The sequence below is a fragment of the Rutilus rutilus genome (genome assembly GCF_951802725.1).
Source record: "Rutilus rutilus genome assembly, chromosome: 4".
In the NCBI taxonomy this organism is placed as follows: domain Eukaryota; kingdom Metazoa; phylum Chordata; class Actinopteri; order Cypriniformes; family Leuciscidae; genus Rutilus; species Rutilus rutilus.
This window is the reverse complement of record NC_140212.1, coordinates 5,831,849-6,105,342: the sequence shown is the minus strand read 5'-3', so window position 1 is coordinate 6,105,342 and position 273,494 is coordinate 5,831,849. Positions and strand designations below refer to the sequence as shown.

Below are 273,494 nucleotides of genomic sequence, written 5' to 3'. Positions count from 1 at the left end.
GATTTATGGTATTGATATAAAAAAATCTTTCAGTTTTTTTAAGAAGAGTGTGCTTGCAGTAGTTTTCATCAAAATAATGTTAAAGTGTTAATTTCAATAGAATTATTGAATGAAATCTAAGCATTTTGAATTAGAAAAATTATATTTTTTCATGATTTATCATGTAAAAGAAATTTAATATGTTCTATATGTTTGCATTTTCTTATATTCATAAGCTTAGAAACATGATGACTTGACAAAAAGTAATGTGTGACTAAATGTATGACCGAAACAGAGGTTCTCCATTCAAGTGTATAATATGATAGGCAAATCTAAACAATATGGCTGAGACATATCTTCATTTAGCCTCGAGAAATAACCTTGGGGGGGAGCCAGTATATAAAGAAGAAAGGATGCCTTCCTCTCTTTGCCACTTTGTATGACTGTTTGATTGCTGACCTTTCCTTGCAAGGGAATAAATAATATTTAAAGACAATTGTAACATGTTTGTCTCTTATTCAGTAATAGAAAATTGTTTGCCACCACAATCACAACATTTTTTTATGTTGTCAAATCAACTTTATGAAATAATGTATGTGGTTTAGATAACATACTATTTTGAGCTTCTGTTGATTAAACCAATCTCCTTCATTGTATTAACTCACATTTTTTAATTTAAATGAACTAAACATTTTTAACACAACCAGGTTACTTGAACTACTGCAATACTTGGGAACATAATTTGCTTGCTCTCTTTCCAAAATAACAAGACCTTCCTGTATAACAACAATCTCATTACCGCTTGACATATATCAACAGTTCATGGCATCGGTTACATAAGATAAAGTGTTTAGTGTGTGTGTGTGTGTGTGTGTGTGTGTGTGTGTGTGTGTGTGTGTGTGTGTGTGTGTGTGTGATGTGCGAAAATGAGGATATAGCGTCTCTCATGTGACACTGATGCAATGTTAACATCATTAGAAGGCTTACATATCTGCTCAATAATGAATTATTTGACATCACTATAGGGTCGGGAACAGGCTAGTGACACACAAACACACACACACGTACTGTAAGTACAGGAAATGTATATCTGTTCCAATCACTGAGCACACCCTCACTCTAACGATGCGTTTATAGGCACTTAAATGTATTTTTAGACTTCTGAGGGTCGTTTTAGATGATTTATTATAGACTTACATCACGTAGAAGACTCATATTTATAACTCTTGGGTATTATATGAAATGCTCGGTTCTATAAAAACAGGACATAAAAGGTGTCCTGTGGGTGCTCTATGAACCCATGATGAATTAATAATTGTGCTGTCTATACCACCTAGTAAAGCTCCATTTAAGGGCTAGTAAAGCTTCTGTCGATGTTTAGTGGGGTTCTGGGTGTGTTTAGTGTAGGTGACATCAGTGAGTGTGTTTATATCTGCTTTCATTGAACCTTCAGTACAGCACAAGCCTCAGGACAGAACATATTGCCACGACTGAGGAGATGTACATGTTCAGCATGCAAAATGGCCGCCTCAAAATACTGTATATTCTCGTTGTCAGAAGTGGAACACGTGTATAATAATTAATTTGATGAAATACACTACACAAGTGAAAGTGTTATTTGATATTTTATCTAATGCAATTAAATTCATACATTTTAAAGTCAGCATGAAACAGAAGATAGTCTTTGCTTCCCTATATCTGAGTGAATCAGCTTCTTGAACAAGAAAAACTGTAGGCGGGACTTGATTTTGTACACCGGGAAGTCATTGGATGGTTGTAGTTTGCTATTGCTGTGATGTCACGTGAGTGACAGGTTGTCCCGCCCTCACACCAGTAAACACGTCAATACTCATTTATATTATAATATTTCATAAGAATTTAGATTTCATTGCGACTTAAAGTGAAGCTTGAGTATGTCTCGAGGTTCCCATTCCAGGTCCATTTCAGAAAACTCCAAACCTGTGGTCCGTATGGAGGAGGACCTTCAAAGGGAGCAGATTGGATCAGTTATCTGTTAATCATGAAGTTTCCTGCTAAAGCAAACTGGTCTCAACTTAAACTGTGTTTGGACATGGGAAAAACATCTGAAGCATCCAGTCAGTAATTACACCGCTCTCATTAGTAAGACTCATACATGGAGTGGGGGAAAGCGCATAAACATTTCCTCCAGTAATGGCTTTACCACAATTTGTTCTCTCCTGAACGTTCTGTTCCTCTCAGACAGAGGCTCTAAAAAAGATGACGCCGATTATGTGATGTTCTTTTTGCTGCTTTTACTTGGTCTCCAAAGCGAGGTTCTCCCACGCACTGGCAAACCTGACAATCATACATTACTGCTTTGTGTGAGTGCTATCAAATGTCTGGCATCTGCAAATCGGCATTCTGTGAACAAAAATGAGAAGAACTGACCTCGTTTTGAAAGAATAGTTGACAAAACACTGTCATTAACTCAACTTCATGTCACTCCAAACTTTCTTCTGCTGAATTTCAAGGGAGACATTCTGTCCATTCTGCTTTTCTTTACAATGAAAGCATACAGACATAAAAAAAGGGCAATCAAACACCATAAATGTAGTCCATTCAACATGAGCACTTTATGAAGTCATATGCTTTTGAAATTATTATTCACTGGTGCATATTCACATTTGGTGCATAAACCAGGTTTGATGCCAATGACACCAAACGACATTAAAAAAGCATTTTTTTCAAATTTTCTGTAAAAATATAACAGTCCTTAGTATACTGTCACTTTGGAACAATAATAATAATAACAATTCGTTACATTTATATAGCGCTTTTTCTGAGACCTCAAAGCGCTTTACATAGATGGGGGAATCTCCTCAACCACCACCAATGTGCAGCATCCACTTGGATGATGCGACGGCAGCCATATTGCGCCAGAACGCCCACCACACACCAGCTTACTGGTGGAGAGGAGACAGTGATGAAGCCAATCAGTATATGGGGATGATTAGGAGGCCATGATGGACAGAGGCCAAGGGGCAAATCTGGCCAGGATGCCGGGGTTACACCCCTACTCTTTTTCGAAGGACATCCTGGGATTTTTAATGACCACAGAGAGTCAGGACCTCGGTTTAACGTCTCATCCGAAGGACGGTGCTCTTTTGGCAGTATAGTGTCCCCGTCACTATACTGGGGCATTAGGACCCACACAGACCACAGGGTGAGCACCCCCTACTGGCCTCACTAACACCTCCTCCAGCAGCAACCTGGTTTTCTCAGGAGGTCTCCCATCCAGGTACTAACCAGGCTCAGCCCTGCTTAGCTTCAGTGGGCAACCAGTCTTGGGCTACAGGGTGATATGCATAACAATGTAACGCATTAACGCTGAATAAGAGTATTCATTTCTTTCCTGACCCCAAACTTTTGAATGAAAGTGTGTATATATTGTATATACACTACATCAGGGGTGGGCAAACTACGGCCCGCGGGCCACATACGGCCCGTTAGGTTGTTTAATCCGGCCCGTCGAGTATTTAAAAAAATTTCTAAAGATCGCATTCATTTAGCTTTTTTCTTGCAATACTTTGCGTTATATATATATATATTGCGTTGCATATATTTGACAATCGGAATATCAGATATTTCATGCCATAGCTAACAAATGTAAAAAAGGAAAAATGACATAAAAGCAGATCAGCGCTGTTGTGGCTGCGGTGTGTCACGTAACAAGCTAGACGCGTCACCATGGAAACCAAACAGACCGCGACTTAAGCGCATAGACTTGGTGCACGTTAATGTTTTTTTCTTTTTTTGAAAACTCACAGAGAAAAAAATGTTTGGTAACCGCTTGCACACATGTTTAGTTTTTCCTTTGATTTGTCTGCTATTTAGTTTTGCTTCTCTGGATTTGTGGATGTATCCTCCTTAATCGCCCGGCTTTCGACTAACGTTACGCTCCCCTGTCTGCCATGTAGTAGCAAACATCTGACTAATTAAAAATTAACCTCAAAACATAACATGCTAAATGGGGGATATCTAGCATAAAAAAAATGTATTGTCAGAATGTCGTCTCTCAGTTGTTGAATTTCGCGCAGACGTTGCCACAACGTAAATGTGTTTGCTCAGCCCGATCTCATGAAAGTGCGAATACGACGAATTGTATTTGTAGTTCTTATGAAACGAAGTTTTCGCGTGCATATGATACGCACTTAAAGGGATAGTTCGGCCAAAAATGAAAATTCTGTCATCATTTACTCACCCTCAAGTTGTTTCAAACCTGTATGAATTTCTTTTTTCTGCTGAACACAAAAGAATATATTTTGTAAAATGTCGGTAACCAAACAGTTGATGGACCCCATTGACTTCCATAGTATTTTTTTTTTTCCTACAATGGAAGTCAGTGGGGCATCAACTGTTTGGTTACCGACATTTTACAAAATATATTCTTTTGTGTTCAGCAGAAAAAAGAAATTCATACAGGTTTGAAACAACTTGAGGGTGAGTAAATGATGACAGAATTTTCATTTTTGGCCGAACTATCCCTTTAATGGCGTGTAATAGGCACGCACTCAGCACCCCTAATCCTAACCAAGGGGTTTACAGTGCGCAGCATATGCATGCAAAAAAATATTTTTTGGCGTATAAATGGCACGAGAAATAAAATTCGTGGTATAGATACGCACTTTCATGAGATCGTGTTTCATAATCTGCTACTGGGCCGGCCCTCTGTCAAATTTTAAAACCCAGTGTGGCCCTTGAGCCAAAAAGTTTGCCCACCCCTGCACTACATGGACAAAAGTAATGTGGCACACATCTTCATTATTGAATTCAAGTGTTTCAGGTGTATAAAAATCAATCACTTCGCCATGCAGTCTGCGTTAACAAACATTTGTGGAAAAAAAATGTCTCGTTCTGAAGAGCTCAGCGAATTCGAGCGTGGTATGCCACCTTACAATAAGTCGGTTTGTGAAATTTCATCCCCGCTAGATGTTCCACGGTCAACTGTTATCGATATTAATGGAAAGTGGAAGTGTTTTGGAGCAGCTGCAACTCAGCCACGAAGTGGAAGTCACAGAACGGGGTCACCGAGTGCTGAGGCGTATGGTGCGTAAAAAAACACTCTTCTGATTCCACAGCTGAAGAGTTTCAAACTGGCATTAAAAGCAGCACAAAAACTGTGCGGCGGGAGCTTCATTGAATGGGTTTCCATTGGTGTGGAAGAACTCAACTGGCCCACACAGAGCTCTGACCTCAACCCCATCGAACACCTCTGGGATGAAGTGGAACGGAGATTGTGAGACAGGCCTTCTTCCAACATCAGCGCCTGACCTCACAAAACACTCAAAAATGTTGTGGAAAGCCTTCCTATAAGAGTGGAAGCTGTTATAGCTGCAAAGTGCGGACTAACTCCATATTAATGTCTATGTATTTAGAATGCAATGTCATTAAAGTCCCACTCAAATACTTTTGTCCATAAAGTGTATATTGAATTAAACTAATAACTTCAGACACTGCAATAGCTACAGGGGACATGGCCTCTTCTCAGACAGATGACTGGAAGGGCTATTCAGGTCAATTAAACACTGTATTTGATACTTCCTGTAGTTATTAAATCCACAGTAGGAGTCTAAGGGCCAGATTTACCAGTGCAAACCCTCTTTTGGCTTTAAAAAAAACTACTGTCTGGATTTACTAAAGACACGCAGTGAAAAATTAGCGCTGTAAAGGCGTGGACGGTTATTTTTGCGGCTGATCTTATTGCATGTGCATTTGTAGAAGTTTTCCTTTCAGATGCAAAATTTATGGGAGGAGAGTATTAAATGAATCATACTAAGGTTTGCGCTTGTCAATTTATGGTGTTTGCGTTAGATTCGTAGATTGCATTGCTCATTATGGAAATGATCCGGCTGCGTCTGTGTTCTTTAATTTGCTCTTCGTCAGTAGATCACGCACAGAACTTTCCACTTCCATCTGCACTTTTTTGGGAATTGTGCTCTCACGACTCACACTAATTTGCCCTGTTTAGTAAATCTGGCCCTAAACCAGAAGTCCTGCATTGAGATGTCACTCACGTCCTTCTGTCTATGTATCTTCTGTCTTGACCTCTGTGACTCTTGAAAGTTGTTCTACCAGAAAGACTCGGGAGATAAATTGATATAACAAGCGTATATTTATTAACAGCCCAGCAAGCATAAATGTATAAAGTTCTTTGGCGTAGGCCCCGTCCTTAGCGCGCAATGCGAGGGTAGCGGAAGCTGCATATCCTGCCTGAAGACGAAGGCGGGGGCGCAGCCGACCCCCTGGAGGTAAAGGAAGGGACCATCCTGGTGGTGGTTGGGGAGGATGAAGGGGAAGGTACCATCTTGGTGGTGGTTGGGGAGGATGGAGGTAATTGGCAGCGTCAGCATCTGCGAACTCAGACAAATGTAAGTACCAATCTTTTATACTGCGAGTGTTGGTTAGAAGCACATGATTGGTTAGAAGTGAGGTAATATGTGACGCGCTGATTGAGTCTTCCTGGCAGAACTTACGCTAAAGCTTTCATTGTTTGGCTTTTCTCTATAAATTCTGTTAGATCTGCCCCACGGTACAGATTTATAAAGGTCAGATTAATATCATCTGCCCTGACTGGCAGTCCGTCCATATCTTTCTTTCACCCACACAACCTTTTCAAGCTGTGTAACCTCAATATCCCCTTTCCTAGTGGGACTAGAAAACCTGTGGTCCTCAATTTCAGCTGCCATGACAATGGGGGCTAAGAAATCCCATAGCTCAGCTGCAGGAAGGGCCACTTCGTATCGCTGTTCATGTTGCTGTTTAAAGAGATTGTCGGTTGTCAAAAGTTGGCGGCTGTCACTATAAAGACAGCTTGAAGTCGGCATGAAACGGAGGTTACAATAGTCTTTTCTTCCCTATTGTGACGCGTATCCGAGTGAAACCGCTTCTCGAACAAGAAAAACTGCAGGATGGGACTTGAGTTTGTCCATGGGGAATTGATTGGATGGTTGTGGTTTGCTATTGCTGTGATGTCATGTGAGTGACAGGTTGACCCGCCCTCACGCCAGTAAACACATCATCAGAAAAGAGAAGAGATGTTGCTGCCAGAGGGAAGGGAAGTTATTTTTATTAAAGATTATGAGGGCACATGAATTGAAAAAAAAAAATATTGATTGCACGGATAAATCATATATAATAAATGCTGCAATAAACAAGAATAAAAACAAAGAATAAAAAAACAAGACTTGTCAATTTTGATGTCATGTGACAAATGAATTACATAAGACTTGTTGCATGATGCAAAAGAAAGCGCAAACTCGATAATATAATGAAGTTCACAGGGCATTGAAAGTGCCTTTTTTTATTTACCAGCAGAGGGTGCCAGGACATTTTCAGCAAGAAGAAACACCTTGCACTCGAACCGGAAACAAGTAAATAAACTATAGCAATTGCATTAAGTGAATGTAGAAAAATGAAGGTCCCCCTATAGATGAGTCTGGTGATTATTCGTCATAAAGATGAAATTTCGAGCATCAACTCAGTGCTTGTATGCTGACAACACAAGTATAACTGTTGATAAAGTAAAAGGGATAAAATGCAATAAAAAAATCACTATTACAAAAAGACAATTAGAGTAAAGAAAGAAAGAATAGCATAAAAAGGATCAATATTGATTGTAAAGTGCTCCACACAAAGTCATTCACCTAGAAAAATGGTGTCTTGTGTCTTTCAGATTATTCTGTAGAAAGGCAAAACATCTTATAAAGGTGAGAAAATAAACCTTATGTCTGGATTTAAGATTTTTGCATAATCTTTCACTGAAAGAGCAGCTCAGCAGGAAATTAAAGAGGAAAAGAGGGATAAAGTTAGGGGGCCAGGATTAGCCTAGTGCTAAAATAACAGACTCAAATCTCTCCTCAACAGGACAGTTCAATTTACAACAGAAAATTGGTGCGCTTTGACATTAAATAAGAGATGAGTTGTGGCCCCATTTTAAAAGTGCCTTTTTGAAGTTACGTTTTTGACTGGAGAAAAATCAAAGAAATCAGAAGTACGTTTGAAACATCACTTATGTCAGTGGCACAGAAAAAGCTAATTCTAGAGCTGGTTACACGTCAATATCATTCATGTTATTTCAGTTACCTCCCTATATCGGACACTATTCATTTGGGAATAAATTAAAAAAGGTTCAATATAAGATCAATCGACAGCATTTGTAGAATAATATTGATCACCACAAAAGTCATTTTGAAGAAAAAAGAAGAAATCACCATAAGATCGATGTATAGGATAGGAGCTCATTATTATGGCCCGATGGACTTGCCAGAGATGGAGAATTTTACTTGGCAGAAACCCATTCTCCGTTGCCTGGAATATGTGTATCCTTCATCATCACTGGTTCTGCACAGCTCCCAGTCTCCTTCGTCATCACTGGTTCTGCACAGCTCCCAGTCTCCTTCGTCACTGCTGGTTCTGCACAGCTCCCAGTCTCCTTCGTCACCGCTGGTTCTGCACAACTCCCAGTCTCCTTCGTCACCACTGGTTCTGCACAGCTCCCAGTCTCCTTCGTCACCACTGGTTCTGCACAACTCCCAGTCTCCTTCGTCACCGCTGGTTCTGCACAGCTCCCAGTCTCCTTCGTCACCACTGGTTCTTCACAGCTCCCAGTCTCCTTCGTCACAGCTGATTCTGTACAACTCCCAGTCTCCTTTGTCACCGCTGGTTCTGCACAGCTCCCAGTCTCCTTCGTCACAGCTGGTTCTGCACAGCTCCCAGTCTCCTTCGTCACCACTGGTTCTGCACAACTCCCAGTCTCCTTCGTCACCGCTGGTTCTGCACAGCTCCCAGTCTCCTTCGTCACCACTGGTTCTTCACAGCTCCCAGTCTCCTTCGTCACAGCTGATTCTGTACAACTCCCAGTCTCCTTTGTCACCGCTGGTTCTGCACAGCTCCCAGTCTCCTTCGTCACAGCTGGTTCTGCACAGCTCCCAGTCTCCTTCGTCACAGCTGGTTCTGCACAGCTCCCAGTCTCCTTCGTCACAACTGGTTCTGCACAGCTCCCAATCTCCTTCGTCACAGCTGGTTCTGCACAGCTCCCAGTCTCCTTCGTCACCACTGGTTCTGCACAGCTCCCAGTCTCCTTCATCACCACTGGTTCTGCACAGCTCCCAGTCTCCTTCGTCACCACTGGTTCTGCACAGCTCCCAGTCTCCTTCGTCACCACTGGTTCTGCACAGCTCCCAGTCTTCTTCATCACCGCTGGTTCTGCACAGCTCCCAGTCTCCTCCGTCTCCTTCGTCACCACTGGTTCTGCACAGCTCCCAGTCTCCTTCGTCACCACTGGTTCTGCACAGCTCCCAGTCTCCTTCGTCACCGCTGGTTCTTCACAGCCCCAAGTCTCCGTCACCACTGGTTCTGCACAGCTCCCAGTCTCCTTCGTCACAGCTGGTTCTGTACAACTCCCAGTCTCCTTCGTCACAGCTGGTTCTTCACAGCTCCCAGTCTCCTTTGTCACCGCTGGTTCTGCACAGCTCCCAGTCTCCTTCGTCACCGCTGGTTCTGCACAGCTCCCAGTCTCCTTCGTCACCACTGGTTCTGCACAGCTCCCAGTCTCCTTCGTCACCACTGGTTCTGCACAGCTCCCAGTCTCCTTCATCACCGCTGGTTCTGCACAGCTCCCAGTCTCCTCCGTCTCCTTCGTCACCACTGGTTCTGCACAGCTCCCAGTCTCCTCCGTCTCCTTCGTCACCGCTGGTTCTGCACAGCTCCAGTCTCCTCCGTCTCCTTCGTCACCGCTGGTTCTGCACAGCTCCCAGTCTTCTTCATCACCGCTGGTTCTGCACAGCTCCCAGTCTCCTCCGTCTCCTTCGTCACCACTGGTTCTGCACAGCTCCCAGTCTCCTCCGTCTCCTTCGTCACCGCTGGTTCTGCACAGCTCCAGTCTCCTCCGTCTCCTTCGTCACCGCTGGTTCTGCACAGCTCCCAGTCTCCTTAATCACCGCTGGTTCTGCACAGCTCCCAGTCTCCTTCGTCACCACTGGTTCTGCACAGCTCCCAGTCTCCTTCGTCACAACTGGTTCTGCACAGCTCCCAGTCTCCTTCGTCCCCACTGGCTCTTCACAGCTCCCAGCTCCCAGTCTCCTTCGTCACCGCTGGTTCTGCACAGCTCCCAGTCTCCTTCATCACCGCTGGTTCTGCACAGCTCCCAGTCTCCTCCGTCTCCTTCGTCACCACTGGTTCTGCACAGCTCCCAGTCTCCTCCGTCTCCTTCGTCACCGCTGGTTCTGCACAGCTCCAGTCTCCTCCGTCTCCTTCGTCACCGCTGGTTCTGCACAGCTCCCAGTCTTCTTCATCACCGCTGGTTCTGCACAGCTCCCAGTCTCCTCCGTCTCCTTCGTCACCACTGGTTCTGCACAGCTCCCAGTCTCCTCCGTCTCCTTCGTCACCGCTGATTCTGCACAGCTCCAGTCTCCTCCGTCTCCTTCGTCACCGCTGGTTCTGCACAGCTCCCAGTCTCCTTAATCACCGCTGGTTCTGCACAGCTCCCAGTCTCCTTCGTCACCACTGGTTCTGCACAGCTCCCAGTCTCCTTCGTCACAACTGGTTCTGCACAGCTCCCAGTCTCCTTCGTCCCCACTGGCTCTTCACAGCTCCCAGCTCCCAGTCTCCTTCGTCACCGCTGGTTCTGCACAGCTCCCAGTCTCCTTCATCAGCCCCAAGTCTTTAGATGATTTATGACAGCTGTTCGGTCCACTCATTTGCATTTCAGCATCTGGAGAGTTTTCTCTTGAGCAAGATTTGTGTCTTCAAGGTCTGGAGTGTTTCAGACTGTCTGTGACCTGCTGGGGTCAAAAAGCACAAGGGTTAAAGCTCATTCACATGCTGGCCTCTGTTTCTGACATGGTCAATGCCCTCCTGGTTGTGTATCATTGAACCCAGTCGCCACAGAGTCATTTGTTCAACATCACACCAACAACTATGTGGCCTTCAGAGCAACACATTATTCATATTTAGCACCACCTCAACATTCCTTCACAACATAAATCACAAACTTAATTGAAGATACAAATCTTTCTCTCTAAATCTAGGAGACCAAAAGAAAAACACAATAAAAACAAAACAAAACAAAAACATGGAAATTGTTGAATGTGATGGAACTGATAAATGTAAAGCAAAGGAAAATCAAGTGTAAGTTAAAGTTATGCTTCTATGCAACAAAATACCAACCTTTCCATGGGGGGTGCACCGATGAGCCTAACATACTGCTTACTGAGGCATCTCACTATGTTTGGAACCAAGCGTTAAATGTCTTTTTGATAATTAATGGGAGATAATTGAAATGATAATTGTGGGAGATAATTGTTAGGAAGAACATAGTGTGATAAGCTATGTTTTAAAAATGCATACAAAATCTTTACCTTATCATTTGCTTTCTGGTCGTGCATGAACTTCACACAAACAAAACAGTGGATGGGCTTTGATTCTCAAGAAAATTAATTATGCGCTGTCAGGCAAGCACCGGGTATCAGTATCTCACTGCTTTTCTCTTTGTTTCACACACACGCACAAATGACATGTCATCTTAACGTTGACAGAATAATTTCTGGCCTGGTGTTACTTGGATGCTTATGAAAGCTCTCATTTAGCTCACACTGTGTGCAGGACCGATCTGAGAATGGACATGAGAATGGACATATTTTTCCATCAAAAGATATACAACAATTGCTATTTAAACACGCACATAACGAGACAGCATGCTATTTCAGACCTGGAGACTATCTGTGATTAATGTCAGATTCATTAAAACATGAAGAGCTTCATGTTCAACCGGCTGATCGATTTCCTGTTTGTGTCAATATTAGGGATCAAGTGTCACACAGTCTCTATGACACACACACACACTCACACACATAAATGACTGTGGAAAACAACAGGTAAAGAATCAGTCACATGTCAAACCACATGACAGAATAGATAGAGTGCTGTCTGCAACTGTCTGTCTGTGAAATGAAATGCCTGAGGATCGAGACGACAGAAAGTGAAGGGGAAAGATGAGTTGAGACAGGAAGGGAACGTAAAAGGGTGAAAGCTAGATGAGATAAGAAGCAGTGAAGTGAAGTGACGAGACGAAGAGACAAGAAATAAAGTAAAGAAGAAAGAGTTGAGAAAAGACAAAAACACACATGAGACAAGGCAAGAATAAAAGAGTAAATGAGATGAGATGATAAGATGAGATGAGATGTAAAGCAAAGAGAAATACATTAGATGAGGTGAAATATAAAATAAATAATGAAAAGAAGAGATGAAACTTAAAGTAAAGTATATAAAATAAGTTTGTTTGAACAAAACGAAAAAAAAAAAAAAAGAAAAAAAAAAGAGAAAAAATTGATCACGAGAAAACGATGTGACAAGAAGTATATAAAAGAAGTATTTAAAAGAAGTCCATATGAATAAAATAAAAAAATATTAAAAAATTTAATTAAAAATAAAATAAAATAAAACAAAATAACTAAATGGCACACATATTAGATAAATGTCCTCATTGATGTCATATCTCTCTGCCGTTCTACAAACATTCCTGGCTGAACGGCTCCTAAACAGCAGCCCACATTCACAAGTGCTCTTCATTATCACGATATGGAATGTAAATAAACACAATGTGCTTATTGATGGACATATGAGCCCACGGGGACTCAAGGAGAATAAACTGGGAATTTACTACTGGCTGCAAAAGAATTTATATAGGCCTACTGTCTGGAAATGATTACTTTGCTTTTGAAACCAACCTGACAGATCTGTCCTTAATAAAACTCTTAATACGAAGCATTTTGAGTCAGACATGTATATATTCAGGTATAATGGAGGGAGCTGCTATTAGCAATGTTTTTACGCATATTTCAAACAGCGGGATGAGTGTTTTTTCCTTTCATATTAAAGAGAAAAGGGTGTTTTCTCAAAGGTACAAAGTTAAGCATCTTGGTTAACTTCTACAGAAATATTTTATTAGTGCGTAGGTTCATTTGTCATAATGATCAAAGTGCTCTAGACCCCAGACATCTGTCATTGTCACTTTAATTGCGATAACAACAGAGATGGCATTTGCGATGAGAAGCAGCATCAGTAACAACATGATTCTTCCTGACATAAAGACTTCATTAATCAAAAAACATCCCATCTAGGTAGTAGTCTAATATTTTAGGAATGCAAAAACAATAAAACTTCCTTCTCATCTCTTGCTTGTCATCTTTCTCCCTACATCCATATTCCTAAAAAGGCACCGTCGACGTGAGTGAGGTCTGTTTTGAGTCACAGACCACCCTGTGATGATCCCAGAGCTTTTCCGTGAGCTGCAGTCATAACATAAAGAACATAAAGCAGAAACGATTAAAACAAGTTTACCTTTAGGGTTTCTGTGAAGGGTGAGGAACATCTGATTACATCAAGGACCACACTCCTAAAAATGACGATCAGTTAGAACCAGACTTTGTGCCTTGATGCAACAGGAGAATCATTAATAGAAGAAAATACATCTAATTAATTGATTTACCTTCAAAATTGCACAATATAGTAATGGAATGCTCCATGCAAAACATAACATAACAAATTATAACATATAACATATAACACATAACATAACATAACATAACATAACATAACAACACATAACATAACAACATAACATATAACATAACATAAAACATAAAATAACAACAAAATATAACATAACATAACATAACATAACATATAAAATGACATACCGTATCAACATAACATAACATAACAAAATATAACATAACATAACATAAACTAACATAACGTAACGTAACATAACATTACATTACATAACATAACATATAAAATGACATAACGTATCAACATAACATATAACATAACATAACATAAACTAACATAACGTAACGTAACATAACTTTACATTACATAACATATAAAATGCCATAACGTATCAACATAACATATAACATAACATATAACATAACATAGCATAACATAACATATCATAACATAACATAACACAACATAACATAACATAACATAACATAACATAACATAACATAACATAGCATAGCATAACATAACATAACATAACATATAACATAACATAACATAACATATCATATCATAACATAACATATAACATAACATAACATAACATAACAAAATATAACATAACATAACATAACATAAAACATAAAATAACATAACAAAATATACATAACATAACATATAACATAACATAACATAACAAAATATAACATAACATAACATAAACTAACATAAAACATAACATAACAACATACAAAATGACAACGTATCAACATAACATATAACATAACATAACAAAATATAACAACATAACATATAACATAAATTATAACACAACATATATAACATAACATAACATAACATATAACATAACATAACATGTCATAACATATAACATATAACATATAACATATAACATATATAACATAACATAACATATAACATAACATAACATAACAAAATATAACATAACATAACATATAACATATAACATAAAATACATAACAAAATATAACATAACATAAAATGACAACGTATCAACATAACATATAACATAACATAACATAACATAGCATAACATAACATAACATATCATAACATATAACATATAACATATATAACATAACATAACATAACATATAAAATGACAACGTATCAACATAATGTATAACATAACATAACATATAAAATGACATAACGTATCAACATAACAACATAACAAAACATAACATAACATAACATAACATAAGATAACATAACATATAACAACATAACATAACATAACATAACATAACATATAACATATAACATAACATAACATATAAAATAACATAACATAACATAACATAGTCTAACATAACATAACGTAACAACATATAACATAACATGACATAACAAAATATAACATAACATATAACGTAACGTAACGTAACATAAAACAAAACAATGACAGAAAAGCTTTTGAAGCTCATTTTGCAACAGTTGTGTTTTGTGGAACTAAGATCAATATGTGTGACCAGCTCCATGTTGATGTGGAGATGTGCTTGAGAGTCTGATCACAGCACTGCTGTTCCTGTCGTGTCAGATTCTGTAGGAAGCAATAATGAGTGAGCAGCTTCAGGCTAAAGGACACTGAGGGAGCTTCTCCAGCAGAGCCAGGTCTCACAAGAAAAACAAGCAAACGGGTCTAACCAAACAAACTATCCTCTACAATCAGCCTACATAAGGACCCCAATATTTCTGTTTTTATGTGTAGACTATTGGCATTATTCTTATTATTTTAAACAGACTTTGGGCTTATTTTTTACTTAGAAATATGGGATATATAATAATAATATTTATATAGAGTATATATACATATACAGTATATATACTCAAAACAAAAACAAATATAATATAATATTAATAATAATAATGTAATTATTATTAATAATAAATAAATACATATTTTTATTATAACAAAGTTGAAAATATTCAAACTAATCTGTAAATTATATGCACATATATTTAGATAATGATAAGCAGACATGACAACACTGACCTTCACACACACAAAAAATGTCAACTGACCGACTGACACATAAAAAGCTTTAAAAAAAGCTTACAAATATTAAAAACAGTCATAAGCTTTGAAAAATAAGGTCAATATCACTAACTCGTACCCACAATGCACTTCAAGGTGGTTTAGAGAGAGCAATAAAGAGAAAACAAGAAAGAAGGTGGTAATCCGGGCTAAGAGCTGGTCTCTGAACGTAAAACCTGTGCAATAAAATAGGGATCAGATTAGAGAGCAGAATCAGTGGTAAAGCTCTGAAGAAAGCTGGCCACTCGAAACCCCAGCAATCCTTTTAAACGACCATTAACAGAATATTACAGAGTCTTTCGGACAATATCTAGCTCCAATATTATTCTCACTGGACGCATTAGAGCATCATGGATTTATACAGATCATAAACTGACAAACAGACCCAGAGGAGAGTTTTTGTAAATGTAAATAATCCTAAACTGTGTCATGGGATCAATTATTTTCATATAAACCAGAGGCAGCATATTATAAACAAACTTCAACATATCTCCTGTTTCGCAGTGCTGCTGAATCTCATTGTTTATGGAAATACACATATTAATGAACACCAATTATTGCCATCTACGGTGGTCTCTCTATATGTATGTCTGTGTGTGTGTGTGTGTGTGTGTGTGTGTGTGTGTGTGTGTGTGTGTGTGTGTGTGTGTGTGTGTGTGTGTGTGTGTGTAAAAGCAAGAGGAAAGCTTTTTACAGTAAAATTATGCATTTATTACTGAACTTGAAATTTCATGAAAACGACATTATATTTTGGTCATCTACCATGTTAAACATTAATGTATTAAATAAATAAAAAATACATTTAAATCATATGAGAATATCACTGTGAAGACTTTAGGAGGCGAAGCCTAAAAAAACACTATGCTATTATTGTCTTTCATACTTTATTTAGGTCTTATCTTGCACTTTATCTTACAATTACCAATTTTATATGCTGTGGTAGATATGGGCTTTCATGTTGTCATAAACTCAGGAGGAAAAGGAAAAGGGGCTGTGTTTGTTTCATTATTCAATTGTCAAATTCAATATCCTGCATGTCATCACATGGACTAGAACACCAGACTCATATGAAGACCTCTCACACAGCTTATTTACACTACACATTCTTACTTACTATCCTTACTATCAAAATAAAAAATCGTCCCATGCATGTGTCCAAAACTGTCTGAGTGTATTTGGCTCAGGTATCCATTCTGCAGTCCAAATGTCAGTCAAATCTGAAATCGCCTGCATAGAAGGGAGTCCCCAAGAGGAATAAACACACTAAATAATGTCTTAATGAAAATCTAACATAGTTTAGGGGATATAAAATATCATTAGCTCAGTATAAAAAGTCCCCAATATGACAGAAACACAAATGTGTTTATGAACTGAATACAGAGACAAATATGATGGATTAACACGTAACTTTGGGTAATGTGCTGAGGCAGTGGCTTTAGAATATAATTTCTTTTGCATGTCATTGATAATAAATAGCCTGCTGTCTATTAGTCTGATTACATTGATCTGTATTTATGGCTTGTGGCTTAGTTTTTTCTATTATCTATTGTTATAATATTTAATATACATGTATATTTTATATATATTTTAATTTATTAAATATGTTTCACCATTCAAACATTTGGGGTCCATAAGAGATTTTTTTAAAGAAGTCTCTTGATCACCAAGGCTCCACTGATGTGATCAAAAAAGACAGTAAAAATAGTAATATTGTGAAATATTATTACAATTTAAAATAACTTTTCTATATTACTATGTTAAAATGTAGTTTATTCCTGTGATCAAAGCTGAATTTTCAGCATCATTACTCATGTCACATGATCCTTCAGAAATCATTCTAATATTCTGATTCACTGCTCAAGAAATATTTCCTATTGTTATCAATGTTGACTTTTTTTTTTTCAGGATTCTTTGAGGAGTAGAAGTTAAAAAGAACAGCATTTATTTGAAAAGGACATTTTTTGTATTGTAAATGTCTTTACTGTAACTTTGGATCAATGTAATTCATCCTTGCTGAATAAAAGTATTATTTTTTTATTTATTTTTTATCATAGCGACCCCAGACGTATAATTGGTAGTATAAATACTGTTCAAGAGGAAATTTGGCTATTCTTGGTCATTGTTTTTAATACAAATATTAAGGGATGTTAAACCTTTTCATGTAAAGTATGCAGGATGTCCATATATGTAGCTTTAGTATGAACCTGTTTGAAGTACTCTGTACTTGTGTTATCACAAATTATGACATAAAGCCCATATTCAAGCCACATCTATAACGTTCATAAGCATGCATGTGTTTTTTCTTCCCAGCAAGTATGAGAAAAAATCACGCATTCTTGAAATCATTCCCAATCATAAATCTCATTGACTTTTTTGCTTCATGATTGCTTTATATGCTACACACACACATTCCACCACTCAAATTACAAACTTACACGCACACACTTAGGTAGGCTATGTGTGCATGTGCATTGATTTATTGCATTAGAGTCACATTTCATAAAAGTTATAGCTGCAAGTCCATGCTCCTGTTGTTTTTTAATTAAGATAATTCTCAGTAAAATATACACCGTCCAATTCCAGAAACAATTATGTAAAGGATCTTATCAGGACTGACACAATTAAACAACAAATAATGAATAAGACGCCTTCAATTTAAATTATAACTCAAAAATCGAATTTGCACCACTCATTCCACTCATATGCACATATGAACACCCGTGGGTCCATAGATTTTTGAGTCTTTCAGAGGCACTTAAATATCAATGGACTGATAAGCTGTGGGCAAATACAGTATGAGTGGCAAATTTCATACTGATTTGAATCACCATTTTATTCTATTGTGAACACCAACAACATGCAAAGAGATAAGGACGTTACAGCCTCTGCTGTAACTCCCTACTGAGTAGATGATGAATGTGAGACATTGCGCTCCCCAGGCATCTGACTCATTCTTCAAAGCCTAAATTAAACCCAAATGGTATACACACATCGAAACATTTATCATTCTCCCATCTGTCCATCTGTCGTTTTCATTTCATCTCTCTCCTTTTGCTTCTGTCCCACATTTATACGTCAACTTCCCTCACAGCGTTTCCCACATCAACAGCTCGGTGATGCATTAACCCCTGAGCTTGGAATGCCAGAATGTGGGAGAGTACAGCAGGATCACTGACCCCTATCTTTGCACATGAGGATTGGCCTTGATGGCCAGGCATTCACTGTGACTGTGATTGGACATAGCCCTGGAACAATATTATGGCCATGGACAATTATGCTATTTTAAAGGTTGAAATTTTGATTCGGAGTTCTCCTACAATAGGTTTAAATGCATCAAAGGTCAAAAAAGCACTTTAATTTTCTCATAATATACATTGCAGCATCACCTCAATTGTCTTGGTGTCTGAAACGGTTCGATCAAGGATTCGGTCTCTCTAAACCCCTCCTATCAGTGAGCCTACTCTGCTCTGATTGGTCAGAAGGCCCAGTCTGTTGTGATTGGTCTACTCTGCTCTGATTGGTCAGATGGCCCAGTCTGTTGTGATTGGTCTACTCTGCTCTGATTGGTCAGACGGCCCAGTCGGTTGTGAACGGTCTACTCTGCTCTGATTGGTCAGACGGCCCAGTCTGTCGGAAACGAAACCTCCATTAGCATATCTGAATTTCAGGCTTCCTTAGCGCTTGATAAACAGGGATGTGACCAGTAAAGATGGCTTCGGTTTTACCGTATCAATTCAAGTCCTCGTCTTTTGGAAGTGGAGCAAAGTGGATTTGCTTTCGCAGCAGAAAACAGCGTCTTCTTGACATGTCGAAAACATGAACCAAACTCTTCCAGTCTCAGCAACAACTGCAGTGTTTGACGTTCGCCGGCAGCCAATGGCATTATGCAATTTTGTTGCAAATCTACGTAGGTTCGAGCAGCAAGCAAGGCCCAACTAATAGCAAGTTATAGCCGCAACTTTAGTTTAAAAGAATACAAACTCATTTTTATCGCCCATAACTTCCGATAAACGGTGTAGACCGCATATGTTTGCTTCGCGCAGCCATCAAATGGAGAATACTTTGAAAGGCTACGCATTCAATTGCACGTATATGTAGAATCGGTTCTTTCTTTCAGGAGACAATAACTCCATTTATCGTGCACTTTGATCTTTGAAACTTTGCAGACCTTCTGCATTCACAAACAGTTATATTACACACTTCATGAAAGGTAATATCTGAAAAAGCATATAGGGGCACTTTAACAAATCAGATTTTACAGTTAAGTTGGGGCTTGATCAACATTCGCACCCCTGTAATTTTAGGGGTTGTTAATGGAAAAAGGTTAGGATCAAAGCCCTCAAATTGGCTTTTAAAATTGGGTACAGCATCCATGTTTTGGGGTAAACACGGTTGTGCTCTAGGGCATGTTAGAGCAGACTGCTTTTATTTATAATTATTATTTCCTTCTTGTCTGGTGCATTAACTTAATTAAGCTGTTTGTGTATCCTAATTATTTATTTAACCAGGACAAAATAATTAAGAATCTCTTTTACATGAGTGTCCTGGCCAAAAATAACAGGGAGTTCATAATATACTGGTGCGAATATATTCACTCCCAACCTTAGGGTTAGAAAAGCACTAAAGAATTAAGATGCATAGCTGTCTTTGAACAACAATTAAATGTGTCTGACTATGATTCAAAAGACAGCACTTTAGTGTAAGCATGGGGGGTTCAAGTAGCCTAAAGTTTGATTTAGAGGTGATATGCATTTGTTTTTAGTCTTTTAGGCTGTCTGGAGCTGAATATCAATCATCTAAGAATGAGAAGTAATTTCTTCACTGAAAGCAAAAACAACGCAAGACAACGCAATCACAGCCACTCAGAACACATCTTTCCTTATTCATCTATATGGAGTGGAGATTTGGACCAATTACGTAGCTGCACATTTGCATACGACTGAATTCTTCTGAATTCTCCATAACTCATGTCACCTCAAACTGCCAATGTATTGAAAATTATAAACTCACTGAATGGTGTTATCAATGTTAAAGCCGGGATAGTTCAGCAAACAAATGACATTTCGACATAATTTACTCACCCTCCTGTCGTCAAACCTTTATGACTTTCTCTCTTCTATGGAACACAAAAATAAATTATTTTAAAGAATGTTTTAGCTGTTTTTATCCAAATAACCAACGTCAAACGTCAAATTGTTTGTACAAATGCTTTGGTATGTAAGATAATTGCGTAAAGAAACCTCAAGCATTCGGGCACATATATGAATGATAGATTGCATTGCATGTTATGCTGTCTCAAAGATGCAACTGTTGGGTTGGTTTTATTTCAAGTATATGCATGTGTGTCGTGTGCCTGTTCGTGTGATCTTCTCACCTGTTGCCTTTTGACTCACTGGCCAGCTAAAACTGGCGATGGAGGAAAGGAAGGACATAAGAGCTCCCAACTCCCTAATCACATGACTCATCCCAGACTGTCATGCAAACGCATAGTTAGGTTTTTGAAATTCGAAATATGCTTTAACATGATTCATTCATGGCAGGCATTATTAATGCTGATTAAAAGATTACTGGAGTTCATAGTTGATCAATAGAAAAAAAAAAAAGAATAAAAAGAACCAGAATTTGGCATCAGTCTGTTCTCCCAAGTCGATACATAGATTTTGCTGTTGCCATGACAACACCGTCGCCAGATTGTTCAAATAAACAAATCACTTCAACTGATGTGTCTCTGTTTGGCCCTTTCATGCTAACCCTGAATTATATGTATTTTCACCACCAAAAATAGTAGGTTGCAGGTTTTAGAGCAATACTGAAGAGCTTTAGCCCAGATTCTCCTTTGTTAAAAGTGATTTCTGATGTTGTTCTTATCATGTTTCAAGCTTTGATGGATTTTAAAAGAATTGACAAAGCGGTTTTGAACAGAAGCCAGTATCAGAGCGAATTAGTGGAATGAAAGAGAACAAAACACAGTAAATGTGTTGAGTTTCAGCTTTCATAAAAGGACGGGTTAAATCAATGGCCTATGGACTGTGATTAATCTCAAAGACTGCGAACAAAAGTTTTTGGTTTCGGCGAACCTACAAAGATTCTCAAATGGTGTGAATGAACACATCAGACGACAGACGACCCAAACCCTCTGTAGTTTGCACTCTTATTCAGATATAGGTCACATCTCATGATGAGTTTAGATCAGGGCTTCTTTAGCAAAAGTGAAAGAAATTGGCTGATTTGAAAAAGCAAAATTGAGAAAAGCTTCTGACGCAAGAATCTTGCGAGAAGACCTTGTATGAGTTAAACTGATGATGTCAATGCTGGGATTTAGTTGCAGTAATTGAAGAAGTTAACTGGACATTAATGAAATATGACTACCATACTATCAAATATATCAACACTTTGGATCCTGCATTTGGTTAATAAAAAGTGATACTTTTGAAGAAGTGAAAAATGTCAACAGTGTTGTGATGCATTGAGAGAGATGGACTGAGCATCTCAGAAATAATCCAGGCTATCAGGCTTTTAGAGGAATGCAGATCTGCCAGAATATGATCACAGTAATGAAGAAGCACCGTAGCCTCATGTTAAATTCATTTAAACATTTGCACGACCCTTTTCCCCCTAAAAAGCTCAAAGAAATACCCGGTTCTAGAATATTTTCCAGGTCAAAACTTGCAAGTTGCAACCCAAAGAACTGGTCCTTTTTGCCCTAAAACACTAAAGATGTGAGTCATTTCAAATCTGAAGCCTCAATTAAACATGCATATATTAAAACTCAAAGAGTCACGAAGCATCTACTGAACATCATCTTTTGTTTTATCATGTAAGAGCAAAAGTCATACAGGGAGAATAAATGACGACTAACTCTCTCGAAAAATTAATCTATTTATTACTGTGTTTCTTGGGGCCTGAAAGTTTAGTTGTGCATTTTTTTGTACTATCCATCAAAACCCTCATCTGAAGTTAAGCAAAGTTGGTAACAAGCTCTTCGCTTTTTATACATGATCTCAAGAGAAAGAAAGTCTAAGAGTTTCCGTAGCGCATCCCACGGGGTGCAAGAGTCCAGAACTTTGATTAAAAGAGTTCAGCAAAAAAGTCCTCATTTACTCATCATCCACTCAGCCTCATTTCACTTCAAACCAATGCTGTTCTTTTGTTCTGTAGTGTTATAGCTCTCGCTACAAAATTACACTTCACATTAACCAGAGCCAATAAAGAAGCAAAATGGACAATAAAACGCACAAAAAAAGGACTACGATTATACAGCAGTGGCCAAAAGTGATGTCCCTTTATTCAAATATCACTACAGACTTGTTACAAATGTTGTGTAGTTGTGCTTGCAGTCCATTGTTTTATTTGTGGTAACGCAATGAAACATGCCAAATTGTGTGAACATCATTTTTGTCCAGGCTGTCATACAAAGAAATAATAAACACATGCAAAAAACAAGAACCAATGAAACATTATTAACCGGATTCAAAAGGTCAGTATTTCAGAATTTCTTTGTCTGGTGTCTTTCATTCACAACAACAAGAGTGTGAGATGTCTGTGTCTAATTAGAGTAACCACTGGCTGTGAATGAATAGGAAGGGCAAGCCAAAGATCATTGCAACAATGTCATGGCAACAAGAGAGAGAAGGCAAATGCAGGTAAAATGGTAAGTTTATTGAGAATAAACAGAGTTGGTCAGATCCACACAATGCAACACACTGGGGAGGGAGAGTGACACAGGGACATCGATGAGCAACCGGGCTGGTGGTGGAAGCTGAAGTCCGAATCCAGAGAAGTGACGAAGAACACCGACGACGAAGACACGATGAACAGTCCAACGGGTAACAAGGATCACAGGAGACAGCCAAAACGGGACAGGAACAAACACCGGGAACACCTCAACGCTCTGACAACAGAGAACACCAGTCACAGAGAATACATGAGTAGATGAGTGGTGATCAGAGGACACACCCACGCTAATGATACACACAACACAAAGATCACACAAGACAAGGAAAAGCCAGTGAATTCATGAACCGTGACATTAAAGGGATAGTTCACCCAAAAATGAAAATATTGTCATCATTTACTCACCCTCAACTGTATGAGTTTCTTTCTTCTGTTGAACACAAAAGAAGACTTCCATAGTATTTTTTAAATGTTTTTATCGTTCATCGGCTGGGAAAAATCGCTCTGAAAGTGATTGCAACGATATTGTTTCTCTGTGCCGTTACTGTTATAGTTGAGGTGTGAACTCTGTTATTCTTTTATGTTTGGAACGATTTTATAACTATATCTTTATTGTTATAGTCATCATCCTTGGTGTGAACAGGCCTTTAAGCAGGGAAGGTTTTCCTCCCATTTTTATCACTATGGATGCCAACACACAGATATAGAATACATTCATTATCCAACACTCAGTTGGATTAGCATCAATGGCGGATGAATAAATGAATCATGAAACCATATTATTTATTTGGCAGGGCAAACCAGCAGCTCCACTGGGATCTACAGGGTTTAAACAAACAGGTCAATGCTGAAAGCTAGAAATACTGATTTTCTGTTAGTTCTGCTAACTAACAGACATGCAATCACATTTCTCTGGCATGTGAATGTCATGTGTCTATATCAATCAACATATGGAGGTCATGTTGGATTGAGAGGGTTATGGTGTTTAGAGTTCAAGAAAGAAGCTTGAGAAAGAACAAAACATACGTTTCATGTCTTTAAACAGCAATATAATGGTTAAATGCACAAAAGAGATCGAGGTCTATCAAGTACCTCTCGAAGAGAGAACAAGCCTGTTTAAAATTACAGACATTGTAAAGGAAGCAAAACAAACTCGCAATACTGCAAAGGCAATCAATATTCCTCTGTAGATCTTTAACCACAATCCTCATGTGTTTCCAATGGCATCGTATAAGGCAAAACAAGCTTAAGCTCGGTGGTGAAAGAACATGATCATCTAGATGGACCTGTCCTACAAAATACAGCTATGGTCACTGTAAAAAAAAAAGTTGCTGCCTTAAAGGAGAACTCCGGTCAATTTTAACATTGAACTCATTTTTTTGTACATTTGGAGTGCTGTCAGTACAGAGAACAACGACAAAAATCGGTGTTGCCTACACTGTGTTATCCTTTTTTTTTAATTTGCACCCTGTTGACTTCAATGGGGCAAGTTTTAAACCTGCTTTTAGCCTCTTAACATCCTTGATGTGTCATTACAAGTGCCCAGCCATGTGAGTGATTCCTTCAGAGTGATCACGGGTGAATCTGACTGCAGTAGATGTGAAAGATATTAATAAAAACGATATTATTTCAGCCAGCGCACATACCTGTATTTACATCCTGTTTTCGGTCGAAGTCCATAGTAATCGATTGTCGAGTTCACGCGCATAGGTTTAGTACCTATGATCACGCGCGTGAACTCGACAATCGATTACTATGGACTTCGACCGAAAACAGGATGTAAATACTATATGTGCGCTGGCTGAATAAACATCATTTTTTATATATTTCTTTCACATCTACTGCAGTCAGATTCACCCGCGTTCACTCAGAAGGAATCACTCACATGACCTGTGCACTTGTAATGACACATCAAGGATGTTAAGAGGCTAAAAGCAGGTTTAAAACTTGCCCCATTGAAGTCAACAGGGTGCAAATTTTAAAAAGAGGATAACACGGTGTAGGCAACACCGATTTTTGTCGTTGTTCTCTGTACTGACAGCACTCCAAATTTACAAAAAAATGAGCTCAATGTTAAAATTGACCGGAGTTCTCCTTTAAATTAAGTACAATCAACTTTGAAAGTAATTTCAACTAAAATTACATTAAACTGACTTAAAAAACGAGTTGAATCTTGATGAGTTAAAGCAATGTGAAAACATATATTGTCATAACTTATTGATCTTATTATTTTTTTACACCAGAGCATTTGAAGATTTAGTAGACAGTCTTATTTAAAGCAACGTATACAAAGTGTTAGCAAGCATGCAGTGTTTGTTATGCACTGAAAATGTTTTGGAAAGACGTATTTGTCAGGCAAACGGTCAACGCGAAAGTATACAGCATAGAACGGACTATACGTACATCCTTCATATTTCTGTGAGATCTAATATGTATTATATTTATTAAAAACATTTCATGTTTATTAGAAGAATTATATATGTTTTTTATTCTACCATAGTAAAATAGCTTTCCTTGCATATTGAATTATATTATATATTTCACTTGTATAGTCAAGTCAAGTCAAGTCGTCACCTTTATTTATATAGTTCTATATACAATACAGATTGTTTCAAAGCAGCTTTACAGTGATAACAGGAAGATAATGTTTCTGCTGTACAGCAGATCTAGAAGAAAATGGCGTCATAGTCCAGCTTAAGTTCAGTGATGGTTAATTTTTGTTGTAAAAAAGTTATTAGTTCATTTATATATATACAGTAGCTGCTCTGGAGAAAACAGTAATGTCATCGTCCAGGCCTGCGTTTCCCAAAAGCATCGTAAGCTTAAGTAGATCTTAAAACACCCTCTACGATCAACTTTGCTCAAGATGCGTTTGAGAAACACAGCCCAGCTCAGTTCAGCTGCAGTCAGTTCAGTTGTAAAGATCATTCATTATTAAATTAGTTTATTAGTCTATAATGCAGTTCTGCAAAAATTATGTCATCGTCCAGCTATTGGTGGGTGTGTGATACAAAAAAAACCCCCACATCTAAATCAAGCACTACTCCCCTGACGACAACGTAATTTGGTTTCTGAATATGCTCTTAATAGAGTCACTCACAATGAGGAGGACAATCCATTTAAAACCATGTCACACACAACACACATTTTCAAACCTTTTAAAAAAACGGTGAGACTGACTGTGTGACTGAGTAAAACTGCACCTACTCCATTTCCCAACAAATAAGATTAAGATCGAACAGTTTCAGTTCTTTCTAATTGACTGAATCAATCGATAATCCACCAAGTGACTCCTGATGTAAAAGTGTGCCTGTGGAGGACACAGCTATTGTAGGATTTGAATTCGAAACGGCAGGCACATTATGAAGATCTTTAAGCATTATAGATCATTTATTAACCACTATATTCCAGAGTTTCCACACACAAAGAAATGAACTGCACTGCAAACCCAGAACCTCCAACAGACCTTATCAGAGCCCTAAAAACTGTCCTCAAACCACATCTGCGTTTATGAAATATGATCATACAGCATACTCTATTATATGGTGCACTTGTGATGAGATGAAGTGCACTACTTCTTTATTAAAGACACTTTACATGAATAGGGAACAAAGAGCTGCTTTGTGGAGTCGACCTCAGGAGTTCAAACTAAATTTTACTTTCTTCGTTTTTTCTTTTTTCTTTTTATATTTAATTTTTGCAACCCCGTTACCAAAATATGAGAATATTAAAACACTGGTAGAAAATTTACACAAAATTACAAAATCAGTGAACATTAAATAATTAAAATGAGCATATAAAATAAAATACATTTAATTTCATTTAAATTAAATTAAATTAAATTAAATTAAATTAAATTAAATTAAATTAAATTAAATTAAATTAAATTAAATTAAATTAAATTAAATTAAATTAAATTAAATTAAATTAAATTATAAAGGCAAAATGGGTAACACGGGTGCATGAATTTAAATAAATAATTGAACTTATTAAAAAAAATATGTAATTTTTTCCAAAATTTCAATTGTTGGCTATAGTCAAGAAAGGATGAACTATAATTTCATCTAACATATACAAAACAAACACGTACTGCTTTAAAATAGGTCACTAAAGTGTACAATATTGCGAGAACACATTACACGAAAAAAGAAGAAGTCAGAAAAAAGCCTTCTATACATCTCCATCACACAAACCCCCACCGAGAGACCTTTTTGATTGGGAATAGGTCCAGCCCAAACTCTACAATTTCAAACATGAAGGGCAATTTCAGAAGAAAATAGAGAGGGAGAGAGAACGGGTGGGGGAAAGAGAGAGAAAAGAGGAAATTGGCGAAGAGATTGTACTTGTGCATTTTACAATGAGCTAAATTGCCCCTTATTTCATTCCATTAAAATTGACTGTCACAAAGCATTCTGTCATAAAAAAGGTAATAAATACCATTCGGCATGCTGGGGTTCTCTGATAAGATTCATTCATTTATCTGAACAGGCAGTATAAACAGTAAACAGACTTAATATGAAACACACACACACACACACACACTCCACATGCTTCGGCTCAACGAGATGAAGAGAGGAAGGGAGAGGTTGTGAAATGTGAAGTGAGTGTGAAGGCTTGGCTTTTATTATGTATTGGCTTTCATTAATGAAAGATGGACAATCAAACACAAAATACTAAAGATTATAGCATGAAGAACTCCAGTACATATACATGCCATAAAGTCTTAACTCAAAAATCAAAACAGTCAAGGATGAAATATTAAACAGGTATTAAATAGTTCAATGAATAGTCACATCTGCCTTGTGCACGATATTCTTCTTAAAAACTCTTGATCTGTCACTTATAAAAGACAGCAGCATTAACATTCCTCAAAAAGTTTCTGTTCTACAGAAGAAAGAAAGTCATAGCGGTTTGAAACGACATGAGGAAGAGTATGATGACAGAATTTCCATTTTAGGGTGAAATATCCCTTTACGTCGTAAATCCTTTAGGAAAATAGCAGCTTCTGAGACATGCTAATTGAAACTCACAAAGCAAAATGTCTTTCTGTCACTCAGCCAAGCACTGCTGATAAGAAAACCTCAAAAACAACAAACTGTGAAAAACCAGAGAACAACTGTGTGTGTTCTGGTTATATGAAAACTGGCATGTCTTTATTGGCCTTTTCCTCTTAGATCCCTGGAGAATTACACTCACATGTTCTGAATCACAGTCAACCCATTATTTACAGGTTCAACAAATCTTGTCGGTCTCTCGAAATTGTAAAAGTGTGGCTTACTATGTAAGTTTGATTTCGCCATGCACGGAATAAAAAATAAAAAAGGTATTTTGCGCCTTTTTATCTCACAATACTTTATAAAGTCAGAATTGTGAGTTATAAACTCGGAATTGCGAGATTAAAAAAAAAAGTCAGAAGTGTGAGTTATAAACTCTGAGTTCTGACTTTTTTCTCGCAATTCTGACTTTATTTCCTTTTGCCCTCAGAATTGTGACATGTATAACTGCAAGTTATAAAGTTCAAATTGTGAGATACATTTTAATTTTTTTTTTTAATTGTTGTATATTTTACTTTTTATTCCATGGTGGAAACAAAGCTCCATACTTCACAAAAAGAAAAAAGGGTAGAATGGAAGGAAAAATAACCGAAACAGATTAGATGATAAAAGATGATAAAGGTGGTAGACAAAATTTGACAATATGATGTGAGAATTTGAAAAGAATTTGATGTGAACTGAAAAGAACAGATAACCATGTTACTTGAGTAAATCATATTAAGGTATATCCCCACAAGACCTGTTTTTTGTTAGCATAGAATTAAATTAAATGTGGCCATGAACATTTTTATTTCAGAGTCTTGTTTGCATCATAAAGTGCATCAGAATTCTCTCAGCCAACATTACAGTCACGAAACTGCTTATTTGCTCTGCTAATCGCTCAGAGCGAACAGTTCTCCTGTGACCGCATGGTTCATGTACATTTGCTTGCCTCAAGTTAGCGTTTTGTAATGTTTGTGGATAACAGGAGAAACCACTTTTGATGGACCGTGCAAAGCTTTGGTAATAAAAATGTGTTAATAAAACCGACATAGACTAAAAAAAATTTTAGAATTTTTTTTTCAAAAAAAATACATTCTTCATTCATATCATTGCTTCTATACTGAAACTTTAATGATGAAAACAACATAATTTTCTCTCTCAAGGCCTAAGGCTTCTATGGTTAGGAAATAGAGGTCAGTTTAAGGTCTCGGACCATCACTTCATCCATCAAAAGCTGGAGGTCTCGCAAGGCATGAATGACACAAAACAGACGGACTTGACAGAGAAAAACTATACATACAGCAGTAGCTAACATAACTCACTGGGAATTAGCAGGTCATGATACTGAACGTTTTGGAACGGGTTGAGAAGTGACCGGACAGGATGATCATGATGAATCAAGTGAAGAATAACCAGCTTCATCAAAGTTTGTTGTGCATGGACTTTATTTTTAGTGAAACAGTTTCCCATTTCATGATCTGTCAATCCTAAATGAGCTTATTTAGAAAGTGGTGCACATTAATAGTGCAATTAATAATACTAGTTTACACCACAAAAGCATTTCCATTCAATGAAACCCTATAGAGACCATAGAAGTTTGTTTTCTGTCACATTTCACATTTTTTTCAAGTTATACAATAGCTTTGTTTGAGGAAAAGTCCAAAATTCAAATTGTTATCTAGCTTAATCTCATTTGTGTCTGTAAACGTTGTGCTTTACGGATAGGTTACGAAGCCAATGAGATTTTCTATTTCCATTAATAGCAACTTAAATTTCTTTACGTTTTTTGTAGAGTTCAGAAGAATTGGAATATAGTCTTATAAACTACCTTATGGTTCCTTTATGGTGCTTTTTATCTCATTTTAGGAGTTTGACAGACCCAGTCCCCATTCACTTCCATTGGAAAAAAGGAGGGTGAACATTCTTCAAAATATCTCTTATTGGGTTTCACATAAGAACAAGATAAAAATGAGATTCCTTTTTAATGAGATAGATATGTCGACCTTCAAACACACTGAGCTTTAATGAAATTTAAAATCTCTCTTTACATCTGCATGTTTCAGAGCAATAATGAGCTATGGGGAAAATAGCAAAGAAATCCTTCAAAAGTTTCTCTTTTGCCCCAGAATCACCTCTGTTTCACTTTCTCGGTTTCTCACTTTCTTTAAATTAATAATATAGTTCATGCAAGGCAGTTTCAATCACACAAACACAGTAACGGAACGCACACTTTACACATACCGTTTAGTTTATACTTTGAATGTTTGCTTTTCCTGAAAAAGCTTACATACACACATGCTCACACTCAAACACTTGCATCCCATATACAAGGTATGAGGGAAAAAGCCCATTTTTGATGAATGATTGCTATTCTGTGATCATTTATCCTTGTAGGCTCATGTACCCAAACAAATGCATCACAACTGTCACTGTTAAAATACAAAACTATGGCATTAACCACAAGTTTAAACCAACCTCAGGAAAAAGCGAAATCTCTAGCCTGCAGCTTTATGCATATAAATTGGCCATTAAAAACATTACGAGACTGTGAAAGGGGACATCAATTAAAGTTCTTGTTTATTTACTCTTTCGTACAGATCTCTTTCCGCACCTTCACAAATGCATCTTTCTCTCTCTGACATGGTTTCATTACAATAAACAGCAAATGGGCTTCACAGCTGCTGTTTTGTGGGAAGACACAAGCCAAGCCACGGTAACAAGGTTAAAGGATATGTGGGCTGGGAGATACAGACAGAGATGAGGGATGTGTGATCTTTAGATCTGTTCTTGCCTGAAGATTGCCCTCATGTTCTCTACTAAGGAGACACATTTCTTTTAATCTGTCGGCGCACATTGTAGTGCTGCCTACATTCTCCCTATCCAACACTTCATCTGCGAATAATTATTCTCTGAACGACTATAAACTTACATCTGAATATCCTAGTGTTATATCACATTGTTAAAATGACTACTGCAATTGGTGTACAAAGCCTTGCCTTAGATATAATGACCCACGCAGTCCAATCCCACAGGTGACATTACCACCAACATTACAAAAAAATAGCCTCAGCCTCTGAAAGCACACACAGACTGTCCACATTCTGCCCACAAAATGGCAAGAACTTGCTGAAATCCCCTGCTCCAATCTGATTGGCTGGCTTTGCGTAACTTAAAAACTAATTACCGGCGTTTGCCAGTTTTAGGTTAGTGGAGTTAAATATTTAAATTGCATTAAATATACCAATTTAATTAGATATTCATGACATTTACATTTAATCATTTAGCAGAAGCTTTTATCCAAAGCGACAAATCAACAAAAATAAAATCAACAAAAGGCAACAAGATGCAAGTGCTTTAATAAGTCCCAGTTAGTCTAGCACAGAACATGAAGCAAGTTTTTTTTTTTAATAGAGAAAAATAGAATAGAATTAGAATAGAATAGTAAGGCTGTCCTGGAAGGAGTTATGATTGACAAACCTAGCTGAATGGAGAAGTTGTGATGAAGTGTTGGGTTGCCTGAGAACACAAGCAGTTCTGTCTTTTCCAGTTTGAGTTGAAGTTGGGGGGTCTTAATCCAGGCAGAAATGTCTGTCAAGCAGGCTGAGATTGCGAGCAGCTACTGTCGAATCATCTGGCTTGAATGAGAAGTAGAGTTGTGTGCCATCAGCATAGCAGTGATAGGAATGATTTCTGAATGACAGATCGTATAGTGATGACATGTGGATGGAGAAGAGAAGTGGTCCAAGCGCTGAGCCCTGAGGCACCCCAGTAACTAGATGTTATGACTTAGACACCTCAGCCCCCCCCAAGACACCCTGAAGGACCCACCTGAGATGTAAGACTTCAACCACTGGAGAGCAGTTCCTGAGATGCACTTTGTTATGCGGGTTGACATGAGCATCTGGTGGTTAACTGTGTCAAAAGCAGCAGACAGATCCAGCAAGATGAGTACTGATAAATAAAAAAAACATTCTTGAGCAAATTTGTATATCCCCCATTGCTTCAATTTATGTGAAATAATCAGTACTTATTACTTTTGGGAGGACAGTAATTCTGATAACATGCATGTATTATATAGTGGCCTCAAAAACATGTCTTCAACGCGTTCTGTGTGAACCGGCCATTATTCTGTATATTCACTTTGATCTCTATAGCCTGTATTCCTCTGAACAATCTTTGAACTTTCTATTACAGCACTTCTTATGTTACTTGATGGCCTGCTCTGTTGTATTCCTCATTTGTAGGTTGCTTTGGATAAAAGCATCACCTATATTGAAGAAATGTAAATGTGCCTCCTTTAAGGGCCTATAGGACACAGTGGTGATTGCAGTCAATGGATGCGTCATGCAGAGTTATTGAATTCATCTGTCCATAATGAAGGCTCGTAAGGGGAAGGGACTAAAGAGCATCAGCATGCGAGACAGACAAACACTTACTCCCACACAACTCCAATCGCTGTCCTATCTGGAAACACCCTAAATCGTCCTCTGAACGTCACAATTTGTACTGCCACCAAGTGCTCAAGGCACTTACCCCAGGCCATAAAACTGCAGAAACCTTTTTAGTTAATCTGCCTCTGCACAAGTGTTCAAAGTAAAAAACACTCTGCATAGCAATTTAGCATAGCTTTAGACTGTCCTATTTTTCCACCAAACCTCCACGGCATCTGCAGAATAAGAGGACAAGAAATATTTCAGAATGTTTTCATACCCACTTAGCAATGATTTAAAAAAAATCCAGTGAAATGGCTTGACAAATGTTTTATTTCCTATTGAAACAGTACGTTGTGGACAGTAAGTATCGAATAGGCTTTTAAAAACATAATTTGCTACTTGCTAGTCAGTTGCAGGTTTTATAAGTGGGACGGACATTTCATTCCAGAGAGAATTTCATTGGACAAAAATGTGTGCAGGATGAGTCATCAATATTTTTGTTTCATTTTACCAACACCAACAATGCATCTATGCTGTAAAAAAAATTAAGAAAGATTACTGAGTACATTTACAAGAAAATGCTATTTCTGTCTTTCTTCTTCAAAATGTCACATTTATTTCAATCTGTTACTTGCCGTTTTTCTAAATTGCATGTGACATGTATTAGGACTTTCTAAATTAGTAAATCCTACACCAAGTTTTACAAATGTAGATTCAACATCAGAGCCTCGCTTAACTCTTATTTGTGCTTCAAGCAAGCATCCTTCATAATCGTAACTGCATAAATAGCTGTAATGAGGCACCTGCTCCTCATTAACTGCACTCAGACTTTAGTTGGAGATGTTCTGACATAATCACTGTCATCATAATAAGACTTATGCTGCATCTGAAATCGAATACTTCCCTACTATATAATATGCGAAAAACAGGAAGACAAAAAGTCCAAAAATATGGCAAAAATTTCATTCATACTACCCACATTCATACTATATAGAACGGACTTGTTTATGGTCGCAAAGTAAATTCATGTTCAAATGTAGTAGCCTACCTACTCAGACAATATGTGATTTTGAACTCTTTATTTTCCATAAGTGTTTAAGCATAACAAGTGAGATTTAAGTATTGAGTACAAACCTTTGTCCGCATCTCTGGTTCTAAGTGACCACATCTGGCTCATGAAAACCGGTGGTTGCTTCATCGTTGTTGAAAACATTGCAGCTGAAATAACATGGATTAGTACAAGTTGTGAAATTTGATTTTTTTAAATGTGCAATTAGCTATGTATTGTAAGCATTTTACACCAAAATCAGAGTGTATTTTACAGTTTGAATACTTACCCCACCTTGCTCTCTATTTACTCCTTTTCTCTTGCTCACACACACAAATGCACATTCTCTATTAGACACACACATTGATGCTCAGGCTAGATATAATGCTCAGTTGTGACCCCAAAGGTCAGCGACAAATAAACAAGGTGAATTGATCATTTATCTGACATTGAATTAAAAATCTATATTAAGATAAGTTCAAACTCATTATTTGACTGTACTCCATATACATATATATAGCCTCTAAGTGCCATCTGAAATTTTCTTCTGATAACTCGTACATTTAAGTTCAGTAATTTCACTTAAATGACAATTAATAGGTCATTTTCATTGCCATTTAAGTGAAATTAATGAATTTAAATATACGAGCTTGATAAAAATTATCATTCTAGAAGAAAATTTCAGATGGCACTTAGAGGCTTTTGCATCTGAACTCTTCATATATATATATATATATATATATATATATATATATATATATATATATATATTACATTGATGATAATGGATGCCTGTTGCTGCATTAACATGTAATGCAGTGAGATCATGTGACAACAAAATAAGCGTAATTTATTGTATTACTCAATCACAGCAGTGTACAGTACAAACTGTGCAGTATCAGTATCCATATGTTCCTTTCAAGGATTGTTTGGTGGTTACACTACAATTTGGACACAAAAAGGATCAAAATTAAATACAGGACTGAGCTGTGTATTGTCTCACTTTTTTTCTGGCCAGTTACTGATAAACACAAGATGCAAGTAATGCCAATAACTATATTGGATCCAAATGTCTCTTGCTTTCTCATACACATGCATGCAAGTCCCTGTAAGATTGCCAGCTGACATTAGTTCAAGATCAGTGTGTGCCACAAGCTCAATGCATTTTTCATTACCTATATGAAATTTGTATTTCGAACATGACTTGTTCAAATTAGAGAATTTATTGTTTCCCTTTGTCATTACGACAATCGGGGTTCCCACAGAGAAAACACAAGTGAAAAACAAGACTATATTTACAAAATGGCATACCACCTGTTGATTTATATAAAGCTAATAATAATTACTACAGAAGATTGTACAGCTAAATGAAAACTTAGAATAAAAAGGCTTTGTAAAGACTTTGACATATATGATTATTATGTCAACGTACAATGAAACGTAACGCGCTCGATTGGTTCCAATTAGGGCGCGCGGCGCGCGTACTTACATCTGCTGGTGCTAAGGTTGCTTTCATGTTGTTTGGGCGGGCAGTTGAGGATAGAGAGGCGGCTCTTGAGCTTGCCAACCTCTTCAATGGGGGCTGGATTTAAGGAATGCGACACTTATCAGACAATCCTCATGACATTTGTGAGTCAGATCACCACAACTGAGGCACAGTTATGTGGACTACCAGAATATGATCCGTGTCTCTGAAACTTAAATGCATCGGTCCGTCTAAGTGTGCTCACTTGGGGACTCTGTGGGGATCCCGATCGGTTGCCTCTTACGCACAAGCGTCCGTGCGTAATGAGACCCATGGGGTAGCGCGCGCGCTTCTCCATATACCCGTACGCGCTTTTACGCATGGGAATCACAGTTCGTTTCCAATCCCAACCATGAACAACACGTCGCGCCAAATCGCGGCGAGCAACGACACCGATCCGTACGGCAGGAACGAAGACGTGGCCAAAATGGAGATCACGGTTTTGAGCGTCACCTTCCTCGTGGCGGTCATCGGAAATCTGTGCGTGCTGCTGGCCATGCACAACACCAAGAAGAAGAGCTCGCGCATGCACCTGTTCATCAAGCACCTGAGTCTCGCGGACCTGGTGGTGGCTTTCTTCCAGGTTCTTCCACAGCTCTGCTGGGAGATCACCTTCAGGTTTTACGGACCAGACTTTCTTTGCCGGATTGTCAAGCATCTCCAGGTCCTGGGGATGTTCGCGTCCACTTATATGATGGTGATGATGACCCTGGACCGCTACATCGCGATCTGCCACCCTCTGAAGACCCTCCAGCAGCCCACTCAGCGCGCCTACATCATGATCGGGTCCACTTGGCTCTGCAGCCTGTTGCTCAGCACCCCTCAATACTTCATCTTCTCCCTGAGCGAGATCCAGAACGGCTCGGATGTGTATGACTGCTGGGGACACTTCATCGAGCCGTGGGGCATCCGAGCCTACATCACCTGGATCACCGTGGGCATCTTCCTCATCCCTGTAATCATCCTCATGATCTGCTACGGGTTCATATGCCACAGTATCTGGAAGAACTTCAAGTGCAAGACCAGGAGAGGCTCCCCACACAGCACTAAGAACGGGATGATTGGAAAGGCGTCTGTCAATAGCGTCACCATCATCTCAAGAGCCAAACTAAGAACGGTGAAGATGACATTCGTGATTGTTTTGGCGTACATTGTGTGCTGGGCTCCGTTCTTCATCGTGCAAATGTGGTCAGTCTGGGATGAAAACTTCCCCTGGGATGGTAAGATGCCATAGGGTCACACATTTTAAATGTAAAATATATATTTAAACACAATATTAAGTGTAGTTACAAATTATTTAGGTTCGTCTTTTTGCGCCCCAGCGCCATGTTTTAAAGATGTTTAAAACGTTGTGTAATTCTATAAAAGCCTTACAAATAGTGACAAACTTTAAGTTTTTTCGACGTATGCTACCGTCCAAAACGCACGGGGATCGAGCAGCTCTTGATATGGTTACGTGACGTCCTCGCGAAAAAACATATTTATTTTACGCACTCTGTGTAACTCGGACAACGGTTGTAGTCACAATTTTTTTTAAACCTAAATATGTTTATGTATATGTAAAACAACAACAACAACAGCAAAAACAGTATGATTTTAAGACCCACTTATCTTTTTCTTTGATTTCATTTTGAGGGTGATTGCTTTCTGATCATGATTCCTTTTCCTTTCAAGTGTAATTCTGTTTTCAAAGTCTAATTCTGGCATAAGACGAACCAAGTGTAACTACAAGCATCTCCAAAAATAATTGCATACATGTTCATTTTCCATACTAATGGGAATCCTAATGGTATTTCTATAAAAAATGAGACCAAACAATAAGAATGATCTAAGCTCATACTGCATTTTGCTTCAGTGTATTTGTCAGAATTTCAGTTCATCCAGGAAGATCTTATCTGTCTCTCAGAGGGTTCTTTTTGGAATTCCATTAGCATTCCTTTGAGATTAAAGGATACAGGGGCTTGTATTACTGTTTTTTTTTTTTTTTTTTTTCATTATTATCTGTGTTTATACTGTAACATTACATAATGCTCCTTATATAAATCTAATATTGTTTTATTGGAAGTGCATCTTCCAATATGGATACATACTTGAACCACTGAAGGAAAAAAAAATATTGATTACCTAATATTTTGTTCATAAGTCTGAGAGGGCATATTGATAGCTACCTTTTATTCATGAGAAATGCATAATCAAATTGCACAAAACTACAGTGCAAGATTTCATTATTATCAGATTTCAGTTCAATGTTAGTGCTTCAACTAGAGAGAAAGTAAAAAGAAAACACATTAGAAATGACAAAATACATTCCGAAACAGTTCAACCTGCAATCACAATTCCTAAACTTGTACATGTATCAACTTTTGCAAGGTCTAAACCTGCAACCTTCCAGTTCTCAGACCAAATCTTTAACCACAAGGCTAACGCCATCTTATTTCTTCTCAGATTCTGAAAATGCTGCAGTGACCCTCTCTGCCCTGCTGGCGAGTCTCAACAGCTGCTGTAACCCGTGGATCTACATGCTCTTCAGCGGTCACCTCCTCTACGACTTCTTAGGCTGTTTCTCCTGCTGGAACAAACCCCAAAACACGTTCCATAAAGAGGACTCGGACAGCAGCATCAGGAGGAACACCCTCCTGTCCAAGCTGACCGCCGCCCGGACCAAAGATGGGTTCGACTCTTGGAGAGACCCGTGCAACTCCCGAAAGTCCAGTCAGTCTGTGGGGTTAGACTATTCCCGCAAATCCAGTCAGTGTTTGCAGCTTGACTTCTCGCGCAAATCAAGTCAGAGTGTGCCTATGGAGCCCGATGGGATGGAGATGACCAAAGACATGAAAATTAATGTATAAATAAAAGAGTATATCTAGTAAAAACCATTTTAATGAGGATTTATTTACAAAAGATACAAATGGAGTCAGCTCATTTTCTGCTTCCTTACTTAAAAACATTAAATATTCATGGTGGAAGAGAGAATAATTTCATAATACTATGAATGAGAATCTACTGAGGAATGTTGTGTTCATTCTTATAAATGAATCATTTATTTTACTGCACATTATTTCGTGTTGTACTTTCCTTTATGGCTAAAGTCTGTGACTTATTGGTGAGAACCTCAGCTTCCTTTCTCAGGCTGATGTGTGTCTTATTTGTTTACATCGATAACGCAAAGCTCTTTTTGATTGGGTGGGAGCAAAAGAGTGTATCGTAAGTGTGTGTACGTTTTATGTGTCAGTTTTATGACTGACAAATAACTATAATTTGATATTAGCACTGGTGTATAACTTGAGCTGTATCTTGTATTGGTCGCGCCAGTCTTTAACTGAGCAAAGTGTGAGCTTGTCTGGTGTTTGGCGAACTGTTTATGTAAATATAAAGAATTTTGTTGTGTCAAAAAACATGTAAAGAGAATAAATCTCATGTAAATATATAAAAATCTCAACAAACGCAAATAAAACATGCCAATTACAAACTGTCTATGAGTGTGTTCAAAGTTTCAATGCCTGAAGCTGCTTGTTTGGTTAACACATTCAGACAGGCTGAAAAAGTGCTTGATTGACAGGTCTCCTCCACATTCAGATGTACTTTATTAGTAATAATGACACTAAGATCAAAGAACGATGAAATATAAACTTAATTACGTTTTTCTTACTGTCCCGGAGAGCTGCGGGAATAATTATCCACAGCGGAAACCAGTGTCTGCAATCTTGGCTGCGTAATGCAGAACACTCTCTTATTACACAGTCTCTTTCGCCCTTAATTACACCACATAACTGAATAACGTCTAATGTATCAAATTTTATTGCATTACATAACAAAATAATCAAACCAATTGGCATCTGAAACCAAATGTTGCCTAGAGTGCATTAGCGCCCATCCACTTTTTCAGCGGCGCTGGTTCAGGAAGTGTTTTTCTCCCCATTCATTTCTCAAATAGGGGTTTTAAAAAAAGTATTTGTTTAAAAGTGTTAAGCCGTGAACCAAGTCAATCAAAAACGAGGTAAATCATAAAATTACAAACTTTGATTTGAAGCAATAAATCTGACAAAAAAAAAAAAAAAAAAAAAAAAAAAAAGGTGGCCTACAAGACTGTGAACTTAACGGCTTTAGTGAGGGAAAGAACTACAATCCCATGAATCATTGCGAACTGCATAATCGAGTAAAAAGGGATGGAGAAATATAAACTCTTTTAAAAATGTTGATTACATATATTAAGTTATAAGTTATAAGTAAGTTTATTGCAATAAAATATGCACTTTTGGCAGCTCTTTTGGCTCGTTTTGCTTGTTTTGACTCTGATTGGTGGAATTTTATGTAGCCTATAATCATGGATAATGTAGTTTTTATGACGAATTCCGCTGTTAAACATGATTATTTTAACAATAAGCTGAAATAATGTGGGCTAAGAGCTTCAACAAAAACAAATACCATCGATTAACAACCTTTCAGCTCACAGTAGGTCTGTCTTTAAAAGTTTATAGATTATCGTTAAAAATCTATTTCCTTATGGAGAAAAGGTTAAAAAAAAGACACACGCGCGCGCGCACACACACACACACACACACACACACTTAAAAATAAAGGTTCTTTATAGGCATTGATGGTTGCATGGAGAACCTTTAACATCCATAAAAACTTTCCATTGAGGTTTTTTATGGTTAAGTTCTTTAGACTATTAAAATGTTCTTCACACTATGAAAAACGACTTTTCACTGGTTCTTGGTTCTTCTTTGGCATCGCTGTAAAAACTCCTTTGTGGAACCTTGGCTGCTTTATTTGGAAGCTTAACCAGGATACTAGCAGAGTGAACTTCCATTGTTGTTTCACTAACGTACAGTTTTACAATATAACAAAAGTCTTTTTATGAAATGTTTTGCTTAATAAATTGCATGTGATGTTCATCAATGTGCTTATGCTATCTTTATTTAAAATAAATACCACTTGGATTGATATTATCTAATGCACTGTCATTTTAAGTGTGTTTTAGGTATTTTGGGGCCACTGATGTGTGAGTGTGAGAAAATCTGGCATTACGCACCACTATGCATGTGAAAGGTTGATCCTTTACATCTGCTTCAATCTCAGTGCGGTTTACATTTAAACTCCCATCATATCCCACAGCTTTCTCTTATCTGCGTAAAATGAAAACCCAAGTGGCTCCAATCTCCCAATCTGAGTCTTATCAACAGGTATGTTCCGGCTGAGCCGGGATTCGAACAATCTCGTCACATAATGCGGGATTCATCTTTGGATCTGAACACTACTGGAAAGCAATCAGCGTTTTATTATAGGATTGTAACCCAATTGATAGGTAATGTTAGGCTCATCTTTTAAACTAAATGTTGCTGACGGGTAAAGCCTGCCTTGTCAATGAGTCAAACAGGAAAGGTTCGTTGTTTTTTAGGCAGCAAATCTAATAACGGCAAGGGCCATGTGGACTTTGAAAGACATTAAAAATATAAAAAGAGCCAGGAGGGAGGTTCCATCAAAACAGGTGGTGCACAGACACACACACACACACACACACAAATAAATCACACATTATCACATTGTAAAAAAGTACAAAACCTAAAAAGTTTCCTTACTATACATGGTGAATAACTGTATTAAATCTAACAGGGCATATAATGTACTTTTACAAAAAACCACAGTTAAATTTACAGTTTTGGGAAGAGAAAAAGAACGTCACCTTTTAATTTACAGGGGAAAAAAGTATATTGAAATAAATTGATAATTTGGTTAAATTCCATGTGTGACACATCACATTTAACGATTTCTCATTTAAATAATTGTTTCTTCTTAGTTATTTGTTGTCAGTTAGCTATGTACATTAATGGTTTGTGTTACATCTTATGTTGCTAAATTAATATTTGATAATGTTTTGCATTTGTCTGCATGATCCTGTGCACATTTTCGTATTAAACTCAGTTGTGATTCATAATGTTGCTTTCCCATTACCACCATTGTTTTTATGGTGTTTGTCAGTACATTATTAAAGTACAAAGGAGATTTCAGTACTATAAGTTGGTATATTAGTAAAAGAAATATATATATATTTTACTGTAAATATAAGTTAATTCCGTAAGTTAATTCTGTAAAACCATTGTTCTTCTTGTAACGTTCTAACAACCTTGAGGTTTTAACAGTAAATTTCACAGTGCACTTATAGTCTCATCAAGTAGGCTAAAAAATGTATGTACAGAATTTAGAGGTTCACTCGCTTTTTCCAAATTAGATCCAGAAGGTTCTAAAGTAGATCCAAGGCTTATCTTAGACTCTTAAACCACACGACCCACAATCTGAAAGTTAAATGTTCACTTTTGGCACGAATGGTTCCATGAAGAACCTCGGAAAAGTTCTTTGAGGAACCAAAAATCATTCATTTATGGCATTGCAGTGAAAACCCTGAATGTTCCCATCACCTTTAATTATAGAGTGAAGGAAGCCTTTTCATGATTTTCATTAATGTGTCACCTTCTCTTCAAACACACACACTCACACTAGGTTTCTGATGTTACCAGGTCTGTCAGCGGTGGCAGTTTGTGGGTGTAATTGGGTTCGCAGCGACTCGCTTGTCCTCACATGCTCCTGAAAGACAAAGACATGTTATATTAGTTCAGGTGAAGTATGATGTAACTTTCTCTCTTCACACTGATTCTAGTTGTCTATTCAGATACACATTTGACTGGAGCTTTGGTTTAAAGGAATATTCAGGTTTAAGCATCTCTGACATGCTATAAATGAACACAGCAAATGTTTGACTTAAACATAAATGTGTTCAGCACTTCATTTTCAATGTTGAACCATGCATTGTCCCATAGACACAAACACAACACGAGTGTTTCAAGGACATCAAAGAACTTTTAACACAATCAGTTTGTTGTTCGAGCTTGGCTCAAACCTAAACAATATGTTAAATTATTTTGAAAGGTTGCCAGGAAGGAAAGTGCATTGTTTGAGACAGGAAGTTAAGCTTACAGTTAATGGGGGAAGAATCCAAAATAGAACAACTTACATTATGCAGAGTGACGACTTCCTGCCGAGTTCAATGTCTACTCTATACTGTATCCGTAATTCTCATACGTCCCTTGCCATGCCTTCCTCTCCAGCTGTCTGCATCTTCTTCACCTCACATCTCCATATCTCTCCCACTCAGCATGCTTCCCCTCATTATTGTTCATGAAATGCAATTTAGCCACAACACAAAAATACACTCTTAAAAATAAAGGTTCCAAAAGGGGATGTTTTTTTTTTTCAGCAATGCCATAGAAGGACCATTTTGGGTTCCTTTCAGTGAACGGATCTTAAAAGAACAATTTTTGAAGAATTATCTAAAGAACCCTCACTTAAAAAAAAATCTATTTATTAAACCAATCTCCATTGTATTAACTCAAATTTTTTATTTCAACAAACTCAAAATTAAGGCAACCAGGTAACTTAATTTTAAGTTAAACCAACAATATTTTTTTTACAGAAGCCTATAAAGAATCTTTTTTGCAATGGATGTAAAAGGTTCTTCGTGGAACCATTGATCACAATACATTTTTAAAAGTGTATTGCGACATTGCAAGAGGTCAGTCTTGAGCAACAGACATTTTTAGACCCAATACGGTCATCCAATCGTTCAATTTTTGCTCTGTCATGAAAATGATTGAGTTAGCCTATAAACTGGAATGTGAATACTGAGAAGAGAAACAGTGAAACTTTCCCAGTGCTCGGAACACCCAATGTTTAAACTATTTAACAATTCCTCTCTTCCGGCATCCCTCGCTCCATTCCTTTCTCTCTCCGGCAACCCCTCGCAAGTGACATACTTTCTCCTACTTTTAAAATAAGAATAGCCATCTCCTTGTTTATTTTTCCACAGACTCCCAGCACTCTCTGGAATATTGTGTAACCATCCATTCCTTTTCTGCTGAGTTGTCGACACTATACGAAAAAGCATGCGATTTCAGTATTTGGTAACACTTTAGAATACTGTATCTTACTTACTGCATAACTAATAAGGAATTATTGAGGAACTAATATATAATTATTTATTAACACTTAAGTCACTACTGTTAACTACTAAGGAAGATGTGTTAACTAATTAGTATGTAATAGAATTGTATGACTGTGTTAAGTTTCAGTTAGTTAATCAATAACTAATGAATTATGTCATAACTCTTGAAGAACTATTATTAATTATCTATTAATTAATGTGCTAGATAAATAACTAAGAAGTAACTACTAATGAACAGTCATACACAGTGGTTACTACAATAAACCGTTTTATTTTAGCAGTGGAGTGGTGGATGAAGTACACAAATCAAGTACTTGAGTAAAAGTACAGATAACCCAATAAAATAACTCCAGTAAAATGATAAACTATTGGCCTATTCATTTTCAAAATTACCTTAGTAAAAGTACAAAGGTAATTACTTGAAAAGTAAAAAGCACTGATCAATGTTTTTTATTTTATTTTCTAGCCAGTTTTAGTCATTCTTCAGCACTAATAAGAAAGATAAGTGCAGACATTTACTAGGCTATATATTGATCTGCAAATAAGCAAACTTTTTATTTAATTAGCAAAATGTATCATAATGTATGATAACTTATCTATTTTACAAAGGTTTAGATAATACCGTTAATAATGTGTTTTTTACAGTAAGTTTGATTTGAGTCAGAAGTATGTGGTAATTCTGTATTAATTACTAATGAGTTCCCTATATTCTCACTTTAGAATACTGTTCCAGGTTCCAAGTAATTCCTGAAGAATTATCTAATAATTATTTGTTAATTACCAATTAATTTCCTTATATGTTCACTTTAGACTACTGTTTCAGGTTATAAGTAGCCTTATTCCTGGATAATTATTTGATAATTATTTATTAATTACTAATGAGTTCCCTATATTCTCACTTTAGAATACTGTTCCAGGTTCTAAGTAATTCCTGCAGAATTATTTGATAATTATTTGTTAATTACCAATTAATTTCCTTATATGTTCACTTTAGAATACTGTTTCAGGTTATAAGTAGCCTTATTGCTGGATAATTATTTGATAATTATTTATTAATTACTAATGAGTTCCCTATATTCTCACTTTAGAATACTGTTCCAGGTTATAAGTAATTCCTGCAGAATTATTTGATAATTATTTATGAATTACTAATAAGTTCCCTATATTTTCAGTTTCCCTCAGTCATTGCCTCAAACATGAATTTACTCAATGGCATTCTATGCTGAGGAAAACAGACACACACAGTACTGTATATAAAATATAAAAACTAATCTGAGGTTAGTTTTGTATGACTGTTCATTAGTAGTTACTTCTTAGTTATTTTTCTTGAACCTTAATTAGTAGATAATTAGTAGTAGTTCTTCAAGAGTTATGACAGAATTCATTATTTATTGATTAACTAACTGTTACTTAACACAATCATAAAAATATATTACATACTGATTAGTTAACACATCTTCCTTAGTAGTTAACAGTAGTGAAGAAGTAGTTAATGAATAATTACCTATTAGTTCTTCAATAATTACTTATTAGTTATGCAGTAAGTAAGATACAGTATTCTAAAGTGTTACCCAGTATTTCAATATTAGGCTATTCAAGAACAGTTTACATGCTTGTCACTTAGGCTACTTCATCTGTTCCTTCATTGTCATTCATATACTCTGAGATATAGCTCTCCTATTCGTTCAAAACAACAGGACCAGCTGTTACATCTCTCTTCATCTTTCTAAAATCAGTGCAGGAGAAGTAAACTGTCATCACTTCAGAGAAGAGCTGTTTAATTACCGCACTAATCCCCATTGTTCTTTTTCAATTTCATTTTTCACATCGACACAGCATGAGGCAGAATTTCAAATACGACATCCAAACCATGTGTCACTAAATTGTCTCGATGTTTTCTTAACTCTGAAGGTAGTCTATAAAATGTCATAGTAGCCTATATTTCTCATAACAATAAGTAGGCCTAATCAGGGATGTAGTGGAGGCTAAACGCACGTAAACGCCGTTTACGCACCTCCCAAAATTTGTAAATAGCGTTTGCCCACCTCCAAAGTGCGTTTATCCACCTCTACATTGCGTTTATCCACCTCTAAATTTCACATTATTTGAGCGGACTTTGCTTTCCCAGTGCGTGATTGCCGATCGGCACGATTCGAGCATTTGGGCCGTTAACTACAGAGCAGAACGCGCAGCGCGCAAACACGGAGCAGAGAGCGCAGCGCGCGACACACACACACACGGAACAAAGAGAACGGCGCACATACATAGCAGAAAACACACGCTCGTGAAGTTACTAAACAAGCTGCGCGAGAATGAAACTTGATCGCAGCCGCAACAGGAAATCATTAAAACGATGCAAAAAAAAAGCAATTTTTTTTAATAATATTTTTATATTTATAAGTTTAATATATTTTTATTCATTACAGGCAGCTGGTTTAATGTAGGGAGCATGTCAAAACCCAACTGTACAAGAGATTCAGAGGGAATCAAGCCTGCACCAGGTTAAAGACTTTCCCTCTACAGGGAAACACTGATCCACATTTTTCTGATAGACCAAACAACTAATCAATTAATCGAGGAAATATTCAACAGATTAATCAACTATGAAAATAATCCCAAATCCCTAGTCATTATGCACAAGTGCATTGCATTGGAAGCCCTGGATATAAGCCTCCCTCTCGATCTCTCTTAAATATTTTTGTTTTCTCTGTTTTGTCATTTAGTAAACTTTATAGATTTCAACCATATTATTCCTTTTTGAGTCTCTTTAACAAGAACTTAGATTAATGTATGCATTGAATAGTGATTGTGTGACCTATGATGAGGGAACAACCAGTGATACCCTTGGTAGTACCATCAAATAATAGCCTATAGCGATGTCATCAGGATACACATATACCGGTAGGCAGTGGCCCACCTTACCGGGTGACCACGTCGTGGTCCACCAAAATGTATAGTTTACCCACCTCTTTTTTTACCACTACACCACTGGGCCTAATGGATTGAGTAGCCTATCACATCATGGAACAGCTAGTTGTCTTGTTGCACCCCCATGCAAATGCCATTTAAATGTAATAAACACTATTTAAAGGGTCTCAAATGTGCTTTTGCATGTGCACAATCACACCTGCATGTCCCAGAGAAAATCGTTCGGGTTGGAGAACCTTAACATGAACTGCCTTAACCTTGCACATAAACACTCAACGTCGTCACAGTCAAATTTTCCTCGGGCAAAAAAAGGGTATTTTGGTTTTATTAAAGATAAAATTGTTTTTCTGAACGAATAGCTTTCTCTAAACCTATGATCCATAACGTCTAGCGTTTATGGCATGTCTGTAAAATCATTCCTCATTTGCTATGCCTCTGAAAACCACAAAATCCCCATATAGCCTATAGAGTAGACTTTACTGACCTCTAGGTTTCACCTAAGATATTACAGCTTAAACACAGTTCATGAAGTTCAGATAAAACTTGTTGGATGAAAAAAGTAAAGATTAAGGACAGTGATAGCTACCATATTAGCATTGTTCAAACTTTAAAATCAATACCCTAACTTACCTGTTGCACATTCACAATAATTATTAGATTCAAACAATTATATTTTGTCATTTTTATTTATGTTTTATTGTCTACCGGGACTCATTTGTTACAATAAAAAGAATATTCATGTTATAATGCATCATAAATAGGCTATATTGTATTTAAACGTTTAAAATGTAATAATTTATTTTATTATTTTGTTCTGTCTCCATGACTGCGCTATACTATAAACAAACAACATCTAGGATAGACATGGAGAGATATTTTATGCTATCATAGTAGATTACATAGCAGAAGGGCGTTTTATTCATTTATTTTACAGTTTACAATACTCATTCAAATAATATTTTTCTCATGATATGCAGCTATCATTTTTTTCTGTATTTTACTGTAATTTTACTGTCCCCGGGGCTTATTTTTTATTTGTAAAAAAAACTGGAGGAGCCTAAGAACCACAAACGGCTCTGATTGGTCGAGAATGCGCCGCCTTTTGATCACGTGACCTACGTCAAGCCAATCACAGACAAGTTTTCACGCATGGGGGAAATGCTACGAACTGTTTGCATGTAGTCAGTTTTTACTGCAATGCAATTGTGCATGTGCAAAATTAAAATTAGATGAAAAAAATACCGATAACCCATTATGATTAACAAGGGTCCTCTATGGAAAAGAGTGCGGTCTTACGCTGGACCGGTTCCGAGAGCGAGGCATGGGCACCGGGCCGTGGCCATACGAGAGCTGGTGGTTGTGTTTGGAGGTGGAAACGAGGGAATAGCGACCAATCTGCATGTTTATAACTCTGGTAGGGCACTAGATAAACACCAACTGCATTAATGCTACATAGTACAGTCAATGCACTGTTAAAAACAACGAAATACATGCATATTGCCATATACATATTTAGACGTGACTTATAATTCCCAGCAATGAATGCACTGGATTACTGTAACAAAATTTTGGTTAATATACATTAAAATAGTTAGAAGTGCCTCTAAACTTTGATTATGTTTACATATTCAGGTTTAATGCTGATTGGTTAATGTACATTAAAATAGTTGGAAATGCCGTGAAACCTTTTTACACATATTGAAACTTATTAATGCAAGTTATAAACCTTATATTTTAGTGACCAAGCAGTGGTTCCTACCAGCAGTGAGAGGTGATATCCCACCTGGTTGTGCCGCTCATGGCTTCGCTTGTGAAGGCACACGGATCCTGGTGTTTGGAGGAATGGTTGAATTCGGCCAGTATACCAATAGTCTCTATGAACTGCAGGTGAGCACTTGTGCCATCATAATGTATTCACACCTAAATTAAAGGTGCAGTAAGTGATTTCTGAGAAACGCTGTTGATATTTGAAATCACCAAAACAAACACGCCCCTAGCCAAAAGGATCACACCCCTATCTTGATAGCCCCACCCACAAATTCACAAACAGGCGATACAACACAGGCACCTCCCCTGTAATGAGTGTATACGCCCCTGACTGCTGATTGGCTACAAGTGTGTTTCGGTCCTCGGCCTTATCCACTTTCAACAGCGTTTATCAGAAATCGTTTACTTCACCTTTAAAGCATTAATAGTTTATGATAGGAGGGCCCTGATATCAATTCTCTTCTCTCAGGCCAGTCGATGGCTGTGGAAGAAACTGAAGCCCCGCCCACCGAGGAACGCATCACCTCCATGCCCACGAATTGGCCACAGCTTCACTCTTCATGCTAATAAGTGCTACCTTTTGGGTGGAATGGCCAATGACAGCGAAGACCCAAATGGAAATATACCACGGTGTGCATATTTATATGCGAATATTCATGCCAAACGCATACATACTTACAATGGATGATGTATATGTGTGTCTCTATGCAGGTATTTAGATGACTTCTACGAGCTGGAGCTGCAGGCCCAATCCGGGGTTAAAGGCTGGAGCATTCCTGAAACAAAAGGCGGAGGCCCGTCAGCCAGGGAATCCCATAGTTCTGTGATGTACTGTGGAAAGGGTGGCAGTGCCCCAAAGCTCTACATATTTGGGGGCATGTGTGGGCACAGACTGAATGACTTGTGGCAGTTAGACATTGGTAAGGCCTTATTCATATTCACAAAATAATGCATATGTCATGTATTTCTTTATGTAATAGTTCATTAGGTTCAAGCTAATGTCTTAATTATTTCAGAGACTATGACTTGGTCATTGCCTCCAACCAGAGGGGAACCACCACTACCCAGGAGTCTGCACACCTCCAATGTGATTGGAAACAAGTAATGTGACAGACGGTTCTTTGCGCTTAGATTTGCTTTAAAGACCCAAAACCAGAAAGATAATTAGCATTTTCATGTCATGTCACAATGGTTTGAGATGTGACTCAGTATAATTTATATTGTAAGGCAAAATGCAAGGCTCTTCTACTAATGTTAACAAAACCACTATTCTAAAAACCCATTAGCCTCCTGGGTTAGCCTAGATATTGGCGTCATGACTGAACAGCTCTGTTGTCCCTTTCCTCTCTTAAATTCAAGATGTTCAGAGATGATGATGTTCAGTCAGAACGGCTATGCTAAAGTCTAGTTTTTGGCAACCATTATCTTACCTCCCACTGTCTTTATTTTTCCTCAAGTTCTTTATCTTCTTGATTCTTCATTACAGGTTATATGTGTTTGGAGGATGGGTTCCCGTCGGAGAGGCAGAAGAGACTCTCGCTGCTGATGGAGTCAAGTGGATCTGCACCAACTCCCTTTCCATACTAAACCTTGGTATGATCAAGGATATTACAATGATCCTGCACTTAGATAATCTCAGAAATTGCTTCAATAATAAGTACTTGTTTACTGTAGACACACTGACATGGCATAACCTGACACTGGAAGAACACCAGCAGGGATTGGCTTCAGGCGTACAGTCGGTGGAACAGGAAGAGGGCAGTGCACACTGGCCCAAAGCACGAGCTGGGCACTGCGCAGTAACCGTCGGCACTCGTTTATATGTCTGGAGCGGGCGAGATGGATACAAAAAGTACAATAACTACCAGGTCTGCTGCAAAGATCTGTGGTACCTAGAAACAGGTGAGCCATCATTGTCGTTGCAAAGCACACTTTTGGACGTTTCAATGAACATTTGTGTCATTTGTGTGCGTAGAGAGGCCTTCCACTCCTGGTGCGGTGTTTCTTGTGAAGTCCACAATCAGTATTCTGCATGTCGCCTGGCGGCCCCTGCCTGCAGCTGAGTGTTACTTGCTTCAAGTGCAGCCGGTCACATCTCCTCATTCTGCTTCAGTTGAACCGCAGTCCACAACAACTCCTCCACCAGACCCAGGAGACAGAAAGGAGCCTGTACAAAAAGGTAAGACAACTTAAACACTCACAGGGTTCGTACAAGGTGCATGAAGTAAAAGACTTTTTGAAACTTTAAGTCTTGGAAAACCCTTAAAAAACAGACATATTTATGAAAAGGTACTTGAAAAGTGCTTGAATTACTGAAAGACAATAGGCTATATTACAAAATAGTGTTTAATTTGATTGATTAAAGAATCTTTTCACATTGATATAGAGCTATTTCACATGGCTATGAGCGTGATATTGCTCATGTAAATATTCAAGTATATGACGCAGCTTTTATTCTTCAGGTCAACCATATATTCATGGGAGAAAAAATCAGTTTGAATAAGGAATGCGATATATTTGTCATAGTCTCCTTTTAATTGTTAAAGTTACCACAGCCATTGCATGCACTTTATTTCTACCATTTTGCTTTATTCAGTTTTTTTTTTTTATCTGTTTAAATTGTCAAAATTATGTTTATGAAAAAATATATTACACTTACAAAAAATATGCTGCCAAAAATATTTTTTTAAACTTATATTTATATATTATGAATAATGTAAATATTATTTAAATGTGAAATTATACATAATGACATATAAATAAAAATGACACCCATTGCAATTAAGTAACTTTAACTAGTAATGAAAACTACAAAGTATATTTTAAAATGAAATATATCTGAACAATGCTATGGGGTTCTTCATATGCAACATCTTCCTTAATGTGATGAAGTAATACGTATATGTAGGTAAATATGTAATTGACCACGGCTCTAAGGTGCTGGAAAAATGCACCTTAAAAAAATGCTTGAGTTTGACTTTGGAAAAGGTGTGAACCCTGTGTATATTAAATATATATATATTTTTTTCATCTGTCTAGACTTCCAGCCAAGTGCAGCTGTCAAAGTTAAAGGAGAGAGAGAATCTTCATCACAGGTCAGATATCTGCATTTTAGTGGAATCTATATATATATAATCTATATGTATATCTATATATAAATCTCAGAGGCCCCTTTCTCATTTCAGGAAAGCCTTTTGAGGCCAGAAGGAACGAGTGAGGATGGATCAGACATTCGACCAACAGGGGACAAAGGTAGAAAAGCGAAAACTGCTTCTGGTATAATATGCATGTTTCTTTCCCACTCTTGCATTTTTACTTTGGGCCTTTCTGTGGTTTAGTACATATAGTTAAGTATAAATACCTGATGATTAATATTTAATGTGCATGATCAAAGATCAAAAAGGTGTTTCCGTGACATTTCCCTCACTTACTGTTTATATTCTCATTCACAGAACGAGAAATCTCTTCAATACCATCCCAACAGGTAAGAGTGTTACGTTGTGTCTCTACCTGTTGAGCATATAGTGTGTATAAAGCTACTAAAAACACACTTACACATTTCCCCTCTGTGCCCTGACAGTCTGAGATTACAAAGGAGTCTGAGTGGTTTGATGTGGGTGTGTTTAAAACACTGTATTGTGAGGTTACCCACTACTTCCTGCCCTCTGAGAATGGTGACATGGCCTCAGTCCTGTCTTCCCGAAACTCATCTGACAGTGAGGTTCGTCTGCAGTACACACACACCTAAGTGTAACGGTTTCCAGTTTTGTGTCAGTGTGTTTTACGTCACTGGTGTTTTACGTCTGACAGTGGAAGTTGCCGGGTCCTCATAGTTTCGCGGGTCACGAGAAGCAGGAACTGGCCTCAGGAGTCACATACAAGTTCAGGGTGGCCGGACTGAACAGCCGTGGCCTGGGCGACTTCAGTCCCGTCAGCGAGTTTAAAACCTGCCAGCCTGGATTTCCCGGGGCTCCGTCTGCTGTGAAAATCACCAAGGTACAATCATTCTTCTCAGTGATGACAAAAACATTTTGTGTTCGAAGCTGTTTAGATGCTAATGTCATCATTTCAGGACACTGACTCTGTGCACATCACCTGGGAGCCTCCCACCTCTCTGTCCGGGAAGATATTGGAGTATTCAATGTACCTGGCTGTGAGGAAGAGTCGAGGGAACAGTGCGGAGCGACCCGGGGAGCTGGCCTTCATCCGAATCTACCGCGGTATCAAGACTTCCTGCACAGTCAGTGAAGTCCAGCTGAGCAACGCACACATCGACTGCTCGGCGCGGCCTGCCGTCGTCTTCCGAATCGCTGCCAAGAACGAGCAGGGCTACGGTCCCGCCACTCAGATCCGCTGGCTGCAAGGTGTGCAAAGAGCTTCTGAAGCTTTGACTCATGAGTGTGTCCTCATCACATTGTTGAAGAATTTCCTATAGAATCACCAAATAGCATTTGGGTTTTAAATTTAAAACTAATTCAGTTTCGATTTTGTGGGGTTTTAAAGTGCCCCTATTATGCTGTTTTAAAGGTTCCTAGTTTTGTTTTGGAGGTCTTCAACAATAGGTTTACATGCATCCAAGGTAAAAAAAACAAAAAAACACGTAATTTTCTCGTAGTATACACTGCACATCTCCTCATTTCTCAAATCGTCTGAAACCGGTTTGTTCAAAGATTCAGTCTCTCTAAATCCCTCTTTTCCGTGAGCCTACTCTGCTCTGGTTGGTCAAATGGCTCAGTCTGTTGTGATTGGTCTACCCTGCTCTGATTGGTCAGATGGCCCAGTCTGGTGTGATTGGTCTACCCTGCTCTAATTGGTTAGATCAGTGGTTCCCAATTCCAGTCCTCGTGACCCACTGCTCTGCACATTTTGTAGGTCTCTCTTATCTGACACACTCAGTTCAGTTCATGGAGTCTCTCCTAATGAGCTGATGATCTGGTTCAGGTGTGTTAAATAAGGGAGACATACAAAATGTGCAGAGCAGTGGGTCACGAGGACTAGAATTGGGAACCACTGGGTTAGATGACCCAGTCTGTTGTGATTGGTCTATCAGATTCACTTACATTGTGTGTCAGAAACGAAACGCCTATTACTATATCTGAATTTCAGCTCCGGAGCTTCCTAGGCAAACTCTAACGATGCCGTAGTTTTTTTCCGTATCAATTCCAGCTTGAGTCCTCATCCTTTGAAGTCCATGCAAAGTGGAATCGCAGCACTGAAAACCGCTTCTTCTCGACATGTCGACAACACAAACTTATAGCCAACTTACCTTTAATATGGCATTGTTGTCTCTTATGCTCGGCACGGGTGCATTTATTTGATCAAAATACAGTACAAACAGTAATATTGTGCAATATTACAATATAATTTTTTTTTATTGTATTGGCAAAGCTGAATTTTCAGCATCATGTGTCACATGATCCATCAGAAATCATTCTAATATGCAATTAATGTTGAAAACTGTTGTGCTGATGCAATTTTTTTTTAGGATTCTTCGATGAATAGGTTCGAAAGAACAGTTATTTATTTGATATAGTAAACTTTTATAACATTATAAATGTCTTTACTGTAACATTTGATGGATTTAATGTGTCCTTGTCTAATGCAACAGTACAGTACCGTCCTAACAGCTGCTTGTCGTCCTGCAGACACGAGTAAACTGAAATCCTCAGTGACGCAGGCAGACTCCAGCGCTCCGGCGGCAGAGCCTGACACCACCTGCAGATGAACTCTCACCCCCCCGCTGGATCGCACTGACAGCCAAAGCTCTAATACTTCAGGACTGCATTTTACTCTCTATCATTACTCAAGGCCATTTTAATATAGCCCATTCAGTGACCGAAAGATTGACTTTTAATGTCATGGCATTGTTTACACTGTAAGAGTTTTAGTTAAATAATACTCATTATCAGTTTTAACTCGTGTACATTTTACTTTAATACTTTTTATACTGAGTTCATAAATATAGTTTTATTAAACGGTTGTAGCCACTGGCAACACTTTTTTTTCTCTCTCTCTCTTGAAATACCTAATCTGGTTTTTGTGAGCAAGATTTGATCAACCCTTAGTGGAAAATGAGCTACATCCCCATATATTAAGATGCGTTTTGTACCTTCTTTAAAATAGGCCCGTGTATTTCTAAGAACTGCGTAATTGCTAGCAGTTTGAACATAATGAACATAATTCCCTTTTTATAAAAGCCATCCAATTCTTACTCTAAACTGAATTTTATTGAATAACTGGAGGTAATGTTTCCCCTTGCCTTGTCATTATACATAAAAACAGTGCAATTTAAAGGTACACAATGTAACTTCTAACCCTCTTTTGGTTGTGCTTCGGCTCTGCGTGACTGCGAATATGGTTATCCTACTGTTCATAACCAGTTTATGTTTATTTAACCAGAAATGACCCTTCACAATAGATAATGCTCAATGAACTCTTGTTAGAAAGCTAAATTTGACAATTTATCTGTTCAACAAAATTCCCTACTCACCCGAGTAATACAAACACCGTCTCCACGTCGCTTTTGCATTTCAAATCCCTCAGTTCTCGCCATACCCGAAATGCTCTAGTTTTCTGCTTTCTCGCTCATTGTGACAACTAACCTATACTACTCACACATCACACACGCGTCAAAGTAGCCGGAGCAGCTTTTCTCCATTTACGCATCTGATGAGACACGCGTGCGAGTGACGCAATTCCCCCACGAAAACCATCCAGACGGGTCTAAAATATAAACACTTATAATAGGCTTAACATGGTGAATCATGTTTTAAAAGAAGACTGCAAAAAAAGAGGATGCATTGACTTTGTATAAAATTTGAACCAAAAAGTTATAGTGTACATTTAAATAAAATAATTCAGGCAATGATCAAGTTTTGTTAACATCACAAAAACACAGTTAATCCTACATTTTGCCCCAAAAAAAATCAGCAATTTGGGTATAGAAATATTCAGTGCATTAATGAATTAGACATAGTAATACGTCTACTTTATTTACCAAGTGCGATTAGTATAATCAGTCTTCTAGGGGCTTTTTAATATCCCATTTATACAATTGCTTATGCAGTTGTACGTCGGAGATTATATCTGTATTAATGTTCCATTAGCATTTCACTAATCTAGAAAACTACAAAGAGTATCGATGCCACAGATAGCGCTATTTCTTCATTTACAGACATGTACATATTCACTTGCTATTTGTGCATTCTCAGGAACACCTAGTGCCCTTTCTCGATGGCAAAATAAACATCTGAGAAAGTTTTTGACCATTTTTAAACACATTTTACATTCATTTTGAACTGACTGTTTTTTGTTTGTTTTATATTTGTTCCACAACATTTCAGTCAAATATAGCTCATATTTTTGCCACGTTCTCATAATAGTCTTTTTGTATAGGCTAAAGTTTACTAAAAAAAAAGGGCATTGCAATAAAAATCATACATTCAAATTAATTTTGATCTTGACCATTTTTTATTTTCTATAAATGTTTTTTTTTATTTATTTTTTTTAATATATATATATAAAAAAAATAATGACTTTTTTTAAAGACATGCTGAACAACATTCAAACAAAGACAGATCACATTTTTATTCAAAGAATCAGCATAACAATGTCAGTTAATGAGGTTATTTAAGATCAAATGACATCAAATTAGAATTCCCTTACTTGTGGGAATGTAAATGGTCAATATGGCCTTGTCTTCCCACTGCCCCATCCCAAACTTTAAAACTTATTAAATACCAAATAGGAACAAAAAAAAAAAAACTCACAATTTGGTGTGGCCTGTACCAAGCAGACCAATGAAAACACACTGGCCTAAATATAATACTGAATTAATTACAAGACATCACTTAAGATCAAATCAGCCTCCTGGCAACAGGCACTTTTGTTCCTGCTCCGGTAACCAGGCATCTCTTGGTCTTCCAGCACTGACCTGAAAACTTTGCAAGGCAAGAGATAAGTCTGTCTGGACACTGGACAGGCCACTAGATATAGTCGGCCTGTTCTTCAGTCATGAGAATTGTATTTGCTGAACGCCAGGGATCTAAAGGAGTAGAAAAAGAGAGACGGTTTAAATAATGAGCGTAACTAAAACCTCCAGTCTGTCTAATCTTCAGTCATACATCTGTGGGCTAATATGGGCTGGTTTACATACTAACCTGCTGGTATGAGGTGGTGTACACCATCACGTTCTGTTGCTGGCCATCTGCAGTGATCAGTCCGGCAGGCAACTGACCGGCTGCAAGTTAAAAGTGAGACACTTCATATTAATTCATCACGGAAACCCTTTGAAACACCAAGAGCTATAAATAAAGGGTATGGTATGTTTCGATGACACGAACACTTGCTAAAGAGTTTGGATGTCTCGTATGTCAGCACTGAAGGGAAACACAGCTATATGCATGAAATAAGCCTTAATGAAAAGGTTTGAACTTACTGAAGGTGTCATCTGTTAGTTCTTCACCAAGGCCTTCGCTGACTGTAACCGGAGTGATGCCTTTCTCACCCTTCATTGCCTTGGAAACATGAGCACGTTACTTGTAACTTGCAACCACAATTTGTGCTCTAAAAAATGACATTTATGACATTCTGCAATATTCAATCTCTTTGTTTTGCTCAAAGAAATGTTCTCTACAATTGTTTATATGGATGGACTTGGACATTCATATTTTTAGGCCATGATCTGTTGAGACAATAGACCATGATCTAGTTAAACTGGTGTGTGCATATATATGCGAGTGAGTGAAGAATACCTCTCTGAACTTCTGCAGGTAGAGTTTAAGCGGCTCCACGTACATGTCAAAACCCAGAGTGGACATGGCAAACAGGATGTCCTCTCCATTAATGGTCTTGCGTTTCTCTTGATGGCATCTCTCGCTGGCCTCAGATGTGATGAAGCTGATGAACTCACTTACACACTCCTGCACACACTCTTTTGCATCCTTGGCTATCTGAGATTAAAAAGAGTTGATAAAAGGCCTTTACTTGTATTTAAGTTTAGGACACTCAAAAAGACAACAGCTTCTAGACGTTTCTCTTGGATATACGTCACAATAGGGAAGAAAAGATTATCGCAACTCTCGTTTCATGCCGACTTTTTTTCACGAGTTAAAACTCCCTGATATTTTATAGCTTTTCCAATAACACGGGAACAGCGTAAGATGCACAATACACAAAATACAGAATGAACAACTACCTTTCCAGTCTGTGGGATGGCATTCTTCATGATACGGGCGACATTAGCGATGGGAAGGTAAATGTCTTGCTCTCGGAAGTTGTCTTTGCTACCGTTGCCATCCTCATGGTCGTTAAAACTTTCATCCCCATCATCTGCACACATACAATGTACAATAAACATGCTGCTTCTTATCTCATACTAAACGTTTTCTTAATTACATTTAACACAGGTGAATGATGTCCATGTCCTCACCATCCTGGGTCTGTAAGACATATGTCCCTCCGGTCATATACTCTCCAGTTATTCCTAACTGAGTAGTGTCTGTGGTACTGCTGTCTCCGTCCATCTGAAAAAACAAATACGACAATGAGGGTTGTTAAAACATTTATTACAATTACAGCTTCATAATGTGGAAAAATACACTCATGGCCCAGGAAAAAAAACATCTAAATAACTCCCCAGAGTATGATGAAAAAATATTATAATAATGAATAGCACACATACTAGGGTTAAAGCAATATAGCATATTATATATTTACAAATACATATAATAATATACATTTACGAAATATACTATTATAGAATAAATACGTAATACATGTGTGCAACGTGGCTGTGGATATGTTATTAATATAATAAATAAATGGTTATATAATTATTTGTATGCATCTCTAGCAACCCTTTGTTTTGATAGTCAGCTAGCAGGTTAGCATCACACCAGCTCAAGCTAACTAATTACACGCATTTAACAGGAAGAAATAGCTCATTTGTTAACCATTTGTATACTTTAACCAGAAACTAACAGTCTTCTTTTATAAATAAACTTGCTGTTTATTAAATGTGGTTGAATGTGGCATCGGGGCCTCGCGTGCATTTAGCCTCCATCTCTCCACTCAAATAATCCCTTACCCATCCTCAAACATTCATTCTTTCAACACTTCCTGAATTTAACTGCTCCTTCGGCCCGGTAAAGCCTGTAAACGCCTGCCGGTAACATCCCTTTCTACCCGTTAAACGCGAGAATTATCGCTGAAGCGGATCATTTGACCAGAGCCACAAATACAAACCTGACTCGCGCTCGCGCTGCAACTTGATTGGACGGAAATGGGTCTGCGCGAGACAGTTTGTGCCCGCGCTTGTGCACGCGTGTATGTCGGTCACCAGAGGGCGCGCTGAGGAGATTGTGAATTAAAGCTACAGAATCCAGTGCATTTGGCTGCATTTAACTACATATCTTGTGCAAATGCTTTCTAATGACCTTAACCTTAAAAACGTTATTTTTTCTTCATTTGGTTTAATGATATGATAAGATTAATGCTCACTGTAGGCCTGTATACATGATGTGGATAATTATAATTTAATTTTATGTAGGCCTAAATAGTAGTAAATCACATACATAGGCTACTTCCCATAACGTCCTCTAATTTCCCATTCATTCCCCTTTTGCAGGTCTCAGGTAAAGATGCTAGAGCTCAATTTGACAAAGACACCAAATGAGGTGAATTTCAAATGCAGTCTTATCATCACCAACTATGAAAACGATCCTTTTTTCTGCATTTAATTGCTCCTTTTTTTTTTTTTTTTTTACTTCTTTCTTCATGACTGAATTATGCACCTATGGTTTAAAAACCCCATGCACAGTGAAGTAAATGAAAAAGTAGACTAAATAAACGCTAAACGTTTTTGTGGCAAAATCCACAAATAACTGTCCACAAATAACTGCATTTACCAGGGGTTTCCATTCATTTTATGTAGTCATTTTTAGCTGTACAGTAAAAACTCCCCTCAGAGGACACCAACACATGACCTTGTAGTTCTGGCCTAATTCCCTCGTGGGAATGGACACCTCAGAAACTGCCTCTAATAAGCAGGTCCAGAATGCAAAATCTAAACGTTTCTGCTTCACTCAGCACTGAATGCTGTGGACCTTGAATGCATAATGATATTAGCGACTGCTTGCTGAGGAGGAAATGTTGTGGCAGTTTATATCCATATAAATTAAGACTTAATTTTCAATTTGGGTTTTGCTACAAAATCTTCTGCACCCAACCAAGAAACTTAGGAAGATTATGTAGAACATCTATGCATGCAACAATGTCATTAATAAATAATTAACATTGCATTAGGCTTTCAGTTCTTATCACTGATTAGTTTCCTCTCTAAGTCTCAAAAGTCATTTCTGTGATTGTGATTGTCTTTGTGTTGTGTCCACGCTTCAGCACAGGGGGGCATCGACTCAACACTGTTTGCCTGAGGCTTTATAATCTAACTGTATAGCAGAATTCAATTAGCTGCGGGGTTTCTGTATTTGGGTTTCCGTTTTATTTAATGCAGTGTGTTGATTTATGGCTTTTCGTCTGGTGATATGTATTGGGCTACTTGTTTCTTCTTCTTCTGGTCTTTCCAGCTTCTGCATTATTTATGCACATACGGAAACATTTCCCACCAACCTGACCACAGTCTCAATGTAGATTGGGATTTTTTAGACCAGTAGTTCCCTGCACTGATGAACTCTTGTTTATTTTTCATTTCTTGTCATTTTATTACAATTTTATTTTATTTATGTAGGCTTTATATGTAGTTATATCTAAAATAAAATAAAATGTATACATTTTAGAAGGCTATTAATAATAATAATAGTAGCAATACAATATACAACGAATTAATAGTTACTAATAATAATATTAATAAGAATAATTATTATAATAAAACCTTTACAGAAGCTACCATAATATAATGGTATTTAGCCTACTGTACAAATGTCAAACCACTGAATACAAACCTTAAGTTTAATTGCAATTCTGTCTAAATTTATAAAGCAACACAGTGCACTTGTGTGACCTCTTTATTTAACTGCTGATGAATAGGCTACAAACAAGTTTCAACTTTGAAAACAAAAAAAAAAAAAGCGAGAGGAAATGTGAGAGATGACAGGTTAACTGGAAACAAAGATGAAAGCGTGGGCGCGCTCATTCAGAGGGGGCGGGGCTTCTCCACTGTAGTCTAGTGTGCGGAGGAAGCTAGCGCACTTCAGGGAGATCACGGAGATCTTTGAGACACGGACGCAGGCAGCGAGAGCATCAGCATCAAACACAGACCCGCTTTACGGGGCTCGGCAGCCTCCCTCCCTCCGTCCCTCCGGCTCTCCGTGCCCAGCCATGAAACAGACGTTACTGGACCTCATGAGGATGAGTAGGATCTGCCGGATGGTGCTGGCCACTTGTTTAGGATCTTTTATTCTGGTCATCTTCTATTTCCAAAGTATGTTCCAACCAGGTAGGACTTCGTGATGGTTTCACTCTAAAGGTTTTAAGATGCTCCTTTCCCCCTTTTGTAGCCCCTGACTTGGTGATTTAGTGTGGAAGAATGTCATTCATAATCAATGAGCTGTTTGAAAGAGCGCATCGATCATCAGCAGCGAGAGTCAGTGATGTAGCCTATACTGACTCACATCAAAGCTCCAGCTCTCTGTAGCCTATCAATAATGCCGTCCGCCTTTATGCATTTTAATCTTTTATTTATATGAAGCGCAGTGGGTAGAGCCCGGGATCGTTGTCTATGGTGGGCTGTGTTGTGTGGAGGGATGGTCATTGTCTCCGGTGGCCGGTACAGTAGAGTCAGTGTACTGAATCAAAGAGCTGACACACTGTACAAACATCCATACATCAATACTGACGTGCAGCTGACATACATTCACCCCTCTGTTTCTGTTCAGAACTGTTGTTTATATGGCTGTGACTTGTGAAATTGAATAGAAAGTAGTGTCTATCTATCTATCTATCTATCTATCTATCTATCTATCTATCTATCTATCTATCTGTCTGTGTCGTCAAATATGGACAAACCCAATCAGGTTTAAAAATGTAATTTTTACATTTAAACCAATGGTTTGTCCCTATTTGACACAAACATGGGTTGAAACAACCCAGTATCTATCTATCTATCTATCTATCTATCTATCTATCTATCTATCTATCTATCTATCTATCTATCTATCTGTATTTAGAAATGTAATTTTAAAATTTAAACCAACGGTTTGGTTTGTCCATGTTTGACCGAAACATCCATCCATCCATCCATCCATCCATCCATCCATCCATCCATCCATCCATCCATCCATCCATCCATCCATCCATCCATCCACTATCCACATCTACTGAAACACATACACACATCTGGAAGTTCTACTGATAGATGACGTTGGATGTATAATTGCATGCGTCTGCTATAGACTCTTTTATTGTCCTGCCCATCGGTTTGGTTCATCTTGTCCAAAGCATGTACCATGTCACCTGCTTTTTGGGGGAATTCCCATGCGCTGCGGATGGAAGATCCAGATAAGGACAATGGGACCTGTGTATGTAGTAGTGCAGTAGTCAGTAACCGCTGTGGTCACCGGCACGGTGGAATGTCTCTGGAAACGGTGAGTCATCAGCGTCACCGGCATGTGAAGGTTCTCAGCAGTCCGCTGGAATGCCCATGTCATCATCATCTTACACAAACGGGATGCTGAAACGAGACGGAGGAACTGATGAGTTCATGCACACTCATCCAGATGTTGTCTCTAGACCGGCACATGATGTTTCAGAGAAGATCAAAAGTGCACGACGTGACATGTAACACTCAGCCCCTTGTGTTTTAAAGCGTCACTGAGGTTTAACAGCATCCCATGGTCTGCTGGGATGTACAGGCATTTTTTCCATGGTGGTACAAGCAGCTGTCTCTAAAAGCATCTGTGCGTCCCACATGCTTATGAACAATGTCTAATACAACAGTCTCCCTTATGCTCCGCATTGGCTTGACAGGTGTTTCAGTTTTCTCTTCCGTGTGTGTGTGTGTGTGTGTGTGTGTGTGTCTATGGCCGCATGCCCTTGCTCTTTTGTCCTTTCCTCCCCCCGTGTGACCTGATTTTGCACTCTAGCCTACAAACACACCCCGAGAACACACTGGCACACACACAGATACACTCACATTAGAAAGAGCCTCAAGTGGACCTGAGCAGTTGAGTGACAGGGCTGACGTCATGCTCCAGTGTGCTTGTGATGAACAGAGAATGAGGACATCCATAAGAAAATTGTGATCTTTTTAAAGGAATATTCAATACAAGTTAAGCTCAATCAACAACGTTTGCGGCGTAATGTTGATTTCCACAAAAATGAATCCCAACTTTTCTTAAAAAAGACAAAACTAAATGGAAATAAAAACACTGCCCCCGAAACACTGTTGTCGTGAAAATAAACGTTTTATAAGAACAATAAAAGTGCTTTAGTAATATTATAAGCTTCAGATGAAGATGAGAGATGACTTAAAATTCCTTTTTGTGGTTGTCAACATTTGAACTTGGATTATGTCTTTAACATATTTCTGTGCTCAGATTTGTCAATATTCAAAAACAAAATCCAGATATTTTAATATTTCTTTCTCATCATCACATTCCTCCGTGTTAAAGTTGACTGTTAATGCTATCCACGTTCATTTGATAGCTCAATTGTCTCTATTTTTAATTTCTCCTGAGGAATTTTTGAAGAGACATCTGAGAAAAAGTTAGTGAAATGAAGAATAACTGAGAACTCTTGATAAGAGCAACCTCTCGAGTGTGACAGTTTTCCTCTTGGCAGGACTGGAGAGATTGAAAAGAGAGGGAATTATAGACGTGGAAAGGAACCAAAATGAGTTGTCTTAGAAGAAAAGAGATAAGGAATGTCTGCAGGGAGTTCAACATTCCTTAAGGGTTGGTTACTCAGGACTGGGACGAGGACTCAGACCAGCAGACCAAAGAATCCCGGCTCTTCCTGAGAGGTCAGATAAGGCCGTTTCTGTGTTTGTGTGACTGACTTTCCCTGACGTACAGCAGTCTTTCTTCTTCATCTCCCGAGTCTGTTGAGGAGGCCTGGCATTTGATGTCTATGAATGATAAAGGTCACGTCAACATTGAAACAAATGACATATCAAATCTCAAATCACACTGACTGTTTGCCGTTGCGTAAGCGTTTGCCTGCCAGTTCCAGCTCGTTGTTGTTGTTTTTTTCTGTGTCCATTTTTTTGGAGAGTGCATGTGCAGGATATCCTGTTTGTGTGATCTTGGTGGGTCCGTCCGTTGTTTTCCAAGCCATCAGCTTACACACACCCACATGCTTAAGCTGGTCCCAGAGAGATTTGGACACTGGTACAGCTGCAGAATGACAGATTTCAGAATAAATTTTTATAATATTCTGTAAAAATATGATGTATATACAGTATATGTATTATATACTGTTACATATATATATATATATATAAAATTCTGTAATAATATAACTAATACATTAAATACAATTTATTTAATTCATAATATAATAATTAAATAAACATTAATATTTTAAATTAAGAATATTTTATATAATATTCTTTCTTTCTTTAATATATTCTTAAAATATATTCTATAATATTCTCATTTTATTTAATTACAATAATATATTATTTATTTGTAATAATATCCAATATAATATTTTTTGTAATAATATAGCTGTAATAATAAATACATTTAAATAATATTATTTTAAGAATAGGCTAATATTATAATAATTGTAATAATTAAATAATTAAAATGAATTCAGAATATTTTTTTATTATATATTTTTCTGTAATTGTATTTAAAATATAAAAAAATATATATATAAATTAATATAATATTATTATAATTAATTAAAATAATATTACAGGAGAGGCTTGTTATAGTACAGCTGGAGTATCAACATTCGAGAATCAGTGTTATTCAGACACAAACAAATGATCCAAATAAGCTTCAAGCTAAATTGTTTTGCCTTTGTGACGTAAATGTAGAAGTGAGATACGGTTTGATTAATGGGCCTGATTCTCTTCACATTCTCCTCACTGCACTTGTTATTATTGCGCTGAGCCTCGTGTTCGAGCCAGAGATTGTGTCATTGGAGCCCACCAAAGCAATTTGGTTGATATCCATCTGCTGAAACGGATTGAATTTGTGGCTCACACTTCCTGGATTCATGTTTTTGGGCGGCATGCGAACATCTGCTGCTATCAAACCTGGCCCACACATGCCCTGATAAGCTTGTATCTTTGGAGAATGCCAACTGTATAGGAATACCCTGCATATCTGAGAGGCTTCCTTCTTCTTTGATTTCTGTTGATGTCGAAAGCCACGCCTGCAGGCAAACCGCCTCATGCTTTCTGCACATCTGTCCGCCTCTCCGATGGTTAATTGTTAAAGCCATATGTGTGAGATAAAAGGTGTGGTTTATGAGTCAGCCCATTAGGCTCAGCTTGCACCGTCTGCGGAGTGTTGTCGTGGGAGGAGCCGCGTCTTAATGATGGAAAACGGCATAAGTGTGTTTTACCAAATCCAACATCTGGATGCCAGCCACCCGCATCTGGAGGAAGCTGGAAGAATGAGCAGATCTCTGTGTATGGCTGATTATATCCTAAATCCCATAATAACTTTGCTTTTTTAGGAGCCGGTGCTTTAAATATTTTGGTAAAGTGAGTTTGTGTTGCGTGATTATGTGTTGCTCCTTTTTCGAATTTGATAATTACAGAGTTGTGGGGTCATGGTGTGTGCAGATCCCAGAAGAAGTGCTCCGAGGTTGCTCTTTTATAGCTGAGGAGAGATAAAGTTCTCGGATTCGCTATATATAAGTTGACTCGGTCTTGATTGTTTTCCTAAAAGTCCGTAGGAGAAATAAACAGACACACACAGACGAGACAGTTGTTGACGTACAGTAAAAGTACAGAGGTATAAAATGACTGCGTGTGCTGATATTTTTAACTTTGATGAAAAAAAGTTTGGGATCTTTTGTGCAGCGGGACTTCTAGGAGAAAGAAATGAGATTTGTTTTTGTTCCAATGGGCATAATGAAAAGTGTGTATGTGTTTGTGTGTGTGAGTGTCTCATTAGGGCCTTTGTCAGCCTGCTAGCTAGCAGCAGTCATTATGCACTATATAGTGTCAGCGCGTGCTGAATTGAGTGTGTTGTTGGCGAGAGTAGGCTATTGATAAGCATTGATCTTGCCGTATGACTTGAGCTCTAGACTGTTAATGGGAGAAGAGGGTCCTAACCACATTTGGCTATTGTTTATGCCTTGTTACCATGACGACGGGAAGATTTTTCATCTGTGACAGAATGAACAATGAAACCAATGAAGGGTTAAGAATGTCTAAGAAACACACACACACGCAAAAGACACAATTAGCTGAACACACCATGATTGGAACGTCTCATTGATGCTCCACACATATCAAATATCACAAAATGCTTCTTAGATCTTGGTTTGCTTTTGTGTTCTTTGGGTGAATCTCACAAAACTTGTTAAATACATGTCTGGGTCATATTTAACCATAACATAAAAAATAAAATAAAAAGGAAATTATATTTTGCCAAAAGGAAAATAGTTTTAGGATACATTTTGCATTGCATTTTCTTGACAATGAATCACCACCAATTCTCAATATAATGCAAAAAATCTCTTATTATCATATTATTATTATAATTTATTGCAGAATATTATAAATAATCTAAATGAAAGTATATAATATAATTAGTGCTGTTAAATCAATTAATCGTGATTAATCGCATCTAACATAAAAGTTTGTAAATACTTAACTGTATATGTATGTATGTATATATATACATACATACACACGCACATATATGTTTACAAACTTTTATGTTAGATGTAATTAATCACGATTAATCGCTTTGACAGCACTAATATAATATAATATAATATAATATAATAAAATATATTTATTATATTATATTTATATATACAATATTACCATTGAAATGTATATTTATATTAAAGTATTTATTGTACAGAATTTGATTTAATAATGGGATGATGGGGGGAATTCTAAACAAGAAAATAATGTCACATTGCAAAATATATATATACTGTATATATTTATTCCTTTTAATTATTGGTTCTGAAATACGACCTATACTTTTCTTTGTGAAATTCAGCGCTGCAGGTACAGTTTTTTACAATCAGACTATTTAAGCAAGTCTGGGGATTTGTTCAGAATTAATTACGTTCTTTAAAAGAGCTAAAGTGAATTATGGTTTTTAATAAGGACGACGGTTTGACTGTGCATGCCTATGCTTTCAGGAGGGGTGTGTATTTATACAGACTTCTCCTGATTATTGTGTAAAAATGGCCGTTAATAAGAGTTATCTATCACTATCCGCTATAGTTCTAAACAAGCATACTTGTCTTAAACACTCACATTTATATATGTGCATAAGAGGTTGATTTGTTCTAGCAATACTTGATTGCTCATCCTGTCCATTGATTAAAACATATTTATCAGTGCTGCAGGCCAAAGGAAAGAGAGAGGACCAAAGAGAACATTAGACAGAGACAAAGAAAAGAGCGAACTCGAGTGAGAAAATATGCGACGGCGGAGAAATACCACATTTCACGGGGTGTAAGCGATCACCATGGAAACAGCGGCATGTATGATGTGTGTTTTAGGGGGATGGGGTGTGAGAGTGTAAACAGGTGTTCACACGTGTGTGTGTGTGTGTGTGTGTGTGTGTGTGTTAGCGGTATGGACGCTTTTCTTTTGTATGTTTGTAAGCATGTGGACATGAAGGCTCACTCCCCTGAATAATAAGATGATGGGTGGATACAGTGGGAATCCATAGCTATTAATAAAAAGTTTATTTATCCAGTTTAATCCCTCTTCTGCACTGAAATAAAATGAAGCAGTGAGCAATTGCATGGGGCCTAAAAATACACATTACAGTTGATATGAGTGCAGAACGGATGTGAAGAAGAGAAAGCAAAACAGAAATCAAGAGAGCGTGTAGCGCATGCATGCACAGTGTTGGGACAGAATCATTAAAAATTGGGTGTATAAGCATACACATATACCCGGCTTAACAAGATTATTGGTTACTATTTAAGTAAATGTATATTTTACCACCATTTAAAATTACTCTTTTTTTTGCCCACTTAGACTACTCATTTCTGTACCACAAGTTTTACTAAAACAATATTGAAGGTTTCCCTGAACACTCCCCTCATCTGCCATTGGTTGGACAAACTGATAGTCCCTCCCCCTAACTAACGACCCATTGATTGAGCCATTTTAACATCCAAAAATATGTCTAATTTGAAAACATCATCACGTTAAACAGCAAATTTCTAAGAAGTTCTTGGAGTAACAAGGAGGCACCACCATTGCTTTTATACGCCAGTTCAAGTAACAAATAAGTAATATTGAGTAAGTTTTAGATTTTAGACGAAATATTGGCCGTTACTTCGTCTTTTTTTGCTCCTCTTAACAAAAATATTTGAGAACATGGTAGAAGCATTTCATTCTGAATGAATCCGTGTTTTTGAACAAAACAGTTAAGTGAATGGTTCAGTGACTCATTCATAAAGACAGAGGCTGCGTCTGAAATCGCATACTTCCCAACTATATAGTAGGCGAAAAACAGTATGTGACAAAAGAAGCGTGTCCGAATTCACAGTACTCATAAAAGGAAAAAGTACCCGGATGACGTACTTCTTCCAGCGAAATTCTAAAGTGTGCATACGATGAACAGTGAAACTGATGCTGGTAGGTCACATGATAATGACAACATAGCGAATGTAGTACGTTCAGATTAGATTTACACACTCATACTATACAGAACATACTTTTTTAGCGGTCGTGAAGCAATTACTTATTCAAAATAAGTACATACTCAAGAGAGTATGCCATTTTGTTCGCAGCCAGTCACTTGTTTCGTTCCTGAATGAATCATTGTTGAACAAATTGGTTGAGTGACTGATTCAGTGACACACCCATAAGTATGCTTATAGTAACTTGTTTCATTCCTGAATGAATCGTTGTTGAACAAATTGGTTGAGTGACTGATTCAGTGACTCACTCATAAGTATAGGAACTTGTTTCATTTCTGAATGAATCATTGTTGAACAAATTGGTTGAGTGACTGATTCAGTGACTCACTCATAAGTATAGTAACTTGTTTCATTTCTGAATGAATCGTTGTTGAACAAATTGGTTGAGTGACTGATTCAGTGACTCATTCATAAGTATAGGAACTTGTTTCATTTCTGAATGAATCATTGTTGAACAAATTGGTTGAGTGACTGATTCAGTGACTCACTCATAAGTATAGGAACTTGTTTCATTTCTGAATGAATCATTGTTGAACAAATTGGTTGAGTGACTGATTCAGTGACTCACTCATAAGTATAGTAACTTGTTTCATTTCTGAATGAATCGTTGTTGAACAAATTGGTTGAGTGACTGATTCAGTGACTCATTCATAAGTATAGGAACTTGTTTCATTTCTGAATGAATCATTGTTGAACAAATTGGTTGAGTGACTGATTCAGTGACTCACTCATAAGTATAGTAACTTGTTTCATTTCTGAATGAATCGTTGTTGAACAAATTGGTTGAGTGACTGATTCAGTGACTCACTCATAAGTATAGGAACTTGTTTCATTTCTGAATGAATCATTGTTGAACAAATTGGTTGAGTGACTGATTCAGTGACTCACTCATAAGTATAGTAACTTGTTTCATTTCTGAATGAATCGTTGTTGAACAAATTGGTTGAGTGACTGATTCAGTGACTCATTCATAAGTATGCTTATAGTAACTTGTTTCATTCCTGAATGAATCGTTGTTGAACAAATTGGTTGAGTGACTGATTCAGTGACTCACTCATAAGTAAAGTAACTTGTTTCATTTCTGAATGAATCGTTGTTGAACAAATTGGTCGAGTGACTGATTCAGTGACTCACTCATAAGTATAGTAACATAGTTTCATTCCTGAATGAATCAGCGTGTTTGAATTAACCGAATTGACAGTAAGTATAATGATAACTAAAGTTTAAAGACCAAAACTATAACGCAAACAACACAGAGGAACAATATTGTTGGAATCACTTTCAGAACAATTTTTTGCAGCTGATGATAAAAACATTGACAGCCAATCAGAATCGACGTGACTTTAAAGTGCTTGAGCATTTTAGAGAGGTAGACATAACTGCAGTGCATACTTATAATAAACAGAATGTGTGTGTTTGTGACAATGTTGACGGTCCTGGTATAATTTGCATCGAGTGTGACTCTTCTTGGTTTGACTAATGTCACCCCCACCCCCCGAGGCTATTTTAAGATCTCACTGTTGCATAGTCCTCTTCTAGTCTGTAATTTTGTGGTATGTGTATGTGTGTGTGTGTGTATTTCAGTTACTTTAAAACCATACCATTTTGCTTTGAGAAAAGGGAAGAGGAACTTTAGCAGTAACATGAATGCTATTTAGTGAACAGATCGTATTGCACGTGGAAGTGTGTGTGTGTGTGTTTGAGTGAATAATAGTGCTGTATAGAGCGTCTCACTCACAGCATAAGTGCAAAGCCTGGACAAAGTCTGATTATTAAGAAGTATCAATGCTGTTGCTGTTCGCTTTTCTAATTCACATTTTTAGTACATTTTCTTGGTTTCAAAAGTACGCCCTTGGTCGAGACATGAAGACATCCCATAAGTGTACTTCCTTTTCATGTTCCCATGGCAACAGTTCCAGCGGCCCTTAGTGGGCTTTTTGGTAAGATGTAGCGGGTGATTTACGGGCCTGGTTTTCTGAGCATGCTCCAAATAGTAACGCAAGACAAAGAGCCAAAACAGTGCGAAACACTGCTCTCTCAGACAGCATCGCACGGCAGTTCACTGCTCCATACTCAATGCTCATTCACATACATAAAGCTGATTGTTCTCTGGTTTTGTCTCATAAAAGCAGACATTGTTTAAAATCATCTACAGGTTTATTTCATGGAGTGTTAAATATGAGCACTATTCTGTTTTGTGCATCCTTTATTTGTTGTCATCTGCTTTATAGGGCTTTCACAATTATGACTTTTCCGCTGAGGATGAATTCTGAGGATTAATACAAATCATTGTGATTAATTATTTATTGTCTTTTTGTTCATGCCATTTAAATGTATGATAAGAAATGTATAAATTCTCATAATCAAATATTTGCAAACAAATATTGCGCTGGGTAGCCTATTACATTTTTTTATTTGTTTTTAAATAAACTGAAATTAAAATATTAATAAATATCACAATGATTCATGCCATTTACATCTATCATATGAAATGTATAAATTATCATAATCAAACATTTGCAAACAAATATTACACTGGGTACAATTACATTATTATTTCTTTTTTTAAATAAACTTACATTAAAATATTAATAAATATTACAATATTTATACTTTCCATTCACTCTGTTGATTTTTGGAACCTAGCCAACCCAAATATGATAGTAAATTATTATTATTATTAATACAATTTCGAATATTATTTTTTAAATGAAATGTTCATTAATATTTTCTGTCATGATTTTAGTAAAAATAACTATTATTATGATTTTTATTATTAGTATTATTATATTTGGAATATTATTGTTTAAATTATATTGTTATTTTTTATTAATGTTGTTTTAAATTTGTGTTAATAATATTTGGATTATTATTTTTTAAGTGATATTTTCATTAATATTGTTTAATAATAATAATAATAATAATGATGTTTCAATTATATTGTCATTTTATTAATATTAACAAACTTTTGTGACGTAGCATTTCATTAGTCTTACACAGTGCCTGTAACGGCCAAATATATTTGGGATGCTTGTGAAATAAAGTCAGCCTAGAGCATTTTGGGTTCACAATGCATGTTAAAAGTGAAAAGAGTCAAAAGGAGCCTCTGTAGATTTCAGGCTATACGTGTTTGGAATGTAAAGTGCAGAACAAATCGCAGTTATTTCAAAAGATCACATATAGCCATATATAATTGATAACACTGTAAAGAACAACAATTGTAACATTTGTCAAGGTGAGCAGAGCACCAGAGGGAGAGGAGATTCAGACTGGAAAATGCTTGAACCGCACTTGTAATTTGGAGGTCGTCTGATTTAATGAAGCTAATTAAAGGTGTAAGTGGGTGATCTAATCAAAGCGCACTCTAAACAGAAGGACTGTGGATGTGAGAGGCCCATCAGTCTGACCCCCAATCCCCCCCCCCGTGCTGAGCAGTAATGGTACGCTCCAGTGTAATGGACTCGACCGCGTGGTCTCTGGGGTGGGATCGGTCGGTGAGCACATTATTTGGGTTGCTCTATCGTTTCCTCTTTTCCTCATGCCACTCTCAGTCTAAAACATTCATGAGGTTCCTCGGGTCAAATCGGTACCAGTCTCGTGCAGATAGACCGTGACTAACAGCATAAGGCCGCCCACTTAGACAGGAAGACAACATCTGACACACATGAAAAGCTTGCAGCCAACTGCAATCTGTTGTTTTTAGGTGCCGTTTAGGGGCGGCTTTACAGTGAAACGAGTTGTGTGCATAAAAAATGTGTGATAAAAGAATAAAAAAGATTGCAATACATGCTTGCGAGGATTGTAAACGTGTGCATGCTGTAGCCTCTCATTACAGTGTGGTGAAGAAGACTGTGTATTATGGCCATACATTGAGTCATGTTTTGACACTGCAGAAGGAAGAGAGCTGGGTTTTAAACAGCTCAGAGGTGATGATTGAAGTCACGCTGTGGCTGAAGTGTTGTAGTGTCATTTGTCTTCTGAGCATCTGGCAGACGGCTGTTTGCTTCTCCATATCTAACCATACATTAGACCTCCACTGGTTCCTGCTGATTATAGATCTTCTGCTGCTCTGAATGGTGCAGTCTCAGTTAACAGGGGGTTTAGCTTCAGATTTGGACACTGTGGGTCTGAATTTAATCAGTTTCTATTTGTTGTTTTTCTGTCCTGCAGCCTCTGTTTGCTTATCTTCTATTCTCCTTCTTCTCCTCCTCCTTCGTCTTTAAGGGTGTGTCATACGGAATTAGAGGTTTGTGGTGGAAGCGTGTTTGAGAGAGGAGAAACTCTGACCTAGCAGCTATAAATAGAGCCTGGCTTGCTTCACAAAGAGAGTTAGAATATATACTGCACTATACAGTAAGTGTTCCAGCCTGAATTCAGTTTTTAATTATCTTTTGGACATGCTAATCACTTACAATGATCCAGTTCTGTCCAACGATGAATAGGAATGATGAAGCATGTTGGAAATAGCTTAAAAATGAAAAATGTACAGTTGTTACCTTAATGTCAGCATGATCTTTGCTGTTTACAACCCATTTTGCTTCCATAATGAGACATATTTTTGAGTGAAACAAGAAAAAATGTGGGATGGGACGTGATTTTATCCATCAGGAAGTGACTGGATAATGAAAAATGGCCAATTTGGCAAATGGTTAATCTAATTGCCTACACAATCAACTGTAAGTGACATCAGCGTTAAAAGAGAGTTGTTTCAGAGGATTAATTTGATTATTTTATGTAATTATAGAATTGTATTATTATTATTATTATTTTTTTTTTTTATTTTTTTTGAGTTTAAAGAGCTATATCTACTTGACCTGACCCTTTTGGGTGTTAGGTTGTTTCAGTCATATTAAACATAATTTTTGACTTGAATAAAATAAGTTGATTTAGATGTTAACACATTAAACAATACCCAACAAAGTTTTTTTTTTTTTTTTTGTGTTATGAAAATCAGCAGCCACACTGAAATTCAATCCATCATGTGTGAAGGAGACAAAATGTAGATCTCTTTAATGACAGAACATCCTTAAATGGAGACTAAATGCTTTTTAATGCCTACGGGGACCATGCTCTTCTAACACACCACAACATTATACAGCTCAGTTAGATGCTTTTATTTTAATTGCTGAGTCTAGTTTTGAGAGATGTATTTACATTTTGAAGCTATTTTCTGAACATCCATTTAAAGTGATTTATTCCATTTCTGCCTCATTCTTAATCTGTAAAAGCCACTGAGATGGGCGGTATACATGTTAGGCAAGCAAATTTGGTGAGAGATGGATATGTTTGGAGAGAGGCATATTGATTAAAGGGTCACATTCATGCACTCCGCTCTCTAAAACTTATGGTGCGTAAACACTTCAGAGAGTTTATCAGATACCTCATTTTTGCTTCAAAGAGCTTAAGTATCCATCATTTTATTTCCCAGAGTCCCTGGTATAAACAAACGTCTGCCATCTGCCAGGTTTGCAGCTTGATGTCACCCGGAGTGTTGTCAGATGTGGTTAGCTGTTGTGTTCCCCAACAATATTGTCCACAATGACCTGAAATCAAAAGTAGTTACAGAGAGGAGAAGTTACATCAGAATAAGAAAGAGAGAATGCGATACCAAAGTTCATGTCTCAAGTCTCAAAAATAACTTTTTTTCCCCCCCGAAACCACATGACTTTGTTTTTCTGTGGAAAACTGAGCAAACTAAGCTAATGAATCAGAATTTTTGAATGAAACAGTGAAGTGAATGATTCAGTAATTGAATATTAAAGGGTTAGTTCACCCAAAAATGAAAATTCTGTCAGTAATTACTCACCTCGAGTCTTTTCACGTAGTATAACTGCGCAGCGCATCTGTGTTGTACGCCACACGTATAGGCTCACTATTGGCCGACGCTGGTCATGTGTGTGATGCGTGTGACGTGCAACACAGATGCGCTGCGCAGTTATACTACGTGAAAAGACTCGAGGCCCAGAGAGAAGGAAATGAAAAGTGGAATAAAGTCGTTATTTTTGTTTTGTTTTTGCGCACAAAAAGTATTCTCGTCGCTTTATAAACTTAAGATTGAGCCACTGGAGTCACTTGGACTATATTAACGATGTCTTTAATGCATTTTCTGGGCCAGCAAGTTATGGGGCCCTATCTTGCACCCAGCGCAATTGACTTTGTACACCGACGCATGTATCATTCCTATTTTGCACGTCGGTTAACTAAGAAATACACTTGCGCTTCCCGGGGCGGTTCAGCGCAAAGAGGAGGCGTGTTCCGGCACAAACGTTCCCTCATGCTATTTTACAGGTTTAGAAAACAATTGCGCCACTGACCGAAAAATAACAGTTTAAAGTCAGTGGCGCGTTGCGCATGTTATTCAAATGCTATTTTAAGGGCGCATGCTTGGCCTTAATCAATGTAGCGTATGCACAACGTGCATACACTTTGATTCTCTCATCTACACACAGACGCAGCAGTTATTTTTGCAAATCATACATTATTACGATAGATAGATAGATAGATAGACATTTTATTATAAAAGCATACATCTAGCTTACACATTTACCCAAATTATCATACGCCTGTTTAACCGAAGTTAATTTGGGTGTGTTTCTCCATCCCCAACGTCCCTGACGAGAACGTCGGTCTCCTCGGCCTTGAACCGCTCCTGTCGTGCGCCTGGCAAATCCGCCGTTATAATAGGAATCCGCTTTAGAACAAGCGCGCCTGCTCTTAAAGGGAATGTGAGATGTCGCTCTGATTGGTTTATTTCACGTTACGCCCAAACCACACCTATGAATAATGAAGCTACTTCAGACCAACCCCTTTTAGATTTGCGCCGGGCGCAAGAGTCATTTATCCCGCCGGGAAAATAGCAACAGCGCCAAGACCCGCCCACAAAGTTACTTGCGCTTTGCCACTTGCGTTTCAGATCGTTAAAATAGGGCCCATAGTGTCTTAGAAGCCTATGGAGGAGTGATCCAGCTCTCAGATTTAATAAAAAAAATCTTAATTTGTGTTCCGAAGATGAACGAAGGTCTTACGGGGTTGGAACAACATGAGGGTGAGTAATTACTGACAGAATTTTCATTTTTGGGTGAACTAACCCTTTAAAGTTGCTGCGTCTCCAAGCAATGTTTCTGAGAGTTTTGGAATGAAACGGTTAAGTGATCGATTCAATATTTGGATATAAGATTTGCCACATTTCCAAGCAAAACACAGCAAATGTCGGTAGTATTTAGTTTCTGAATGAATCTACGTTTGTGAAGGAATCCGTTAAGTTGCTAATGATTCAATGATTCACTCATAAAGACTTGAATCTTTTCTGAATGATTCAGTGTTTTTGAATGAATATGTTGAGCAAATGATTCAGTGATTCACTTGTAGAGAGTCTACAATGAAACACTTCTCCTCTGCCATAGTTTTCACATCTTGAGGCACCATATTTACATGTGATTCTATTATCATATTTAGATGTGTGTTTGGGTGAACTACTGTATAACCTGCCCTAACGCTTCAAAGCTTTGTGTGAGAAGCACAAGTCTTTGATCACTATACAGATAAAATGAAGCTTCTGAGCTCTTGCAGTTGAAATGACAATGGCTGTAGACAAGTGTCTGTTTCCTATTCGCCAAACCAGGATGTCTTTGTTCCTATGGGAATGCTTTGGCTGTAGTTGGGAAATGACAATGACTACAGGCCGCATTTCAACTATCTTTTTCTTTTTTCTTTTTTTTCCCCCCTCTCTCTTCTCTTTAGCTGACACAAGCACTTCCTTACGTCTTCGAGACTAGCTAATTACCCACATGGGCACACAGAGCGGTGCTTAGCGTTGGCCTGGAAACGCTCTTGACAACCCACCGATGATTTTAAGCTTTATTGCATCATCAATGATGTCAGAAAGTATAATCATTCTTAACCTCAGGATCTATACGAGACTCCCGTGGACATTACACAGCAAAGTCAAGAGGGAAAGATTTCAAATGTGGGAAGTCATATCGTAGTCTTTCTTGAAAGGTGAGAGGTTCGGCTGATTGGATCGATAATAATTGCATATGCAGACCACAAAAGGTCACCTATGTTGTCTTATTGTTATTTTATGAGGTCAGCGTGTGTTTGGAAACCTCTCGTCATCATCTGTGTGTGTGTGTGGTCTGTGACTGTGAGGGAATGCACTGTATTGTTTGACTGTCTCTTGTGTTTTGTTTTGATGGATGGAGCCTTTGAGTGGCAGATGGCTCTCCAGCCTGCAGACGTGTTATCACACACCAGGGGGTCCACACACACAAACACAACAACACAACTCAGTGCATTAGACCACCAACATGTCCACTTCTTTAACTGAGGGGAGGGTTTTCCCCTTTTCATTTACTATATATGGCGCTTTCCACAAGCAGGGTACAAAATAAAGCTTAAGAAGTCTTAAAAATCAAGTGTGTAATTTTTGTGCCACTGGCATCACCAATGACTGTTTACTTATTTTTTTTATAGGGAACAAATTACACACTACAGCTTTAACATTCAAAAAATGTTGTTTGTTCACCTCATAAATATTTTATGAGCTGTGTTAGTTTCTCTTTCAATGCTGTTGTACCTTTCAAAATGTACCTTTTTCTGTGGGATTTCATTATTTTCAAGAAATAAACCTAAATATAAACATGAAATAAATAAAACATCAAAATGGGTATGCTAAACTCACTGGGGCTATGTAATTTGGGATAAAATAAAATATCAAAATGAAATGAAATAAAAATATTCAACAAATAAAATAAAATAATAAAATATTAATATTCAAATACATTTAATATTTATTTATATAATAAAAAAATTTTGTGTAATGTATTAAACATTTAAATGTATTAAAAATATGTAAAAGTGTATTTAATAATAGTTTATTTTGTATTTACTAAGTAAATTTACTATGCATTAAATTTGACACACACACACACACAAATAAAATCTCTAAACAACTTGGGATTTGATATCTTTAAAAATATTGAAACGCTAATTTGCACATGCCATATTTAAAGGGATAGTACACCCAAAAATTGAAATTCTCTCATTACTTTCCCGACTTTCGTTCATCTTCGGAACACAAATGAAGATATAAAATAATAAAATCTGAGCCAGTTCTTCACTCTCCATTGACAGCTAAGCAACTACCACTTTGACACTTTAAAAAGAGATCATAAAACTAATCCATATGAACCAAAAGGTTTAGCCCAAGAGACACAAGACATGATTGCTTTATGATGAACAGATTGAATTTAGGCTTTTATTCACATATAAACATCAGCGAACATAAACAGAAGCTCAACCGAACCTGCTTGACACGCGAGAAAAAACCTTATTGGTTCTTACAGAAGCTCAAACATGCTGCGTAACACGAGAATGAAGTTTTAAAATCACTTTATGAACTGTTTGATAGTTGCGCAGCTGTTTATGGAGGAACATATCTCGCTCAGATTTAATAAAAATATCTTCATTTGTGTTTCGAAGGTGAACGAAACGACATGAGGGTGAGTAAATGATGACAGAAATGACATTTTTGTGTGAACTATACCTTTAATGACAGTGCATGCATAGTATAATAAGGAATCAGTGTGTTTGTAGCTGATGCTGATTCAGCTCAGATGGTCAAGCTCTGGATCTGGGCAGCCAAACTCAGTCATTAGCCATCAATTTGTCTGATTATGATCTGCTTCTTACTACCATTGCCATCTTGTTTGTCTGTGAGAGAGTATCTGATTGAGTATCTTCTTCCATCAGAGTTTGCAGGTCACCTTTAAATCTGATAGCATCTTGACAGTGAGTTAGGGCCGAATTACTGCATGTGTTCGTGTTTTTGAATAATCTTTGAATCTATGTTTTGTGTGTTTTGCATAACTCTGTTGTTTTTGGCCTAGAGTTGCAGGACAGATGACACCTGCAATGCAGATCAAATCAGCAGAGGAAAATATTAGCAGGAAATATATGAATACGAAAGTGCTTTCGGTGACATCCGTATCCCGTTGTTTGTGAGTTTGAAGGACGTGAAGCCATTTTTCTCTGCCTGTCTTCAAGGTGACACGTTTGTCAGCTGGTTTCAGATGTAATGTGATCTGAGGGACAATATGGACGGATGGAGACGCAGAGGGAAGAACGAGACGAATGAATAATGACAGCCTGGGTCGGCCAAAGAGAAAGCGTGTGTACATTCATTTTGCACGAGGACAGTGATACAAAGATGATGAGGGACAGAACAGGAAATGAAAGGATGCAGATTCGTCTCAAGGAAGAGTTTGGATAATGAATTCAGTTCTGTGTGTGTGTGTGTGTGTGTCCACATTCAGTATGCAATTAGAGTGCTGTGTCGGCATCACGACGCCAGGATGCTGACGCGCTCATAAAAAGCCCCACAAACAACTCAGATACACACACAGCAGAGGTCCGGTGAAGTATGATGCAGTTAGTAGTCATATTCACGACTCTGGGTCGGCTTCTGCCAAAATTGTGGGGAACAAATATCCCCTCAAGGAGAGTAAAAGTTGTAATCACTTACAATGGAAGACAAGCAAACAGTCCCCATGAGGAAAACGCCTAAATAAACAGACTAAATAATGCCTTAATGGAGGTTTTCTGTGAAGGTTAGGGGATAAAAACATCATTAGCTCAGTATAAAACCAATAGAAGTCAATGGAAAGTCCCCAATATATGACAGAAAATAACAAACATGGGCTATTAGACTCCAATCTCCCAGCTTTTTAGCTCTGATTCAACGTTCTTGACCTACAATCCAGGTTGCAGACGCAGAGATGACCACTTTTACAGCACTCACCCACACATCAACTCACACACCCCTCTGATGAAATATAGTAGGAGACCTTGACAAACACATCTTAACTTGTCTGACTAAGTGTATAGCCAGACATATGGGTGAAGAGACTCTTTATTTTGTGGTTTCTGACTTAATCAGTCATCTGAGGTGAAGGAAACACTTTGAATTTATATACAGACACCGTAAAGGGGTAGTTCACCCAAAATGAGCATTCACCCTCATGTTTTTCCAGACCTGTATGACTTTCTTTCTTCTGTGGAACACAAAAGTGTCTTTTTTTTTTTTTTTTTTTGTCCAATGAAAGTCAATTATTGTTTTGGACTTTCATCATATGTTTCAAAATATGTTCTTTTGTGTTTCGCAGAAGGAAAGAGACACATTTGGAACGACATTAGGGTAAGTAAATGAGAATTTACATTTTTGGGTGAACTGTCCCTTTAAGAACAACTCTAACACAACACATACACTACGTTTGTCTGGTAATTGTTAGCACTTTTCACATCTGTAAAAGTGGATTAGGCTGAACCTCTCTGACAAAAGACCTTAATGCAACACACACACACACACACACACACACACACACACACACACACACACTCGAGCTCGTTCATTAAGTCATATGTGAATGGGAAAGATCATCCTGTGGTTGTCTGGGTGCAGTGAGTCAGAATATTTCATTTTGAGTTCCCACACACACTCCTGACTACTTCAGTAATGTGGTTTAAGTTGTTTGATCAGATTAAGAAAATATAAAATAGAACATTTCATTGCTGAACTTTCTGCAATGCTAATATATTCTTCATTTTCTGCTGTCTTTTAAAGACTCTCGTTGCCATCGTAGTAATTGTTATTGGAAAAATAACAAAATTATAATTAGAGAATTAAATGCCTGAGCAAAAGAGAAATGAGAAAATGGCAGCAAAGTTAATCGGAGAAAGTGGACAATCTGCCCAGATGTCCGTGTCTGGCGGGAAGCAAACACACACTTCCTCTCAGTCCATGTACACACACACACACACACACACACACACACACACACACACACACACACACAATCAGTCCTTATCAGTCGCTGATTAATGAAGTCACCCATACACATTGTAAATATTGAACTCTTAGTGGAAAGCTAATTCAAACCATAATGAGATTGAAGCCTTGTCTCTTTCCACAAGGAAAAAATTATGAATAAACTGGACTCTTACAAAAAAGCAATGTACCATGAGGGTATCAGATGGTAATAACATGTTACTTTGATATATATATACATAGTATTTAGATGATACTCCAAGGTACTTTAAAAAATACCATGAAAAAAACCATGGCATTTTCATGGGACAAGTCAAAAAAAAAAAAAAAAGGCATTTCCATTGGACATCTCCAAGAAACATGCCATTTCCATAGTAGACCTAAAAAAAAAAACCATGGCGTTTCCATGAGACAAGTCCAAAAACACATGGTATTTCCATGGGACATGTCCAAAAACACATGGTATTTCAATGGGATATGCCCCACCCACTAAAACATGCCATTTCTATTGGACAAGTAAAAACAAAGCAAAAAAAACCATGGCATTTCAATGGGACATGCCCTCCCAAAAAAACATGGCTTCTCACTTACCACAATAATGCACTTTTGCGCTTTTATTAATTATTCAGCATATCCATGTTAATTAAATTTCACTTTCATTTGATTGAGAGACTCTTTTACTAATGGGAAATGGTTCAAAGTGAAATAAAAATCTGGCTGTGTTTTTGTGTGTTGGCGGGGATCTGATGGCCTGCATTTGTCCAAATGGAGCCCTGTCATCTTTATTGACTAAAAACATCTTTTTTTATTACTGACTGTGATTTTATGAGTGAGTGCATTTTAGTTGAAGTCTGACTTATGGCTTTGTGTGCTCAGAGCGGTGATAAGGGAACCGATTTGTTTTAGAGTATGTTACGGGTAGATAGAAACAGATTAATCCTCCGGTATACCATAATCCTCGGCTGATGGATGGCTGCAGATATGAGACCATGTGATCATGGCTCGGAGGAAACCATCCTGCTGGGAATGAGCAGTGCAAGGTCATGTGTACAGCTGGGCTAGTTAATAATCCAAAGTTTTTATATGCAGCTATTTCTCTGTTTCAGGATCTACATATTAGTGCTGTTCATTGGCTGTAAACTGTGTTTAGGAGGCTAAAGCATTCCTTGCTTTGCTCATTTAGTTTTCTGATTTCCCTTAGGACTAAACAAGATCTCTGTGCCTCAGGTTCTTTAGTTTCCCGGCTCTCCGGAATAAAACATTGCCATTAGATCCTCATCCATCAGCGGTGAGACATTTCATCAATGCACAGCCTCAGATCTTCACAGTTTAATATTCATAAAGCTGGCCACTACATGGTTTGTCTCAAACAATGGCTAACTGTATGATGAAGCGGGTGAGCTGAAGGTCACGCAGCGGAGCGGAGAGCGGGGGGGCAGGTGCTGTGCCACCGTCAGTGGTGTTGTCAGCATATGGCAAATTACAGCAGGTGTGTGTCCAATGGACCACCAATTTAATAACAGCAAGATCCACATGGACGCAGGTGGGATAATTTTAGGCGATGTTCAGGCAGAGCGAACCCATATTCAACCCCAAACACACACACACACACACTTTGTTTGCAGATTATTGTTTCTGGTTGTAATGAGTTAGCAGGCAAGATAAGTTAAGCATTTGAGGTCAGTAAGTATTTAAAAAAAAAAAAAATTATACTTTTATTTTTTGAGCAACGATGCATTAAATTGATCAGAGGTAACAGTGAAGATTTATGTTACAATTTATTCATTAAACAATCCTGAAAAAAAAAGAAAGAAAGTGTATCAGGGATTCCACAAAGCTATTAATCTGTTTTCAACACTGATAGTAATAAGAAATGTTTCTTGAGCAGCAAATCAGCATAATGATTTCTGAAGGATCATGTGACACTGAAGACTGGAGTAATGATGCTGAAAATTCAGCTTTGCATCACAGGAATAAATTGAAAGAAAAAATTGTACTTTCCTTTGTTAAAGTGTTTGGCCTGTCCCTAAAACAACCCTTTTGATGTGAAGTATCATATATGACGGAATGAAAATGTAAAAAAAGTCTTTGTTTTTGGCTTCATAACCTGGAATCTGCACACTTTTTTCACGCTAAAAAGAGAAAACCAGCTAAAATATTGAATAAACACAGACATAGAGCAGGATGTGAAGAACCTGAATGACGGGTCTTTGAATTCTGCGGGCTAGCATTCCATGTGGGTGTATTTATAACTATAAATGCACGATTATAAAGAAGGATTAGTTCCTCAGATGAGTGAGTGATAAACTGGCGTGCAGATGCGAGGCATCTGAACATTTCTAAAAGACCAATTAAATCACATCTCTCGCTATCTCTCGTGCGCTAATGACGACCCCTCAGGTTGTCGACCCTGCTGGTCCAAACCGTCTGTTTCTAGTCCAATAGCCTCTCTATTCCTCATTAACACATCGTCCTCTGTCACTCTGCTTTTCCCTTTCATCCTTTCATTCCCAGCGGTCTCGGTTTCATTCGGATCCCTTACCTCGAGCTGGACCGAACAAGTCAGACATCAGACGCTCTGAGAACGCCGTGCACTTACAGCCATTAACACACTTTTAAACAAAGTTCTCTTTGTGCGAAAACACATTTAACTCTTAACATAACACAAATACACGTTACAAGTCAAGATAACGTTACACGAGCGCGAATAAACGAACGAATGCGGCACTGCTACAGCAGCGTGGCACAGAGACTGCTTTCATAGGGCACCATTTCAGCAGAGCTGGTCATTAGCTTTCATCTAGTGTTATTTCAGCAGTGCCGGTCACTCTCTGCGGACTCGCTGCTGAGAGACAAACTGTAGAAAACTATTACTGTCAGTTCCAACATGGCAGAGCGTCTACAGGCATCAGCATGCTTAAATTATTCATTGCAACACACACTCTAGAGAAGTGTGTTGGAATTGAATGTATTGTTTATATGGAGATTTGTTGGATGGGTTTGCATTATTAAAGACATGCCCTTTAACTGAGGGCATCCATTCAGACAAATGTGTGTGTGTGTGTGTGTGTGTGTATTCAAGTGGGCAGATGAACACTACACTATCGATTCAACAAAAACCTGCCCTGTCAGGATTGGTTTCTTTAGCTTCCAGGCTCGTCTAACAGTCCATCTCTCTCTTTCTTTGTTTTCTTCGCAGTTATGAGGCGAAACCCGTTCGCGACGGAGGGCTGCTGTCGGAAAGGCTCCAGAAACGCCCTACAGGAGCTGTACAACCCCACACAGGTATCAGTTTGTCATTATATATATATGTAGAAGTGACGGTGTTTAAATAAGGATATGGTGACAATGAGTTCATTGTATTTCAAGTCCATCCAGTCAACATGCAAATGAAATTTTGCAGGAATTGATTGGATCTTGGAATAACATGCACCAATGAATGGTTCAAAATAATGTCAGGCTCACGTATTAGGGAGTAAATCAGGTCAGTTTTGATTTCACGGGTCTATAAGTTTTGGTCGTCTCTGCATCGAGGTCAGCGGGAAAGAATAACCTCTGGACCGTCACTGGAATGCCTGAGCACGTTACTATGGAAACATTCACATTTCATTTCCAATGTAAAACAAGCACGTCTAGAGCTTAGCCGAGCAGATTGGCTCGACCACAAAGCGGACATTATGCGAGGATTGATTTCATCCGGTTTAATTTCACCCCTCTCCCTTTGTCTTTGTTTCTCACGCTCACCTTCCTGCACGTTTTCAGCCACCTCCACCTTTTCATGATTGATCGCACACCCCATTTGTTCTTCGTCGCCCGACCGATCGTCCTGTTCCAGAAAGCAAGGAAAGAGAGTGTAGCTGTTATAGTTTGTTTTCATCTCGTGTTCAAAAACTCTTTCACCTTGAGCAAACAGTCTCAGCGCTGTCAGAACGTTTTGCACGTAAAAGAAGCTGAGAACTCCAAATGTCACAGCGCAAGTAGGTGGTCTCGTCTGGCACTACAAACACACATTTGTCTTTTTATCAACTTCAAATGCATTTATACTGAGCCAATGATATTTTCTATTCCTTAAGGGAATATTCTAAGTTCAGTACAAGTTAAGCTCAATAAACAACATTTGTGGCATAATGCTGATTAGCCTACCACAAAAAAACATTTCGACTTGTCTCTCCTTTGGGTTACAATGACACACTAACAATAGAGTGCATTAGAGCCCTTTTTATTCATTTTTCCTATAGGTATTTTAAAATAGTCTTCGTTAAAGAGTTATAAGCCATAAACCAAATCAACGTGAATCAAAAAAGTATTTGAAAATCAGACAAAAGTGTACTTAACGGCTTTAGTGAGGGAAAGAACTACAATCCCATCAAGCATTGCAAACTACATAATCGAAACTACACTACTTATTTACAAATGTTGATTATATGTATAAAAACAATACAAGTTTATTGCAAAATATGCATATATATATCATCCGCAGTGCTTCATGGGAGTGGGCAGGGTTAAAAATGGGCGTGTTTTTTTTCTCGGCTCTGATTGGTGGAATTTTCTGTACAGCATCATGGGTAATGTAGTTTTTCAACACGATTTCTGCTATTTTAAAAATAAGCTGAAATAATGCGGGCTGACGTCTTCAGCAGAAGCAAATGCCATGCATGAACAACCTCGTAACTCACAGTATCCTTCAAAATCAATTTCCTTATGGAGATTTTACCTGACTGTCGCACTCAATAGAAGAGAATTGGGCCAATTTGAAAATGTTAAAATACTCACTGTAAACTCAATAGTATAGCCACTATACGTAAACAATTTACTGAAAACAATTACTTATTTACCTTTTATGTGAAAACTTATATTCAGTTTTACAACTTTGTTGCAAGACGACGGAACGCCATAAACCCTAAAACCCCAAAACGACTGTAAAAGTTATTTTACGGCTCAAATAATACACAACTTTTAACAGAATAATTAATCAAAGTGCTGCTTTTATAAAAAATATACGCTTCTTATATGTGCCTTTAAGTCCTCCAAAAATGTACCCCATTCCCTTCCAATGTAAATGCATCACTTTGATTGAGCTTGTACTGAACCTGGAATACTCTGACATTAACAATATGCGTGTTAGCATGATTTTAGTGTGGGAAAACACTTACTAAGCTTTTATATGTAAACATATCCAGATTTACAACTTTGTTGCCATGATGACAGAACACCATAAACCCCCAAAACAACAGTAAAAACGAAGATTTATATAGGTTTACTGCTCAAATAATACACACGTTTTAACTGAAAAATAAATCTAAGTACTTTTTCTGCTTTTATGTAATCCATTCACTTCCATTAAAAGTGCTTCACTGAAACCTCGATCTTATATGCTACAAATGTTATTAACTGTTAACCTGGATTTGTCACCATTCTGTTCAGTTTAGTTTTGGTTTCAGTTTGTTTTCATTTGTTCTGATTCACGTCACTCATCATCCTTGGTGACCGTCATTATTAGTTCATCCGTGTCAGCTGTGTGAGTTTGTGTGTAAATAGGTCTCCTTACCCTGCACTCTTTGTCTGGTATCGTTAACATAGGTGTGTGTTTGTGTTCTTTGTATGGATCGCTACCTGTTGGATTATTATAAGTAAAGTTACTCGTTTGAATCTTCATCTTCTGTGTCTGCGTCTTCCTATCTGCACTCACCCGTTACAGACATATTCTCATTTAGAGATTATTTACTATGTTTATAGCCGTTTTCCTCTTTGTGACCATTGGCTGCTCCTCACATGTTGCTAATTTCAGGTTTTACAATACTTGTAGGAACATTTAGTCCCCACAACATAGACAAAAAAATCCCCACCCCCACCAACTCACTGGCTTTGATGTAAATTCAAGCCTTTTAAAATGAACTAAATCCCTGGTGGATTCTGAATGCATGTACAGTATATTTTCCATATGCAGCAGCACGAATGTAAAGTTCCATTCATTTTTCCACAAATATGACTCTTTCTTTTTGACCACTCGCAAAGCATTTACCATACGATACGCATGAAGGCAACAGTGTTTCATTGAGTTTGGAGACACTTTTACTGGGTAATCTCGTGAATTTCAATACTCTCCTCACACACACACACACTTAGGCCTACATGTAAGTTAGCTTTACTGTGAAAGCAGCCACATTCATTCAGACTATAGAAACACTATAGCCAGGAGATTCATGTTACTGCAGGCACTCAGATAAAGCTGTACACTTAATAGACAACAATGCTTTACATACATTACTTATACAGTATGTGCTGTTATGATGTTTTAATGTTCAACAAGCATGCATAGGCCTACACCATGCAGTAAAATGCAGCTTTTATTATTCCACCAGCTACTAAAATTATTACACAGAATATAATAGCAGATTATTCTCTCTCTCTCTCTCTCTCTCTTATTCTTTTACAGGCTGTTCTCTCTGAGCAAAGCTCTTTAGTCTAGCTGTAATGTGCCTCTGTTCGGCTTTTACTGGTTCTGCTGGGTAATGAGACTTTCGCTCATCCGCTGAACGCTTCCGCTCTCTTTCTGTGCGAATGAGCAGGACAGTCTGAGAATCCTGTGCTCGGTAAATGTTACCATCTCAGCCCTAATGAGGAGACCACAAGAGATGTGCAGCTTAGCTTTAAAGCTGCGTTCACACTACCAGCGACACAATACTTTCAATAGAGAGCTGGCTATTTCTGGGAACAAGAATGACTGTGACCGTTGGTGTCAGGATAGAATAGGATGTCAGCGACGTGGCAAAGTTGAGATATGTTTAACTCTATGCCAATGAAGAGCAATTTTCGAGATCGACAACCAATAGGAGGGAAGTCAGTGGAGCGCACGTAACCTGTCACTATCCAGTAGTGGAATGTCGAGACAAGATGGAGGAGAAGTTAATTTTAGTGGTCAGCAACTTTCCTATAATTTATGATATGTCTCTGTGTTGATAAAGTGGTGATACTCTCTCCGCTGACTCAGAGCCTGAATGGTTTCATAAAGCCAGATACACTGGTATTCATTTTTAATATTAAAGGGATAATTCACCAAAAAAATTAAAATTCATTGATTACTCATCCTCACGTCGTTCCAAACCTGTAAGACCTTCGTTCATCTTCAGAACACAAATGAAGATCTTTTTGATTAAATCTGAGCGATTTCTGTCCATCCATTGATAGTTACGCAACTACCACTTTGACGCTTCAAAAAGTTCATAAATAGATAGAAAAATTAATGAATTGAGTGATTTAGTCAAAATTTTCTGAAGAGACTCTGTGTCTTTATTATGATTAACAGATGAACAGAATTTAGACTTAATGACACAAGGGTAATTAATGACAAAAAGTATATATAATATTTAATATATTTAATTTTATATAACTATTAGACAAAACTTCTTTTTTTTATACTTAAAAAAAAAAAATTAAAAAAAAATTAAAGCTAAATAGGAAAAAATAATGCAATTACAAAAAGAAAAGAAAATGCATTGCAAGCTTATGTCCTACTTTTTTAATATCTAAAATGCTGTCTAGGAAGGCGGCTCAGCAGATTTTGCAACGAAGCTGTAGTTTCGTTCATGTTAAACGTTGTCATGTTTCAAGATCATGTTACGGAAATGACTTATCCAGTTATCAAAGGCATCGCTGACGTATCAGTTTGAGAGAGATCGTGGGAATGAATCTGTGGAGGTTGGCTCACACTCTTCTGCCGTTCATCATGCTTGATTCCATCACGGTATGTGTGTGTGATCGTGATGGCTAGAGCACCTGAGGGGTTCACACACCCCGACCGTCACAAACGATTACACAAACACGAGAAGATGCGAGATCAGACAAGCACAGAGACGTACCAAATCAAAGAGCATCTGACTCACAAACCATCAAACTGACACATGTATTTCACACTCTCTCATCTCTCCTTTGCAACCCAGAATGCCCCGTCTGATCAGTTTCACCAGGCTTTAAAAATCCTCACTGCTTTCTTTTACTGTTAGAGTCATTTGCGGCGTTCAGATGTTTACAGACATGTGGCTTTGCTCTGGGACGGGAATTCAGCGAGCGCGAGCACAGAGGGGACACTTATGGCTTTAGATTCAGGTTTAGGATCATCAATAAATTAACTCGCTGTGCTATTTTTGTATGCTAAGGTTTTAGTCATGTTTATCATTGAGATACTATTGTAAATTTGGTTACACTTTACAGATAAGGTTTCATTAGTTGACTAACATGGATTAAGAATGAACAATACTTGTTAATTTCAACATTTACTAATACATTATCAAAATAACATTAGTAATGCACTGTGAACTGAAACAAACTAACAATGAACATACTGTATGTCATTTTATTAAGTAACATTAACAAAGATTCAGACTTAGTTAACTAAGAACCCTGACTTTAGATGAATATGATTGAGTTAAAGGGATAGTTCACCCAAAATGTGTTTTTGATGAAATCCGAGAGGTTTCTAAACCATCCATAGGCAGCAACGTCATAACTTTCAAGGCCCAGAAAGATAGTAAAGAACAGCTTAGAAATCATAACAAGTTATGTTTTTTGAACAAGTTTTGTGTGATGGGTATAGGTTTAGGGGACAGAATATAAAGTTTACAGTATAAAAATACTTTTGTCTATGGAAAAGCATAAAACATAGAAACCCAACGCGCGTGTGTGTGTGTGTTTAAGAGACTCTTTGATAATCTGGTGAAAGTTCAGACAGCCTTTCATTATAGTTAAACTCTTGACAGGAGATGTATAATCAAAGCATCAGATGTCTGGTGTTTCCCTCAACAGGCAGCACAGCACACAGCGCTGACATTAGTTTGTGAACTCGCTGAACTGAACTCCTCCGTGCCACTTGTCTCTGTAGCTCAGTGTAAGATGCTATTCAGGTGTGAGTGGTGGAAAATCACTGGCTTGACATTGACTTCTCAGGATCTCTTACTCTCGAATGTTTTTTTTTTTTTGGCTCTCCCTCCCTCCCTCGCTTCTCCTCGTCCTCTCTTTGAGTCTCTTTCTTTCGCTGGCGTGGTGGGAAACGCGTGGTTTTATTTGTATATCTTAAGGCAGGTTTTTCAGGTGAGTCAGGATAAAAGAGGGTGTGTGTCTGTATACACACTTAGTGCTGGGGAATCACTAATGAAAAGCAGAAAAGCTGCTAACTGAAATTCATTTTAGTCAGTTTATTCATATGGTTGATTCTAATAAACTGGCTCTGATACTCCCATATTTCTGTAGTGATATAAAATACTTAGTAAAATATAGTGTTTATGCCTTTTTTGATTCAGGTATATAATGTAATGCAATTCATTCATTATTTTCATTCATATACATAGAATAAATTCATAAATTACAAATTATAGCAGAATAGATGTAATATTATCAAATGTATATTATAAAACGCATAAATGTATAAGGATAAAACATTATATATGTATATATAAATATAGGATGTAAACCAGAATATATATAATATTATACATAATATTCTGAAATGTACAGTATATTATCAAATATGCATAAATGTACGATGTGCGTGTGTGTCTGTATGTCAGAATATACTTTTTTTTTACTTTACAAATGATGTCATAACCCTGGTGAGGTCACATAGTGATGTCATAGATTTCTAAGAACTAATCCATTTAACTCATCAAAATAAGTTAAGTAATTGTAAGTTATACCATAATTAAACTTCAGTTTAATATAATGTAAGTTGAAATGACTTATACAGCCAAGTTGATTGTACTTCACAATTTAAGGCAGCAACTTTTTTTTTTTTTTTACAGTTTACAGTTTACATTCACATCACTAGATGTATCCCACAATCCCCTATCACACACTGCCAAAGCACACGGTATAGCATTTCCCTTGCCCTTTTACCCAACCTCTCAATGTTGGACCCTGTAAGGTCATGTGTGTGTGTGTGTGTGTATGTGTGTACCTGGGCAGTAGAAAGGGCACATTGGCAGTGTCGGGCAGAACCAGTGGAAACTTCCTGTTTTAGCGAGGAGGGCATTCGACACTGCACCCATTCACCCCCTCTCTCAACCTCTCCGGCTGCTCCATTCACCCTCCCTCGCGTCGAGGCTCTATTTGATAGATAGTCAGAAGAGGTCAAAGGAAGTCACATGATTAATTGCACCAGAAAATGACATTGTCATTTTTAAATAATCTATTCAGTATATCAAGAAAATGCTTGATCGTTAATCTTTGGCCTTTCCCTTAATAAGTCTGTAGGAGTTTTTCGCATACTTTATTTGTTAAGCTCGCACTACATGAAAGGTAATATCCCAAAAAGCATAATAGGGGCACTATTATGCTTTTTGAGATATTACCTATCATGTAGTGTGTAATATGGCTGTTTGTATATGTAAAAGCTCTGCACATTTTTAAAGACGTATTGTCTCCTAAAAGAAAGAAGCGATTCTGAACTGCCTGAGATGAGGCGTCACTAATTCCTGTTTTACTTCCTGCTCGAACCTACGTAGGTTTGTAACAAATGTGCATAATGCCAACCTATGGTCTTCCATTGGCTGCCCGCAAACAACATCTGCTTTGACCCGCCTCTCAACTACAATGTACCACAAACTTAATAAAAATGTACCACTTAGAAACATCATGCTTAAGTTGTACTTTTGACGGTGGTTCAGGTTGATCAGATGCTTCTTCCAATGTTTCATAATTGGACTCGGACTCAAATTGATATAGTAAAACCAACGTCATTTTTACAGTGTGTCAAGTGCTGAAGGAAGCTTCTGGAGCTGAAATAACGATATAATGATGGGCGTTTCGTTTCTGACACACACTATAAGTGATAGACCAATCACAACAGACTGGGCCGTTTGACCAATCAGAGCAGAGTAGATCAATCACAACTGACTGGACCATCTGACCAATCAGAGCAGAGTAGACCAATCACAACAGACTGAACCGTTTGACCAATCAGCAGAGTAGACCAATCACAACAGACTGAACCGTTTGACCAATCAGAGAAGAGTAGACCAATCACAACAGAATGAGCCATCTGACCAATCAAAGCAGAGTAGGCTTTCGGAAAGGAGGGGTTTAGAGACCTAATCCTTAATTGAACCATTTCAGACATTGTGAGAAAAAAGCGGATGCTGCAATGTGGAAAACTTAATTGTTTTTGGACTTTGGATGCATGTAAACCTATTGTAGGAGACCCTCTGAAACAAAATTAGGAACCTTTAAAACAGCATAATAGGGACACTTTAAACCCCACCCAATAGGAATAGTCACGAATGCCTTCACGAATATGTAAATGATGTAAAATTTTACAGTGAAAGGATTGATTGTATTGTGGAATTATGCAATAATGGAGTCATGCTATGATGCAACACTGGAGTGACATCGTCTTACAGTGGCTTGACCTTTTTAGTAGGTTGTTAAACTGAAGTGTCAGAGCGTATTTTTTTATGAGAAAGAACGCGATCATCCCTGCTGTGCGGGCTGTTAGCGAAATCATGGAAAAGTTGGTTCAGCTTTTACAGTTCGGAAAAGTTGATTAGGTCTCATAAAGTCTCTTGTGTACGAGGGTTTGCGGGCAGAAGAGCGTTCGCCTCGTTCTCCTCCTCTCATTGACACGGGATCAATTTTCCTGCAGCAGCCCTAAATCAAACCCTCCGCTTTAAGAGATAGACAAGAGATCCGTCAAGACGAGCGGCGCGTGAGTCAGGGAGCGCTGGGAGTGTGAGGGGGAGAGACTCACAAGGACACCTTTATCAGCACTGCGTGTGTGTGTGAATATGCGATGTCTAAAAAGTGCACAGAGAGGTATTAACTGTCTCGCAGCCCAGGACTCTGAAAGCTGGCATGCAGTTTGGTGTTTACTGAGCAAATACAGACACGCACACACACTCATACTAGCGCAGTGCTCAGCTGGACTCGCTGGCCGCTCACAGCCACAGCGCAGCAGCCATGAGTCATCATCATCGGCACAGCAACAGCGGCTGCGGGGCTGTGCTGGAATGGCAGAATTCTGCTAGATATGATTGAGACAGATCAGATTCTATTAAAGGGATAGTTCACCAAAAAATGAAAATTAGCCCATGATTTACTCACCCTCAAGTCACCCATATGACATTCTTCTTTCAGACGAATACAATCGGAGTTATATTAAAAAAAATGTCCTGGCTCTTCCAAGCTTTATAATGGCAGTGAATGGTTGTTTTGAAGTCCATAAAAGTGCATATATCCATCACAAAAGTGCTCCACACGGCTCCGGCCCACAGATATCACACGTACGTCTGCAAGATGTCTGTTAAAGATCACTTCATCTGGAAAGCATCTGCTGTTTACTAACATCTGATAGACGTCGTTAAGATGTCAGTTTAACATACATTCTAAATCATTACATCTTAAAGACACGTCTATTTGACATCTGACAGGAAACGTCCTATAGACGCATTGCAGATGAGCAAACACTCTAAAAAATACATCTTCCGGATGTACACACACAGACATCAAATAGACATCTCCGTGATGTACGTGTGCTATCGGGGGGAGGGGGGGTTAATAAAGGCCTTCTGAAGCGAAGCGATGCATTTGTGTAAGAAAAATATTCATATTTGACATGTTACAAAGTAAAATTCTAGCTTCCGTCCAAACGGACATACGCAGTCTTACGCCTAAAGTGCAACTTATGCAACTTGTGATGTCAGAAGTAGTGTAGTGCGTCATGGCGTAGCGTAAATATCAGCAGTACATCGCATTACTCGCATACGTTGCGCTCTACACTTAAGTGGAATCCGTACGTTCGTTTGGCCAGAAGCTAGTTATTTTACTTTATAAAGTTTTAAATATGAATATTTTTCTTACACAAACACATCGCTACGCTTCAGAAGGCCTTTATTAACTCCCCGGAGCCGTGTGGAGCACTTTATGATGCATAGATGCACTTTCATGATGGATAGATGCACTTTTATGATGGATAGATGCTCTTTTGTGATGGATAGATGCACTTTCATGATGGATAGATGCACTTTTATGATGGATAGATGCTCTTTTGTGATGGATAGATGCACTTTCATGATGGATAGATGCACTTTTGTGATGGATAGATGCTCTTTTGTGATGGATAGATGCACTTTATGATGGATAGATGCACTTTTGTGATGGATAGATGTACTTTTATGATGGATAGATGCACTTCATGATGGATAGATGCACTTTTATGATGGATAGATGCACTTCATGATGGATAGATGCACTTTTATGATGGATAGATGCACTTTTATGATGGATAGATGCACTTTTATGATGGATAGATGCACTTTCATGATGGATAGATGCACTTTTGTGATGGATAGATGCACTTCATGATGGATAGATGCACTTTATGATGGATAGATGCACTTTTGTGATGGATAGATGCACTTTTATGATGGATAGATGCACTTCATGATGGATAGATGCACTTTTATGATGGATAGATGCACTTTTATGATGGATAGATGCACTTTTATGATGGATAGATGCACTTCATGATGGATAGATGCACTTTTATGATGGATAGATGCACTTTTATGATGGATAGATGCACTTCATGATGGATAGATGCACTTTTATGATGGATAGATGCACTTTTATGATGGATAGATGCACTTTTATGATGGATAGATGCACTTTTGTGATGGATAGATGCACTTTTATGATGGATAGATGCACTTTCATGATGGATAGATGCACTTATGATGGATAGATGCACTTTTGTGATGATAGATGCACTTTTATGATGGATAGATGCACTTCATGATGGATAGATGCACTTCATGATGGATAGATGCACTTTTATGATGGATAGATGCACTTCATGATGGATAGATGCACTTTTGTGATGGATAGATGCACTTTTATGATGGATAGATGTACTTTTATGATGAATAGATGCACTTCATGATGGATAGATGCACTTTTGTGATGGATAGATGCACTTCATGATGGATAGATGTACTTTTATGATGGATAGATGCACTTTTATGATGGATAGATGCACTTCATTATGGATAGATGCACTTTTATGGACGTCAAAACAGAAACAACCATTCACTGCCATTATAAAGCTTGGAAGAGCCAGGACATTTTTTAATATAACTCTTGATTGTATTCGAAGAAGAATGTCATATACACCTAGGATGGCTTGACGGTGAGTAAATCATGGGCTAATAAAAATTTTTTGGGGTGAACTATACCTTTAAGGCTTGTAAAAACAAATGAATGTTCTTCTAGGTTTGGAACAACATACTTTTGGTAACACTTTATTTTTTATAGTTGTTACATAATATGTTAGTAACAGTAAATTATGCATAATTACATGCAACTAACCCCAAATCAAACCCTATTCCTAACCCACACCCCTTAGTAAGTACATGTTGTTAATATTAATATTATATTATAATCACACTATAACAAGGACACCTTAAAATAAAGCGTAACAAATGTCTTTAAAATATGATATAACATTTTACAATAATATAATATAATATAACTGTTAATGTATATCTTATGTGTACAGAAGTGCAGAATTTTACTCAGTCTGTCGTTTTATTGTGGACTTCTCCAGCAAGGAAATCAAATTTATTCTCTAGTTAAACTTGGGCCCTCTGAGTGTGCTAATCTCTCTCTCTGAGCTCATATAAATGGATGATAAACCTCAGTGCGGGGACAGATGGAGGGAAGGCTTTGACTTTCTTTAATAATTCATCTCACGCTTATAAGAGCTAGCCTCCATAAAAGCCTCTGAGGTCGCCGCAGTCACAGGGTCAAACCACAACCTGTTTATGACTGTGAGAGACTGAGAATGAATCTCCTGAAAAGCATAAGCTGCAAACTTTGAATGAGACATTAGTGAGGCACAGGTTGATTTTTATGCAATCTTTCAACAGGACTAAAAATAAACAAATAAATAAATAAAATAAAATGTTGGTTTTTCAACTGATTTCTTAACTATAAGTACTACAAATATAACTATAAAAATATATAAATAATAATATATCAAAAAAAATAAAAAAAAATAAACAGAAATAGTAGACACACTAGTAATAAAATAAAAGCAACTCAAAGACTTTCGATGTTAAATTATGAAAATCCATCATATGTTTGTTTATCATCAACTATAATGATCTAAAAATAAAACATTCTGAACATTAAAACTGAATTCAACATTTATGATGTGAAAATTATTTGCATAATTTGTAAACAAACAACCACTTAAAATATTATTATATTCTAAAAAATTAAATATACAAAAAAAGTTGTAATGGGCAAATTAATTCATTTTAAATGTAATATTTAATAATGCATATTTTGTTTACATAACGTTAACTACGAAATTGGCCTTAGCAAGAATTTTTTTATTTTTTATTAAATGTAATTTCCATTTTTGACACTCTGACGGAAATCATAATGACTTATAACAAAAATGTCAGAATTCTCCTTTAAATCGATTTATTTCCAAGGCTGAACAGTATTTGAGGACAAATTAGGTAAATGAGAGTGTGAAAAGTATTTTGAAGAGAGTTTACTTTCTAAAAATCCACAGGGCCCATATATTGCCGCTCTCTCTGGTGGGCACACAGACGCTCTGAATATATGATTATTAATGCTTTGCTCCTGGTGCTGTTTATGTTTGCTTCTTACGGTGTTTCGCAGGCTCTCTATTTCAGGAAAGATAAATGAGAGCTCATCAGTGTATAGCGCGCACACGAACACAAACACGCTCGCACACATCGGCTCTCAGCGCTCTGTTGTTGCGCATCGACTTGACAAAATGTTACAATTACCGCAGGCTACTGCCAGCTGTGTTTTACTGTGGGATTTGAATCTCATTAAAGGTGAGCGTGGTAATTTTTTCCTCATTAAAGTTTAACAAATAAATTAGGGGTACTTTTGGAAAAATATGTTTTTAAACCCATTATTCAACATATTCGCCTATTAAATTATTTAATTGATCTTTTGTTAATGCATCTTACTACTGAATGCAAATATGTTATTTCCCACAAACCTCTGCCAGAGTTTAGGCAGGTGTGTGTGTGTGTGTGTGTGTGTGTGTGTGTGTCATTCCGGGATTATTGTAATGTGAATGCATTCCAGCTATCTAATTGCAGAGGAGAACAGCAATAGCTGTGTTGGTGTGCTGGGAATAAATGAGCTCAGGGCGTCTACAGACTGACAGAAGCACCATGTGAACGTGTGTTTGTGTCTGTGAGAGAGAGATACTGAGAGAGACGGAGAGAAACAAAGAGAGACAGGGCGAGAGAGAGCCCATACATCTTAGCATCCTTGTCTGCTCTGTGATAACGAGGTGAAAGTGTGTGTGAAAGATTGATGATGGATCTGTGTGAGCACAGGAGAAAGAAAGACAACGATAGATAACAAAACCTGTGAAAGGTATCCTCAGGTATTGTAGCTCCTTTGGGCTAAAACTGGTTCTGTTTACAAATGGTCAATCGATATGTTTTTTTTTGGTGAGTGTCTATTTATTATAGCTCATCTATATCTATCTATCTATCTATCTATCTATCTATCTATCTATCTATCTATCTATCTATCTATCTATCTATCTATCTATCTATCTATCTATCTATCTATCTATCTATCTATCTATCTGTCTGTCTGTCTGTCTATCTCTCTCTGTCTGTCTATCTATCTATCTATCTATCTATCTATCTCTATCTATCTATCTATCTATCTATCTATCTCTATCTATCTATATCTATCTCTATCTATCTATCTATCTATCTATCTATCTATCTATCTATCTATCTATCTCTATCTATCTATCTATCTCTATCTAAATAAATAAATATATATATATATATATATATATACTTGAATTAAAAAATTATATTTATAAAAATATATTTTATATTTTAGTTCAAATGTATATATATATATATTTTTTTTTTTTTGCATAATACAAAAATACAAAAATATTTTAAATGAATTATGATAAAATGAATCAATATGAAATAAATAATTCAACCTTTATAACCTTGAATTTATATGCACAATATTGCTGCTATAAAATTAAAATGTTATATAATAATTACCTATATAATTTAAAATAATTAATTAAAAAATAAGAATGTTTTATAATATAATTAAATAATTGTATTAATATATATATATATTAATATAGGCTAATATAATTATTATAATTTTATTATGTAAGAAATGTTTTATGTAAACGTAAAATTTACATAAAAAATGTAAGCAACATTTTTTTATACATAATTACAAAATTTATTTGAAAATTTTACGGAATAAAAAAAAAAAAGATTAAAAAAATTTAGATAGCAATTTCTTCTTCATTCTGTAATCCTATTTTTTTATTATAATAACAATATTTTTTTTATTATAATAAAAAAGCCAATTGGACAAGGGTTTGAAATCTAGGATTTGAAGTTGACAGCTCTGGTGATATATTGGTCGACCACTACTTTTTGGCATCATGAAAGTCATCATGTTTGATATTTACTCCCATCACTGTCACTATGATTACAGTCATTATTAATAGCTATCGTAACAATAGAAAAGGGGCTTGAGTTATTTATCCATACAGACAGTATTGGAGATGCTCCTGTAGGCTGTTGGGGTAAATGTAATTGTCAATCCCAAACACTGACTCAGTGAATGTAGCTTTGGTCAATGATATGTGTAGCTGTTGTTAGACCTCTCAACACACAGCTCACGATCACAAACAGACTGTGCTTTGAACCGGCCCTGTGGACGTACGGATGTGTAGATGCCATAGTCGATTGTGTTCCAGAGCAGAGAAAGAGGAGAAGAAAGCAGAAAACAGGCTTGTAGAAAATGGACCGCAAAATAGCTGCAGAGGTTTTTCAGGGAACTAAACCAGGAGTCACCGAACCTTAATTTGCCTCACATTTACCGCTCTCCATTTCCTTTTTTTCCCACTTATGACCCCATTTCTCCTATCTATACCCCTGCATAATGGAGTTCAGGGCCGATGGCATCATGGCAGGAAAACCAGCTCAAGCTTTTATGTCAAGGTTTTCTATTACCGAAGTCCTGACGTGTCTGCAGGAACTGGAGTGGACACTATATCATTAGCTATATATGTATGAAGAGACTAGGATTCCCAGAAAAGCTCTCAGCGTTTCGAAACGGCTCCGCCACACACTCGCCTGATGCGCCTCTGTGTGGAGTTTTAGCAATTAAATTGAGCTACTGAGTGTGTAAAGAGAGAATTCATTTCATTATTCATTGTAATTAATTCTTTCATTAGACACAAGACATGCCTGCCGCCCATAAACTGGGAAACACGCATTTCTAACACCCAAATAAAATGCATAACTTCTATAAAAATGTAATGAAATAGTTCACGCAAATATCTAGGGCTGCCCCTGTCCAGAGATTGTCCTTGGTAGTCATTCACTGAAGCCATTAGTCGACTAGTAGCACACATTTATGATAATAATAGCTATTTTAAACGTCATGCAGTAAACACGGGACTAATTTAGCTTCCACACAAAAGAGATGTAAAGTGGCTAACCTTAGGCTACAAATGTTAATGCATGTTTGAGGTCGATGAATGAATTGCCTGTAGAGTTTGCTTGTCACCTTTTTTTGGATTCGGTGAATTGTTCACGCTGCTCTTTTCCATACAACGAAAGTTGGCTGAGACGGGTGCTGGCAAGCTTCAGAAATGACCAAAAGCACCATGAAAGTACAATAAATCTAATCAATAATGTTTCTTACAAAGATGCAGTGGAGTGAAAAAAAAAAATTTGCGGAAGAAAGAAAGTCATACAGGTTTGGAATTACATGAGAGAATCTTCATTTTTGAGTGAACTAAGAGTAAAAGTGTGCACAACCTGAACTCATGCAAAGACATGGTTTTGGTTTCCATTTGATTTGATATGCTGATAAGGCCATGCATGGTGCTTTATTCTAGGAATCTTTGAAACAGTCTTAAATACTGTACATAAAACTCTGGGGAAATTCCACTGAAACAGAGCGCTCAAACGAATGAGAGTGGGTGTGTATAAACGAGAGCGAAAAAGGCTGAGAGAGAGAGAGAGAGAGAGAGAGAGAGAGAGAGAGATAGAGAGAGAGAGAGAGAGAGTATGTGTATGTGGGTGGCTGTAGGTTTGATTCTGAATAATGATTTTGGATAAATGAACAGTGCTGTTCCCTTTTTAAATGTTAAATTGCATGCAGAAACTTGATGAAACCTTGTGAAACTAGAGCTAGAGATATCTAATTTAACTACTAGAGAACATCTCAAACAGGAATAGTCCATTTACAATTAATTACTCACCCTCATCATTAGAAACATGCTTCTTTTTCCTAAAAGTAAGTTTAGCAGATGATGCTCCTTTCCATACAATGTTAGACAGACAGACAGCCAGATGATGGATGGATGGATGGATGGCTGGATGGATGGATGGATGGATGGATGGAGTTAGAGAGTGAGAGAGAGAGAAACTGAATTTTAATAGCACAACATTTCATTCCTTTCCACATCTGAATTACTAGAAACCCTTCTAAATAGATGCTAAATACTGCATTTGTAGTCTTAAATTCACCACTGACCTGTAAGGCTGACCTTTAACTTTTGAACCCTATTGAGCAGATTGAGGGAAGGGTCAACACAGCTCAGCAAGATTCCACTTTCACTGCCTCGGGCCTTCAGCAGAACCTTTCACACGTCTTGGGTTTGTTTGATGTGGTGAGATGGTGTTTGTTCACTGCTTTTGTTATAGGGTGGAAGAAGTTCAGGAGTTTAGGAGCACTCTTCAATAGGATACGCAATCCCAAAATAGCACAGCTCGCGGGATGCAACTTACGTCAGATTGCAATAGAATATGAAGTTAGCAAGTTGCTAAGCTAATAACACAAAGTATAAAAATACAAATATTAAAAAACAGTCTATCTTAATTTAAATAAACTCTTTTGGAAAGCATATTTAATACTTGTCTCACCTTTGTCCACCATCATGGATGCTTTTTTTCTCCAAACTGAGTTTCGCAATACATTGTTGTATCTGCATAAAACTTAGTGCTATGTTAATTTAAAATTAAGATTATTTTTACTGTTTAGCATTTAGAGGTAAAAATTCACAAGATCAATTACAATTATTTTATTTTATTGACAGCCATAGTTTTAAAAAGTAAGAAATCAAAATAACACAAAGTAAATAATCTCAAAAACGACATTTTTATATTTTTCTCACGCCTTCCTACAAAGTTACTCTAATTAAACATCTAATATTTGAAATGACAGGATGCTGTGTTAAAACTAATCTGTGCAGGGTGGAAGATCTCCAGGAGCAGAATTAAGTGCCCCTGCTGTAGAGAATTTAAGCTAAGATTTTAATGATATTGTCTGGTGCCAAACTTTCCCAGTCTGCTGATTTATGGTCTTCACAGGGCTTTAAATGGCACGTGGGAAATGAGTCTTTACATTTATATTCCCATTAATGCAAACGCTTTATCCAAAGCGTCTTACATTGCATTGAAGGTCTACATTTTACCAGTTCATGCCTTCCCTAGGGAATCGAACCAATGACCCTGGTGTTGCTAGTGCTATGCTGTAGAGCCCTGCGCGGGACTGTTTTCTTCATCCCACTCTCGCACGCGCCCGCCGAATTTCTGACCATTACCGCCCGCTCCCGCAACGTATGTGTTACACTCCCGTCCGCTCCCGCAATATGTATGTCCACTCCCGCCCGCACCCGCAAAACTCTATAATAGAGATGCATTGATTTTGTGTCTTCTCCCGTCCCGCAGGAAAAAACACGTATTTGTATTGCTATTATTAAAGAGATTCATGGGGTTGTTTGTTTCGTTTCCCTGGCCTGCATGTATTCTGACGCACTGGTCAGGAAGATGAATAGTAGCCTGGCTGGGCTATCGGGGACATCTAAAACGCTTAGGCTACCTCCCGATCCCGCAGTGTTTTTTTTTAGCCGCCCATTCCCGCCCGCAGCAAAGTTCAAACCGCCGGCTCCCACGAGATTTGTGTTGGGTCCCGTGGGACCCGCCGGGACTCAATCCCAATGCAGCCCTCTACTATGCTGTACTGTTTGAGCTACTGTTTCACCCTGTTCTTCTTCTCTTTCTCAGGCCGAGTTCTCAGCGGCGGCGGTGTTGCATCAGGCCCGGCGGGATCAGGTGGCGGACACGTGCCGTGCCCATAGCGCGTCCAGCCGCAAGCGCCACGTCCTGACCCCCAGCGACCTCAAGCACCTAGTGGTGGACGAGGAGCACGAGCTCATCTACTGCTACGTGCCGAAAGTGGCCTGCACCAACTGGAAGCGGGTCATGATGGTGCTGAGTAGTCGAGGCAAGTACAGCGACCCAATGGAGATTCCGTCCAACGAGGCCCACATCCCCTCCAACCTCAAGACCCTCAACCAGTATAGCATCCCCGATATCAACCACCGGCTCAAGAACTACCTCAAGTTCCTCTTCGTGCGCGAGCCCTTCGAGCGGTTGGTGTCGGCCTACCGCAACAAGTTCACGCTCCGCTACAACACCTCGTTCCACAAACGCTACGGGACAAAGATCGTGCGCCGGTACCGCAAGAACGCCACGGCCGAGGCGCTGCAGAGCGGTGCCGACGTCAAGTTCCAGGAGTTCGCCGATTACCTGGTGGACCCGGGCACTCAGAGAGAGGCTCCGCTCAACGAACACTGGCAGACAGTCTACTCGCTCTGCCACCCCTGCCACATCCACTATGACCTGGTGGGCAAGTACGAGACTCTGGAGGAGGACGCCAACTACGTGCTCAAGCTGGCAGGGGTGGGCGACTCATTGCACTTCCCGTCGTACGCCAAATCCACCCGTACCACCGACCAAATGGCGGCCATGTTTTTCAACAACATCAGCTCCCAGCAGCAAAGCCAACTCTACCAACTCTACAAACTGGACTTTCTTATGTTCAACTACTCCATTCCCAGCTACCTAAAACTGCAGTAAACACAGATTCGCAGTTGCGCACACGTTCCGAGCTCGTTCAACGAGGTTGATCAATGGGTGAAAGGCCATGGCTGAAAGACACAGGCGGGGGAATCAACCAAGCACCTAATTGTAAAATTGTATTTAAATCCGCTGGGATGGTTGCATTATTTCGAAACAACCAAGGAGCTGATGGTCAACTGCAAATGCGTAAAGTGGACCACTCAAAAGTGGTCTTTTGAAACTGAAGTCCTGATGTATTCGCCTATTGAATTGTACATTATCAGTGTAAAGGCTCCTGTTCCCAATCATCAAAAGCAATATGACATATTCTGAGCTGTACCAGCTCAACTGGTTTATCTATTAATATACTCTGCCAGCCATCGCCATTATCGAAGCTTCACAGAATGGATCGGCTAGACTAATAATAAGACTTGAGATACAATCAGACTTCAGTTCCCCACTTCTAATTTCGTGTTCCCTTTGGAAGTTCCCTCTCTTTTCTCCCACACTCAGACGGCCTTTGTGCGCGTGTATTTATACGGTGCATATTTGAAGATGCACGCTAAAATAAGAATGACAAAAAAAGAGGCATTGAATGATGCCTTTTTGAAGGGGCGTGTACATTTGTGAGTGACCACAGGGGCTCCGCCCACTGGGTCAGTCAGGGAGCATCTGTAGCAGTCGGGAGGTCAGAGGTCACTGCGAGTTGGCCTCAAGCACACTGTTCCCACAACCCCTCCTCCCTTGGTTGGTCTTCGGTAAATGTAAGGATTTTGGGTGTTTTGTTTTATTTTGTATTTGTTTATGATGGAAAAGGTTGCTGCGAGCAGCACGCTATAATATTATTTGAATTACTGTGTGAAATAGAGATGAGAAAGAATTTTGTTTCCAGGAAAGGAAATCATCTTAGCGCTAGAGGTTTAATTGTTATAATTTGTTCATATTTCTTCTTGCCTCATACGCAGAACACAGTTGCTGGGATACCCTGCTGGTTGTTTTGTGACGGGTGTACGGAAACGGGCAGGACTTTGTTTTCTGAGCTGTTCTCATGGGAAGTTTCACACAGTTTTGTGCGTTTGAGAGAGAGAATGCAGGCAAATCTGTTCCATCCATTATATGATTTAAACGTCTTTCTCAATTTGAGAAGGTTAAAGGAACACCCTTTAATTTAGCAAGCTGTCTTTTATGACCATGATTTGCTTTGATGCTGCACAAAAAAATGATAAAAATTGCTTATTTATGTGCGCGATGGCCACAAGTGGATGTGTCCCAGTGCTTTATGTCTTTCTACCAAATCTTTTCTCTGGCTGGCAAAGGTAACGGATAAAAGGCTTCTTTCAGCTTTCTCTCTCCCCACATCTCTCTACTTTTTAGGAAAAGTCCTGGGTTTATTTGGCCTGAATAAGTGAGCAGGATTTTTTAGTCCTGTAGAGCAGGGTCTTTAATGAAGACCACACACACACACACACACATTTGTGGCAGCCTCTTAGTGATGCAGTGTGTAAAACGTGGCAGAAAAAAAAAAGCAAAGGAAAAGAAAAAGAAAAAAATCTGACAAACCCAAGCTACGTTATCAACTTCTCTTTTCCCCACTCAATTCACTCTATTTCTGCTGCTGTTCCTTTCTCACGCTAAATCTTATCCCTAAGTAGGGATGGGACGGTATGAAAATTTCATATCACGATTATAGTGACCAAAATTATCGTGATTATCAACATTATCACGGTGTTGTTAAATCGAGATGAAAGTGTTCAAAAATAACTGATGCTCACACTGAAGACATTTCAACAAGTTTTATATTTGAAAATCAACAAACAACAAATAAAACAAGCAGATCTAGGCAGTTTTTTAAGCAAGATTATATTCTGTGGCATTTCCTTCCTTAAAACGACCGTCGTCAATAACAACGCATTATGACACAGCGCACATGTATCGCAACGGACGCGCTCTCTCTCGTTTCATTCAAATACAACTTGCCGTCTTGCGTCTCCGTTTTCGATTGTATTGAAAATGAAATCAGAGTTGATTTTATTGTTTACTGATTTTGATCATATTTTTGTGATCATGTAAGATTTAACCATCCTTCCGCCATTCCTTCTTGAATAAAAAAACACTAACATTGCGCGCTGCGCCTGCGTCATCCTGTTGCTGGCTGGACGGGATTTACAGTGAGTTATTAAAATCGCGATAATCAAACACGGTTTTTCAATTCAATTTTAAACGATAATACTAACCGTCAGTACATTTTATCGTGGTTTATAGTGAAACCGGTAATCGTCCCATCCCTATCCCTAAGCTTCCTCTTCATGCAGAAAACAGTAAAACCGTTCATGGATTTGTCAAAGTCATAATTACAAAACTCATTTCTTGTCATCTAGTAATTATGCTACCTGATTGGCTGGTTAGGACAACAACTCAGATTGACATGCAAGAGATTCGAGTAGATAAATTTAGCGTATTATCCTTCACAAAAGACTAGTAGTTCTAGTATCCTTCTAGTAGTTCTTAGAATGCCTGTTCAAATCTCATCTAACCTGTTCGCCAGAGCAGGAAATGAATCCTCAAGTCTGAACTTCTTTTTTGAATCATCAGCTCAGAAAACAAAGTGTGCCTGAATGGTTTCACAGTTTTTTTTTTTCCAAAACTGTTTATTTCATTTGTTCTGTAACAACAAACACGGTACAGCCTCATTAGCGCCCACACGACAGCCACGCTAATACATGCATTAGCGCCCACATTAGCAGGCACAGTGCCTTTCAAACTGTCACTCTATCACATGTAGTACAGCACACTCTCATTGCATGCAACTTGCATTTTTGGAAATAAAAAAACAAACATGATTTGCTTGATTTATGATTCATGCATCCAGCTGAGGACATTCCCAGACTGAGGTTTTATCATATTTAGCTAACTTAGCTAATTTTCACACTTACAGAACAGCTAGGCTTACCATGCACACATGCTCACGTGGCTTTCCTGTTTCTCTATGTGCCTGTTTAATAATCAATGTATACATTGGTTCAATGTTTCCGTATTTGTTTTCAGTGAGCATCACTTTCTTCTCAAACATTTTCTTAAATTCATCCACAGTCTAATTTATTTATTTATTCCTCCTCGGTATTCAGGATGGACTCTGGTGGGTCACGGGTCGGACCCTCGCACTGTAAATGGGAAAAATACAAACCAAGTGAACTGTCAGATCAATGCGCTCCCTGGAGAACGCGCTCACACTGTCTCTCTATCTCTTTTTCTCTCCTGTTTTCTCAATAAAGCTGAAACTGAACCCCTTAGTGGCCAATTTGTCACTGTCTCTGTCTCCACATAATCATTAAACTCAAGTGAAAATGTTGTCACTTGTTAAAGGGATCTTTTTAACACAGCTGTTCCTCCTCATTTGGTATGGATTCCGGCGTTTTATGCTAAGACGATCTATTGGAAAACATCAAATCTTTCTTTGAACCCTGCACCACACGTCCCTTCTGACAGTTTCTTATAGGGGATTTGTTCAATTTTAAAGTTCCTTAAATCCCCAACACTTAATGAGACTTATACAAAATAAGCAGAGGCTGAATGTAAACCCTCACCTTTGGATAAACAACTTGTAAGTTTGTCTGTGAGCTTATAGTGCAGTTTAAAGCCATTTATGGCTTCTGTAGCTCAACTGGTTGAATTTGTTGCCAGTAATGCCAAGGTTCAGCTTTGTGCCTGAAAGAGAAAACATGGGAACAAATAAGAATGCACCAATGTATCGGCCAATAAAAGCAATTATTTTCACTATCTAGCCGATTGTTTAAAAACAGGGCCGATTATATCCTATCAATCAAAAGGGGGTGGAAAAATATGTCGGACTGCAACTCATACTGTGTATGAAGAAAATTGCTGTCCCAATTCAGACACCGCATCATTAAAAGGCCGATTGCGTCACCGCGGCGCGACAAAGGATGTCCTATTTCGACGGCTCCTTCAAATGCGGCCTACAAATGTGTCCTTCTTTCCCCGCGCCATGAAAGAGAAAAGGACACCGGCCTATTATTTTGGTATGAACATTGCAGATAAACCCTTCGCTAAACGGCATTTAAAAACAAACTGAGCTGTGGTTGGTTGCTGTTGTTGTTGATCAACAATAGGACATTGAGTTCGATACTTTTTAGGCACTGACTGAATTGCCTCGGTACCATCGAGTATCAAAAAATGTCTTGTCGTTCAGTACCAAATTAAGATACCTAGAGGGTACGAGCCTATAAGTGAGCCAATAAGCATGCAGCATGATTGGCTGTGGCGAGGCTTCAAGGAAAAACACTAGTTTACGCTGGTTTACGCCCCGGAGACGTGGCTCACACGTGAGGCTGTAGTGTTGTCCCAACCCCCATAAGTGGAAAAGATCAAAAGTGTGGCTACTTTTCACCAGGCGCGATATCAACAGCGCGCGGTGCAATATTTGCGACAAGATAATCGCTGCCAAGGCCGGCAACACGACAAATCTGAAGTAGCACTTGAAAGTGCACGGAAAAAACTTAAGAGCAGAAAGTTGCTCCGTCTTTGACTGCAAGAAGAACTGGAAACCGAAACTCAGCGTATAGGCTACTTGCCTCACAGACATGAGAAATAGGAATATAGCTTGAAATGTCTACTTAATAAACAACAATTCGTATCGAAAACAAATACGCTCCGATAATGTAATCCAAAGTAGTCAAGGTATCGGTTGAACATTTTTGAACGATACCCAGCACTAATCAACAATATGCTCCTTTATAAGTGGGGGGAATAAGTTTCAAACTCAATACAAACTAGACTTTAATTGTCAAACGTGTGGTTTTGCAAGACTAAATACTCCCCAACATCATCACTACTTTATCAAAGAAGCTTTTAGCCTCTTAGCAAGGCCATGTTTTTGAATCTTTAACAATATTGCTGACCTTGTGGTGCTGGCAGGGCCTCTCAGATCTTGTGGTGAGTCCAGATGGGTCTGGTTATATGAGCGCCCTGCTATATCCCAGCGAGATTTAAAAGTGGGACCTTTGAAGATTTGATGCGAGAGGAAACGCAAAAGCGTGCCAAGCTTTTGTGTCACATAGGTGCAACAGATCTGCATTTTGGACTGCCAGAGAAATGTGTGTCACTCCACTGTGAAGAAAGATTCATGCACGGTTTTGCGCTTCAGTAGCGGGTTGTCACTTTGGTGTCAAGAGCGAGATTGCAGCCAAAACCTAACTTCTCATCGAAAATCCTGAGCTTTGGGTTTTTTTTGTTGCTGAATCTGCAATTTTCATGAAAATTTGCCACCACACCTGCTATGGTCTCCTCCCAGAAGCCTCCGCTCCACCCTCCACCGTAACCTCTCGGTTATGCTCAGAATACACCATTCGTTTGCCATTGGGGGGGGAGAAGTTAATCCTTTGACTTAACCCGGGTCCTTCAGCCACATCAAACTTGGCACCGCAAAATGTTCTCAGCGAACACGTGCAAGGTCAAGTTGGCAGCAGTTCTCTGTCATTATCCAACATATGAAGGGCTGAAATGATGATGTTGCTTGGAAGTTAGATGTTGTTCCCTTAGGGACCGCTACACTGTTTACTGCTAATATGCAGGCGTAGCTGAAAACCACTATCATTTGGTATAATCTCTCAGCTCTAAAAGCCAACCAAAAGACTTGCAAGATATTTTCAATGAAGTGTTCCTTAATTCCCAAGGATGAAATTGGTTGTGGTTCAATCACAGCTTAGAAGATTTTCCGTCCATCCATTTCCCTAAGAAGTGTTTCTCAGTGCTGTATACTTGATTAATCCATAGTAATCCATTTGCACAACAGTTGAACTCCTTCAACCCTTTGCCTTGACTTCAGTCGAGGAGGAATTTCACACCTGAATGGCAGAAACCGCTCTCCGTTGGCACCTAAGCATGACAGAGAATGACAACTTTCTCTCTCATGGCTGAATTTAGCAAGTACTGACAATTAAGATAAAGAGGGTGAAGTGAACAAAATCGAAACGAGTATTTTATGTTAAAGTCACGACAGTTCACCCAAAAATTTTATTCTGTCATCATTTACTCGCCCTCATTTCGATCCAAACTATCCAAACTCGAAATATCATCTTTTGCGTTCCACTTATGAAAGAAAAGGTTTGGAACGACATGAGGGTGAGCAAACGACTTTTCATTTTTGGGTGGACTATCCATTCAAAATATTCCTGAACTGGAATACATTTCAAAATGATTTCAGGTCAAAATGGTTCTGGATGGAGAAATAAAAGCGACCACAGCACGTTGTACAGTCCAGCGGCCCTCAGAACTGATTGAAGTGGATTTGTTGGATGATGTCTATACTATCATTTTGGCTTGTATTTAACTTTCATCTCTCACGCCCGTGCCAGGAGACGACTCCAAATCCAATCTTTAAATGCACTCGATGATTAGGATGGCAAAGGTTGTTGGAAGAGTGGGCGTTGTGTCGACTTAAAGGGTTAGTTCACCCAAAAATGAAAAATGAAAATAAATTTTCCCTTTAAGACTGACTTAATTTCCATCGTTCAGTGCTGCTTATAGTGTCAGAAAAAGGCAAGGTTATGTTGTTACATAAAAGGGAAAAGTCTTAGATCGTTAAAGCGATAGTCCTAAAGAGTTTTCCACTGTTTAACAATAGATTTAACATCACAACCCTACTGGAAAAAAAATCTGGTCAGGTAATGCTTGAAGGGAAAATATCATCTCAGATATAATGAAACTTAATGGGGATCTGGGCTGTCCTCACACAAAGGTACAAAAGGGTAGCTGTTTTTTCCTAATCCAAGGTGGTCTACCAGCTTGACCAAGAAGGTCTACCAGGCCAAAACTGGGTCACCCATTTGGTAGTCAAGCTAGATCAGACCAGCTTGGACTAACTAGAGACCATGTAAAACCAGCTACCACCTTTTTCCCAACAGGAAACAACATAAACCCACAAAATCAAAGCCAATTTTGAAAGTCATCGCTTGATAAATTGGCTTGATGACCTGTTTGTTGTTAGTGGTGAACATTAGGGATTATAGTACAGAGGCTGTGGGCTGCACTGGAGGTTTGGGTCCGTTTTATATAGAGTGCTAATATGCAACAGCAGGGTCCCTGTGGCTCGATTTGGGGGCCGCTTATGAGCAGGCTCCAATTTCAGGGCCTCCAATCCACCACCCCACTCATATAACCCCATTAAACCCTGAAGACAGGAGAGTTCAACAGCCATCATTAACATGGCCCGTCTAGACTCCCGAACACGCACACAGGGGTCTTTTGTTTTAGACTGTCGACAGTAATATGCAAAAACTCTGAGTGATAAGTGACGTCTGGAAAGAGTTCATACTCTTGTCGCATTTAATAGCCTATAATGAGCTGTATAAAAGGTAATACAGTAAATATCAATCCACAGAAGCCATGCTAATGCGTGAATGAAATTATGCACAGGCCACCGAATTGCATTTGCTGTGAATATCACATTACAAAAAGCTTGGCTACTGCATTTAAAAAGCTCAGTGTGACAAAACTGCTGACATGTTGAGTAAAGCGCAAATTTTAGGGGCACTTTGATGTATTTTCTGGCAGAGATTTTTGTAATCAAATAAAAACCCTTTATGGTTTGTGCTTTATTGTTCTTAATCTCGCACAGCAAGCGAATACCTATTGTTTGAATGTACGTAAAGCTTTCTCATAAAAGCGCACAAGGTTTCTAAACCGATAAGGGGGGTTTCGCTGCATCCCTGCAGTTCGAAAGACATCAAATGCAGGTAATTACAGTCGACAGAATTAAATTAGGGCCCTCGGGGGACCTAAGGAGGACAAAAATAAACATCACACTGACAGATATTGGACGTAAACTTTTATTAAACCTTTATTAAACATTTTGAGTATCAAAAAAGCATGGCAGAAAGATACACTAAGGATGCTCCATTGGTGCCGGTAGAAACTCTCTTTTTCCCAATAGAAAAAAAATCGATGTTCATGGCACCTTCGTAACAATGTACAAAAAAAGTTCACATAGACACACAGAAATATAGACTTGTATAAGAATGTTTCTGTTGCACATTCACCCATTAGAGCTTTCAGTTGCATACATGAGCTTTAAACAGATTATTGTTGGAGACCAAAAAAGAAAGTCAAGATTTTCTTGAACGGGCAGCTGAAAGGCTATTCCCTTTTCTCAACGAATATATATATATATATATATATATATATATATATATATATATATATTAGTTCATTATTCTACGCTATTAAGCAATACTTTAACTTTCAAACTGCATTACAGAGGTTTATTCGAATTGACCTGTCACTGGTTGAGTAAAACTGTGCGGCTATACTTGTAATAAGGTTCGATTTGATTGGACATACAGGAGGAAGTCGTGGCAACAAGGTCGTGTCTCAAAGTCACTCAAAAGAGACAACAAAAAACATGAGTAAAGTAGTAAATAAAGAAGGACAAAGACAAAAAGGGCAAATAAATAAAGTACAATCACCAGGAGGACGATCTTATATATTTTGTTTTAGGGTTTGTATTTGGTCCTTCCACTGCTATAGTGCTGATAAGGGAAACTGACAGGGCAGGAGAGAGCATTTAAGATGCTTTTCGTAACCGTCCCACTTCAGATGCACAAGAAATCACCGTTTCTGAGATGAGGGAGGCATCACTGCATGTGCTGAATCTCTCAATGCATCTTATAAATCATCTGGCACTTTAAGAAGAGTAACAAAATAGTTTTAACCCGACAGAGAAATGCGAAGTTGCCACATGCCATTCGATCCGACAAGCAGCCATTCAAGGCAATAAGTGTGGACGGCAAGTATGATATAGTTTATTCTGTGGATCAAAGGTCAAAGAATGCCCTTAGTCACCCACATCACTGTCTTGGTCTCCGATGATAAACAGGAAGTGGAAGCTGAGAGCCAGGAAGGCCGTTCCCAACAAGTCGCCCAGCGCTGTCAGGTACGGGATGGAGAAACTGTCCGGATCTTTCCCGCTCTTCCAAATGGAGTGCACCATCCAGTCCGCAATGCAAAGCAACAAGAACACCTGGGAGGGAAAGAGAACGCACACAAGGCTGTGTTGAATATCTGCAAGTACAAGTACAAAACCACAGTCCCTTCCACGGTACCTTTGGATGAACTTTCCCACACACACGCACACAACAGGAAGCGCTAAATCAGAAAGAGAGGAAGGGAATGGTTCCAGAAGTAACGTAATGTTTTTGTGTTTATGGAGCTTCTTTGAAAGTCTCTCGTCTCGGAAATGAAACAAGATCCCATTCTTTTGAAAAGCGGCGTTCACATTTAAGACAAATGCCCGAAACGGCTTCAGATCACACATCATAGGGCTTTTCATCTAGCGCAGCTCATTAAACACCAGCAAACGAGGCCTGTGTTTGCCTTTGCTGAGCATCGCACACTATTAAAATGCTCTTTTGGATCAGTGCGGCCCTTTGAATGCCAGTTTGTTTGCTTAATGGAGAGGTAACATTTGAAATCTTCATCTTGCATTCAATTGGAAGCTAAAAAGATGGACCGCAGCAGTTCCTGAAGGCTCGCCGTGTTCCTGTGCATGCGAGAGTGAAAGACTTTCATTTAAACAAAATAAAAATGAGGCCTGCCCATTAATCAGGCTGACGGGTCGGTGTGAAACTCTATTTGCAGGTCTGACGCTCTGGTTAACCGGCTGGGCGGCGTTCATTTATATCAGTTATATTAAGGTCAGCGCGAGACGGTTAAAAAACTATTCGCTCTCTGCCGCAGATTTTAAACTTCAATTTGGGTAGCAGGAAATAAATGGCCATTTTAAAGGCTATTAATTGCGCCTGCCAGGCAAGATGAGTTTTGTGACATTATTTCGATAATTAACCTTGTGTGTTTTCGTGTGTGAGAATATCAGAACAACGACCTTTTCACAGGAGATTTCGACTCTCCTTATAAGGATTTTATCAATTAACGATTAAACTGTTAGGCAGGGGGCCTTCCTAGAGGCTGAGGAAAGTGATGGTTTGCTAGTGTACACAAGCTGTTGAGACCCGACAAGATTAGCCTTGTAGTTCCACCCTGCGCAAACACACAGACACACTTTTCCATCACTCAAAAGGACAGAGAAAGCAGTCAGAGATGTTGCATGGCATTCACACATGTTTCTCTCTTACACACACACACTTTTACTTAGCTATCTAAATTAAAATGTTCCAAATAAAACAACTGAAGTACAGTATATAAAGCTAATTATAATGACTACGGACTAACCCAAACCCTAAACCCTACTTTAAGGACATGCCCAAAAGAAGGTTGTGTCAGATTTAGCTAACTCACAAACCCACTGAAAAGCAAAGGTTAGCATAACGTCCTTTTCTTAGGCTCACAGTGGAGAAAAGGGTAAAAGTAAATGTAGCATGAACCAATACTATTTTGTTAGTAATATAACACATTACAGCTGTTGCTGGTTTTGAAAGCATGTCATTTTGTCATTAAACAACCAGACAGTGTCAACAAGACAGACGCTTGAAAACAATAACTACAGTACCAAAAATATATTTTGTGTATCGTTTGATTGGTACTTTATTTTAATACTAGTTACCCTCTTAGTCATCAAATTCTCATTCCCCTTGTAATGATGATGATGAAAAAAAGATTATTGACATGATATATATATATGTAAATGTTGCAAATATATGTTTGTACTGTGGATTATTTTCTCATCTAATTTTTTTTAGGTCTTCGTTGCTTCATTGTAAAAAAAAAAAACGTCCCTGGAGAGGCTGAACACCTTCTGCACATCGTCACCAAAAATACTTACCAGCTATGTACTACATTTAACCTTGGAATTTCTTCCTCTAAAGCAGACTGTTTTTTCTGGAGCTCTATAGATGCCTTGTATTTGAAGACCCATGAAGGTCAGAGGTCAGGGGGCCACTCTCAGGGCACCTGACATATGTTCAACAAGGCAAGCTATAGGCTGAACCTTTGTTTAAGAGATTTTGTTCTGAGAAGCATCATGTGGCAATTTAAGAGTTTTACATGGGATTTTTATGCCCATTTTGGTATAAAAAAAAACAAAAAAAAATAATTGATACGATGGTCTGTCTGAATACTCTATTCTGATTGGCTGGAAGGTTCCAAGTCAGTTTGATCACCGTTCTATATAAATGCATTGCTTTCATTGAAGCGCACACACGTCACTGTCACTCGCACACAGAGATCGGACACAGAAACTTGTTGTCAAAGATGCCCCACAATTTATATTAATAGATTAACTTTTCTAATGAATCACTACATTATATTATTCAGCAAGGAGGTTGTAAAGTCACTGTTTTTGAGCTTCACTGCTAGTAGAGAGACGCTGCACAGACACAGGTAATTCACACGTACATATCTATCTATCTATCTATCTATCTATCTATCTATCTCACTGATTTTCAAGCAGTGAAAATATATATATTGTATGTGTGCGTGTGTGTGTGTGTGTGTGTGTGTGTGTGTATATACACTATAGTAATTAATAATTCAGTTATAGGATAATACATTTTAATACACACACACACATTTATATATGTGTGTGTGCGTATTAAAATGTATTATCCTATAATTGAATTATTAATCCAATTAACTTAGTTGACTAAGTTCTAAATTAAATTTTTTGCAGTTATATAAATAGTATAGTACTTAAAATGAAAATTTTCAAAGCAAAAGTAAGAATTCAGTGATTAATGTGCACAAACAATTCAAAAGACACAAAATGACTGAGCTGCACAATAATGCAATTAATGGACCCACTCATTTTTCTGTCTCTGAATGCCCGTCTCTCTCTTTCTCCATCCTCAAGGATTCTTCAAATAGGTCTGAAGTCAAGCTTACTGGCTGCGGATCTCAAAGACGTGTGTGTTTAGGTTAGCAAGGGCGTTTCACGAACACTGTACACACATACAGACAAACTTCCTAAAAATACCACACATTCCACCACTCGCAACATGCCTCCGCATGCCAGCCGCTGAATGCACTTACTGAGGTTCTCCGCGGGTAATCTATCTTAATTGCGATCTAAACAATTTATGAAAACACCCTTTTGGAATAAACAAACTCTCACAGATACATACAACACCCACATACACACACAAACAACACCTGCTCACGATCCCTTATGTCATTGCCGTTTCATTTTCAGGGGAAATGGGGCGTCTAAAAGCTCAGGGGATTTTCTAAAAGGTTTGTAGGTTTATGATGGGAAAAAACGCCATGTTGTAACATTGCTACATGTGGGCGGCAAGCGGCACATTTATCACGATTAAGCTGAAGATGAAATAGATTCCCCAGACCGGTATCGTAAAATTGGTGTCTGGTTTTATGATTATAGGCTGACATTTTTGTCTGCTACAGGAAAGAGTGCTTACACCTGAACCTCAAATAGGTGTCAGATTTGATAAAAATATATAGTGATGACAGGTTATCTAAACAGCATATGAAGATGTCAGTGTCTTGACATCTGGTTAGAAGGCCTCATTAGGATTGATATTTTTGTCATAGTGTGACAACAACATCACACTCACCTGGAGAAGAGCAGCAGCCAAATACACAACCATGAAGACGGGCGTCAGGGAGGTGTGACCTCTCTCCATCAGATCAATTGTGTACAGGAAGATCAAATGGCCAGGGACAACCAGTAACAGCAGTACCTGTGCTGACCTGTGATTGGCCCCTGAAAAAACAAGAGAGAGAGAGAGAGAAAAAAAAAAGTTTAATTATTGAAAGCAATACATAAAATCTAATAATGATGATACTCTCTCTCTGTGTGTGTGTGTGTGTGTACACACACACACACACACACATATATATATATATACATATATATATATATATATATATATATATATATATATATATATATACACTCACCTAAAGGATTATTAGGAACACCATACTAATACTGTGTTTGACCCCCTTTCGCCTTCAGAACTGCCTTAATTCTACGTGGCATTGATTCAACAAGGTGCTGAAAGCATTCTTTAGAAATGTTGGCCCATTATAGCCGCTTTTCCACCGAAATTACCCGGAACAATTTGTCCCAGGAACTTTTTTCCCAGGAACCTTTTTTGCCCCAGACCGGTTGCTTTCTGCGTTTACACCGCGGTCTAAAGTACCGGGAAGGTAAACTGCGCGCAACTGCTCCTCCCAGTCTGCGACGGACAGTAATCAGCTGTGGCAGAAAAGAGACGAGCACTGATAAAGCGTGTTCAGAGCTCTTAATGCTAACGTTAGATATAAAATTGTATGTTATCAGCTATTGCGGACATTGGCCGTGAGATGGCTGTGACGAACGCGCAGAAAGTTTCCTCTTCCACAAATACCCAAATAATAAAGCCTGAAACTCGTCGCCAGTCCCCCAGTTTTTTTTATTAAATTCCATATTTGCAGACAGACAACTTTACTGCATGAAGCCACTTTTTAAAAGGGAGGTTAAAAATAAAGAAAATGCTGCGTGGAGTCATCCAACCAAAATGCGGCGTGAACACAACCAATCAGCTTGTGCAGCGCACAAGTCCCACCCCTGAAAGTTCCTGAACTTTGAAAAAGTACTACCTCATGAGCAGGGACTATCGGAGGGGGAAATATTTACCCGGAACTTCATTTAGACCCTGGTTCCTGCGGTGTAAACACATCGAGTACCAGCCCAAAGTTCCTAGTTCCTGGGGAAAGTTCCTGCGGTGGAAACGCGGCTATTGATAGGATAGCATCTTGCAGTTGATGGAGATTTGTGGGATGCACATCCAGGGCACGAAGCTCCCGTTCCACCACATCCCAAAGATGCTCTATTGGGTTGAGATCTGGTGACTGTGGGGGCCATTTTAGTACAGTGAACTCATTGTCATGTTCAAGAAACCAATTTGAAATGATTCGAGCTTTGTGACATGGTGCATTATCCTGCTGGAAGTAGTCATCAGAGGATGGGTACATGGTGGTCATAAAGGGATGGACATGGTCAGAAACAATGCTCAGGTAGGCCGTGGCATTTAAACGATGCCCAATTGGCACTAAGGGGCCTAAAGTGTGCCAAGAAAACATCCCCCACACCATTACACCACCACCACCAGCCTGCACAGTGGTAACAAGGCATGATGGATCCATGTTCTCATTCTGTTTACGCCAAATTCTGACTCTACCATCTGAATGTCTCAACAGAAATCGAGACTCATCAGACCAGGCAACATTTTTCCAGTCTTCAACTGTCCAATTTTGGTGAGCTCGTGCAAATTGTAGCCTCTTTTTCCTATTTGTAGTGGAGATGAGTGGTACCCGGTGGGGTCTTCTGCTGTTGTAGCCCATCCGCGTCAAGGTTGTGCGTGTTGTGGCTTCACAAATGCTTTGCTGCATACCTCGGTTGTAACGAGTGGTTATTTCAGTCAAAGTTGCTCTTCTATCAGCTTGAATCAGTCGGCCCATTCTCCTCTGACCTCTAGCATCAACAAGGCATTATCGCCCACAGGACTGCCGCATACTGGATGTTTTTCCCTTTTCACACCATTCTTTGTAAACCCTAGAAATGGTTGTGCGTGAAAATCCCAGTAACTGAGCAGATTGTGAAATACTCAGACCGGCCCGTCTGGCACCAACAACCATGCCACGCTCAAAATTGCTTAAATCACCTTTCTTTCCCATTCTGACATTCAGTTTGGAGTTCAGGAGATTGTCTTGACCAGGACCACACCCCTAAATGCATTGAAGCAACTGCCATGTGATTGGTTGATTAGATAATTGCATTAATGAGAAATTGAACAGGTGTTCCTAATAATCCTTTAGGTGAGTGGTAAATACTTATATGGTAATACTTTACAATAAGGTTTCATTAGTTAACATGAATTAACTACTTTAGTTATGAACTAAGTATGCACAATACTTCTACAGCATTTACTAATCTTAGTTCATGTTTATTTCAACATTTACTAATACATTATTCAAATCAAAAGTTATGTTTCTTAACATTAGTTAATGCACTGTGAACAATGAACTAACATTAACAAAGATGAATAAATACTGTAACAAATGTATTGCTCATTGTTAGGGCATGTTAGTTAATGCATTAACTAATGTTAATGAAAATGTCCACTTCATCCAGTACAAAGACATCTGCTTAAAACACCACAGAATACAAACAACCCTCCACGTGCGATCAGTGCACGTGTGTAGGTGTTCGTACATTGTTTAGAAGTCTATATGCATACAGTAAACATCTCATTCACAAACACTACACTTCTCACACCCCATTAGCATCCCTCTGAACCCCCGCAGTATGGCGTCCCTGTGCGTTCAGAGTCCTTGAAGGAGGAAGATTTATGCCCATCTTTCCAGATGGCACTGCTAAGCTTGCAGTGGGCACCGTGCCCCTCATGTGCTCGGGCATCTGGACTCTGTCCCCAGAGTCCTCTTGTTTCTCTAAGAAAAAGCCCTGCATCAAAGCTCCGGCATCAACACGCTACCTCTGGTGTTTATAGGAAGCGTTCTCAGCTTTTCTACGAGATGGATCGTTATACACAAACCACCATTACACACACTCCATTACAGCTCATGTATACACACACTTGCAAGCACTTTCAAGTGATGTTGCTCTAAACACTGGTTACTTGTTCTTGCTCTCTTTAATACAGGCTATGAAAACCCAAAACTGCCCTCAAATGTGTGTTTAAGTCCCTCTCTTTAAATTTATAGGCATTAAAGGATGTTCGGAGGATTTCAAATAGCACGAAAGCAGAGGTGTTCAGTTTAGAGCCATGTCATGCCTTGATCCTATTCCTTCATTATTTCTTATGTAATTGATCTACTTTGTTTTCTTATGTATTGTGACACACTGGGGAAGTGTTCGGGGTCACCTGAGCCACAGAAGGTTCGGCAGGGGAGGTAGCAACCCTTGGCCTCTTCAGGAACCTCTCCAGGGGTGCTGTGAATGTGCAGGTAGGTGGATATCCGACTGGACTGGATAGCCACCAGGTTTCCCCCGATACCTACAATATAATAATACTCACATCAGACAAATATATACTGAAGGTACAGGGCTGAAAACTGAATCAAAAACAAGGAGGAAAAAGCAGCAAGCCTGTTTCCAGCAGTTAAAGTAAATCCGTGAGTAAAGGTCGGTTCACACCAAGAACGTTCCATAAAGATAACTATATTAGCAAGTGCTTGGAAGCACTTCGACTTCGGCACAGTAATATCTTCACTAGAGGGAGCGGGGGCCGGTGAGAGGATTTTTCACGAGTGAAGATATTACTGCGCCGAAGTCGAAGTGCTTCCAATCACTTGCTATGGTATTCCGCCATACAATATAGTTATCCATTTTACACGCTTAGAAAAGCGCAATGTTTTGTTTTGTGTGTAACTGTATTTAAATAGGGAAACCGTGGAGGTGTTTGGTAGCTTCTCTGCTTGGCACATATTGAATGAACTGGGCTAACAAAGTTTCGCCGCAAGACAGAGCGATTTAGTGCACGCACTGAGACGAGAGAGGTATGTATCAACTCGTCTTAGTTAAGGGAATAACATAGTTTAATATGAAAAAACGGTGGAGTATCCCTTTAAAGTTATCATCCTTGGTGTGAACCAAAAATCTTCTTAACTCTCACGTCAGTGAAGCTTCTGCAGTGAAAACATTTTTTAATCCATGAATACAGGCTTAATTTTTTCACTGTCAGACTGGCAGCCATGAGTCACCAGTACTAACTCTGCTTTTGTCCCCCGCCTCTTTATCTCTCTCTTTCTTTCTCTCACAATACGCACAGCCTTTCCTCTCCCTCTCTCCCTCTCTCTCTCTCTCTCTCTCTCTCTCTCTCTCTCTCTCTCTCTCTCTCTCTCTCTCTCTCTCTCTCTCTCTCTCTCTCTCTCTCTCTCTCTCTCCCTCTCGAGTAAAGTAGAGTGGTGTCCAGAGCTGCAGTAATGATATGTCACGCCCAGCAGTTCTGGGAGAAGACAAGTGAGTGAAAGAGAGTGAGTGAGTGAGAGAAAGACAGAGTAATTGCAAGAGGACAGTCAATACTAATTGAAATCATTTAAAATATTATGCTTTCAGTTCACAGCCAAACAGGAAATCAGTGATCTGAATTACAATAAAACACAGCAAATCTATTTCTCACATACGATAGTGCATTCATGCCCATAATGACATTAATATTTCCCATCGTTAAAGACCAGACCTAAATGAGAACGATCATCTTTTAACACAGGCACAATTAGCCCCAACAAGTACTTGTTTGTGTTTAATGCAGAGGGTACCATTATGCCACACTGTGCTGGAGAGATGCCATCTGTATGGATGATAGTGTGGGAAAGTGTTTGTGGCTCAGATTAGCTGGACAGGTCTACAATTTCGTCATTTTCTCACAAACAAGCAACGACATGACATTTTGGATATGGGCTGGGGGCATGAGAAAAGAGTGTATGGGAATTTTTTTCAACCTTTCCAAGAGCATCGAGGTCCAATTAATCCGATGCTTTTTTTTTTAGCTTTGTCTGCCAAAAGGAAATGGAGATGATATGCAACCTCTTTTCTGTCCAAGCAGTGGGATTAACATATATGGACACTTTAATCTGGGTCATAGAGCTGATGAGACTTTGGCTGGGTGTGCAGCAGGGCTTGAGTATGGGTCCAATTGGATTTCAGTATGTACAGTGTATGACATAACAGGCTGGGATATTCAAAACTACATATATATATATTTTTTTTATATATAAAATTATTGTTTACTGTATAATTATTAGGCTGGCTGCAGGTTCATTTGATCCTGATCAGACACAATTGTTGGAGGGAATTTTCATCCTTGCATTCAAAAACAGAAGGTGTTTTTTTTTTTTTTTTAATGGACTACTTGTAACTTAACACGTAGCCTTAAATGTGCAACTCTCTTTTTTGCAGAGTCTTGCAGTGAGAGTCTCCAAGTACAGCATAAGATGCAACTTAACAGCCAAAAAAGTCTGTCTGAATGTATAGGTCTATAGCTGTTGTAGTATTAATTTGGATGAATTTAAACGTACAGTATGTAATGTTTTCGCCGCTAGGGGTCGCTAACCTCTTTACAATAACAAAAGCGTAGTTTGATGACGCAACATTTGCTAAGAATTATGGATCTTGTCGTCAACGTCAAGCCGACCGATCTAATAATGTTTATGGATGAGTAAATACATCGATGTTTTTATCATGACTGTGATATGAAGCAGTTCGGGATTGCTAAGAGACAGCTATCAGCTCCACACGCGACGCGAGTCCCGCGGATATAAAAGGAATATGGACATTTCATTCTACCGAACTACACGCAAGTGCAGAATTACTACTCACAGGTCAGTTTATTAGACAAATTAAACTTGTGAGGTAACGCAGCGCTGTTTCACTTGGTCTAACATTACACTAGCACACTAAACTGCATTTGAATGTGTTGAAATGTATGTGTTAGTTTGTCTGTATGAGACTAGCAGTAAGCTAGATCAACATTAGAATAACATACAGATCATATTCTAACATTTTATCATTGTTGAACTATATAACATTGATTAGTTTTATGTAAATGTGCTCACCTGTTTAATAAAGTACATGTAGGAGCGGTCGAAGTCTCGGACGTGGAGCTCTCGTTTATATACTGTCTATGGGAGCTCTCGGCATCTCGAAAACACCGCGCTGATATTGATTCTCGTTTTAGTTCTCCTTTTTTATCCAAAGTCTGCTTGCCATGGTCCATAATGTTTGAACGAAACAACAACAGCGTGCAGATAGACATTGCGAACTACACAGTTGTCCACGTCTGTCGCTTTGGTAACTATCAAAGGGCTCTGGTTCATAGCTCTGGTTGCTATGGCAGTACGAGCGGAAACCAGGGACAACGCGGATATGACGCCATTGGCGGCGACAAAACGGAAATAAAGAAACGGGACGTGTCTTCGAATTAAATTACAAATTTCTCCTGGTTTGAAAGTTGTTGGAAACAGTCGGGATAATGTAAGTACACAACTAAAAAAAATATATAACATAGATATAGTGATTTTTGCTATTTTTAAAGCAAAAAAAGTTACATATTGTGCCTTTAAAGATGCAACTTTTCAGAGAGAGTTTTATCATACGTGATTTACTGCTAAAGCACGGCACACTAATTAAATCAAGGCAACTAAAAACATAAAAAGTAAAAAAAAAACATCTAGATAAACCACACTAATTGGTGTGTCGGGCAACCAATGGACCACTGTGACCCATCCCTAGTACTGTGGGCGATAAGAGAGGTCTGAGGTTCTATTTATGTCAAACAGAAACTATTTCTCTGTACCTAAGTGGCACGTGTGTGTGTGTGTGGTGTGCGTGTGTTTGTGGTGTGTGTGTTGTAATCATTTAAATTACCTTCCCTGACTCGTTTCCTGCTTGGACAGACAAACTATAGAAGCCTCTGTTACTCATCCTATCGCTCTCTTTTCCTTTCTGTTCCCCTTCTTTTGAGTTTCTCGCTAACTCTGTTCTTAGAATCAAAAATAAAAACCTTGATTTTGATATTCTGATTTATGGTTAGATTTTGATATAACTTTAGATATTCTGACAGAAACAGACTTCTTTCACACACACACACACACATTCTTCACACATGCAGAGATTCAAACAGCTGTCTGGTGGTCTGGGCGGGAGAGCAGAGACAGACTGCAGACAGCGTAAATGTCTCTCATTAGCGTGCCTTAATTAAAAAACGTATGGCGTAACTTTGTGGAGGTGCCATGGTCCTGGCTTCCTTTTCTGTTACCACAAGAAATTCAACTGCCACAATTAACGACTTCACCCCACGACTCAATCACATCCAACTCTATTTTAGCTAAATTCCATCATTTGGCTTTTTCTCAATATGGAAACGTTTATTAACAATCACAAAAAAGTGCCTAATCTGCCTCGAGGATACTTGCGTGACTTTAAATGAGGGCGATTATTACAGAGACGTTTCTTTTAGGTAATAACAGTCTGAGAAGGGACTGAAATAAAGGGACTGTAAGGAGCACCAATGTGTGCCATGGACATGAGGGCGTAGGTCTACAAATTAAGAAATTAAAAGCTTAAACCTTCCAAGACACAAATAAGACATTTAAAATTCAGATATTGATGTTGTTATTATACAAAATATCGACCAAGAGTGTCAAGAATAATCCAGCAGCAAATTTGTATGTATTTTCAGTAGAGATGCACAGATTGACTGGCATATTTTACGCATGATCGGCGGCACAGACCGGTAACCGGCCGGTCAGTCTCACGTCTTTCCCATTCCAAGCCGGACCGTTTTGTTGCCAGCGGCACAGGCAATAACGTCAGCTGCGCATCCTCGGTCTCTTATCTCCGACTGCGAAGTGACACACACCCGCCTCCTCTCACTCGCACGTCTCTTTCACTCCGGGTTAAATAGTGCTTGTATTGCACATAATTTTACTTATTACGCAGGTTTCGTGCTCACACCAAAAGCGCACAAGCCGCCTCTCAGTCTCAAGCAGCTTGTGAGTCGCAAGAACCAAAATGAGTGGCTTACTGCGCTTAAACGGTCAAATACACACAAAATGATGTCAAAATGCAAGTATTCAGTTAAACAGACAGTTTTGGAATCCAATTAGTTGAAAAAGATAACAAGTGTGTAACAGTATATTGGATCCGTGCATTAGCTCTTAAAGTGACAGCAGCCTAATAAACCTGCTGCTGTCTGTCATGTTAATAAACGAACAAAAGACAAAGAAAATCACTCTCTGCTTTACAAATGAAGACTATCCAGTGTTATTTTACATTTGATTAATTTCTGTATTAGGCTATTTCTTACCTGAATATACTGTATAACCACCTGAGAAACTTAAAGCCGTGTTTATTTCATATCTCTCTTTATTTTATTGCATTTATTTGTTCTGTTGTTTGAAATTTGTTTATTTGTTCTTAATTTATTACTGTCGTTTTACTTGTTTCTTTATGAAAATAAAATTTTGCATTGAAGAAAATATTTTTGTTTGTATATGCTGTCGATTACAGTCTCTTGAAAGAAAATCGGAATCGGCAAAGAAAACTGCAATCGGTGCATGTGTAATTTTCAGAAGACAAAAAGTACAAGCTTTATGGAATATTTTTGTATAAATAAATCTCACCATTGATAACAGGCGTGTAAACCACAATCCCAGCCAGGTTGGGATCAGACACAGTTTTGTCCAGAATGAGTCCTCCAATGCTGAAATTGGGAAAATTTTGATCATGTTCGAGCACCAAAGGAAGGCCACATGCTTTTTCAGTGTGTGTGTGTGTGTGTGTGTGTGTGTGAATCCATGGCCAGGTGTGTGAGGTGTGCGTATGTGTGTGTATCACACCTGCTGATGAACATGGCAGTGATCACGGGCTCCCAGCCTGAGTACAGCAGCTGACGGCTGGCAGGGTGTTTGGAGGAGATGACCATCCACAGTGGAGTCAGACACATGAAGAAGGCACACACCAGAGATGACACATATGGGTGAGAGTCTGAAAAAACAGACAGAGAGGAACACCACGGTGAATACAGGTAGTCTTTGGTCATTTTGACCAGGGTTAGTTCAAGGTTACTTCTGTCCCTCCATCGACAGCTACGCAAGTTGCAACTACCACTTTGATGCTTCAGAAAGTTCATAAAGAGATCATAAAACTAATCCATATGAATTGAGCGGTTTAGATCAGAAAATTAAACCACTCAACTCATATCATGGATTAGTTTTATGATCTCTTTGTGAACTTTTTGAAGTGTCAAATTTTATAATTCAATAAATATTCTAAGCTGGCATTTTGAGACACTCCCGCTGCTTTCATCCTCTCTGGTATGCTGTCAACAGTCTTCTTTTTATACACTACAGTTTTTTTCTTTTTTTGAAAGAAATGAATACATTTATTTAGAAAGGACACACCAAATTGAACAAGTTACAAAAAAAATGTTATATGTTACAAAATATTTCTATTTCAAATAAATGCTGTTCTTTTGATGTTTCTAATGAAAGAAAAAGATGCATCACGGTTTTGACAAAAATATTAAGCAGCACAACTGTTTTCAACATTGATATTTACTTTACATTTTAAAAATATGTCACAATATTACTGTTTTTGCTCTCATTTTTATCAAATAAAAGCAGTTTTGGCATAAGAGGCTTCTTTCAAAAACATTTTTTTTAAATGTAATGGTAGTGTATTTAAGTTAAAAGTTACAAACTTTTTGAACTTATCCACCCCAAAAACTTAACAGGAGTGTTGCCCTGCTCTCAGACCACACTAAAACCCATTTCTCAAAACCTACGAAGGGGTTGACAGCTGTAACGGCAGATTGACAGAAAGAAAATAACCATGACCAACATCTTGTGGATGACAGACATTATGTTGTCGGCTGTGGTTCTGTTCAAATGTCACACAATAATCAAGCTCACATAATTCAGTTATGACTTCTATGTGCGGTTAGTAAATATTTCGAATATTAATTTAAAATTATTCACAATGATTTTACTGACAAAGTAGCAAAAAAAAAAAAATCCCAATAAGTTTCCCAAAGATCATGCCAATACATTCAGGGTTATTTTAGTTTCGTGAGCGACTCACATTTTTATAGTCTCTAAAAAAGTTTGTTCCATTTCTACGCAGCACAGTTATTACAAAGCGGTTCAAAATTCACAATTGACGATCTGATTCGCGATTTATTTTGCGCCACCACTCATTCAAAATCATACGCGGTGCCCCGATCCGAGACTGCCAACCATACTCTGCTGCTGTGTGAACGTAGCCGTACAACTGACTGGCTCTAATTGGATTTAACCAGATTGAGGAAGAAAAATATGATCTTCTTAAAAGCCGAATTTAATCTTTTAAAGCAGACAAGAGAAGCCAAAAAAGGTTTCACTCCTTGCTAAATACTCTTCAGCACACACTAAACAGCCTAAATCTTTAAATCCCAAACATAGAGGCAACATCTGTGACTATATTTAGTGTGGTATGGGCATGACAGGGCAGCGGTGTGCGCTAATGATGGCAGAAGCCTCTCTTCTCGGCTGGCTGGCACGGCTGATATGGTTTTGGCATGGCATGGTGGTGCCGTTTGCCTTGCCTTCACCTCACTTCACCTCTCTCAGAAAAGGAAAGACTAAAAGTGGAGTGCGGCACTCAGTCTGGGGCTTATCACACAGAGTCATCAGAGAGCAAAGCCCCATTAAACCCAGCATAAACAATCCAGAACACTGCTCGGGACGGCCCGTGTGTGACTTTCACACTTTCAGAGATAGTGTTTATGTGCGTGAGAGAGACACTGTGCAGGTTTGGCGATGCTTGCAAGGGAAGCATGTTGAAAACCAAATTTAAAGTGGTCCTCAATATTTGACAGGATCAAAAAATGTCTGATATTTGATCTTTTCATTAGACTTTGCAGTGTAAATGAGATTTGACAAGAAAGGTAATTTCTTTATTTGTTTGTTTAAATTCATACAACTTTTCTAATTATTCTACTATTCTAATAGTAATATTTGATAATATATAAATATTTTCATAATTTTAAAATATACAAATGTATATATATACAAAGAATAATTGATTATGTATGTATTTTTATTATATACATACGTACGTATATTAATACCAAACCAATAATTAAGAATTAAGAAATTAATTTCTGTGTTACTGAAAACTAATGTTTCAGTATGGTGCCCAAACTCATGGGCAGCGCTCGACTGAGTATCATTTCAAGAAAGGCGCTTGACAGAGAGACTGTGCATGTCTGTCTGGAAGAGAGAGACATAGTCAGCCCTGTGTGTGTGTGTTTCATGAGAATGTGGATACGTAGACACAGAGAGGTCATGCACTACGTCACAACACTCTCATTGTCCTGAGCCAGACTCGTTAGCAGAGTGACCCTTCCCATAAAACATATCAACCCCACGGTCCCATAAAACATAATATACATCCCTCACCTGACACCTGCTATAGAGTGTGAGAGTGTGAAACGTGCTGCTACGTTAAAAGATATATTACTAGTCACACTCTAATACGACAGATAAAGTCTGAAATATGATCAATTATTTCACATTATTCTTTAGGCACTGTGTTATGACAAATGTATCTAGAGTTAAGGCTGGAGTCTGAAGTGAGGGATTTGTGCGCCCTCTTGTGGCAGAAAACTGAAAGCATGGCTGATTTGCTGGAGAGAAACAACTAAATCTGACCTAGTCTTTCTGGCTCTGTTACAATTCCTAGTGAGCCACCTCACTGTATGCTGGCTACCTTCTAATGCAGCATCCTAACCAAAAATGGAACTGAAAGTGACCCTTCAGGTTGTCAAACTTACTTTTTAGATGCATGTTTTTAATTCAAGTGAGCCTATGATGCCCAAAAATGCTATCGTGGTAGGCAGCTCACTAGGGTTTGGAACAGAGCCCTTATTTTCACACACATCTTTCTCACCTAGGCAGTTGTAAAGGCCCTGGCTGATCCCTGCCAGGATGGCCAGCGTGATGAGGTCACCGAAGCTGGCGGCGATGGGCGTGGCTACATTATCAGGGTTGATGCCGGTCTTCTTAGAGCCCACAATTACACCCACCATTATTATACCTGAGAGAGGGCACAAAAAGACATCGGTCACCTTACCCACTTGGAACTGGAGATTCGTAATGTGAAATGTGGCCAATAACAAAGAAGATTAATGTCGGATTAAGATAAAACAACGAGGACATTATTTGTTGTGAAAAGAACGGCTTTAAGTAGCTACATATAAGAGTATTAGAGGTTAATCTGAAGTATGTACCCTGCAGCATAGATGCTATGAAGGCTGTAGCGACACTACTGGAACACAGCAAAACAGCGTGACCGATCTGGAACTTTCCCTCAGGAATCCAACCCAGTACAACAGCTGCTACTGCTGCCAGGAACCCGATTACGGTGGCCTGCACCTGAGAATGAGACAGAGACGCTGAGATAAAAAAAAAAGGTATATTGTACTATCTATGTAAACGTCTATAAGTGTGTGTATGTATGCATGTATGTATATTTTATATATACACACACACACACTTACATAGACGTTTATATAGATAGTACTTCACTATGTCTTTGTTAGGGTCTGTGTAAATCTAGAAACCCATTATCCCGATAAGATCTCGGTTCCTTTTTCAGGTAAAAACTTGGTTACTGATGCTAAATTAATTTGCATTTGCTTGTTTTAAAGCCAGTGTTGTATATGTAAGCCCGTCAGAAAGCTCTTACCTGTTTCAGTGCCAAATTCCCAATAATGAGATTCCACTTCTCTATGGGCGAGTCCATTTTCCCCACATTTACCTAAGGACGACAAAATTCATGAACGTTATTTTTCCTTTCACCCCTCTCATCCTCATTGCATTTAGTCACCCTAACTGTGCTCACTACAATTGCGACTTTTCTTGCACTCCCTAAAGTAAAAAGTAAAGGTACATTTTTTTTAAAGTTTACAAATAAATGGTACATATTTGAAACACGTTCACCCCAAAATCAGAAGGAGAAAAAAAAGCCTCATTTAGGACCATTAAGACTTTTTGCATTGTGACCATTTTTACATTAGTGAAAAAAAAAGAATGATATATTATCTAAATTGTAACATATTTATATATCATGATAATATTAGTGTATATAATCATATATCATGATTAATTCATATTAATAAAAAAGGCTGATTTGAAGATGACACCTCAACTTCTTATTTAATTGTTATAAATAAATCAAAAACATAATAAAACACCATTGGAATGCAGCAAATCTTAATGGCCCTAAAAAGAGGATTCGTCTAAAATATTATGTCTTCTTTCAATCTTTTGACTTTGGTGTAAAATATGTTGTGAATGTGAACCAAGAAAATGTTTGAGGAAAAAAATGATAGTATGAGACCAAACTCCTTCTGAGTGGTGGATTTTGGCATTGGATATTTTACATTGAAAAGAAAACCACCATCTGAGGAAAAGATAATAATATTTTGGGTTTGGAATGGATTTCTGCCTGCAATGTAACAAGATGGCCGACTCCACACCCAATGAGCCAGTGTGTGCGCAAGTGTGTGCCAAAGAAAATAAAGGAAACAAATGTAAATGTGAAAGAGCAGCGTGTAGGAGAGAGCCGTCTGAGGGCAATAGACTCTTTTTTTTTTTCCCAGCTGCATGAGGGTGAACAGAAGGCCTGTACTTTAGCCCCGCTCCTCCGCTCGGTCCACACCACCAGGGTTTGTTTGTTCTTTCACCTCGAGGGGGGACGACAGATTTGCCATGAGAACACTAGATGTTATACGGCATGAGCTGAAACCCCTCTGAGCTCGAGAGTCCCAGACTGAGGGGAGAAAAAAAACAGTAGCTTCCAAAAAATAAATAAAACCACTCTGTCAGCAGATAGCAGCTGAGACTCCAGCATTTAGGAGAAAAGAGCAGGAGAAAAGAGCAGGAGAGAAGAGCATTTGCTTGTTTTGGAGAGAAGAGCAGGCGAGAATCGGTTGATGAATTAGCTTATGTAAGCTACACACACACACACAGTACATACACACAGTACATACATATAGATATAGATAGATAGATAGATAGATATACCTGAGTCTAAGGAAAAGTACAGACAATGTTCAAGTCAACTCGAAATGGCACTTTTAACTTCTGTAGTGCGAACAAAGTAATCACTACCAGCGACAGATGATGCTGATCATGACAAAAATGTCATTGAAAGTGACAAAAATGCCCCCAAAACTCAGCATGTTGAAGCAAAAATGGTGCTGTAATGAATTAAAAAAATTATATTCTATAATCATATTTTTAACTTACTTTTTAATTAATTAATTAATTAATTAATTAATGTTGTTTTAGTGTCATTGAGATACTATTATAGATTTTATTAATATTTGTATATTTTATTTTCATTAAAATTTTAGTAAAAGTTTTAGTAATTGTGTTGTTGTTGTTTTTTGCTATTTTTTGTATATAGATTTTATTAATTTGTATTTCAGTTTTTGTTTTAGTTATTTTAATAAATCAAGATAAACTAAATGAAAATGAGAAATGTTGTCTTGACTTCATACAAGAAAATATATTTTATTTTATTTTACAGTTAACATTTATTGTATTTCAAGCAACAAAAAAAGTTGGTTTTAGTTTTAGTTAACTATATAATAAACCTGATATACATAGATATATATATATATATTTGTGCTGTCAAATCGATTAATCGTGATTAATCACATCTAACAAAAGTGTGTGTGTGTGTGTGTGTGTATATATATATATATATATATATATATATATACACATACACACACATCACGATTAATCGATTTGACAGCACTAATATATTTTATATATATATATATATATATTATATTATATTTACAAACTTTTATGTTAGATGCAATATATATAATTATATTATATATAAATATGATATATAATATAATATATAATTAATATATGTGTGTTTTTCTAACTCAGACATATGGGGGTTGGAAATACCTGTGGAGTAATTACCACAATAACAGGCTAGCTAGTCGCTCTATCACAGGTCTGTGGTTTTTACCACCAGCCCTAGTCTGTGGAGACGGGCACAGGCATGAATTGTCAGGTCCTGACAGGTGAGAGCATGCCCAAAATGAGCCCAGATCTCATCACAAACCACATCAGCGTCAAATCAGAAATTACAGGCACACCTGAACTACAGCAAGATGCAATGACTTGTTGTTGGTTTGTTAGTTAGTTTGGATACTAACCGCTGTGGACAGTCTGGAAGCGAGGGTCATCTCCAGGTTTCCTTTCAAACCCAAAAGAGCCGGAACCAGGATGAAAATCTCTGTAATGTTCTTAAACGCTTCCCAATGCTGAGGAAAGAAAGAGAGGATAGACTATAGCAGTGGTTCTCAACGAGGGGGCCTTAGCAAACTTCCAAAAATGATTTATAGTTATATTAACATAAACCTAATTAACTAAACCAGAGGTACATATCAGGCCTTCAGATATTGCCTTGAACAATGAGGGACCTTTGAGCCAAAATGGTTCATAGTTTTTTCTTTGTAGTTGTTGTTCAAAAAAGTGATTTTCAACCACAATGACTTTCATTACATGGACAAAAACAGTTGAAACATACTCAAAATATATTCTTTTGCTACAGAAAGTCATACAGGTGAGTAAACGCTCCCTTTAAGGTTTCAGAGTCTCACCTGTACTATATCCAGTACCACTCCGGCTGACACCGTCCCGAACCCAGCTAGAAGGAAGGGAACTAGAATCTGCAGTGCCATGGCCAGGGGCGACTCTTTGGGCATGTTTCTGGTTGCCAGCTGCTGCCCTTCCTCCTCGCTCTCCTCTTCCTCGTCGGCCTCTTCTCCCGAAAGCCTGCCCTCTGGCAGTATGGGCTCCGTCTCCGCATAGCGCCCGTCTCCGGCGTCAGACAGGCTGATGGATGTTCTGCTGCTGCGGTCCGAGTGGCGGCGGGGCTCGCGGTGGAACCCGTTTTTGAGGGACTCTGGCTTGGGCGTGCTGAGGTCCACCATGGCCAGCCGTTCCTCCTGTAAAGCGGTGTAACCGGCAGGTACCATGGTCTGAAGCAAGGAGGGTATGGGTCTAAAAGAGATGGAGCTCCAGGGTCCTCCAGCCTGTACTGCCAGACTAGGGCCCAGGGAACTGAGCACACCACCTCCTATGGTTCGGAGGCTCATTCTGCAGACGGGAGCTGACTTGGCTCATGGCCCTCTGAACTTTGAGAGCAGTCGATCAGCAGAACCAGCAGGTGGCATCCATAACAGCTACGAAGAAGCCCTGATAGTGTCGCAGTGACCTGATGAAGAAAAGTACAGAGGGAAAATCAATCCATCAACAACAAAAGTGTACTTGCACTGTCACACACATTCAAGGTCACATTATTATTATTATGTGCTTTTAGTCTGGAAGCAGCTGTTATTTGATCTATGCTGAATTGGCAGTCACAATGTTTAGCACACAGGCTGAACCTCATTTACTTCAACAACAATTACTAAGTACACCATACTTGGAAGTTGGAACCAACTTTTAAACCACTTTAGTATTAATTTTACATGTGTATTGGGGGGAAAAAACTGTACAGGAGTCTGGTTATTGTATGACATTCTTATTAGAGTCAAGGAATTTGACATAAAAAAAGTACTTAATAAAACATATGTAAGAAGATGCAATAGTTATAACATAACCAAAGCAATAAACAACGCATATTGCACATGAAATGTTTGTAAACAAAGTCACTTAAACAATGCTTGTTCTCAGAACTTCGAAAGGTTTAAGGAAATAAACAAATGCATAACTGTAATGTCGTTCTCAGTAAGTAACTACGTATATATAATTGATTTATATTATTGGATATTTATATATGTGATGCAGTGGCAGGGAGCGGACAAGCTGCATTTCCTCTTAGAGGAACTAAGAATATATGCTGAATTCGAGAAGTGTATATGGTTTACGGTTATCAAAAAATACTCAATTGTATGTCTAAACCTTTATGTATGTGAATTGTGCATTGGAATCATCCCAAAACATCTTAAATATTGTCCAGCTGCCTAATGGTAAACATTCATAATTAATCATTTAAACTCCGAAGCCTGTCAAATTAAACCCGAGCTTTACTTAATGTGTGGTAGATGTTTTAATCTCTCTAGAGGTTGAAAAGATCATAATGAATCTATTTACCGTAATATTTGCAGCTCCGCCGAGGTCAGTTTTAGCTTCTTCCCTGATCGCAGGACTGGAGCTCAGCCTCACTGTGACAGCGGCGCGTCATCACTGCCGTCCCGTGCACTGCGACAGACGCAGGAGAGAGCGCGCATTTCAAAATAAAAGCACAGGGGCCCGTGCAACAAATTGGTATTTCTTCAACTATGGGCTTAAAACCCATGTCTACTTTCTACAATTGTTTTTGTTACATTAACGTTACATTAACACTATCTTAGACGCTTTTTTTCTTTTTCTTTTTGCCATGTATCGCATTCGCAGACAGAAGGGAAATGTTGTCAAACAAGCATGACAGCTTGAATTCCTGTGAAGGAATCCAGATTGTATAGATTGAACCTGTGTGTGTGTGTGTGTGTGTGTGTGTGTGTGTGTGTATATATATAGAGAGATATAGATATAGATATATATATATATAGAAAACATCCTAGCAATTTCACAACACAATATTTATTATTACAATATTACTATATATATATATATATATATATACATATATTAAAACTATCCTAGAAGTGATGAGAAAATAATGAACAAAATAAGTAGGCTATTAAAAAAATTCTGTTGGTGTTGTAATCTTTAAATATGCTTTTTTTTATTTTTTTTTTATTAAATATATGTAAACACTAAAGTGTTGAAACTCAAATAGTTAATATTATTTGAGGTTCAACACTAAAATGTATACAATTATTTTATTTTATTAACTCAACTTAATTAAGTTGCAATCTTTGTGCAATTTTATTGATTTCAAAATAAAATATGTAAACAAGTGTTGAAACTCAATATTTACGAATAACGTTACGTAATATTATTGGAGTTGTAATCTTTGAATATGCTATTTTATTGATTTCAAAATAAAATATACGTAAACACTTAAAGTGTTGAAACTCAAATACGTAATATTATTTGAGGTTCAACACTAAAATGTTTACAATTATTCCAGAGTCCTGTCTTTTAACGTACGTCCGAAACTCTAGATGGCGCCAACAGTTGCTCGACCCTTCAACGCGGAAGTTATTATGTTGTGTAAATACCAAATACGCATGTGGATTGGACTGCGTTTGTACACGTGAGGAGCAAACCATGGCTCAAACACAAAACATTATCAAAAAAACCTCTTCTAGAGACTTGTTGACCTGTGGCAACGGAAAAGGTGAGGCATTCTTTGAAAAAAGAATTTTGATTTCAGGTTTTTAACCTGTTTACAGCGAGAATCTGCCTATCAGATTAATTCAGAAACTCGGTTCAGATGTGATTCGATTAACGTTAGCATTTTTGTGATTAGATAAACAGTTATTAAATGTCTGCTATAAATTATGGGTGATTCCTCCATGTTGTTTCCATGTATTCCTCCACTATTTTGAATCTTAAAGAATGAGACTTTCAAAACAGTTTAATTCATTTAAACAAGTATGTATGTGTGAGTATGTATATGTATGTATATATATATATATATATATATATATATATATATAGATAGATAGATAGATAGATAGATAGATAGATAGATAGATAGATAGATAGATAGATAGATAGACATCATATAGTTGCTAACTTTGTTGTCTCCAGGAATCCATGAGAAACTTCTGTTGAGCTCTAAAAGTGCTTCACTCCAGACAGAAAGGGTCTCGAGAAGTAGTGGTGAGTATGTTCATGTCTTCAATTGTATTTGCAGGTTATACATTTGGATTGTTATTTATAATGCATAACTGCTATATTCTATTACGTATATTTATTGTGTTTCTGTGCGTTAGTCTTGGATAAATTGCAGAGTTTCCTTCCCCAAATGGCCCAGGCCAATGAGTCCCTAAGACATCAGATGGACGAGGCTCCCACTGGTTTCTTTGACATCGAGTGTGTGGAGAACGCAGAGAAGGTCATTGAGATGGTGCGTCTGGTCTCACTACCAGCTGTAGTTCATCATTAAGTGTCTAAATGTAACGATATTTCATTACTTAACCATAATAACCGGATGTGTTTGCCCTGCAGGATGTGGCTCTGGTTGAGCTTGAGGAATCAGACAGCAGCGAAGAGTCGTCGTCGTCATCATCATCATCTTCATCATCATCATCTGAGGAAGACAGCTCAGAGGAAGAGGTGCAAACTGTCACTGCAAAGACACTCAAACTTCCAGGAGACAGAAAGAAAAAGGCCAACATACAGGTGTTGGAGAACGAGGACAAGTGAGAGAGCACACACTGGCCACTGGAACTCTGGGAGACTCACGCCAGGACATTTCTGTGCCTATGGATAAAATGCATGACCATATCAAGTCTGTTTTTGTTTGGGATGAGCACAGACCAGTGATTTTATGTCCTGTTGAGCTGGCGGACTCATATGAGGAACATATCATTTCATTTTGGAGATGTTTTATCTAGGGAGGGACTAGAGTCTCAGTTGAATATACTTGAAAAAAATTATGCATTACCTATACAAAGTAAAAATATCCGTTTCATTAAAAATAATCTTACAACCACAAAGTTTTGCAATTTCCGCTCTTTATTGTAAACAGGGTTTCCCAACGCTCCTTTAATTTAGTTTGTAGTTGATCTAGAGTTAAAATACTGTTGTGTATGTTTGACAATATGACACATCCTGTGTGACTGACAGCTTATACAGAATCGAAATACTCCTATTAACATCTACACATGATTACATTTCATCTTTTGTCAAATGCATAAACCTTCAGCGAACACATGTGCAACAGATATTGAGTCAGAAATAATTCACATTGTGCTGAATTCAAGTGTATAAGTTACTACATCAAGCATGTCTTATATATATATTTTTTTTGTACAAAATAAATAACTTCCTCGCAAAGATAACGGCAAGTTTATGTTATTCCCTTTCAACATTTCCAATTGTCTTGTAGCTGTCTGGAATGCATAATTTAATATATAAAATAAGACAAGTTGTCATATCCTCTAATAAAATATATACAGTTATGCTAATAAAAATGAGTGATGTGAAAATGCTACACATTAAAACCCTTAAAGTTGTACAAATATGGTACAAATATCAAAGTGGCAGTGATGCGACGTGGCTTTTAAATATTAGACTATATATAAAACTAAGGATGTGTGTGTGTGTGTGTGTGTTTGCAACTGCCTGAATAATAAAAAAACTTGAAGAATAATAAACTTGAATAGAAATAAATACTTCTATTTAGCAAGGATGCATTAAATTCTTGAAAAGAGAGTTACGACTTATGTTACAAAACATTTACTTTTCAAATAAATGCTGTTCTTTTGCAATTTCTATTCATTACAGATTTCTGAAAAAAAAAAAATCTTTCCATAAAAATATTAAGCAGCACAACTGTTTTTCAGCATTGATAATAAATGTTTCTTGAGCATTAAATCAATATATTAGAAAGATTATGTAACACTGAAGACTGTAGTAATGATGCTGAAAATCAAACATGTATTCAAATAGAAAACACTTACTTTAAATTGTAATAATATTTCACAATATTACTGTTTTTACTGTGTTTTTGATCAAATAAATGCAGCCTTGGTGAGCATAGGAGACTTCTTTCAAAAACATAAAATCCCAAGCATTTGAACGGTAGTGTAAATGAGGTGTGATGTGGCGAGCGACAGGGCGTTTTGTGGTTACTTGGTTTCTATTTCTGCGGGAAGACAGCATCGTGCAGCAGTTTCACGTTCAGTGTGGGCAGACAAATGGCTTGTCACTGGCAACATGATTATGAAACGTCTAAAATCAATACTATTGTGGTTACTTCCTGAAAATAACTTAATCTGATCATCATTCACTTGACGTCAGTCAGCATGATACTTCAGTGTCTACTAGATAAAAATAATTCTGTCCTTGGGTCCACTTGGAGGTCTTTTTTTCTTTTAAATGTTGTTCGCCAGCATTTGTCCCGCTCCAAACATTCCCAGAAAAAAAGGGTTATATAAAATGTAGGCACATCAGTGTAGTCATGGCAGGATATGCTCTGGATTTCCTATCAAACCTGCTTCAAGCCAAAAGCGAAACAGATGCGGCCACTTCGGGCTGCAGTCACGGGCCGTGCAGTCTTTCCCGTCCCAGGTTTCCTTTAATACTCCACCGTCACAGCTTTAGTCCGCAGGTACTCGTGCAGGGCTTCCTCACCTGGATACACATGCATATGGGTCCTCATGTTCATCAACTGATAGAGACCTGAGTAATAATACAGTGTGTTTTGTTCACTCTTACCAAGGTCTTTCCCAAACCCGGACTGTTTGAAGCCTCCAAAGGGAGCCGCCACGTCGGTCTTGTTGTAGGTGTTGACGAACACGGTTCCCGCCTCCAGTCTCTCGCTCACGTACATGGCCTTGTTGATGTCACGCGTGAAGACTCCAGAGGCCAGACCGAACTCGGTGTCATTTGCTCTGCTTAGAACTCCATCTACATCACTGACGGAGTAAAACAATGGTATTAGCAGGGATACGCTCTTCTTTAGTGATAATATCTGTGCCTAAAGAATGCTGATGGTTTGCTCAAATGTTGTCGTAACGAGCTCCTGCCTTGGATTTAGTTCATGTTGCAGGTCAGATAGCCACAAAAAGCCCTACTAATGAGAGAAAAAGGCAGCTTACCCATCTTTGAATTTGGATACCACCATGACAGGGCCGAATGATTCCTCTTTGGCGATGAACATGTGGTCCTCTACGTCTGTGAAGACTGTGGGCTCCATAAAAAAACCTGCAAGCATAAATAGCTATATTAGAACTGAAATAATCAGTGTTGTTATTATGTTTTTTATGAGTTTAATTTAAAGGTGCTCTAAGCGATGTTGGGTGACGTCACATCTTGTTGACGTTCGAAGTATTGTCAAACAAAACGGAGGCTAGCTCGACCCAGAGCCATATAGAGATATCTCTCTATATGGCTCTGGCTCGACACTTCCTCCTCCTCATCCCGTCCCCACCCCTCCCTTCCGTGCTTCCTGAAACAGGCTTTTCCGATGTAAATTCGGGACTTTGCGCGTTCCTTCTCCTTTTCCACTCTTCTTTGCTACTTGTTCATCGGAAGGTCGTCTCTTTGGTCGTGTGTCGGCCATTTCAAAATTCAAGAAAATATAATTCTAACGTTAGTCGTTGTCATTGTCTAGGACATCTCTCCTCTAGCTAACTTCCCTCTTCATGCTTCTCTCTCCTCCACTCCCCACATGTGCACGCGCACTAACCCCCCAACCCCCACCCCCAAATCATTCTTGTCGGTTATTGGCTGGAACACTGTTTGTTATGTTTCGTGGTCCAGGCTGGGCCAGTTTGTTTTTCTTGCCATTTGTGGAGCCTGGGCTATCTACAGAGACTGCGGTTTTTTACAGTGTGTTCAGGGGACAGGCAGCTAGCGGATAGTGAGGAGATGTTTGCTGTATGTGACACAAAATGTTTCAGCCTAAAAAACACGTGACATCGCTTAGAGCACCTTTAAAGTACTGAAGAAAATTACTAACTAAAATAATAAAAGCAAATAACAAAATTAATTCATCTTCAAATCTAATTCAAAATATGAATAAACACTATAATAGTATATAAATGATACTAACATAACACTGGGAATAATGCTTATATGATTATAAATGACCAAAACTGCCAGATTAATGCCCTTAAAAAATATTCACAGAACACATTTCTGTTGACAAACCCTTTTAAAGCATGGGTGTCTGGTTAGATAGGAGGTCTCACCTGGTCTGTCCACCTGTCTCCCACCGCAGATGAGGGTCGCTCCCTCCTTCACGCCGATCTCACAGTACTCCACCAGCTTGTCCAGGTGGGCCTTGTGGTTCTGAGGTCCGTGATCTGTGGAGCGGTCCAAAGGATCTCCAATCTTCATCTTCTTGATTTCCTCGACCTGAACACACAAAAACACATTAGTATGTCCTCATCTAGAAGCAGCTCGCATGCTTTAAGATGCAATCCATGCATGAGGGAACACGTGACGTACCACTCTCCTGATGTACTCGTCATGGATGGACTCTTCAACAAACAGCCGGCCCGCAGCGATGCAGTTCTCTCCTTTGTTGAAGTAAACAGAACTCATGCCCTGCAATGTACACACGAACATGCAGTAAGTTCAAGAGGAGGATCTGGCATTTGTATACGAGTCAAAACCTGCTACGGGGTAATGATGAAACAACAGCTGTAAAAAGTGATTTTTCACTATTATTTACAACAGGATTTGCATTTCATGGGTTTAAATAAAAGACTTTTGTGATAAGATACAATAAAAACAACTTTGTGCATCAAAACCACTCCTTTCCTGGTAAAAAAAATGTACTTTATTTTTCAAGAGTCAACGAATTTGCGTCAGCTGAATGTATCATTTTTGACAAGCCGTTGGAATAAGTAAACTTGGTTGGAATATAAGAACTAAAAACATGGACATAACACACTCATGGGCATCAATCACTTCACCAGTTTTGGCAATAGATGAACTGTTAAATGATTGATCCCTGTGGTTCGACTCTCATATGCTGAATATATTTAATAAACTTGACAGGTGATTTTTATAAAATGTAGTTTGATCATTATCTTCTAAGTTAAGATTAAGGCAATTATCAAAGTTGCAAAAACATTTTACATGATTTGTTACATTTAATAACCCTTCAGCAGATGTTGACTTATATTCTGTATTTTCAGGCTCTAGCTGTCTTTTCTCACCATTCTCACTGCTTTGTCCATATCGCAGTCACTGAAGATGATGAGGGGAGATTTACCACCCAGCTCCAGCGACACCTTCTTCAAATTACTGACCGCACAGCTGCAACAGGATCGACATCATCAGCCGGAGGCTCTTTCAGAGTTTTAACCATTCACTGTCATTGTACATGACTCATTTGAGCAATAGTAACAGACTAATAGATTACGGTGTTGATTTTAGTGAAATGACACAAATGGGACTCACCTTTTCATGATCTGTTTGCCAATGGGAGTAGAGCCTGTGAAACCTAGCTTGCGGATATCAGGATGATCGGACATCCTCTGCCCGACCAGACCACCTAAGACATGACAGAAATGTCAGTCATTACTTAACACAGTAAATACTTCTGAAAAACAAAAATGATCTTTAGAATCTTCACAGCTCACATAACACATTTTTGTTTGGAATATAATTGTGGAATAAAACAAACACGCTTTTTGCTTTTAAAACCTTCTAGAATGTCTAGTCCTGTAGGTTTCCATTGTAAATTAGATTTTTTGGGAAGGGAGAAATTAACTCGTAAGATGCAATTATTTTCTGTGGTGTTTAGCAACAGGCCACAGAAGATGCTGTTCACAGAGGTTAACTTGTATTGAACCTGGAATATTCCTTTAATGTATTCACCTGATCCTGGAACAATGTTGATAACGCCTTTCGGAATGCCAGCTTTGACTGTTAACTCAGCAAACTTCAGTGCAGTTAGTGGGGTTACCTGGAAAAATCAAAGGAATATATATCTAGTTTGTATTTTTTTACAGTCTATGGTCTCGTGAAGTTTCATCTTAAGCGTCTCTGGAAACATAGCCTGGTGAGACAATGACTTTCCTTTACAGTAGGCCTAACTTTATCGAGGTAAACGTTTCCCCCTGACGCCAGACGTACGTCTAGGAGTGACAAAATTACGGTAGGACTGTGCAAACAAAGTATCTGTCTAGTATTGCCATGTCAGTGTATTGATTCATTGTCCCTTCATAGTTTGCAAGAGACATTTAATAAACTGAGCGTATTTAATAAACTGAGCGTAGCCTATTCATCTGTCAATATGAAACGCGACTTGACCATTCTAATTAATGATCGGAAGAACGCGTATCGACCACCGTTACTGTAAAATATGCACGTATGTCCATTTAAACTCGATTTTGGTCAAATGTGGATTATATCATTACACTGGCAAGAGTATGGTTACATTTAAAGATGCCGTACCAAGTATGACAACGCTACGTTCAACTGCTTTTGAGATTACGGTGTTTTTTTCACTTCCTGAAAAGTAACCGTTTTGGACATACGTGAGTTTCATCGGGCAGCGACGATATATAAAATCTGAACTATTAATATTTTTGTATGTGTGTTTGAATGTTTTACCTGAGCAGGTTTTAAGACAAGTGTGTTTCCCGCCGCCAGACAGGCTGCACTCTTCCACGCCAACATCATAAGTGGGTAGTTCCAGGGAATCACTATGGCACACACACTGAGACACAAACAAACACCATGTCACATATTTATGATCATCAAATTCACATAAACACACACACATTAACACTCACTGACTCACCCCAGAGGCTCTTTCTTTGTAAAGGTGAGGTTGCGATTGGGTCTGGCCTGATTGATGGGTATCGTTGAGCCCTGTGAGGAACAGGATATGATGCGTCAATAAGAGGAAATTATTAAATGTATATACTGAAGAGGCGCCTGCACAGCGAACACACAGACCTGGATCTTGTCACACCAGCCAGCAAAGTATCTGAAGGTCTGAATGGACATGCCTACGTGTGTTTTCAAGGCCAGGGTATAAACGGCACCAGAGTCAATAGCTTCAATAGTGGCCAACTCCTCCTGGTGTTCCTCCATCAGGTCAGCCACACTGCACACAAAAGAAGCCAAAAAGAAGTCATAAAGTATGAAAACTGCCCTCTGTGAAATCAATTCTTGATCAAATGAAGAGTTGTAATACAACAATATTACTATTTACTTAGCAAATGCGTTTGGCTTTTCGTTCATATGTCAACAAAACTCAACACAAACTCTCTCCATCTTACCGGTAGAGTAGCCTGCCGCGGTCACGGGGGTTCATTTTACCCCAGGGTCCGTCATAAAAGGCCTCTTTGGCTGCACTAACCGCTCTGTCCACATCTGCCACTGACGCGTACGACACCTTGCAGATCACCTGAAAAAACACAACGCAACCATTAGAATAATAGGGGTGTGTTTACGTGTGTGTGTGTGTTTGAGACGACTGAGCTTACCGAGCCATCTGTGGGGTTCACCGTGTTGTATGTCTTTCCATCTTCTGCATTCTCAAACTTGCCATTGATGAAACACTGGTAGGGCATTTTCACAGTCATGTTATTGACATCTTTTGTTGCATAATCGATGACCAGCTCCTCCTCCTGGTCTTCTCCGCGCAGGCGTCGGACGAACATCTGGATGAAACTCTGGAAGGTGGTGGCCATGTAGACGTCCTCATTCTGAAGCTGCACTCCTCCGTATTTCTGCTTCACCTCCTCCACCAATCTAAATCAAACAATCACAGTAACACATACTCAACTTATTATGCTCATCGAGGTCTCCTTCTTCAAAAATAGTTACTGCCTCCTTACAATTAAACAAACTGTTTTTGCTACATGTACGACTTTACTATGTAAATGACCTCTGCTATGACTGGCTAAACTCTTTGCATGTGAAATGAGTTGTCACAACAGTTTTGATGTTTTTGCCACTTAGTTTCAGTGTTGTTATTGGAAACTAAAACTATTTATAAAAATGGTAAATTAAATAAATTGTCATTGAAATAAAGTTGAAATACGATATAAATTACAGATAGAAAAACTTAAACGTATTTTTTTTAATACTTGCATTTAAATATAAAAATGAAAGCTAATTGAAAATATTAATAAATACTATAATAGTACATAAATAAATAAGATTAATAAAAATAAATAAATGAAGGTCAGACCCACCTGACTACATCCATAGAAGCAGCTCCAGACTTAAAGAAATCGGTTGTTTCATCAATACCTGGAACATTACTCAGAATACCTTTCCATATCGCCTAGACAAGTATGAAACAAAAGACAAATGGCATCATTACTCAAATTAAATATATATCTAAAATGCATTTTGACGCATACACATACCCTGATCTCCTCTGCCATTTTCTTCTCGTCGTCTGTGAGATCCAAACTGGCGGCCTCCTCTGATGAGAAGTATTTGGATGCAGGAATCATCTTTCCATCCTCAAACTGCAGGTTCTTCACCTGGAGCTGCACAGTGATATTATATTAAAGCAATGAATAATCTTCATGATGCAGACTTAATGCATTAAAAGCTTAGAAACTAAGTAAATAAAACACTAGAAACGAACCGCTTTTCCATCAGACCCGAAAAGAACAAGCCCAGATTTGGCAATGAGTCCAGGCTGAGACGCCCCCTCCACCTCTATTGGCTGACCGGCAGGCAACGACCCGCTCAGCATCGACGAGCTGTACAGCGTTACCGGCTACAGAGCAAAACACACACACACACACACACTCATTACTATCCAGTAAAAACATCATCCACTCAGAATTAGTCTTGAGTTTTCCTATGAGCGAGATTCATTATTGAAAGTGCACTGCCTATAGTGCTCTGTTCAAGAATCATTCAAACGAACTGTGTGTTTAGAAAACGCACCTTTCCATCAATGACAACCCAGGCACCCGGAACTTTATCATGACCACGGATCCAGTTATGGATGGCCTCTGCCGGCTGAGCCATATTCACCTGGAGAAAGAGAGGCAGATAATGACGGATAAACTGGTGTCCTAAAAACCACAGCTTAATTACATTTAGCCTGATTTACATAATTGTTTTTATGTGTCACCTTGGCATTGGATTTCTTTTGGATTCCTTCATAGCTGGCTCCTTCTTCAGGCTGAGGGATCTTGGGAGCTTTGCCATCTGCAATGAGCTGTACGGCTTCTACCTGAACACACATTTTAAAGTAAACTCAGATTCAAAATCGAATGTTTAGTTTGCATAAAACAGGTTATAATGTTTTCTTGATAGTTACCATGGCCTTGATGCCTTCTGGAAACAGGAAGCGGTTATAAAGTGTGTCCACTGTGTCGTTGGGCTCTACTGGACATTCCTTCTGTAGTAGGACGGGGCCAGTGTCCAAACCATCATCAGCCCAGAATATACTAAATCCTGCTTTCTTATCGCCCTCGATTAGTGTCCTGCATACAGGAATGCAACCCTTAAATGCATCAATGTTTTGACAATCATTATTACATATCTGGGTCTTTAGTGACCCGGATCTATATCTAACACAGATTGATCTTCTGACATTTTAATATAAATTACTAAAGATTAAAATAAAGCATATTTCGTATTTCAATTTGAGCAGATTTTCTGTCTCATCTGTCATCACTGTCATCATCAGAGATAATTTCCCCAGTACATTCAGCATCTGGCTCATATTCGGCATCTCAAGCATATTCTCAAAACTATAGGTTTCAACGTCTTCAGAATCAATATTTTGATTGCTGACAGCTTCTTCTCTAGATCTAATATTTGATTGCGTTCAGTACTTGCTCTGCAGTAAATCGCTGAGCCATTTCAAGTTTTGCTGATGATACTTGTGTGTTTTCTTTTGTTTTACGTCTGCGGTAATTATGAGTGAAACGTCACATCATCATTGTGTATCCGACATGAGGAATGAAGGTGAATTGCACTTATTGAGTCATCAGAGATTTAACTTTTGTTGCACAGAAAAACTATACTTACACGATTACACACCTCGGGTCGCTAGTGACCCTAAACACTTTTGACAAAAAATGTATTCGAAAACAGACTTTTTTTTTTTTTTTAGCATTTTTGTTTTTTTCTTGTTATATTGTATATTGTAGCCTGGATGCCAGCCGAACTTAGCCCCGCCCACAACATTTTTAGGTCGGGAAGTTCGGTCTGGACTTGAACCGTTGTGGAGCTATTATGCCCGAACAAAAGCTGTTCGGACCAATCAAATTGTCAGGGCGGGCTTTATACGATGATGGACAGATGATCAACAGTAACATAATCATCCACGTCACCAACGAGCGCTTGGGTTGAATTCGTTAACAGATGACTGCCACTGGAGAATTGAGATTTCAAGGCATTTGTCGATCGGAAAGATGAATGAAGAACATACATCACTTACTCCATTGCTCTGATTGGTTGTAGGTCTATCCAATTGAGTGCAGAGGCATTTTCCTTCCTGGTTCGGTTGAAACACGCCCCATAATCACAGCCCAATGGAGCAGTATCAGACTCATATTCTGACTAGAATCTGAGTATGACGACGTCAGGCTAGTTATATTGTTGATAATAAATAGATTGAGGAATACTACTAAGAAGGTTGATGTCTAACTTGAAAAAAATTATTGAGGGGGAGGGTAGTGAATGATGTTCTGGGTCAAGAAAGACCCAAGGTATTCATTTAAGAGTTAAATCCATTTAATTTAAACACGCTCAACCACTAGTGTCCATATAAAGATCTCAGAGTGAAACTTTCGTAACATCTCACCAGTTGATGGCTGAGGCTCCTCTGTGTCTGGGCAGGATGGAGGGGTGGTAAATGATGGATCCATGTTTGGGGAAGTCGATCAGATTCATAGGAATGAACTGGGAGCAGAAGGGCATGACGTTCAGCTCAGCGCCCACAGCTTTGTACGCCTCCACCACCTCTGGGATGGGTTTACCCTTCACCCGCCACCGTGGGAACTTAAACACCGGCGTCCCGTCCTTCTCCGCCACCACCGCTGAAGGTCAGAGAGAGATTGGTCCTGAAAGGTTACATAAGCTATCTGAAATAAAACCAGGTCGCACCTGGCATATTCAGACTTTAGCCAACTTCAATGAACAAAGAGCCAGAGCAAAATATAGGTAGCACTTTATTTTAGTTGAATAGATATATTCAATATCATGCATACTTGAGTAACGGACCTTGTCCTTATCTGAAAGTCATAAACAGTTATAACTTCAAAAGTCTAGTGACGTGGGTACTTTTCACCATCTGAATATGGTTATTAAAATGGTAATCAGCATATTACATAATCATGTGTACCATTGGAGATTAGTAATAATAATAATAATCATCATAATATATATATATAAATGGAGTTTTTTTGTAATAACTCAACGTACAATGACACATTGATGTAATGAGTGGTGAACTTTTCTATGTTATTCATACAAACTCTGTTCTCACATAGATCCCAAATGCTCCGATCACGGGTGGACTTTTCACCTCACATGGCTTCACACCACTATTCACCAAAACAATGCGATCATTATGCGGGATGTACTTCTTCTCTGACCCTGCGCCTCACACAAACATAAACACTCAGTTGTGAACCAATGTGCTGATCAGGAATTCAATAGTGACTGAAGTAGGACACTGGTGTTCAACCTCACTTCCTGTTAGAGTTCATTACTACAATGATGGCCTTAATGTAATCCACAAACCTGAAAATTTTGATTAGAAGGATTCATCTTCTGTGGCACTTAAAATGAACATTTTCACACATGTAGCTGCAAAATGCAAATGTGGCTTCCCAGCTCCCATGACACACTACAGTTACAAAAAAACGTTCAGAGCTCCAATCTATCCCACCCCCACCCATCTGACACTTACCCAGGGGGTCCGCCTTGCCGTCCTTATCAGGAACTGTGAATACGCCCACCACTTTATGGCCCTGCTTGCGGAGGTTTGTGTACACTTCCTGTCCAAACAAGCTCTGGCCAATCAGGGCTAACTTCAGCTTATTTTGGTAGTAAGCCTGTGTGAAAGAGTATTTAAATATTAAAACGTCAAAACAAGCACACCAGACAAAACTTTATGGTTTAACGTAAACTGTCACCAACATTAAAACTTGAAACATAATCGGCCCTATATGGGCCCTTTGTTCTCGAAAACTAACCGCTGCTCTGATCTCCATATCAGTAGTTCATTCACTGTCTGTACAACAAAACAGTGGGTCAATGACAAATGAAATGACAATGTTCAAGATGATAAAAAGGAGGACAAACGGTTATAAACTATAAATAATATACATTATTATTAACATTTTTTTTACTAAATATGAGTGCATAATTGATCCAAATATCTCACTGAAAGACTATTCCATTCTATATTATTATTAATTGTATTTTTTTCTTTTAAATCACAGTTTTTGCTTTGTGTGTACATACTTCTGCTTTGGCAATCTTGTATGCAAAACAATCATGTCAATAAAGTAATTTGAAATTGTAATGCACAATGGGTCTAAAAATGAAGATCTATTGGAGACATAAACAGCTCAGGCATTGCCTACACAATAAACAGGTATTGAAGTTGTTCGCTTGTTTATGTTATGATTACTCTTTTATATTAATGCTTGCGATATGATTATCTATCAGTGCACGTGTGATTTGAAGTTGCTGAATAGTTTGTGTTCTAGTAATAGTGACATTAGTAATATGATCTGCCCTCATATTCTCGACCCCCTGCTGATGCAACTCGCCACGGATCTGTCCACTAGAAGTAATCCGACCAAGCAACGTGGCAAAAACGGGATCCCAAAACGGTTTAACTGTATAAAATACTAGCCTATATCTAATTAACATGCAAATAGTATGCATATATCGCGAATTAATTTACAAGTATGAAACCTACAACATTGCACTAAGACACCGGGTTATATCAGCTGACAGCATGCTTACAATAACTGTGCATTGGTAACCCCTGTTTAATAATGCTATTTAAGAGGTCACCAACATATATAAACTTGTTTAAAGGTGTATGCATGTGTCTACCTTCAATACAGCACATTTTCACGTATGAGTTTATTCATTCATTCCAATCTATGGCAAACCCAACAATGCAGAAGATGCGGTTACTCACAGAGCTCGAGGAGAATTTCCTCATGATCGTGTTCGCCGTCCACAACATGGTAAAAAAATGCTATAAACACTAAAAGAAAGATCACGATTACAGTCCGGGGTGGTGGGCTGGGAACATGCGCTACTGTAAACTCACACCTGCGGTTCGCTGACTGTATGTGGTCAGTGTGCGGCTGTAGCAGCGAAACCAGACTGACCCGACGCGCAAGCGAGTTCAGTGCGTGCGCGCTCCCGGTCCGTACGTCACGGCGGCTATTTATTTAGACAGATGCGCGTAAACGTCTGAGCGTAGTTGTTATTAGAGGCAAAACCCAAATTTACAAGAATATTGCTTCTTTTTAAAAGCACCCTTTTTTCTAGTTTGGTCTTTACCTCAAGGCAGAGGTGTAAAGAGTACCTGAAAACCATACTTTAGTAAAAGTACAGTGAAAATGACTCCATTACAGGTTACAAGTCTCCAATTCCAATGAGTCTTAGCTGGATTTACAGACACGGCTTAGATTAAGCCAGGCCTTAGTTCAATTAGGACATTTAATTAGCTTTTATAAATGTGCCTTGGAATGTGCATCTTGAGACAAAACATTGAATGGCACTGACATATTTTAACAGTCAGTGCAAGTTGCTTTCCGTTAAAAGATTTCAAACATGCATTTAAGCCTTGTCTGTGAAACCGGGCATTAGAGTATCTGATGTGAACAGTACTTAAGTATTTTTTTTACTTATAAAATGTAGGCTCAACGATGCGCAAGTCCTCAACTCCCAGGAGACATGTCAGTGAAAGACAAGAAACAGGTGATTTGTGAGGAGAGCAATCACACGTTTATTTTCAAAATCAAAATATAATTGAACACCTCAATATTGCAATAAATCAAGGTCAACACAACAGGCTCTTAAACGTCTACAAACACTCAAGTCTCAGTTAAGCTCAAGTTCTCAAAACAGGCATAGTAAACCGATATCCTTCATAAAGGATATAAAAATATAACGGATAAATAAAATATTTTTTAGTAAAATTATACTACTTGCTCTGGATGTGTTGGTTTCAGCCTCATCTCATATATGAAACACCTGTGATCCTCAACTACCTGCTAATGTTGCCTTGTTGACAAGTTTGGGTGAACAAGGGGCAAAACTTCTATGCCATGTTGATGGTGCAATCGCTTCTTTTGTATCAGAAATAAACTGCTGCTGAAAAAGGATATGTGCCATGCAAAATCTAACGAGTAATTGCAAATTGGAGTAATAAGTACATACTCCTTCAAAAATGTAGTCAAGTAGAGAGTACAAATTGCTTGTATCTTTGATACTCAGTCAAATTACAAAGTAGCCAAAAAGTTACTTAAGTACATACATTTACTCAAATACTTTACACCACTGCCTCAAGGTCAGTTATTTGGCTCTAGTTTGGACACATTTCAGTTTATTTTTCCATGACAGATATCAAGCTGTTCATGACCTGCCGGTCACCTTTGATGGACAGAAAAAATTGTTCTGATGTGTGTTTTGGCACTCAAGGGACTAAAACCACAGTTTTGTAACAAGTAGTTTAATATGAGCCTTTGAGATCTTTCATCTTTCAGATTTTTCAACCTCAAATGTTTATCGTTCACCCAGTAATGTCTCCAGCAGACCCTGTAATTTTCTTTCGATTAGCGGTTCACACGTACAGCCTTGGCCTGTAGGAAATGCCTTGTTATAGATGTCTGTTGTGTTTGACAACTCAGTTTCAGCCGTTTAATGTAATACAATATTTTGTGCTTTTCTTAAATGATGACAAAATAAGAGCAAATGCATTAGGGAACCAGGAGGTTTATTCCTTGTGCACAATATAACATAATTTTAAAGTTCAAACGATAATAAAAAGTGTCCTAATAATAAAGCACTGCTGGTGGATTTCACGAAGGGGACTTCAACTCTCTACTCATTCCGTGAGGTCAGTTTGAATCAAGTCAATTATCTAGTTTGGCATGACTGAACTGACTGAAACACTGGCTAACAAAAAAACACATACGAGTGGACGGTGGTGTGGATTTGAATCTCAGGTTTAACAGCTTGATCATGAATAATCACTAAAGCTCTCCTCATTGAAAACAACTGTAAAAGCCTAACTCTTTTAGCACCTGCAGTCTCCTTGCAGACTGGATGAGATGTCATACATTTTCGTTCACTTAACACTGGACACTTATTCAAACAGTGAGAGAGGTATGCAGGAAAAACACTTTCTTTGTCTAAAAGGTACAAAAACAAAGTGCATCCTCAGAGCGTGCATGCAGTAGGGATCCCTCAATTTGTGTTTAACATCCAAAAACATTACAAAAATCGTATGTGCTATCCCACAAATCCCTGCTGCAACAGTAGGACAGCAGTTGAGGAGATCACAGGAAACGGATGCCTGCTCCAAACTGAACACCGTCACATATCCTGTCAGGGAGCAAAACACAATTTAGGTTTTAAATCAGTGGTTACAATGCTGTTATTAAATGTTGGGGAAATTAAAAACTATATTGAATCTGACCACTTCTATTAGTGTTTGCTATCAGTATGTGAAGAGAGTTTCAACCAGTATAAAGCATTGCCTACCCAACCTTTATGCATGAATATGGTTCAGTGGATGTGTATATGTACCTGTCTCCGCTTTGAACACCCATGGGGAAGCAGTAATTGAGTTCAAGCCTAGCAATGTTTCCCAGGCGTAGAATTATACCAGCGCCGTAAGACCAACGGATACACTCCGCTAACTTCTGCAGATGTGCGCGTGGTCCCTCTCCTACCCAAACACAGTGCAGAATTACAGGCTAATACTACTGTGAAGCGATAAACAGCTTGATTTACACCACATGAAGTTTTCATAATACTCTGCCCACTGTATTCTCTAACTTGAAAGTGTAATCCTGGAGTTTCATTGCAACAATAGCGTCACCATGTGGACAAAAGGCTCCAATGCATATACTCAATCAATGACTATAGACTAGTGTTATTTTAGCAACTATTAATAGTAATAGTTTTTATTAATATTCTGAATTACTTTTAATATTTTTTTTATTTTAGTTAACAATAATATCCCTGCAACAGACAACTGCACTTTCTTAGTTAAAACTAATCGACTTTTTCTGAGACAAAAAATAAAAAACTACAAGCTTTCAGAAAATGACTACTGACCGTAGTTGAGGTTGCAAAGGTTTCCAGCATTAAGGAAGAAGTGTGTTCTGAAGAGGTCAGCCAGACCGCCCTTGTTTGAGCGGAACGGGAGGGGTGTGTAAAGGTGAAGCCCACCAGCCCAATACGCTTCCCCACCCAGGTAATCACCTGATCAGGTAAGATATCAAATCAGAAACATTAAGAAAAAAAATTATACACAAAAATGTGTATGCTGTGTTCATACCCTATGTATATATACACACACACATACACCTGTACCTTCACTCTGAGGTCCTATACTGTACATGCCGAAACCTCTGACACTGGTTGGGCCGCCCAGGTAGAACCTGACAGAAAAACACACATGCACAATGTAATTTATAAAACGCTATAAACATAAGACCTCTGGCTGCAAGCACCAATCAGCCAATGAGAGATGGCTCTCTGCCTTAGACATGTTCAGGCTGGTTGACCTCTTAAAGAGGACCTGTTATGCTTTACAAAGTTCCCAGATGACCGACTACTTCCATCGAGATTCTGACGTGCACATACGAGGAGAGGATTTGTGAATGTCAGTGAAGCAGGGAAACTGACAGTGACATGACAGCATGGCAAATGTAGTATGTCCGAATTACATTCATCCTTCATACTATGTAAATCATACTTTTTTAGCAGTTGGGAAGTAATTACCTACTCATCTTTAATGAACTATAATTCAAATTTAGTATGTGATTTTTGATGCGGCCCAAGTGTGAGAAGCTGAAAGTCATGGTTATAGTAAGGGGCGTGACATTTCCGGACCGAAACACTCTGGAAGTGATTGACTGGCAGAGTTTCCGGTGAACTGGTTTGTAGGGGAAAAAAAATAGTGCGACTGACTGAAGTTTATATTAATAAGAGAGGTGTTGTAACCTTATATGTGAAGAATAATGTGTTTTTGAACATTCAAACATAAAAACCTATTATAGTAGATCCTAAAAACAAAATCAAGACTTTGAAAAAAAGCATAATATGGCCTCTTTAATTCAGTCTCTAAATGAGTCTAAACATGTCTTTTCTGAATGCCTTTTTAATTGAGCACAGTGTGGTTTTATCATTCTAAAATGTTTCTTTAAACAATACAAGATGGTTTTTATTACCACATAATCATACATTTATAATCAATTATAACTATAAAACATTTCAAGGGACAATGGAGCAACCACCTAAAAGCAAGCAAACAAACACACACACACCTGTCAGCAATAGAGGTAGGCTGACGCCCAAGAGGAAAGAGCATCCCACCCCATAAAGATGCGGATAACACCTATAAGAGAAAATCATTAGAGCTACTTAATAATACTAATGTCCAAATATCACAAATGTCCTTTAATAGCAACGTTCTAAGGCAGTTAAAGCATGATAAACAATGTCAAAACCAGAAATATCTATAACAATATACGTGAATGAAGACCACACGCACCGATCCCCAGATAAATGGTTTGTTAAGCTGCAGCTCAACGTCCTCTTTGAGAAAGCTGGCATCTCCGCCGGTGTATCCTGCCAGCTCCTAAACCAACAGAGCATTGTCCAGACAGTTTTAATCAGTGATGGACATTGTGGGGCAAACTAACGGTGAGCGAAGAAACACAAAACAGCTACTGAAAAGTTCTGGGCTGATGTTCAAGTTCACACACCTGGTTGAGCCGCAGTAAGGCACCTCTTCGGGGGAGGATGGCAGAGTTCCTGGTGTCTACTACCATGGTGTGCTTGTAAAGAGACAAGAAATCCATGAAATCAGTCTGAAAGGACGGAGCCAAAACTTTAACGCAACAAAGCAGAGCTTACAGAAAGGGCGGATTTAAGAGTGTGTCCGCTCTCCTCTCTCACGGCAAAGGAGGCGCTGCGGGCCAGACATCCCAGCTCGCGCCACACACCCTCCCACTTCAGAGTGTGATCCGTCATCCACAGAGGGAACTGCAAGACACACATCGCATTGTATCTTTCATTATTAAGCACAACCAATGCCTTAAAATCACAAGTCACGTTTAACATCTTACACTGAGCTCTGTAGAAACTCCCCTGTCCGTCTCTTTTAGAGAGCTCCACGGGAACTGGCCGGTGACTTTGTACAGGTTTAGAGTGAAGCTACACAAAGCAAAGATATCTATTTAATAGAAAAAAACGTGCACGTGCATCTTAACATCGAAGAAAAGTTACACACTTCATCTTTAAAGTTTTACGCTGTTTGCAGAAAACATACTTGCGTTCATAATATCCCGACTGTGGTTTAAAGAAGGACAGGCCGTAGGACGTCTCCTTAGTTCCATAGGAAAACTGAAAGGTGAGCTTCTCCCCTCGGCCAATCATATTTGGAAGTTTAATACCCAAGACCTTTAGAGGTACAAACACACAAATGCAGTAGCACAATGAAACTACACAGAAAATCTAAGAAAGAGTGATAATTAGTGCTGTCAAATTGATTAATTGCAATATATATGTGTATGTGTGTGTGTATGTATCTATATATTTACAAACTTTTATGTTAGATGCAATTAATCGTGATAAATCGATTTGACAGCACTAGTGATAATATAACAATACTCACACTGACTGTAAATGTTATTATAAATATTCATATTAAATTTTATTCTATTCATAGCATGAAAGAAAATCTTATTTGAGAGTAAAAGTGCCTTTTTATATATGTATATACCAAATTTTGTCATATTTTGAATTAGATTTTTTACATTTATTTTCAGTTTCATTTTAATTTGTGATTTTTGTTTTGTTTTTAATATTTCCATCTGGCTTGAAAAATAAATGAAAATAAATAATTTCAGTTTTATTTTTAGTAATTTTAGCACTTAAACGTATTAATTAATTTATTTCAGTTTTCAAGTTTATTTTCCACTATTTATATTTTACTTTATTTTAGCTTTTCTTCAGTTACCGAAAACACAACAATAACAACAATGGTCAAAAAGATGATTGACAGGACATTTCACACATCACTTTGGTACTATTCCTGCAGTGTTGCAATGTGTAGCCACGGCCACAGTAAAATCTCATTGGTCTAAAATCCCATCCTTATCACATATGTTATAATTGGCTGTTGGTCATGCAGTATTTTTTATTTCAGTGTGGACAGACGTCACACCTGGTTAGGATGCAAAGTAATTTCTGTGTGTATAATGGTTCTTACCATACTGCCTTCATTGTTTCCAACCATGGTATTATAACTGCCTGTAAGTCGTTTAAGCTCAGTAACCTCAAATGTAACATCAAGTCCATTCGGCAGAGCATTGGCTCCTAAAGAGAAGATCAGAAAGACAGCATATTATGAACAACACTGTAGCTGAATGTAATGCATGGTAGATTCCTCTATGAAATCAAATTCATAGATGAAAATTAGCATTGCAATTCTCCTATGTACTGTGTATACTGTATATATACACACATTTAATACTGATAATAAAAAGGCTGACTTTTGGACCCACAGTTTTTTTTCTGTCTTTATGAGTATGTAAATGAGCTGGTGTAGGTTAATATTCTCCAGCACAGTGGTTTGCTTGAAGTACAATTTGTAAATGTCGGAAGTAGAACGCAACAGCTCAGGATAGAAAAACTGGACGCTTCTACTGACCGTAGGCATTAAGGTCTAGTTCGTTTTAAACTGTCCATAACTAAATTGGGCATGAAGATGTTATGGATGCTGTACCTTCTGAGACGTCAATCACCACCTCCACGTCTTTGAATATGCCAAGACGGAGCAACCTCTGTCTGGCCTCATGGGATTTCCTCATCACCTGAACAAAAGACTGGGCTTGTTACCTTGTCTACTAAATTTGTGATCGACCAATAGGGTTTCTTCATGGCTGATATATATGGCCTATTTAATGCTGATACACTGTATACAATTAATGTCAGCACATAAGACATAGCTAGGAATAATTGTATCTATGTAACTAATAATCTATGCATTTACAGACGTTTTTATCTAAAGCAAAAATATATATTTGAAATTGAAAAAAAGTGCACTGTCCACTAAAACACGTTAATCTGCAGATCCGCCTCGGACCATTTTGGTCTATCGCTACTCATAATAACCAGTCCTAATAAACACTTTGACCTTCTTGACAGCTCACTTACTTCAACCAGGTTTCTGGCAGTGAAGACATCAGAGATTTCATAGCCCAAGTAATCCTCTTTAGTTCTGCCCAACCCTTCAATGTTGACATGCTGTACAACAACCTAGAAGAGAACAGAGATGTCATAGTGTGTGACTGCAGATTTTAGACATGATACAACGGTAATACCATGTTTTTGGACATGCACAATTGTATTCTTGGAAGTACTTTGGAATACGATGTAAATACTATGACATTGCCATCTAATAGCATCAGAGTTTTATGGTACTTTTTTGTAGGGTGGTAAAGTCAGAAATGAAAAGATATATTCATGTTCACTATATTCATGTACCATGACATATACATGGTATAATAACCATATCCAAAACCAACAAACATGGTAGTATCATTTCATAAGTTTAAAACGATTTAAAAGAAGTCAGTGTCAGTTTAACACAACTTACATTTTTATTTTCTAAAACCTCTTGCTTAGTTTCTTGCACCGCCTCCATCATTTCCATATCATCTGTGTTGACGCCCAGATCTCGCCCATACATGGGGTAAGAATCCATACTCTACAAAAAAAAAACAAAGAAACATTGCAAATATTCTGCACATATGCATAGCTAATATCCAATGTCATGTACATAAAGACGACCAGCTTTATTTAACAATACAACAACAAGCAATAAACCAGCACAATAATTCTGAGCGCAAGAGGTCACAGGCAAAACAAGAATATTTCACCCTGCGTTATTAAGAAAACACTTACCCGTGCGTGCACAGTCCCCATTGTTAGTGCAATAATATCCTAAACGCGTTAGAGCCGCTCCGCTGATCGTGGGAATGTAAAATATCGCAGTTATTATGAATCAGCGAACCCAACCCCCTTCAAGGAGGACGCCATGACACGCAACCGCTTGGCGTACCTGCACTGCGATTGGCTAGAATTATGTTACGTCACACGGCGCGTTCCTTTGCGTCGCGCGCGTTCACTCAACTTGTGCAGCGCGTTTCAGACACAGGATTTTTACTTGTGAAAAGGGCAAATGTAAAAGTTAAGAACTATACATGGAGCGCGTCTTTCAGACCCTCAGAGAGACAATTACTTCACAGCTAGGAGGACTCTGTCTGTTTGTTTGTTTGTCTGTCTGTCTCTTTGTTGTTTGTTTGTCTGTCTGTCTCTTTGTTGTTTGTTTGTTTGTTTGTTTGTCTATGTCTGTGTTGTAAACGCTAGACATGTCTCAAGTCTTGATGATAATGCGTCAAAGATTTCGTTTTGGTGCCCTGCATGAGGTCACAAAAACTATTATTTCTCACTTTAAAAGGCTTCTCACTTTTTCCCCCTTTAAAAAAAAAAAAAAAAGTTTTATGGTAGCCTACTTCTATTTTTTTTTTATAAGTAGCTTACCTTGGTATACAGGGTTTTTATGCTCATATAAAACATGGAAATATCAGGGAATTCGTGATTTTCAGGCCTGGAAATAAAATAATATTATTAGGCTAATATAATATAATCCTAATATAATATTTAACAGTCATAAAGTAGTAGCCTGGGTTCTTATATATATATATATATATATATATATATATATATTTGTCATTTAGCTTTTTGTGAATGTAAAATGCAATATTTATCAAATTAGATTCAAAAATCATATCCAGTAATTACACGCAACTAGAAAAGTCATTCAAATGAATGTGTCACTGTATAATGGCACAACCACAGTGCTTTTGACAATGTGTGTACTGCCATTCCGTCGGCAGGGGGCAGTATGACCTCTCCTGTGATTGGTATTTTATTGATTACCTAGCTTTAAATAAGCTGCTTCTCTCACACAACTAAAACTCAAAAGCGATTTTTCTTTTTGTTTAACTATAAAGTTACTATAAACTTTTAACATTCTGAGATGATTGGATTAATCCAAACTGAGAAACCCTTTCAGTAGGCAATGTTTAAATGTCCATTTAACAATTGCCTAGGAAAGGCTATAGATATGCTATCAGTTACATTTGTTATATTTATTGCCATAATTCAGACTGTTATTGCTTTTGTACTTTTTCATATGACATATAATGACCCTATCTATCTATCTATCTATCTATCTATCTATCTATCTATCTATCTATCTATCTATCTATCTATCTATCTATCTATCTATCTATCTAGATTTTGGCGCGCGCACAGAGAGAGAGAGAGAGAAAGGTCTCTCTCTCTCTCTCTCTCTCTCTCTCTCTCTCTCTCTCTCTCTCTCTCTCTCTCTCTCTCTCTCTCTCTTTCTCTGTCCCCCTTTCTTCCACCTCCCATCTCCTCCTCAAATGTGCGCAAGCCAATCAGCAGGCGGCTGGAGCTCTCGTGCTCTCTTTGCCATCAGCAGAAATCCTTCTTATCAAAGAAACGCACAACTGGAGAAGTCCATTCACTCACAGCCTCTAACCATGGGTCCTGCCTGCTTCTCCTGGGACGTCTGTTTGTTTTTCCTCCTCATAAATACTTTGGATGTCATGGGAAATGTTGCAGTCGCAGGTAAATGTTCCATTCTATTCATTATTTTTTTCTGTATCTTTCACATCATTTTTTGGTGAAACTTTTAACACCTGATATTTGCTATAATTCAGTGGTTGCATGTTTGTATGCAAATTATTTCAGTGTAATTGCAAACAAATCTGTATTATTAATTATTCTTGCATTCATCTACAATTTTTTTTTGTCATAATATTTAAAATATTGCGCTCTCGTTATTGACATAAGAGCTGGAAAAACTTACGGAATACGGCATTTGAACGCGTTTAACGCGCAGTTTTATGCTCTTGATATTTCTTAAGGAGAGCTCCTCGAACTCCCATAGGGTCTATAGGAACATGAGCCGCCCTGATGGGGTCTGTCCGGGGGGCTTATCGACCCCTCACTCCTCCACCACCATCAATACGCATATTGTGTCTCTCCATAATGAATGCCTGGAAAAAGTCAATAATGATACAAACAATAAAAACTGTCTGTTGGTTCTTTTTAACCACGACACGACTGAAGGATTTGTGGTATTTTATATTTTCATGTGTGTATTTTAGGTCAGACACCATGATTTTGCAAATAAACCGAGATGAATGACTCATCTCCAAATGAGTCTGACTATTGCGCATAACGGACTTTTGGTTTTCCCGGTTTTCAGTCTTTTTAAATAGACAGCACTTTAACAGATTAAGTTATGGAATGCACAAACACAACTTTAGAAAGGATTCTCTGTTTTTCTCTCTCTCACACACACACTTCATGTGTATTTATGGCTTGGATGTAAAGAGCGCACCGTTGCGCAAAAGGTGATCAGTTGGATTCTGCGACTTTTTACGTTTGCGTAAAGTTGAAAGAATTCACACGATTTCATGAAAAGACAAAGAAGAGTTTGAGAAGGGGGGCAGTGGTGTGTCACTGTTGGGGTGACAGGATTGAGTCTACACATCAATAACCAACCAAACCACCTCCTTAACCTCTTCAAAAAGACAACATCTCCTAAATTAGCTTTCCAACATTCTCCCTCATTCATCCACCTCTGTATCTGGAGCATGAATGAGCATAATTTCTGCTTTTTAGCTGTATCAATATATCACTTTATTGGACCGTTTTTCTTGGCTAAAAAGGCTAAACTTCTTCCTTCCGGACTGCCCTTGTCCTGTCTCAATAAGATTTTGTCATTTTTATTCTGTTCTGTTCAGTTTCACCTGTCTAAACCAGCAATAAGATCCCCATAAGAGAAAGTAACCTGTTCTCAGAACAGACAAAGAGTAACATTTACCACACCCTGAATCTCCTGTCAAAAGAAACACATAAAACGTTTATCTAATTCAGTTTGACGAGATTGTCTTTTGTTAGATGGGTATGTGCTGCGCTGAGAAGGATTAGTTGTTTCTGGAACTCATTCTTGCTCTTCTGTTTGAATGTTATTCGGTTTTGTAACCAATATGAATGAAACTGAAAGATTAATGTAATGACCCTTCTCTGTTTTTTGTATTGTACTGATTTAAATAGAGAGGCTGTCATGCTTTTAGAAACTGACCTACTATTGAAATATTCGATTTTCGGCTGCCTTAAACCAAAATAGGCACTTTACAAAGCATCTTCATCTGGTGACTTCTCTTTTATTTGCTGACACTATTATCCTTTCAGATTGATGTGTAACAAGCATTCAGCTAAATCTTATCCCATGTGATTACTCCACAGATGCCGACGAGTGCTCCGAAGCCACAGATGACTGTCACATTGACGCTCTCTGCCAGAACACTCCGAAGTCCTTCAAGTGCATCTGCAAGACTGGTTACAAGGGAGATGGCAAGCACTGCGAAGGTGGGCCAGACAGATCTCTCTCCTTCTGTTTCGCTCGTTCCGTCCCTGTCCGCCCGTCTCTCACACACACACACACACACTCAGTCAGGTCATCCAGCTGTTCTCTAGATCCTGCTGTGGGTCTTAATTAGTGAGGAGGAAGTGCAGTGTGAGGGTGAGAGGTGCTGGGAGGCCAAAACCTGCTCCAGTCTTTACACCTCCCTCTCCTGTTCTGCTCGAGAGCACAGCACAGCTGGAGCCAACACACACACACACACACACGATCAGAGCGGATCACACTCACACATTCACTGAAACACTCATAGACACACATTAACATCACGCCACATCTCTGTGCACTCACATACATCTATTGAGCAGGTAATGGACATGCTTTTTGGCCATAAATGCATATGTTGGAACAGAACAATTTAGTAGTTGATCGTTATAGGTTAATTGATAGCTAATGTGATTACATAGTGACTAGAGAAAAAACAGTGATCGTCTAATTGAATTAAAAAAAATATTGAAATGATATATTGGCATTATATTACAAAACATGGATAAACAATATGCATTTTTTCAAATTTAATATTTTTTCAATAAGGATTATATATTTGCATTATATTACAAAAAATTATCTACAATATGTATTTTTTCAAATGTAATATTTTTTCTTTCAGAATTATAGATTGGCATTATATTACAAAAATTATGCAATATGCATTTTTTCTCAAACATTTCTTTCATTAAAATGATATATTTGCATTATATTAAAAATGTTATATACGATATGCATTTTTCTAAATCAATATTTTTTCTTTACAAAATATGTTATCAGCATAACACTTTAAGTGAAAAGTAGAATTGAAAAATCTGCGGGAAAATATTTTATACATTATTTTACAATTTTACATTTTCTTTGGTTATCCTCTAATGTTGTATAATTAAATCCTCAAAGTTTATGCTCTATTTCTTATTTTATACTCACAATGTCACACTTTCGTTTCATGGCTGAGCAGGTGCAGGGTGCAGTTATTGATAAATCAAATGATGATTTTTAGGTCCAGGTTAAGTTAACCCGGGATGAAATTGTATTCAAGAATCTTGAATTTGTCCATTTGTGCAAACGCACTCTCTCACGCACACACACACACACTTCTCTGACTTCTAGCTGGTGCGATTAAAGACTGCGAGCTATGGGCGTAATTGAGTTTGTGTGTGTCAGAGGATCACTGAGGTGCACCGAGCATGATGGACACTTTTAGAGCTGACAAACAGTCGGGTTATTCTCTCTCTCTGCTGTTTCCTGTTATTGTACGCTGCGTTCTTCATCTGTGGATTCTAGATCGTTCGTTTTGCCGCACTCTCTCCCCGTTTCACCCACATGTGTGGAGCTTGTGTTTCAGGAAAAGGGTGAAATGAGCTCTCTACCTATTATGAAACCCGAAACCCATTCTCAGTTGCATTAATGAGTTAGGTGGATGTGAAACGGCATTGCACCAGACTGCTCTTCAGTTAGCGCTTGATACTCCTGTCTGAGGCCAGACAGCGTGGGCTAGAACAACATCTTTTTATTTCTCTAAGGAAACACGGGGAATGTTCTGGACTTTACAGAAGCCTTTTCCTCCCACCTTCAAACCGCAGTCTACGGTCGCGGGGCAATGAGGCTGTCAGTTATGTTGAATCCGACCGGTCTGCTTTGGTCTTAGCATGTTAACTATGCGTGCGTCTCTTCTCTTTTTTCTTTCTTCTTTTCTTCTTGCTCTTATTCTGTCTGAGCGGACATTCCGTCCACAGTGTAATGTGGTGTATTGTGGGGAGTGGGGGGGCTGTTTTGTCTGAAGCAAAAAAATCCCATTAACACCCCCAATACCCACCCTTTAATTAAAGCCCTGCGTGTCTGGCTTTGAAGAAAATTAAGAAAATGCTTGCTAACACTCGAATGCAGTCATTGTGTCTGTCTGCACATCAGTGTTACATGAAGTCTGTTGAGCATGAGGACATTCAGAACCCATCTCTTTAATATCTCAATTGTTTCTTGTAGACAACAAATAGGCTAAATGGAGATTTTTAGCTGCTTTTTAGATGTTTCTCCTCTGAAAAGATCCTAGCAATCCAGGTGCCCCAATCCCTGTGTTCTTATTAACCAAGATGCCAATCAAAAGTACATTTATTTTGCTCGGAGATTGGTCTTTGGTAGACCTTTGGCCCTGTTTACACCTGTTATTAAGATGCGTTTGGTCGATCGGATCACAAGTAGATGTGGGAGACATTTTCCTATTTACACCTGGTGTTTTAATTTGCCCACTTTCAACCACTTCTGTTCTGATTTCTTCGAGGGGAGGGTCTACTGGCGGGCACATTTATGGGCTTTTTCAGATCTTTTGCGGCTGTTCGAACACATTCGACCACATGAGCGTTTACACTACCAAAGCAATCCAGTCGAATGCGGTTTCGACTACCTCTGGAAGTAGTTGAAATTGGACATGCTCAAAACGTTTTAGACTCCGTTTACATCGTTGATCGAGTTGATCGATCAAACGCATGCAGGTGTAAACAGGGCCTCTGTCTCAGCAGCTTCTCATAATTGCAGACCATTCATTAGAAAAGAATAATCATAAATAAGATCTCCTTAACGTCTCAGTTGTTTCTCCTATACACCAATGAGATGAAATGGAGGTCAGATGGAGTCTCCTGATTTCTCAGGTGTTTCTCCTAAGAAAAAGACCCCAGTAATCTCAAATGTGTCTCATCTGAAGCTTCAGAAGAGATCTCAACAGTATCATGTGCTCAGATTTGCCAACATACCAAAAGTCTGCAAAAGATCTCAAATGTTTCTCATCTAATTTCTGTAAGATCATATAATCTGAGCTAATGCTATTCACATTAAATTGAATTTATAGCTCTACACCCTTCCTATATGTCGACTATTTCTCCTAAGGAGTTTCAGGAGAAACATCTGCCTCTTTTGGGTTTTCTAAATAAATATTAGTTTACATTTTTGTGGTGACTGCTCAGCAAATTCAGTCAGCTGGTCCCCAAGCCCACTGCCATTCATTATTGCCTTTTTAGCTTTGTGCTCATAGAATTATTGAATATATTTGCTATTATTTGAATCTTTAACATGGTTTTTTATAAGGTATTGCAGATAAACCTCACTTTAACTGGTGAGTAGATATACAGACACAACAAAACAGGTTTTTGAGGTGCATCTGCTTGTAACGTTTCTACCATCATGGGTGATTCTGAAAATTGTTTAGCATGTTTCTGTCATTGTAAAGTCAAGGGATATGTTGTCTGTGATTTGTAAACCTGCTTTGCGTTATGTATTTGATGGTTTTTTTTGGTAGACTTCATTTAAACTCACACTGTAAAATGCATCTAATGGTTTTTCCTACAGTAGACGGCACTATGCAATTAAAATGCCTTTTGTAGGTTGATTCCCCTAAAAACGTAAACACAGTGGCTTTGTGCCAGTATCAAAACATTGCTCTGTTTGTTTGAGCATCCCGACCAGCATGACACAGCAACGTTGGCTCAACCAATGCCGGACTATTGGTTTGTTTGACTAATGAAAGGGAAACTCATTTTGAAATGACACAGTACTGACACAGTTTATATGCTTTAAAGTTATGCACAAATTATGCACAAATTATGGCATGAGATGACATAGTCATGACATAGCACTTCCTTCCTGACCCTTTTGGGTTTTATTGATTATGCAAATTGTTTTAATTGATGAGCTTTCTCAGTTGGGAAGCTCAGAAGGGAATCCCCACAGATCTTAAATCCCCAGAGGCTAGTGTGGGGATTTCACTGCTGGGTTTATTTGCAGGGTAGAGAAAGAGATTAAACAAAGCTTGTAAAGATGACTCAGCATCGGGACTATGGGTCAGTCGGTTTAACTTGGAGAAAATGGTCTTGTCTGCCTTTTTATTCATTCTTTCTCTCATTCCCTCCATCCCCTTTTTATCTCTACCTGTGAAAGAGGTCAGGTAATTGTCGCTGCTTTACTGAAGAAGTGCCCTAGTCTCTGCTTGTGTGAAGACTGAGATGGATTGTGTGTGTATAGTTGTGTTTCTGAGTGTGTGTTTGTATGTTTCGATGAGAAAATGATAGAAAAGGGCATGGGGGGTGGTGAGGAAGAGACAGATAAATGGAATGAGAGATGGAGGTGTCGGCCCATTACTAGGCCATTGTCTGCCTGGTGTCTGCGGACTCATCACAGAGCTGTCAATGCTCTGATTGGCTGAGTGTGCCCACCATTCATCCCTGACCCTCCCCTCACAGGACACTTCAGTCTCTTTACTGCTTTATGTGCCACACACACACACTGAAATTCATAAAATCATTACAGGACAGTTACAAAATGAAAATTCCTGCAGTGTCATGTGGAGTGACATATAATTAATCTAAAACTTTCTTAAAACAGCATTTTAAATTATTTTATAATTGTTATCATTCAAAAGTTTGGGGTCAGTAAAAATGTTCAATTCAATTAATCAAGAGTCAGTAAACATATTTGTAACGTTACAAAGATTTATATTTCAAACATATGCTGTTCTCTTGAACTTTCTATTCATCCAAAAAAAAAAAAAAAAAAAAAACATTACACAATTATTTTCAACATTGATTAACAAATCAGCATATTAGAATGAATTCTGAAGTATCATGTGACACTGACAATTGGACTAATGGTTGTTGAAAATTCAGCTTTGCCATCTCAGGAATAAATTACATTTTGAAATATGTTTTTTTTTTTTTTTTTTACATTGTATTTTTGATCAAATAAATGCAGCCTTGATGAGCATAATGTTCATACTAAGGACGATAACTATAATGATAATGGAATAGTTCTAAAATAAGATATATTTCTAAATATAAAAGAATAGCAGTCTACACGACAACAATGGCACAGAAGAACGATATCACTGAAATCACTTTCAGAATGATTTTTTTCCAGCTGATGAATGAGAAAAACAATGACAGCTCGAGTATTTAAAGTGGCAGATGACAAAACTGCATGATAAACAGAATGATATCGTCCGCGGATGTGGAGTCTAATATTGTTATCTTTATAATTATTGTTCTTTGTGTAAATGGGCCTTAAGGGACTTAAAAATCCTACCGGTAATGTAGATACACTTCTTATGGCATCATACTTATTGAGACTGCATGCAATATTTGCACTTTTTTTTACTTTTACAAAATAATTTTTGTTTTGTTTCACAGGACCTTCGGGGGAAAGATTACCAAATTATTCTTTACGGTATAGCTGAGACAAACATTGCCCCTTATTCAGTACATATGTAGAGCTAAACCTAAAATCTTTATGTCGAAAGTTCAACCTGACTGTGAATGTGTGATTTCCGAAACAGAGTGTTATTTATAATAACGTGCAAATTAATTATGTAAGAAGGACTAACGTTTTGTCTAAAAGTTGCATTCAAAATCTACTTGCCTCCAAAAATGTAAGAAGGCACAGATTTCAGTTTATATGGGCATTACACTTCTTTACTGTTATCTGCTATAGCTCACCAGTACTAAATAACAGGAGTGGGAAACTTTACAAAAACACACATTAGCAAGGTGTCATTGTTTGTCCCTTTCCTAAGCTATGAAAAGGGCTTTTTGCAGTACCCCTCCTTCCTTTGCTCCCTGCATGGCACGTTTTTCAGCAGTTAGGATTTGGGCTTGTGTTATGTTGGGCCATAGGGGTGTTGAGGTGTTGCCTCCCGCGGGCTCCACCCCTGCTGAGGTGTTAGCGGAGGTGCTTAATCTGCCTGATGGGATGTTGAGCGTAAACACTTCTCCTTCAATTAGAGATCAGCTCGTGTCAACGGCGGAAATGGCGACCTGTTAGCAGCCCCGACCTGTCAGCTCGCTGCCGGCCCGTATCAACAACAGCTCCGGGACAGGAAGTCTGTCAGCTGGAAGCGAACTAGCCGTCCCGCTCTTTAACATCCCCGTCCCCCTCACACCTTCACTGGCAGCTTATATACAGCTTGTTACCCTTGCTAACGGCCACAACACGCACGGACACCTAAAAACACTGTCACCTCGACTCTCACTCGTTTTCTATCAGTTCTCGGATGGATTTCCTTTATAATGCATTAGTGTAATGCCACTGACGGACATATTGTGTCTCATTCAGTTCAGTTGTGTGGATGAATTTGAACTTCTCACAATAAATGTCCACCCAGTTCATAACACATGCGATACACACATGAATTTGTGCTTGTGAATGTATTTTAAATAAGCGACTACATGCTTGAGGTTAGGTCATTTGCATAGAATACGCCCAAACCATCTCCATCTTGTACAGCATTTCGTCACTCACAGCAAACATATGACACTCTCTAAAGACACGCTCGCCTGAGAGCACACGCAGAAACATCCTCAAGCAATAAGTGTGCCATCCTCAAAACCACTTTAAACACAATAAACACCTTTAATACAGACCCAGATATTACAGGTATTACAGGATATTACTCTCATTAGCAAGCTGTACATACACGTATCTGCTTTTTTTTATACAGAGGAATCTTGCAGCTCAACTTATTATGCACATTGTCTTACTCTATAGCCTAAATTATGAAATATAGATTGAATATCTATGTATAAAATGATTTAATAAGGCCACCCAGAGTATGTGATTTTTGCATAAATTGCATCCTAAATTTAGAGGAAAGTTCTTTATGAAAGTCTATCATGATTTTTTATTATTAAAACGTTCACACACACTTATTGAATGAGACTCAATGTGTTGTTTTAAAGTTGCCTTTATTATAGTGAGATCTGTCATTCCTCCATCTCATTTACCTTCAGGGGACGTCTCTTTTTTCTCTCATTTTTTCCTTCCTTCTTGTGGGTCATGCAGCGCTCTTCAGGAGCATGTTCACTAGATAAAACGGTAATGAAACATGAACCTTTTGTTTGCTCCAGAGTGTTTATGGATGTTTTCATGATGAGTTGGCTCAGGCTTTGTCTACTGTGATGGCCCTTTTCCTCAAAATAAGCCAAAACCGACACTCTTTGATAGACAAAAAAAAACAAATAAAATACTAGTGAAGTATTTATGCCTCCATAATTTTAGTGTATATCTGTGTGTGTATGATTTGTGTTTGTGGCATGAGCATGTGCGCTTGAATGTGTGTTACTGTGTGAACTCGAAATTTGACTGTCTAAATAGATTTTCAGTTTTGAGTTAGGCCTAGATGTTTTTGCAACATTCTTAAACGCAGTTCTCACTGTCCTCAAAGCCACAGTTGCACAACGTGAGTGCTATTTGTGGGAAATAATGTGGATATTTTTAGTTTGTGCCGTATGTCTCCAAGTGCACAAGCCAGGTTTATTAAATCACACACTCCGAGGTATACAGAACACAAAGCAGATACCCGCTATCATTGTCTGGCAGAGAACAGACACGTTCTGTCTATCTGATTTCAATGTATTCAAGTGTGTGAGTGAAAGAGAAAGAAATATTGTGTTTATTTTAGTGTCCCCACTTAGGTCTGTCTGCTGTACAGACTCATGGCCCTAATGGAGGCTTGTTTCATAAGCCAACTGTTCCTAAAACTTCCTATTTGACCTCTGCTTAGTATCACTAACAGGATTTGACTTTTTAGTAGTCTTAAGAGGTAGTGATTTGAACAACCCCTAACCTAAGTATTAAACTTCAGCATGCAGCTCATCCATACTGTTTGTGTTATGGACATTTGTCTGATCTGTACTGACTCAATTGTGGGTGTGTGCTGTCTTTTTCAGATATGGACGAGTGTGAAAACGACTACAATGGCGGATGTGTTCACGACTGCATCAATATCCCCGGGAACTACAGGTGCACATGCTACGATGGATTCATGCTGGCAGACGACGGGCACAACTGTCTTGGTAAGACGCTAGAGAGAAAAATACACACTCGGTTGCCTCTCTTGACGGATTTACAGATGAGCTACTCCCTTGTCATCTCTTTGCCCGGCTAATGACCTCTGTAATGACCCCTTCCGCATACGTAAACAAATCAGCCTCAGCGATCTTTCCGTGCAGCGCCTCGGAAAAGGCCAGCCGAGTGCGTCTAGCGCCAGTATTCCATCCCCGTTCTGACAGGAGCACGCCAACAGGAACCTTGCGATTATTTTCATCTCTTAAAAATGTCACCCAAATGTCACCAGTGGCGCAATCGCCTCCAATTCCCAGAAATCGGCAGTCAGGTCCGATGTTTATGTTAGCGGTTAAAAATGGAAGTAGGGGAAGAAAAGGCTGAGAGAAAATTAATAACTTGGCATCTCATATTTATTGAAATAGTTCAAAGATGAAATTCCATGACCCGGAGAGTTAGGTCCTGGTCTCATGGTTTTTGCTGGATTGCTGTGGGGATTCAGGAATTCGTTAAAAAGTGTGTTTTTTGTAGCGAGTCAGTCTGCGTTACTGCTCTAAGTGAGTGCAGATGTGTCTTTGGTCGAAAGCGACTTATCAACCTGAAGTGTGGTGGCTCTGTAGTGTCACTGTCACAGTTCTGCGAGAGATAAAGAGAGAGGAGACAGCGATCGTGTTCGTCTTAGCAGCTGGATGAAGAACTTGAACCGCTCTCATCTCATCTCCTCTCTGCTCTCATAATCCAAAGCAAATATGTGTGTGCCGAGCGGAGTTTCAGGATGCTGAGGTCATCATTTTTCATTAGACGTTGTAATGATGATGGATCCCAGAGCAGGACATCAGGGCTCAGACCTTCAGAGACCTTTAGCGCCTTCTGTGCCTTGCTACAACAGCTTGCACAATTTCATCAGATGTTTTTTCCTAATATTTTTCCATTTCAAAACAGAACTGTGGTGTACAGTGATGACATCAGATAGTAACACCATGGTTTTTTATATTACGTACTACTTAAAGGTGAAGTAGGTAATTTCCAACGCGTGAGAATTCGTAAGCATTGTACTAGTTGGCGATTTCGTATGTACAATTAAACATATGATTTGTAGGTAAAGTCTGTGTCCATGAATGCTTTTTTCCTCCGAGGCTACTAGTGTATTTTTCCAATTGGTTTCAATGGGAGTGCTGTGTTTTTTACAACGCCAGCAACTTGACGAGGTGCTTGACGAGGTCTAGTGTTTTTTTACGGTCGAGAGTTGAAGAATATTAAACTTTGAGTAAAACACAGCGCTCATCAATGTCACTTTTTACCTAGTCGTCCAATCACAGTGAAGGAGGGACGGGACAAATACCACAGTGACCAACCGCCACATCCTGCTGGGACAACAGCAACAGACGACAACAACAAGCACAACAACGGAACAAAATCATTGAAAACAAGCGCAAATGCTGAATTTTTATATTTAGAAACAAAATGTCTTGGAAATCAGATAGTAACACTTCCATGAATATTTCGTATATAGCACATATAGCATCTCAACTAAAAAAATACAATCAAGCGCCCGCATCAAGACGTTTTAAGAAGAGCGCTGGTGTTTTCAGCTGGCTAAAAACTTTGTATGATTTGTAAGTAAAACATGACCATGAAGGTCCACCTCTAATCACACCCCAGTTGACAATATTGTATGAATATTGGCCAATGAAAGCTGTGATGGAGTCCAGACCTTCTGCTGTCAGTCTGAAGGTCTGGCTACGTGTGACTTGTGGAACATAAGCAGATTGCAAAAAAAAAACAAAAAAAAAACGTATTGTACGAATTCATAAGAAATCGAAACCAATTTACTAAAATACTTACAAACTGCCATCATTTCTGTGCCACTAGAAGCACCTAACAGAACATGTGAAAAGCAATGAGTGTTTGCAAACAGTCCCTTCGATTTCTATTCTAAGGCCAAAAAATAGTCCCGCCTCCAAATCACACAATTGGTTGAGTCACTATTGCGAACATTTGCTCTTGATTTTGTTGCAATTGTGCGAACAAAGTCAGGCAGTTCAATGCATTTATGTTAATCTGACCGAAAACACACTAATGTCTTCTATGCTTTCTGAATTCATAGGTATAAACTTGAACAGATTGGCCTTAAACAAGCAAGGTGATTCTAGTGACGTGGGGATTACACCACACACATTTAATGACTACCAAATTCATGTACCATAGTATTTACATTGTACTCCCAGTTATTTCTTAGAATACTATGGTCCAGCCACGGTACTGTGTCCAAAAAACAAAACAAGGTATTACCATAATACATTGTCTTAAACTGTGATAATGCTGTATGTTACTCTATCTCTATGACTCTTTCCTTCATAATCAAACCATTCTTTACTTTCTCTAACTTTTCTTTTTATCCTTAAAATCTCTCTCTTTCTTCCATTCTGTCTTTGCACACACTTCTCCCTCTCTCTCTCTCTCTCCGCATTTTCTTGGTTATCTTGGCTGTGGGTCTCTTTGGAGTAACTCCAGGCTGTTTCCCTAGAGGCGATAGACTTGCCTTCTATTTGACATCTTTATTGTGGAATGTCTCAAATACAAGCCTAAATGATGGCTCTGGGAACTAAGACAAGGCCGTAGAGGGCCATCAGCGGCATTGCGGGGGCTCTCCTGTCCGAGCCCCCCCCCCCCCCCCCCCTCCTTCTGCTGCTCTTGTTATGCCTTTCCCTCCGCTTCCAGTTTTCTGTCTGACTCGCTACTTTTCTATTCCCCTTTTTTCTGTCTTGTCCTCTCTCCTGGATTTAATCTGTTTCTGTCTGTCTTTGTCTCAGCCCCTGTCCTCCACCTCTACCTAGAAATAGATTGACACAGAAAAAGTGAATCATTTAGAGACTTCTTTGACTTGCATGCAGTATCAGTCGCTTTAATCTTCGTTTGAGAGGTTAAATGAAAGATTTGTGGCTTAAAGTCTATTACCACATAAAATGATTCCAACTTGTCCCTCAGTTTTTGAAAAAAAGGGCTAAAATTGCCTTTTGATCTTAACTTGTGCTGAACCCGAAACACTCAATGTAACACTTTCACACACAGAGATGTCGTCATATGGCGCTTTGTAATGTTTCCTCCTCATGCACTCTCTTATGTCTGCTTAATGCTGATGTTTCTCATTCACACATCATCTGTGTGTGTTTGTTTGCTCTTTCAAAACCTCATTCGTTCTCATTGGCGCTTTACCGTCATATGAAGTGTTGTCATAGCACCCCTCATGTTTCTCACTGGCATGTGTGCGCATTATGGCAAGTTCAGATGGAAGTGAAACCTACAAACTACTGACCTTCTCGAAAGGTTAAATGAATCATGTTTATGACGACCTTTTCCTCTAATCTCTTTTTTGTCCATTTGACATTCTCTTTCTATTTAATTTTCTCCAAGTATGTATTGCTTAACCTTTTCCAACTCACTTCTAGATAATTAATGGCTTCTTTTAACTAAATTTGTACATTTTCTGATGAAAATGCGATTGGCGTCCGCTCATACAAAACTTTGCGCCACGAGGATGTTGTGGATGGTTGCTATGTAGTCATTAAAGTGTTTTAAGTGCTTGCTAGGGTGTTAGTTTAAAAGTATAATATCATAAATCATGAAGCTGTAAGAAGTTACAAGAAGTTTTGAAATGGGCTTAGCTATTTAAAATGACATTATGTGAGGGGCTAAGCCATTTGGCATAACATTTTAAAGCAACTTCAGAGACAAATGGCCAGAAAGTGTATGACTTGTATTCACTGTACTTGGGCTATAGTTAGATTCTTTTCAGCCACCAATAATAGTACTCGGTTTAAAAGTAGTTTTGTTTAAAACCATTCCACATACACCCAACCAAAAGTAATAGCACATCGGATGAGCAATAGCAATAGTGATGCTTGCCTTAATGTGGCTTGTGCCACTGATTACGCTCTGCATAAACACACACACACACACATTCACAGAGTGTGTTCAAACAAACCTACTGAGCGCTAACCAAACCGCAAGCTCTTTGAAATGGGACGGAAATCAGTGCTGTGGCTTGTCTGCCTGGCTGATCTTGTGTAGGAAGTCGTTTTAGATCTCCACATGTTAACAAGTTAAAGCTTTAATTGATTTAAGATTGGCTAATGGGGAGCTGATTAAAGAGCGTTTTACTGCAGTTCCTCTGTCTTTTTCATTTCCATTCTTATTTGTTTTCGCTCTATGTGCAGGCAGCTGGACTCAATGTGTTGATCATTTGGCCCTTTTTTTTATGAATGCCTGCATTGCCGCTGCTGTTTATTTATCTTTTGGCTGCTTTTCCCCTCTCGTTCCAACATCAGAATGGGAGAAGAGAACTCATGTAGTTAGAATTACAACTCGGGTGATGTTGTAACTGAGGTCACTTTAAACAAGAGAATTCTCAGTATACTATTCTGTTGAGTTGTGTTCTCTTCTCTTCTATTGAATTCATTTCACTTCACTTCATTTCTATTTTATTTTACTTTGTTCTGTTTGTGTTGCTTCGCTTTACTTCTTCATGTCACTACTGTTCTGTTCTCTTGGCTTCGCTTCACTTGTGTTCTGTTCTCTTCTGTTGAGTTAATTTCTCTTCACTTCCATTTTGTCCTTTTCTGTTTGTCACTTCACTTCGCTTTACTTTACTTCTGTTCAGTTCAGTTCAGTTCAGTTCAGTTCAGTTCACTTCACTTCACTTCACTTCACTTCACTTCACTTCACTTCACTTCACTTCACTTCACTTCACTTCACTTCACTTCACTTCACTTCACTTCACTTCACTCGTGTTCTGTTGTTCTCAATTCTTTTGAGTTCATTTCACTTCAATTTAGTTCTGTTCTGTCCTCTTCTGTTCTGTTAACTTTTGTTGAGTTAATTTCACTTTACTTCCATTTTGTCCTTTTCTGTTTGTCACTTCACTTCGCTTTACTTTACTTCTGTTCAGTTCAGTTCAGTTCAGTTCACTTCACTTCACTTCACTTCACTTCACTTCACTTCACTTCACTTCACTTCACTTCACTCGTGTTCTGTTGTTCTCAATTCTTTTGAGTTCATTTCACTTCAATTTAGTTCTGTTCTGTCCTCTTCTGTTCTGTTAACTTTTGTTGAGTTAATTTCACTTTACTTCTATTTTGTCTTGTTTGGTTTGTCGCTTAACTTTGTTTCTGTTCAGTTCATTTCTTCATTTCACTTCTATTTTGTTCTGTTCTGTCCTCTTCTGTTTGCTTGTGTTCTGTTCACTTCTGTTGAGTTAATTTCTCTTCACTTCCATTTTGTCCTTTTCTGTTTGTCACTTCACTTCGCTTTACTTCTGTTCTGTTCACTTCACTTCACTTCACTTCACTTCACTTCACTTCACTTGTGTTCTGTTGTTCTCAATTCTTTTTAACTTAATTTCACTTCAATTTTGTTCTCTTCTGTCCTCTTCTGTTCTGTTAACTTTTGTTGAGTTAATTTCACTTCACTTCTATTTTGTCTTGTTTTGTCTTAACTTTCCTTCTGTTCACATTTCTTCACTTCACTTCTGTTTTGTTGTTCATAATTCTGATAAGTTCATTTCACTTCTATTTTGTTCTGTTCTGTCTTCTTCGGTTCGCTTCTGTTCTGTTAACTTCTGTTAAGTTAATGTCACTTCACTTCTATTTCGTCTTGCTCTGTTCATTTCGCTACTGTTCTGTTCTGTTTACTTCACCTCCGTTTACGTCTGTTGAGTTAATTTCACTTCACTCCTGTTCAGTTCTTTTGTGTTCTGTTCACTTCTTTCTTTTTTTGTTTTCCCCCTCTCCATTCAATAGACATGTTCAGTTTACTTCTGTTCCATTTAGTTTTCTTCACTTCACTTTCTCTTCACTTCTGTTCTTTTCTGTTCAGTCTTATTCTCACCTCTTACTCTGTGATTTTTTTTGTTTTCACTTTTATTCTGTCCTCTATTTCACACTTAATTTCCTCCTCCCTCATCCTCTCTCTCTCTCTCTCACACACTCTCTCTCTCTCTCTCTCTCTCCTGTTGTGTCATGTCATCTTAGATCTTTTCCAAATTAAAGTTTACACAAGAGCAATCAAACAAAACAAAAGCATTCTAGTTTAAACTCGCAGGCCGGGATGCCAGGGCTCTTGTTTAAATTTTGGCAGAGAGTGCCTTAATTGAGAGATGACAGCTGAAATGTTATTTTTTCCCCTCCTTTTAAAGCAAGAGAGTGCTGTCACACTGATGATATCTGTTTCCATTTCCACATTAAACACGGCACACAACACGCTCGCAGCTATAGAGTCACTCGAGACAGAGGCAGCCAGCATGTCTTCTCCAAACCCTCCTATCAAATATTACTCTTGTCCGTAAATAAGAAGCAAGCCACAACGACTGGATTGTAACATGCGGCAATAAAGAGATAAAAGCTTGTGATCTGGGTGGCCTTATATGCGATATTTCCCTGCATCTATTCCGGCAACCTACAAAATAGCAACATGTAATTTTATTAGAAGGGTCGAGGTGAGATATCAACCACAATGTTGCATTAATTCTTTAGTATAAATGAAGATTGCAAAATGACACCGTTGTCAACATGTTTCATTTTTTTTTTAAAGAAATTAATACTTTTATTCAGTAAGGACATATTAAATTCTGTGTCTTTAGCAGCAAATCATATCTGGGAATCAGGAAACTTAAAGTATTTATTCAATACTCTCCATTTAATCCCTTCTGTCTTGGACAAACAATTGAGACATTAATGAGATCTCAATTGGGATTGTTCTTTCCTAAAAGTTTGCTTAAGTATCTTGAACTCCGTTCATTCGGTTACTAAAGCAAAATCAGTTTGATTTAACTCAAATTATATTATGCTGGTAATGTCATTCATAATTAAATAAAATAAATCAATGTGAAATAGAAACGTTTTCACTAGAAATCTCATATTTTTAAACCCGACTATGTGGTACAAAAAGCTTTCGGTTCCTGGGGAGGACAGGGATTCCTCTGTGGACGAGGGCATAAAGACCCCCTCTCTCGAAGGGTACAGTAGGACAGTAAAGGCCTTGCTGTCCTGGCTGTGTTACGAGATGCCCCTGCCGATGCTAAAATAAGAGTTATGTCGCCAGGTAAAGCCAGCAGCCACATAATAAACCACTGTGACCAAATTAAACCATGAAAAGTGGTTGTGTTTGCATGTTGTGGATGAATGCATGTCCTACATTCATGCATGTCTTTCGGCTGATGCATTTTGGTATCATCGTCGTTACTAATTAGGACGTCACGAGGAAGAAATAGAAAATGGATAGAATGTCCAGACATTAGCTATAATGTTAGCCCAAATAAAGTGTACAAAACAATGAGATCCACTCAGGACACCAAAGCCAGAGTTCGTAAGTCAGTTAGTCTCCATTAGCACAGCTGATTTAGCTTGTACGCTACATGGGATGTTGTTGAAGTCAGTGGGCAGATGAGTGTGCTTTTGTGCCGCTAACAGCTGTAGAGGTCTTTACGTACACAAATAAAGAGCTCGTAAAACTTGCCGCCTCTCAACACAGGGCTGTAAACACAAACACACGTCCACATTAGGTGTCACACAACATGTAAATGTGACACGGTGTGGAAACAGACACTGCAGTCTCTCTCCATACACAACAGTCACTTTGAGCATGTTTGTGAATGCAGTTGAGGAAACCAACGGCTCATTTACCAAAGCTTTGATGCTCATTCAGCCTTCCAGTGTACAACATTCAATAGTGGCTTGTAAACAACAGAACCAGATTGTACTAAACAGGCTGACAACGCATACTCTTACACTCGATCATGCGCTCTCACACATGCAGGATGCAGGGAAGTCAGGCGACACAGATTCAGCTACACTGTAAAAAATTTCCTGTAGAAACTACAGTAACTTACTGGCAGCAGTTTGCCAGTAACTTACTGTAAATTAAACTTACAGTAAAAATACTGTATTCATATTTACAGTACCATTTAACTTGCTGTAAATTTATTTACAGTATAATATATTTTTTACTGTAAAACAATGATACATTTTTTCTCCAGTTATATATATTTTAATACAATAAAAATATTACTTTACACTGTGAAATTTACTGTAATTTGTTGTCCCCTTTTACTATTTATTGTAAAACTACAAATTATTGTATTTCAACAGGTTAAAAACTAGTAAATAACTATAAGAAACAAAAGACTGTTTAACTTCTTTTATTGATTTAATTGTTCAATTGTAATACTTGAAATAACATTTTAATATTCTTGCAGATTTTACATTCAGCTTTCCAAAAACTTGAAAACATTTCATTTATACATAAAAGTTTTATATTAAGAGCATTGTAAAACAATTCATGAACAGATTCAGTCATAAGAACATTAAAGAACATCTTAAAAATGTACTAATTCAGAAAACTCCTGTGTAGAATGTATTTGCTCTTAGTAGCTTAATAGTTTTGCCAGCTGAAATCCAGAAACTCCTTAATGAAGGAGGATACATGAGGGTTCAGGCCAGAGTTCTTCCTTTGCACCATTTTCCCACTTATTTTGCTGACCTGGAACTTTGAGGAGCACTTGCTGTCGTCAGGGTTAATCCTCACAATGAACCTTTACATAACAGAAAAAAATTGTTAGATCATTTGATGTGTAAAAATGTCTAACAACACAACCAAATACTCACAACACAACCAAATACAGAAATGCGCAGCAAATGGCACAGAACACAATGGAAATATTTCCAGGGGACCCCAATAACTGATGAACCTGGATGGGGCATGCTTAGTGCTCAATATCTACTTTTTTTTTTCTTGCAAAACATACAGAGATGACATGTTTATGACATACAACTTTGTATACAATATACAAAATTTAAAAAGAACATGAGGGTAAGATATTAATCTATACATCAGTAACATTGTAAAAAAAAAAAAAGTAATGTTATGTTTAAATAAGTTTCATAGGTAAGAAATGTAAGGTAATGTAGGGTCCAAAGATGAAACAGCAATTATTAAAGTTGAGACACTCACACACAGATAATATAAATAATATAATATAAATAAAGCATATTATGAAAACTTTTTTGTGTAAAATGTATTTATTTGCAACAGTTATGTTAACAGCAATAATAAGACATTTATGTCCTAAGAACAGCTATTCAGCTGATAGACACCATGCTGTTTTGTCATAAGAACAGCCCAGGTGAAAATAATGAGGAAATTACATTGGCTAAATCCGAAATCGCCCCCTAAACACTCATTCACTCATTTCTACATTAGTCCACTAATACAGTTCACTTGAAGCAGTGAATGAAAACGAGTGAGTGAATTCGGACAGCCGTTGATTGTACATTGGCTGTACACAGCCGGGTTCGTCAGTTATTGGGGTCCCCTGAAAACATTTCCATTGTGTTCTGTGCCATTTGCAGCGCATTTCTGTATTTGTTTGTGTTGTGAACTTTTGCAGTGCTATGTATTTGGTTGTGTTGTGAGTATTTGGAGCACACGTGTTGTAAAACTGATGAAGATGTTTTCTTAATTTGCGGTTGTATGGAAGTAAAATAATGGTAACTATTAAATAAAAAATTGCAACTGTGAAATAAAAAAGCCTGTTGAATTGCACTGGTTGAAAAAAATATGCATTGCATTAACCATGCTTGCATTTTAATGCATTGTATTTTTAGGGCTTGCATTTTTATGGGCTGAAATTCAACATGGTTGTATATTTAAGCTGTGAATATTTAAATTCAAAACATTTCAAACACATTTTCATTAATTACAATTCAATAATCCATATTCACCTTTCATATTTCACTTCCAAAATATTCAAACTGTTTAAATATACAACCTATAATATTAAATAGGCAATTTTCGGTCCATTTTATTTCGCTTTACAAATTCGCTTCCACAAATTCAGTGGTTCAAATTTGACAGTAGATTCAACATTGACATCCAGGAACTGCAGGAAAAGCAGTAGATTGCAGAGCATACTCTCCATCTGCTGTCGACCTCACCAGCAGGGGGTGCAAGCATGTGTTGTTGACGAAGACCAGAGCAACAGTTAGAGCAAGCCATTCATTCATAAAAACTGATTTATAGAAATGTAAGTGTATTTGTGATTATTATGAGGGCTGTTTTTATGTTTAATTCAGTGTCTTCACAGTCCCTGTGTAGCCGCATCTTTCTCTACGTGAACAAGATTATAATGCTATTCTCCTGATGCTGATGTACAGAACAAATGTTACATTTGAAGTAGACATATTTTTCTCTTGGTTGTTTAGTTGCCTTAACTTTATATCACGGAGATGTGCTGCAGTACTATTCTATATTCCATAAATTGCAGTACGACTACTCAGCGTGAAACTTTGCGCGTTAAGTTCATATTCTGTGTCCATCTGCTTGCCTATAGCCATTTAGTACAGCCTTCTGAATAATGTGTGAGTTTGGTCTTTTATATCACTGTATTAGTCCATTAAACTACGTTAAGCGTTTTATATGTCCAGCTATCCTAAATTATTAAAGGGAATAGTACTGCAGCACATATCCGCGATATAAAGTTAAGGCAACTTAACAACCAAGAGAAAAATATGTCTACTTCAAATGTAACATTTGTTCTGTACATCAGCATCGGGAGAGTAACATTATAATCTCGTTCACGTAGAGAAAGATGCGGCTACACAGGGACTGTGAAGACACTGAATTAAACATAAAAACAGCCCTCATAGTAATCACAAATACACTTACATTTCTATAAATCAGTTTGCTCTGCAATCTACTGCTTTTCCTGCAGTTCCTGGATGTCAATGTTGAATCTACTGTCAAATTTGAACCACTGAATTTGTGGAAGCGAATTTGTAAAGCAAAATAAAATGGACTGGAAATTGCCAGTTGAATATTATAGGTTGTATATTTAAACAGTTTGAATATTTTGGAAGTGAAATATGAAAGGTGAATATGGATTTTTGAATTTGTATTAATGAAAATGTGTTTGAAACGTTTTGAATTGAAATATTCACAGCTTAAATACATAACCATGTTGAATTTCAGCCCATAAAAATGCAAGCCTTAAAGAAACAATGCATTAAAATGCAAGCATGGTTAATGCAATGCATATTTTTTTCAAGTAGTGCAATTCAACAGGCTTTTTTATTTCAAAAACATTTGACATTATTTTTCTTCCATACGGTTGTTTTTTCTATTTGCATGTGTTTTCTTAAAGGGATAGTTCACCCAAAAATGTAAACTCTGTCAGTAATTACTCATCCTCATGTTGTTTCAACCCTATAAGACTTTCGTTCAACTTCGGAACACAAATTAAGATATTTTTTATTAAATCTGAGAGCTGGCTCACTCCTCCATAGACTTCTATGTTGTTCCGCCCAGAAAAGTAAGTAAAAAATCATTAAAATAGTCCAAGTGACTATAGTGGCTCAACCTTAAGTTTATCAAGCGACAAGAAATCTTTTTTGTGTGCAAAAAAAAATAAAAATGATTTATTCAATTATTCAATTATTAATTTTCTTCAGTGTGGGCCTCTGAGTGAGTTCACGAGAGCAACTTCTCGCATGTGTTGTGGCGCTCACGTGAACTCATGTCAGAGGCCCACACAGAAGAAATTTAATAGTTGAATAAAGTTTTTTTTCGCAAAAAAAGTATTCTCGTTGCTTGATAAACTTAAGGTTGAGCCACTGTAGTCACTTGGACTATTTTAACAATGTCTTCACTATCTTTTCTTGGCTGTCAGAATGAAATTACATAGAACCCTATGACAGAGTGAGCCGAATTTCTCAGATTTCATCAAAAATATCTTAAATTGTTACGACGATGAATGAAAGTCTTAAGGGGTTGGAACAACATGAGAGTGAGTAATTACTAACAGAATTTTCATTTTTGGGTGAACTGACCCTTTAAAAGAGAACTCCGGTCAATTTGAACATTGAGCTCATTTTTTGTACATTTGGAGTGCTGTCAGTACAGAGAACAACGACAAAAATCGGTGTTGCTACACAGTGTTATCTTTTTTTTTTTAAATTTGCACCCTGTTGACTTCAATAGGGCATGTTATAAACCTGCTTTTAGCCTCTTAACATCCTTGATGTGTCATTACAAGTGCACAGGTCATGTGAGTGATTCCTTCAGAGTGAACACGAGTGAATCTGACTGCAGTAGATGTGAAAGATATGAATAAAAATTATGTTATTTCAGCCAGCGATCATACCTGTATTTACATCCTGTTTTCGGTCGAAGTCCACTGTAATCGATTGTCGAGTTCATGCGCATGATCATAGGTACTAAACCAATGCGCGTGAACTCGACAATCGATTACTATGGACTTCGACCGAAAACAGGATGTAAATATAGGTATGAGCGCTGGCTGAATTATTATCATTTTTATTAATATCTTTCACATCTACTGCAGTCAGATTGACCCACGTTCACTCTGAAGGAATCACTCACATGACCTGTGCACTTGTAATGACACATCAAGGATGTTAAGAGGCTAAAAGCAGGTTTATAACATGCCCTATTGAAGTCAACAGGGTGCAAATTTTAAAAAGAGGATAACACGGTGTAGGCAACACCGATTTTTGTCATTGTTCTCTGTACTGACAGCACTCCAAATGTACAAAAAATTGAGCTCAATGTTAAAATTGACCGGAGTTCTTCTTTAAAGGGATAGTTCACTTTGAAATTAATTGTTGATATGTTTTAGCTTACCTCAAGGGTATCCAAGATGTAGGTGTCTTTGTTTCCGCAGTAGTTTCAATTTTGATATTTTTAGGTCAAACCGTTCTTGTCTGTCAGTCATACACTGCTCAAAAAAATAAAGGGAACACTTAAACAACACAATGTAACTCCAAGTCAATCACACTTCTGTGAAATCAAACTGACCACTTAGGAAGCAACACTGATTGACAATCAATTTCAAATGCTGTTGTGCAAATGGAATAGACAACAGGTGGAAATTATAGGCAATTAGCAAGACACCCCCAATAAAGGAGTGGTTCGGCAGGTGGTGACCACAGACCACTTCTCAGTTCCTATGCTTCCTGGCTGATGTTTTGGCCACTTTTAAATGCTGGCGGTGCTTTCACTCTAGTGGTAGCATGAGACGGAGTCTACAACCCACACAAGTGGCTCAGGTAGTGCAGTTCATCCAGGATGGCACATCAATGCGAGCTGTGGCTAGAAGGTTTGCTGTGTCTGTCAGCGTAGTGTCCAGAGCATGGAGGCGCTACCAGGAGACAGGCCAGTACATCAGGAGACGTGGAGGAGGCCGTAGGAGGGCAACACCCCAGCAGCAGGACCGCTACCTCTGCCTTTGTGCAAGGAGGAGCAGGAGGAGCACTGCCAGAGCCCTGCAAAATGACCTCCAGCAGGCCAAAAATGTGCATGTGTCTGCTCAAACGGTCAGAAACAGACTCCATGAGGGTGGTATGAGGGCCCAACGTCCACAGGTGGGGGTTGTGCTTACAGCCCAACACCGTGCAGGACGCTTGGCATTTGCCAGAGAACACCAAGATTGGCAAATTCGCCACTGGCGCCCTGTGCTCTTCACAGATGAAAGCAGGTTCACACTGAGCACATGTGACAGACGTGACAGAGTCTGGAGACGCCATGGAGAACGTTCTGCTGCCTGCAACATCTGTGAAGAGTACAGTGGCCCCAGTGGCGATTTTGCCAATCTTGGTGTTCTCTGGCAAATGCCAAACGTCCTGCACGGTGTTGGGCTGTAAGCACAACCCCCACCTGTGGACGTTGGGCCCTCATACCACCCTCATGGAGTCTGTTTCTGACCGTTTGAGCAGACACATACACATTTTTGGCCTGCTGGAGGTCATTTTGCAGGGCTCTGGCAGTGCTCCTCCTGCTCCTCCTTGCACAAAGGCAGAGGTAGCGGTCCTGCTGCTGGGTTGTTGCCTCCTACGGCCTCCTCCACGTCTCCTGATGTACTGGCCTGTCTCCTGGTAGCGCCTCCATGCTCTGGACACTACGCTGACAGACACAGCAAACCTTCTAGCCACAGCTCGCATTGATGTAACATCCTGGATGAACTGCACTACCTGAGCCACTTGTGTGGGTTGTAGACTCCGTCTCATGCTACCACTAGAGTGAAAGCACCGCCAGCATTCAAAAGTGACCAAAACATCAGCCAGGAAGCATAGGAACTGAGAAGTGGTCTGTGGTCACCACCTGCAGAACCACTCCTTTATTGGGGGTGTCTTGCTAATTGCCTATAATTTCAACCTGTTGTCTATTCCATTTGCACAACAGCATGTGAAATTGATTGTCAATCAGTGTTGCTTCCTAAGTGGACAGTTTGGTTTCCCAGAAGTGTGATTGACTTGGAGTTACATTGTGTTGTTTAAGTGTTCCCTTTATTTTTTTTGAGCAGTGTATAATGCAGGTCTGTGGTCACTGTCTCAAAACACAAGCACAAAGTCCAAATTAAAACAATTCCCCATCGTCCAAATGAAACAATTCCCCATCATAAGTACACATTGATGGCCTAAGACACGAAACGAGCGGTTTGTGTGAGAAAACGAACAGTATTTATATCGTTTTTAGCTCTTGAAAACAGCACACGTCCAAATGATCTGACGGCGCGGGCGGGTATAGATGTATACATAGATGTCGCCTTGGCTACTGCAGTTCATTGGAACGAAACCGTAGCAAAGCGACATCTAGTGTATATAACTATGCGGGTATAGATGTATACACTAGATGTCGCCTTCGCTACTGCAGTTCATTGGAACGAAACTGTAGCCAAGGCGACATCTAAGTATACATCTATACTCGCCCGCACCGTCAGATCATTTGGACGTGTGCTGTTTTCAAGAGCTAAAAACTATATAAATACTGTTCGTTTTCTCACACAAACCGCTCGTTTCGTGTCTTAGGCCATCAATGTGTACTTATAATGGGGAATTGTTTCATTTGGACGATGGGGAATTGTTTTAATTTGGACTCTGTGCTTGTGTTTTGAGACAGTGACCACAGACCTGCATTATATGACTGACAGACAAGAACGGTTTGACCTAAAAATATCAAAATTGAAACTACTGCGGAAACAAAGACACCTACATCTTGGATGCCCTTGAGGTAAGCTAAAACATATAAAAAATTAATTTCAAAGTGAACTATCCCTTTAAGTTGCAGCGCGTTGAGCACTCTTGGCCAACGTACTTACCACCTTCACGTCTTCTCTAACCTGTATGTTCTTCTTACTTTAGTGGAACACAAAAGAAGAATGTTGGTGACCCAACATTTTCTGTCCCTGTTGACTTCCATTATATGGACACAAAAAAACAATGGAAGTCAACAGAAACGAGAGCGTTGGGTCACCAACATTCTTCAAAATATCTTATTTTGTGTTCCGCTGAATAAGTAAGTGATGACATAACTTGGGTGGATTATCCCTTTAATGTTTACCTAATATTATGGCATATTGCAAGATGTACTTACCTCTGAATGAACTCCAAAGTAGTGGCTGCTTCCACTTGGTACTCGATGTTAGGCACATAATAGCAACCGAAGAGAACAGCAAACGCAGAGGAAAAATCTGGCAGGTCAGTCTTGGGAAAGAGGACTTTGCCTTCAATTGACAGCATCCATTTTTTGCTGTGTAGAACTGAATCCCTTAAAAAAAAATTATAATAATAGTAATAAATTCATTTATAGTGTTAAACTTTGCAAAAACATTTAACATTTGATTTTGGTGTCAGTGAAAATATGTAGATGGAGCTTTTCTTATTAGTTTAAAAGGATAGTTTACCCAAAAATGACAATCATCATTTAGTCACCCTTGTTTTTCAAAACTTATTTGAGGAGATGTTAAAGGGTTCACCCAAAAGCAAAATGTTAAACATGGAGATCTATGAAAAAAGCAACATGTTTGTTTTTAAAAACCATCCAAGAGCTGCATGATTTTGGATAAATTGAGATGCAGTCCATTTAAAATGTTTAAAGACGAATCATTGACATTTATTTATGAGATTGTGTGGGTGTCTGAATCGCGATCACAATCTTTTAACTATTAATCGTGCAGCTCTAAACCATCTCTTAAACATTGCTAAATCATGTATTAAAGGATCTTACCAAGCATGATCAGCCTTGGAGTAGAAGGAAGTGAAAGCCTGGTCTCTGCATCTGTTGGAGTTGTTGTGACCTACACACACACAAACACAAGAGTTTTACTAACTGTCAGTTACATACATTTTTGAATATATAAATGGAAAATACTCACAGACAGATTTCTCTAAATGGTTTTTATGTTTTCTACCGAGGTGTGCTGAAAATGTCGACTTCACTCGAAAATATTTTTTATAGCCAGTAATTGGACATTCAAATTTTTTGCCATCACGAATATGCCATTTTAGATGTTCGCAAAGACTGGCGAATTTGGTCGACACGAATGTACAGCCTTCAACACTGCATCTAGAATTCAGATCGTGCTGTTCTTATCTGTCCGGGTTTTTTGCGGCCTTTCTGTGTTTGCGGTAAATGTGAGACTGAATGGCGGAGAGTCTTTGGAAAGTGCATGGGCATTCAGGAACTGCACACGAAAACCTGAAGTTCGCCTTGTGTTTATGCCCTTTGGCATGATTAATAAAGGCGTATAATGTCTCCACAGAGACGCCACAGTGTTTTCACAAGAACATTGCGGGTTTTACTCTAGCACTATATGACGTGCATAATGCATTTATATGGGGTAATCGGCACGCGATAATAGCGGGAAAAAAACCGACTGACTTTAAACTAAATCCACAAAAGCTTTGTTGTTCGGCCAACAGTTCACATGAACACTCACCAGCTCCTGACGTGGTCAAACCCAAGGCAGAGACCCGTTAATGTCCATATTTTGACGGTGAAACGTTCAGAAAAGGGAAAGAAAGGAAAGAAATATGAATGTTTGCACAGTGTCAACACAACTCTCTAGCTCTCTTCACAGCATAATGTGAGGTGACTGCGCGCCGTTAAGTGGCAGCGGTTTTTTTATTTATTTTTTTAGTTACACCAAAAATATAATATATGTAAAGTAAAATGAGGAATATTTGTACACACCTTTGAATCTGACTGGTTCTTCTCGTATCTGTGCGTCTTCGTTTTCTTCTTTCTCCAAGCGGGAAATAAAAGCTTTTCTGTGATTGGTCAGGTTTCGCGCTCATTTTTTTTTTACTGTATTTAGATTTACAGTAAATTAAAAATACTGTATTTTAGTGGCACCAAGGGGATATTTTCCAAAATGTAACTTTAAAATACAGTAACATGCTGTATAATTGTCCTACAGTAAAATACAGTTCATTTTACAGTTAAATACTGTGTAATTTACAGACATTTCTAACAGTGTACTTTTGTTGAATATAGGCTGCAGTCAGGCTGTAGTGAAGCGATTCAGAGAATCAAATGCCAGAGGGAAAAAAATCGATGTGATCTTAAACTTTATTAATAACATGGCAAGTTTTTAATGACATGAAACTAGAAAAAATATGTAGCACTCCAAACAGGAAAAAAGTCCTGGTACTGCAGGTCCTTGTACTACAGATGCGTAGAGCCAATGGTATATTGAAGAATGAACAAAAAGGGTTCATAAGTTTTTAATTATAAAAATTTAATGGCCATCATCCCATTCATAAACATTACATGATCTTTTTTAAATTACCCTACTATATTGCTTACAATGTCTGCCTAGTATTGTAGTACAATCATTTTTATGAGGACACTTTTTGTTCAATTTAGCTTTGACATTTCCCATATTAAAGCATGATTTAATAAAGCATTTTAAAAAAAAATAAAAAAAATCTGTCTTGCTGCTAGTTATTTAATTTTATTATTTTTAAATTGTACTTTATTTTATTTCAATCTTTGAGTAATACTACCATAATTTACTTATGCTGTCTATTTAAATGATAGGTGAATTAATTACAAAAGTTTAGTTTAGTTTAGCTTTGTTTTGTTTAGCTTCGTTTCGTTTAGTTTAGCTTCGTTTCGTTTAGCTTCGTTTAGTTTCGTTTAAGGTTTGAGTAATACTTCCAGAATTCACTTAAGTGGTCTATTAAAATGATATGTATATGAATTCCAACATTTTTGTTTAGTGTCATTTAGTTTTGTTTGGTTTCGTTTAAGGTTTGAGTAACACTACCAGAATTCACTTATGTTGTCTATTCAAACTATAATGTAAATTCCAGACATGTTTTGTTTTCTTTCTTCATTTTGTTTTGTTTGTTTCTCTATTCAAATAATAGCTGTATGAATTCCAGACGTGATCTCCTTTAATGGTCTTCCAGTGTCTATGGTGGTTATGGCCCTGTTAACTTTAGCCTGAGAAGGGAAAATGTCAGCAAACATTCAGCAGAAACCTTTTTTAATTTAAACGATAGACTGGCCAATGAGAATGACAGGACACATAGCTGGAAAAGTGACGTGTGACAGAAGAGTGGCAGTGGTAGTACATAATAGCACCCCTGAGAGAGAGAGAGTTATGGGCTGCCGACTCCACAGAGGCAGGTTGCTGTGTTAGGGCTGCATAAAACTCACTCATGTGTGTTACTGGTCTCCAGTGTGACGCTGTTACTCAAACCAACACACCCACAATGCCATTTATAGAGCTATCAAAGACACAGCAATGGGCAAACACACATTCAGACTGGACATTGATTTATGATACTCGCATCCAAACAGCTTTAAAAAGTTGATCCTTCATGCTTTTAATAATTTATCCAATACTACTGATGGTTTGTTTTCATGTTCTTATTTCAATGTATTATGTGCATCTGTTTACTGGTTTATTTGTCTGGTAGATGTGTTTGAAAACTACTCATTTAATAAACATTCTTCAGTAGCCGGCAGAGAGGAAATCAAGGAAAATCATCTCCGGATAAACAAACACTGTTGCAAATACCTGAGCTGAGCCGGCTTTGGTTACGCAGAGAGAGACGGAGAATGATGGTTTTGCCCAGATCCTTGTGCTTGCCCAGAATGCCTGTGTTTGTGTGCCCTTGTAATGACCGTGTGTGTTTGTGTCTCTCTAGATGTGGACGAATGTATGGACAACAACGGCGGCTGTCAGCAAATCTGCGTCAACACTATGGGAAGTTATGAGTGCCAGTGCAAAAACGGGTTCTTCCTGAGTGACAACCAGCACACCTGCATCCACCGCTCGGACGGTGAGTCTCGTCCTGCTAATGCTGCGCACTGTCCTGGCCAGATGTGACCGAAACAAACCAGACAATGCGTTTGAAGTTTTATTGTTGCAATCAAATCTCATTGGTCTAAAATCACGCCCGGCTTGTGAATAAATGTGTGCCAAAAAACTGTTCAAGTACTGAATAAAGTATAAAATGTTAGGGAATAAATAAAAAAATTACTTTAAAGCTAATTAATTTATTATATTATGTTATATTATATATAAAGGAGCTGCAAGTTAATACATAAATAGATAAAAAATATAACTTTATTTTAACTTTTAGGACTTTTTTATTTAAAATAAAAAGAGAAAAAACACATTAAAGTTAAAAGTTACAGTAACTTATGTTTGGTCACTAAATTAAGATATTAATTTTTTTTTTTTTATATTTTATACACTTTAAGCTGCAAAATGTATAAATGCATAATATAGCTTTTCCTAGGTATATCCTTATATCATATGCAGCTTGAGTTGTGTACTTTATGAAAAGTGATCCAGTCCCATACTAAAAGTTGTGATTTACGTCTGTCATTTTGTCACTTTTGCTGTTATTGATGACAGAAGAATAACTCTCTGCTGGAAGCTTGTCGTGTCCTGTTAGGCCATTTTCTTCTTCTGATTATGTGTCCATGTGTACACTGTCATTCTCACTGTGGGTTCAGAACAGCATCTCACTTCTGACTGACTTCTGACAGTCTTGACCCTGGACAGAGCTGAGGGTCAGAGGTGGAAGTTGAAGGCTTGAACGCGCAGGCGGCCAGTGGGCATGTCTTTGTGTGTGGACGGTGCATGCATGCAGTTCAAATGCATGGTAAAGTCAGTCATGACGTGTGTGTGTGTGTGTAGATCATGCGACCCTCTTGTGCTTTCTCATTCCGCCTGTCAGAATTAACTAATGATGCTTCTCCATGTCGAGGCGGACACATTCCCACACACTACGCAAATCTGAGCAATTTGCACACAAAGTCATGAATGAGAGTGGGTTGCTTCGTAATCGCATCTTTGATGTCCCTCACAATCATGTGTGGAATGTGGAGAGGAGTGTACGGCCCCCCTCCTTTTCATCCTCTCCTACTTTTTTAGGCTATTTTTTTCATAGGCTCTCTGATCTTTAGGATGTGTTCATATGAATGTGTGTGTGTGTACGCAGTGTATATATAAATGAGTATGTACTATGTGCATAGGACTGTTATAATGGATAACTGTTTTAAAAAGTGATTTTTCACTATTATTTACAACAGGATTTGCATTTTCATGGGTTTAAATAAAAGTTTTTTGTTATAAGAGACAATAAAAACAACTTTGTTCATCAAAACCACTCCTTGCATGGCAAAAAATGAACTTGATTTGCGACAGCTGTTATAACATTTTTGACAAGCCACACATGTCAGTCTCGTGTAATTTGTTACATGTAACATGTAATTTATTTAAGCCACAAAATAAACTTAATTCCATAAAATAAGTATAATGAACTACACAAAACGCATTTCAAACGTCTCCAGCACATTTTATAATTACCCAAAAATCAAACATTCACCCCTCACGCATATTATCGTGTCTGTCAAAAACTTAGGCTGGCTGTCGGTTGGAATATTAGAACTAAAAACATGGACATAACACACTCATGGACATCAATCACTTCACTGAATAAATAATTATTACCTTACGATCCATCTGTTTTTAAAATCCACATCATTTGAATATCACGGCATCGATGTCTGTCAAAAAAATAACGTGCACAATACTCGGTAGTATATACGAGAAGAGGTCCAGCGAATCACGCATTTCCTGGGAAACCCACACTAACGGATGTTTTGAGTATGTCATCGCTTTCCGAGAAGAGGGAGAAAATGACGGCCTGAGCGGCTTCAACATGCTGTCTGTCAGAGAACATAAAGTACGTAATACTTAACGCATAAGTATAAAATTGTTCTTCACTTGCTGAAATTTGAATCGGAATGATCAGGGAACTGAGTGAAATACTTCACACTGCATGCTAAAGAGAATAAATGCCAGTCCCAAAATTATTTTCAAGAATTTTCTAGTCTTGACTGATCTGCTCACTTTCCCTATTTACATTTCACTGGGAGAAGATCAGAGAGAGAGGAAAATGATAGAGCCAGTCAGGAGCTGGACAGAAAAATATAGATTTTGAGAGGAGGGGTACAGAAATGCTCCATATTTGCTTTTGGTGAATCTCTGCTCCTGCATGTAGTATTTTTACTTCAAAAGCAAAACTTCAGTAAATACTCTAGTAGTGTATGTTTTTATGTGAGTGAGTGTGTGGTGCATTTGTGTACTTGTCTGTAAACAATCTAAATGGTTGTTTTTGTGGATAGCTAACTGATGTGCTGTGGCAGTCCTGGATGGCTCCGCACGCTACACACACACACACACACACACACACACACACACACACACACACACACACACACACACACACACACTGCTCTATATACCCACTGTAAACAGAAAGATGAATCGGATACTTGCCACTGGAAAGACTGGGTATCTTTTTCAAATTTGAGTTTTATGAGGACTACTGTTCTGCTCAAAGTCGTCAGCTAGCGTTTAGTACTTTTTATTTAGTGTTTTATTTTACTATTTATAGTTTATTTATTTATATTGTTTATTTTGTACTATTTAAATTAAGCTATATCTGACATACAGATATTTACATACTTTACATAAGACAAAATAATCCTACAATAGTATAAAAAAATTATACTCGTACACAATTACAAAAGGCTGTAAACAGTTTGGCGTCAAGTAAAATCAGATAGTTTACCAGATCAAGAAAATATGCAGACAGTAGCTGGGTTTCCACCCACATATTTTCACGTAAAAATGCTGAATGGATATGGAAAGATAATAATAATAATAATAATAATAATAATAATAATAATAATAAATTGTATCTTTTGCTTATCATTTTTATTTTTTAATATTATGTAATATTTACTATTATTTTTCTATTTTTATTATGTATTATTAATGTATTCTTTTAAATAATTTTTTTAATTATATAAAAATGATACAATTAAATTGTATAATTAATAAAAATACATTTATAACATAATAATTTTAATTAAGTAAGAAATTTACGTGCGATTTCAGTTGGTGCCATTAATGGTGCAGAAATGACACGCTGTACCTTTAAGCCCGCGTACAGTTTTCCTCATCTGCCTTAGTCTCACAGACACACTGATTACAAACAGGCAAGCTTTCACACGTTTAATCTCACCCTAAATGAACCTCTCACCTTCCTTCATCACCCTCACTCATCAATAGTGTGTGTTTGGGTATCTGTGTGTGTGAATGTGTGTATGTTTCTTGTTTACAGTTAGTCTGTCACCAGTATGGCCCATTGGCTCATGCCTAAGGCTTATGTATACGTGTGTGAGTGTGTGTGTGAGAGAGAGAGAGAGAGAGAGAGAGAGAGAGAGAGAGAGAGAGAGAGATGTGTGGTGTTGTGTGTTTACAATTCTTCACTCACCAGTACGTCCTACTGGCCTGAGTCTAGCGCAGTGTTGTGTGTGTGTGTATGTGTGTGAGAGACATTGGCGCCGTCTGTCTGCTGTGGAAAACTAGAGCTCTATAAGAGGCCATGTTCCTTTGACTAAGGCTTCTGTCAGTTCTATTGACCTGTGTGGGTCACTGTTACTGTAATGTCCATAACAGTTCATATAGTTAATGAAAGTTTTACGGCAGTTTAATCAGCCTGTTTATACATATGCATGAATAATCATATGCAATAAGCATCTGCAAAAAATCTAAAAGCAATCTGTCTATCTGTCTGTCCATACCTCAGTATGTCTATCCATCTGTCTGTCTCTCTGTTTGTCTATCAGTCAGTCAGTCTGTCTGTCTATATCTCTATCCTTCTGTCTATCCATCCATGTACCTATCTATCCTTGTCTATTCATCCTTGTGTCTATCCATCCATCAGTCCGTCTATCTATCAGTCAGTCAGTCTGTCTGTCTGTCTATCTCTCTATCCTTCTGTCTATCCATCAGTCAATCTGTATATCCGTCTGCCTGCCTGTATCCATCCATGCCTCAATCTGTCTATCCATCTGTCTATCCATCCTTATGTCTATCCATCCTTGTGTCTATCCATCCATCAATCTGTCTATCTGCCAGTGAATCTATCTGTCTGTCTATCTATCCATCAGTAAATCTATTTATCTACCTGTCTGTCTACCCACCCCTTAGTCTGTCTATCCGTATGCCTATCTCTCCATCCATCAATCTGTCTATCCCTCTGTCTGTCCATCCATCGATCTGTCTGTCTCAGTGAGAGTTGAAATAGTAAGTACACACACAGAAGGAAACAATAAAGTCTGATGGCTATGAGTCGTCAGAGATGTGTTTCCATTATCGTTATTTTTTCTTCACTATTCTTTTTTTATAGTTGTGTCTCAAACATTCCTGGGAAAGATTGACTATTGTTTCTTTGGAACCCTGTTTAGTTTACACAGTTATAAACTGAGTTTCTGCTCCAAATGGCCCAGTGCCACTGATAGAGTCAGAGCAGCCTAACCTAGTGGATGTAAACCCTTCACTTTCTGTCATCTCTGTTCCCACTCTGGATGGAAATTAAATCTGGATTATTACAGTATCAGTACATTTGCTTGCATTTTATTTAGTTTATTTTTTATCTTTTTCTCTGGAACGTTCCGTCCCCGTGTTCTTCTGGCCCGAGCTGTCCAGTTTGAAAATGAAGCCTTGGCGCCTGATGGGATTTTAAATATGGCACAAAATGTCACCTCATGTTGTGAAAATAATAACCTTGTAAATTCTTTTTCAACCGCTGATATCCTGGCGATTGTTGGTGGGTTGTAAATTAGGACTTTACTTTTTTTCTGCCCGGCCAGCAGCCCATCGGCTTCTCTGGACTCGGAAAGGTAGAAGTAACCAATGGGTTTGGCAGTGTATTGTGAATGAATCAGAACCTTTCCTAAATATTTAAAGGAATAATTCACCCAAAACTGAAAATCCTGTCGTTATTTACTCCCTTTGTCGTTCCAAATCTGCATGCTGTTATTTTTCCCATAAAACAAGAGGAGAAATTTTTAAATTGAACTGTACACAGTGACCACATCTGTCAAGCTCACAAAAGGACAAAAAAGTCCTATAAAATAACATACGATGTGTGCATGTATGTAAGTGATTCCCGCCTATTCTGTGTGACATGACGGTCTTCAGGTCTACCTACCTGTCTCTCTGTCTCGTTCTCTCTCTCTCTCTCTCTTCCTGTCGGGAGAAAATCATTAATGCATTGGCTCACCCCGGCGCCACCCCTACAGTTCAGACGCTGGTGGAGAAATGCAGGCTGATGATTTATGAGCACATGAGAGGAATACGACCCAAACTCACATGAACACACACACACACACACACACACACACACACACACACAATACAGTCCTTTTTACACACTAATAGAGACATCTTAATTCTGGTAAACACGAGCATTAGATTCTGGTAAGATTAGATTAAGACCTCTCTTAAAGGGATAGTTCACTTTGAAATAAAATTTTGGTATATTTTAGCTTACCTCAAGGGCATCCAAGATGTAGGTGTCTTTTTTTCCGCAGTAGATTCAATTTTGATATTTTTAGGTCAAACCGTTCTTGTCTGTCAGTCATATAATGCAGGTCTATGGTCACCACCTTAAAGAGCATGCACAAGTCCAAATTAAAACAATTCCCCGTCGTCCAAATTAAACAATTCCCCATCGTAAGCACACATTGATGGCCTGAGACACGAAACGAGCGGTTTGTGTGAGAAAACGAACAGTATTTATATAGTTTTTACCTTTTGTACACAGCGACGTCCAAGTGATCTGATCTGACGTGTACGCAGACTGGTGCATAGATATATACACTAGATGTCGCCTTGGCTACGGCATTCGTTCAATGAACTGCTGTCGCCAAGGCGACATCTAGTGTATATATCTATGCACCAGTCTGCGTACACGTCACACACTAGGAAGCGCCCGCGCCCTCAGATCACTTGGACATGGCTGTGTATAAGAGGTAAAAACGATATAAATACTGTTCGTTTTCTCACACAAACCGCTCGTTTCGTGTCTCAGGCCATCAATGTGTGCTTACGATGGGGAATTGTTTAATTTGGACTCTGTGCTTGCTCTTTGAGGTGGTGACCATAGACCTGCATTATATGACCGACAGACAAGAACGGTTTGACCTAAAAATATCAAAATTGAAACTACTGCGGAAACAAAGACACCTACATCTTGGATGCCCTTGAGGTAAGCTAAAACATACCAAAATTTTATTTCAAAGTGAACTATCCCTTTAAAGGGGACATTTAAAAAAAAAGTGCTGTTCTTTTGAACTTTTTATTCATCAAAGAATCCTGAAAAAAATCTCTCATAGTTTCCTCAAAAATATTAAGCAATACAGCCTTTTTCAACATTGACAGTTCAACATTTGAGCACCAATTCAGCATATTAGAATGATTTCTGAAGGAGCATTTCTGAAGGTTACACTGAAGACTTGAGGAATGGCTGCTTGCATTACAGGAATAAATTACATTTCAAAGTACATTAAAATAGAAAGCAGTTGTATTTCACAATATTACTGTTTTACTTCATTTTTGATCAGATAAATGGTGGTGAGCCGTTTGGTGAGCATAATGAGATGTCTTTCTAAAACATTGAAAAATCTTACCGACCTGAAAACTTTCAAATTCTCTCTTCACCTTCTTTTATTCTCTCACTTTCTGTCCTGTGAAGGATAACAGCATTTAGAGAGAAAAAACAGTAAAGATAAACACTGCTGATTGACCATTAGGTGGCAAATGTGTTTATTTGGATTGTGTGAGGAAAGGAAGTGAGCAAAACGAATCCACTGTACACGCGCACACACACACACACACACACACATGTAGTAAAGTGTCTCAGACCTTTCACTCGCACACACGGCCACCCGCTCCTGTCCCGAGTCCCCAGCAAACATCCTGCTCAGACGGTGGAATCCTGCAGGGTCACGGCAGAGGTCAAAGGGCATTAGCATGTGCGTATTTTTGCTTGTAGTCCTAGAGATGATGTGTGTTTTTTTACATAAAAATGGTGATGAGTGACGACTTAGTACTCTTTAAATAAAGAGTTTTGAGTGGCATGTTGGAGAACTATTTCAGTCCGAAACTTTCTCTGGGACAGTTTTAGGGTGGAAGAACTTTGACTGAACTGTACGAAACACACACACTCGCTTACAAACACATGCACATATACTGCTGAGGTGCTGACAGCAAGTGGGCACTGAAAGTCTTGCCCACCGTCTTCCGCTGGTTATAAATACTGTGATTAAATATTAGCTTTTCAGCTGAAGTAACCTTCATGAGCTGCTGCGTTTCCTCTTTTGCTCTGTTTTTATAGTTTTCTTTATGTCTTTTCCCTTACGGTTTAAGACTGTGGCAGGTGGAGTCATGTTGGGAAGAGGGATGGACTGGCTATAAGGAGAACCGGAACTTTTCCCTTGACTTGTGGGCCAGCTGTCAAAACTTGTTTAAATATACAAAGCAAACGTTTTGAAGCCGACTCATTTAAAGGGACTTCTCACCCCAAAAGGGTGGATCATATTTTTTTTTTTATTCTGTCATTATACCTTCTAAAAAGTGAAAAAAGCACCATAAAATGATCAAAAATTATCCATATGACTCATGTAGTACATTTCTAAGTCTTCTAAAGTCATACAGCTTTGTGTACAGACTCAAATTTAAGTCACTTTTCACTGAGAATCTGCTGCAACTGGAGCATTGAGTTTGTGAACTGGATCAGTTTAGTTTGTGTATCATATAATATTGTATATTAAAGGAGAACTCCGGTCAATTTTAACATTGAGCTCATTTTTTTGTACATTTGGAGTGCTGTCAATACAGAGAACAATGACAAAAATCGGTGTTGCCTACACCGTGTTATCCTCTTTTTAAAATTTGTACCCTGTTGACTTCAATGGGGCAAGTTTTAAACCTGCTTTTAGCCTCTTAACATCCTTGATGTGTCATTACAAGTGCACAGGTCATGTGAGTGATTCCTTTGGAGTGAACGCGGGTGAATCTGACTGCAGTAGATGTGAAAGATATTAATAAAAATGATGTTTATTCAGCCAGCGCTCATACCTGTATTTACATCCTGTTTTCGGTCGAAGTCCACAGTAGTCGATTGTCGAGTTCACGCGCGTGATCATAGGTACTAAACCTATGCGCGTGAACTCGACAATCGACTACTGTGGACTTCGACCGAAAACAGGATGTAAATACAGGTATGTGCGCTGGCTGAATTAACATCATTTTTTATATATTTCTTTCACATCTACTGCAGTCAGATTCACCCGCGTTCACTCCGAAGGAATCACTCACATGACCTGTGCACTTGTAATGACACATCAAGGATGTTAAGAGGCTAAAAGCAGGTTTAAAACTTGCCCCATTGAAGTCAACAGGGTGCAAATTTTAAAAAGAGGATAACACGGTGTAGGCAACCCCGATTTTTGTCGTTGTTCTCTGTATTGACAGCACTCCAAATATACAAAAAAATGAGCTCAATGTTAAAATTGACCGGAGTTTGACCTTTAATTGAAGAATCATTTATAAAATCTTTGAGTTTACTTTTTGATCACCTGACTCCTTAACATACCGTTCATTCATTCAGTCGTTCGTTCAAAAACCAGTCATTCAAAATATAATCGATATGGTAGTATGTTTGTATAGCTAAAACATATCTAACATATAACATATTTAAAAATGATCTAAAAAAGTATTACAGCTGGCTATGAACTGGAGCAGATGATAGACTGTATTTTTGGTTCCAGTCCATCCCTGGTTGGTAGAAGTGTGCAAGATTAGAGGTGTCCTGATACATGTCCAGCTCTGTTTTTCTTTCTTTTCTTTCTTTTTTTTCCCTCAGATTCTCTTTCTCCCACTTTTGCTATCTGACTCTTTCCTCACTGAAGAAAACAGCTGCGTTATGTCAGAACAGAGGCGTAAAGGCTAAAGTGTGTATGTTTGCCTCAGTGTATGATCACCAGCTATTATTTGTAAACCTTTATGTTGAGGGAGAGACAGAAGTAGAGAGAGAATAGAAACGCACATAGACACCGGGATACTGTCTCTTTCTCCAGTCACAGTGACATCAATAAGGGTCACTGGGTTAGCCGGGGAAGGTTCCAGAAAAAGGCCCACTTTAATGTTAACCGTAATTAATAAGCTTGTGTGTGTGTGTGTGTGTGTGTGAGAGAGAGAGAGAGAGAGAGAACTTGTGATGAGCTGTTAAGAAAGCTTGTGTTTGAAGAAGAGATTGGGGAGGGTTTTTTGGAAAAGGCTGTTTTCAGTTGAAGGACATCAATGGTTGCTGGTGAAAAAAGAGCCTCATTGAAATTCATGGCTTAGTACCTATAGCATTGTGCATTTGGAGAGAGATTGAAAGTCTGACAGATTTCAATTAAAATGGCATTTACAAGAGATGGGAAAAAAGGGGGCCTGAGGCCGTGTTTGTGTATGCACTCATATATAGTTAACTGGTTTTTACTCAAATTCATTTGTTGCATAAAATGACAGACTTGTCAAACTTTGCCAAACGTGCCAAGATTTTAATGTAACCTTGGAGAACAGATACATCACTTCCTGTTAGCAAGACTATTACAGGTGTCATATTGTAATCATTTTTATAATTAATAATATTAGTCACAGTTGTACAAATTTGAGCAGGTTTTTACAGTTGTTTTGCTCATGTTCTGAATTTCTCTTAATTTCTAAAGATCGAGGAATTTTGAATTAACATTGACCCCTTGAATACAGTTAACATGCTGAACAATTTTACACATCAGAAGCAAGCTAAATCACATTCTGAGCCACTGGGCTAAAACAAAACTTTTCCACCCTTATAAAGAGTTGTTGGATATGGGGGCCATCTTAAGAGGTCTTTATTTCAAATTTATCCACATTACGTTGACGTTCAGAGCTACAAAGACAGATTCCATCCTATTCTCTCCATCTATGGACATATGAGACCGTTTTGTCGGGCCAGAAGAAACGCAGGGTTAAGCTGTACTGTAATTGGTGCATAAATTATTATACCTTAGACTTTAAAAGGTGGCTTCTCTTTTGGCATTGCATTTGGGGTTTTAGAGCACTTATTTTAAGTGGTGGGTTTATGAGTAACAGAGCGCATGCACACACAGAGTGTATACTGATATTAAACACACGTATGTGCATGAGCCTGCTGTCTTTTTCTCTCACAAGCACTCACTTAAAATTTCCCATAATTGCCATTTTCTCTCGCATATTTCCTAAGTGCTGCTGTGGATGTACACAAATGGAGGAATGACCGTCTGAGGTGAAAGAGGTCAATATTTTGTTTCCTTTCCTGCCTGTGTTCTTGTGACAGCTGGATGGCATATTTAAAACTTTATCCGGGCAGAAGGTCTTATTTCATCTCCAGCACTTCCAGTTAAAACCCTATCAAACCCTGTGCAGCCCAATCAAGTCTCTCACTATATTAGTCTGCCGATCACTGACCATAGAGTAATGGTGTTTAAAATGTTCCATAGTGCTTCACACTCTCACACCGTTGGGTGAGAATTGTGGCAGATCTCTTTGTCGTTTAAAGGTTTGATGACCTCTCCAGAGTCCACGTTAATTAGGCACATCAAGGTGTCCTCTGGGACGCCGACAGAAAAGCAGCCTACTTTAGGCTCTGTCCTGAGAGCACTTAGCGCTTCTGAAGAGGCTACAGAGGGGGCAGAGATGCAAGAACCCGCCATGTTTCCACGGAGACTTGCTTTTGTGTACATACACATTCTTTGCTCATTGTTTGGCCCGAAGATGAGGAGGTTGTCCATTAGAGAAGCCCAACAGTTCCTTTCTGTCATTCCTTGTCTGGCTCTTTTTTTTCTCCGGGCTTTTATGTTATCATTTTGTTTAGGAAACTTGGAGGATTCACTCAGGACGGTGAGAGATGCTGTGTTAGATAACCGTTATACTCTACTTATGAGATCAGAGAAAAAGGAAAGAGCAAACTGAAATTTGTCATTTCCTGAATTGAACATTCTGTCATTTTATGCAATGTCATGTCGTTCCAAAAACCCGCATGATTTTATATATATATATATATATATAGTTTGTATACAGATATATAGATATAGATATATATACATATATATATATATATATATATATATATATATATATATATATATATATATATATACTAGTAATATAGTACATAAAATATGTGTGTGTGTGTGTATATATATACTGCTCATATTTCCTTGCAATTACATTTAATCAGAGTTTTCAATCTTTAAAAAGACAGAAAAACTTATGATTAAATTGTTGAGCCTTGAGCTGAAGAACTGAAGAACCAAATCATTCTGATTTGTGAACTGGATCAGGCGACTCATTGAAATTAGAACTGTTTATTCATGATACATTGCTCTATTTATGTGAGTAATGACTTAAATGGTCTATTTTCACACATAGTCGACACTTGCTGTCAGAAGATTTGGAATATAGTGCACAGGTTGAATGGACCTCTTTTTTTACGATACTTTTAGGACGCATTTAAGCCGCCCGCCATACTGGAACAGTCAAAGCCGTATAATTTTATAATAAATAATAGTTAGAATAATACGAATAATTGCATTGGAAAAAATTAATATGTACTTCATAATTTCACTTTTTGTCTTCCCTGGAAGAAAGAAAGTCATACGGGTTTAGAACGATATGAGGGTGAGTAAACGATGACAGAATTTTCATTCGTGGGTGAATTATTCCTGTGGGTGAAACAGGAGGAGAGATTTTGCAATCTCAGAAGAAAATAGGATTGTAGATGTTTGCTGAGCATGTTGTCCGTGGAGAGAGTCTTTGTGTGCGCTTCCACGGGTCAGCCGGTGTCAGTGTTGTTCTCTGTGTGAAAAAATGTCCTGTGGCAGAAACATTAAACTAATTTACACCACTCATAAAAATCACACGCTCATCTCCAGGAGCCTGCCAGAGGAGTGTTTGTAATGGGAGATTACATGACTGTAACTCAGGTTTCTCTCTTTCTCTCTGTCTTTCTTTTGCTAGATGGGATGAACTGTATGAATAAGGAACATGGCTGTGCCCATATCTGCAGAGAGACTCCCAAAGGTGGTGTGGCGTGTGAGTGCCGTCCAGGATTTGAGCTGGAGGAAAATCAACGTGACTGCAAATGTATGTACCAAAATAATCATATTAATAAATAAAATGTGCTTCGTTAGTTATGTAACCCCTAACCAGAATATATATGACACGACACGACTGGATGTGAGTGTACATCATTTTAAAACATTTGTCAAAAATACCACTCATTTCTTCAGGTGTAAAACTTTTGGTCACACTTTAGATTAGGGTCCAATTCTCAATATTAACCAACTATTAACTACGACTTTTGCCTCAATACACTCATAATTACTGTTTATTGATAGATAATAAGGTAGTTGTTAAGTTTAGGAATTGTGTAGGGTTACGGGATGTAGAATATGATCATGCAGAATAAGGCATTAATATGTGCTTTATAAGAACTAATAAACAGCCAATATCCTAGTATTATGCATGCTAATAAGCAACTAGTTAATAGTGAGAACTGGACCCTAAACTAAAGTGATCCCAAACTTTTTAATAAAGTAAAAAATTCAACTTGATGTACATTTAAAATGGCCACATTATAATTATAATTAATGTAGCTACAAATTATTATGTCATCATGTATGTATTGATCTCATTCAAGTTAACAACACTTGTTTAGATTCTTTTCAAGTGGTATGAAAAATCCCTTAGTTTTTCCTCATGACCACAAAGTGGCTTATGAATATCCATCTCAAAGAAAAACGGGCTGGTGGCATCAAAGCTAAACAACAGGTTTACAGATTGATTTTAGTCTGTCCTCTAATACTGATTTCTCCTTAAACAAACCACCTTGGCCACTGATCTGTCAAGGACTTATAAGTTATAGTGCTGTGGCTCTGGCCTGAACATCTGGAGAACTTTCATCTACGATTCGTCATTCTTCTATTTTTAATACTTGTGGGAAAACCGAGGACCAAAGTCCTTCAAACTCCTATTTGTCCAAGTATTGTACAATGTATTAGATGTGGAATATCTGGACAGACTCTTTGTCCAACCAAAGGCCTTTGACATCCACAAAAGATATTGGATGTGAAGCCTATTTATTTTGCTACACTACACGGTTCTTTATTGGCATTAGTGGTTCCATAAAGAACCTTTAACATCCATAGAACACAAAAGGTTCTTTTTATAGTGGAAAAAGGTTCTTAAATGATGTTCATAAAAAAGAACTGTTTGCTGAAATCAATTTGGATGTTTAAGTCAATTCAACTTAAATTACATTAAACTGACTTAAATAAGCTGAACTCATTTTGCTTAACTTGAGTTAAACATATGTTGTCATAACTTATTGATCATATAATTTTTTACAGTGTATGTGTACCTTGATTAAGGGGTGTCCATGGCGGAACACTTTGCTTTTTAGCCCTCCTCACAGTTCTTGTGTGTTGCCAGTGACATGTAACTATGGAAATGGTGGTTGCCAACACTCGTGCGATGACACCGACGTGGGGCCTGTGTGTGGATGTCATCAGAAATATGCCCTGCATTCGGACAGCAAGACCTGCATTGGTAAGTCAGACTCTCTCTCATACACACACACACACACACACACACTGCCTGGTCTTTTATATACGTTTAGCTTTTCTAGCAAAATTCTTCATGGAAACCTCAGCCTTGTCGTATTTACACAATGAGCGCGAGGTGAGTGAGCTTTACCAGGGTTATAAGTGCAGGGCTGTGTCTGACAGATTGGACAGAATGTTTGTTGAAGATGTTTTTGTAGGCCGGTTGAATGGTCCATATCACGGTTTCCGCTTTGAGGGTCCCGGGAACACTGCGGTCAGAGAGTGCATTGGGTTCTGGCACGGCGAACCCCAAAGATTGGCCTCACGTCTCAGAGACGAACACCCCACACTCCAGCCCATGTGGCATCCAGGAACGAACTGCTTCCTTGCGGTTCAGAGGAGTTCAGAACATTAAAGGGATAGTTTGCCCAAAGATGAAAATTCTGTCATCATTTACTCACCCTCATATTGTGCCAAACCCGTATGACTTTCTGTCTTCCGTGGAACACAAAAGGAGATTTGCACGTCTCTTTTCCATACAATGAAAATAATTGGAAGCTGTTGAGCTACAAACAGAAAAGCACCATAGTGCTATTTGCACAATAGTCTCAAATCTCATTTGTGTTCACAAATGAATCTGATGTGATCTTGGTGTGGGGTTAATGCTCCATATTTGAATGTGGAGTGAAGTGTAATCAGCCAGAATTTTATTTTTATCTGTGCATCCATACTTTTTTGCATATTTTGTAGCTTGACAGACACTTTCATTATGTGGAAAAGAGAAGTGTATATTTGGCTAAAACAATTAAAGCGATACTCCACTTTTTTTGGAAATAGGCTCATTTTACAACTCCCCCAGAGTTAAACAATTGAGTTTTACCGTTTTCGAATCCATTCAGCCGATCTCCGTGGTACCACTTTTAGCATAGCTTAGCATAGATCATTGAATCGCCTGAAAATAGTCCCCAGCTCAGTAACTTCCAACGTGACCGGGACTAAGTTTGTCTAACCTATTAGACCTATTTTCAGGCGCTGCGTCATATCATTACGCCTGCTGGACTCATGGTACGGCAGCAAAGTTTCTTGATTATTACACAGGAATGAGAGTATAGTTCCTAGCCATTTCAGCCTAGAAAATCGCAACTAGGGATGCACCGAAATGAAAATTCTTGGCCGAAACCGAAAACCGAAAAAGAGCAAACCAAGGCCGAAAACCGAAAACCGAAACACCGAAAGAAATTATGCCAATTATTAGTACGATTGCATTTATGGCTATGACTTTATAACTATAACTTGACTATAACTTTACTAAAATCAAGGCATTGCAATTGCATAAATTAACATTAAAGTTTCAAAGAATAAATCAATTAAAATTTTATGCAAATATTTATTTAGCACATTGCAAAGTATAAAATTAAATGTTTAACTAGACCCCACTCATGTGTACATTAAATAATAATGTAAAAGCCTACTGGCCTGCAGAAAGGTTTAAAAATGAAATGTTCTCTCATAAAAACAAACTGCATTTAGGTCAATACTGCCATAGCCCATAATAATATCTGCAGTTATATGCTCATGCACGTGAGTTGCAAAAATCATAAACAGCTAAGGTAAACACACACACACCTCTGAGAAATGATGGCTGCTCTGCACACACACACAAGGTCTCTCACTCCCTCTCTTTGCCGCGCGCGCTACGTATGCGCGCTCATGCTCGCTCGCGATTCCGGGAGATTTAAACTAATTTGCGGGCATCAGGGAGCCGCTATCTTCCGGAAGACTTGGGAAGTTGGGATGTCTGTGTTTTGAAAATCGCTGTCCGTGGGTCACTCTCAGATATATTGAAATACGTCCACACCGCAGATATGTTGCTTCAGACAAGCACGTGCAGGTCGCGGTATCTGCTGTTTGCGTCATCACAACATTTCGGCCGTATTGTTTCGGTGATAAAAGTATTTCGGCCGAAAACCGAAAATGCACTTTTGGGCCATTTTCGGCCGAAAATTTTCGGTGGCCGAATATTCGGTGCATCCCTAATCGCAACTTTACATTTTCCGTCGGTCTTAGTACACGATGTAACTACAGAAGAGTCAAGTTTTAAATAGGAAAAATATCGAAACTCTTTGGTAATTTTTTTGAGAGAGATGCTAATGGTCTTGTCCGATTCAATGATCTATGCTAAGCTATGCTAAAAGTGGTACCGCCAGACCCGGAGATCGGTTGAATGGATTCGAAACCGGTAAAACTCAACTGTTTAACTCTTGGGGAGTTGTAAAATTAGCCTATTTTCAAAAAAAGTGGAGTATCCCTTTAAGGGCTACAATAATGCATTTATTGGTTTGACGTCAGTGATAACGGTGGGAAAAGAAAACTCATGTTTCTCATCTACAAACCCCAGCCCATGAAAGCATTAAATCCTTGTGGTACAGGGATGACGGTAATTTCCAGTGCTTGCTTTAGCAGTTAGTGGCTAATTCAATGATGGAAAAGCCCATTAGCTGTGACACTCGGGGAGTGACACAGCTAATTTGGTCATTCATCTTCTCTTCTGGCTTTCATGCTCTCATTCTCTCTCACACACACACAGCTCTGTGTGACTATTAGGGCAGAAAATGAGACTTCTGATGTATCTTGCTCTAGCAAACATGCATAAGCCAGAGAAAAGGGTGGGTTGGGTGAGAGAGAGATGTGTGTGCTTGTGTCGGTTTGGGAAGATGTGCTTGATGATGGAAATTTCATCGCTGAACTCTCCGTGTGCAAAACACATTCATCATTCTGATAATGGTGGAAAAGCCAACCAGTCGGCACATGGAGTTCTGCCATATTTGCCGAAAGGGAAAACTTTATACGCCATGCGGGTATGGCTGCATCCAGGGGCAATACTTCAGAAATGAAGAAGAAAAGGGTTTTTCTTTCTTTCTCAACTCACTCTTTCTTTTTGAAATTCGGGAAGACAAATGACCCGCTGCAGGTAAGTTTCATTTTTATGCTTGTTTTCTTGGGGTGAACCTCATGGCCTCTGCAATGTTTGACCGGCTTTTACAATCTGTTATGCCAGCATGTGTGCTTGAGTTAAGGAAAACCTTCCAAAGAGCAACTTTTTTTTTTAATGTCATTTGGCTCTCATGAGTCTTTGCTGTCTCCTCCAACTCCTCCAACTGAAGGCCAGCTACCACAGCATTAGCCGATACAAAGTTTCTTTCAGTTACGAGAGTACATATACCCTAAATTTAACATTTAGATCCGTTGGTATCATTACTCAGGGTGTGCGTAAGCATAAAACCTTCCAGACAGGGTGTATGCACGTGAACTGGGACTGAAACGTTGTAAATGTGGGGATAGAGACTTTGTAGTTGGCAGGTGGGTTTAGTGGGCTCACATGGGCTTGTGAGCCAGTGAAGGGTCATCAGTCATGTGAAGCGCACAGGAAACACATTTACACTCCATGTTACATGACTTTTACCGCACTGCGGTGTGGCCAATCAGATCCTCACACCCAGGCCAAGAAATTCCAGTGGCTGTAGTGACGTCAGATGTATATTTAAAGGCACGGTATGTAATTTTTGCCGCTAAAGGTCGCATATTCAAAACAATAACAAAGGGGTAGCTTAGTGATGCTGTGAAGTAGCGTGGAAGTTGTCGTCTTCACCTCCACTGCCGATGGAGTGTTTTCTGTTGGTAAAAGTTATCCAAACAGTTGCTCACCTAATAAAACACATGAAAGATCAGCGTCTCTGTCCAGTCGAAGTTTATCGTGAAGCTCTCTCCATCTAGGAAATGCCACGCCGATACTGATCCTTGTTTTAGTTCTCCTCTTGTCCCAAACTCTTCTTGGGTCATTGGATTCACCCGTACGTTTATGTTTATTGGAGTTTTCTTTGGCGACAGAACCTGCTGCAAATGATAATGAATAATCAACTGTGCGAAACAACAACAGAGTGGCGTGCTAGACGAGTAGACGCTACAGCAACTACTTCCGCATTTATTTATGAGAATCACTGTGTTTCCATGTTTTCTACGCCAGTAAAAGCGGAAACCGGGGATAACGCGGACTTGGCGCCATTGGCAGGCGACACAATGACACGGGACATTACACTGGTTAAACTTGAGGATTTCTCTGGATTTAAACATTGTTGGAAACATTTGTAATAATGTATATATAACAAAATATATAACTCTGTGCCAGTGCAAAAAATAATACATATTGTGCCTTTAAAGGGGCAATTTTCTAATGTTGTGCCAATCTGTAAGTCATTTTGGAATTGTGGCAAGGATGCAAAAGCTTGTAATTTATAGTCATACATGGTTGATTTGTTTGCAATCTAGAATGTCCAATAACAGGTAGTTTACCAAGGTAAAATAAGTACTTTTCGGCTTGGTATGCGATCTCAAAATGGCGGTGCTCATGAGGTAACCCACTTTGTGTAGAACACAGAAACTTTTATTATGCTACTGTTTTGTCTTTAATGTACAACTACATAAGATGAACTCAAATCATTCAGTTGAAACCATTTTTTCTTATGCTACTGTAGATTTTGTGCAAAATGTTTTAATGAAGTACACATTTATAGGGGTAGTTCACCCCAAAATTAAAATGGTCTCCTTTACTTACCATCATGTCATTACAAACCTATAATATATTTTGAAGAATTATTTTGTTTTAGACCCCATTGGCTTTTATTGTATGAGAAGAAAATACACTGAAAAAAAAATAAAAATCTTTAGTTTTCTGAAGAAAGTAATTTCTTCTTATCTGAAGAATGTCATTAAGAAATGACAAGAGTGTGAGTAAATGATGACACGATATTGATTTTTTGGCGAACTATCCCTTTAAGTAGTTGTCATTTACCATTATTTAAATTAATATGAAACTGTTAAGCAGCTTTATTCTGTATGATTGTGTCCTGACCAATCATGTTTTGCGTTACACTGTCAACTGACACAGTACACGCACATTTCCCCTGACCACAGACACATAAACGCAAAAGTTTGTTTTGTTGTACCTGCTGATTGCCGTACACTGGATTGGTTCGCCTCTCTCTGGCAGCTTAGAGCCCGAGCCAAACTCTATCCCGTCAAACTCAATCAACTCTTCCTTTCCAGCCTCCACGGAGTGACACCAAACGGCCGCGGGGACCAGACGAGGAGTGTAGAGACTGCTCCCACCTCATCCCTGTCTCCCTCCTCCTTTCTTCCTCTTCTCTCTCTCTGTCTCTCTGGACCCTCGCTGTGGTCTGTGTGTCTAGCTGTGCTGTGTGGGTCTGGTCTTTCACTGTGTTTAGAGCTCCTTTAGGATCCCCCTTTCGCTCCTGTGTGTGGCGTGTCTCATGGGCTCCCTGCTCTTCTTCCTGCTTCCCTGGTGAAAGTTACTGATTGCCTGTCTTGTCTGCAATTTAAAGAGTGATTCTGAATGGAATAAAGTGGTTTATTAGCAAATCTACTAACGAATGCAAGAAAGAAAGGGTAAAACGGGTTAAACACACCTCTCAATTGCAGCCTGATCAACGGGAGAGCCCCCACCAATCAGAAAACAACATCCCCTCTGACCAGCCAATCTGTACACCAGTCCCGCCCCCTGCCTGACCTCTCTGAAATCAGCCAGCCAATGGCATCTTCTCGTTCTTGTCCCCCACAACAAGCATGAACCAACCCTGTCTGCAACCCTGAATAAAAAGAGTCACTAAACAATGCCTAACTGGCCTCCTCTCCACTCTCATCTGTCACTCTTTTTTCATTTAGAGCGTCCTTCTCTCCTCCTCATGCCAGTTGCATGTTTTCCTGTTGCCCTGCACTATCGCTTTCTTCTTTTACTCTTATCAGCTCACTACCTGTCCTCTCACGCTAACGCACGAGCTGTCATTCGCCTGCATGATTTTGTCCGTGTGAAATATCGTTCTATTTCATTGTTTTTCCTTCTTTATTGGTTAAAACATTAATAGTAACCCCTGTGCTTTATATGGTTACTGTAGTCACATTAGAGGTAGTGGATTATTGATTATTTTCTCCTTTGCTTATTTATTTATTTATTTAATTTCTCTGTGACATTGCACTCACTCCAACCTCTGATTGGTGGAGTCCTCTAAAGAGGCCAGTCTGTATACATGCAAATCATAAACACAGAAATAGACGGATTTATGTAAACACGCACATTCAATGTTTTTCTAATGTCCTCCAGTGACTAAAGAGGGGAGGACAAACATACTTTCAGTGCCTGATGTTAAAGGGAGTGTTCACCCAAATATAAAAAATCATTTACTTAGCCTCAAGTCATTCAAAACCTGTATGTCTTTCTTGTGTGTAACACAAAAGGAGATGTTAGGAAGAATGTTCATGCTGATTTTTTATTCCACACAATGAAATTAAATGGGGATAAATGCAGTCAAGCTCCAAAAATGACAAACAAGCTCCATAAAACTAGTTGCCAGTCTCAATTTTGACTTTGTACATTAAAATATGGCACATCATCAAATATGGCATTTTGACACACCATATTAGAATGAATGCAAACACAAATGCCTTGAGGTTGAGCAAATCATTTTTAGGTGAACTGTCCCTTTAAGACAAGCATCCACACCCTGATTGGCCCTCCACCCATTCAGGATTGGCTCCTTTTGTCCCAGAACCCTGCCCCTTCCTCTCTAACACCAATTCTGTGCTTGTATCTGCATGCTCAGAAGCCATTACCCTCCTCACAACACTCGCCTGGCAATTCCCTACGCTCGGAAAGTGGTTTTCTGCATTTACTCGACTGTCCAAGCCAGTTGTAATGTGTTCCATAGACAAACAGGCAACCAGCGCTGCCCCAGACTCTGTCATTCATCCACCTCTCGGCATGTCCCACCTTCCTCTCATGGACCCCACCATGAGACCTCCATCCTTCTCTTGTCATCTTCCTTTCAGCTCAATCTTTGTCACGGAGTGTTTTTTTTTTTTTTTTTTGTGTCCTGTTTTGTCATCATCTCATTATCATGCAGTTTGTCTTTTGACTTGTATCCATCCTTCCCCTTCTTCTTTTTCTGTATCCCTTGTCTCTCTCTCTCTCTCTCTCTCTCTCCCTCCTCCACTGCTCGTCCTCTCTGTTACTGCGGTAAACAAGTGGCTGTTTGATATGGAAGACGAACTACAACGGAAACAGCGTCTTATTGTCAATCTCTGCCCCTCCCGTCCAATCCCTGTCCCCCTTTTGTTAAGCTCCTCCCACGTCCCCATGTTCGTTTCCCCCCTATTTCGGGAGATCTTGATATTCTTTTATTTATCTGTTTGTTCATGTGATTAACACTCTAACAGGGTTATTTGCGCTTCTTCATGGCTTTACGCCTCTTGGCTTTGGTTTGGGCTCAAACGCCAAGGTGGTCAGGCAGCCCGCGTCCAGGCGTCCACGTGTCGCCAGAGGCGGGTCGGCCTGTAGCGGGGCTGTCTGTGCGGGCGATGGACATTGGGCTGCACATTAACCTACTCCTCCCTGTTTGTCCCCTGTCACTTGTGTTTTAGAGAAAGATGAGGCTGCAATTGAGAGCTCTGAATTCAATACCACGTCAGTAGCTGATGTGGACAAGCGGGTGAAACGTCGTCTACTTATGGGTAACTCTTTTCTTCCTCTTTCTATGTGTTGCCATGGCGCTTGTGCTTCTACCCCCTCGTTTCTTTCTGTCCTTTAGTTTGTTTGAGTTGCTTTCCTTTCCTTTGCCCTTCCCCCTGAGGTCACTCGTTCGATATTTCTGTGTCTGACCCTCCTACAAATTAGAGAAATGTCCCTTCAAACATGACAAGGTTCCTTTTGCACTCTCCTTAAACTGTCTTCAACGCCGCCGCCTCTTCTCTTTGACAAAAACAACACAACTAACAACTGACCGCTTCCATCCACTCCCATTTCCAAAGACGGAAACAAAAACAACACTGGATTGCTCTACACTGGATGATAAACCAATCCCCGCTTTTCCAGTCGAACATTTCACTGTATGACTTCAACTTTAGTTGTAATTTTAGACAGTGATTAGTTGAACTGGAGGAACATTTGTGGGCTGAATACTGAACAAATAATGGGCAGATCATTTTATGGAGGAAGAATGACATGAGAGTTGGTCCAGACCGTTTCCACATCATAGGAGGCTGTGGGCTGTGGTGAACCACCGCTGAAGATGCCTGACATCATTTTTACGCTCTATTAATAGTATGTGTTCTTAAAAATTAAATATCGCCATTTATCATCTGCCCACATTTATCTTCTGTCATCTGTGCTCCATAAACGTAGTGTCTGTAAATTTGCTCACCTTTAGAAATGTTTTTATTTTCAATGCTCCCCCTCTTTTAAAGTCAACATGAAATGCCAAACCTGTTTTACTTTCGTAATGTAACATTGTTTCCAACTGAACAAGATTCAATGAGAAAAATGTAGAGTTTGATTTTGTCAAATGGGAATTTACTGGTCGTGAGAAAATGGGTGTTACATACCAAAATGGACACAAAAAGAAAGAAATATATATATATATATATACACACAATCATTCGGAAGTAACAAGGTATTACATTTTTGCAAGCAACATATAAATGCACAAATGTAATACCTTGTTACTTCCGCCCGTATAAGGGTGAATTTATTGACCCCTTGACTGAAAAAGAAAGTTAAAGAGGCAAAGCAAAGGTTTCTATTGGAATAATCTGAAATAATCGTTTTATTTTAATGATAGTGTGCGTTGATGAATCGTTCACATTAAGGCCAGATTCTGAAAGTAAATAGGGTCGTTTTTGATTTTGTGTTGACTTTAATGCGTCTTTAATGGGGGAATGATCGTTTCAGGGTGCGGAAAAGAAATGCAGAATTAAGTTTTAGTTTCCAGTCCATCTGCTTCAGTTAGCTCTCCTAAGAGAGAGAAGATAACTCACGCAGACTCGAACTTCAGAAATATATCAGCCATTTAAATATTTATCCTTGAATTCATGAACCAGGTCCAAGATGTTGTCAGACAGACAGCAGATCTGCCTTTGTATCGCAAAAAAACAACTGTAAAGTATACTGTAAAATATTTGGGAGGACAGACCAGACACCTTTATTGAAGTTTTTTTGTTTTTTTTGGTTGTGGCTAAAGAATATAAGTATGTTTTCAAATTATTATTATAACTTAAAAATAAGTTATGTTTGTGACAAAAAACCCAGCTCCATTTAAAATGTATCAGTGTGTGAATTACATTTAATTCTATCAGGTTAAAGACGATTTAGCCAAAGTATATTCAGTCCAGTTTTCAGTTCATACATTTCTCACTACTGATTGCTTTTGACAATTTTAGGTACACCCAGGAACCTGACGACACCCTTTATCACCTTCTTGATTCTTTTCTGAAATAGTGTCTTTGGTTTATGAATTACTTTCTCCTCCCTGTAGTAGCTGCATTGAAGAAAGACCCAATGTTAACCCTCCTCTGTTTCTACCTCATTTCAGTTTGAGTTTGCTTCCCCCCGTGAGTTGAGATTTCATTCTTTTTTTCCCCGATACACATATACACAAAGTATATTTCAACTGTAGCACTTTTTGACGTGTATGCACACTAGATCATACCATGAACTGTATGGAGAGGTTGTGAAGGGTTTTGAGAGTCACATGTGATGTCATCACCATCTTACTCAGTGACCTCATTATTTCACCCGTCTAAGATCATATTCCAAGTTTCATAATGCACAAATGGGCCCGTTATTATGACAGATTCACACAAGTAGCTTGGCTTTGCATGTGAGTGTTTGTGCAAGTGTGTGTGTTCTATCACACAGGAGCCACAGGAGAACGCTAGATTTGACACTCGGTGTTCCCGCTTCATCCTGCCCTCCTGTCACAGCTGAGGCCAACAGCACCAGGATGTGACCGATCCTGACATATTAAACTGGAAAGTCGGTGTCAGAAAGAAAGCTGCTATTGTACCTAGGCATGATGGGAAACCCAGAGACTGGAGAAGAAGAAGAAGAGAAAGCAAGAACACAAATAGGTGTTTTAAAAAGGTGGTCACTTAGCAGAAAGGGGGGAATTGAAGGAATTTGATCTAAATAAACTGCCGTGTGTCGGGCACAAAAGGGCCTGATCTCTGATTCGTTGACCTCCGGAGCGTGATCCAAATAAATGTCGCACACCTCTGGGCAGCTGTCTCTCGGCTCAAGTCTAGACTTCATCTGAAAGTTGTTGTAGGCACCAAAGCTCTAGATGTGTGGAAGGTCTGTGTGGTTTCCTTCACCTCCCAAAGAAGGGCTTCTTTTCAGCACTGGGACGTTCAGTCAAAATCTCTCCAGTCATCTGTGGGCTTTTAGTTTTAACTGGCCATTCGCCAAAAGGAGCCGGGAAACACGATCACGATGTCTGAGGAATCTTCATCTTTCGTTGTGGAGTGATATACGTATATATAAACATACAAATCCATCAGTCAGAAAGGCACGCCCATTTAGAGTTACCACACCCCTTTTCGAGAACTTTTGGTGCCGGTATTTGGTGTAGTCATTCACAGCTAACTGAATCAAACCCTATTCTGTGTGTACGCGTACATGTCCCTGGGCAAAAGACGGTCCAGCTGTTCTTGGAGCAGTTGAAAAGCCCATAGCATAAAACTCTAATAACAGGGACTTTGACATGCTTAATAAATCATTAACTGAAAGCCACTTCACCCACTCCCCATCCCACAGAAGAAAAAAACGTGCCGTTGAAGATGAAGATCTTCTACGCCTTTACTCTTTTGTGTCCTCAACCAAATTGCCTTTGGGTCTTTGTCTTTGACTGTGTGGTCAGCAAAAAGCAAACATGATGGCTCAAAGATCCCGTAACTGTTCCCAAATGGACATCTTGGCTTCCAACGTGACCTGGATAATCAGACAGAGTGTTCTAACCAGGTGTGATTATGTGGGTATATAATATGGTCCAATCAGAACACGTCTGATGTTTAATATTATGTGGAATGAGAGTTTGGACCAATGAGATTTCACAGTGGGCGGAGCAACTGACAAAACTTTAAAGTGTCACACTGTTGTTACACTTTATTTTAAGGTGACGTAGTTACATTGTACTTACTCAAATAAGTAGTAATAATAATTAACTACATGCACTTGCTATAGGATTACGGTTAGGGTTTTGTTTTAGGATTAGTTACTTGTAGTAAGTACATGTAGAAATGTAAAATAAAGTGAGACCCAAATATGTGAATGTTTTTTTTATTGTTGCATAAAATGATCAATAAAGCAATGTTTCATATTTGAACTTAATGAATGTGTGATGACATCACATATAAGATGGAACTCTCATCTGAGTATTTAAATATGAATATTAAGTCTTAAAAGTTTTAATAATCAAAACATGTTCATATTCATGCCTCCATATAGCATTCTTTGGCCCATGTGCATCTGAATGCAAGTAAAACACAATGTTTTCCAGTTTAACTGCTTATTTTGACTTTCTCTCCACAGTCATTCATGTGACAAGACTAACCCTCCGCTTTCCCCCCTCCACCTTCAGAAACGCTGTCCGTTTTCTGATTTCCCTTCTATTAACTTTATCCCCAGGGGAGAAAAATTCACAACTCTTTCCCTTTGTTTGTCTTTTTTATTTCACATTTTGACTGACAAAGTAGCCAAGGACGTCTTTATCTTTGGCTTAAGGAAGGGCAGAGGGATGGTGTTATCAAAAAAGAATTTAAAATCCAGCTTTTTTTTCACAAAGTATTTGTTTCATGTCTGTCACGAACCTTGTCATCCTACTAAGTTCGAGGGCAAAGTGCTGTATTCGTTTTGTGATTCCTTTTAAACTACCAACTGCATCCATTGGGATTCATTATTTACATGCACCTTTCCCCAAAAATAGTTGCGGTCAAGCCTAGCTCTCAAAACGACTGCACATCCTCACTTAGTTCTTAGTCAACACTGTCTAGTGACTTTCAAAAAACTGTTGAAAATTGATTTCTAATTGTGTTTATGCTCCCTTACTTCCTCTGTCTGTCCCATCCCGTGTGTTTATTTACCCAGAGACCTGTGCGGTGAACAATGGAGGTTGCGACCGCACCTGCAAGGACACGGCCACCGGGGTGCGCTGCAGTTGTCCCGTGGGCTTCACCCTTCAACCCGACGGCAAGACCTGCAAAGGTCAGTGTAGATGCGTGTTGTTTGTATATGACTTGTTTAAAGTTGCAAGGAGCATGTCCTGATTTCCTCCCTCTGTGTGCTTCTGAATGTCAGGGAACAATTTGAGATTTCCTGTATTTAGACTGCAAGGCTCGGATCAAATTGGAGACACGTTATTAGATGAATTCTTTTGCTCAAAATGGTCAGGTATCGGCGGATGTGTGAGGGTGTGTGATCCCAAGCCAAGACCAACTGGCTTTACGTCCGTTTGTCCTGTCGTGTGGAATGGGTCGGTGATGGCCGTGTTGTTGTTGCTTTGGCTGCGAAGCATTTCTCCTTCCGAAATTCCAGCTTTGACGTCAATGACCAGGGGTTTCAAAGTAAAACTGCCGCGTAGTGATCTTGGCATGGGATGATGGTGGGTTCTCTATAAACAAACACACTCAAGAACTCACTGACCATACTACGGTCCAGGAGACCTGCACACTTAGAGATTAATCGCTTCCTGTTCTTCCTTAATTTGATGAACGAGTGTGTGAATGGGCACCTGTGGGTCACTCCACTAGAATGTGTCTGAAATTGGCAGTTTTTTCTTCTTGTCATTTCCCTGGGAGGTTGCCATACTGATGAGGCATGGTCATGTGACCGTTTCTTCAAGAAGGAAGAGAATGTAGCACGTATGTGCCTAAAACAGCCCCATCTGCGCCGTACAGCAAGACGCCTCCACAAACCAACCACTGTTTGATTAGTGAGGATGTCATACAAAACCACACACACGTATAAACACACATGCAGAGCGCCATCCTGAGGTTTGAAGACCTCTAAAGACCTTTCTTTTCTTCTTTGAAACAGGAACTTTAGGCTGGACATATTGAAAGTTTTTATTTTTTATTGTTGTTGTTAATAAATGACCAAGTTTGCCTCACAGCCGAGAGCATGATCTGCTACTGAAAGCAAGCATTTGATTGGACAAAAATTTGCATACACCCCTCAGTGCAATAAGAGTCATCAGTACTGTTCAGTAGAAATGTTAATGTATGCAATTATGCAAAAGAAATCTGCTATACTTGCTTGAAAGAAAAAACCTGCCTGAGCTGGTTTGCATGTTTTTAAGCTGGTTTATGATGGTGTCCCAACATGGTCAAGCTTGTCTTTACCTGACCCACTGATAAGTGGCTGAAACCTCTTTAAAACCAACTGTGAGACCAGGTAAGACCAGCAAACCATTTTAAGCTGGTTTATGATGGTGTCCCAACATGGTCAAGCTTGTCTTTACCTGACCCTCTGACAAGTGGCTGAAATCTCTTTAAAACCAACTGGGAGACCAGGTAAGACCAGCAAACCATTTTAAGCTGGTTTAAACCAGGGAAACTTTGTCAACATTCAACAAAGTGTACTTTTTGATGAGTTTTAGTGGGATGGCTTTAAAGGGGTGTTTTGGGTATCTCTGTGTTCGTATGATAAGATGGATGTTGGTCTGGTTTGGCTGTGACCCGCCCAAATAATTAGGCCCGCCTCAGGGTCTGCCTTCATAAATCCAGCTCAAGGTCTTAGATCTGCTCACTGACACGCCATTTATCACGCACGCACTCATGCACTCACACACATACTTTTGGGTCAATTATCACAGGTGTGCTGTGCCAGTGACCACTTATTACTGCCTGTTAGTGAACTCTGTAAAAATAGCTTGTAATCAAGCTCTTTAGTAAATAAGAACAAGGATGTTACATTAGACTCTAGCTGTGAATGCTAGATCTGACACTCTAGACGTCTCTGTTCAGTTAGGGAGCAAGTGTAAGTAAGCAGTGATTATAGAGCTTCTTTTGATCATCGGTATCAACATATGAGAGGATGGTTTGACGCCTCTGCCTTAAAGCTGATTGGCTGGAGATATAGGCTAACAGGCTTAGTAGGGCTCAGTAGTGACCATCTAATTTGATACGGCGCTCCCTCCCAGCATTATGGGCCAGTATTTGTATTATAATTTTTATTTTTTATTTTTTTATTTACAGTGAATCAAGGTATTTATATGGGAATACTAATTTATACAGAAATATACAAACATGCATCACATATGTAATATCCCATGCATTTCCATGTCTGTGAAATATGTGTGCTCTCCAGCAATATTATAATGGAAATATAAAGCAAATGACTTAAAGGGATAGTTCACCCAAAAATGAAAACTGTGTCATCAGTTACTCACCCTCAAGTTGTTCCAAACCTGTATGAATTTCTTTATTCTGAACACAAAAGAAGATATTTTAAAGAATATGGGCAACCAAACTGTTTATGGGCCCCATTGACTTCCACAGTCTTCCTGTAGCTCAGACAGTAGAGCGTTGGTGCTTGCAACCCAAGGTCGTGGGTTCGATTCCCAGGGATACGTACAACAACCACTTCAAGCTCCAAAAACTAACCATCAAGTACCATAAATGACAAAACATGTATGACTGTAAATGTAGGTTTTTATTTAGTGAAAATAAATTCACAAAAAATTTAAAATGTAATGGGGAAAAAAAAATACTATGGAAGTGAATGGGGTCCATCAACTGTTTGGTTACCAACATTCTTCAAAATATATTATTTTGTGTTCAGAATAAAGAAATTCGTACAGGTTTGGAACAACATGAGGGTGAGTAAATGATGACAAACTATCCCTTTAACTTTACATCTTTAACAGACTATCCGATGCTAAGTCGGTTAGTTTTAAGCCTGTGGAAGCAAGGACAGATGAAAGCACAATAATGATAGGTGTTCAGCCCTCATATGTAATTGGGATGTAAATGTTGCACATAACAGAAAAGGCACAAGTGCCACTTATGTAATAACCCAGGCGACTCTGCGCTTATACCAACGTGAACCACAGACTAAACAAAAGAAGTGCATCACATAGAGATCACGCTGCTATGATAAGTGTATGTGGGTGTGTAAATGTCTACAAGTGACCTTTCCTAATTTTTCCACTGTCATCTTCGCTTTACTTCTCTCACACGGTCTTTCCCCTCCTCAGTGAGTGGTCTCGCAGGGAGCTGCCCAATCTTGCCTCTGTGACATAATCATTTCAATAAAAACTATTTAGGGCATGTTTAAATGCCTGAATTTTATAAAAGGCCCTTCATCTGCGATGACAGACAGGAGAGCTTGGCCAGTACGCTGACAGACGCTCGCTCAATCGCACGCGGGAAGGATATAGAGAGTGATTGAAATGACTGCGAACAGTTTCCAGATGTTTGATTAGAAGGTGTGTGTGTACGGTGTCATCGGTGGAAATGAATTATGGGAGTGAACAGTTTGTCTTGTGTGCGTGCGCGCATATCTGTGTCTGTGTGTGTATGTTTCCTCGGTCCGGCTGATGGGACCCCAGGCACGTCTCTGCTGGCCTGCATACTTTTGTGTTTGGGACTCAAATAGCTTTGAGTTTAGATTTGGTCTTCCAGGTTACAGTTCTAGTACTAGTAGCTGATGGACTAGCAATAACCATGCTAGTCTGTCTGGTTTTGACAATATCTTTTATTATATATAAATATATACAGAAATACATGCGTACATACACACACATAGTCTATGTAATATTTATCAAAATGGTTTCACTTGTTTCAGATGTGGAATGAATTGCCTTATTTCTACATTATTTTTCTTTATTTATTTTTTTGCTTTGGAATAATATATACTGATTTGAATGAGTGTGAAATTAATTAATTAAAATATAAATTTATGAACACACTATATATTATTATTGCATTATCCTAATAATAATAATAAGAAGAACAAAAATAAAAGTAACATTTTATATATATATATATATAATGTTATTTTTATTGTATATATATATATATAATGTTATTTTTATATATATATATATATATATATATATATATATATATATATACTGTATATACATATATACACATATACACACACACACACACAGTATAGACACACATAATATATATATATATATATTATGTGTCTCTACATATACTGTATATACTGTGTGTGTATATAAATGTGTGTGTGTGTGTGTGTGTGTGTGTGTGTGTGTGTGTGTGTGTGTGTGTGTGTAAACTAATAAATGAATAACAATTTAGTTTATTTTATGTAAATAGGATTAGGATTTTTTTTTTTTTTTTTTTTTTTAGGCAAGTATAATTTAAATCTAAAAGGCATTCAGTTTTGGTTGAGGCACTTAGAAGCAAAACAACTAGATGCTTGTTAGAAGAACTGTAAATTCTCCTTTGTTTTTTTGAGTTAGGTCTTTGAATTTTGGATTGCTGAAAATCTATGCACATTTTTCACTATTTTCCTGCGTTTTCTGAACAAGATTTTACAAAGATGCTGGTCTATTATATGATCTGTGATGGATTGCTTTTATTAGTCAGACAATCTCTTCCCGTCTAAGCAGGTGATTCTTGAGCAAAAATAGATGTGTGGACCAGCGGCTGGTTGCATAAACTGCTTAGACTATTCTTACAAGTTTGTCATCTCATTTTTTTAATGTGAGTTACATAGGTAGAATGGACAAATTTGATATCCCTTACTAATTGCTAGCTGATCAGACTGTTTGATCACACACAGTCTTAACTAGTTATGCAACTGAGGATCTTATGATGTTCTAGGGTCTTTTCAGCAAGCTCACCTGTCCTCACAGTCACCAAACAGCACTGTGAAAAGAGCACGCTGTCATACAGCAGGCCTGTTTTCTCCATCAGTTCTCCTTTTTTCTCTCTCTCTCTCTGTCGGGACACTGAGCTCTATTTGTATTAATACACACAGAGCCCAGTAATCCGCACAATAGCAGCCAGGCGGCATCACCTCGGATGACACCGGGCCCGACGGACCCCCACGCGCTCCGAAGAGTTTTAGTGTCGGGGGCGAAATCACGCTGGTTTTTCCTGGCGGCTCTGGACAAGCAGCGCCTGTGTTATTACATGGCAAAATCCCTTTATGAACAAAGCAAATAAAACAGGCCATTTAAATCTCCAAAAAATACACTGGCGCGCTCAACGGCGCATTTCTCAGAGATTAGCTAGCCTGAGGTGAGCAGCCTGAAAACAATCTGCAAAAACGCTCCTTTTGTTGAAAACTCTGTCCTGACTTATTTGTAGAGGTTCATGTTTCCACAAATGTATTAATTTTAATTGCTTTTTTCTCTAAATATTTGGTAAGGCTACACACATCTCTGAGTACAGACCTTCGCTCCAGAGCTCATGGGGATCCCACATTCTTCTTGCAAGCTTTCTTTCTTTCTTTCTTTCTAATCAGATCAAGTTAGCGCAGCACTTGTTTTATAAGCGCGTCTCTGACTGCTGTGTGAGTGTTTACTCTCCCCTGTTTCCGATCGAAAATCGATGTAGATGAGTCCTCTCAGCCTCTCAGTCTTCGCCCCTGCAGTTGTTTATCATTTACAGATGTGAAAAATGTCCAATGTTTGCTTAAACTCAAAGCTTATTTAGTCCCATTAAACTTCATTATGTGGAATATCATTAGCCCCCTGCCTGCGCTAAGGAGCCATTGGAAAAAAAAGTGCATGTGTGTGAGAGTGTGTTTTAGGGAAGTGTGAATGCTAAATCACTGTTAAACATTCCATTATGTCATTTGCACTATAATTAGTTTTTATTCTGTTAATGAATCCGCATGATGTTAAATTGGTTATCAAGCTGCATACACCAGCTCCCTGAAAGCATCTCTTCAATGCAAAGGTTCTGATGATATATATGTGCGCTTTAGGTACTGTAGAACATCTTGTCCTGAACACATATCTGACAGAGATGATAAAGCACTTCCTTTAGGTCATGGAGACCGACTGACCTCACGGCTCAGGCTCACACTTGCTTTTATTAGACAGGATAGGTCTTCTGATTCTGGAGACATCTGAACCATTGAACTCTACGGAGAGGTTTGATGTTAAAACACACAGATTGAGACCAGAAAAGTAGATATTATGATTTAGCACATCAGTCAAAAGATGCAAACTTCTAGAGAGCTTATTCTCCGATCCGTTTGTTCTCTTTCTCTTTATTATCTTTTTTTTTTTTTTTTTGAGAAATAGAGCAGCAGAGATAAATGATTCAGAAGGAGTGAGATGGATGTGCTGTATAATATTGGTGTGCTTTGTGTTTGCTCTTTGCATATGTTTACGAATTGTACAGAACATTGGTCAACTACTCGTTGTTTTTAATTGTGCTTTATTAATAAATTGCCTTGGCTTGTTAATCAAATCAATTAAATGCTGTTTAGGCTTCATATAGCCCTAATTGAAGGCCCTATTGCTCATCCTAGCTTTAGAATGAGATTCATTCAATATGTTTAGATCATTTTACAATTGCATTTTTTAAAGTGGTAAACTATTTCATACAGAGGGATCCAAAAGTCTAAAAATCTGGGGTGCGTTTCCCAAAAGCATCGTTAGTGCCCTGTGTTCAGTTAGCATGTGTATCTGTGGTCTTAAGCTTAGTGGAAACTTTCTGTCCCACAGTCCAGTTAATATTAGTGCAAACCTGAGCCAGTGTGTGTTTGCTACAGCTACTGAAATAACTGCAGAGGAAACCCCAAACTCCACACATACACAGTTTTCCTACACATTTGTTGATGGGATTAGCTTTTATTGGGTTTGTGGACGGCGTGCCAGGGTTGGCTGATATATTTAAGATGATGTTGTGGAGCTGTGTATGTGGCTGCCTGTTTAGGAAAACTGTTTATATATCCAAAAAGCTGTTTATGAGAATAGCGGTACTGGTTTTACAACCCCGTATCAGTGTTTTTCACCATTATCATCATCATCATCATCATCATCTCTCTCTCTTCTCTGCAGACATTGATGAGTGTTTGGAGAACAATGGGGGTTGTGATCATTTCTGCCGGAACACGGTGGGGAGTTTTGAGTGCAGCTGTCAGAAAGGACACAAACTCCTGACCAACGAGCGCACCTGTCAAGGTGAGTCACTTTTCACACTACAAATTGTTGCTTTCTGGGTGGAAATACAAATGAACATTTTAGATCTACATGGGTACGGATCCCCGGCTGCACGTGACATGCAGGAGAAAATATATAATGGCCATTAATTAAGAGTCTGTTCTCTCGTTTTACTAAATCAGGGTCACGTTGTAATAATTTGTTTCCCTGTTGCCTTGTTTTAGTTTGTTTTACACAAAAGGATATGTTTAGGAAAATGTTCAGGCTGCACTGATACGTACAACAACCACTTCAAGCTCCAAAAATAACCATAAAATATCAAGTACCATAAATGAGTAAAAATTTAACGACTGAACTGTAAATGTTTATTATGACTGTAAATGTAGGTTTTTATTTAGTGAAAATCTTCCTCTCCACTCTCAGCTGTAAAATTGTATTCATGCTTGCCAGCTACAGTTTGGAATTTTCTTTGAATAACGAACTGTTTATCGCACAAAGCTATTGTACGGCTTTAAAAACATCTTGACTAGTTTTTGAATGAAAAAGAGCCAAAACTCTCTGGAAGACCCCATCACTTTGGGGTGAACTATTTTAAAGCCATTTGGGCGAGATGTGGATGTAGAAGCTGTCTACACACACACACACACACTGTCCCACACCTCTTCATTAAAAGCACCTCATGCACAGGCTGTTGTTTGGTTGGGATGCTGGCAAGCATTTGGCGTCGTATGAGGTGTGTGTGTGTTTAGTTGAGTTTACAGGAGGTGAATGGTGGCGGATTCCTATAAGCATGTCGGAGCACGAGTGGGAGTACAAACAGAAATTATTTTATTAAGCTAAACCAAAACACCACACCACCTTATTCCTGCTAATCAGTGTGTGGGGTGTGTATGTGTTTTTATTGAAGGGTGTGTTGTTGAAGCGCGATGTTGTGGATGTGCCAGCTGTGCTAAGATGATCTATCAGTCTTTCTGTCATTCGTGTCTCTTTTCCCCGCTATGTTTATATAGGTACATCTTTAGTTTTTAATTATTTACTTTTCTATTCAGAAAACAGCTGCCTGTCTATTCTATAGGTGTGGCAAAGTGGGTGTAACAGTAATATTAAAGGTAGAGTTGGCAATTTGTTTTAGAAACACTTTTTGTTATATACTGGTTGAAACTCTCTTTACATCCTGATCAGTAAGAGGTGGTCTGAATATTAAAACATGTACATAAATCTTCTGTGGAAGTCTCAGGACCAAAAAATTTTAGTCCAATCGATAAAATGTCCTACCTGCCTATTAGCATATGTATTTCCATACATCCGCACACACCGCAGATATCATACATCATCAGCGCGTTCAGTAAGACTATGCAGAGTTGTAGACAGACCGGAGCTCTACCCGGTGCTGTTCACGTCCTCAGACTCGGATTTATGCGTTTCTATGTCAACACTATCAACGCCAAAATGAACAGCAGCAGTCAAGTGGTAGAACAAGAGCTCTGTAAGTTGTTTGCGTTCATTATTTGTAATGTTATGTGCTTTGAGACATGAGGTAGTTTAACGCTTTGCAGACTCTGCTCTGGCTGTGTGCGTTCATGTGTTTTGGAGGAGGCGTGGCTTTGGAGACGCTCTGAAAGGAGGGTGGGATCTCATGCTTTCAAAGCTAGCTTGCTATTGCTAGCCTCCCCGAAATTGCCGACCCTACCTTTAACTTAAGTATGTTTTGACTGCCATGATGCTGCATGACATGGATCTCTCTCTGTCACCTATTTTTAGATGGCAAAAGTCACTTAGAAAAGTAAAAGTCTCCTCAACATGATGCATGATTGAGGTATCACTCATGTCTGTAACACAAAATGTGCTTTTTACGGTTTGGGATTTTAACAAACATACTAAAGACCATATAAATTGTATGCTTGTCCTAGAAAGCACCACTAATTACACTGGTTGCAATTGTGGCTTTGAAAAACGTAACCAAAAATGAGTCGGTAACCCTTTACAGTGTCCTTGCTAGACATGTTACATATTACTATAGTAATTACTGTAAATTGTGCATAATTTGATGTAACTAACCCCAAACCACACCCTAATCCAAACCCTAACCCTATAGTAAGTACATGTAGTTAATTATTATTACTCAGTAGTACTTATAATGACACTGTTTTTTGTCTTTTAGGATACTCATGATGAGTATCCAAGTTTCTGGTGAAATCACTATTGTGGAGTCCATTTTACCGCAAGCCAGGAAATGATTATACACAATTGATTTGCGTTGATGGTGTTGTGTGTGTGTAAATGTGTGTGTTTGTCCTCTGCAGATATTGACGAGTGTTCCTTTGAGAGGACATGTGACCACACCTGCATCAACTACCCGGGAAGCTTTGAGTGTGTGTGTCACAAAGGTTACAGCCTCTATGGCCTCACACACTGTGGCGGTGAGTTCACAATCTCAATACCAGCCAATGGTTAAAAAAATAAAATAATCATAATTTGATGGACAAACTGTCATCTGTGTGTAACAGATATTGACGAGTGCAGCATTAGCAACGGGAGCTGTGAATATGGCTGCGTGAACACACCGGGCAGTTACGAGTGTGTGTGTCCTCCTGGACAAAAGCTCCACTGGAACAAGAAAGACTGTGTTGGTAAGTCCTCGTTTCATTCCCCGTCCCCGAAATATCCCATAATGTTAGTCGTTTCCATGGTAACCGTACCTCGTTTGTCCCTCAGAGGCGGTAAAATGCCTCGCGAATGGGAAGCCGGCACCTCGTGCTCAGCTCAGCTGCACTAAGACAGGTGGAGGAGAGACGTGTTCGCTGTCCTGTCCATCAAACGCCCTTTTCCTGGCTGGTTAGTTACCTTACTTTTGGGGATTTCTGTGGAAGTCATTGAACAGCATGTTGTATTGTGTGTTGTTTGGATACATTCAGTGCAGTTTGATTTGTTTAAATTCAGTGATGTACATTTTAAATTGTAAATCTGTTCACTTTCTTATACATCTGAAAGGAATATATTTATTTAGATCAAGCAGCACTCTATGGTTATTGGCTCAAACAGTCTTTGCCCTCTGCTACCCTCTAGTGGCTCAAACCTTACATCACAAAATTTGCACGCTTGGTTCAATCAAATCAAGAAGCTTGATGATGAAGAGGCTGATGGAATGAGGAAAAACTGGCCAGAAATGAGAAAGCGCATGAAAATTAAGCTTTCAACAACTCACAGTCATATTAATACTGCTATAATGACGTTGAACATGCTAGCATTGTCGTATCTGTTAGATAACCAAACAAACAATAAAGGGCAAGATACGTTCAATTGGCCTGACCAGAGGAATCACGTGAATGTGATATTTGACATTCTGTGAGAAAGTGAATAGAAAAGAATGTTGCAACGATATTTCATAAGTACATCTATCATCTCTGCGGACTGATTTGGTAAAGGTATTAAGGTGTTAGACGCCCAAAACTTGTCTCTGACAAATTTTATGCAAGGACCATCGGTTTAGAGGAATGTGCGTAAACATATTAATACCCAGAAGTAACTTTCAAACAAGTCTTGATTCACTAAACTTCGGTCCATTCCCACAGCTCTAACTCAATGGCCACATTCTCACTCACTACGATCTAAAAAACATAAATACAGTCAAGTTTGCACTACAAAAACAAGTATTAAAAAAAATCAAAATCCCCCCAAAAAAATTTTCAGTGAATATTTATTAAATTACATTTTTTAGAAGCTTTGAAGTTTTTACGCTTAAAACAAGAAACTTTTTTTTAATATATATAGAAAACTTGCAGTGCATGTACTACAGAAAGTAGTGTGCATTATAAATATTAAATATAGTGAACAATTTGGCAATGCAGTGGTTGTACTACACAAAGAAGTACACATTATAAAAGCTAATATGCACTATAAAGTCTAGTATGCACTACAATAATAAGTATGCACTAATCAGAAATGTGACCTAGTAGTATATAGTAGAATAAGTCAAATGAATAAAATCAAAATTTCATCTGTAAGTTAGATCAATGCGAATCTGAGTATATGAGTGTGTGTGTGTGTGTGTGTGTGTGTGTGTGTGTTTATGGCTCTTGGATTCTCTGTACGTGTGTGTTAATGGTCTCCCCGGGTTCGAGCACTAAAGCTGTATAAAACCTCTTTTAATCCTGTTCACCCGCGGTCTGTAGCCGCACGCCAACAGAAATACTCAGCCTGCCATTGGACGATTTGTGGCAAGGCCGAAGTCAGGCCAATGACTCTCTAGACAACTTCACAGTGCTCTGTCATCCTGACAGCCAACCCTCTCAACTCACATACAGTACATCATACACACACACTACGAGACAATACTCAGGTGCATGCAGCACCTGGAACATCTGTTTAAAAGCTTTCTCTCTCTCTGTGTGTGTGTGTGATTTAGACTCTGAGAACAGTTACACACTGAGCTGCGGGGTGCCTGTCCAACCAGGTAAAGTTCCACTGAAGAAGAACGTCACTACATCCAGCAGTAGCTCCCTGCAAACCTGCACAGGTACTGCATCTTTTCTCTCAATAACTGAATTGTGGTTTAGAATCTCTCATAAACATGTATGTCCTACAGTCAAGTATGCACTACAAACAGTAGTCTATAATATGTATTAAAACAGCTAACGTGCACTGTAAAATATAGTATGCAGTACAAAAAAACAAGTATTCACTACAAAATCTAGTGCATAAATCTAGTATGTACTACATCTCCTCTCAAACTTCAGTAGATCGAACACTTGCCTTTTCCTGTTTCCTTCCCATACCATCCATTTTCTCTTCTTTACTTTTCTTTCTCTCTTTTTTCTTTTGATTGTTTCCTTTCTTTTTCCATTTTCTTGTTTCTTTCCCATTCTCTCCAATTTCTCTTCTCATTCCTCTCAACCGAAAAGTTTTGCATTCCCCCAAGAAACTTTGTTTTCGCTTACAAAATGTTTTGTGTTCACCTGAGAAACTTTACGTTCGGTCGCAAAAAAACATGCAAAAGTGTTGCGAGCGAACACAAAAAGCATTGAAATCTATTTTTATCACCATGTCCCTTAATGGGCTCTGTACTCTCCTTTTCCTCTTCTTCTACTTCTTTTCTTTCTTTTTTGTTCCCTTTACTTTTTCTGTTCTCCCTTTTCTGTTTTTCCCTTCCTTTCTCTTTTTCATTTTCATTTTTCCCTTTCCTTGTTTCCTTTTCTTTATCTGTTTTCTCCTTTGTCCTTTCCTTTTCCTGGTCTGTGTACCTTCTGGTAATTTAATTTTAGAAATTAGAAATAAAAAACGGTTCATTTTTTAGTTTTCGTTTTGAAAAAACAAGCAAAACGAGACTTAAGAGTTTTTTTGTGTATTTGGTTAATGGGTATTGTGAGTGTATACAAATAAAAATAGGCCATTTACAGTGATGTTTTGAATGATGTCTTACTCTTATCTGTATGACCAAGCATTTTAAGTCCTTTCCGCTGTTATCAGGAAACAAGGGATCGCACCAGCACCTCCGCCGACACGAGAAGGTGTTGTTGTGCTTTAAACGAGATGTATATTGGCAAGAAATATATGCAACAGCCAAACAATATGAAGAAACGTTATTGTAACTAATTTGCAAAGCAGTGCATCAGATGAACTTATTTTGCATGATGATACAGGCTGTAGAAGGCAGGATGTGTTGAAAAGGGGTGTTTCAGGGCCACCCACGCATGCGAAACAAATATTAAATAATAATCTAATTTTTTACCCATGAACAAATATATATATATATATATATATATGCTATAAAAAAATATATATATATTTCTCTTTATTGCTCTTTAAAGGCACACTATGCAGTTTCCGTTTTTGTCAAACAGCGCCCCCTAGAGTCGCTGTGGAGTACTTGTATTGAACGTTACTGTCGTAAATACCACTCACGCAGAGCCGCCGTTTTCTTTTCCTTGACTCTTCCGACCGCGCTTTCTTCGTTTTCTTCGTCGACTCTGCCATGATTCACGTCTGAAATGCGTGCTAGTGTCTTCCATAGAGGCTGCTTCATATGTTGTTGATGTATGTGACGTCGTGACGTAAAGCTAGTCGTGATTGCTGGTTTTGCCACTTTGCTATCGGGATGATTCGCCCTACTACGAGTTCGTTTACCATCGAAATGACTTTGAAGCTGTTAAATTAAGGTACAAATCTTGCATAGTGTGCCTTTAAGGAAAATCGAATTACCAGAACGTACACGGACCTTTACTTTCCTTTCAGCATGAGTCTAGTATGTCCCACATCTCCTTTGGGTTGGCTCAGAGCAAGGACGCCTCTGGTTTTTTGGCCCCCTCAGCAGACTTCAGACAGGACAGCTGTAAACGAGTCATCTAGCGTGACATGTTCCACTCCATTACATCGCATGACAGACACTGGATCACTGCAAGGGCTCAGATACAGAGATCTGTGAGGAGAATTAGGACAGGTCCTATCATTCAACCCTGCCGAGGTCACAGACACGCTACTATTATCCCCAGTAGTCTCTCTTTCCCGGCTCTCAGAATTCGACATTCCCCATGTGGTTCCTTGTGTAGATTTTGGACAGCTAAGCAAGACTCAGACAGACAGACAGACTGCTTAGAAATACTCTCGCATACACACGCGCCGCTTCTTGTTTTGGACGGCGTACATAGGAATGCTGTGAACCTGAGTAAATGACTCTGTGCTGGCTGCACATCTATGCTGACAGATTTGAAATACACAGACGGGATTCTACCACAGTGGCTCCTGAGGGCCTCTACACACGGGGCCCGGGGAGAACGAGCAAACAGACAGTTCGCTTGATTCACACATTCTGAAAAAAAAAAACCATCGCTAAATGGTTCACTACCAAACCCCCTGCTGTCGGGTCCAATACCGCCACACGCTCGATATGCTTTTACAAGACCAGCTGAAGTCCTCAACCGCAGTGTGTTCTCATTTCAACTCCTGACCCTTCGTCTCCCTTCATTCCCTCACTGACTTTGGACTTGTTGTGTTAAACTAGACACTCATATTTTTAATACTTTGGAATGGGCCGCTAAGCCCACAGGACAGATTTAGTGTGCTTGAATGTTGGATTTCAAAAAGGCCTCATATTTTGGTGTTTTCCATGATTATTATCCAAACCGTGCAAGTGAAAGTGAGACTTTGCCGATTTCCCGTCCATCAGAGATGCTGGCCCAGCCTGTGAAGCAGAAAGCACGGTTTAAGATCAAAGACGCCAAGTGCCACCTGAGACCCCGCAACAAGGAGAAACACCGGGACACGGGGAAGCAGAGCCTGCAGGGTGAGAGACACACACCAAACACACCACATTTAAAAATATTCTCATTTCCTTTACCTTTTTCCTTCTCATTTGCCCTGTTTCCTGTTCCCTTTCCTGTTTCCTGTTTTTTTTTCTTCCTTTTTCATCTTCTTCTGTTTCTGATTTCTTTCACATTTTCTTCTACTTCTTCTCTTCTTTTTTCTTTTCCCTTTTCATTTCTTGATTTATTTCCTTTTCATTTCTCTCTTCTGGTTTCCTTTCCTTTCCTTTTCCTGTTCCTGTTTCATTTACATTTTCCTTTACTTTTTTCTTTTCAAATTTCTTCTTTTCTCTTCTAATTTTTTGAAATATTTGTTCCTTTTGTTTACTGCTTCTTGTTTCCTTTCCTTCTTTCCTTTTTTTCTCCTTTGTCCTGTTTCTTCCTCTACCTTTTCCTTCTCATTTCCATTTTTCTTCTACCTTTCTCCTTTCCTTTTTTCTTTTTCTTTTCTCATGTTTTTTCTTTCCCATTTCCCTTTACTCTTCTCTGTTTTTTTTATATCTTTTTTTCCTATTTCCTTTTCCTTCTCCCTATCATTTTGCCTTCTTTTTCCTGTTTTGTTTACTTTTTCAATTGTTTTACCTTTTCTTTCTGAACTCTTTTCTTTCCCATTTCCCATTTCTCTTTTTCTTCCTCGTTTCCATTTTCTCTTTTCTTTTTACCTATTTTTCCTCTCTCCTGTTTCTTCTTTTCCTAATCCTCTCTTTCTGATTTCCCGTTTCATTTACTATTCTCCTTTTCCTTATTCCCTTTCATTTTTCTTCCTCTTTTACCATTCCTGTCCTTTCAGGAGCTGGTCAGTTACCTTGCACAGACGACTGTCAGGTGACGTTTGTGAATCTGAAGTGCGACTCTTCCAAAAAGCGCCGTCGTGGACGGAAGTCTCCATCAAAGGAAGTCTCCCACATCACAGCAGAGTTTGAGATGGAAATGAAAGAAGAGGAAGCCTCAGGTAACATTGCCTGCATGTGTGTACAGTAGTTCTCTCTTGTTAGCTGTTGCGTTCCCATGTCATGCCATCTGTGACTTCAGAATGTAAATGTGATGTCTTTTGTCTTTATTTATGTGTCAGAATCATGTAATGTGGACTGTGTGCGTGAGAAGACCAAACAGAGGCTTCAGAATGCCATGCGCACACTAAGGAAGTCCATCAGTAAACAGCAGTTCTACATTCAGTTCTCCGGCACGGCGTACGAGGTGGCCCAGCGTGCCGTGCGACAGACAGAAGGAGATGAGACCTGCAGTATAGGACAGGTCCTCACTGACGGGAAGTGCGGTGAGTATTTTGGGATAAGGGTTTTGTTTTCTGATCTGGGGTTGAAGACACTTTCATAAATCTTGTATCTGTGTGTTTGGGTGCGTTTCTGTGTGTTCGGGTGTCTCCCAGTCAGCTGCGGTGTGGGAACGTTCTACAGTGGAGAACTGGAACAATGCATCATCTGTCCGCCAGGAACCTATCAGGACAGGGAGGGCCAGCTGTCCTGCGAGCCCTGCCCCAGCACCGAGGGACAGGGCATCGCGGGGGCCAAGAACGTCTCTGAGTGCGGAGGTGTGTGTGGATACACATTATCAAACTCTCAATCAATGAATAGCTTTGTGATGGTAATGACACACCTATTGATTATTGGAGCTGATTAATGCAAGACCACGTTTTTTCAAAATTAATCAATAGATTTTGAAATTCAGGGTAAAAAAATCCCAGAATTGCTCATTATCATGCAAATGCAAGATTTCTTATGAATCACTTAGCAAAGTCTGGATCAGTTGGTAGCAGCTCATTTGAACTATTTGAGCAGCTAAAAAGTATTTGACTGACGGCATACAAACACACCTCAATAATAAAACCTTTATTAGGTGATTCTAATATATTCATGGTAAAATGTCAAGACGAAATGTTTACACATGTCATTGTTATGTCGATAAAAAATAACGACTAGTTTCACTTTCAATGCATCAACTCACTCGTTTATTTCCGGAACTCCAAAACAAAAGCGCACACCTACGGTGGCCTCACAGCGTCAGAATGTGCAACGTAAAACAGGCATCCTGAATAGCAGAACTAGAACTGTATATATGTATACTGTATGTATTACGTGAACACAACAGTCATGATGCTTGTTCAGTTGATTTGATTGAAGTCACTTTGGTTGTAGCCCCCTTTGTAGGATTTGTCTCATGAGACATAACTGATGAACATCATGAGACACTTCTCTGTTTATCTAGTTATTCTGCCAAATGCTCAGGTTGTGCATTTAAATACATTGGTAATGAGTGGAAACAGGGGCTATGAAGCTCCGGAAATGGACAAAAGCATCATTAAAGTAGTCTAGACAACTTGTTTTCTATACTCAGTAAGTCTTATAAAGCTATCTTGATAATCTTTGTAAATTCCAGACTGGAATTTACATTGTTTTTCTCTTTGGTTGAACTATCCCCTATTTTCATAAATAAATCAAATAACACAAATACACTACTGTTCAAAATAATTTTTCTTTAATTAAAAGAAATTAATACTTTTATTCAGCATGAATGCTTTTAATTCTGTTCTTTTGAACCTTGTTCCTCAAAGAAAAAGCAGCGAATCAGCATATTAGAATGATTTCTGAAGGATCATGTGACACTGAAGACGGGAGTAATGAAGCTGAATATTCAGCTTTGCATCACAGGAATAATTTACATTTAAAATATATTAACTTGGAAAGCAGTTATTTCATCTTGAATGGTAGTGCATAATCAGAATAATCTTGTTTTATTTGTTAAATGCTCAAAATACTCAAAATGTCATTCTCTGGTTGTAGGCCAGTGCCCTGCCGGTCAGTTCTCTGCTGATGGTTTCCGCCCGTGCCAACCGTGCCCGCTGGGCACCTTCCAGCCTGAGCCGGGCCGTGTGCTGTGCTTCCCCTGTGGAGGAGGACTCTTGACCAAACACACGGCCAGCACGTCCTTTAGAGACTGTGAAGCCAAAGGTATGATGCAACACTGCAAAATAGGCACATCTCTTATGTCCATATTTACTTTGTATTCTCACTTCCCCATATTTCTAGTTCACTGTGCTCTTGGGCATCATTATAATGCCAGCACGCACCGGTGCATCCGTTGTCCGGCTGGAACTTACCAGTCTGAGTCCGGACAGAACTACTGCATCACCTGCCCTGGAAACACCACTACAGATTTTGACGGAGCTAACAATGTATCTCACTGCAAAAGTAAGGCAGATATATGCAGATCCATTCACAGATCCCATGATAAGCAGTGAATTCACAGGTTTGTCTGTTCTCATCCCTTGCAGATCAGCTATGTGGCGGTGAGCTGGGAGATTTCATGGGCTACATCGAATCTCCCAACTATCCCGGTGACTATCCATCTAATGTGGACTGTGTTTGGACCATTAACCCTCCGAACAAGAGGCGCATCCTTATTGTTGTACCAGAGATCTTCCTGCCCATTGAGGATGAGTGCGGGGATGTTCTGGTCATGAGGAAGAGTGGTATGGTATACCTGTCATTTTGGATGCTAGTTGATTATTGCAAGCAGGCATGCAAATTATTGAGCTCCTCTTCTCTCTTTTCAGCCCTGCCCACTTCCATTACAACTTATGAGACATGCCAAACCTATGAGCGACCAATCGCCTTCACCTCCCGTTCACGCAAGCTGTGGATCCAGTTCAAATCGAATGAGGGTAACAGTGGAAAGGGATTTCAGGTTCCGTATGTCACTTACGATGGTAAGTTACAGATACAGTCCAAACACAACCACACATTAACATTCGATGTAGCCCGTGAAATCAAATTTTTGCCCACTGTCGCTCACTGGATATTTTCGGACCATTCTCTTATGCGTGAAAATCCTAGTAGATCAGCAGTTTCTGAAGTACTCAGACCAGCCCGTCTGGCACCAACAAAGGCCTTTATTCCCCATTCTGATGTTTAGTTTGAACTTCAGCAGATCGTCTTGACCATGTGTGCCTAAATGCATTGAGCCGTTGCCATGTGATTGGCTGATTAGACATTTGCGTTAACAAGAAGTTGAACAAGTGTACCTAATAAAGTGGCCAGGCATTTAGACAGCAACTACACCAATGAGATACATTAAACATTCAATAAATTGTAAAAAGTTATGTGTACATAATATACTACATTTATTAATATCAGTTTGTGTTTGTGTTTTTGTCATTATAGAAGACTACCAGCAGCTTATAGAGGACATTGTTCGAGACGGTCGACTTTACGCCTCAGAAAACCACCAAGAGATATTAAAAGTGAGCATTTATTTAAGTAGCTGTCATCAGACATCACTTTATATTCCTCTTTTAATGGCACGTTTCTCTGTTTTCAGGATAAGAAGCTGATTAAAGCTCTGTTTGATGTGCTGGCCCACCCTCATAACTACTTTAAATACACCGTGCAGGAATCAAAGGAGATGTTTCCACGTTCCTTTATCAAGCTGCTACGCTCCAAAGTCTCCAGGTTTCTACGGCCGTATAAATAGAAACCCGAACATTTCTTCCACGACCCCGGCTCTATCCCCATCTCTCTTCCTGTCTTTTCTCCACTAGCTTCCCAGAAGGCCTAACTACTGCAAGAAGATAAAGACGTTTGGCCTTCTTCCTGTCTGAGATTTGTCCATTTGTCCCTTTTTGTCTTTGTATGTTTTTTGTTTGCTAATATTTATGTGCTTGATTTTTTGCAAAAGCCCTCTTTGGATGTTTGATATCTACAGTATATATTTGTAAGTGTGTGTGTGTGTGTGTGTGTGTGTGTGTGCGTGTGTGTGTGTGTGCGGGTGTCTGTGTGTAAACAAAATTATGTGCAAGCTTATGGCTTATTAGGACACATACAGACACACACAGATATATATATTCTTGTTTGGAAAAGGTTATTTTCATGCCCCTGATGTGCACAAGGGGTTTTAATATCCTAGTGCACTTAAAGTAAGTGGTTACTTAATGAGAAAGTAATCACTTTCTGTTCTGACCACAAAAAAATTTAAATACAAAGCCAGACAAGTGAAAGATAAACAGGATAAAAGACAAAAACTACCTGTCAGTATGAGAGTTAGAGTTACGTGTACGTTGTTTAACTAGTATTTGGAGCTTCAACTGCACTTGAATTTTATATTGTAGAGAATAAGGAAATATAAGTTGCTTTTTTCGTTGTTGTTTTTGTTTTTGTTGTATAGAGATGTTTTACCTTGGTTGTAGAAACGAGAAATGTCCGTACTGCCCCTCTACAGGGATACAGAAAGATATTCTCACCTCTCCCTCTCCTGAAAACAAAACACACTTCATAATAATCTCAGTTTAATATCAGAAAAAGTATTAATGTCGAAGTGCCATCTGGTTTTATTGGGTTTGTACCTCTTTGTCAGCTTGACAAGTATAAGATTAATTTCTATAAGATTACACGATGCAATGAGTTTGTCATTAACCTGCGATTTAGATTGAGAACATTTTGAGAAATTGTAAATATGGTGATCTTTTTTTTTTTTTCTTGAGCTTGTTGTGTCATAAAACTCATGGACATGGTGAAGAGTTTATTCAGAACAACAAAGAACTCCATTTTGGATTTAGAGACTTATTATGGTGTATTACATAGTTATATCATATCTATTGCATAGTAATTGCATATCACCTTTGTGCTGTGCACAAAGACACATATTTTGCTCTTGTTGTTGAACTGTGGATGAAGACTAGAGGCTTTTTGTTGAACTGATGTCATACCTGAAGTATGTGAAAAATACCCATCGCAATTAAATCAAATCGCACAACCACATACATCTAGATGAGCCATAAAGTCACTGAAATACAGATCATATTACCTGTCATTTTACAGTGTTCTGCGTTGTTTTGCATATATTCCAGTTTGGGAGGGAGGGGCGGAGTGATCATTCTAAAGCTGCTTTGTTATATGAGCACTTATTAATGCTTGTATTTGTAATATCCACATATGGACAGGGAAACACATTCGCTCATGCATCGAGCATAAATAATCATACATTCATGCATGTACACACAAATGCTGTAATACATATTATGCTAGCACAGTAATTTATGATTTGTGAGATAACCGCAGGTTGTAGTTGATCTTTTGTGTGTGCGTGTGTGTGTGTGTGTGTGTGTGTTAATCACATATTGTTGTCTCATTTGATTACTAAAACAAAGGCATGTGACTGTTTGAGGAACTGTTGCCATTAGCAAAGAAGAAGAATGTGTGTTGTGTGACATGCAAAAGCACACAATTTTCACAAAATACACACACAAACACACACCTCGATGGCTTCACACACAGATTTAAGTACTTTTCCCCTCAGACGGAGAGAGTGACTCAAGACTGCTGCTGGTGTGATTTGTATGCTTTATGAATACAGATGTGTAAATGATGTTCAAATGTTAGTGTTGTGTTTTTTTTGTTTGTTTTTTTAAGTTAATATTTACAGTAGAAGGAGACAATATGTTGGGGAAGGTCACAGTCTGACATCCACCAAGGTGAATGACCACATTTCAGAAGAATAAACAATTCAGCAGTGTGAAATCAACCCCAGAAGGTGTGTAGAAGAGAATGGGAACTATTGTTAAGACCTCACATTATTAATAAATCATTCAAATCTCACGCTGTTTGTTGTGCTGTTGTCTTTCATATTCTCATTATTTATATAGCCTATTAGTTAAATCCTTTTTTTTTAAAGAGGAAAAATTAGCAAAATTAGAAAAAAGCACCCTTATGTCAACTAACGCCATTTTGAATGATTTGTCGTCCTCTTGTGGTCATATTAATATAGGCCTATCATCAAAAATCATGCCGTTTTCTCCCCACAAAGGGGCAGTGTGGACCAAGATTTTTGCTTTTCAAAACATTTGAACTAATTTGAAAACTAAAAAGGTTGTTATTCATGTTTCAGAATTCAATGATATAGCCTACGTTTTAGTATATCTGTATGATTAAGGTTTAAAATGCCACTACTACTTTAATATGACATGCAGATCAAGGTCAGACAAAAATACAACCTTTGATTAGACAGCACAGATATAGATATATCTATGAGATATAGATGGCACTGGCACTGGCATATATATATATATATATATATATATATATATATATATATATATATATATAAAAATAAGCCATCCTCTGACTGAAATAACTGACCTGACGGATGGGGCTTGTCACGTGAATATTAATTACGTGACGTTTACCTTGTTGACTCCTAACTGATTGGATGAAAGGAAGACATATTGGTCAAGCGGAGAGACGTGTATACAATTATGAAACGTCCAAAAGTAATTTTAAGTGTATACAAAAGTGCCCAACAAGATTGTAACATTGATTAGCGTTATTTATGTTGAAAGGAATATCGACTTGAATATTATAATGCTTTCCTCTCGAATGGCGCCAATTTGGGGGGGGGGGGGGGGGGGGGGGGGTTCTGTGAATACAATTCATCAACAACAAACGGGTCTTAGCAATAGTAAAAGGTTGGCTGAAGTTACATGACTGAAGCTCCAAGCCATAGTATGATTCGCCAAGAGGAGGGGAGAAATATCCAGAGCAGCGCGAGGGGGAGTGTCACACACACACACACACACACACACACACACACACACACACACACGCGCGCGCGCGCTCGCATACCGGGGCACCACGCGACTCCAGTTCAAACAAACCAGCGCGAGCCTCTGCAAACAGGAGCCGCTGCGTTTTCACGCTCTTGCCGGTTATGTATTAGTCTTTACCTGCACATCTCCGAAAACACATTGGCGTTAGACTCTTGAGTTTGAAAAGGTAAGTATATTTCTGGTATGTAAATCAGCACCGCATATATTTTGAACATGCATGAATTAATATGTAGAAGAGAGTGCGCTGTTATAAATGATGCTCGTCTGTTTGGAAAGAAGAGACAGTTACCATAGATACAGTCAATTCTTGAATACTCGTTAAACATGAGTGATTGATTTTTGGCACTGATATTATATTATGTGCTGGTTTTATTCCTTGTTAACCTACACCTTATCATGTTTAACTGGCAAAGAACACCTTGCAAAATTAAACTCAATGTAAAAAGCAAATTATCACGCAATCTAGCCAATCAAACTGGTAACTGTTAGTTCGTTTTGGCTCGTTTTGTGAACCATTGTTATACTAACAGTAAAAGTGCCAACAAGTATGTGGGAATTAATTTTTGGGCATGATACCATGTTAATAACATGGTTTTTGACATGTAACATGGTAGATATTCAGTTTATCAATATGGAAATCATTCAATACCATGATATATCTAAGTGCCTCATGATTTCATCACTTTACTATATGGTACCATTTTTTTTTTTTTACAAGAGTAATGCATTAAAAAAATGATCCAACCATCTACTGGACTATTATTCAAAGCTTTTGTCCCACATAGTTTTACTTAGTGTGCTTAGTCATCATCCATCTTTTATTAATTGTTATCATTATTCTTTTCACACACTATTTTTTATTTTTTTTCTATTTGTGCATGGTTTGAGCACTTATGCATTTCTCAAGGAATGGAGTAAGCTTTCAGCTTTTTCCCTACTTGTTATTTCAGTTCAAAAATAACATTTTAGCTCCCCATTCTTTCACGGGGCTTTTGTGTCCTCTTTCCTCCCAAACAATTGTCTTTGTTGCATCGCATATTTTTTTTCCCCTCCCGTCTTGAAAGTGCAGGGAACTCTATTGTTAGATATAGAAATCGTGACAGAATGGTTACCATGGCTTTGTGTAAGATCTCGGCGCTAACACACAGGAGAGTGGGACATACCGCCGCCAACCGGGCGTCTGATTGTGGGTTTTGATAATATGCCTCTGTCACCGCTCACATCTCCCTTTATCTCGTATCTCGTACCTTTCTTCCCTCAGGTGTATTGTGATTGAGGGGAAGCATGCAGGCTCTCTATCCCAGCAGCAGAGGCGTACGGTGGGCCAGCCACTGAATACGGTCCTGGACATCCCAAAGACTTGCTAAAGTGCAATCCTATTAAGCACACACCACCGGACAAGCGCGTGTGTGTAAGAGAGGAAGAGATAGTGTGTGTGTGTGTTGCCATGGCTTTCACACTTTCGGAAATCATGGCTGCCCGACGACAGCAGCAACAGTCTCAGAGAGGAGGAAGAGGAGTGGTAGAGGTGGACGAATACAGCTCCAACCCAACTCAAGCCTTCACCTTCTACAACATCAACCAGGGTCGCTTCCAGCCGCCCCACGTCCACATGTAAGAAACCCGCATGTGCACATTTGGCATGGGTCACTATGGTTGACTAGTTGTTCGACAACTGATTAGATTTTTAGCATCAGCTCTTTAGTTTGCACGATGACAGCATGATTTGCTTTAACTGATGTTAAAACTCACCTTTTAAAACACCACTGCATTTTGATTTTTTTTAAGATACCAAATGTTTCCTATGAAATGCTTCAAGTTGGGTGCATGTGAATATTGAGAATATGAGTTATCCAGGGATTCCTTAAAAGAGACTACTTTGTCTAATTGTTCAGAGAAACAACTAACTAGATGCTTTTGAAAATATGTGATTTTGCACATTTGAGTTTTTTTTAGATGGGCCATATTTCATTGTTTCTCTTTTTTATTTATTTATTCATGCCATTTTACAAAGGAAAACAGGTCACAGCTATAATTATGTTTATGAATATCTGTCAGTGTGTACCTGTGTGTGTGTGTGTGTGTTGTCGGTAGAGTCTGTGTGGTCGACCCAGTAGGAGATGCTCTAAAGTGGGCCATTCTTATTCAAAACTCTGCCGTGTCCCTCAGAGACCCGTTTCTGCCAACGCAACTGTTTAAGCCGCGAGAGAACGATATATAACCTTATTTATTCCCACTCCTCTCTCTCTCTCTCTCTCTCTCTCTCTCTCTCCCTCTGTCTATCCACAGGGTAGATCCGTTACCCCATGACTCCCCCAAGCCCCCGGGCTACACTCGGTTTGTCTGCATCTCCGACACACACTCGCGCACTGACACTATTCAGATGCCGTACGGTGACGTCTTACTGCACACTGGAGACTTCACAGAGCTCGGCCTGCCCAGCGAAGTCAAGAAGTTTAACGACTGGCTCGGTGAGAGGTTTTTTTTTTATTTGTTCTCTTCCTTAAAAAACTTTTGCCAGCTGTTTGTCTCAAAATTGGATAATTATGTTTTTTGCAACACTTGTATGCATCATTTGACTAATTCTGCATATCGTTAAGCCATTTTCTGCACTGATTTTGTGGATTTAAATGATCAAATATGTTAAGCAGAGCTAAGAGAACTGCAGTCTTACTCTTAGCAAAAAATTTTTTTTTAATTAAGAACATGCAAGATATGTGGGATGTGTGTAGCTTTGTGAATGATGCATGTTCAAATTCTACAGAAGCCTAGAGTTCATGCACTATGAAAACATACAGTACCAGTCCACATAGACTTATTGGAAACAGATTTCTGATGTCATCTATATGCTTTTACATGTCAACAGTAATGTTTATAAAGCCTGTTTCATAAACTCATAATATCAGCTTGACCTGCCCAGTTCACACCATGCAATAAGGCAGAAATAAAATTGAGAAAAGGGACGCAACATTAAAATATTTAATTTATCACCATTCAAGATTTCATATTTCTATTTTATTTATTTAAATTTTATGTAACATTTTATAAACTAAAATGTTATATAATTTTATACAGATTATTATCATTTTATTATTAATATCACTATAGGAAATAAAGCACGGAGATCTTTCAACGTAAACGTTATGAGAAATCTTGAAAAGACAAAAAATTTCAGAATATTGTAGTGAATTTGAATGTAAATTCAAGTCTTTTTATCACAAGCAGAATATCTAGAGGTCATAGTCATGATGTTTTGCATGCTTTTTTTTTATTTATAACTTATTGTACACATGTGCTTGTCCAAAAACTATGAGAGAGGCTCAGTAATAAACAGAATAGTAAAGATGACTGGTGTTGTTTGAGGAGAGGGAATAGAAAGCAGGAGATCTGGATAGATGGATGGATGGAGGTGAGTCAGCGGGGTGCAGAAGACACCAGTCAGATTAAGACTGTCGCTCGTGTGTCTCATCCTCTTTCCCGCTATTGATTCTCTGCTGTCCTGCCTCTCTCTTTCTCTCTGGCACGCCGTCCCTGTGCCAAAAAGGAAGTTCGCGTGTTTGTTCTCGCGTTTGTCTCTGTATAAATATTTATAACGTGATTCTTTTTCTCATCTCTGAGTCTTTGCACCTGTGTCTGAGAGAACTCGCTGCGCACATGCTTCCTTTATCCAGCAACAATCCTCAGAGATATGATTTACTTTTTACCTCACAATACTTTAAAGTGTGTGCCAACACACACTATCGCATGGACTTCCTCATATGGTGATGCTCTTAACTCTAACCTAGTCTCAAGGCCTCCTTGTCAGTTTTATATTTTTCTCTTTCGCTTCGACACGCTGATGTTTGCGAAATCTGTTCCCTCTCTTGTCGTCTGGGCTCTTTGAGACTGCTTGTCATTTCAGCCTTAATATTTTAGCCAGTTTGGGTTCTTCAATAATGGAGCATCACCTTAGACCTCAAAGTAGGTGTGGTAATGCAACACAGCATTAATGCAACTCGAAGGAGGTGTGGAAGTACATGAAAAATGGTTTATTTATTTAGTGGATAACATGGATTCCAGAACCTAGTTATCACGTATATAAACCGACAACAGAGGTTTACGTAGTAGCTCGGTAAACTGCTGTTATGTGTTCTAGTTGTTTCTATATTGTGTGTTTAGCACTGCTGGAATGGGGGAAGAACAGTGATGTGTCATAGCGATTGAAGATATCTGTCTTGACGCTTGTGTGTGTTTATATAGACAAAAGCATTGCGAAATGGATTGCCGTGGACTGTAGGTGAGTGATAGACTTGCTTTCACTGATACGGAAATAAACTAAAGTCTTTTAAGACACTTTTTGTAATGTGTATTTAATGATTTTTACCTGCCTTCATAGTGTGGTTTCTTTATCGTCATTTACAGGCTTTTCTCAGTGAATATTCATATATATATATATATATATATACACACACTACCATTCAAAAATTTGGGGTTGGTAAAATGTATTGATTTTTTTTTTTTTTTTTTTTTTTGATAAGTAAGGAAAAACAGTAATATTGTGAAATATTGTTACAATTTAAAATAACATTTGTATGTTAATTTATTTAAAAATGATAATTTATTCCTGTGATGCAAAACTGAATTTTCAGCAGCCATTACTGCAGTTTTCGGTGTCACGTGATCCTTCAGAAATCATATATAATAAGCTAATTTGCTGCTCAAGAAACATTATCAATGTTGAAGACAGTTATGCTTTTAGGGAAACTGTTCTAATTTTTTTTTTTTTTTTTAAGGATTCTTTGATGAATTCAATAGAACAGCATTTATTTGAAATAGAAATGTACGTTATATAACATGTGTACTGTCATATTCATAATTACATTTTCGATATTCGTCTTTTGGCCATTTGACCACAGATCGACCCCTGTTGTGACCCGTTCTGAAGTGTTAATGGCCATTCAGTGCCTTTTTTTTATCATGTATCTTTTAATCTATATGTGAAGAGAGCTTTTTTGTCATTTGACTAGATGACAAAAATGTTAATCTTTCATTAATTTTAAATACTAAATGATTTCAGCATTGTCTCATCTGCCCAAACAGGTCACTTGAACTAACAGAAGTCGTTGTTCGGAAGTACAGATGCTATTGAATGAATGCGTATAGCAGAAGTGTAGGAGCGCAGTTTCAAATGTGTGATTGTAAGCAAATCTGTATCTTTACTGGTCTCTGCGTGTTTATTGGTCTTGACTCTTGAATGATTTGTATTTGCTTGCTGAACAACTGTACTAGCGTGAGAAACCTAGCTTGTACCTTCCCCATGTATCCTTCAGGCTTACACCGGCCGGAGAACATGCTTGAGGATCATTTCTTGCAAGAACTGCGTAAAAGAAATTCCCAGAAATCACAAGTGATAGTACAACCTTTCTGGGGGTCATATAGTCATGACTGAAATCTGCTGTAGTGGCAGTGTGTTTTGCTGAAGAATAAATCAATAGCTTTAGTAAGTTATGTCTGTGCGGACAGTAGTAGTCCAGTCCAGTTAAGAAGCTTCACAGGTGTTTTCTGAGAGTTTATTAAGATATTATGCGCATAGGTGAGTCTGAATTTTAAGGATGAATCTGTTGTTGCATTGTTTCTCACTGTAAGTCATTATGTGCAGAGAAGCGTGTCTGAAGTAGATATTATACTTTCTTTCTCTCAGGTCAGGAAGGTTTGGTAGTTCCCCGTCTTGTTCTGTCCTGTCCACATAATGAATAATAGATTAGCCCAATGGTGATGTGACAGCTGCGTGGGCTGTGTGAGATGTGTGTTCGAGTGTGTGGGGTGGAAGAATCTTGGGAGAAAAGTTTATACCTTTCTCATTCCTTTTTTTCCCCCCTCTCTCTCCTCTCAACTTTGGAATTTTCCCTCCATTCTCTCTCTCTCTCTGGTCTGTATCTGGAGAGAAAACCGTCATGAAACTTTAATGTGCTCTCCCTTTTTCTTGCTTCAAGCTCTACGGCTCTGCTTTTTTTCTTCTTCACCCTGGCATGGGTTTAGTCAGCTGAAGGTTTAGCTGTGGATTATTAACAAGGAAGCTTGACACTGCTTTACGGTTTTTCACTTAAAGTGTAAAACACAATCTCAGGCATAGATTAAATCTTTGTGTAGTTTTGTGGCTGAATACAGTGTGTCTATGGATCTATGTGTATGGCATATCATTTGTTTACTACTGTAACTAATCTTAATATCTTTTTCATCTTATATTGCTTTCTTAAAGTCGGCATGAAACAGAAGTTGTGATTGATCTTTTCTTTCGTATTGTGACATATATCTGAGTTAGGCGGCTTCTTGAACAAGAAAATGTTTTGCTGGGTCATGATTTTGTCCATCGGTGGCAATTGATTGGATCGTTGGACCATTATGGGTTTTCTATTGGTCGATCTCGTGTGAGTGACAGGTTGTTCCGCCCTCACTCTGTAAAACTGTCATCAGAGAAGAAAAGAGATGTTGCTGATGGAGGGGGGGAGTTATTTTGATGTAAGAGTACAGGGGCACATGATTAAAAAATTAATAATAATAATAATTATGTTCACAGGTAAATAATAAATACTGCAATACTGCAAAAAAATTAAATAAGAATTGATCATTTTGATTTCATGGTGATTTAAAAGACTTTCTTGCAAATTTCTTTAAAATTATTAATTATTTACCTGTATGATTATAATTTTTTTCTCATTTTGAAGAATGTATTTCTCTTTACCATGCCATTACAGTGTCCATGACCTGTCAAGATTCAACATGTAATAAAAGCACTATAATGCTTCAGGTATTTTGAAGTATGAAGTTTTTATGGATTTCTCCACAGAAAAAAATTACTGCGTACAATAGAGTAAATATGTGAAAATTTTCATTTTCAAGAAGCAAAATAGCTAAATGAATTACTGTATCATTGTTTTATGTGCAGTTCTATACAAACTGCCAGTTTTATATACAGATTCAGTTTATGTTCCTACCTGTGTGTGTGTGTGTGTGTGTGTGTGTGTGTGTGTGTGTGTGTGTGTGTGTGTGTGTGTGTGTGTGTGTGTGTGTGTGTGTGTGTGTGTGTGTGTGTGTGTGTGTGTGTGTGAAAAACTGATTACTTATGCATGAGTGGATGTTGTGTGTGTCTGTGTGTGTGCTTGTTATAATACTGTGTGTTTACATTTCACATGGGCACATGAAGAAACACAAAGAACACCTACACCGGTTGTGTGTTTGTGCATGTTCGCAGAAAGATTCTTCACTTCACTTCTTCAAAGCGTCACTGTTTTTCTGTTGAGCCGGGATTATGGACTAAAAAAGATCTAAAAAGAAGGAAGAGGGTGAACCGAAGGGTTGAAACAAGTGAGAAGCTTGAACTAAATAAATCAAATGTCACAAATATGCTTTAAAGGGGTCATATCATGAGAAATCAAATCTTCCTTGATCTTTTGAAATAAAAGCATTCGATGCACTGTGAAAACATGAACTCGAACCGGTTTTCAGAACGCAGTCCAAAAAGACCGTCTATGGAAACTAAGCTGGAGAAAAAAAAACTTGGTCTGTGCTTCCTTTAACATCAGATGAATGCATGGTCTCCCACATCTGATATTCACAATTTGAGTGGCACGTTTCCACACAGATTGTTTTGTTTTCTGAATCTTTTTTCAGTGTAATTTACTGTAGGCTTTGGCCATGGAATATTTGGAGGCCAAAAAAGCTTTAAATGGGGAAAAACTCAATTCTGTTTAAAGAAAAAATATTTTATTGGTTCAAATAGGCAATTTCTACCCTTTAAATATCTTTACAATTTGGCCACCTGTGGTCAGAACGCTGTTTTCATGTCAAATCAACCAATCAGCATCACCACAGTCAGGGTCTTTGATTTTGATCCCATCTACAGTTTGTTCTTACAGAATTTTTTTTATGAAAAACGAACTAAACAAACGATTAATCAGCATCATTGTGTAAGAAAGTCAGAAAAAAATCTGTTAAAACCCATTAAAAGATGTATATTATCAGAAACTTTGTAAAGAGAGGCAGGCATTTTCATATTCTTTTTAATGTATTGCAGTGACATGAATTATTTATCCAATGAATACACTGCAAAACGCAACATGACAGCCTGACAGTTTTACCTGAAGAATGAGATGGAAACTGAAATGTTTTTGTCTTTTGCCGAAAATTGTCAAAATCTGTACTCTAAAGATCTGTGGTTGTCCATTTATATTTCACAGTACACCCTGATTAAATTTAATTTGTGTAAAATGCACAGTTATGCCGTTGGCAGATACTCTCTCAGTCAGCCAACTTACAAGAAAGTGCACGTATCACGTAGGTGGCAAACGTCTCGCAGAACGTCTGCAGCATCACACACACACACACACACACACACACACAGTGTGAGACAGCTCCATAATCCTCTTGAATGAGCTCTGAATTTTGGAGGTTGGAGGATTTGCTCCATCAAAGTCCAAAGACCACCCACCAGAACAGAAATGACAATAGCATTCAAATCCGGACACTTCCTGTGGGCTTATGCACCTCTAAAGCCCTTATTTTAATGGTCCAGAGCACACACACACACACACACGTCAATGCTGCAGCTCACAAGACATGTTAAGAGTGAGACGTTTTATATGGCAACTGCTTGTGTGTGTGTGTGTGTGTGTGTGTGTGTGTCTGTCTTAAGTTGTTGAACATGCTATTCTCGCTGCACGTTTGCCTCTGTGTGAGCACGCACAGGCCTGCATTCATCCACTTTAATTGCGCTCTTTTTGAAGTGAAAAGAACAGAAGCTGTCTGTCAGATTCACAGTGAAATTTAAGCTATTGCCGCCTTGAAAGTGCTTTTGAAATCAAAGACAAAGAGCCCAAGAAGATAGAAACTAATAACAACAAGCAGCGCACACTCGTCCGTGTGTCCGGATTAGGCATTTTGGGCTGAAATCGGCATGCTTTTTTCTTTTCCATTTCCCGCTCCTCCTCATCACAAAAGCTTTGGGCTCGTCTTTTCCATCCTCCCTCTTGCTGGCGTTTTGTATTTGTGTGATTGATTGCTTCCAAAGACTCTTTTTTTTTTTTTTTTTGCTTTGTGTTTCTAAGAGAATGACTCCATTGTAAAATGGTGATTCTCTCTGTAATTCTGCCTTTGAAGGAGTCTGACCGTTTGTGGAATCTATATGAGAGAGAAAGGGAGCGAGAGAAGGAGAGAGAAGAAAGGCAACGAGTACACGTAGATGAACATATGCACCGGGAGATTTTCACACTTTTGCAGTGCCTACACATGTACGTGAAAGCGATGGTGCACAACATAAACACGACATGGAATTTATCTCTATTTTTTTTTTGATGCGAGGACACACATAAACAAATGGCTGTATGTTGTGAGAACATAGACGAATAGAAGGAGAACTGTGGGTCATGATCCCAAAATACAGGGTTATGGATGGCATTGAAAAGCAATTCTAAAATGAAAATAATACAATGCAACTAAAAAGGACAGAATGCTCAAGAATACCAGTTTTTTCTTGTCATAGTCGCAATGTTGCCCATTACAGCTCGGTCCAGGCATCAGAACAAAATCTTCTCATAGCAATAGCATGTGTGACAGGGAGAAATTCCTTTTTTATACATTTTATAAGCTCTTCATGAGTTCTCAGCTGGTCAACACACCTCATATGTAGGCTACGCACATACACAGTATTGTTTTGGATGTTTGGTAAGTTCCGTCTCAAAATAGGCAATACGTCATAAAAGCCGACCAATCAGGTTGTGAACATATCCCTATGCCTTTAGGTTCGGTGATAAAAATGCCAATCTGAACGCTAAGCGGACCAGGACTAAATGATGGTCTGGACCAAACAAACCAAGCCAACCGAACTACAAGTGTGAACAACAACACCCTTAGTCCTGGTCCGCTTAGCATTCACTTTAAATGGCATTTTAACGCTGAATCTAAAGATACCGAACCTAAAGGCATAGGGACATGTTCACAACCTGATTGGTCTGCTTTTATTGCATATCTTTCGCCACAGAACTTACCGAACATCCAAAACAATGCTGTGTGCTGAGCTAAATGCGCTCGTTGTGTGTGCCTAGCCTACATGGTATGTTGACCAGCTGAGAACTCATGAAGAGCTTATAAAATAAAAGGAGTCAAAACAGCGGAAGGAATCCCTCCGTCACACACACAAATGGAAGATCTGCTGCTTTCAGGGGTCTCGGTCCGCTTGTTTGGTGTGCACCTGGGTTCAGATGGCAGCGTTCACACAACCGCACCAAGGTTTCGTTTTAATCGAACCAAATATGCCAAGTGTGAACACCCTAATTGAGCATAAGTTCTGTGTCTACTATAGGTATAATGTAGTTACATTGATTCCAACAATTGATTGATTGCTTATCTGCCTATTTATTTATTTATTTAAAGACATTTGCTTGCTTTTGCATGCTAAACCAGTTTGAATATAAGGTTGGGTCTTGAAGCAAAATCAGTTGAGAGCCACAGAAGTAAAGTACAATGCCTAAGACCAATCAGAATGAAGTATTCCTTGTAATATAGAGGGTGTCTTGACAGGTGTCTGAAAAATTGATGTTGTATTATGAAGGGTTTGATATGCATTTTAGAAGATATGAACTCTCTAAAATCTGCTTGGAAATCAAATCAGATCACAGTAGAGCAAACGACTGAGCTTGAAGATAGCTCTTTATTACGTGTATTACAAAAACTGTTGAGCAAACATGAAAGATATCAGAGCTTTGCCTCTGGAAGGAGGCTTTAAATCTGCAAGACTCCTGTGCTGATTCTTGTAAAGCATCTGCCACGGACACATAAAACTCACTTTTAATTTTTGTCCATGTCTTACTTTTACGATCATCTCCCAGCGATGGTAAAATTGTGCTTATGGACGCAGATTTTGAGAGGTGCCATGGAGTATTGTGTGTGTGTGTGTGTTAAGTGTCAGGAAAATTGCTGTTAAGTCACACGTTTTGAGCATAAGCATGTGCGAGGGACTGCATGTGTGTGTGTGTGTGTGTGTGTGTGTGTGTGCTCTGTCAATTTTTTTTTTTTTTTTTTTTTTGTGCAGGTCCTCAAAACCAGAACCCCCCCACATCCTTCCCGCCCACAATTTAATTGCCGCTTTTCAGGGACACGCTTGGCTGCGTAATTGTCAAAACACAGGCTGACTGAACTCTCCGTCACACCTCAAACCTTACACTTTCTGACGCATCTCATCTCTTTTATGACACTTTTCAAATAAAGGGAACATTTCCAGATGTTTGTCGTAATTTCGCCTCGGATCCGCAGGGGTGCGGGGAGAGCGATTTGGAGAGAGGAGATTTGTGGGGACAGACTGTCTTTGTGTTTGTCAGGCGTGGACAGGTTCGCTCCCCGGTGTGGTGAAAATTTTATAGAACCGTGAAAAAATGGAGATGGAACGGAACGAGGAGTAATAATATTTGTGCATTTATTGATGGCAGATTTATGAAGTGCTATATTAATTTGCATTGTTCCAGAGAGGAACCCGAAAACACGTTCTTTAAGAGTCCAGCATCGTGTTCTGATTTACTGCAATGCATTCTGCTAGCCGAAAGTGGCAATATCAACCAACTTAATACCTCAAGGAGAACGATGTAGCCCTCCTTATTGGCAGCGCAGATTTCCTCTGTATTAGACTGTCATTTACAGTGCTACACATCCCCCTTCCCCTTATGTGCTCATTTATTAAATATTTTGGCTAATTCGACCATGCTTTTAGGTACCAATAAAAGTGCAGTCTCTCTAAGCTCTGTTTAACACATTTGACTGTGTTTAAATCAATTTAGAAAATTTTCCCTCAATTTCATGAAGAAAATGCACATTTTGTCTGGACCTGCTGATTTGTTTAAGATTGGTGCAAGGCTTGTAAGTGAAAGGTTGCAGGTTTGAACCATACAAGGAGTAATCACTTCTTGAAAACTTCACAATTTTTTTTTTTTTTTTTAAACAAGGATTTAATTGAGAATTTAAAAATGGTAACAAAAGTGCTGGAAATTAATAAAATCTTGAGTAAAATAAAAAAAAAAAAGCCATGGAAATTGCTGTAGTGAAAATAGATTTTCTAGCTGTTCTTATCTCAGATCGGATACTATTTCTTTTGAGTTCAGTGTCTTCAAAATGAGTCAAAAAAGTCCTTATCTACGAACCACAAATGACTCGGAAAGTTATGGAAATTTGTTCGTAAAAAAAGCGTGGGCAGAATCCCCACAGTTGCTTATCATGGCAACATTGCATGAAGGATGATAAATAATCAAATAAATATCATAACCCTAACAAAGGCACCGTATCATGACAGCTGTTTTCTCTTTCCTCAGGCACTCTGCCCTACGAGATAAAAATCGTTATAGCGGGGAACCACGAGCTGACGTTCGATCAGGAGTTTATGGCAGACCTGATAAAGCAGGATTTCTACTACTTCCCTTCGGCCTCCAAACTCAAGCCGGAGAACTACGAGAACGTGCAGTCTCTGCTCACCAACTGCATCTACCTGCAGGACTCTGATGTTACCGTCAGGGGTTTCCGCATCTACGGCTCACCGTGGTGAGTGTCTCTCTCTCTCTCTCTCTTGCGCACGCTTTCTCAAGTCTTTCTGTCACCGTGTTTGTCACCATATGTTGTTGTGTTGTCCCTTCCCCCTCAAGTCTTCCTCATTTTTTGCTCCTTCTTCCCTCTTTCGGTCTATCTCTCTTGTTAACACTTCTTTTGCCACCCCTTATTGTCCTGCGATTTACCTCTGTGCCAGTGTGTGTGAATAACTATGTGTGTTTGTTACTTGCAAGCACTGAATTCTAAGTATTGTAAATGCATGCCAGGTAATTATTTTTTTTTTTTTATGAATTTGGCCTGTACAATAGTGTGTGTGGGTGTATTTTCTAAACTTGCAGGAGCAAAAATGTCCTTACAAGAATAGTAAACACAATGACACCACGTGGAGGTGTCGCTAAAATGAAAAACAGATTCATATAGGGACTAAATTATGTTTTCTGTAAATAAGAGTAAAAGTGATGTAGGGTTTGTCTCTAGTAATTTTAATTTGTTTATATTAAAAGCAATAAATGTGAATAAATAAGAACAATTAATGGTAATTATGAAGTCTGAAAATATTAATACATTTACAAATAATAATTGATTATTATAGTTCGTTATAATAATTAAATTATAATAAATAATTCATAATATGTATAATATATAAATAATTTGTAAAGTTCAACATAATTTATCATATAAAAATAAATTATAATAGTAATTTATTCATTGCAAAGCATTCTCTTTAAGAGATAAGGTTATAATAATAATAGTTGTTGTTGTTGTTATTATCATAATTATTATTATAGCTATTTTATTTATGGTTTATTTTTGTGATACGGATTTGGTTTGGCACAACAATGGAGGTCTATGATATGCTCTCATTTTTATAGCTGTGTGTGTGTGTGTGTGTGTGTGTGTGTGTGTGTGGCTCATCTAAGGTGTGTTCACTGACAGATGGCTTCTGCAAATATCACAGTAAGCCCTTACATCAAAGTTGATAAATAAGCATTTATTCATGTGTTTGTGGCTTGTCAAGTTGATGGTGTTTACAACAGTCATGAACTCATGAGCTAGATTAAAACCTTCAAGTATTAATCCACTCCGATATGTCGCGACAGAAATCCTCATCTCATGCCAGTGTGCTTGTGTGTATGTGTGTTTGCACCATGCAGACTTTACAAAAACATAAGCACTGCTGAGATCTGGTAATAGCATTCCACCATAGGGGAAGGTGGACAGAAAGTGCGTCTCTGAGCTTCTCTCTCTCTCTCTTATCATTATCATATCTCTCTCTCTCTCTCTGTCATTCCATCTAGTCCTACATCCATTTGTCTCCTCCTGTCACTGTAGAGTTGAAGACACTCTGCCGTACTGGGGCACAGTTGCAAAACTCTCATCTCCATGGAGATTTTGTTCTGGTGAAGTCTCCTGGATTTATGGGCCGAGTCCTGTGTTGCTGCGGGCGATGGCTGTCTGTGATCTGTGCAGCACTGCATTGCTCAGTAGAGTCTACTTTTTCTGCGTCTTCATCTACTGCTCTGTTCCCAAAGCTGTCTATTTAAAGACATATAAAGTGTCAAGGCTGTTTTAAATTGTAGGTTATGTATTTGGGCTGCCTTCTACGATACCTCGTTTTGGCCAGATTCTCATTATTGTATGTATTCTTCTTCACAGAAAAGACAACCCCAGAGAGAATTACAACAAAAAATGAAAACCAAAAACAAATCATTCCAAATGAATTGTAAATTAGTCACTTTTGAGGTTCTGTTTCAGTGAAGGAGCTTAGAAGGCAGATGTCTGTGTAGGCAGAAGAAGGCTATAGGTTTGGAAAAGAGCTTATGTTGTCCATCAGATCACATCCTGCTCATCTCTTCATCTCTCTTTTCTCTTCTGGCTCCAGTTCTTTTTTTTGCCTTTTAAGTTTACCTGCACTGTCAAGTAAATTGTGCAAAATTTTGAACTTTAGGGGAACAAAAGCTTGTCACTGGGACAGTACCCTGAAAGGTACACCTACTGTATAGTACCTTATCTACCCTTAACTGGTGAATATTGGAACTATATACACCCTTAGGGCCCTTTCACACCTACCTTGTTTGGTCCGGATTTTTGGACTTTTCAGTTTGGTCCGAATCAAAATTACAGGTGTGAAACCTCCCCCGGACCACGGTGCGGACCAAACAGACGAAAAGAGGTAGTCTCGGTCCGGATCAAACTGAACAAAGGTTTGGTTCATTTCTAGTGTGAAAGCATTTTCTGTATGGTTCGGACTTTCAGACCATTTATAGGAAGTTCCGGTGGTTCCCGCGTAGCCTAAACAACTGAAGAAGAATATTTATGTGCAGATCTGTCAGTCCTGCCCACAGCATGTCTCACACACACACACACGTTGTGTTTTCATGTTTTATGGGGACTTTCCATAGACATAATGATTTTTATATTGTACAAACTGTATATTCTATTCCCTTACACTAACCCTATCCCTAAACCTACCCATCACAGAAAACTTTCTGCATTTTTACATTTTCAAAAAAACATCACTTAGTATGATTTATAAGCCGTTTTCCTCATGGGGACCAAAAAATGTCCCATAATGTAGGGTTTACCAGGCCACATACACACACACCTATTTGTCCTGCGTCCTGCCGGCGACGATAAAATGTTCGCACAACGAGGATGTTCATTTGGCGAATTTGAACTAGCCTTGGGTATAGTTGCTGCTGCAGGGAGTAATGCCATAATAATACAACTATAGTGGCAACGATATGCGTCTGTTCATTCATTCTTGTCAAAGTTACCCGCCGAATTGACAACACGCTGACGTCAGACGCACGTCCGTTTACAAACCAATCAGTGTCAAGATTCAGCCCATATAGATGATGACGACGTCATGTAAAGTTATTTAGTACGCTCGCATAATTGCAATGTGAAACCAAACCAAAACTAACCGAATGTATACAATGTATCAAAACATGAACTTTGGTTCGGACCTTGATGCGGACTTTCAGGTGTGAAAACGCCCTTAGATATGGTGCAAAAGTGTACCTTTTTTTGAGAAAGTGCTGCGGCTGTTACCAAAACAACTGCAGCACAACTGAATGAAACAAACGTAGAGATCTTCAGCAGAAGCATCATGCTCATTTGTACCTGCTCTTTGTTTTTAATGTAAAGTGGATTTTAAAAAACGTACAATAGACTATCCTGCCTTACATTTGTATAAATAACTACTATGTAGTAAAAAAAAAAAAAAAAGTTCTTTTAATCGTGTTCCTTATCTCTCCTAAGGGCTTTTCTCACTTGAAATAGTTAACCCTGGATCTTTCCAAACCCTGGGTAAATGGATTCCTGGGTTATCTTGCTTCACATTTCACAAGAATGCTCATAATCTGGGGTTAAAAATTACTCCTGGCTGTTGAAGATGTCGTTTCGTTTCACACTAAATCCTGGGTTAACTTTGTTATTTGCATATTTGTTGTGTCAGTGTCATTGATTGGACAAACTAGGCATGCAACCTGTTTGCATAAAGGTTCTAGCTTTGCACATTCTCATATTATATATTGCCGACTGCTTTCTAGTTTTTCCTGAATGGAAGAACGAAACGGTTTTCTTCTTGACTGCTATTGTCGTGTTTTCTGTCACCATTTTAACAGTTTTCCCCTCACTATTTATACAATGCGTTGTGTTTCTGTCCAAAGCATGTGAATATGAGACACGCGATTGGTTTAGTTGTAACATTCTAACACAGGATCGTTTCACACTGCACACGTTTGGCACCGCAATGCTGGGTTAACACCGCAAAAGTGCTGCTAACCTCAGGTGGTGCTAACTCTGCTTCTAAATTACAAGTGTGAAGCGTTCCTTTACCCAGGGTTAAAATCGAGGTTTAGAATGACAATAACTCGTGGTTTAAACCCTCCGAGAGGGCTGTTATGTGCAGCTGAAACGCTAATTTAATACTTAAAATCACTAAAATTCCTAAAATACACTAAAATAAGAAAACATGAGAGACTAGTCGACCTCTATAATTGACTAGTCGCTGTTGCACATCCCTACTCGTAATCTGCGTGCTTTCACACACATGCTCACCCTCCTCTACCGGGCTAAATGAGATCTTGGCACGCTGCATTCTTTCCTAAATCCTGACTATTTGTCATACGGTGATTCTGGAATGAAAAGACCTGCATGGGGGAAACATGTGGCGTGTTTTTCTGTTCTGCTGACGCTAATGCAAGTTTACAAGTCATTTGTCATCCGCAGATCTGCAAATGCAGAGACGCGTGGTGCGTTTGTGCCTATTTGTGTGCGTGTGTGTGAGCTGGTGTGGGTGGATGAAGTATTAAGGATGGCTGTCCCTTTCAGAAGAGCGTGAAGCACAAACAATTGTGTAGGACCCGCTGCACATTTCGCTCTCAGCTAAACACACTCGCACACACTTAAACTTTCCTATGTATATGCGCTCATATGGACAGTTATGCATACAGTGATGCTTGGTGAACACAAACACATCCTGTGTGCCCTGCGGGGGGGTGGAAAGCTGATAGCTGAATGTTTATGCACCGGCAGTAAGAGCAGGTAGAAGGTAATCGGGAAAAGTGCATTTAAACTCAGGAGATTAAAAGGTTTGGCTTTGCCTTTGTATGTCTTTGGTTTACCTTTGAATGCACAAACTGTACAAAGTGAAAAGTGACATTTTTGGGCCTTTTTGCTCTTTTATTTTAATAGTTTATAAGCAGTGGCAGCAGTGTCCTGCAGTATGTCATGCTATACTTTATCTAAAACTATTTTGAACAACATTTATGTATTCGTGCAGTTATTTTTTTTGACGCATAGGAATTAAATTCATACTGGATCTGTATTTGTTCTGTAAAATTAATTTGTAACGCTGCAGGGCTACTTAGGAGAGAAAAATTGCAAATTGCATCTCTTAAAGTATGAAAGTAAGACTTGTTTATTTTTCTACCGGGAAAAAAAAAGTCTCTTGAAACTCATGTCTCGAGGTCTAGAGGATTTTATTTTAATTTTTCAACCACGCCTTGACAGTGTTAGTGTAGTAGTGAAAATGATGTAAAGGTGTGGAACAGGATCAGCCAACGACTCAAGCTGGTCTAAAACTTGCATCTCCTACAAGAGCACCACAAAGGAGATTAATTGTAACAAATTTTTGTCAATCACTTTCATTCAGTCTTGTTCTCCTGCTTTAAGAGGCAGCACAGCACAGCAGGGCGTTCATAAGCAAAGACAGATGATCAACGGCAATGTTCTTGAACACCTGGCTGCCAGCACATATACAGTATATGTAGGTTTGCATGACGGCGTGTGCCCGGTGCCATGCTATATTTTATGGAGTAACGTGGAGTAAGTCAAAGCGGGAGAACTGGTCATTAATAGGTATTTAAGTATTTATTTCACTGGATTAAACAAAAATAGTGTAATATATTGGATTATGTAGTATGTAATAGTATGTATACATAAAAGTTTATAGTTTTATTTTAATTAAAAAAAATTATTTATGAATTTCTATCAAAGATTACGGAATACCATTTACTGTTAACATGATATAAAGTTACTCATTCTGTGATTTCATTTGTTTATTTTTTAGTCCTACTGCTCACCTCATACATTATGTGTGTGTATGTACTGTTTGTGGGTGTTTAAGCGTTTTTATTAAGATCAGTGACAGCCATCAAAAAGTTTGTCCTGAAAGATGCAAGGGGGGGGGGGAGAGACTGAAAAGAGGAGGGGATAAAGCATAAAGGAGCGAGCAGACTTTTCCCCCTATAAAACTGAAATGAAAATAGAAGAAATGTTCACTATCCAGTGACTCCACAAGGAATAATTATTGCCAGAGATGCAAAAGACTCCGTAATTAGATTTTTTAATTATTGAGGATTTGCTTCTCCTCTGTAGTGGCCCAATTAAAGAAGCTCATCAAAACAAAAAAAAAAGAAAGAAGAGAAAGAAAGTAAAGTGAAAGACAGAGAGGATGCGTGTTTTCTCTTCTGGTGTACCTGCCTCCCCTGTTTGATGACTCCTCTTCACTGATGAAGGGGACACGGCACAAGCCACTAATGAACAGCCCTTCATTTGGACGAAGCGAAAGATTAAAAAGGAGGAGAGGAGGAACTGAGCCTAATGATCGAGAGGACGATGTGGTGGTGGATATATATATATAAAACAGTGCGTTTAACTGCTTGACCTTGTCAGCACGTCTGTGTGAATTAATTAAAGTGGCGGCTGATGTGGAGAATGATTTGAGAAGAGAGGAGAGATTAGTACAGTATCAGTCGTGTCTCCCTACGGGGAAAAGAGCTCACCGCTTCGGCTATGTAGGGCTGGCCACTGGAGGACCTCCTCAATTAACATCTGAGATGCCTGAGGGAGAGGGGGTGTCTGAACGGCCCAGTCCTGTCATGTAGACCCCTCACGCACGCTCACACACTTGAGTTAGCCGCTCTTAACTCAGAGAAGTTGTTCGACCTTGTCTGTTTCCATCTGCTTTGGATTATTGTTTTTTTTTTTTCTTCTTAAAGGCCTTTTCACATGGCTCATGTCTTGTGCTTCAACTTCCAAACTTGGGCGTTATGGGCTTTTGTGAGGCTGCCAGATAGCAAGAAAGCGGGAAGTGTGACAGTAGTAATAGTGAAAGAGTAGGAAAAAGATCAAATATATTTCAGCTTCGGACAGAAGAAGAGCAGAACTGGAAATTTAATGGTACTGGTAGGATTAAGAAATTGTTTATCCAGGTTTTTTTTTTTTTTTACTTATTACATTCATTATGTAATATTTTATTCTTACACGTAATGCCCAGTTTGTTGTCCATTTGTTGTGCAAGTAATTCAAATGGAATTTATTAATTAAATGGTCACCAACATAAAGGTATATCGGTCAGTGTCAGACATTTATTTATTTATCTATTTATTTATAGTGAAATTTTCCCTGGATGACTCATAATAACACCCAGTTTGTTGTCCATTTTTGTTAAATAAATTAAATGAACACAATGGACCTTATGAGGGGGTTTTCTTACAGTATAAATCTGTTTGTTGTCTATTTATGTTTTTTTGTCAAATAATAATAAATTGAAAGGGTCAAAACCTGTAACTAGATGGCCCTAGAATAAAATATTATGGCTATAACAATATATACAATTATAATATATTGATATGTATATAGGTCTCAGTTAAAAATAATTACTTTTTTTTCACATTTTAAATATCTAGGGCAATTTATGACCCTGATACCACCAAATTATGTGCATAATCATTGACAGTGCTTTGAAATGTCAGCGATTTACCCTGTAAAAAAAAAAAAAAAAAAAAAAGCAAAATAGGTAAGCTGTAGCTTAATGCTCCATAGACTTGAAAGCATTGCATGGGGAACGTTGACACGAATCAAGGGCCAGATTTTCCAACGCGTTATCTATGTGTCAATCATTCTGTCTGGGAAAGCGATAGAAAAGAAAGCTTTTTTTTTATTAAAAGCAGAATGTGGGGCTTCATGTCTTGGCTGGATGTTACCTGTAAATTGGTCTCCAAGGCGAAAACTCCTCGCTCACACCGGGCTTGTGTCTTCGCACATATGTGAGCACGCATGGCTCTGGGGAATTTCTTTACATTCTCATAAACGCTGAATCTGTTTACCTGCAAAACAGGCGAGATGCTACACTTTATCTCCGTCCTTCTCCATGACTTCACCCGCTTTATCAGTCGTATCAGAAGTAAATTGAAAAAAAAAATGATTCGGAGAATAAATTATACACCGTATTAAGCGAAAGACGGACCATGCAATGGTTCATACCCATCCTGTATTCATCTTGTCCTCCCTTTCTTGTGTCTTTTTTCCGTCTGCTGCCTCTTCAGTGTTGGTCGGGCGTCAGAATTAGCTGCCCCACAGCGATGGCTAATCAACACACTTTCACACTTCCTGAGGAGGAGGATATGTAACCCTCTCCCTCCCTTTTTCCTCTTTTTCTCTCCATCCCTCGCCACTCTTTTCTTTTCTGCGCTCCTCTTTTCTTCTCCGTCTCCCTCCTCCCGGAGAACTTGGAAATAATTTGAGTCTCCTGGGTTTTTACACATTCTAATTTCCAACTAAATGGGACATCTGTTTGAGAAAAGGAAGATTTGCCACGGTTGCTAAGGCAACTATCACTCTGTGGGAAAGAGAGGGAAGAGGGAGGAAAAAAAATGTCCAGCAGTTTCATAGGCGGAATTAGATGCTGATTTTTAGAAACACCGCCACAATCCCAGACAACCACTTCTGCGTTTCCTCTGCTATTCTACCTCAGTTTCTACATTTTTAAATCCCTTTCCTGTTCATTACACCTTTTTGCTCTCTATTCTGTATTGGCTATTTATTTCCTTCGCACAGCTGTGGAGGAAGGAAATGTGGTACCATGTGGCAAAACTTTGCGAGTATTTCTGCCACCAATTAGAGATGGATACATTTTATTCCCTTACACAGATGCACATTCACACAAATATGATCATGTGGGGTATGAGGGGTACCTACAAAACTTTAAAAAATGCATCACAGCTGTATTAACAAATTTTATGATCCTCATTTAAAATAAAATAAAAAGTTGGAATTGTATTATATTTTTGGTAATACTTTATATAAGGTGTTTTTAACTATGTAGTTACATCAAAAAATAAGTTTAATGTACTTATTGTGTTCATATTGTATTGCAAATCACTTTTGCTGCTATTGAGGAGGGATACGGGTACGATTAGGGACAGGTTTGGTGGTATGGGCAGGTTAAAGGGTGGGTTAAGGGGTAAGGGAAGGGTTAACAGTGTAATCATGGATGTAATTATATACAGTTTTTTTATTTTATTATAAGTACAATGTAAAAACATGTATGTACACAATAAGTGCATTGTATCAAATGATGAATTTAAATGTTCATAGTTAAAGACACTTTATATTAGGTGACCGTTTGTTTTTTTGTAAATAACATTTAAAAAAAGGCAGTGGCTTTTTATACTAGATTGTAGCGATAGATGGTATTTACACTATGTAAAAATAGCAGTATTTTCTTTGCAATAAGTTATGCTATTTCTAGTTATAAATGGTGGCAGATACTATTTGGACTTCAGTGTTGTTGTACATTAAACGGTATGCAATAATAACATGGTGTGAATGATTCTATTTATTAAACTTATTAAATGGATTCCGCCTTATTGGGACAATAAAGCCCTCCCTATACCTACCCTTAACCCTGTGAACGATAAACATTTCATTAATAACACGTGTTAGACACTTTACTTCCACTTGTCGAATATTTTCTTCATTTTTATTGAAAATAAATGCCTTTCTGATCTGATATGTGATGGGAAAAGGTAGTATAGCGAGTTTGGCAAAAAAAGTTTCTGCCATGCGACTTACACCTACACTATTGTTACTGTCGACAATCCAGCGTCTTCGGTAAGTTTGTCTGGCCCAACCAGACGTCAGTGGGCGGAGTCAGTGTAAATAGCCTCTGCTTTTAAAAAATGCATTGCATTTTCATTGAAACGATATTTAAATGGATCCTCATGGAGCTAAAATCTCACATAAAGTTTCAGATGGGCAAGTTGAAGCAGAAAGTCAAGCTGAAACTGTATCTGTGTGTAAACGCTGAAGGCTTTGCTGGTAAGCCAACACAAAGCGCATTAACACAGCAGGAGCAAGTTTCTATGACCTGACAGGCTCACCTTGCATGTGTGTTTACAGTATGTGTGTGTGTTCATTGTCCAGTAGGCTATAGCTTTGCATCGCTCCATGCCAATCCATATAACAGCCTCATCTCACACACACACGTGGTCACTGACACACATTTGCATAGACACACACACACACACTGATGCTGCTGTCCTGCACCTGCTCCTCACAGTTCAGACTAGAGGGGCCTGGCGACGGCTCATCTCTCTCACTCAAACAAACACACACAAACAGCCTTGATATTTCCCATATCATCCTTTTTTAAACTCTCTCCATTTCTATCCCGCTCTCTCCTCTCCCTTCGTCCTCTCCACCGTTCCGACACCATATACAAACTGCTAACGCACAACCTAACGTATTGCCAACGCAATTCTAACGTATGACAGAGTGTTTGAGGGCTTCCAGAGGGAGCTCATTAGCGCTGCATGCACGTGTGTGTTTGAGTCACACATATCTCTCAGCGCTCCTAAAATCCTCCCGGAAGAAGGACGAGAGACAAAGCCAAGGGACCCGACGCAAGAAACAGAAGTAATCGTTCAGTGAAGTATCTCCAGACGCTGTGTGCTTTGTAGTTTAAAGGCCTATTGCGCAAACATTCGGATTTGCTCAAGGATACTGTTCAGTATGTCTTTAGTTTTATCAAAAGATTCAGTAAAGATGTTTACAATGCTTTATGAAAAGGTTGTGATTAAAAATCATTATTAAAGAAATATTCTAGGTTATTTTCAAGCTGATGTCTAATGTTAAATATTACCTCTAATTTTGATGATAATTCCACAGCATTTAGAACGAACAAAACCCACTTATTAATTAATACCCTCTTATAATTGGAGCAAAAATGTTGATGGCAATGTAATAGCACTCATACAGTATAGTAATTGTACTGTAGAGTTATAAAATTGTTACAAAATGGTGATCAGCAGGGGTATGACCCTAATACCCACGTAACCACGTATCACCCTAAATCAGTAGTACCGCGTACCACTAGAGGGTCTTAAAGGGTTAGTTCACCCAAAAATAAAAATTCTGTCAGTAATTACTCGCCCTCATGTTGTTCCAACCGCGTAAGACCTTCGTTCATCTTCGGAACACAAATTAAGATATTTTTGATGAAATTTGAGCCTTGTCTCACTCCTCCATAGGCTGCTAGGTGGCCCAAACTTGCTGGCCCAGAAAAGTTATTAAAGAGATCGTTAATATAGTCCAAGTGGCTACAGTGGCTCAATCTTAAGTATATCAAGCGACGAGAATACTTTGTGTGCGCTAAAACAAACAAAAATAACGACTTTATTCTACTATTCATTTCCTTCTCTCTCGACCTCTAGTTGGTTCGCGTAGTGTTTTTGCGCAGCGCGTCTGTGTTACACATCACCACGTAGGCTCACTATTGGCCGATGCTGGTCATGTGTGTGATGCGTGATGACGTGCAACACAGACGCGCAGCGCAAAAACACTACGAGGCCCAGAGAGAAGGAAATGAATAGTAGAATAAAGTCGTTATTTTTGTTTGTTTTTGCGCACAAAAAGTATTCTCGTCGCTTGATATACTTAAGATTGAGGCACTGTAGCCACTTGGACTATATTAACGATCTCTTTAATAACTTTTCTGGGCCAGCAAGTTTGGGCCACCTAGCAGCCTATGGAGGAGTGAGACAAGGCTCAAATTTCATCAAAAATATCTTAATTTGTGTTCCGAAGATGAACGAAGGTCTTACGCGGTTGGAACAACATGAGGGTGAGTAATTACTGACAGAATTTTCATTTTTGGGTGAACTATCCCTTTAAAGTCTTCAAATTATTTACTTATTTATTTATTTTGGCTTTATTTTGCTGTAACGATTGGCTGAAATACACATTATCCCACTTATTACACAGCTACTTGCCAAATAAACGAAATGTACATGATGTGTTGATTCAGATATTGACCACAGACGCACAGAGTGATACCAGAAACATGAAACTGGCATAGCTTTGTAGGAGGAATATGGTCAGTTGTACAGTTTAGCAGTGCTTATGCACAAATATTTGACTGTGGCAGGCTCTCTGGAATTCTTGATTCTGATTGGTCAGTTGCAGCAGAGTATTTTAAGATCAGCTAAGATTAGATTAGCACAAAAATTCCAGTAGTGTTTTGTGCAGGTTCTGATGCAGGTACTGTTTTCTCTGTCCACGATGTCCGGAGTATTTGTAATAAAAACGACAATGCCAAAAAACGCAGGGTGCTTAAGCAGACAAAACCAAGACAGTGTGAGCTTTTGTTTTTGTGTGTATTATTGCAAGAACTCTATGAAGACTGCTTTTCTTTCTCTCGATTAATGTTGTCATCTCTTCTACTCTACGTCTCTTTTTTTTTTGTGTGTGTGTGTCTCTCTCATTCCTGTTCTACTCTTCTTTGTGAAGGGCCATGGGGATTCTTTTGGAAAGTTTAAGTTTACTTGTCTTTTCTAATATAAATGAGAAGTATAATTGGGTGTTACTTGCAATTGAGCATCTTCGTCTTCTATGCGGACACACATACACAGCATTGCAAGATGAGAGCTTCTCTGCAGATGTTGTCCATTGAGGATTTTTTTTCTTTCAGTAAGCATTTATTAAGCCTGATTTTTCAAAAGGAATGCCGAATGTAGCTTTGCAGACGCAGAGGTCCTTATTCATGCAACCACGGACGTTTAAGAACTGCTTTTAAGAAATATGGGCAGATTTTTAAAGGAAAAGTCTGCCCATCATTTACTCACATCCATATCATCAGTCAAAACTGTACGACTTACTTTTTTTTACTAGGATTTCGAGCTTATTCAAATTTGGCATGATGTACATGTCATGCGACAAATCTTAATGTGCTAATGAGAGTCTCCTTTTGTATTCCACATACCGTAAGAAAGTCATACGGGTTTGGAACAACATGAGGGTGAGTAAATGATGGAAGAATTTTCATTTTCATGCTCAATCCATTCCTTTAAAGCACTGCATCGGCTATCAAACACTTCTGTGTGTGTCCCTGCTCTTGGCTCGTTATGTTAATCAGTGCTGTGAATGTTCCTGTTGATGAGTGTGAGTCCACACAGCTGTTCTGAAGTCTGCCGTGTGCCCAGGCCAGTGTGAGTGTGTGTGTGTGTGTGTGTGTGTGTAAGTTTGAGAGAGGTGTCGAGCTGTGTGGGCAGATGTCTCATTGCACAGATGGGTTTGTTACTGCTGGTTCTCGGACTGTCCGGATCGGATGCAATGGACCAGAAACGTTCTCCCAGGGTCCAAATTCATTATCCACCCCTCAATTTATACTTAAGACTATCATTAGTGCTTAATTGTTGGTGGAAACCGTGGCCAAGTGGTTAACACACATGCTCACATTGAGCTGTGGTGTTCATTCGATTGATGTCAGTTTGAATTTCCAATTTCTCCACCACCTATATATTTTATTTTAAAGTAATTTTCATTTATTTTAATGTAAATTTTCTTTTATATATATATATATATATTTTTTTTTTTATAAATTCCACATTATCAGGTACTGAATCGAAACATGCTTCACTTTGTGTGTATTTGTGTTTGTGAATGTGTGTAAATGTCATGGCCAGCAGTCTTGGTTTCACTTTTGCATGCTGAGTGTTGCATTAGTCATGCTGGGGACCAAATGTCTCATATTTATCACATGTTAACCCAGAGACCGAGTGGGGGAATCAGGCAAACAGTGAAGTTGTGCAGAGCATGTGTGCAGCTATGTCTGACAGAAACATAAACAGATACACACTCATATCAGCTCAAGCCTGGGCTAATCCCTTTATTGTCAGAGACTGATATACTCTGCCTTCCAGGGTTTTTCTCCCTTTCTGTCGCTCTGTGGAGTGTGTGTGTCTCCTGCTGTGCCGCTCGGACTGGAGCCCCGCGTGAATGGACCGCTTGCTTCTCTCAGATTAAACATCAAAGTCCAGCCGGCCCTGTAGTTCAGGACAAAACAACACAGCACATTGTGCTAAATATACAACACGGCTTGAAAAATGCACTGTTCTAAATATACAACACTGGCTGAAATACAACTACACAACACATCACACTATACTACAACACTGGCTGAAATACAACTACACAACACATCACACTGTTCTAAATATACAACACTGGCTGAAATACAACTACACAACACATCACACTATACTACAACACTGGCTGAAATACAACTACACAACACAGCACACTATACTAAATATACAACACCGGCTGAAATACAACTACACAACACATCACACTATACTACAACACTGGCTGAAATACAACTACACAACACAGCACACTATACTAAATATACAACACTGCCTGAAATACAACTACACAACACAGCACACTATACTAAATATACAACACTGCCTGAAATACAACTACACAACACAGCACACTATACTACAACACTGGCTGAAATACAACTACACAACACATCACACTATACTACAACACTGGCTGAAATACAACTACACAACACAGCACACTATACTAAATATACAACACTGCCTGAAATACAACTACACAACACAGCACACTATACTAAATATACAACACTGCCTGAAATACAACTACACAACACAGCACACTATACTACAACACTGGCTGAAATACAACTACACAACACATCACACTATACTACAACACTGGCTGAAATACAACTACACAACACAGCACACTATACTAAATATACAACACTGCCTGAAATACAACTACACAACACAGCACACTATACTAAATATACAACACTGCCTGAAATACAACTACACAACACAGCACACTATACTAAATATACAACACTGCCTGAAATACAACTACACAACACAGCACACTATACTACAACACTGGCTGAAATACAACTACACAACACAGCACACTATACTAAATATACAACACTGCCTGAAATACAACTACACAACAAATCACAGTATACTACAACACTGGCTGAAATACAACTACACAACACATCACACTGTACTAAATATACAACACTGCCTGAAATACAACTACACAACACAGCACACTTTTTTTTTTTTGTATGATATGTGTACGCTTCCACGGCATACTATGCTTTAGCTTTTCAGTAAAACCCTCTTGTTGAATTTTTAAAGTCGACATGAAATGGAAAATTCACAGCTTATTTTATGTTGCATGTGACTTATCTTATTGACAAATTGTATTATTATTATTATTATTATTTTATTTTATTTTATTTTATTTTCAATAGCCGACCTACATTGTTTTTCTTATATGTGTGGATTTGTTTCTTAGTTTTTTATTCTCTATGATAAAATAAAATAAAACCCCATTAATCCGTATTATTTTATTTATTTATTTTATTTTATTTATTTAACAACCAATCGGTAAAATCAAGTCCCGACCTACTTAGTTTTTCTTTGTTTTTCATTGTTTTTATATTTCTTCGTTTTTTTTATTTCACTGATAAAATCATTATAGAGATATTATAGATTAATGTTTGTTTGTTTGTTTGTTTTTATTTCAAATTTTTATTTATTTAATTTCTTGTTCGATAAGCCAGTTCGGGAATAGCATGTCATGAAAAGTTTTATTATTGTTCATTCATAGTGCAAGTGTGTAAGTGAGCACATGTGTGATGTTAACAGCACTTCTTATGTGCTAGTATATCTCAGTGGACTGTTGTGACCTGCAAGCTATTAATTGAAACGCGCTCTCTTAATGAGGTTATGTATGTGTGTGTGTGTGTGTGTGTGTGCGCACTGTCAAGAGGCTGTCTGATATTGCCTCTTAACTCTTCAGAGATGTAACAGCTTATCCCTGTAGATTCCTAACCTCTTCTCCTTCGTACACACAATTGGGTCATTGTCAGAAACATCGCATTACTAATTATTCACTTTCATACCTGCTTCTGTGCCATGCACATACAGTATCTTAAACACACACAGAGAATGTGTACATCTCTTCTGTAATTAGCATGAGGCAACCACCAGCATCTGTAATTACAGCAGCCACAGGTGAGGATGTTGAACAGAAGCTCTCCTCATTTGAAGATAGCTTGTATGTGTCTGCGTAAATGTGCACACATGTCTAGTTATGCATTGCTATGTTCCAAAATCTAGTGAGCTGCCTATGGAGGTACATACTGTTGGAGCGCTTTCATCTTGAAGTTTGTGTCACAAAGTAGGCAAGCCGCTTCCTAAGATATACCTTATTTTAGCCGAATGCTAAGGCAGAATCATGTGTATTCTTTGTGCATAGGACAATCCCAGAATGCATTGCTGCAAGCTAAGTGAATGAAGCTTTAAATTCCCATGCAAAGTGCTCTTTGTACAGCTTGCTGAGTTGCTGCTTATGGAGAAACAGAGTTCCCACCATCCTAGAAAAGCTTTCAAAAAGTGTGTTTTCCGTGCCTGGAAAAGCCATGGAAATTGATAAAATCATGGAAAAGTTCTGTGGTATATATTTTTTACTTTAGTTGTATTTCTTTAGCTAAAAGAAAGCTCTAAAAATATTTTCAAAAAGACTGGAAAAGTGGAAATTCATTATTCAGAAAGTGTGAGAACACAGGAGAGTGTTTCAAAGCGTTCACTTATGAGGTTCCACCATGATAGTCAGGATGTCACCTTTACACTACTCCGTTTTCAAATAAAACCGGAAAACATTTTGTGTGTTTTGACTGTTCATTTACACGAAAACAGCGTATTGGGGGCCTGAAAATGCAAATTTTTGATAATTGGTTTCAGAATGCACGTTTCTGAAAACGATACCGTTATCATCTCCATTTAAACTACAAACATTCAAATGTGTGAAAACTGTGATGTCTTGCGCATGCATAATAAAGTGTTGTTCAGTCTATAGGTGTTTCTTTACAAAGTGGCATCGCCATCTACTGGCCTGGCATCAGAATGCAGCATTTTTTGTCGTTTTTGCGGATCCGCGTGAACGGGGATCATTTTGACAACGTTGTCGTCTTTTTGTGAAAAACGCAAAGGAAGAACATTTCTGTTTTTAGTACGTTGTTGATGTGTAAATGTACCCTTGTAGGCTCCAGTCAGAAAGGTTTTGGAATAGAGCGCTTGTGTATATGCACTTGATATAAAAGGACTGTTAGGACGAACTTTACTGACCTGTGAATGACACTTCATATTTCTGCTTCGCATTCTCCATCTATTTCTCCCCAATTTTCGTACCCATTTTATCTTTCCACTCAAAGTGCGTCACCTGACTAGCAGCAAAAAAGGCCTAACAGCCTTTTTCCCCTCAGCCTTGCATTTAAAGATTTATGGCAAAACTGCACTGATATCATTTGACCAAGAGAGGTTTTGCATGCAGACACACTCACTGATTTCACCCAGACCTTTCTCTTACTTTAAAGGAGTCATAATGTTGTGTTACCTTGGATACCCAAATGCTCTATTATAGTATTTTAGGCACTTCTAAAAAAGAAAAGTGGAAAAAAAATCAACACAGAGCCCCTCAGACCCTTATTTCTAAAGGCATTATTGTCTCGCGAGATCTGATGCGATGTTTTGGCTGTCGTGGACGGTCATTATAATAATGCAAATGAGGGGCGCGTTGATTGGTTGCAGGAAGGAGGGGGGTTGACACCGCAGGTAACTTCAGCATCATTACAAACTGCAATAGCTCAATAAATGTGACGGTACTTATTGTTAGTGAAATTGTAATCACAACCAAACTGCATGAGTTTGGCTAATAATGTTTAGTGGTATATTGTTTTCATACTTGCATTTAAACAGTTTTAGCCACTGAGCATGGACTCCTGTACCGTCACTACTGTAGCTGCTAGTGTAAAACAAAGTGGAAAGATGTGGCTAGCATTCGTAGAGTCCATTCCCCGTGTTTACCTCGAAGGTAACGTTACATACAATAGCCGCATTAGCAGTTAGCTGCTATTTGTTAACCACAGTAGAGCAATAAAAACACAGTCTTACCTTTTCAATTTCTGGCAAGTCCCTGATGGTTGGGATGGCACCTTTTCCCAAACGGAGCTTCGAGGCCAAGTTCGCCTGATACTGCCCCAAATTTGTAAAAGATTCCGGTGTAAAATGTTTAGCACACACACCTAACGATACGCCACTTGAAAGAGTTGTTGGGACAGCGTCATTAAAAATGAATTTCATCCACTGTTCCCTGATAGTTTCGTCCGTTTTTGGTAGATAAAACACATTTGCATGTTGTTTGTGGCAGTCACCCACAGAGCATCTCAGGTGTGCACTCGATTTCTCCATCTTTCTCGAGTCAACTAAACTGAATCTGAGGGGGAGAGGGGGAGAGGGGCGGGCTTCCCGCGGCATAGGTTTGCGGTGTCCATATTTGGTATATCCTCCCCCGTCTTGACGTCAAGAAGGGGAAGAAATCAAAATCTCGTTTTTTCGTGCGCGTGCACGTGGCCTATTTTACAAACCCCGAGGTAAACAAACGCTTCACTTTTAAATATCGGCTTCCCGGCCAGTGTATAATCATTATGCAATCATAACATACATTGATTCTCGTGGAAAAGTGAAATTTCTACATTATGACTCCTTTAAATAGACTTACTTTAAACTGACATTAACAACATGGCAGTTCTAGTCCAACTATTTGATTAGTTCTGATTGGTGAGTGATTAATCTACGACGGGCTTTCTCAGCAGAGGAACGTGTTCACAGTTCCTGTGCCTGTGGCCGAAAATACCCATTTTTTGGAGTGTTCACACTGCAGGAACTGGGATCGATTTTAGTTATAGGAATGCCTTTTGGGGGGAACAGGAACAGGAACTACCAGTGACATACATGTATGTTGATTGACCAATACACATGCCGTACGAAACACCGCCACCCGCCTTTTTTTTAACACCGTTTACATATATTTACTCCACAAACAGCGATAGATGGATCGACACCCGGGCACTTCTCAACCAATCACGCCGTCCTCATTCCTCCAGTTGCTGACGTTGTTAAATGTCGTGCTTAAATGACGTCGCTCGCGGTCGGCTTACGTCACTTCAGAGTTACTACTGCCGGTGCGAATGCAACCAGGAAAATGGCCCTAGGGGGACATTTAGCTCTCGGTGGAGTGGACTGTCCTGGTGGCTGGTTCCTATAACCGAGTTCCTGTATCTACCCGGTGCAAAAGCCCCTTTTGACTTGGCAGCAACCTATCGACATACACTAGCAGCACTCAGAACACTTTATAGCAACCAAATAGCAACACCTTAGCATTGTGGTGATGTTTTATGTGGACAAACACCCCTTAAATTTGCTTTATAAAATCCTAAAACCTAGTTTGCAAAACATTTATTTTTTTCCACTTTTTTGTGCTGGTGTGGCATCATGGGAGTAAAGGCATGAAAGCAAACAGCTGTCTCTGCTTCTTACTCACGTTGACAAATGAAAAAAAACATCCGATAATAACTGATAAATACCCTGATGGTTTAGTACATCACTGGCTCTGCCGTGTCACGTTTAAAGGAATTACACGTGTACGTCTGATCTTCTGGCTTGAAATAATCTTCATTAAACTGAGCCAGAGTTTTTGAATTTCATGATTGAATCATGCTTGTATTTTAAAGCAGTTTTCAAAGCGTTTCCCTTTCTCTTTCCCTTTCTGTGTTCACATGCAACTCTCTCTCTCTCTCTCTCTCCCTCTCTCTCATGTTCTTTCTGTTTATTAATCTCCCTCTACTTAGTTAGAAAAGCTGTTTGGGACACCAATAATGAGTACTTTCTCGATCCAGTGTAATTGAGACGTCCGTGTAAAGATAGAAATGAATATTTAAATAGCACCATCAATATGCAAAGGCCATTTTAAATGTTTTAAGATTAGAGATGTGAATTAATCAGACTGCGTCCATGTGCCTTCGGATGTTTGATCATAAATGTTTAGACTCTGATGATAGAAGTGATTTGAATATTAATCAGTTGAAATCAAATGAAAATAGCATTTGCTTTCCCATGAGCCCCTTCTTTCCTCTTGACCTTCTTAAGATGATGGAACCCAGAGCTGATCTAGATAGCTCCTCAAAGGGTCTGTGTCTGTGTTTGCATGTGTGTGTGTGTGTGTGTTTGTTTGCAGCGCAGGACACCGATGCGTCAGCCAGCTATAAAAGTAAATGTTTCAAGTGACTGCTCTCTATAAATTACAAAATCCACGTAGAGGCAAGGGAAGCTTCATGTGTAAACTCTCTCTCTCACACATACACACACACTCTCAGAGTCTTTCAACATACTCACATACTGTGCAAATCCGCCAACAGCAGAGGAAGATGGATCTGGGGACAGATTGTTAGTGACATGTTAATTTCTATACCGTCACTCAAGCTTGGTGCATCTGCAATCAAAGTGATGGGGCATAGGCAAAACCATCAACCCCCCTCTCTGTCCTTACACACAGTCTCTCTCTACCTGTTCTCTACCTCGTTCTCTCTCTTCCTGTCTTTCTGATCTTTCCCCATTTCTCTCTCTCTCTCTCACACATACACAAATATAAATGGTAACACTTTAGTTTAGGGTCCAATTGTCACTATTAACTGGTTGCTTATTAGAATGCCTATTAGGAGATTGGCTGTTTATTACTTATTAAGCACATATTAATGCCTTATTCTGCATGACCATATTCTACATCCCTTAATCCTACACAATACCTAAACTTAACAATTACCTTACTAACTATTAGTAATTAGGAGTTTATTGAGGCAAAAGACGTAGTTAATAGTTAGTTCATAGTGAGAATTGAACCCTAATCTATGTGCATATATAGATATGCGTGACCTGTGTATATATTTAATATGCATACAGGCATAAAAATATGAATCACTATTCAATATTAAATTATTTTAATGAATTTAATATTTTAAATGAGCTGTTTAATAATGAATACATTTATATTAAATGTATTAACTCATCGAATTAATCTAAATTAAAACATTGTTTTTGACAGCCCGAATTTTAAGCGTTTTCTTTGTTTTGTTTAAATGACTTAAAGACCATGGAGAAGCCTCTGCCAATCAAGTGCATTGGCAGTGGACTGATCAAATGCACAAATGGTAATCCTCTATGTGAAGCGCCCACTTACCAGCCTTTTCGATCATTTTGGACTACTAGGCGAGCGTTACATCACCTAATTAATATTCATGAGCCAAGCTTTTCAAATCGTCCTCACGCCCCTGCTTTTTTGGACAGTCAACAGCAGAGAGATGACAGGAAGTGATGGGAGGTGGGGGGAAGAAAAGATGAGGACATAATCTTATCCGGCCTCATACCTGTAACTCCCACCACAGCTAAATTTGTCTCCTGTTTTGTTTTCTTTTTCACTTCTGTTTAAACTATTTTTCTCTGTTACATTTTGTAAAAGATGTGACCGTCATTTCAAAGTGATTGCTCTTTGAGATTTGGGGATTTTCCATCATAAACCTAAGATATCTCACAGATACATTCACCGTACATGGAAATGTCATCTTACCTTCATCAGTGGTTGGGCAGTCTGGGTAAAAGATCAGTGAAGCACAAGTGAAGATATTGGAAGTAATGGTCATGGTCACATCAGCAGGCTTTAACTCTTCTTTCTTTATGTTTTCAGGCAGCCATGGTACTACGGCTGGGGTTTTAATCTACCACGAGGACAAGCTCTGCTGGAGAAGTGGAATCAGATCCCAGATTCCACGGATATTCTTCTCACACACTGCCCTCCTCTGGGTAAGACCTAAATCACACACAAATACACACACACAAAGCGTGCGTTGATGGTTATTTCCCATTATGTTGTCTTCATCCTTGCGCACACACAGTCTTTTGCTTTGAGGCTTTGGCAGATGGAGTTGCTACAGCAGGCTGCTAAAGCATGCAAACGCTGAGACGCTGTTCGCAGTGCAGCAAATCCCTTCGCACATAATAAAACCCTCACACACACAGTCATATGTACGGAGAATGGAAGTTTGTGCGTAAAGACAGCTGCGGTTTAAAACACTAAGCTTTTGGGCTTTGAGAATGTGACAATGTGTAATTCTCATGGTAAAGACGTGTCTCACTATACATTCGTGCAGATGTAGGTGTTTATCATTAGCCTCAAATGAGGTCTCTGAAGATTCACAGTAAGTATGTAGAGACATCAAGACTACATGTGTAAAATCAAGTTTATAGTCCTTAATGATCACCTTGGATCCAGTCAATTCGTATATACAGTAACGCTGCATCCAAAATCGTAAACTGTATAGTAAATACTACATGGTTTGAAACTTACCTCGCGACCAGTTTCATCGCTTCACCACGATTCACAAATCCTCTCCCGTGGCCTCATGGGATAGTAAAGTGTCCATCAAATGCGTACTTCAGAGTCTCGGCTGAAGTTGTTGGTCATCCGGGTACTTTTTCGACTTATAATACTTATAATTCGGACATACTATGTTGGCGTGCTGTTTTTCACATAGTAGGAATGTATTAAATTTCAGATGCCGCTTAAGTCTCTTCACAAAAATGAAATTTTGTTTGCATATAAAAACAATACAGATGGACATAAGAATGTCAAATGCCTTTATTGAAGTCAAAAACGTAAAGAAATCATTGTACTCGCTCTATACTTGGTGTAGGTTTGGGAATCAAGACCCAGTTCGCAATCTGGACCCAAACTTCATGTTTGTTTTTGTTATTGGTTTTGGACTCAACCAATTAATTGTGAAAGGAAAATCAAAATCCAGAATGTGTAGTTACTAATCCTACTATGGCTAAGGCTTAGCTCATGAATATTAATCAGTTCTGTAACCTTTCTAGAGCATCCAGTCACTTCATCTAATTAACATTCAGTGAGTCAAGACTTAGAGTTCTTAAATTAGCACCTCTGACGTGCAAGATTATGGCAAAAAACAAGTCAAATTTCTTCTTCAAAATTAATAAAACATCCTTAAGCAACCCAAACCACTAAGTTGAATCAGAACCACAGTTGTTAAGTTCGATATGATTCCCTTCCCTAACTTGGTAACAAGATATGTCTGGCATTTGTCCTGCTTTAACTCCAAAAGCAAATTAAACCAACATCATATTTTTCTGTCATCTGTGATTTTCTTTGACTTGTGATCTTCATATTAGTAATTAAACTCCTTTTTTTTGTAGGTTTCTTGGACTGGGTGCCCAGGAAGATGCAACGTGTTGGCTGTATGGAGCTATTGAACACCGTCCAGAGGAGAGTTCAGCCCAAACTACATGTATTTGGACACATTCATGAAGGTAATCGCATCAGATGATGATGTTCCCAACTGTCTATAAATCACACAGCCCTGTGATCTTGTTCATACTGCCACGTCAATCCGCCCTGTTTTGGGGTTAGCAAGGCAGAGTCTGTCCCATGCTGCTTTGCCTTCTGACAGCATTATAGCAAGAACTAGTTCACATTCATATTCATAATAAATAGAGGAAATAATCTCATAGAGGGCAATGCGATTGCATTATACATTTGTGTAAGCTTGTGTGTTGTGCTTTGCATGTCTGTGTTTGGCTCTGACATATTTTTGCATAATTTCTGTGCCATAACATAAAAATGGCAGCTGTTTACTTACTGTTATGTGTCATTTTTTGCTGTTTGCAATGTCTGAGTGGTTAAAATCTTAAAAGTATTCATCCCTCACACACACTGCATGGTTATTGGTACTTATCATTAACACTTTCATCCTGGTTTTTGATTTCATTAAAATCGGTTTTCACCTTTTACCTGTATTTAAACATATTGTGACGTTTTAAACATGACGTTTTTCAACTCAAGCAATGGTAATATTCTCTGTCCTTTATGTTTGTGTGAGCTAGGTTACGGTATGATGACAGATGGAACCACCACGTTTGTTAACGCCTCTGCGTGCACGGTGAACTTCCAGCCTATGAACGCACCCATCGTTTTCGACTTGCCCAATCCCAGGAGCTCATGATTGAACCGAGACCCCGCCCATCGCCACCTTCTTTCATTCAGGGTCCCTTTCTTGAGCGTATACAGATGCTGCGTGGTGTATATAGAGCGAGCGAGAGACGCTAATTTGGATATTCCCAAGGATATTTCCACCCATTTTTTGTGCCGTGTGCCACCCTCAGACATAAAATAGTGGCATTCTGCTTCACTGACACAGACGTTTGAACTCTTTTTCTGAACTTGACTCTTGTGTTGCACTTGAATCGGCGTGACAATCGCATGTACTTTTGGTCATGGAAGCCAAGCTTTCTCCTCATTTGGCTGGCACTTATTTAAGGAACATTGTAACCTTGTAGCCTCAATGGACCTCTGACTCGGGGGGGGGGGGGAGAATATTTTTTTCTTTTGCTCTGGATCCACTATTGAAAGTTAAAGAGGAAACAGTGCTATGGTGCAAACAAGTTTGTTCAGGGTCTTTACCGCTTCTTTCTCTCTCTCTCTCTCTCTTTATCCGAGTCTCAGTCTCTCATCCTACTTTTTTCCTAACTGCTCTGTTGTTATATGTTGCTCTTTTGAACCTGGGGCCATACACTGGAAGAAATAAATTTGCCCTAAACAGGAATGTGATGTTAAAAAATAGTGATTGGGGGCGGGGGAGAGAAAAAAAAAAAAATGTGTCCAAATATTTTCCTGTGTTCTCCACTTTTTTTACATCTTCTTTATTGTTCGATTTACTGTAAACGTGTAAAACTGTGAGTGTGTTTTCAAGCAAACGGTCCTTTACTAAAGCAGTGTGGACTTTTACAGTAGTTTGAAGTGTTTAAGGTCAAATATTTAAAAGTTCTTCTAAAGCGTGCCGTTAATGTCCCTCCTCCGAATATCAAAGACTTGTCATGCGCGCAAAGTTCGCTTTTGCATAACAAGAATACGTTGCACTTTGATCCACGTGTTCCCCGCTATAATTTATTAACATTCCTCCTGGCGATAATTTATTCCCATGTGTTTTTGCAGCTCTTCAGCATTAACTGTGTGTGGCATTAGGCCTAATTTGACGGTTCTGTTAGATGTCCAGAGGGTTTTCATCTCTTCCATATTTGGATGAATAAAAATGAACAAATCGAACGAATTGTCACTCTGCGTGTGTGTGTGCGTGCGTCTGTGGGCTCCTGTGCACTGATACGCGATCAATTGCTCCTCTTTCATAGCCCAAGGAAAAGAAAGCATCAGAGGACGAAGAGATCGAAGGGATAAAAAGAAAAATATTGGACTAGGAAAGGAAGGATGAGCTGATGCCTGGGAGATGGATGCTCATCTTTATTTATTTTTTAGGGCTTCTTGCTGTTTGTACACTTGTTTGCACTCGGTCAGAGGTGGCTCACACTGTCATGTGGCTTTCCTCTTGTTTTTTCTCTCCCTTCATTCGTGCCCGTATGTGGGCCTTTCCTTTGAAGACGTTGTCATCAGGTTTACTGCTGTGCTCCAGTCATTTCTTTCCCAGCATGCTGATCTGAATTTCCTAACAGATTTTGTGGATTGTTTAATTACTTGTGTTGTGAAATTTCAGTGCTAAAGATATAAATTTTCTTTATTTGAGAGATTTCTCTTTTTTTTTTTGGTCGGTTAATCTTATGCCATCTAAAGAGTTATGGTGTTGAATAAATTCTAGCAGAGAGGAATTTCACTGTCGAAACTGCTTTTTGTTCTGGAAAAGATCATCAACCTCAACGTTTCGAACTCAACCCGTCTCTATCGCTTCATTTCACATTGAAGACAATGAGTACCTCAACAGGAAGTGACATGATTTATAAATGTATATAAAGAGAATGGGTTTATTTACATTAACATTATTTCATACCTTAAAAATCATCATATTATGTCACATAGTCAGAGATACACAAATTAAGAACACACCGATTATTAAAATTGACCAGTGGCTAAAACTTATAAATGGCAAATATTACAATTCTGTACTCTTTTGTCTACATAAATGAAATAAAACACTTTAGGCACCACAATATTGTAACGTACAGTATGAAAAATCTAAGTTAATTTTAAGATTTACTATAGAACAGTGTTATTAAATAGGTTTTTCAAGATGAACTTTACCTTCGCTGACATCTGACACTTAATAAAAATGTCAAAATATGAGAAAACGCCATCCACAATTAAATAATCCGCTATCAACTGGTACAGATAAATGAAAAGATCTCTAATATCAGTTGTTAATCAATATGGTCTACACAAACGACACAAAATTAAACACAAGTGTACACAAAAGTCATGTGACTTCCTGTGGGCAGGTAATCTGATGATGTCATCATTACCTGTTGGTATATAGATAAAATATTTTTTTTTTTTTTCCTGATGATGATTTAGAGGTTCACTTCAATTCACAGTGTTTTAAGTTGGAGTGTTAATGTATATATATAATGCTATTTTTTCAGTTTTCTGAATTGTGATTGGATGTGCACACTTTTTTCTGTAGTTTCTTCAAAGATCATTTACACAAATGAAGTTCAGACGCGTCACTACCACCAAGATATATCCCATTTTCTCCATCAATCTCTCGTTGTGTCTCTTAAATTAAAACTCACCCCCATCAATTGGTTATGCCCTCATTCTTCTTCAATCTCTCTTTTGTTTCATCTCTGTCTTTTTCTCTAGCTGCGTTTCAGACGAGTAGATTCCCATTATTAATGTTTTTTTGTCCTAATCAAAGGACTCTGAATTTCATATCAATTATCTGCACGTGTCTAAAACTTAATCCATGTAGGAAAAAAATGGTCCTCACTCTTGTATCATTTCGGCCTTCCTTCTTCCACACCTCTGCACATCCTAATGAAATCCCTCATTCAAATAATTACATGAGTAATCCTGCGGGATGGAAGGTAATTTATTCCGAGCCGGCTTTTACTACGCCATTAAAGACTGTTCTCTGTTATCCTTCCCATCTCTGGCCACTTTTTTACCTACATGTTCCCTATTACTCTCCTTATGTGTCCACCTCCATTTTCTTAGATCTTTTTGTGCCATCTACTCATGTGCCATTGAGTGAATCCTCTTCAGTACGCACCATCAACATCTGTCTCTCTGTCGACTTGTGTGCTTTACACAGCAATGTCCTCTCTCTCTGTGCCTCTGATAAACTCACAAATGCATCTTCGGCATCTTCTTGTCAGCCGTTTCAGGCTCTTAAAAGCTGAATAAAAGGCCTGGTGGTACTGCATTTTAGCGCCGTTAAACGTCCCGGGGTGTGCCGTCTGGCTCACTCTGAAACTACGAAGGAATACGGGTGGAACAAATGCGTATGCAACTGCCGCTGGAGAAAAGAAAACACGAAACAATTAGCCGCAACAATGCATGCTGATTACTGTCATATGCTGCTTATTTATGAACAATGTTTGTTGTGACAAAGATGTTTAATTTTCATCGCCTTTGAATTACCCATATCCTGAAGCAGAAGTTGGTTGACTTATTCTGTGAAGAAACCTTTTAAAATTTGGAAACCGAATGCTGCTATTTGCTACGGTGTCATCCTTAATGACTACAAATGTCCTCCGGGGGGAATATCTTTAGCCCTGAATAATTGTATCTACTCATTAAAGTTAAGTAGTTGCAGGAGAATGTGCTTTAAATGGGATTGTATATACTGTTTACTGCAAATGGTCAAACACATTAGATGTTACATGGGCTAAAAATATGTACTTTTTGTCCTTATACATTCATATGAATATCTAAAAGTTCATGGACGCATTATGCGTAATAATTCTTTATCAATCAACACTACATATTCTTATTGCTTCAAACAAATGCTACCATCTTTCCCTTGAAGTAAGACTGACTGTTGGAGACTATCCGTTGTGTAATGAATATTTATATATGTATATTTAATATTTAGATCCAGCAATACGATGGAAGTATGCAGCACCGTTCTGAAGTTATGGATTCCATTAGTTTCATTACACTTGAATCACACTCTTTCCAAAGTGAGAGAGATGAAAAACTACTGCTTTGATCTCCGCTGCATTCGGTTAAACATAAAAAAAAAAAAAAAATCTCAGCACGGGCTTAAAACATTTTTATCTATATATGACCAACATTTTAAGGCTTCATTGAGTACGATTTTCTTCTTCTGAAAGGAGTTAATACTTTTACTTATCAAGTCACAAAATAATTATATTTCAATTAAATTCCGTTGTTTTGAACTTTTGGGAGGAAGAGGAGGAGGATTCCAGATTCCACAAAAATATGACTCGGCATAACTGTTGATAATAATGTAAATGATTGAGCACCAAATCAGCATATTAGAACTTTATAAACAATAAATTGCTTTTTAAAATGTATTAAATTAGATTTTTTTTTTTTTTTACAATATTACTGGTTTTACTATTTTTGATCAAATAATTGCAGCCTATAATAGCAAAACACATTTCTTTCAAAAATCTTACAGACCCCAAACTTTTGAATGTTGCCGTATATTAAAAACTTTTATAACCTACATAAAGAACTATAAGTCAAGAAGTAGAATTTATCATTTGCAAGGTCAAGACGCATTGTCCTATTGCTGGCTTCATTAACATATGAAACACCATCAGCGCAAACGCCTCAGGGGGCATTGATACAGGCAAAGAACAATAGTAGCCATCTTAATGCATGCAGAATACAAATGGCCTAGTTCTTGATATAGATAAGCCTTATTTATCTTTTGTAATTTACAACAGTGTTAAGTCGTTTGCTCATAATGCAGCACAAACGGTCTAAGAATTGTTAAGATGCCAGATTTAGGTTGGGTTGCCAGGTTTAGCCTCTCCCTCCCACTTTTAGCATGGCTTAGGGCGTCTAGGACTCACTCCGTAGGGAGTCATGCGAAACCAGCACACCCCCTCACTCTTTTGTTCTGCGATGGTTCTTTCTCCATGCCAAAAATGACGAAAACTCCCAATTCTGTCATCAGCAAAGTGTCGGAACAGAGCCTCGGGGTGGGAGGTCCCTGCTGAGTTCTTAGCCAATCTGGTGCCCGCTCTTTTCTTACCAGCACGCAGGGCATTTTTTACCATTATACTAATGCTGTTTTGATGATGTCCAAAGTGTCCTGTACCAAAGCCATCTCCACCTCTTGATGTTGGATGCTTGTCCTATCATGTCCTCTTGTTTGAGTCTGTGCCATTACATTTCTTTTAGCTTTACGTTCTCTTTATGTTAGGTGGACCCCAATATGAAACAAAGCAGAATATAATGAAAATGGATAGCTGAATGTTTAAATACTCAACCCACGAGATGAAT

At 38.5% G+C, this 273,494-nt stretch overlaps 10 protein-coding genes across 18 annotated transcripts; 6 read left to right on the top strand and 4 right to left on the bottom strand.

The window, feature by feature from the left end:
- The first annotated feature begins 35,397 nt into the window (after nt 1–35,397).
- Nucleotides 35,398–38,776, top strand: avpr1ab (arginine vasopressin receptor 1Ab). The gene is made up of 2 exons (XM_084406773.1): nt 35,398–36,522; nt 37,748–38,776. The coding sequence occupies exons 1-2, from the start codon at nt 35,655–35,657 to the stop codon at nt 38,149–38,151; spliced, it is 1,272 nt and encodes a 423-aa protein (XP_084262899.1). The 5' UTR covers nt 35,398–35,654; the 3' UTR covers nt 38,152–38,776.
- Nucleotides 38,777–47,356: 8,580 nt separating this feature from the next.
- hcfc2 (host cell factor C2) lies at nt 47,357–55,440 on the top strand. Of its 2 annotated transcripts, none has more exons than XM_084406967.1 (15): nt 47,357–47,643; nt 47,968–48,116; nt 48,466–48,626; nt 48,708–48,916; nt 49,013–49,097; nt 49,483–49,589; nt 49,671–49,898; nt 49,972–50,175; nt 51,036–51,091; nt 51,182–51,248; nt 51,449–51,480; nt 51,577–51,717; nt 51,807–51,992; nt 52,069–52,360; nt 53,642–55,440. In XM_084406967.1, the coding sequence occupies exons 1-15, from the start codon at nt 47,484–47,486 to the stop codon at nt 53,719–53,721; spliced, it is 2,157 nt and encodes a 718-aa protein (XP_084263093.1). In that variant the 5' UTR covers nt 47,357–47,483; the 3' UTR covers nt 53,722–55,440. The 2 variants fall into 2 exon arrangements, with proteins under 2 accessions (XP_084263093.1, XP_084263092.1); XM_084406966.1 differs by having other exon boundaries at nt 51,182–51,272; nt 53,642–53,995.
- Nucleotides 55,441–55,568: 128 nt separating this feature from the next.
- On the bottom strand, nt 55,569–58,350 carry nfyba (nuclear transcription factor Y, beta a). 2 transcript variants are annotated; one of them, XM_084406968.1, is made up of 7 exons: nt 58,242–58,350; nt 57,427–57,520; nt 57,193–57,326; nt 56,750–56,947; nt 56,434–56,512; nt 56,156–56,235; nt 55,569–56,040 (listed from the first exon to the last, which is right to left on the bottom strand). In XM_084406968.1, exons 2-7 carry the CDS (start codon nt 57,518–57,520, stop codon nt 56,008–56,010), a joined length of 618 nt encoding a protein of 205 aa, XP_084263094.1. In that variant the 5' UTR covers nt 58,242–58,350; the 3' UTR covers nt 55,569–56,007. The 2 variants fall into 2 exon arrangements, with proteins under 2 accessions (XP_084263094.1, XP_084263095.1); XM_084406969.1 differs by having other exon boundaries at nt 58,084–58,254.
- A 1,802-nt stretch (nt 58,351–60,152) lies between these two features.
- Nucleotides 60,153–104,902, top strand: chst11 (carbohydrate (chondroitin 4) sulfotransferase 11). 4 transcript variants are annotated; one of them, XM_084406705.1, is made up of 4 exons: nt 60,175–60,450; nt 78,983–79,014; nt 82,844–82,929; nt 100,764–104,435. In XM_084406705.1, exons 3-4 carry the CDS (start codon nt 82,846–82,848, stop codon nt 101,616–101,618), a joined length of 939 nt encoding a protein of 312 aa, XP_084262831.1. In that variant the 5' UTR covers nt 60,175–60,450; nt 78,983–79,014; nt 82,844–82,845; the 3' UTR covers nt 101,619–104,435. The 4 variants fall into 4 exon arrangements, with proteins under 4 accessions (XP_084262830.1, XP_084262828.1, XP_084262831.1 ...); XM_084406703.1 differs by lacking the exon at nt 78,983–79,014 and adding an exon at nt 104,726–104,902 and having other exon boundaries at nt 60,179–60,450; nt 100,764–102,364; XM_084406704.1 differs by lacking the exon at nt 78,983–79,014 and having other exon boundaries at nt 60,153–60,435.
- A 4,526-nt stretch (nt 104,903–109,428) lies between these two features.
- On the bottom strand, nt 109,429–131,368 carry slc41a2b (solute carrier family 41 member 2b). The gene is made up of 11 exons (XM_084406701.1): nt 131,265–131,368; nt 129,767–130,383; nt 129,320–129,427; nt 126,820–126,891; nt 126,362–126,506; nt 126,022–126,168; nt 122,931–123,078; nt 122,715–122,794; nt 117,455–117,586; nt 114,140–114,288; nt 109,429–110,634 (listed from the first exon to the last, which is right to left on the bottom strand). The coding sequence occupies exons 2-11, from the start codon at nt 130,262–130,264 to the stop codon at nt 110,449–110,451; spliced, it is 1,665 nt and encodes a 554-aa protein (XP_084262827.1). The 5' UTR covers nt 130,265–130,383; nt 131,265–131,368; the 3' UTR covers nt 109,429–110,448.
- A 920-nt stretch (nt 131,369–132,288) lies between these two features.
- Nucleotides 132,289–135,347, top strand: nopchap1 (NOP protein chaperone 1). Its single transcript, XM_084406696.1, has 4 exons — nt 132,289–132,456; nt 132,873–132,944; nt 133,058–133,191; nt 133,293–135,347. Exons 1-4 carry the CDS (start codon nt 132,387–132,389, stop codon nt 133,488–133,490), a joined length of 474 nt encoding a protein of 157 aa, XP_084262822.1. The 5' UTR covers nt 132,289–132,386; the 3' UTR covers nt 133,491–135,347.
- Nucleotides 133,785–146,091, bottom strand: aldh1l2 (aldehyde dehydrogenase 1 family, member L2). Of its 3 annotated transcripts, XM_084406693.1 has the most exons (22): nt 145,900–146,091; nt 144,652–144,796; nt 143,542–143,776; nt 142,048–142,213; nt 141,859–141,960; nt 141,669–141,758; nt 141,361–141,495; nt 141,134–141,259; nt 140,957–141,048; nt 140,243–140,510; nt 140,036–140,163; nt 139,710–139,860; nt 139,552–139,622; nt 139,362–139,467; nt 138,624–138,711; nt 138,204–138,297; nt 137,960–138,059; nt 137,244–137,342; nt 136,985–137,150; nt 135,890–135,995; nt 135,507–135,706; nt 133,785–135,422 (listed from the first exon to the last, which is right to left on the bottom strand). In XM_084406693.1, exons 1-22 carry the CDS (start codon nt 145,945–145,947, stop codon nt 135,367–135,369), a joined length of 2,772 nt encoding a protein of 923 aa, XP_084262819.1. In that variant the 5' UTR covers nt 145,948–146,091; the 3' UTR covers nt 133,785–135,366. The 3 variants fall into 3 exon arrangements, with proteins under 3 accessions (XP_084262819.1, XP_084262820.1, XP_084262821.1); XM_084406694.1 differs by lacking the exons at nt 144,652–144,796; nt 145,900–146,091 and adding an exon at nt 144,226–144,636 and having other exon boundaries at nt 143,542–143,800; XM_084406695.1 differs by lacking the exons at nt 144,652–144,796; nt 145,900–146,091 and adding an exon at nt 144,226–144,636.
- A 606-nt stretch (nt 146,092–146,697) lies between these two features.
- On the bottom strand, nt 146,698–154,087 carry samm50l (sorting and assembly machinery component 50 homolog, like). Its single transcript, XM_084406175.1, has 15 exons — nt 153,918–154,087; nt 153,610–153,720; nt 153,168–153,269; nt 152,737–152,824; nt 152,221–152,327; nt 151,279–151,409; nt 151,076–151,163; nt 150,864–150,992; nt 150,713–150,784; nt 150,499–150,585; nt 150,272–150,342; nt 149,316–149,383; nt 149,058–149,204; nt 148,524–148,665; nt 146,698–148,319 (listed from the first exon to the last, which is right to left on the bottom strand). Exons 1-15 carry the CDS (start codon nt 153,936–153,938, stop codon nt 148,274–148,276), a joined length of 1,410 nt encoding a protein of 469 aa, XP_084262301.1. The 5' UTR covers nt 153,939–154,087; the 3' UTR covers nt 146,698–148,273.
- A 1,426-nt stretch (nt 154,088–155,513) lies between these two features.
- On the top strand, nt 155,514–229,283 carry scube1 (signal peptide, CUB domain, EGF-like 1). 2 transcript variants are annotated; one of them, XM_084406569.1, is made up of 23 exons: nt 155,514–155,672; nt 157,362–157,484; nt 165,234–165,359; nt 184,356–184,490; nt 196,607–196,732; nt 198,080–198,196; nt 205,684–205,773; nt 210,182–210,298; nt 217,092–217,214; nt 219,497–219,613; nt 219,701–219,823; nt 219,909–220,028; nt 221,599–221,709; nt 224,356–224,472; nt 225,282–225,443; nt 225,564–225,767; nt 225,879–226,040; nt 227,290–227,457; nt 227,536–227,697; nt 227,781–227,978; nt 228,063–228,215; nt 228,670–228,749; nt 228,827–229,283. In XM_084406569.1, exons 1-23 carry the CDS (start codon nt 155,585–155,587, stop codon nt 228,977–228,979), a joined length of 3,075 nt encoding a protein of 1,024 aa, XP_084262695.1. In that variant the 5' UTR covers nt 155,514–155,584; the 3' UTR covers nt 228,980–229,283. The 2 variants fall into 2 exon arrangements, with proteins under 2 accessions (XP_084262695.1, XP_084262696.1); XM_084406570.1 differs by lacking the exon at nt 205,684–205,773 and having other exon boundaries at nt 155,515–155,672.
- A 2,762-nt stretch (nt 229,284–232,045) lies between these two features.
- Nucleotides 232,046–268,860, top strand: mpped1 (metallophosphoesterase domain containing 1). The gene is made up of 7 exons (XM_084406622.1): nt 232,046–232,272; nt 233,368–233,720; nt 234,396–234,577; nt 244,439–244,664; nt 265,902–266,017; nt 267,428–267,541; nt 268,115–268,860. Exons 2-7 carry the CDS (start codon nt 233,554–233,556, stop codon nt 268,231–268,233), a joined length of 924 nt encoding a protein of 307 aa, XP_084262748.1. The 5' UTR covers nt 232,046–232,272; nt 233,368–233,553; the 3' UTR covers nt 268,234–268,860.
- Nucleotides 268,861–273,494: the final 4,634 nt, after the last annotated feature.

Excerpts from the sequence above, each read along its gene's own strand:
- scube1 (XM_084406569.1), top strand. The coding sequence starts at position 155,585 with ATGGGTCCTGCCTGCTTCTCCTGGGACGTCTGTTTGTTTTTCCTCCTC. Across the intron at positions 226,041-227,289 it reads GAACGTCTCTGAGTGCGGAG|GCCAGTGCCCTGCCGGTCAG; the intron begins GTGTGTGTGGAT and ends CTCTGGTTGTAG. Across the intron at positions 227,698-227,780 it reads CAATGTATCTCACTGCAAAA|ATCAGCTATGTGGCGGTGAG; the intron begins GTAAGGCAGATA and ends CATCCCTTGCAG.
- hcfc2 (XM_084406966.1), top strand. The coding sequence starts at position 47,484 with ATGATTAACAAGGGTCCTCTATGGAAAAGAGTGCGGTCTTACGCTGGA. Across the intron at positions 47,644-47,967 it reads TCTGCATGTTTATAACTCTG|TGACCAAGCAGTGGTTCCTA; the intron begins GTAGGGCACTAG and ends CTTATATTTTAG. Across the intron at positions 48,917-49,012 it reads CTTGTGGCAGTTAGACATTG|AGACTATGACTTGGTCATTG; the intron begins GTAAGGCCTTAT and ends TAATTATTTCAG.
- chst11 (XM_084406703.1), top strand. The coding sequence starts at position 60,333 with ATGAAACAGACGTTACTGGACCTCATGAGGATGAGTAGGATCTGCCGG. Across the intron at positions 60,451-82,843 it reads CCAAAGTATGTTCCAACCAG|TTATGAGGCGAAACCCGTTC; the intron begins GTAGGACTTCGT and ends TTTTCTTCGCAG. Across the intron at positions 82,930-100,763 it reads AGCTGTACAACCCCACACAG|GCCGAGTTCTCAGCGGCGGC; the intron begins GTATCAGTTTGT and ends TCTCTTTCTCAG.
- mpped1 (XM_084406622.1), top strand. The coding sequence starts at position 233,554 with ATGGCTTTCACACTTTCGGAAATCATGGCTGCCCGACGACAGCAGCAA. Across the intron at positions 233,721-234,395 it reads CAGCCGCCCCACGTCCACAT|GGTAGATCCGTTACCCCATG; the intron begins GTAAGAAACCCG and ends GTCTATCCACAG. Across the intron at positions 266,018-267,427 it reads CACACACTGCCCTCCTCTGG|GTTTCTTGGACTGGGTGCCC; the intron begins GTAAGACCTAAA and ends TTTTTTTTGTAG.
- nfyba (XM_084406968.1), bottom strand. The coding sequence starts at position 57,520 with ATGGACGGAGACAGCAGTACCACAGACACTACTCAGTTAGGAATAACT. Across the intron at positions 57,327-57,426 it reads TGTCTTACAGACCCAGGATG|ATGATGGGGATGAAAGTTTT; the intron begins GTGAGGACATGG and ends GTATGTGTGCAG. Across the intron at positions 56,041-56,155 it reads ACACCACCTCATACCAGCAG|ATCCCTGGCGTTCAGCAAAT; the intron begins GTTAGTATGTAA and ends CTACTCCTTTAG.
- aldh1l2 (XM_084406693.1), bottom strand. The coding sequence starts at position 145,947 with ATGTTGTGGACGGCGAACACGATCATGAGGAAATTCTCCTCGAGCTCT. Across the intron at positions 140,511-140,956 it reads GCTTCTATGGATGTAGTCAG|ATTGGTGGAGGAGGTGAAGC; the intron begins GTGGGTCTGACC and ends TGTTTGATTTAG. Across the intron at positions 139,861-140,035 it reads CGCGGCAGGCTACTCTACCG|TGTGGCTGACCTGATGGAGG; the intron begins GTAAGATGGAGA and ends TTTTGTGTGCAG.
- samm50l (XM_084406175.1), bottom strand. The coding sequence starts at position 153,938 with ATGGGGACTGTGCACGCACGG. Across the intron at positions 151,164-151,278 it reads TCGGGATATTATGAACGCAA|CTTCACTCTAAACCTGTACA; the intron begins GTATGTTTTCTG and ends TGCTTTGTGTAG. Across the intron at positions 150,343-150,498 it reads AACCATTTATCTGGGGATCG|GTGTTATCCGCATCTTTATG; the intron begins GTGCGTGTGGTC and ends TTTCTCTTATAG.
- nopchap1 (XM_084406696.1), top strand. The coding sequence starts at position 132,387 with ATGGCTCAAACACAAAACATTATCAAAAAAACCTCTTCTAGAGACTTG. Across the intron at positions 132,457-132,872 it reads GACCTGTGGCAACGGAAAAG|GAATCCATGAGAAACTTCTG; the intron begins GTGAGGCATTCT and ends TGTTGTCTCCAG. Across the intron at positions 133,192-133,292 it reads CAGAGAAGGTCATTGAGATG|GATGTGGCTCTGGTTGAGCT; the intron begins GTGCGTCTGGTC and ends TTTGCCCTGCAG.
- slc41a2b (XM_084406701.1), bottom strand. The coding sequence starts at position 130,264 with ATGAGCCTCCGAACCATAGGAGGTGGTGTGCTCAGTTCCCTGGGCCCT. Across the intron at positions 126,892-129,319 it reads CTTCCAGACTGTCCACAGCG|GTAAATGTGGGGAAAATGGA; the intron begins GTTAGTATCCAA and ends TGTCGTCCTTAG. Across the intron at positions 110,635-114,139 it reads TGGCTGCTGCTCTTCTCCAG|GTGTTCTTGTTGCTTTGCAT; the intron begins GTGAGTGTGATG and ends TTTCCCTCCCAG.
- avpr1ab (XM_084406773.1), top strand. The coding sequence starts at position 35,655 with ATGAACAACACGTCGCGCCAAATCGCGGCGAGCAACGACACCGATCCG. Across the intron at positions 36,523-37,747 it reads TGAAAACTTCCCCTGGGATG|ATTCTGAAAATGCTGCAGTG; the intron begins GTAAGATGCCAT and ends ATTTCTTCTCAG.